This window comes from Schistocerca cancellata, chromosome 2 (genome assembly GCF_023864275.1).
Source record: "Schistocerca cancellata isolate TAMUIC-IGC-003103 chromosome 2, iqSchCanc2.1, whole genome shotgun sequence".
NCBI lineage: Eukaryota > Metazoa > Arthropoda > Insecta > Orthoptera > Acrididae > Schistocerca > Schistocerca cancellata.
In genome coordinates this window covers 536437434-536680908 of record NC_064627.1, presented here as the reverse complement: position 1 = coordinate 536680908, position 243475 = coordinate 536437434, and the positions used below count along the sequence as shown (strand labels likewise).

Here is a 243475-nt window from a genome sequence, read left to right as displayed (position 1 = left end):
CTACATTACGTACGGAATCTGGTTTCATTGTTTCCTTTCACTATCATTTTTAGAGGTGTTAATATGCATGGAAAGTTATGCATATATTGAAATAAAATTAATACCAAAATTTGATGCACATCAGCCTGTTAACCACGTAAGAGGGATCCATATTGTGCAGTATTATGAATATGATTTTAATTAATTGTAGCCCTTGTCTTTCTTAATGAGCCCTTCTCGAGTGCTCATGTACGTGTCTCAACAGGTGATTAGGCTGACTTGGATTGTAATGTCACAGCACATTCTGATACAGTGCAGTATTACGGTTAGTGAATGGTTGAGGCTCCCCTTGACTCTTCTTTGTGAAGCAAAAGCTGAAAACTGAATTCCGCCTTTCGGACTTCGTATTCCTGTCATGCATTTACAAGAAATAATACCTCATGTTGAACACATCTGGACGACCTTCGTTTTTATAATGACATTGTACTGTTCGCCTCTAGTGCAGTTAAACATGAACAGCTAACAGAAGAAAAAAAATAATTTTGTAAGGAGGTTGCAAAATCAGTTATAATTAGCCTAAATAGCCTAAAATAATACAATAATACACATCAAAAAGAATCTACTCTAAGGGTAGCTTACGATATTATTTCTTTTTTGTGTTCAGCACACCTAACATATCGGCTCCCAAGCATGTGCACAGCTCATGTGGTGCTAGTGCTGTAGGCATTCTATGCCAGAGTTCTTCCCATCTTCCTTTATTTACATTGTGCTCATGGTTTCTGTTCCGGTTTGGTGTGCTCTGAATTGGCCTCTGCATGGTTCTAACGTTATGTGGATGTTTCTGACACTGTTTTGGCATTCTCAGAGGACACCTTCTCTTTGTAGCAGTACAAGCGTCTTGCATCGGCATCATTGAGTATACAGTATATGTGATAAGATGGTTGGTGGCCATGTTAGGCCACCGAGCTGCAGTCTGGAAAGTGCAGCTGCAGCCTGAGTGCCAACTGATTTTGAGCCCGAAGACAAGTGGAGATCCCTGGGTGTGGCAAAAAAGCAGGCAAGATAAGGGCAACGGTATGGAGAAATATGGAGATGGATATTCTATGAAAAATACTTATTATTCCTAACAGACATGCCACAACAAGCAACAGTATATACACAAATGAACTGCAATGATGAGATAAGCTCATTATAAATTTAATCTTATTTCTAAACAAAATGCTTTAAAATTTACTGATGTTTTAATTATTATAGTTTGTAAAAATTATAACAGAAGAACCAAACATGCAAGATGCACTTAATATACATCTTATGAAAGCTGAAAATGGCAAAAGTCATGACAACATGTTTCTTTTACAGTCACACAAAAATATATATGCAATTTACTGAATGTACATGGAAATTGTGCCATAATTAAGATTTGTCCATATGTAAACATAGTATGAATTAAGCGTGAGCATCCCAGACCCTTATCTAACAAATCTTTGCTTCTAACTGACTATAGGTCAACGTTTTAGCATGGCTTTGTAGTTTGGTGTTCAAAGCTGAACATATTATGTCTCCAGGAGCGGTGAGGTATGCATGACTTTATTCATATCTATTGAAATAATGTACAAAGGTTTCAATATGAGGTCACAAACCCACCATGAGAATTACATCTTTGTCCTAGTGTGTACATATACATATATACTGCTGCCCCACAGAACAGGTATGCTGTGTGGGTGGCCTGCCAAATCAACCTGCTTTCCAGGGCAGCCTGCATGTCAAGGGCAAGGAAAGGTTTTCTGATCCCCAATAGGTAGGCTGCCCTGCATGACTGGAGTGTTGTGTAGCAGCATCGCTTGCGTGGTTCCTGTATATCAAGAGCAAATAAATGATTTTCAAACCCCTGATGTGTAGCCTACACTACATCACAAGCATATTGTGAGAGTAGTATCAGCTTCCTTTATTAAACTGTATTACAAAGGCTAGGAGAGAGGGAGGGAGGAAGATATGGTCAGAGGGAAGGGTCTGAGGAAACAGACAATGAGAGGGGAAGAAGGAAATAAAGAGACCAAGGGAATGGGGGGGAGGAGGAGGAGGAGGAGGAGGAGGAGGAGGAGGAGGAGGAGAGAGAGAGGTAGAGGTGAGACGTGAGAGTATGAGGCTGACAGACAGTGCGAAGAAGAAGTAGATACGGAAAGGAGGGAGGTGGTGTGTTCAACGTGACTGTTCAACATTCATGTGTGCACAGCTTCAGGAAATAGCTAGTGTATGTGTGTGTAAAAATTAATGCTAGTCATTTTTTAAATATATGTATTGAATTATTCAATAGTAGTGACATCACTAAAAGCATAAAGGACCATGCAGAGTTGTGCAAAGTAGCTGCACGCTTTGAGGGCGATGTCACGGGTTCGTGTATTCCCCCAGGCGTGGGTGTATGTGTTGTTTGTAGCATGGTGCCTGAGGAATTCACACGCATTTGAACATTTGAATACACAGTGCAGTGCTCGTGATCTCTTGCTGGTGAGCGTTCAATCTGGTAAGGCTGAAGCGTTAGATCTGGACGGAGAGAGGCCTGTATGGCCCAAGATAGGGATTGTTAGATTTAGTAAATTTCTGGTGGTCGCGAGTTGAACTTTTTTAATGGGAGTGGGCTGTGGACTTCTGTCGAGAGTTACAGATTTTGGTGTGGCTTTCAGTGATCGTTTTTCTGCGAGCAAGCGTACTTTATCGTTGTTTAAACAGGTTAGGGGAGTGAGCTTTAATATTTCGTTGCATTCATTATTTCTAATTGGGTGATGAAACTGTTAGGCGTTTGTCGCGTTAGTAAAAGCGATTAATGAACTTGAGTTTTTGCTGTGACTGTTAGGGTGATTTCGCGCTGATAAGCTTTAAGAATTAGATGACGGAATTTATAATTTTGCTAGTGCTTTTCATACATTTCTGTATGAACCTATTATATGTATGCACATTGTGTAAATGCTCTGCGTACACTACATAACTGCATTTTGGTACTGTTGGTTTAACCAATATTTAAATGATTAATCAATTTTATATATGTAAGGTCTCATATATGCCCTTCCAGATTAACTATTATTCAACTGATTTATTAATTTAATGTATGTAAGGACACCATTCGCATGTTTATGTGCATATTTCTGGAATTAACGTTTACCTTCAACTTTAAACAATCTTTCTTAGTCCACGTTACTATCTTACAGGATTTAATTTAATCATTCACTGTATATTCCACTTATTTTAATATTTTATATTTAATTCTCGCTAATTGTTGTTCAACTAAAGAAAGTTTTAATGAATAACTGTTCAAGATTTTAGCTTAAAAGCGAAGAAGCCCAACCACTCCCTTCATAATTCAAGCAAGCCAAATTAAAGTTGTAGGCTGTGCACTGCTCACACCAATGTGTCTGGTCGAGTCGCTGTTGGTAATGGTAATTTATGGTACGGTCGCAACTGGATTGACTTGTCCCTGAAATATTTTGTACCGTCGTAACTTGTTCCATACCATTGTATTTGTTGCTTTCTGTTACAATTTATATGTGCCTAAAGAAGAGTAATAGACTCCGTGATTACTTGTCAACAAATAACTTTGCTTCCTCGCCGTTGTCAGGTTCAGTTTTGGCATCAAATAGATTCTCCAGTATTCACTCTTGCCTGCATATAAATGACGATGCCTCTTATATTCCAAGAAATGTACGTGACCAAAATTCCATTCATAAAATCAGACCTTTGCTAAATCATTTACTTTTTTAGTTTCCAGAATCGCTTTTCACTTGAAAAAAATCTTAGTAGTGATGAGTGTGTATGTGGATTTAGGGGTAGAGCTATTTTCCATGTCTGTATAAAAAACAAATCTGGTAAATGTTGTATCTAATTATTTACCTTAAGTGATAACAGAATATGTTTCACACACTGAAGTGTACACAGGTAAAGAACAAGAAGATAACTCAGTCACAACCCTATTTCAGAGACTTCTGTCTGGCTACCTCGACAAGGGACATACATTTTGTATCAGGGATGGCCAACAGTTCGGCTCGTGAGGCGTGCCTAGGAACGAATACCATAGCGCCCAGCCTAGCTGTGCACTCCCGCCAGGAATAGGGGGAAACTGCGAACAGGTCTTATTTAGAAGGCAATGCAGTCGCACTGCATACGGCTTGGTTTTATATTTCACACATCTCAACTACGTAGATCACAAACAAATCAAATTTCAAATACTGTTTCAAAATTTTTGTTGCGCTGAAATTTTATTTGGTAGGGGAGAACGGGAAATACCCTGTACTTAGGACATTTAAATATTTCTTACTTTTGTAATCAAATTGAAATAGTGAACATCTTAGTTTGTCAAGTAATCAATTCCCTGCATGTTTATGTTTCGATATTTGGTATATTAAACCTATTTAAATTTCTACAGGTGTTTTACAAAAATGTTATGCTGCACTGTATTACCGCGGGGGGGTTGGGGTAATAACGTGCAGAGTAAGGCAAAACACGGTATAGCGTATAAAATGGCGAAAACTTGTAAAACTAAAACATTTGAAAAATATTCGAACTTTAAAATTCATTTACTTATACAATCTAAAAATGTAGATTTCACAATTTATTAAGTTCCGACGGAGAGCAAAAAATCAAAATTCCTTTTACTGGTAAAATAACATTGTAACATAATGACTCAACTTGTCTCTTTTTACATTTAACGCTTATTTCGATGGCAATAGTCACAAATATACTTTTCAGCAGTGTCACTTTCACTACACGATGAATGAAGCCATCCACTGCAAATCACACATCGAAACCACAGCTTCCTGTTTTTCCCAAACTCTCCACAGAGTAGGCAAAAGGAGTCGTTTTCAGTTAACATTCCAGTGTTTCTTGTAGCAGGAGTTTCTCCGAAAGGATCAATGTCATCCATCTCATCGTCACTACAGAGTTTGTCTAAATCATCATCTGATGAAGATTCAAAAGAAACATTCCATCGACATTTCACTGTTTCAGATTTCTGAGATCTTATCTTTGATGCAACCTTTCTGTACTTGCTGTTTCTCTTAGACTGTAACTTTGATTTTTTTTAAAGATAATTCGCCTTCATTTCTATCTTTCTTTCTTAATTTTGTCTTTTTACTCTCTGCAGCTTTTTCTAAATGAATTGTGTTAGGACTCAAAGTAAAAATTGAGGAATAATGTTGCCTGGCACTTTTCTTCAATTTAAGATGACTTGGTAATGGAAAAATATCTTTGAATTGTAGTCCGTCCACAGGCTGAACCTGTAATTCTTTGTCTACATCATCGAGGACACCAGTCGCTCTCTTTGAAGATCAAACTACAACTGTCTCATCACTTTCATCATTTTTAGTGCTGCCATCCTCATCAGCTGGTGGTCTTGAAGCTGTCTCTTCTTCCGGGTAGAAAAGCATGAAGTCGTCATCACAGAATTTAGAGGGAATATTTCTGTTTTGGTGAAGCCAGAGACACCGTTTACAACATTTGCAATCCTCTTGAAGCCTTTGCTAAAGATAGGATACAGTGTTATTCTCTGGTGGGGGTTAAATTTCCCAAAATGGTCACATTCTTGATTAAATGAAATCTTCAAGCTGCTGAAAATGGCTACATCTGAAGGTTGTAGCCTGTAAGAGCAATAAGGTTATAGTATTAACACTACTATTCCATTATCCTGGCAAAATTTGTAGGCTTCTAGGGACTTGTGGCCAGTGTGATTTTCTAAAATCAAAAGAATGATAGGTTTCTTCGAAACCTTGGTAAAGTAAGCAAAATTCTTCAACCACTTTGGAAGGGGATCCTCGGTCATCCAACCATTCTTGCTACATGCATATATTGAATTTGGTAGTCCCTTTCTCTGTAGGGCAGGGGTCATCCTAAACTGAGGAAAATAAACATGGGATGCACATATGGTCGACTGGCACTCACTGCACAGCACTCTGTAACATTCTTCCCACGCTCCCACCTTGTTGCTGAACAACTCCTTCGGGCGCTAAAATCTTTCCTGGCTTTTGAACTGTTGATATTCCCGTTTCATCAAACTTGTAAATGCTAGACGCGTCGTACTTATAGACGTCCGTTACAGCAATGATGTTCGAGAAGTATTTAACTTCATTTGTAATAAAAGCTGAGATCCGATTAAGATCGATAGCCTCAGGTTTCAGAATACTGAATGTCGGATTTGTTATAAGAAAACAAGTGAACCAATCCTTTCCAGCTATTTTGGAACATTTATTAAAATTTTGCTGAATATCAATTGCCTCAGCATACTCCTACACTAACCTTCTCAACTCCACTGAAGGACCGAACGAGGTGGCGCAGTGGTTAGCACACTGGACTCACATTCGGGAGGACGACGGTTCAATCCCGTCTCCGGCCATCCTGATTTAGGTTTTCCGTGATTTTCCTAAATCGCTTCAGGCAAATGCCGGGATGGTTCCTTTGAAAGGGCACGGCCGATTTGCTTCCCCATCCTTCCCTCACCCGAGCTTGCGCTCCGTCTCTAATGACCTCGTTGTCGACGGGACGTTAAACACTAATATCCTCCTCCTCCTCCTCCTCCTCCTCCACTGAAGGTGTACCATAAAATGTCTCTGCTAACAAAAGCACACGCTTAACTACGTCATCGTCATGTTCTTTATAAAATGTAGGATTTTTCCTAAGCCTACTCTACAGTACTCTCCAGTTTTTAACCTATCTCTGAAAGTAAAAAAAAGGTATTCCATACAATCTTGCAGCGCCTTTTCTGTGCTTTCCAATTTCTGTAACATCGTGGAGTGCTCAATTCATGTTCCGTACACTCTTATCCGTTTTCAGTTGTTTTACCTCTTTTTCTCGCCGTTTGTCATAAGAGGTCACACCATTCCAAAAATATATTTCATGAAAATATTCAAACAAATTACCATATGTGCCAATAGCGTTCATCATGGAGCAATAACGTGCATCCTGCGCGTTATTGCCCAATAACAACGTGACACAGCATTTTTAATTCTAACCCAACAATCACGATGTTTAGCAGCTAACATTTGATGTTATACCAATTTCAGGAAATGCGCAATTAAATCGAGCTACTTTAAATATTGTTGCTATTACAATACGTTACTTACCGCTACGCTCGTGATCTGCTGATTCTGCAACAAAACAGTCGAAATCAAATGAAACCAACTGTCGAACACGACTGCGCCGTTAAAAGCTCACGACCTCTCCGGATCTCATTGTAGTTCTTTACACTATGTGTAGTGTTACTTAAACATCGATAATCGCCACATCCTATATTATCTATAATATTTCTAGAAGCTATCGATGTATCGATTAACTACCGATTGTTCTGTGCACGTATTTCAAATGAAAAATAGCTTTATAAGAATTTTTATTGCTTAAAATACAACAATACAAGATATGCAAATTTTGTTTTATCAGAAGAAAGGTATTTAAATTCTTGTCCTTTAGTCTGTTGTTTAAAAAAAAACATTAAAAGGTACAAGTAAGATGTGTAAATTATTCTCCTTTAGTCTGTTGAGAGTTTCAGTAATTATTTATCGTGCCTTGGACAAAAGCCTCTCCTCAGGAACTGAAGTCGCTGGCCACCACAAAAGTTTAATGGCCGTTATATAAAACATACTATTAGATTTTGCACAATATTCTAATACACAAGCATGCTAGTCTATTACAGATTTTTCAAAATATTGATGTAGGTCAGTTATGGAATCACTGACTAGTGTAACAACATCGATGTTACGCTGTTGCTAACCGGGCAAAAAAAAAGTTCATCCTGTTTCAAACTGTTAGACGTATTAGCACTGCTCATGGATGCTTCTGCTTCAGGTATAATTCTTGTAGTTGAAGCGATGATAGCAGTATAATCTTTCTGAAGTACTTGTGCAGCGTCTTCTGCCTCTTGAAATCTCCTGAAACAAGTTTTTTAAACCTAGGATCTAATGATGTCACAAGCATATTAACAATAATTGTGTTAAATGGTTTCACTCTTTCGTTAACTGATTTAATCAAGGAATCCAGAACACCTCGTCATTCATTAGTTGTTAAGGTGCTTTCCAAGTCTGAAAACTTTGCAGCAGTAGCTCGTGTAAGAGGTACAATTAACGAAGCAGTGATGTATATGACTCTCGTAAGATTGTGGTTGTTGCTACTTGAAAAGGTTGAAGAACTATTATCTCTTGTATAGCTAAGCAACTTACTGCTGTGAGGGTAGGCAGTGCTTTTGAACTCTCATTGATTGCAACCTCAAGTTCACTGCGTACTTCCAAAATTCTTTTGACTGTGTGACATGAGCTGTTCCATCGGGTCAGCACCTCTTGTATCAGTCTCAGTTCTTTTTTGAACATTACGCTGTTCGTCACTGGTTAGTGTAGAGTTATGAAAGGATGTCAAAATAGCCTTTGTTTTCAATAAAATTTTGGAAAACGTTTCTGCTTTGAAACAATCTTGTACTGTTAAGTTGATGCAGTGGACAAAACAGGGTGAAACAGCCACCAAACAAATCAAAAATCTTGACGCTCGACGGGTTATGATTTTAGTACATTCCGATTTGCGGGAGCTGGTGTGTCCTTGGAGAAACAAGCTCCGCTATTCGAACACAACACGGCAACCAATATATGAACATTATTTGTGCTTCTACAAAAGCAGAAATGACATACGGGCATTAAGACTACGTCAGTGTTTTGTGTTTTCGAATCACCTTACACGTTAACATCTACAACTGAAAACACTTGTAAGTACAATGAGGACTCAGGAACAGAAGAGAACAGTAGCAGCTGTGTTTAATTAATAACGTTAATAATTGTATTTATTTTAAAATGCATTACACAGTACAATCACAAACACTTAACAAATCTTTAAAATGTCATTTTTTCTCTACTAAATGCGTCTTACTACAACAGCCTTATTTGCATTTGCATTCCTTGCTACAAGTAAGCAAGCTCACACATTTGAAGACGACAATTTGTACAACGCGCATTCATGAATCCGTCTTATTTACGTGTGTAGTCTCACCATAAGCATCTGATCGCTACGAGAGGCACACGACCGTGTGTTGTCATCACTGGAAGAAAAACAAGAAAATCACCTCTCTCACGACCCCTCCACTACAGCGAGCAACATAGTTTATAAACAACATAGATTGGCTAAGGCCCCAGCATATTTGATGTTGATTAAATACTTCCATACAATCTACTTTCCCTCTACACACCAAACGCCATGGAGGTAACAAGAACCGACAATGTTTCAAGCGCCAATTAAAAAAGAATTACATTATAAAAGATAGGACTATCGATAGTTATACTAGGCTACCGATCGTGACGATAGTGCAGGTGCTATCGATTAATCGATAGTTTATCGATGTTTAAGTAACACTAACTATGCGGCAGCACTATTCAGCGCTCTTTCCTCCCTCTAGAAAACTGGAAAACGCAGAGCACGGTATTATAACGCTGGATGGCGCTGCCCCGCTCTCCCCTACACATTGTCGGCATGCGGACAGACGCGGGCAGTTTCACAGGTTTTTCCATTCAGATTGCCACGTAATCCTGACTTCTTCACATACATACGTTCACGTTCACAAAATCGTTAAGATGTCGGAACTCTTCCTGAGGAAAGCACACATAGACTTACCTGACAATTTTTAACACCTAAGAATGTATCTTTTAAATGGGTATTACCCTGGGATCAATCAGTTCCATCTGCACGTGCACAGGGACACTTACAACTGAACGGTCCTTAAAACAGATCGTTAACAGATATAAGATTGGCAGTGACCTCAAAACATTTAGAAACTCTGCTTGTAAATTCCTCAAAAGTCGAATTTTCTTTGACGCCTGTGAGCTTAGGCAAATGGATGGTAATTTTTGTCAGAATTTGTCCCTTCCACAATGCGATTTTGTTTTTAAATGCATCCCCATCAAGTCAGAAAAGGTTTTCCTCAACTTGCAATGTGTTACTGTCGGCAGTGTGCAATCAAGTCCACTGAAAACGCAAGGTTTGCAATCAATTTCGGATGTTCTAACTTTCGTACCTGGTCTCCTTTTTCCTTTGACAGTAAGGCGTAACCAACAATAGTTACAGACTCACAATCGCATCACAATTTAGTAATGATGAAGAATAGGTTGAAATATAAGAGACTATCAGGAAGAACCAATGCAAAAAGCATGGGATATGGAAGTACTAAGCAATGAGGAGATACACTTGAAGTTCCCTCAGGCTATAGATACTGCAATAATGAATAGCTCAGTAGGCAGCTCAGTTGAAGGGGAATGGACATCTCTAAAACGGGCAATGACAGGAGATGGAGAGAAAAACGTAGATACAAGGAAGGTAACTGCGAAGAAACCACGGCATCACAAGAAATACTTCAGTTGATCCACAAACGAAGGTAGTACAAAAATGTACCGGGAAATCCAGAAATACAGAAACACAAGTCACTTAGGAATGAAATAAGCAGGAAATTCAGGGAACCTAAAATGAAAACGCCAAGTGTGAGATGTGAAAAAAATCCGAAAACAAATTATTGTCTGAAGGACTGACTCAGTATATAGAAAAATCAAAACAACCTTTCGTAGCATTAAAAGCAAGGGTGGTAACATTAAGAATGGAACGAGAATTCCATTGTTGAATGCTGACGAGAGAGCGGACAAGGGTAAAAGTACACTGAGGACCTCTATGATGGATAAGACTTATCTGACGACGTGATAGAATAAGAAATAGCATATAGAAGAGATGTAGGATCCAGAATTTAAAAGAGCTTCGGAAGACTTAAGATCAAATAAGGCAGAAGGGGTGCATAACAGCCCATCGGAATTTCTAAAATCATGGGAGGAAGTGACAATGTATGAGACTGACGACATACCATCTGATTTTCGGAAAAATACCATCCACATAGTTCCGAAAATTTCAAGAATCGAGAAGTGCCAAAATTATCGAAAAATCAGTATAACAGGTCATGCATCCGAGTTGCTGACAAGAATTACATACAGAAGAAAGGAAAAGAGAATTGAGGACCTGTCAGATGACGATCAGTTTGGGTTTCGAAAAGATAAAGGCACCAGAGAGGCAGTTATCTCGTTGCGGTTCATAATGGAAGCAAGACCGAAAAAATATCAAGCGTTCGACAATGTAAAATGGTGCAATATGTTCGAAATTCTGAGAAAGGTAGGGCTCAGCTATAGGGAAAGAGAGGTAATGTACCATATATACAGTAACCAAGAGAGAACAATGAGATTAGAAAAACAAAGAAGCAAGTTCTCAGATTAAAAAAGGTGTAACAGCAGTATGGCACTGCGCACGTGGTCTAGTGTTAGTGTCTTTTATTAGTGATCGAAAGGTCCTTGGTCTTGGGTTCGAAACTCGACACAGCTTAAATTTTGATTAATAATAAAGATTGGCGGCCGAAGACCTCCCGCGTAAGTCACCCCCATCACGCCAACGGCCTTGTCAAAGAGGGTGGAGGAATGGACAGATGTTCGAGGCGATCACTTGTCCGTGGGGTGGGAAACTACCTCTAAAGGCGGAGGAATCAGCAATGATCAATGACATGAGGATGCAGAAGGCAATGGAAACCACTGCATTAAAGACACAGGAGATGTGTCCTGTAATTGAAAATTTGTCATGATGATCTCTCCATTGGCGAAAGATTCCGGAATAGCCCCAATTCGGATTTCCGGGAGGGGACAGGCAAGGGTAAGGTGACGATGAGGAAAGGATTGAATACCCAACGAAAGGATAATGTTCTACGAAACGGTGCGTGAAATGTCAGAAGCTTGAACATAGTAGGGAAGCTAGAAAATCTGAAAAGGGAAATGCAAAGGCTCAATCTAGAATAGAAAGGATCAGTGTAGTGAAATGGAAAGAAGACAAGGATTTCTCGTCAGATGAGAATAAGATAATATCATAATATCAGCATCAGCAGAAAATTGTGTAACAGGACTAGGATAGTGTGTTACTATGAGCAGTGCAGCGAAAGGTTTGTTCATATCAGAAGCAATAGCAAACCAACACCGACAACGATAGTTCAGGTGTGCATCACTACATCGCAAGCTGAGGACGAAGAGATAGAAAAAGTATATGAGGATATTGAAAGGCTAATAAAGCATGTAAAGGGAGATGAGTATCTGATAGTCATGAGAGACTGGAATGCAGTTGTAGGGGAAGGAGTAGAAGAAAAGGTTACAGGAGAATGTAGGCTGGGGAGAAGGAATGAGAGAGGAGACAGACTGACTGAGTTCTGCAATAAATTTCAGCTAGTAATAGCGAATACTCTGTGGAAGACTTACAAGAGGAGGAGGTGTACTTGGAAAAGGTCAGGTGATGCGGGAAGATTTCAGTTAGGTTATATTATGGTCAGGTGGTGGTAAGTTCCTGTGGGACCAAACTGCTGAAGTCTTGGTTCCTAGCCTTATACACTGCTTAATCTAACTTAAACTAACTTACGCTAAGGACAACACACACACACACATGCCCAAGGGAGGACTCGAACCTGCAACAGGGGGAACCGCGTGAACCATGGCAAGGCGCCCACAGACCGCGCAGCTCATGATGAGGCAGAGATTCCGAAAGCAGATACTGGAGTGTAAGGCGTACCCAGGAGCAGATATAGACTCAGATCACAACATAGTACTGACGGAGAGTAGGCTCAAGTTTAAGAGATTAGTCAGGAAGAAGCAGTACATAAAGAAGTGGGATATGGAAGTACTAAGGAATGACGAATTACCCTTGAAGTTCTGTAAGACTATAGATGCAGCAATAAAGAATACCTCAGAAGGCAGTACAGTTGACAAGGAATGGACATCTCTAAAAAGGGCAACCATAGAAGTTGGCAAGAAAAACGTAGTTCAAAAAGAAGTTAACTGTGAAGAAGTCATAGGTAATAGAAGAAGCGCGTCAGTTGATCGATGAAAGAAAAAGCACTCCGTCTTCAGGCCACAAGTGGCCCACCGGGACCATCCGACCGCCGTGTTATTCTCAGCTGAGGATGTGGATAGGAGGGGCGTGTGGTCAGCACACCGCTCTCCCGGTCGTTACGATGGTTTTCTTTGACCGGAGCCGCTACTGTTTGGTCTAGTAGCTCCTCCATTGACATCTCGAGGCTGAGTGCACCCCGAAAAATGGCAACAGCACATGGTGGCCCGGATGATCACCAATTCAAGTGCTGGCTGGCCCGGCAGCGCTTAACTTCGATAGAAGAAGAAACTGCAAAAATGTTCAAGGAAATTCAGGAATGTAAAATAAAAGTCGTTGAGGAATGAAATAAATAGGAAGTGCAGAGAAACTTATACGAAATGGCCGTATGAAGAATGTGAAGAAATCGAAAGAGAAATGATTGTCGGAATGACTGATTCCTCATACAGGAAAGTGATAATAATCTTCGGTGAAATTAAAAGCAAGGGTGGTAAAATTAAAGAGTGTAACGAGAATTCCACTGCTAATGCAGAGGTGAGAGTGGGCAGGTGTAAAGAGGCTTCTGTGATGGGGAAAATTTGTCTGATGTGATAGAAGAAGAAACAGGAGTCGTTTTGGAAGAAATAATTGATCTAGTATTAGAATCTGAATTTAAGAGAGGTTTGGGAGACCTAAGATCAAAATCATTGGGGGAAGTGGCAACGAAAAGACTGTTCACGTTGGTGTGTAGAATGTGAGTTTGGGGACATGATAATGGAAGCAAGACTAAAGAAAAATTGAGACACGTTCATAGGATTTGTCGATCTGGAAAGAACATACCACAGTGTAAAATGGTGCAAGGTGTTCGAAATTTGGGAAAAATAGGGGTAAGCTACAGGGGGAGACGAGTAATGTACAATACATACAAGAGCCAAGAGAGAGTAAATAATAATGGTGGACGACCAAGAACGAAGTACTCGGATTAAAATGGGTGTAGGGCAGGGGTGTAGTCTCCCATACTGTTCAGTCTGTACATCGAGGAAGCAGTGATGGAAATAAGAGGAAGGTTCAGGAGTGGAATTAAAACTCAAGCTGAAAGAATATCAATGATACGATTCGCTGATGACATTGCTGTCCCGAGTGAAACTGAAGAAGAATTTTATGATCTGAATATGGATTGAGACTAAATCGAAGAAAGACTAAAGTAATGCGAAGCAGCAGAAATAATAGCAGCGAGAAACTTAACGTCAGGATTAATGGTCACGTAGTAGCTGAAGTTACGGACTTCTACTACCTATACAGGAAAATAACCAGCGGATAGAACAAGGAGGAGATCAGACTAGAATTTGCAAGAAGGGCATTCCTGCCCAAGAGAAGTCTACAAGTATCAAACATAGGCCCTAATTTGAGGAAGAAAATTTTGAGAAGGTACTTATGGAGCACAGCGTTGTATCGCAGTGAAACATGGACTGTGGGAAAACCGGAAGAGAAGAGAATCGAAGCATTTGAGATTTGGTGCTACAGACTAATGTTGAAAATTAGGTGGACTGATAAGGTAAGACATGAGGAGGTTTTTTGCTGAATCGAAGAGTAAAGGAATATGTGGAAAACACTGACAAGGCGAAGGGATAGGATGATAGGGCATCTCTTAAGACATCAGGGAAGACTTCCATGGTACTAGAGGGAGCTGTAGAGTGCGAAACCTGTAGAGGAAGACAGCAAATAATTGAGGACGTAGGTTGCAAGTGCTACTCGGAGATGAAGAGATTGGCACAGGAGAGGAATTCTTGGTGGACGGCATTAGACCAGTCAGAAGAGTGATGATTGAAGGGAAAAAAAGTATTATTTGACAAACATGCCAAATGTGTTACTTAACTTAATCAGGTTCAAATGGTTCAAATGGCTCTGAGCACTATGGGACTTAACATCTGAGGTCATCAGTCCCCTAGAACTGAGAACTACTTAAACCTAACTAACCTAAGGACATCACACACATCCATGCCCGAGGCAGGATTCGAACCTGCGACCGTAGCGGTCGCGCGGTTCCAGACTGAAGCGCCTAGAACCGCTCGGCCACACCGGCCGGCCACTTAATCAGGCACCCCTACCTATTGTTAAGTAAATAATCTACTGTTGTTATTTCCTGCCTGATGAGTTTGTTTATTTCTACCTTTGTGTTTGTGTCCCCTGGCATCGTTTCAGTCAATGTACATTGAATTTCTTAACTGGTTAAGACGGTCGACTACAATTTCCTAACGCTCTCATAGTATATTTTAAATTTCATATTTAGTAGCAAGTAGTCCTTCCCAAGTAAATTTTCTGTTTGTTTTCTTTCGGAAGAATGTGTTAAGGAGACGTTGTTGACCATCATAACAACTTTTACCAATCTGTGATTTCTGTTATTGCTAAGCCCACAGCCAAAAGTGTGTATACGAGGGCTATCCAGAAAGTAAGTTCAGATCGTTCGCGAAATGGGCACTACTGTAAAAATAAAAAAAGTTTTATTTGCAACAGCTAAACACAACTCCCAGCTAATTATCTAAATAATCACCGCTCCGACTTAGACATTTGTCGTGACTTTGTACCAATTTTCAATATCCTTGTCATAGAAGGCAGCCGCTAGTGCTTTCCGCTAATTCTCTACACAGGTCTACAGCTCGTTGTGTGTGCCAAAATGTTGTCTTCATAATCAGCGGCTAGTGCGAGCAGAGATGAAACTCAGGGGGTCAGTTGTGGTCTGTATTGTGGGTGATCAAACACTTTCCACCGAAAACGCTGTAGGAGGATTTTCATTGCCCCTGCAGACTGCAGCTGAGAATTGTCATGAAGAAGCTGTGTTACGTGGGCTGCAGAGCTTCAGGTGAAATTTCTCACCAGGCCCTCGTACTTGGTGGGAGAATCTATCTTCTAGGTACATTTACGTGCTCACTGTGCCCTCAGAACTGAAAAGAGTGATGTGACGCGATCGACGAGCGTTCTACAGACACTGCCCAACATATCTGTGCCAAGCTGCATTCGATTTTTACAGTGGCCCTCGCACAATACTTGACCTACCGAATGTTTTCCACTGGAACAAATGAAGAATAATATTTTTATGTACTGTTTTACTTAAGTAAATATATCAAGTGTTGTATATACACTGCGCAACAGAATTAAAGGACAACTTTTTCAAAACCCTGCAAATATTTCCCATTGCGACACATGATTTAGTAATTTGACTCAAAGGTGGCTACAACCTTCCTCTGTAACGATGCAAAAGCGTGGCGTTCGGCGACGTCACCTCCGGGCTCGACAATGCTTCAGATAGCAACGTGTCGGCACACGCGGAAAAAAAACAGACCTCCGAAGTTTATGTGAGGTGTAAAGTGGGTTACTGATGTGCCGTTGGTATCAAATTTCACCAAGATTCCGGCGAATTCCGCCGCAGACGTGTCACGTGGTGGGAAAGTAGTCACAGCCCCTCTTACTCGTACTTCATCCCATCTTTTGCCGCTCAGAACTGCGACACCGTGCGATGCAATCAGGCGGTTTCCTTACGTTTGGCCGAGGAAAACATTCAGAATCGACATGCGGATGCCTCAAGTGAGGCGTGGCATAAAGGGTGTCACTGTAACCACTTCTTTCCTTGGGACGTTGATTCCCCTCACATTTCGCGGTCTAAAACTACAGTTTGCAGTGCGATGAGCAACAGGAAGTAGTTCTTGACAACCTTGGATACTGATGACATCTGCCTGACGCGTCAACCCTTCTGTAAGACTATCGCGGTGTAGCAAACCCACTGAACGTGAACGCCCGACCGAAGTTTTTGCCCTCACGCACAGGGTGGAACCACTACGGACCATTCAAAACCATTCGACGACATTTGAACGTGATTCGAAGCAGCAAAGGGGACTTGTCATTTTAATGTGCACCTGTTCCACATCCTCCTGTGGCGTGACACAAAGGGGTGTCACACTGACACATACAGAAAAAAACGGGAAAAGGTCCCTCATAAGTTCCATAGTTTGGCAATAATCTCGGTGGCATGGCAGCTTCCCCCCTCCACGTTTATGGAGAAGTTTGAAAATGTGCCTTTGCAGGGAAAATGTTCATAGTAGTGGCAGGCGCTTGCAGGAAGGCAACTGACACCAGAGCAGTACCAAGTGGTTGCTTATATGCAGGTGCCTAGCACCATCTTGAAGGTTTTCTTTGTGAACGCACATTTTAAAAATTCTCCATTATAAATGAAGGGCTTATTTCAATGGTGGTACAAGTCCATTACCTCCACTTTTCTGTCTATAATGCTTCTGAAATTAATGGTCAAACAAACAGAAAGAAATGTTCATCTCTAGAAAGAAGCCATATGCTTGAATATTTCTGGTATCTCAACTGCAGATTTTTCAGCGCTCATATAACTTTAAGACTCTGTATCTCAGAATGAACAAAAATGGACTTTTACCACTATTGAAATAAGCCCTTCAAATGTGGGTGGGTGCCTGCGAGGCTGTTGCCGAACAGGAGGGGGTGGAGGGGTTTAAGTTGTGGTCGAATAGTTTTCAACGGTCCCTAGTGGTTGCAGCCTGTACACTAGACCAAAAATTGCAGTCTCACTGAACATCAAAGGAGTTAGATCACGTTAAATGCGGTTGCTACCCCACGATGGCGTTAGGGAAGAGTTGAAGCGTCAGGCAGATGTCAGCAGTATCAAAGGTTGTCCAGAACGTCTTCTTGTCGCACAACGCACTGCAAACTCTCATTTTGGATTGCTAAATGTGTTATAACCAATGTCGCAAGGAAAGAGGTGGTTTGATTCACGCTCTTTTCTGGCAGCCGTCTGCTTCACGTCTGCTGTGCAGCGAGCTACCTTAATTTAAGTATTAACTGTATTTTTCTTACTTGTCACTTCTTCTTCCGTGTGTATTTGCTTTTAGGAAGCTTTAATTGTCGGGTGCTATTAATAGTGATCCATAGATTTCGTGTTTGTTTTGAATACAGTCAGAGAGAGTCCCTTTAGTCAGCCATAGTGCCAGTAGAGTCAGTGTCGTCGTAACTGCCGTCCGCTTCACGTCTGCTGTGCAGCGAGCTACCTTAATTTAAGTATTAACTGTATTTTTCTTACTTGTCACTTCTTCTTCCGTGTGTATTTGCTTTTAGGAAGCTTTAATTGTCGGGTGCTATTAATAGTGTTCCATAGATTTCGTGTTTGTTTTGAATACAGTCAGACAGAGTCCCTTTAGTCAACCATAGTACCAGTAGTGCTAGTGTTTGTTTTTAATACAGTCCAGAGACATGTAGTGCTATTTTCATTGTTTTCTACAAGAAGTGGCTAGCAACCACAGTTTAGTGGATAAACAGCCGCCTTTAGTGAATTAGCAGTCTAGTTAAAGGTTGATTAACTCTCTTCAGTAAATTGATTCCTTAGGATGGATAGGATGTGTGACTGCTGTGTACGGACGCAGGAGGAGCTGGCCACTGTTCGCGAACAGCTGAGCGTGTTGATGGCCGCGGTCAGCCGTCTTCAGGCTGCTGCCTCGGAGTGTAGCGGCAGTGGGGAGTCTGGTGCGTCGCAAGGTACACCCCAGGTGTTACATGCTTCACCCACTGTCCCTGCTGTCGAGACATCTTCGCGGGTACTGGGCGCGGTTGGGCCACCCTCTCCCCAAGGGGAGTGGCGGGTTCAGCGGCGTTCGCGGCGCACGAGGCGGAGGGTCAATGTGGAGGCTGGCCGTGTGGCATCGCCCGCTCTGCCTGTGAGTGGACATGTGGCTGCTCCTTCAGCAAGGTCAGAGCAGGCACACGGGGGGAGGGGTTTATTAGTTATTGGGAGCTCCAACGTTAGGCGGGTGATGGAGCCCCTTAGGGAAATAGCGGGAAGGTCGGGGAAGAAGGCCAGTGTTCACTCTGTCTGCTTGCCGGGGGGTCTCATCCGAGATGTGGAGGAGGCCCTACCGGCGGCGATAGAGAGCACTGGGTGCATCCGACAGCAAATTGTTGCTCATGTCGGCACCAATGACTCCTGCCGTCTGGGTTCAGAGGTCATCCTCAGATCGAACAAGCGGTTGGCGGAATTGGTGAAGGCGGAAAGCCTCGCTCGCGGGGTGAAATCAGAGCTAACTATTTGTAGTATCGTTCCCAGAACCGATCGCGGTCCTCTGGTTTGGAGCCGAGTGGAAGGCTTAAACCAGAGGCTCAGACGATTCTGCGGAGATCTGGGGTACAAATTTCTCGACCTCCGCTATCGGGTGGAGAAATGTAGGGTCCCCCTGAATAGGTCAGGCGTGCACTACACGCCGGAAGCGGCTACAAGGGTAGCGGAGTACGTGTGGAGTGCACACGGGGGTTTTTTAGGTTAGGGAATCCCCTCCCTAGGCCCGACAAGACGCCTCCTGAGATGCGGCAAGGTAGGAGTAGGCAAAATGCAACAGGGAATAACAATATTAATGTGCTAATAGTAAACTGCAGGAGCGTCTACAGAAAGGTCCCAGAACTGCTCTCATTAATAAACGGTCACAACGCCCATATAGTACTAGGGACAGAAAGTTGGCTGAAACCAGACGTAAACAGTAATGAAATCCTAAACTCAGATTGGAATGTATACCGCAGAGACAGGCTAGACAGTGAAGGGGGAGGCGTGTTTATAGCGATAAGAAGTGCAATAGTATCGAAGGAAATTGACGGAGATCCGAAATGTGAAATGATTTGGGTGAAGGTCACGGTTAAAGTAGGCTCAGACATGGTAATTGGATGTCTCTATAGGCCCCCTGGCTCAGCAGCTGTTGTGGCTGAGCACCTGAAGGATAATTTGGAAAATATATCGAGTAGATTTCCCCACCATGTTATAGTTCTGGGGGGAGATTTTAATTTGCCGGATATAGACTGGGAGACTCAGACGTTCATAACGGGTGGCAGGGACAAAGAATCCAGTGAAATTTTTTTAAGTGCTTTATCTGAAAACTACCTTGAGCAGTTAAACAGAGAACCGACTCGTGGCGATAACATATTAGACCTTCTGGTGACAAACAGACCCGAACTATTTGAAAAAGTTAACGCAGAACAGGGAATCAGCGATCATAAAGCGGTTACGGCATCGATGATTTCAGCCGTAAATATAAATATTAAAAAGGGTAGGAAGATTTTTCTGATAAGAAAAAGTGACAAAAAGCAGATTTCAGAGTACCTGTTGGCTCAACACAAAAGTTTTGTCTCAAGTACAGATAGTGTTGAGGATCAGTGGACAAAGTTCAAAACCGTCGTACATAATGCGTTAGATGAGTATGTGCCAAGCAAGATCGTAAGAGATGGAAAAGAGCCACCGTGGTACAACAACCGAGTTAGAAAACTGCTGCGGAAGCAAAGGGAACTTCACAGCAAACATAAACATAGCCAAAGCCTTTCAGACAAACAAAAATTACGCGAAGCGAAATGTAGTGTGAGGAGGGCTATGCGAGAGGCGTTCAATGAATTCGAAAGTAAAGTTCTATGTACTGACTTGGCAGAAAATCCTAAGAAATTTTGGTCTTATGTCAAAGCGGTAGGTGGATCAAAACAAAATGTCCAGACACTCTGTGACCAAAATGGTACTGAAACAGAGGATGACAGACTAAAGGCCGAAATACTAAATGTCTTTTTCCAAAGTTGTTTCACAGAGGAAGATTGCACTGTAGTTCCTTCTCTAGATTGTCGCACAGATGACAAAATGATAGATATCGAAATAGACGACAGAGGGATAGAGAAACAATTAAAATCGCTCAAAAGAGGAAAGGCCTCTGGACCTGATAGGATACCAGTTCAATTTTACACAGAGTACGCGAAGGAACTTGCCCCCCTTCTTGCAGCGGTGTACCGTAGGTCTCTAGAAGAGCGTAGCGTTCCAAAGGATTGGAAAAGGGCACAGGTCATCCCCGTTTTCAAGAAGGGACGTCGAACAGATGTGCAGAACTATAGACCTATATCTCTAACGTCGATCAGTTGTAGAATTTTGGAACACGTATTTTGTTCGAATATAATGACTTTTCTGGAGACTATAAATCTACTCTGTAGGAATCAGCATGGGTTTCGAAAAAGACGGTCATGTGAAACCCAGCTCGCGATATTCGTCCACGAGACTCAGAGGGCCATAGACACGGGTTCACAGGTAGATGCCGTGTTTCTTGACTTCCGCAAGGCGTTCGATACAGTTCCCCACAGTCGTTTAATAAACAAAGTAAGAGCATATGGACTATCAGACCAATTGTGTGATTGGATTGAGGAGTTCCTAGATAACAGGACACAGCATGTCATTCTCAATGGAGAGAAGTCTTCCGAAGTAAGAGTGATTTCAGGTGTGCCGCAGGGGAGTGTCATAGGACCGTTGCTATTCACAATATACATAAATGACCTGGTGGATGACATCGGAAGTTCACTGAGGCTTTTTGCAGATGATGCTGTGGTGTATCGAGAGGTTGCAACAATGGAAAATTGTACTGAAATGCAGGAGGATCTGCAGCGAATTGACGCATGGTGCAGGGAATGGCAATTGAATCTCAATGTAGACAAGTGTAATGTGCTGCGAATACACAGAAAGATAGATCCCTTATCATTTAGCTACAAAATAGCACGTCAGCAACTGGAAGCAGTTAATACCATAAATTATCTGGGAGTACGCATTAGGAGTGATTTAAAATGGAATGGTCAACTGAAGTTGATCGGCGGTAAAGCAGATGCCAGACTGAGATTCATTGGAAGAATCCTAAGGAAATGCAATCCGAAAACTAAGGAAGTAGGTTACAGTACGCTTGTTCTCCCACTGCTTGAATACTGCTCAGCAGTGTGGGATCCGTACCAGATAGGGTTGATAGAAGAGATAGAGAAGATCCAACGGAGAGCAGCGCGCTTCGTTACAGGATCATTTAGTAATCGCGAAAGCGTTACGGAGATGATAGATAAACTCCAGTGGAAGACTCTGCAGGAGAGACGCTCAGTAGCTCGGTACGGGCTTTTGTCAAAGTTTCGAGAACATACCTTCACCGAAGAGTCAAGCAGTATATTGCTCCCTCCTACATATATCTCGCGAAGAGACCATGAGGATAAAATCAGGGAGATTAGAGCCCATACAGAGGCATACCGACAATGTTTCTTTCCACGAACAATACGAGACTGGAATAGAAGGGAGAACCGATAGAGGTACTCAAGGTACTCTCCGCCACACACCGTCAGGTGGCTTGCGGAGTATGGATGTAGATGTAGATGTAGATGTAGACCTTTTCGTGTAGCTTCTGAAGGATGGTGTGCCTGAAACGTTTTCCGCGCCACTCGTAAGAAAACCGGGTAAGTTCAAAGCTTTACGTCGTCGTTCTGACCTCCAACGCAGAGGCGTCAAAACAAGGGATGAAATGTGGGTAAGAGTGGATGTGACGACCTTTCCGTCGTGTGACACGTCCACGGTAGCGTTCTGGAGAACTGTGGTGAACTTTGGCTCCAGTGTGACATCTTTAACCACTTTACGCCTCACATGAACTTCTGATCTCTGGCTTGTTTTTCGCATTTATCGGCTACTTGCTGTTTGTAAGCGTCGTCGAGCCCGAAAGTGATATCGCAGGGCGCCACACCTTTGCAGCATTACAGTGGAAGGTTGTACGCACCTTTGCGCCAAATTTCAAAGTTCGGCGTCGCACTTGGTGAGAATTACCGGACTTCAAAAAAGTAATCCATTAATTCTACGGCAGCATGTGCAGCATGTAGTCTGTTTTAGTAACTAGATAGCGAGTAATAGTAAACATCAAATAAATTACAATGTATGTAGTAGAGGGTAAGCAGATGCGGAAATTGAGGCCAAGAGACTGAGCTTCAGAAACGTGCATGGATTTGGTTGCTTTGCGTAAATGTGGACAGTCTAAAGCCAGGGACCTCATTTCTAGTTCTGCTTACCTTTTCGTGCATCGCGCAGTTGCATACGGGTTTTACGGAGACCGATAAGCTGCTTCTCCTTCCTTGAAGGCCTCTACGTATCTGGGAGGTGTGTGTTTTCAACTGACATAGCTGACAGCTGTAGATTAAAGAAAAAGGATGACCGCAACGCATTCTGGGAGTTCATTACCGTCCCGACTATTGAGGTGTTTGCACTCCGGTCTCATAATTATTTTACGACGCAGCAAGTCACGTTAGTCTGACTTCTTACGTCATGGGTAAGCAAAGAACTGTGATCTGTTAAAGTTAACGAATATCAGCCTCGAGTAGTCTGATATTAAAATGAATTACGGTTCTTCTTCTTGTGCACAACTATGAAGTATTGTATTTGCAGTCAGCAGTGGTGCTGTTGAGCACACGGTAATTTGTTTAGGTGCTTGAGTACCGATTCGGATGCTCTGTTTATTTGTGATGGTGTGTCGTCTACGGAGAGCTTCATTCATAACAGTGATGGCGATTCCCGTGCCCAAATGCTTGTCCTGCCAAGACACTACCTTATCCTCCTCTGAGTATAATTCTCAGATGAACCACAGTATAATAATCATTAAAATAGCACTATTTTACGTAAGCTATTTTGTGGCTTTAGTAACGGTTGCAAGAACGTGACGTCGAGAAGGACAGCAAATGACGAATAGTTACTTACTGTGTATATATATATACACTATCTACCAAAAAGTGAATCACGCGGAAGACATGGTCGGATGCAAAAATACCTTCGTACACATACACTACATTGACGAGTAGGTAAATGAGTTTTGTTCGTGTGTAGTATTCTTATTTGGCCTCGCAGCGTTTACAAGGGGCGTTAACAGAGTCAGATGTTGGGTAAACACCGTGAAGGAGACAGAGATGCCGTGTACTCGTACGTGACAGCGTTGTCAGAAACGGGCATCGTTTGAAGTGGCCTGATTATGGATCTCCATTTGGCTAGCTGGTCGATTCGTACAGTAGGCGTATTTGTGGGGCATTCGGATCAGGCAGTGAGGGATATTTAGCAGCGTGGGAAGGTGAGGGCAGGTATACAAATCGCCAAAGTTTCGGTCGATCATGCCTCACATACACAAGGGAGTATCGTCGTACTGCGAACAGAACATATCATAAACCCTTCAGATGTGTGATTGCATCTGGGAACAAGTAATGGACTCTCTACGACGTTCTGTTTCATTCCGCTACATTGTTCACAGACTAGCAGCACCCGGACTAGGAAATTTCCGTCTCCTGCGTAGGCTGTCGTTAACGCCACAACACAAGCTGCGCAATTTGGAATGTTGCTATGACCAGAAAGTATGGACTACTGATTAATGGCGTCGCACTGTGTTCAGTGATGAATGGTGGCTGTACATTAATCCAAATAACCATCGTTGGCGTGTACGGCTGTCACCTGGGGAGAGGTCCCATTCCTCCACTATTTTGGAGATGCACAGAAGCGTTACTGCTGACGTCATGATGTGGAAAGGCTTTGAGTGTACTTTCAGGTCATAGTTTCTAGTGAATGAGGGAACCCAATGACACAACGATATGTCCTTGACCACCTGTGTCCTCATCTGTTACCTCTGAAGTGATGGTATTGTGGTGCCATTTTCAACAGAGCAATGCTCGTCACCTCATGCCTTGTCTAAGAATTGTCTGCGTGACCTGAGGTACTCTGGTGGTCAGCAACATCCCCTGATCTGACCCAACAGAGTATGTTTTCTACCTGCTCGGACATCATCTCTGTCCCAGTCCCAGTGTCCAGGATATCAAGGATCAGTTAAAACAGATGTGGGCCATCTTTTCTCAGGAGAGGATAAAACAGCTTTATGACATGCTTCCCAAATGTAGTATCACAGCCCACTTTTTAGTGAATTTTATGAGGAAGCCACCACAAAATGTTACAGTAGCAGTTTCTGGGCGGTAAGTGTGCTGTTCAGTCCGGAACCCCGCGACTGCTACGGTCGCACGTTCGAATCCTGCCTCAGGCATGGATATGTGTGATGTCCTTAGGTTAGTTAGGTTTAAGTAGTTCTAAGTTCTAGGGGACTGATTACCTCAGATGTTAAGTCCCTTAGCGCTCAGAGCCATTTGAACCATTTTTAAGTTTGATGTGCTAGAATGCGTGTCTGAATAACACATACACTAAAGGATTGCAAGATCGGTCAGCCGTGTTCGACGAAACCTGCACCACATTGCGGTAATAGCCAAAGCGAGCAGGATAATGTCACCACACTACGACAAGACTCACTTTGCGACATACATGGCTGGGTCTGGGTAATAGTGCAACAAATGCGTCTCAGGGCCATATAAATAGGTGTGAATTTTGAGGCAGATTCATTTGGAGTCCAGAGCAGCAACACGACACCAGGTGCATGCTAGATGACAAGACGACTGGGCACTGCCAGCTGGAGCTGTGGATTTGGGACCAGGTCTAACCAACTGCCTCCTGCACTGAGTGTCCTTGTAAGACTTAATGTCACAGCGCTGCTGACCTGGCGTGGGCATCTGCCATCGCCAGTCTCCTGCCACGGGGCTGTGGGCTATGTCTCATGAGCGGCAGTCTCCACCAGTTTCTACGGTTATGCGAGCAGGGCCTGAAATGCTGGGTGCGGGTGTTCCTCAGTGGAGTGCCGTTGCAATAGGAGTAGGAGAACGCCACCGACATGAAGGCTGTGGCTTAGTGCCAGGCTGACAGCCATTTTTCGGCCTGATGTCAGCATCACAGGGCGCCTATGCGTGCATCTCTTCGTCAGCATAGAAGCCAGCCACCTGGGCCAGAGTGGAGAATTCCTGCCTCACATAGCTGATGATGTGATGTGTATTTAAAATTGAATAAAATATTTTTCCCCACCACCAGTGAGCCATGGGGCCTAATGGCCCATCACTCCATCCCTGATCCTACTCAGTACCATGTGCACTCTACAAAAAACAATCTGGGCATCCTTCCAGGCCAGAATGGGTGCAACACCATACTGATAATACGCCACATTCCTTGAAAATTTCACTCCATTTTGTAATCAGTGAAATAAGATCATATAACTCTCAACCTGTAAAGTTTCTTTTCGTTTTCTTCTTCCCTTCGGAGTTTTCCACTTTTTTTTGTTTGTCATGGTTGGCCATCCCAAGGACGTCAATAATTCTGAGGGGATGTCTTGTACTACAGAGGCGTTGTTTCTTCTTAGGTCTTACACTGCTCTGCCGAATTCTTCTTCAAGTACAGGTACATCTTTCAACTTGGCTTCAGCTACTTGCTCTTTCGTTTCTCGATACGAGGGCTCGTTGAAAAGTAATGCCTTCGAATTTTTAATGTGAAAACTCTTAATTTTTTAAAAATAAAACAAATTTTTTAACTTTCTACATCTTTATTCTTCATGTCTACAAATTTGTTTCTCAGCATAATTAGCCTGGCGATAGAACATTTCTCCCAACGACAGACCAGTTTGTTGATACCGTCCCTGTAGAACGTTGGACTTTGTTGACGGAGCCACAACCTCACCTCTATCTGCACCGATTCATCACGAAGTGAAGCACTTGATGGCGTTCCCTAAGTTTTGGAAACAGATGAAAATCGGATGAGACCATTCAGGACTGTATGGAGGACGACCGATGACTGAAACCAAGATGTAGAATTGTTGCAGATGTCGCAACGTTCGTATGTTGTGTGGCATTGGCATGCTGAAGAAGAGGTTTCTCCGTGCGTGGTCTATCTATTCTAATTCGTGCTTCCAGTTTCCTGAGGGTTTCTCAAGCTCCAACGTAATTACATTACACACTGCCATGATGTTACAAATACGACTCAGATCCCTGTAGTGGCAGAGGACTGAAAAGTGTGTCAGTGAAGCAGGAAAACCGACCGAGTAATAACATGTAATGCATCAGCCGTTATTGAGAACAGAATGAAAAATTCGGAGGCATTAATTTTCAAGCTGATTTCCTTTGGATATCTTTCTATACATTACTTACCTCTCTCAGCTTTTCCTTCTTGGATTACTACTGGCTTGCTATCAGTGCTCTTGATATTCATGCAACAGCTTCTGATTTTCCAAAGGTCTCCTTAATTTTCCCATAGGAACCATCTCTCTTTCACCTTCTTATGCATTCTTTACAGCCTTGCATTAGTCCTCCAGACATTCCTCCAAGCCTTTTTTCAGTTACTATTAATCTCATTTTGAGACGTCTGAACTCCCTTTCGCCTGTTCTACTTGCTATCTTGTTGTATTTTCTCCTTTCGCCAGTTAAATTTAATATCTGCCACGATGTCCGCGGATTTCTAGTAGACATTGCCTTTTTACCTATGTGATCTTCTGCTGCCTTCACTACTTCCTCTCTCGGAGCTACCCATTTGTCTTCTGTTGGATATCTTCCCACTGTTCCAGTCCAACTTGCCTAATGTTACCTCTAAAATTATCAATAGAAGATGGTTCTTTCTGTTAATCCAGGTTGTTGTTGTGGTCTTCAGTCCCGAGACTGGTTTGATGCAGCTCTCCATGCTACTCTATCCTGTGCAAGCTTCTTCATCTCCCAGTACCTACTGCAACCTACATCCTTCTGAATCTGTTTACTGTATTCATCTCTTGGTCTCCCTCTACGATTTTTACCCTCCACGCTGCCCTCCAATACTAAATTGGTGATCCCTTGATGCCTCAGAACATGTCCTACCAACATATCCCTACTTCTAGTCAAGTTGTGCCACAAACTTCTCTTCTCCCCAATCCTATTCAATGCCTCCTCATTAGTTATATGATCTACCCATCTAATCTTCAGCATTCTTCTGTAGCACCACATTTTGAAAGCTTCTATTCTCTTCTTGTCCAAACTAGTTATCGTCCATGTTTCACTTCCATACATGGCTACACTCCATACAAATACTTTCAGAAACGACTTCCTGACACTTAAATCTATACTCGATGTTAACAAATTTCTCTTCTTCAGAAACGTTTTCCTTGCCATTGCCAGTCTACATTTTATATCCTCTCTACTTCGACCATCATCAGCTATTTTGCTCCCCAGATAGCAAAACTCCTTTTCTACTTTCAGTGACTCATTTCCTAATCTAATTCCCTCAGCATCAACCGACTTAATTCGACTACATTCCATTATCCTCGTTTTGCTTTTGTTGATGTTCATCTTATACCCTCTTTTCATGACACTGTCCATTCCGTTCAACTGCTCTTCCAAGTCCTTTGCTGTCTCTGACAGAATTGCAATGTCATCGGCGAACCTCAAAGTTTTTATTTCTTCTCCATGGATTTTAATACCTACTCCGAATTTTTCTTTTGTTTCCTTCACTGCTTGCTCAATATACAGATTGAATAATATCGGGGATAGGCTACAACCCTGTCTCACTCCCTTCCCAAGCACAGCTTCCCTTTCATGCCCCTCGACTCTTATAACTGCCATCTGGTTTCTGTACAAATTGTAAATAGCCTTTCGTTCCCTGTATTGTACCCCTACCACCTTCAGAATTTGAAAGAGAGTATTCCAGTCAACATTGTCAAAAGCTTTCTCTAAGTCTGCAAATGCTAGAAACGTAGGTTTGCCATACCTTAATCTAGATTCTAAGATAAGTCGTAGGGTCAGTATTGCCTCACGTGTTCCAACATTTCTACGGAATCCAAACTGGTCTTCCCCGAGGTCGGCTTCTACCAGTTTCTCCATTCGTCTGTAAAGAATTCGCGTTAGTATTTTGCAGCTGTGACTTATTAAACTGATTGTTCGGTAATTTTCACATCTGTCAGCACCTGCTTTCTTTGGGATTGGAATTATTATATTCTTCTTGAAGTCTGAGGGTATTTCGCCTGTCTCATACATCTTGCTCACCAGATGGTAGAGTTTTGTCAGGACTGGCTCTCTCAAGGCCGTCAGTAGTTCTAATGGAATGTTGTCTACTCCCGGGGCCTTGTTTCGACTCAGGTCTTTCACTGCTCTGTCAAACTCTTCATGCAGTATCATATCTCCCATTTCATCTTCATCTACATCCTCTTCCATTTACATAATATTGTCCTCAAGTACCTCGCCCTTGTATAGACCCTCTATATACTCCGTCCATCTTTCTGATTTCCCTTCTTTGCTTAGAACTGGGTTTCCACCTGAGCTCTTGATATTCATACAAGTGGTTCTCTTTTCTCCAAAGGTATCTTTAATTTTCCTGTAGGCAGTATCTATCTTACCCCTAGTGAGATAAGCCTCAACATCCTTACATTTGTTCTCTAGCCATCCCTGCTTAGCCATTTTGCACTTCCTGACGATCTCATTTTTGAGACGTTTGTATTCCTTTTTGCCTGCTTCATTTACTGCATTTTTATATTTTCTCCTTTCATCAATTCAATATTTCTTCTGTTACCCAAGGATTTCTACTAGCCCTCGTCTTTTTACCTACTTGATCCTCTACTGCCTTCACTACTTAATCCCTCAGAGCTACCATTCTTCCTCTACTGTATTTCTTTCCCCCATTCGTGTCAATTGTTTCCTTATGCTCTCCCCGAAACTCTGTACAACCTCTGGTTTAGTCAATTTATCCAGGTCCCATCTCCTTAAATTCCCACCTTTTTGCAGTTTCTTGAGTTTTAATCTACAGTTCATAACTAACAGATTGTGGTCAGAGTCCACATCTGCCCCTGGACATGTCTTACAATTCAAGACCTGGTTCCTAAATCTCTGTCTTACCATTATATAATCTATCTGAAACATGTCAATATCTCCAGGCTTCTTCCATGTATACAACCTTCTTTTATGATCCTTGAACCAAGTGTTAGCTATGATTAAGTTGTGCTCTGTGCAAAATTCTATCAGGCGGCTTCCTCTTTCATTCCTTACTGCCATTCCATATTCACCTACTACGTTTCCTTCTCTCCCTTTTCCTACTACCGAATTCCAGTCACCCATGACTATTAAATTTTCGTCTCCCTTCACTATCTGAATAATTTCTTTTATTTCATCATACATTTCTTCAATGTCTTCGTCATCTGCAGAGCTAGTTGGCATATAAACATGTACTACTGTAGTAGGCGTGGGCTTCGTGTCTATCTTGGCCACAAGAATGCGTTCACTATGCTGTTAGTAGTAGCTTACCCGCACTCCTATTTTCCTATTCATTATTAAACCGACTCCTGCATTACCCCTATTTGATTTTGTATTTATAACCCTGTATTCGCCTGACCAAAAGTCTTGTTCCTCCTGCCAGCGAACTTCACTAATTCCTACTATATCTAACTTTAACCTATCCATTTCCCTTTTTAAATTTTCTAACCTACCTACTCGATTAAGGCATCTGACATTCCACGCTCCGATCCGTAGAACGCCAGTTTTCTTTCTCCTGATAACAACGTCCTCCTGAGTAGTCCCCGCCCGGAGATCCGAATGGGGGACTATTTTACCTCCGGAATATTTTACCCAAGAGGACGCCATGATCAGTTAACCATACAGTAAAGCTGCATGCCCTCGGGAAAAATTACGGCTGTAGTTTCCCCTTGCTTTCAGCCGTTCGCAGTACCAGCACAGCAAGGCCGTTTTGGTTAGTGTTACAAGACCAGATCAGCCAATCATCCAGACTGTTGCCCCTGCAACTACTGAAAAGGCTGCTGCCCCTCTTCAGGAACGATACGTTTGTCTGGCCTCTCAACAGATACCCCTCCGTTGTGGTTGTACCTGCGGTACCATTATGTGTATCGCTGAGATACTCAAGCCTCCCCACCAATGGCAAGGTCCATGGTTCTTGGGGGTTTTTAAATGTGATTTCTAAATCTCTGCCTTACCATTGCACACTGCAGTGTCAAAGAAACTGGTATAGGCAAGCGTATTCAAATACAGAGATCTGTAAACAGGCATAATACGGCTCTGCGGTTGGCAACGCCTATGCAAGACAACAGTTGTCTGGCGCAGATGTTAGATCGGCTACCGCTCTTCAGTGGCAGGTTATCAAGATTTAAGTGAGTTTGAACGTGGTGTTATAGTCGGCGCACGAGCGATGAGACACAGCATCTCCGAGACAGCGATGAAGTGGGGATGTTCCCGTACGACAGTTTCACGAGTGTGCCGTGAACATCAAGAATCCGGTAAAACATCAAATCTCCGTCATCGCATTGATCGGAAAAAGATCCTACAAGAACAGGAACGACGACTGAAGAGAATCGTTCAACGTAAGAGAAGTGCAACTCTTCCGCAAATTGCTGCAGATTTCAATGCTGGGCTGTCACCAAGTGTCTGCGTGTGAACCGTTGTGTTGTAAAAATAAACAAATATATATATATATATATAAAATAAAAAATAAAATATTATTACTAAATATTATTAAATATTCATACGAAAACACATTTTTGTAGAATGTAATACGATCTCGTTATTAGAAATGTTCTGTTCAAAATGGCTCTGAGCACTATGCGACTTAACTTCTGAGGTCATCAGTCGCCTAGAACTTAGAACTAATTAAACCTGACTAAGCTAAAGACATCACATACATCCATGCCCGAGGCAGGATTCGAACCTGCGGCCGTAGCGGTCGCTCGGCTCCAGACTGTAGCGCCTAGAACCGCACGGCCACTCAGGCCGGCAGAAATGTTCTGTGCTCATTTGTATTTTTCTTGGTTATTGGACTTCGCTTACTTTTCAATTGTAATTACAGGCAGCGGACTGAGAGAACACAGGCGCTTGTCACAATCAAGAAAATCCTCCTTACATGGTTTTCACTGCATTCAATAAATAAAAAATACTTGATACTGTTGTTGAGTATACTATTATTCATTCAAACATATGATACATAGAACTCGTAATATTTCATATTAAAATCGCACATCATCGACCTTCTACATACGAGAGAGTGTGTAAAAGAAACTATAAAAATAATTGAACGCATGTTTTTTCGTTTGCTACCTACCACACATTCATTATTAAAGTCTTTGCCAACTCTTATTTTTGATCAGTGATTCATTTTGTTTAATAAATATTGACCTTGCCATATTTTGGGGGTCTTTCATCATGTACCTACACGCCATTCAATGAAACATCATCGATATGGGCTTTCGGAACCGAAGGCCCGCTCGTATACCCGTGATGACTGCACGACACAAATCCTCACGCCTCGCCTGGGCTCGTCAACACCAACTTTGGGCTGTTGATGACTGGAAACATGTTGCCTGTTCGGACGAGTCTCGTTTCAAATTCTGTCGAGCGGATCGACGTGTACGGGTATGGAGACAACGTCATGAATCCATGGAACCTGAATGTCATCAGGGGACTGTTCAAGCTGGTGGAGGCTTTGTAATGGTGTGGGTCGTGTGCAGTTGGAGTGATATGTGACCCCTGATACGTCTAGACACGACTCTGACAGGTGCACCTACATAAGCATCTTGCCCGATCACATGGATCATTCATGTCCATTGTGCATTCCGACGTACTTGGGCAATTCCAGCTGGACAATGCGACGCCCCACAAGTCCATAATTGCTACAGAGTGACTCCAGGAACTCTCTTCTGAGCTTAAACACTACCACTGGCCACTAAACTCCCCAGACATTAACAAAGCTGCGCATGTCTGGGATGCCTTGCAACGTGCTGTTCAGAAGAGATATCCACATTCTAGCACTCTTACGGATTTGTGGACAGCCCTGCAGGAGTCATGGTGTCAGTTCCCTGTAGCACTACTTCAGACATTAGTCGAGTCAATGCCACGTCGTATTGCGGCACTTCTACGGGGATCCTACACGAAATTAGGCAGGTGTACCAGTTTCTTTGGCTCTTCGGTGTATAATCCATCTGAAACTTTCCACTGACCCAACCACTCTTTGCCCCCTGCTGGTCCGGGGGTTACAATAGGCCTGAGGTATCCCTGCCTGACGTAAGAGGCGACTAAAAGGAGTCTCACACTTTTCGACCCTAAGAGTTCAGGTCCTATTGTATGGTTTGACCTGCCACTTCCAAAATTCTACAGAAGTGCGGGCCATATGGGCAAGGACGCCTTACAGGGTGCACGAGTTATCCATAGTGCCCTTAGATTCGATCTCCTAAATCTCTTGCACTGTAGGAGGAATGTAGGGCTGCAGAACGGAGAGAGCCATATTCGTCTCGGTTTTTAGTCTGTAGCAGAACTGATTGGGACTCTTTTCTACCTATGAAGCTTCAGTTTTTCGTTGAACGCCTTGAGGATACGTTTGGAGAAGTGACAGCGCTGTCCAAGATGCGAAACGGCGCAGTTTTGATTCAGACATCATCCCCAGCCCAATCCCGAGCGTTACTCGCCTGTGATAAGCTGAGTGATATTCCTGTTCACTTCACTTCCCATAAAAGCCTCAACATTGTCCAGGGGATCATTTTCCATCGCGATCTCCACTTGCAGTCTGACGACGAGTTCAGCGCCAATTTAGAATGGCAGGGTGTTCATTTCATCCGGCGCGTTTACAGGGGTCCCAAAGACATCAGGGTTGCCATCGGTGCCTTTATCTTGGCCTTTGAGTGTGATTCATTGCCTGAAAAGGTCAAGGTGATGGTTTACCGCTGTGACGTTAAACCATACGTCCCTGCCCCTATGCAGTGCCTTAAATGCTGGATATTCGGGCACATGTCTTCCCACTGCACTTCCAGCGCCACGTGTCGAGACTGCAGACGTCCACTGCACCCAGATACTCCATGTGCGCCTCCTCCCACTTGCATCAACTGTGGAGAGCACTACTACCCCTACTTGCCAGACTACCCAGTACTCCAAAAGGAGCAGAAAATCATGGGGTATAAGACCCTTGACCAGTTGCCTTACACAGAGGCTAAACGCAAATTTGAAAGATTGCACCCCATTCAGTTGACATATGCTGCAGCTACATCACCATCGCCGTCCAAAGTGTCAGTGGTTCCTCACTCTGTGCCAGGAACAGTGGGCCGTTTGGACCACCAGAATACATCTGCTTTCTTGGTGGTAGGGGGAAAATATTCCTTTGTCGATCCCAAAGCACCTACTTCGGGATCAAGTCCTTCCCCCCCCCCCAAAATGGAGGGGACATCGGTCCCCTCCTCCCTGCTGGAGAAGCAACAGTCTCCTCCAGCTCCCCTCATGCAGAAGGGGTCCCTTGGAGCCCTCTCTCCCAAGGTCTCCATGACGGACACTCGCCAGTGGCTCAAGGAGCCAAAAGCTGCTGGACAAAGAGCTTTAATCTTCCTCTGTGCCTGAAGCTGCTTTAGAGAAATCTTCCCAGCAAGCCCCTAAAGAGAAGCGAGAGAGTGAGTAAACTAAGAAGAAGACTGCTGAGAAACAGGACCCTTGGTAGCCCCAACACCACCTTCCCTATCAATTCTGCATCTGAGTATTTGGAGGAGATCTTAGCGTCCCGTGTGGACCTGGATCTCATTGATGCCTTGTGCACCATAGCAATGGCTGCAAATACTCAGTCGGTGGCAGCAGGTGACCCTAAGGCACAACCTGCCTCCTTGCGCACTTTATGCCTTCCCAGCCTCATGATAACGTTATCCTCCAGTGGAATTGTGGAGGTTTTTTCCACCACCTGGACATTGGTCAGTCAGGCAGAGACATATCAACTAGGCTGGCTGAACATGAACACAGCTGGAGGTTGCAGAATTCAGACTCTACATTTGCTGAGCAAACAAAGGCCATAAACTCAACCTGCTGGAAGCCCTGGAAATTAACAAACATCTTGCTCACAGTCCAGATCTCATCCTAAATGACCAGACACAACTCAACACTTCCCCTCTCCTAAACTTCATATAATCATCTTTGTTGTTCATTACTTCCCACACTCTCTCTTCCTACATATTCCCATTTTCCTGTAGTCATTAAGTTGTTTTATTTGTTGCAGTTGCCTTTGTATTCCACATATGCTGTAGTTTCAATAGTTAAGGGTTTGCTTTTAACTTGTACTTGTATTACTGTCCATGTTTAACTCCCCTTGTAGTTGTCTCATCAAATACTGTTCATATTTTACTTTGCTCATTTATTTAATGTAAACTGGTATACAGCCACTGCTTTGATTATAATGTTAATGTTAAAATGCTGTACCACCACACTCTCAAACTGTAGGTTCCCTCAAACACCTCAATTTTCCTGCATTTATTAATTTCTGTTTATTGTATTGATATGGCTTAAGTTCCTCGTGTATTCTGTATTTACATTGACAACTGTCTCTTCTTTTTTTAATTGGTTGTGTATTACTCTCCATGTTTCACACCTCTTGATGCAGCCTTGCCTAGTACTAATTTTATCTTATTTCAATAGTTTTGTTTATCAATAGAGACTGTTATGTAGGCATGCTATTCTTATTTTGTGCTAAAGGTTTTCCTGTCAACTCCATTGTTATTTATGTACTGTTCAGTTTTTACTATTTCATTGCAAAGATGTTACTCACTGTATGTTTCTACTTCACTCTAGATGTGTTACTTCTCTTCCAATGTTGTCTGCTAACATTTAACTTATTTGGTGATAATACTCAGTAAATGCCTGAAGATGGCCTTGTAAGCCGAAAACCGGTTAGCAATAAAAATAATATTGTAGAACAAAAGCAAACTGGTGCTTTTCATTTATTATTATAATGTTGTTCTACCAAGAACCGACGGAAGATTCTGTTAATAAATGGCGTGTTATCTACCGACGCAAACGCGATTGCCGAGCACTTTGCTGAGCACTATGCTCGCGCCTCTGCGTCGGAGAATGACCCCCAGCCTTTCGCACTCTCAAACGGCGGATGGAAGTGAACGTCCTCTCGTTCACTACACGCCACAGTGAACGCTATTACAGAGTGGGAGCTTCTCAGTGCACTTGCACATTGCCCCGACACAGCTCCTGGGCCAGATCGGATCTACAATCAGATGATTAAACATCTCTCGTCTGACTACAAGCGACATCTCCTCGTCATCTTAAAACGGATCTGGTGCGATGGCGCCTTTCCATCGCAATGGTGGGAGAGCACCATCGTACCAGTGCCCCAGTCCAGCAAAAACCCTCTTGATGTGGATAGCTATCGGACCATCAGCCTCACTAACGTTCTTTGTAAGCTGCTGGGTTGTATAGTGTTTCGGCGGTTGTGTTGGGTCCTGGAGTCACATGGCCCACTGGCTCTGTGCCATGACGGTTTCCGCCTGGGTCGCTCTTCCGCTGATAATCTTGTGTCCCTCGAGTCTGCCATCTGAACAGCCTTTTCCAGATGCCAAAACCTTCTTGCAGTCTTTTTTGATTTACGAAAAGCGTATGACACCACATAGCGACATCATATCCTTCCCACATTATAGGAGTGGGATCTCTGAGACCCACTCCCGATTTTTATCCAGAATTTTCTGTCGCTTTGTACTTTCCGTGTCCAAGTTGTTGCCTACTTTAGCTCCCCCCATATCCAGAAGAATGGGGTCCTGCAGGGCTCTGTATTAACTATATCCATATTTTTAGTGGCCATTAACGATCTAGCAGCAGCTGTAGGGCAGTCCGTCTCACCTTCTCTGTATGTAGACAACTTCTGCATTTCGTACTGCTGCTCCAGTACTGGTGTTGCTGAGCGTCGCGTACAGAAAGCCACCCACAAGGCGCAGTCACGGGCTCTAGCCCACGGCTTCCAGTTTTCGGCCGCAAAGTCGAGAGTTATGCACTTCTGTCGGCGTCGTACCGTTCATCCGGAACCAGGCCATTACCTTGCTGACGATTCCCTCACTGTAGTGGAGACATATAGATTTTTAGGACTGGTTTTCGACTCCCGATTGACTTGGCTTCCTGACCTTCGTCAGCTTAAGCGGAAGTGCTGGCATCACCTCAGTTCCCTCCGCTGCCTGAGCAACAAAAACTGGGGTGCAGATCGCTCTATGCTGCTGCAGCTCTAAAGGGCACTTGTTCAATCCCACCTTGACATGGGAGTGTGGTTTATGGTTCGGCGACGCTCTCAGCGTTGCGTTTACTCGACCCAGTGCACCGCTGTGGCGTTCGACTAGCGACGGGAGCTTTCAGGACGAGTCCAGTGACCAGTGTCCTGGCGGAGGCTGGAGCCCCTCCATTGCAGGTCAGGCGTGCGCAACTGCTGGCCATTAACGTTGCACACGTTCGCAGTTCTCCTGAGCATCCGAATACCGTCTCCTTTTCCCACCCATGGCGGTCCATCTCCCGCATCGGCGTGCCGGATCAGGGCTTACAATTGCAGTTCGCGTCCGATCCCTTCTATCTGAACTGGAGTCCTGGCCTTTACCACCTATACCCGAGGTCCATTCGCGTACACCTCCGTGGTGTACACCGAGACCGCTGCTTCACCTGGACCTTTCACATGGCCTAAAAGACTCAGTTCACTCCACGGCTCTCGGCTGTCACTTCCTCTCGGTTCTTGACATGTACCGAGGCCACGAAGTGGTTTACACCGACGGCTAGATGGCTGACGCTCACGTAGGCTTCGCGAATGTCCACGGAGGACGTATTGAACAGCATCTCTTGCCCGATGGCTGCAGTGTTTTCACTGCTGAGCTGGTGGCTACATCTCGTGCTGTTGAGTACATCAGTTCATGTCCTGGGGAGTAGTTTCTTCTGTGTACTGACTCCTTCAACAGTCTAGAAGCTATCGATTAGTGCTATCCTCGACATCCTTTGGTAGCAACTATCCAGGAATCAATCTATGCCCTGGAACAGTCTGGTCGTTCAGTGGTGTTTTTGTGGACCTCAGGAGACGTCGGAATCCCAGGGAAAGAACTTGCTGACAGGCTGGCCAAAGAGGCTACACGGAAAACGCTTATGGAGATCGGCATTCCAATAACTGACCTGCGCTCGTTTTTACGCCACAAGATTTTTCGTCTTTGGGAGACGGAATGGCATAGTCTCAGTACGCACAACAAACTGCGTGCCATTAAGGAGGCTACGAATGTGTTGCAGTCCTCCATGCGGGTCTCTCGTAGGGACTCAGTGGTTCTCTGTCGGCTCCGCATTGGCCACGCTTGGGCGACCTACGGCCTACGGCTACCTCTTGCGCCCTGAAGACCCGCCTCAGTGTCGATGCGGCGCCCAGTTGACAGCGGCCCATATTCTGGTGCTCTGTCCCACTTTCACTGTCCTGCGACGAAATCTTCGGTTACCACACTCGTTGCCGCTAATTTTATCTGACATCGGCTGATTTGGTTTTACGTTTTATTCGTGAGGGTTGGTTTTATCGCTCTATGTAAGTTTTAGCGCATGTCCTTTGTCCCTATGTGTCCTCCACCCTAGTGCTTTTAAGGTGGAGATTTTAATGTGTTTATTCTCCTTTTTATTCTCATGGTCAGCCAGCCATGGTAATCTGTTTTGTCGTTTTAATCTCTTCTACCTGTTTCTTGCGTTTCTGTGGTTCTCTTCTCCCCTTTTGTCCATTTAAATGTCTGTTGCCATTCTGACGTCCGTGTGGTTTTTTCCTTTCTCTGTGTTGTGTGGCGTCAATCTCGCTTGTTTTATTCTCACCCTAGTGGCATTGTTTTATTCGAACAAGGGACCGATGACCTAGCACTCTGGTCCCTTCCACCCTTTTTTAAGCCAACCAACCCACCTCTCTTTCACTGTGCCGCATGATACTTAAACCAAGTGGTAGCGATCATTATACGCTGTCCAGTCACATTAACGTGACCATCTATCAAAAGCCTGAATAGCCACATTTTGCAGCGCAGACCGCGGCGACAGATACAGGAATAGGGTCAGTGGGGTTCTGGAATATACTGAGAGGGATGTGGAGCCACGCTGACTTCTCTGCTGTGGCCAGCTGTGCTAGTTTTCTCGATTGAGGATACTGGCTCGAACAACACGATCGAGGTGGTCCGACAGATTTTCGACTGGGTGTAAGTCTAGAAAGTTTTGTGGCCAGGGGGGTACGATAAACTCCTGCTGCTCTTTAAACCATGCACGTACACTGCGAGTTGCGTGATGCATTGCACTGTCTGCAGGTAGATGCCAACGTGCCGAGGAAAAACAAACTTTATGCAAGGGTGGACATGGTCCCCAAGGATAGATGTATATTTGTGTTGATCCATTGTACCTTCCAGAGTGGAGAGATCAACCAGGGAATGCCACGGAAACATTTCCCAGCCCATAATACCCCTCCTCCGGCCTGGAGCCTTCCGACTATTGTTGCGAGGCGTCTGCTGTCAGGCGTCTCACGTCCGATGGAGCATAAACGCGATTCTTCTCAAAAGGCCACGTGTCGCCACTCAGTGAACGACCAGCTGCAGTAATGGTGTGCAAATTCCAGCCTTCGTCGCCGATTACCAGCAGTCAGCGAGAATTCATGAACCAGGCCCCTGCTGCAGAGGCTCAAACGCGGCAACGTTTGCTGAACGGTCGTTGAGGAGGCACTGTTTGTTTGTAAACACTCGGTTCATCTGGGCGGTCAGTTGCTCGAGTGTTGCACGTCTGTTCGCCCGTACACATCTCCGCAGCCGCCGTTCGGTCCTGTCATCTATGACCTGTGGTTCATAACAGTTGCCACGGCGCCGGTTTTTGATAGCGACATTTTGCCAAGCACGGCGTCACGCTTCGGAAATACTTCACCCTCGGCCCGAAAGCCAATGATTATGACCGTTTGGACGTAAGATAAATAGCTCCGTTCCCGCTGTGTTTTCAACGTCCCCCAGACACGCTTTATATACGTTCCGCTGATAAAGTTGCCACCTGCCGTCTGTGAGTGGTTATTGCACGCTGCACGCAGACCATAGGCTGTGATCTCATTAATGTGGCTGGACTGTGTACTAGGCTCTGTGGAAAATGCTACCAAATGACTTCGTGTTTCATTTCTCTCCCCCCATCCATGTTCTGCTACTATTTTTCCTTTTCTCTCTTTTCCTGTTATATATACCCATCATAATTGTATTATTGTTTCTCTTAACGATTTCCTTTACTTCATCGTACATTCCGCCTGTTCATCATCTACGGATCTGGCTGGGATATAATCTTCTATCACTGTGATGCCTGAAGTTTCGTGTCCATCTCGGCTACGATGATGCGTTCACTCTGCTGTTCATTGTAGATACCTCGCATTCCTATTGTCTTATTCGTCATCAGTCCTACTTCTGCGTTACTCCTATTCGATTTTGTATTTATAACTCTGCCTCAGAAGTGCTCTTCTTCCTGCTACCGCACTTACGGAACCACATGTTTGTCCGGCCTCACTCAGATACACCAGTGTAGAGGTTGCACCAGCGGTAAGGCTGTCTTTATCGTTGAGGCAGGAAAGTGACGTGACCTTGGCGAGATTACGGTTCGTGGGGAGAGATAAACGATAAAAGTAAGGAAATAATTATAAAGGTTGGTGTTTTGAAGGTTAATATTAGCCTGAACATACTCTTTAAAAAAAAAAAAAAAGATTGGTGTTTAAGCATTTGAAGGTACTTGCAACATCTGCGATGATGGGAAAGCTCCCTGAAGCAGTGATGTGTGTCTTGTCAGGTTTTCACTTAAGAAAATGGAAATGTTACAATTTTTTGTTGTTGCCGCCAAGAAATCACAGCTTGCAATATTGAATATTTAGAAAACTGTATAACTACAGTATCTACAGGAGATGTCTCGGAAAATTACAGACAAGTCGTCCATCTAAAATGGTGTAGGAAAAACACGGAAAGGTAGACCTGGCAACAATAAAAAAAAATGGTTCAAGTGGCTCTATGCACTATGGGACTTAACATCTGGGGTCATCGGTCCCCTAGACTTAGAACTACTTAAACCTAACTAACCTAAGGACATCACACACATCCATGCCTTAGGCAAGATCCTAACCTGCGACCGTAGCGGTCGCGCGGTTCCATACTGAAGCGCCTAGAACCGCTCGGCCACACCGGCCGGCTGGCAACAATCCGTATGGCACTTGTAAATTGTCGTAGTTATGTACGGAAAGAACCAGAGCTCCAAGCGCTAACAGAAAGCGCTGAAGCTCAAATCGTTACAGGTACCGAAAACTGGCTAAAGCCGGAAGTGAGTTCATACGCAATTTTTGCAAAGGACCTAACCGTGTTCAGAAAGGATAGATTAAATACAGTTGGCGGCGAAGTATTTATTGGTGTCAGAAGTAGTTTACTTTGTAATAGAATTGAAGTAGATAGTTCCTGTGAGCTTGTACGGTAGAAGTTGTGCTTGACAACCAGAAAAAAAAAAAAATGGGTTCTTTTACGGAACCTCTGTCTCAGATGATAAAGTTTCTGAACGTTTCAAAGAAAACTACAGTCTTATTTCGAATAGGTGTCTCACTCATACAGCTATAGTTGGTTGTGACTTCTGTCTTCCCTACATATGTTGGCAAAAAAGTATGTCCAAAGCCGGCATTAGGCATAAAAAGTCGTCCGAAATTGTACTGCTCGCTTTCTTAGAAAATTATTTTGAACAGTTAGTTCAGGAGCCCACGTGAAGTGTAAATGGTTGCAAAAAACTACTTGACCTCTTAGCAACAAATAATCCTGAGCATACAGGGAGAATCATGACGTATACAGGGATTAGCGACCACAAGGCTGTTGTAACGAGACTGACTATTGTAACATCCAAACGCACCAAAAATAAACGCGAAGTACATCCATTTAAAAACGCAGATAGGAATTCGCGCTGACACATTTCTAAGAGAAAGTCTACACTGCTTCCAATCTATCTATGCGTAGACCAGATGTGGTTTGTATTCAAAGAAACAGCATCGAAAGCAATTAAAATATATATAACAAATGATATAATGAGATGTGGTACTGATACCGCATGAATCCCCAAGATTGTCGAAGTTTAACAGAAGCTCGAATTTAGGGCGAACTTCAATGATAGATCCTTTTAATAGTTTGCACAATGAATCTGTTTTTCAAAATCTCACAGGAAACTCAGAGGGATTCCGGTCATATGTAAAGTACACCAGCAGCAAGACGCAATCAATACCTTCACAGCGTGATAACAACGGTGATGTCACTGATGAGAGTATCAATAAAGCAGAGTTACTAAACGTGGTTTTCCGGAACTCGGTCACCATAGAAGACGAAGTAAATATTCCAGAATTCGAATCAAGAGCAACTTACAACATGCGTAACTTAGAAGTGGATGTCCTTGGTGCAGCAAAGCAGCTTAGAATACATAAGAAAGTCAAGGCTTCCAGTCCTGATTGCATACCAGTCATGTTCCTTTCAGAGTATGCTGACACAATAACTCCGTGCTTAGCTATCATATACTACGGCTCACTTGTAGAAAGATCCGTACCCAGAGACTGGATGGTTACACAAGTGACACCGATACCCAAGGAAGCGAGAAGAAAGATCCGTACCTAGAGACTGGAAGGTTATACAAGTCACACCAATACCAAAGAAAGAAAAAAAGGAGTAATCCGGTGAATTAAAGTCCCATATCACCAAAGTCGATTACCAATACGATTTTGGAACATTATACTTTGTTCGAACAGTATGGAGAACCTCGAAAAACACGATTTTTCGACAAATAGTCAGCAAGGATTCAGAAAATGTTCTTGTAATACACAACTAGGTCTCTGTTCTCACAAAGTAATGGTTGGTATCGACATGTCAAACTAATTCAATATTTTTAGATTTCCAGAACGCTTTTGACACCGTTCCTCGCTACCGACTTCGATCAAATGTCGTGCTGTGGAGTATCGCCTCAGTTGTCCGACTGGATTAGTGAGTTCCTGTCATAAAGGTCGCAGTTCGTTGTAATTGACGGAAAGTTATCGAGTAAAACAAAAGTAGTACCAGGTGTTGGCCAAGGAAGTGTTATAGGCCCTCTGCTGTTCCTGAGCTATGTGAAAACACAGGAGACAATCTGAGCAGCCCTCTTAGACTGTTTACAGATGATGCTCTCATTTAAAGCCTTGTAAAATCTTGAGATGATCGAAACGAAATGGCCAATGATTTAGACAAGATATCTCTATGGTGCGAAAACTAGTAATTGGCTCTCAATAATGAATAGTGTGAAGTGTGAGCACCAAACGAAATCCGCTAAATTTCGGTTACACGACAAATCACAAATCTAAAGATTCAAATGGCTCTGAGCACTATGGGACTTAACGTCTGAGGTCATCAGTCCTCTAGACTTAGAAGTACTTAAACTTAACTAACCTGAGGACATCACACACATCCACGCCCGAGGCAGGATTCGAACCTGCGACCGCAGCAGCAGCGCGGTTCCAGATTGAAGCGCCTAGAACCGCTCGGCCACAATGGTCGGCACAAATCTAAAGACTGTACATTCAACTAAATACTTATGGATTGGAATTACGAATAAGTAAAATTGGAACGATCACATAGATAATATTGTGGGAAAAGCAGACCAAATACTGAAATTTATTGTCAGAACACTTAGAAAGGGCAACAGGTCTACGAAAGAGATTGCTTACACAACGCTTGTCCATGGGGCTGACAAAGTACATCGAAAAAATTCGAAGTGCAGCTCGTTTTGTATTATCAGGGAAGAGAGTGCCACGAACGTGATACATGAATTGGGGTGACAATCATTAAAACAAAGGCGTTTTTCGTTGCGACAAGATATTCTCGTGAAATTTCACACACCAGATTTCTCCTCCGATTGCCAAAATATTTTGCTTGTCCCCAACTACGCAGTGAGAAATGATCACTATAATAAAATAAGAGAAATCAGAGCTTGTACAGAAACATGTAAGTTCTCGTTTCTCCGCGCGCCGTTCGAAAGTGGAACGGTGGAGAAATAGCTTGAAGTTGGTTCGATGAACCCTCCTAGGCAATTAATTGTGAACTGCAGAGTAATCATGTAGATGTAAATGAAGACGTAGTTACACAGCACCTAGTTAATAACCCAAATGTTCACCTACCAAATAAAAGTTATTTTGTACTTGTGTACACTCTAATTGTCCCGGAAAGAAGTAACAAGTGTCGTTTAAGTATTGAAAAACTTTGCCTTGTCTTAGAGCTATCGCCTTCAGAAAGGTGATTGGTTCGTTATACAGAAACTTGAAAGTGAGCTCCCGTATAAATTACATGCATCGGTGGTTCCGGAAACTTCAGTCCGAATTGTGCTGCCTCTATAAGACTGGTATGCGGAACACCAATTGAAGACGCACTCTAGAGGAAAACGTGATGTGTGTATTACTGCGAGACGAGGACACAGAAGGCCTTTGCTCGTTTAGTGCCTTCCAAAACGAAACGCTGCAGCGGCAGAGAGTGGATGGCGGACTGTGTTGCAGCGCGGCTGTCGGCCAGCAACGTGCTGTGGCTGTTGGCGTTCTGCGGCTTCGCTCTCAACTACGCGGTGCGCGTCAACCTCAACATCGCCATCGTGGCCATGGTGAGGAGGAGGGCGTCTGCGGCGGCAACGGCCGGCTACTGCGGGGGAGGTGCCGCGCAGGCGAACGGAGGCGACGGCGCCAACGTCAGCGTCGCCGAAGGGCTTCTTGTGGGAGACCCTGCGCACAATATGACCGCAAATGACACAACTTATGCGGACGCTACAGCCTTTGATGAGGTTAGTGTGGAAATTTTCATAATTTTACAGCTGCCTGCTGCAGGTGCTTTCGGGGTACATGTACGTGTTGACGGAAATAAAAGTAACCGTAATGTATTCCTAAAGTAGAGATCCACACGGATTCGTATATACGCGGTTATGCCTGTGGATAACTACAATATTTTACGGTGGATGAAGGTACGAGGCGTGTTTTTTAAGTAAGTACCTTCTTGCCACACCGCGGCCGCAGCGCTGCGGTCGGCGTTCTGCGCATGCGCACTGGGTACCTACATCTGTTGTCTACGCACTGACGCCATTACAGTCTGATTCTTCCTTGTTTCGTTGTGTACTGAGTGTTTAAGATGCCTCCGATAGTCGTGAGTCCCACCGACTGTGAAGTACGGGCTGCTATAAGATTTCTTAGTGCTAAAGGCCTAAAATCGATCGATATTCATCGTGAGATCTGTGCAGTTTACGGAGAAAACATTAAGAGTGATGGAATGATAAAAAAGTGGGTGAGAGCATTTAAAGATGGCCGCACAAATGTGCATGATGAACAACGGAGTGGATGTCCTTCGGTCGTTAATCAAAGTTTGGTGCAGGAAGTGGACAATAAAGTGAGAGAAAACAGACGCTTTACGATTTCCTCGTCGTGGGATGACTTTCCTAATGTTTCTCGTAGTGTTTTGTATGGAATTGTGACCGAGCACTTGAATTACCGAAAATTGTGCGCACGTTGGGTACCGAAAATGTTGACGGATGTGGACAAACCCAAACGTTTAGACAGTGCATTGACTTTCCTTGAGCAGTACCACAACGACGATGATGATTTCTGTTACGGGCGATGAAACATGGGTGGCCTACGTCACACCAGAATCAAAGCAACAGTCCATGGAATGGCGGTATACAGATTTACCCAGAAAAGTGAAGTTCAAGCAAACAATTTCTGCCCGGAAAATCGTGTGCACAGTTTTTTAGGACAGAAAAGGAGTATTGCTTGTGGAATTTCTGCCTCGCAAAGAGACAATGCAGCAGCTTACTGTAAGACGTTGCACAATCTGCGCCGTTCAATTCAGAACAAGAGACGTGGTAAGTTGAGCAAGGGCATCGTTTTGCTGCAAGACAATGCCCGTCCGCATGTCGAGAATCAGACCAAAGATCTCATCACATCTTTTCGATGGGAAACTCTAGATCATCCTCACGCGCCCAGTGACTACCATATGTTCCTGCACTTGAAGAAAAACCTGGGCGGTCAGCGTCTTCAAGACGATGACGAAGTCAAAACAGTTGTGATGCAGTGGTTAACAAGTCAGGTGGCAGACTTCTATGAAGAGGGTATTCAAAAACTGGTACAACGTTATGACAAGTGCTTCAATATTGACGGAAATTATGTAGAAAAGTAGATTAAGGTACAGGCTTTCATATAAAAATAAAATTATTGAGATATCTTATCACGTCTTTTTTTAATTTCATAACAGTACTTACTTAAAAAAACACGCCTCGTACATATGATAAACCAGGGGCAGCCAAGATCTCAACTTCCAGGGCCGTGCCTTAAGGTCCTCGTACACGATCAAACAATTTGTCAGACTGTACTTCGTTTGCCAAGCATTTGACCATTTACAAATCTGCTTGATATGCTCGTCAAGCACAGATCGCGTGACGTGTTTGCGAGAAATTGTGATTGACGGTAAGTCTGACGTTGTTTGTGTCGATGATTCGCCATGTATGTTTACTGAAAAATTGTTTTATTACGGTTTATCTCACTGTATCTTGAGTTTCCACAACTATACAAATAATAATCAAGAATAAAAATAAAATAGCTTCAGGTACCAAAATTGTTAAGGTTACACATCTCCCAGCCATGTATAATTCAGGAAGAGATTATGAACAAAATCAGTATTTAACGCATAAAAAAATGGCTCTGACGACTATGGGACTTAACATCTGAGGTCATCAGTCCCCTAGAACTTAGAACTACTTAAGCCTAACTAACCTAAGAACATCTTACACATCCATGCCCGAGGCAGGATTCGAACCTGCGACCGTAGCGGTCGCGCGGTTCCAGACTGAAGCGCCTAGAACCGCTCGGCCACACCGGCCGGCATTTAACGCATAACTTACCAGTGGGAATGCAATGTAAAAAAAGAATTCTAAATGCTCCGGTTCTTCCACTGACGATATGGGCTATATGTTCATACAATGTGGTATTTTAATGAAACAGCGGTAGAGGAGCAAGAAGAAGAGAATAATTTTCCACATATTTGTTTTCTTCTTCAGTGTGGGGGCAACTTAATTCTAAATACATCATTAAAATTTTCATTGTCCATCCGCAGAAAGTGGAAGTATTCATCAAATTCTGAGTATAATATTTCCATTAACAGGTTTACCTCTAAATATTTCTCACTTTAACCCATTCCCTGGACCAGCGCCTTGTTTTCTTTTTGAGCACAGTGCCGGAGTGTGTGTCAGAAATATTTTACGTGCATTTGAAGCCGTTCCCACTAGAGCCAAATTCGGCATACACGAAAAGCGTCTGCTTTAAAAGTAAGGTTAAACTGACAAGCTTTCTTGGTACGTGTACAGGCTTGTTTGATACATCCGTGCCTTGAAAAGAGCAAATTTGGCAGACATGTTTCCTCTCTTTTACGAGGGCCTTAATAAGTTTTTAAAAGTTTCATTGATGATTCTAAGAAAAGTTGATGTTATCATCAGGTTATGGGACTATCATTCCCTTTAGCAGAGTGTCATAGGCAAATCCCTCGCATTCCCTGTACCATCATTTTATTTTCTTCTTCTTCTTTAAACACAGTGCCAAAGTGAATTCCTAGACGACTTTGTCTACATTTTGTGGCCATTTTCACTAGTATCAAAATACGAACAGCGCCTGCTTCACAATGAGATTGAAGTGACAAACTTTGTTTGTACTCTTATAGGCTTGTTTGACAAATCCCAAAGGCGAATTTTACAAACAAGTTTGCTCGCTTACGAGTGCCTTTAGCGCTCAGCCTCGCTGCACATTTCAGCCACCATCACGCCACGCTGTCTGAATGCTTCTTCAAATAGCAACGCAGTCTCACTGCATGCAACTTGGCTTTATATTTCACACTTTTCAACAAAACAGATCAGAAACAAAACAAATTTTCAACACTATTTCACTGTTTTTGGCGCACTGATGACACATAGTTTTTATATGCTACAAACTGTCGGCATACAGTCAGACACAGAGAGTTTCACAGGTTTTCGCACTTTGGTTGCCACGTGATCGTTACTTTTTTGAGTTTTATAATCGAAATAAGGTACTTCACACACGTACGTCAATCAAAATATTATAGCACCTTTGCAACCTCATTGTGGAGATGTGGAAATTCTACATAAGGAAAGCATTGTATATGTCCTGGAGAGTTTTAACATAAAAGGATTTGTCATTAAAACGGGAATTATCTTGTGGGTCAATCAGTTGCATCCTCACAGTTAAAGGGGCGCTTTCAACTCAGACATCAAACGATCTTGAAAACAGATGTAAATTGACAGTGTCCTCAAAACTTTTAGGAATATTACCTTGTAATTCTTTCAAGGCCATAATCAATTCTTCAAACTTTGCATTTTCTTCAATGGCAATGAGCTTAGGGAACTGGACTGTGTTGTCAGAAGGTGTCACTTCTATAACGCTATTTTCTTTCTAAATGCATTCCCATCAAATCAGAAAGAAATTGTTTCTCACCCTGCAGTGTCTTACTGTGGACATTGTGCAGTCAAATTAACTTAAAACGCGAGGTCTGCAACCTATTTCGGATGTTCTAATTTTCGTTCCTGCACTACCTTTCTCCTTCATAAATTCAACCATGGAAAAGCACTCCGTCTTCAGACCACAAGTGGCCCATCGGGACCATCCGACCGCCGAGTCATCCTTAGCTGAGAATGCGGATAGGAGGGGCATGTGGTCTCACCACTGCTCTCCCGGTCGTTATGATGGTTGTCTTTGACTGGAGCCGCTACTATTCGGTCGAGCAGCTCCTCAATTGGCATCACGAAGCTGAGTGCACCCCGAAAAATGACAACAGCACATGGCGGCCCAAACGGTCACCCATCCAACTGCCGGCCACGCCCGACAGCACTTAACTTCGGTGATCTGACGGGAACCGATGTACCCACTTTTTTTTTCAGTTATTGTTAGTTACTGTACATAAATTAATATAAGATTTGAGATAGTAAAATTTAATTTTAATAATATTTGTAATGCATATTTCTTTTCTAAGTAATTTCATTGTATTTTTCAATATTACATAAATACTGTGACAACAAAAGAAAAAAAAATTAACAACATAATATTGGATTTGAACACCAGCGAAGAAATTCGGAACTGTATTCTAGCTACTGCGCTACCAACTCGCTTTTTTTTTTTTATTGAACAAACGGAGGTTACATATATATATATATACACAAAGCAAAAGTTCTTCAAGGTACCAGTTAAACATATACAAATGAGTGTTAGGTAAACAAATTATTAGAATAACATGAAATACAACAAAATAGAACATATCCTGTTTTCCTTTTTTTTTTGTTTTTGTTTAAAAATTTGTATTGAACAAAATAAAAGTACATATATATTCACTATGCAAGAGTTCTTCAAGGTACCATTTAAAAAACATACAAATGACTGTTAGTTAAACAAAAAAATATTAAAAAAGAAAAACATTAAATACAACAAAATATAACATATTCTGTCTTCTTCATTGTTTTTTTTTAAATTTTTTAATTGTGTTTGTTTTTGGTCGATGCATGAGAACGTGGATAAGGGTGTTGCATCATGTGACAGGTAGGCATGGTACACCCCAACTTTGAGGGGGGTCAAGGAAGACGCTGCGGAGATAACCGGCAAAAGTTTGTCGGTAAGATGGTTTTCGGGTGAGGGTGCTATGCGCGGTCACAACTTTGTACCAGAAGTCAAGGACTGTATGCGGACCACTCTGAAAGAGATATTCTAAAGCCTGTCCTCGAAACCAGATTAGGGTATGGTGCTTAGCAAGAGGGTAGTGAAATGTCTGGGGCAACAACAGGAAATCCGGGGTTACCGTCGTTGGCGGAGCACGGAGGTAAAAGCCCACGATTTTTTGGATGAGGAGCCATACGTTTTGTTTCAGGGGGCACGTAAGACGGTGCTCGTCGGTGTCTTCGAGCTGACAGTCAGGGCAGAGTGGGGAGGTGGCCAGTCCTATGCGATAAAGTCGACTATTAGTCGGGAATTTTCCATAGACTAAAACATACCAGAGTGCAGAAACAGACGACGGTAAAAAGGGTGCATGCACACACCCCCAAACCGTGCGCCAGTTAATGTCAGGATGCTGTAGCACCACGGGGTCGCAAGGGTTGGACAGCATAAACAAACGATAGTAATCTTTTGTACGGGGAGGACGGGTGACTGGAAGATCGGCCCGAACGTAGCTGAGTTCTATGAAACAATTGGCGACGTAGTACAATAATGGAGAAATAGGTGCCACATTGATCGGTGGATCGAGAGAAGCTGGTCGGAGGATATCTAAGAGACTGCGTGTTAAGGACGGGACCGGCCCCTGCCAGTGCCGCAACAGAGTGTGGACAAAGAGTGCAGAAGAGCGTGCCCGCACGTTGATGAGTCCGAGGCCACCTTTTGCAGGAGGCAGTGTTAGAGTGTTGTAGCGGACTTTGAAAAGTGCCCCTGCTGACACGAAATATCCAAAGGCTGATTGGATGCGGCGGCCAAGGAGTAACGGCATTGGGAGGATCTGGGCGACGTGTACCAGTTTAGGGGCGACATAGATGTTGAGATAGGACACACGTTGGAGTTGGTTTAAGTTACGGTGCACTTGACCGCGGACATGGTGCCGAATCGACTGCAAAAGCCGTCGGTAAGCCAGGGCCACTGTGCGGCGTGTGGAGCTCGTAAATTCGATACCCAAGTAACGAAGGGTGGCACTGACTGGGAGTGGGGTCGGCACCATAGCCGGGAGGCCGCGCCCAATGTGCATCATAGTCGATTTACGGACATTAAGAATGCTACCAGAAAGACGTCCATACTGGTGGATCCATTGGATGGCGTCATTGAGTTCCGTGGAGGAGCAGGTGAGAAAGAGGAGATCGTCCGCATAAGCCCTACAGTAAAAGGTGTGGTCACGCAAAGTGAGGCCCTGCAGTCTAGAGGTAAGTCCAGTGATGAGGGGCTCAAGTGCAATGGCATATAGTAAAGTAGACATAGGGCATCCTTGACGCACAGAGCGGCGTATAGGAATCGGTCCTACAAGCCTCCCATTGACTTGTACCATCGAGACCGCGGGAAGTAGTAACCGGCGAATGGCATCGACAAAAAGCGATGGGAACCCCATACGTGTCGCCACCATGAGGAGGAATGGGTGTCGAACGCGATCAAAGGCACTCGCGAAATCGACGGATACCAGTGCTGCACGAAGGCGACAAACCGACGCCAGTGCAATGAGGTCACGGCATTCCCCTAGGGCAGTTTGTAAGGTGGCCCCACAACCACGTGCAGTCTGCTCAGGTGAAAGGACCGTAGGTAAGACGGTGCGTATGCGCGCTGCTAAGAGGCGTGCATAGATTTTATAGTCTGCATTCAGTAGTGTAAGGGGGCGATATGCAGAGACATGAGACCCTCCCTTCGGTTTAGGCACAGGTAGAAGAATGCCAGTGACGAATTCAGGCGGAATTGGGAAGGACGGAGTAAAGAGTTCCTGAATCATTTCCGTCCAGCGAGGAAGCATTAACGTGGTGAACGCCCGGTAAAACTCCACGGGGAGACCATCTGGTCCGGGTGATTTGTTCTTGGCCCCTTTGTTGATCGCATCTACCACCTCTTCTGCGGTGATTGCAGACATCATGGACGTTGACTCCGCTACGGTGAGGGTCCGAGCAGGGGAAGGACGGAGATCATCAGGAATGGGCGTCGCCATCGGTTCATCGTCATAAAATTGGCGATAATGTTCAGCAAAGGCGGACACGACTGCCGCCTGTGTTGTGTGGTGAACACCATCGGAGGTCGTGATGTTGGGGACGAAAAGCCGACGTCGACGACTATGGTCGGATGCGGCATGGATTGTGGATGGGGTTTCGTCGTGGAGGAGGTCTTGTCGTCGGGAACGTACCACGACACCATGCAGTCGTGCACGCTGAAGAGAGAGGAGACGAGCTTTAGTACGTTGTCGTTCCCTGTGGGTGTCAAGTGATGGAGGGAGCTCATCGAGCTCACGGAGGACGGCGTAGTGAAAATTTGTGGTATCTCGATGCCTTGCTGCTGCTTCCTTGCCACATTGTATGAAGGCCTTTCTGATCGCAGGTTTGGCACATTTGAGCCACCAATGGAACGTGGATGTGTACTGCGGAAGGCGTCTTTCGCAAGACGCCCATGTAGTGGCAATACATTGTCGGCAGTGTGGATCATTAAGGAGGGAGGTATTAAGCTTCCAGTAACCTCTGCTGCGCCACACTGACTGAGGTGGCAGAGCCAGGGAGCAAATATCGGCGCAATGGTCCGAAAATGCAAGGGGCCATCGTTCAGCTTGGGCGACTTCATTGCCGAGGTGAGCAGAGACATAAAACCGGTCCAGTCTGCTCGCAGAATGTGCTGTGTAATGGGTAAAACCGGGGGTATTGCCATGAATTTTCTCCCAAACGTCCACTAGATGAAATTCTTCGATTAAGGTGAGCAGCGCCGGGCATGGCGAATAACCAGGCACTTGGTCCTGCGGATGGAGGACACAGTTGAAATCGCCTCCCATGATAAGGCGATCATAGCGTCCAGAAAACAGGGGCGCCACGTCATGTCCGAAGAAAGTGGACCGCTGCCGACGGTTCGTGGAGCCAGACGGAGCGTAGATATTGATGACGCGCGTGTCGAAGATGGTAACAGCCATGCCTCTTCCACAGGGAAGGATTGTCGTGTCCGTGAGTGGGATTCCTTCGCGTATGTAGAAAGCCACTCCACGCCCTGATTGATCACATGTGGACGTGTATGAGTCGTAGCCGTAGACTGGTGGTAGTGTGGCAACGCGTACTTCCTGAAGAAGGGCGACGTCGACGTCGGAGGCCCGAAGCATGTCACATAGGAGTTGCAGCTTGGGTGCAGTGCCGATCATGTTGATGTTCAGTGTGGCAAACCGGTATGTTTGTTTCAGTGGTGGTGGACGCGCATCTACCATCACCAAGGAAAGTAAGAGGAGGGCACCGACCGGAAGTCCCGTCCCATCAGCTGCAATGCCTCGCTTTTGATGTTAACAGGCAGCCTCGTCCGGCGGAGGTAACGCATCCGGAGGAGGGGGCGTACCTTCCTCAATGTCGTCGGCCCATGCTCCTGTGCCGTGGGTCTGTCCAATGTCCATGGGAATTGCGTCGTGGTGAGAGAGATCTGGAGTTGTCGGCGGGGAGACAGGCGTCTCAACCGGCGCACCGACCGTTACATTGTGCGTGGCGACCTCCATGGTGGTCCCGTCCTGCGAAACGTCTTGTTCATCGTGAAAGTCGTCCGCCGACCTTTGCGTGGAAATGTCGGCTGCTTGGGTGTCGTCTTCGTCGTCGCGGGTGGCAACGCTCTGAGAGCCCGTGGGTGAACGGCGACGGCGTTTGCGCCTACGTGGCGAGCGTTGTTTGCGCACGTGTTCCTCAGTATCGGACGACGGCAAGGAGGAGCGTCGACCTGGTTCGAAGGCGTCGGTGGGTACAATGAAATTGTCAAACAGGTGTTGTGAAGGTGTACTGGCCTCCTCAGCGTCCGGTGCGGGAGCCTGTTCGGCGGCAAGGGTGTCAGGTGGGACGTCTGCACCGTCCGTTGGTGACTGGGACGGTGGGACGTGCCCATCGGAAGGACCGGGCGACGGACTGGACGAAACTGTAGACGTGGCGAGAGCCGCTGCGTAAGTGACCGGTAGGGCGGTCATCGTGGGTGTGACGGACGCTTCCGACAACGGGAGCTGCGCGACACGTCGTTGAATGCATTCGGACCGTAGGTGACCTTTCCCGCAACCGGAACAAGTCCGAGGTTGGCCGTCGTACATTATAATGGCACGGCAGCCTCCGATACGTAGATAGGAAGGCACGTGTTTCTGCAACTCGATGCGGACCTGTCTAACACCGTTTAAAACTGGATAGGTCTGAAATTGGACCCATCGTTCGGCAACATGTTCTAGAACGTTGCCATAGGGACGGAGCGCCTCGATGACGACGTCTGCAGGTAGTTCGAACGGCAGTTCGAAGATCCTTATCGTCCGTGTGCCGAGACCTGCGTGATCGACGGTAACGGGTCCGACGTTGCCGTCGGAATGACAGAAGCGCAGTCCACGTTTTGCCTCTCGAAGCACCTTGTCGCACGCCGCATCGTTGATCATTTTGACATAGACGGTACTGCTAACTATGGACAAGTGGATACCAATTAGATCCGTTGGTGGTATTTTAACTTCATCGCGTATAAATCGTTCTACCTCCAGGGCCTTGGGTCGGGCGAAGTCGGAACAAAAGTTGAAACGTAATGTCTTCTTCCGATAGTTGTGCGCCATGGTGGTCTAGAAGGAAAACGGCACTTACAGCGGCCGAAGTAAACACAAACACACCGTGCGCGCCCCGCCCGCAGCGCTCTGGCGCGTGACCGCCTCGCAGCACTGGAGTTTTAACATAAAAGGATTTGTCATTAAAACGGGAATTATCTTGTGGGTCAATCAGTTGCATCCTCACAGTTAAAGGGGCGCTTTCAACTCAGACATCAAACGATCTTGAAAACAGATGTAAATTGACAGTGTCCTCAAATCTTTTAGGAATATTACCTTGTAATTCTTTCAAGGCCATAATCAATTCTTCAAACTTTGCATTTTCTTCAATGGCAATGAGCTTAGGGAACTGGACTGTGTTGTCAGAAGGTGTCACTTCTATAACGCTATTTTCTTTCTAAATGCATTCCCATCAAATCAGAAAGAAATTGTTTCTCACACTGCAGTGTCTTACTGTGGACATTGTGCAGTCAAATTAACTTAAAACGCGAGGTCTGCAACCTATTTCGGATGTTCTAATTTTCGTTCCTGCACTACCTTTCTCCTTCATAAATTCAACCATGGAAAAGCACTCCGTCTTCAGACCACAAGTGGCCCATCGGGACCATCCGACCGCCGAGTCATCCTTAGCTGAGAATGCGGATAGGAGGGGCATGTGGTCTCACCACTGCTCTCCCGGTCGTTATGATGGTTGTCTTTGACTGGAGCCGCTACTATTCGGTCGAGCAGCTCCTCAATTGGCATCACGAAGCTGAGTGCACCCCGAAAAATGACAACAGCACATGGCGGCCCAAACGGTCACCCATCCAACTGCCGGCCACGCCCGACAGCACTTAACTTCGGTGATCTGACGGGAACCGATGTACCCACTGGGGCAAGGCCGTTGTCACAAATTCAACAAAGCTAGTTTTAAGTTGAAAAATCGTTCCTCGGATTCCTCTCGACCTAACCAAGGTACTTTACAGTAATATATAAAGTCTGTATATTCTTCATTCAGTTCCATCGAAAACTGTTGCAACTGATAATGGAATAATGCGCACGGTTTCAGGAAAATTATTATTCATACTACCAGTTTCTTCAAGTGCTGCATGCCTGACAATTTAGCACAAAGTACTTCTTAATCTACTGAACAATGAATCCAATCTCTCGAAAGTTGTAATTTTTTGCGTTTTCAGTGTTATCTAAATCTCTAAATTCTTTCTGTGTGGTACTGTAACATCGTTACATAGCAAATTTGCAGTACCCGTCGCTTAGGTGACAGCGTTGTAGATATTGAGAATATTCATCCCTATCTTCTGTCATTCCTATTTATTTTTAAAGACTTGTAACTATAAAACGCTACACTGCCTTTTTTGTGCAAAAATCCACTGGGCCTGCGAACGTCCTTCATAATACGAACAAGTAGTGAAGGTTAATTGTGCCGAACCGAAGAAAGTCGAGCCAACAGAAAAAATGCCGCACCGCAGTACTAAAAGAAATGTCGCGCTGAACCGAGTACTTCCTTGAAGAAACGACCGAAGAGCTGTGGCCCGCACGCGAATCTCTCGCTGGGCCTACGTGAAGTTTTGCACGCCTTGGCCGGCCCTGTGGCTACTTCATTTGACTTCCCAATGTAGTGGAAAGTCCTGCAGCAGATTTCACAAAATCAGTTCCAGTAAGTACGACAGAATGGGAAAGTTGTTCGTTCAATTGCACTTACATTTTTTCCTGCAGTATGTTTGCCTTCTAAAAACCGCGAATTTATCTTTGTGATTTTCTACAAGATCATCCTATTGTTTTTTAATTTTGTGTGTGTGTGTGTGTGTGTGTGTGTGTGTGTGTGTGTGCGGGGGGAGGAGGGGGGTGCCAAAGCTATGCTGGACCTCTAGGATGTCGGATGTCGGGACGTCGGTGGAGAGGGTGGGGGGACGGCCGGTAGCCTGTGGCCCCCCTGAAGGTGATGGTTTCCATTGGATTTGGTTATTGCAGGGCCTCGGTGTTGTAAGATGGACCTGAACTCGGTGCCACCGTTGTGGAGCGATACATTCCAATAGATTCCAGGTGTCAGGTGATGGGCCTGAGTTCATCGATACTATGGAGGAGTTTCTCTGTTGCAGATGAGGTGTGATCAGAGATGCGTGAGATGTTCAGTTCGGCGTGAAGATCACCTATCAGGGTCCACTTCGGAGCTCCTAAGATGAGGCGAAGGCACCTGTTTTGAATGACTTGTAGTGGCCGAGAGTTGGACAGGCTGGTAGTTCCCCACATGGAGCAGCCGTAAAGAAATGCAGGTAAAACAGTCGCTTGATACAGCCGAGCCTTCATTCGAACGTTCATTTGGACACTGCCCATCAAGGGGTACAGTTGGTATAGGAGGTATCCTCTTGTTGTGTATATGACGTTTGAAAAGGAGTTTGCTATCCATGGTCACCCCTAAGCGTTTTACTTCATCCATTCATGCAAGCTTTTGATGGTGAAGACTAAGCCTGTCCTGCAAGTCTGGGTGTCTGAAAGTGAAAAGGACAGCTTTAGTTTTGTTGACGTCGAAACGAATGTGATAATCTAATATCCACTGTTCCATCAGTGTGAGTTGACGGTGCAGTCTCCCAACTGCTGCAGTAATCCGCCGACTACCGTTGAGTAAGGCTGTATCATCTGCGAACTGAGCTAGGACGACCTGGGGCAGGATGAATAAGTCGTTAACATAAATGATAAATGGAGCTGGGCAAAAGATCGAGCTCTGTGGGAGACCCTCCTGTAGGCGTCCAACACTGGAGCATTGCTCATCGATGTGTACCACTATGTGCTGGAACTGGAGAAAACTGCCGATTATCCAAAGAGAATAGTCAGACAAGGTTTGTGGACCATGCAGTTGATCAAGAGCTTACCAGTCCACAAACGATTATAAGCTTTTTCTCTGTCTAAAAAGGTGGCCGCTGTATAATTGGAAGCATTCATGTTATAGGCGATGTACTCTGTGCCTCGCAGTAGTTAAGTTCAGCTGAAAGCGAAGCTGGAACGTAAACTGATCTTGCCTAATGACGACCTGATCTTGGATAAATGGTCTCATGAGGCTTACCAGCAACTTTGATAAAGTGGAAAGTATACTGATAGGAGAGTGGTTAGTCAGCAGACTAAGGTCTTTGTCATGTTTCGGGATCGGGGCGATTCTAGCGACCTTCCATGCGCCCGGAAAATAGCCCAGCCTTATACAACTATTATGAATCTTTGTGAGCAGCAGTAAGGGCTTGTGTACAAGATCATCTCATGGTCAACTTCGATTAGTCGAGCTAAACTCTTTCGGTTATCTCTTTCTGACACCACTAATGCGTATGCTATTTTTGGCGTTCTGCTAGGCCCAGCTAGGGCCTTCAGCCAATGATAAACGTTTGCGGTTGTCCAGCCACGATGTCGAATAGATTCGAATGGACACTCGCCATTCTGTTTGTTTCCATCTTTCTGCGTTCTGCTTTCTGCTTGGTCGGCACGGAGCAATTCAGAGTCCTGCATGGTGGGGACTTTGGGTGAGATCTTTAGAACTGCTTGCCCTGTTGATTAACAGTCAGTTTGTAGGTGATTTCAGCCGTGTGATCTAAATATTCACAGAGCTATTTTTCAGTCATTCCACTTGCAAAACGTGATAAATTTTAACGTAAAGTAGTTTCTTTCCGCGTGGCGGCACAAATGTTCACAGATCGTTTGTCGTTTCGTAACCTGGAAGCTGATTTATATGATCGATGAATCTCTACTCCACCAGTTGAATTAAATATTCAGTCGTGTCATCCTCTCCTCCACTGTAAATGAAATATTGTCTTGTTGAAAGATGCATCTCGAACACAAGTGATTTCGAGCCTGTTTCTAGAATTGCATTACATTTTACGTATATGAGAACTCATCTGCTCTTTGTGATTTGTCTGCACAGTCTTAAGGACAATACAATAACTAATTGTAATATTTCTGTTAATTATTTCGCTCAACGCAAATCATTATAATATTATTGAACTAAAATAGTGCTATGCTGTTATACCACCATCTTGTACACATGTAATGGTACGGGCCAGTACGCAAATGGTCAATTAATAGAGTCTCCCGCAGTTATTTCAGTCCATTAACGATATATGTTCCCTTCTTTAGCATGAACAATTTTCGGGTACAGAAAGCCAGGTCGCTGAACTTGACCTGCAATGCAGATGACTATGGAAGGCCACGGATTGTGATACATTTTGTGGCCCATATGGTAGTGAGACGGTCCCTATTTTCAATAGTGTTTACGGATTTTGGTTTTAAGTTACGTCATGAACTCACTGATTGATGAAACATTTCAGTAATCGAAGTTCTGAAGTCGACATTCTGTGATTAGCGATACGAGGAAACATCCTCATGGCACCATTTTTGGCTATAAACTGAAATTAAACACATTATATAACCTTCACTACCCACTGTTAGGTATTAGGGTACATAGCTATGCAAGCTGATTACCACTGTGCACATATTCCCGGCTGGTGTAGCCTAGCGGTTCTAGGAGCTTCAGTCCGAAACCGCGCTGCCGCTACAGCCGCAGGTTCGAATCCTGCCTCGGGCTTGGCTTGTGTGTGACGTCCTTGGTTAGTTAGGTTTAAGTAGTTATAAGTCTAGGGGCCTGATGAGCTCAGATGTTAAGTCCCATAGTGCTTAGAGCCATTTGAACCGCTTTTTCTTACGCACGTATTAAGTTGGTGCGTGTGTGTTCTGTGACTATTTCTTCAATTATGTGTGGTGATATGGCGTTTTCAATTTATACATTAGTATAAAGATTCATATGACACAGTACAGCTTAATAGACTGAGGCTTTGTCTAATTACTCAAGATAGCAGCTAATTTCTTAAACAGCAGACATCTTACAAATATTCAGATAAGCAGGACTTATCGATAATATCGGAGGCTATGTTGGTTTTGTCAATAGGGGTCTTAAAGTAGGTTCGTCGGTAAAATGTTAAAAAACAGCACGAAATTTGTTTACAGGAAAAGGCCTTAAACGTCAATAAGGGACAGGTACAGAAAAAAATGAGTTAAAATTTGATTTTACTGACGTTACAATATGACTTTCCTTTAATTCACAACAAAGCCGAGTGGCGGACCACCTCAACAGGGGAAAAAAAAAAAAAAAATCCGGCCATGCCCAAACCTGTCATCAGCGCTGCGATGTATGGAAAGGGTGAAAGAACTCGGCAACCTTTAATAGCTGCAGACACGGATCAAAGAGTAACCGGATGCAGTTGCTGATACGCGAATAACTTACGGATGCAATGCAGGTAGCGTTTCGCTTGACTAGTGGATATTTACCTACAAACTTATGTACTGTACTAAAAAAAGTAAACTTCATTTATTTCATATTTCTATTGTTTCGGAATATAGGCGTTAGGTATCGTATATTACATATTGACAACCAAATAAGTCACGTTGCAGAAAAGGAAACATACCATATATACAGAAAAGTAATGGCAGCAAAGCATTTCCTGAATTTCAATCCACCGTTAATTCTCTCGGAGTGACAAAGGTTGTCTGGCTGATGCTATGCATTACTAGCGGCCGATCCTCGTAATTGTTTTATTGATGAGCTCCCACTTCGAACAAGTGGCGCTCGTGTCTCGCTGTCGTCTGCCCGTTGCTGTTTTGTGTCAGAAACACTGCACCTTACCGAGCAACATCGAACGCGTTGCCGGAATATTTAGGAGCTGTAACATATCTCAACTATCGGCAATGCTACGGTTGTAAAACGGTGTTAACACGAGGGTAGTCATGAAGTTGCAGTTATCGCTCCCAGAAAATAAAGTTACTTACAGTAAGTCCTACAGAGTTGAACCACTTTTTTTCTTCCGCATAAAATTAGTGTATTTTTCAATTCTTTTTTACTTCTAGCAGCATGAACGTATAGTGTACCATATAAATATAAGTATTATTGAGGAACTATCACTTAAAATACAAGTGATTTGACAAAATGAAAATCTACATCAGTGGTCCATTGCATCCACTCACTCATGGGTGAGATGGACCAGCTTATTGGGAGCGATGGACCATATAAAAATGGCTATACATGAAGAAAAAACTCAGTTACAATTACATATTTTTATCTGTAGCATGTTGTAATGTGTACAGAATTACACGGAAGCCGCAAAGAATCTAGTATAAGCAGGCGTACTCAAATAACCATAGACATGTAAACAGGCAGAATACGGCGCTGCGGACGGCAACGCCTATGTAAGACAAGTGCCTGGCGCAAGTGTTAGATCGGTTATTGCTGCTACAAAGGCAGTTATCAAGATTTAAGTGAGTCTGAACGTGGTGATACAGTCCGCGCACGAGCGATGGGACACAGCATTTCCGAGGTAGCGATGAAGTGGGGATTTTCCCGTACGACCATTTCACGAGTGCACCGTGAATATCAAGAAGCCAGTAAAACATCAAATCTCCGACATCGCTTTGGCCGGAAAAATATCCTGCAAGAACAGGACCAATGAGGACTGAAGAGAATCGTTCAACGTGACAGAAGCGCAGCCATTCCGCAAACTGCTGCAGATTTCAATGCTGGGCCATCAGCAAGTTTCAGCGTGTGAACCAGTCAACGAAACATCATCGATATGGGCTTTCGGAGCCAAAGGCCCACTTATGTACCCTTGATGACTGCAAGACACAAACTTTTACGCCTCGCCTGTGCCCGCCAACACAGACTTCGGACTGTTGATGACTGGAAATATGTTGCCTGGTCGGGCGAGTCTCGTTTCAAATTGTATCGAGCGGATGGACGTGTATGGGTATGGAGACAATCTCATAAATCCATGGACCCTGCATGTCAGCAGGGGACTGTTCAAGCTCGTCGAGGCTCTGCAATGGTGTGGGGCGTGTGCAGCTCGAGTGATATGGGACCCCCTGATACATCTAGATACGACTCTGACAGGTGACACGTACGTAAGCATCCTGTCTGATTACCTGCATCATCCATTCATAGCCATTGTGCATTCCCACGTACTTGGGCAATTCCAACAGGAGAATGCGACACCGCTCACGTCCAGAATTGCTACCGAGTGACTCCAGGAACGCCTTTCTGAGTTTTGACACTTCCGCTGGGCACCAAACCCTCCCCCTCCCCCTCCCCCTCCGACATGAACAATATTGATCATATCTGGGAAGCTTTGCAACGTGCTGTTCAGAAGAGATCTCCACCCCCTCGTACTCTTACGGATTTATGGACAGTCCTACAGGGTTCATGTTATCAATTCCATCCAGCAGTGCTTCAGACATAAGTCGAGTCCATGCCACGCCGTGTTGCGGCACTTCTGCGCGCTCGCGGGGGCGCTACGCGAAATTACGCAATTGTACTAATTTCTTTGGCTCATCAGTGTATACTATTAAATATCTTAATTCTAAACAGTTTTATAAGTTTGCTACAAATCTTTATTGGACATTGGCTTTTCTAATAAGTTGTTGGTTTTGTTCAAATGTGAACCTGACTCTTTCTCACCACGGCAATTACTTTTATTACCAAATGTTGAACAACATTCACGTTACCATCGTGAAAAGGAAACTCACTGAATCCAATCATCACTTTTATTAGGTTTGTAATAGATTTCACCACACCCAACACATTCATCTTCATTGCATTCATGGAAGTCGTTTTCGTAATTTTCTACAATGCCTGCATGTGATGAACATGGTGAACTACTTGCAGTATATTTTTTTAAAATTTTATTCAGTCTGTTTTTCTCTTAACTAGTTTTTACCGCTGGTGATCTTTTGTGCGTTTTTTCTGTTTCCCTTCTTCTCTCATCCCTCTTTTTTGTTTACAGTGTCAATATTTCCAGTAGACTTTAGGCCTTAGGATGCAGTTGCTGCCGCTAGCTTTCCCTTAAAAATCATGGTTTTGCCAATAGAAGGAACAAATGAAATTTCTTCGAAAAGTTTTCTTTCTGTTGGCTTGAGAGTAGTCAGATTTGAAGACGGTAATATTGGAAATTTTAGGTCCAGTAGGAGTAGAGCCCGACGTTGTTTCGGTGAATGAATTTGACTTGCACATATAACCTTGCTTTTCCAATGCGCTTGCGATTATTAAGTCTTTTCATGACAATTGAAATGGTTGGCTAGCATGCGTGTATGAGATTCTGCTCTTCCATTTGTTGGCACAGACGTATCTTCCGACAAATAAGCATAGCCTGGGACTGCCGCCATCTTCAGTGGCGTTATTCCACATGCCTTGAAGTTAAATTTAATTGTGCTCCGTCTCTCCCACATTGAAACAAGTGGCCCATCTCTCCCAAATAACGCTGATACATCTCTCCCGACTATATGGCAGATTATGGACAACCCCAACTTCTATCTGCAAGTAGCTAACTCAGTGACCATTTTAGATTAGTTTCATGCCTGCACAACTGTCTATCTATCACACACATCCATGCCCGAGGCAGGATTCGAACCTGCGAACGTAGCAGTCGCGTGGTTCCAGATTGAAGCGCCTAGAACAGCTCGGCCACTACGGCCGACTGCCACTCCTTTGTCAAATTTTGCAGCATCCCCTGTCCTCTCCTGATGAGGCACCCAGTGATTTCTCACTCTTTCTTCGAATGCAGAAACCTATGCGTGACCGGCATTTCCAGAATGATGACGAAATTATTTTCTCCAGAAAAGCCAAAATGAAGACTCCTACAACCAAGGTCTTCCCCACCGCATCCATCATTGGGAAAAATGTGCCGCACTAAGGGATGAATCTGTATAAAAGAACTATATCACTTTCATCGTAGCTGCTTGATTATTTCGACCTCATAATCGCTACCTTCTGACTAGACGTCTTATGGCTTGCCAGTATCACTTTGATTCCCGAAAATGGTTTAAAACCACATGATAAACGCTCTGTAGCAATATAAGTAACTACTTCCAGAAGGATCTACATCTACATAAATACTCCGCAAGCCACTGTACAGTGTATAACAGAGAGTACCTCGTACCAATGTTACCAGTTTTATGTCCTATTCTCTTCGCGTATTGATCGAAGGAGAAATGACTGCCTACATGCCTCAGCATGCGTCCTAATCTCTCCTATTTCATTCTCATGATCCATACCAGAGATATACAATGGAAGCAGCAGGACCATCACGAAATCTCTACAAATATATGTTCTCTAAATTTACTCAGCGAAATTTACCAAGAACTATATGGCCTTTCTTCCAACGATTCCCATTTAAGTTCTCTGACAATTTCCATTACACTTTCACACTGGCTTGGAAAACGTACACCACTAGCAATGAATACAATGCATGCCCAAAATGTTCCGAAGTTGATTTTATTCGTGGCATATAAGCGACGTCATCACAGTAACTACTGTGGTGTCTTGAACTGACAACTATAAACAACATATGCACATTCGATCAGTCAGTTGCGAGCAGGCAGTGATTAGTAGTGGATGTCTGATAGTAGTGTGTCACAAATCGCAGTGGAGCAACAAACTGAACGTCTGTAAATCAGGTGTTCGAGACACTCTCCAGAATGTTTTGAAGAATAGAAAGGTGTGTGAGAAGTTTGTCCCACATCCCTTGTCTGTCGAACAAAAGCTGCCTGCCCAATTTGATTGAAGCGCAAAATGCAGACAGTTCTTTTCTGGAACAAAATTACCATTGGTAACGAGATTTGATGTTATCAGTACGAATGTATTACAAAACAACAACGTACAGAAGGTTACAAAAGGGCCCACCTTGACGACATAACAGAAGTTCAAGTCACTGTGTAAGGTGGTAGATTAAATGAATGTTAATTTTGCACCTTAAATGAGAGTTTTTATACTTCGTAACAGGAAGGTGAATGTCCCCTGACATACTTGAGTGAAAATGAGCAGATTTGTCTATTAAAATGTACAGTATGCAATGCAAAGGGATGACACTCAATCGACAATATTAACACATTGAACGTAAATCCTGTACATTGAATGGTGGCTACACTGAGTCACAGCGCCAGAGATTGCGCCAAAGAGTTTTATTCCGCCGCCTCCACTGGCAGTGCTTGTTGAGAAGTGGTAGTGGAGAGTGCTCGTCGAGAAGTCGTCGTGGAGAGAGCTTATTGAGAAGTGGGCAGTAGGAGATCTGTTGAAGCCGTGACTAGTTGTGAGCATGTTGTATGCAATTGTTCTGATGGGCTAGACAGCCGATGCTGTTCGATTGCGGATGTTGTAATGATCAGAGTGTATGTTTCGTCAATATATATGAAGGTAAAGAAAATTTTTTTTATTTCTAATGTCCTAACTAACAATGTCTCTTGGTCACAGGTTCAGTCATTAATTAATTAAGCCCCCAGCAACTATAAAAGCTACGAAACAACAAAGCACAAATGTAGATGTTCTGTGTGTGGAAGTGTGATGCAACATACACATCTGGCACGGTTCTTCCTCAATAAGACAAGGTATTTTAAGCACCATTTACACTGAAGTAATTAAAAAAACAGAAATACTATAATTGCACATAGAAACCAGAATTACACTCTAATACATGAACACAAGCCAGATGCTTTGTTGACTGCTGGAGGAAACGTTTCGTTTGGGAGCAGATGTGAGGGGTGACGACACGGGCCAAGTACAATGGAAAGCTCTTAAAGCGACCTGCAGCGTGGGACAACGAATGGGCCAGGTGACTCATCCAGCAGGGCAAGTAGTGGGCCACCAGAGTGGTACGGAAAGAAGCTTTAGAAAACTGTGTTGGGGAATTTCCAGATGGATACGAACAAACTGGTGATACAGTCGATCACGTGAACTGCGTGTGGTATGTTCATGATGTACGCATGTGACTTTTAGGCGTCTGGAGCGGGCACAAAATGTCCGATTGGCTCAGAGGAACTAGAAAGGAGTAAAGTGCCGAAATTTCGATGCAGTTTGATGGTAGGTCCTTTGCGATTGGCAGAGACCGTTTCCACAAAATAAAAAGGAATGTTCCTCTTGGTCGGACAAAGACGTGATGTGGATCATGAAAGGACCCAGGTGTGGGACAGTTTGCTACAAGAGACACAAGACAGAAAATTTCGGGGACTCTCCTCTGAACCAGCGTCAAGCGCAGAACAGGGCGCATCACACTCTGTACGACGCAAAGGAGGAATTTTGAGTGAACATCATGTTCACTTTGGCTGACATTCAGCTACATATTATCTGGAGCGTCGTTGAGCTCCAACAGCGGAGAAACGAAACAGCCACATAGTTAATTGTTCTTGCGAGAACTGAGAGGACACTGTAATATGCATGCTGCTCCATCCATGCATGTGCATATTGCCATATTTCAAGACTGTGGGTGAGTGCATGTTTTCTTGCCTAATGAGAAACATAGTTTCTACTGATAAAATCAGCAAAGATTTTGATTAGCCTTTATAGGACTTTCAGAGGACGAGAGCAGCAATGCAGCCAACAGCTCATCGCCGCTAAGGTAAATACCGCTAGCAGAGGCGTAAACTCATTGATTCACCAGCTTACGTCCACTGTGAACTCGAGCAACCTTGAGTAATCTTTTTCTCAGCTTGTCACAAAAACTAACCATCCTCCGTAGACTTGATTGTCATGCTAAATAGTACCGAACTCGAAACTAGAATCGGATGATTTGTCGTAATATTGGACAACTTCACGATGTAGTAGTAAGAATAATTTTGTAAAGAACCTTCTATTTAAAATTTGATATTGCTGTGTTTAGAGTTCAAATGGTTCAAATGGCTCTGAGCACTATGGGACTTAACATCTGAGGTCATCAGTCCCCTAGAACTTAGAATTACTTAAACCTAACTAACCTAAGGACATCACACACATCCATGCCCGAGGCAGGATTCGAACCTGCGACCGTAGCAGTCGCGCGGTTCCAGACCGAAGCGCCTAGACCGCTCGGCCACCGCGGCCGGCTGTGTTTAGAGTTATTTCGATTAAACAGGACGAAATGCGTTATCTTGACAACTGTCCTAACATTGTCATTGTAAATTCGTGTATTTCTTTGACAATAATCCTGAATTAAAAACAATATGTGCACAGAAAAACACCGTTGTGCTCTGTCACAGAATAAGGGTCCACTCCTTACCCCAGTCATTTATTCTGTAGACGCAAACGCACTGAAAGTCTGTTTTGCTGATGTCTGACGAAAGAGAAAAGGAGTGGAGTGTCAGAACTGTGACACACGAAATAAACAACACCCCAAAGAAAGACTTTTCTGGCGGTTTCACATGGTGCTATGAACGTTCTGTGCTCAGGTGTGAGAGGAGGGGGTTCAGGGGGGAGGGGTTAGACTATGTAGTGGAGTGCGCCAGTCTAAACCGTGTCATTGTAACAAGCACGGAGTTCTTTTGATTTTATTTACACTGATCAGCCAGAACATTATGACCACCTACCTAATATGCGGCACGTCCACTTCTGGCACGGATAACAGCGGCGACTCGTAGTGACATGGAAGGAATAAGGCCTTGCTAGGTCACTGTAGGGAGGTGGTACCACATCAGCACACAGGAGTCATCCAATTCCCGTAAATTGCGGGGAGGGGGGCGATGAGCTCTGACGTCACGTCGAATCACACCCCATGTGTGTTCGATCGGATTCAGATCTGGCGAGTTGGGGTGCCAGCACATCAACTGGGACTAGCCATTGCGTTCTTCGAACCACTCTTTCCTTGTGACTATCACGCTCTTGCCTTGTGACTTGGTGCTTTATGTTTTTGAAAAATGCCATGATCGTCATGAACGGGTGTACAGTGTCTGCAACCAGTGTACGATATTCCTTGACTGTCATGGTGCCTTGCACGAACTCTACTGGACCCATGCATGCCCACGTGTATGGTCCTAAAAGCATAATGGAGCCTCCGCCAGCTTGTCTCACTCCCGCAGTACATGTGTCAAAGAACTGTTCCCCTGGAACATGACGGATTCGCGCCCTCCCATCGGCATGATGAAGATGGTATGGGATTCGTCAGACCATGCATTGTCACTGGGCCAACGTCCAATGCCGATGGTCACGGGCTAGTTCAGTCGTAGTGGCCGATGTCGTGGTGGTAACACTGGCAAATGCACTTGCTGTCGGCTGCGGAGGCCCATCCTTAGGACTGTTCAGTGCACTGTGTGTTCAAATACTCTTGTACTCTGTTAGTTCCGCCACAGTTCGCCACCTGTCCCCTTTTACCAGTTTGCCCAGCCTACATCGTCCGACATCCGTAATGAGGGGTCGCCTCCCAACCCCACGACATCTGGATGTTGTTTCGCCACCTGTCGAAGACACTCACCACAGCACTCCTCGAACACTCGACAAGACGTGCAGTTTCCGAAATGCTCGTGGCGAGCCTATGGGCCGTTACAATCTTACCTAGGTCAAAGTCAGATAATTTCGCGCTTCTTCCCCATTCTACACAGCATGCTCACTGACACTACGTGCATCGAGCTTGTGTCTGAGTAGCAGTTATTCCTCGCCAGGTGGCGCTGATATAGCGTGGACGGGTTTATATCGATAGGAGGTCAATGGTCAGAATGTTCTGGCTGATCGGTGTATGTTACCTCTACTAGTAAATCGCGCCTGCCAACCACCTACTCCATCCCGCCATCTTCCCCCTCGGCAGCCTGGACGGGCTTGAACTGCCAGATCCGTAAGAGTTATGGTGTTGTTACAGGATGGCCACTACGACTGGGACGAGCACCAGCAGGCCCTGGTGCTGGGGGCCTTCTTCTGGCTGCACTGGTCCACTCAGGTGAGAACGCTGCACCACTCACTACCCACCATACCATACGCTGTGGCCAAGCTGCTTTCTTCGGTACACTGTCCGGGGGGTAAACTTAGCTTTTAACATACTCCCCTCCCCCTTCGGATGTCGAAATGAAACGCATCGATTTGATCTGATAATCAGATCGCTTCCCATGGGATCAGATGATTTAATAGAAATGTAGCGAAGTGGATTAATAATAGGAAAGGGCTGTCGTACCTCACAGAAGGTAATAAACAAGTGGATCTTTTAACAATAAATGAAACACTGACCCAATTTAAACCCTACTTATTATAACGTTCTCTACTAACATGTCATGAGCAAGAGTTAATCAAAGGGTCTATTCGATCTGGAAAAAATGTTGAGATCACGAAAATTCACAATTACTAACATGGAATGATTCTAATGTAATATTGCGCCCGAAGGGTAGGCAACTACGACATGGAAATGACATCACTGATCGAGTCGTGATCGAGCTCTCAGTCACTTGAGAAAGGTATAAGATCCGAAGAGCCTACGCGACTCTACCAACGCTCGGTAAGTCACATACCCTGCTAAGCTAAGGTGCAGTTTCTCACCATATTCTGCTTACAGTAGTGTAGAAAGTTACGAACGTCGTAATCCGCTACAGTCTGCAACGTATCAGGTGCTGACAGCGGAAATATCACTTCTCTCCATCTGCTGCCGAAATACGAGTATGTATTCTCAGCCTCTGAGGACCAACTACGCCCCCCCCCCCCCCCTCCCCGAGTGGCACAGCTAGTAAAAACCATGATTCTGCGCAAGCACAGGTGATACAGACCTGGACCTCCTATTGCGCAGGGTGCATTATGAGAAAAATTGCCGGACCGATACGGACCGACACTACGAAGCGCCTGATCTAAACAATGCTGGGGCTATACCTGCTGTGAGTGGACGCTTGGTCTCATCCCCTCGCTTTCGCCTGTGAAAGGTGAGTCAAAACTCCAGGCGGCGAGGGGGGAGACCGTACTCACAAGGGAACCTCCCCATCGCACCCCCCTCAGATTTAGTTATAAGTTGGCACAGTGGATAGGCCGTGAAAAACTGAACACAGATCAATCGAGAAAACAGGAAGAAATTATGTGGAAGTATGAAAAAAATAAGCAAAATATACAAACTGAGTAGTCTATGCATATCATATGCAACATTAAGGAGAAAGTGAGTTCTGAGCGCCGTGGTCCCTTGGTTAGTGTTAGCAGCTGCGGTGCGAGCGGTCCTTGGTTCAAGTCTTCCCGCGAGTGAAAAGTTTTAATTTTTATTTTCAGACAATTATTATCTGTCCGTTCGTTCATTGATGTCTCTGTTCACTGTAATAAGTTTAGTGTCTGTATTTTGCGACCGCACCGCTAAACCGTGCGATTAGTAGACGAAAGGACGTGCCTATCCAGTGGGAACCGAAAAAGTTTGATCGCAAGGTCATAGGTCAACCGATTCCTCCACAGGAAAACACGTCTGATATATTCTATACGACACTGGTGACAGCATATGTTGTCGACCCGCCTAACTTGTACACTTGGCGAATGGGTAAAAAGATTCTTCTACCTTGCCCGATTTAGGTTTCCTTGTGGATGTGATAATCACTCCCAAAAAAGTGATCGCATCGGACGGACGGACGGACAGACAATAATTGTCTGAAAATAAAAAATTAAACATTTCACTCGAGGGAAGACTTGAACCAAGGACCTCTCGTACTGTAGCTGCTCACGCTAACCACGGGACCATGGCACTCGCGAGCTCGGTCTCTCCTTGACATTGCATATCATGTGCATAGACTACTCAGTTTGTATATTTTGCTTATTTTTTTTCATACTTCCACACAACTTCTTCCTGTTTTCTCGATTGATCTGTGTTCAGTTTTTCAAGGCCTATCCACTGTGCCAACTTACACTCCTGGAAATGGAAAAAAGAACACATTGACACCGGTGTGTCAGACCCACCACACTTGCTCCGGACACTGCGAGAGGGCTGTACAAGCAATGATCACACGCACGGCACAGCGGACACACCAGGAACCGCGGTGTTGGCCGTCGAATGGCGCTAGCTGCGCAGCATTTGTGCACCGCCGCCGTCAGTGTCAGCCAGTTTGCCGTGGCATACGGAGCTCCATCGCAGTCTTTAACACTCGTAGCATGCCGCGACAGCGTGGACGTAAACCGTATGTGCCGTTGACGGACTTTGAGCGAGGGCGTATAGTGGGCATGCGGGAGGCCGGGTGGACGTACCGCCGAATTGCTCAACACGTGGGGCGTGAGGTCTCCACAGTACATCGATGTTGTCGCCAGTGGTCGGCGGAAGGTGCACGTGCCCGTCGACCTGGGACCCGACCGCAGCGACGCACGGATGCACGCCAAGACCGTAGGATTCTACGCAGTGCCGTAGGGGACCGCACCGCCACTTCCCAGCAAATTAGGGACACTGTTGCTCCTGGGGTATCGGCGAGGACCATTCGCAACCGTCTCCATGAAGCTGGGCTACGGTCCCGCACACCGTTAGGCCGTCTTCCGCTCACGCCCCAACATCGTGCAGCCCGCCTCCAGTGGTGTCGCGACAGGCGTGAATGGAGGGACGAATGGAGACGTGTCGTCTTCAGCGATGAGAGTCGCTTCTGCCTTGGTGCCAATGATGGTCGTATGCGTGTTTGGCGCCGTGCAGGTGAGCGCCACAATCAGGACTGCATACGACTGAGGCACACAGGGCCAACACCCGGCATCATGGTGTGGGGAGCGATCTCCTACACTGGCCGTACAACACTGGTGATCGTCGAGGGGACACTGAATAGTGCACGGTACATCCAAACCGTCATCGAACCCATCGTTCTACCATTCCTAGACCGGCAAGGGAACTTGCTGTTCCAACAGGACAATGCACGTCTGCATGTATCCCGTGCCACCCAACGTGCTCTAGAAGGTGTAAGTCAACTACCCTGGCCAGCAAGATCTCCGGATCTGTCCCCCATTGAGCATGTTTGGGACTGGATGAAGCGTCGTCTCACGCGGTCTGCACGTCCAGCACGAACGCTGGTCCAACTGAGGTGCCAGGTGGAAATGGCATGGCAAGCCGTTCCACAGGACTACATCCAGCATCTCTACGATCATCTCCATGGGAGAATAGCAGCCTGCATTGCTGCGAAAGGTGGATATACTCTGTACTAGTGCCGACATTGTGCATGCTCTGTTGCCTGTGTCTATGTGCGTGTGGTTCTGTCAGTGTGATCATGTGATGTATCTGACCCCAGGAATGTGTCAATAAAGTTTCCCCTTCCTGGGACAATGAATTCACGGTGTTCTTATTTCAATTTCCAGGAGTGTATAACTAAATCTGAGGGGGGTGCGATGGGGAGGTTCCTTGTCAGAGTAACTGCCCTGTGCCTCTCTGTCTACCCTGGCTAAACATGGCTCTAGCCAAACTGCAGAAAATATCACATGCAAAATGGCCAGGAGGAGGGATTATTATAAAAATAGACGGCTTAATCCTGGCAATCACTGTGCTGTGGTATGGACTCATGGCATGCATGCCTTTCATCAGCTGCCAGATTACACATGCCATAAACACGTCAGATGGTGATGGAGAGAGTAATATAGTCATTGCCGTTCTGGGCAGCAAAACATAGTGTTTACAGACGAGCTCTACTTCATCCTGTCTTACAGTGGTGGCTGCAAGTATGATTGATACTATCGTGTCCATTGCAATGTGGCAGTCTGTATTGTTGAGCAGCAAGGTGGACAAATGGCACTTGTGGAACTCTAGTCGCCATGGGACACAACATGTAATCTAGACTCCTCCGTGTTGACTACAATATAACGATCAATCACTGCGTCAAAAAAAAAAAAAAAAAAATGGTTCAAATGGCTCTGAGCACTATGGGACTTAACATCTATGGTCATCAGTCCCCTAGAACTTAGAACTACTTAAACCTTACTAACCTAAGGACAGCACACAACACCCAGCCATCACGAGGCAGAGAAAATCCCTGACCCCGCCGGGAATCGAACCCGGGAAGCCAGGCGTGGGAAGCGAGAACGCTACCGCACGACCACGAGATGCGGGCAATCACTGCGTCAGTTAGGTTTTGGAGCCCGTTATAATGCCCCTCCTTCAGGAAAATCAAAATGCAGAACAATTCTCGAGCTCTTTAGGTGAGCAAGACACACGAGTTCTTCGAAGAACGATGGTCACCGTTGTTTCCCCGCACAGTGGCCCTAAATGTTTCCCATAGCACATGTCGTGGATGCGGTAGGTCAGTAATCACTGTTAATGCTTTGTGAATTCGCTTGGAGTGAGTTTTCTCAGGAACGCATGCATGTACTGTCTGATTCCATATTACATCTTTTAGACTTTCTGATTTCAGTACGTAGGAATTTCATACGGTACTGTGCTCATTTCAGCTACCGCATCATGTTGTCAACGCTAACATAATAAGTTAGGTTATGTAGGACATCTTTCAATACAAGACATTTATACAGGGTGAACCCCAGTACCACATACAAAATTTTGGAAGTTGTCGAGGGGCGTTTCCTAAGTATTTTGGTATCAGAGACCTGTGGTCTCAGGTACCTCATTATAGAGCAATTGTATTTCGTATGATTTCAAACTGAGATTTATCTTTGTATCTGTGTTGCACTGAAAATGTCTGCGCACTGAAAATGTCGAAGATATGCGTTGTGTGACTTATATGGAAACAAACCTTCGCCATTCACTCATCGTCCTTGCTACTGAGAACATTAATGTCCAGTTCACACTTGACCTCAAACTCGCGTTCAGTACTGTGTAGTTCTGCAACGGGTGTGTTTTTCGTGGCAGTGTTAGTTTTACGTTAACATTCATACACAACACTATGCATAGGTTTACAGATGAACAGTTTGCCTGTATGCGTCGCAAGTGTGTCATTGACTTTATTACATCGAAAGTAAACAGCCGACCCTGCGCTGAACTCTGCGACGGCGCCGTGCAGCGAGCGTGGGTGAGAGCCGCGCGAATGCCGGGATTGAAGCGTCGGCGTCCAGTTGCCCAGCCTTGTGGAAGTAGCGATCCTACTCGCGCGTCGGCTATGTGGCTGTCAGGTGTGTTAACTATGCCCGTGGCTCGGAACACGGCTGACTTCTCCCTCAACCGCCACTCGTGGCCGAAGGGAAGCAGCCGACCGCCGCCGTTGTGTGAGCCTTAACTCTAGCCGTCCGCCCAGGGCAGCTCGTCGAGTGCCCGCAGACAGCTCTGCACCTTGGAGGCCGCGAGTTCGCGCCCCAGGCCGCCCCTGCGGACGGCAGCTTACAGTCCGCCGGACGATGCCGCCCAGAGAGCGGAGACTAGCAGCCCTCTCGCTCCGCGCTCCGGTGCAACGCGCTGCTCCACAATGACGCGTCCTTGTAGCGGAGGTTGAAGGTAGCTTCTGCGGGCCGGTTGGCCGCCGATATCCATCACCAGAAGGTCGTCGCGGCTGGCCTGCAACTTGAACAACCGTCATTCTCCCCCGTACTAGACGCAGACAGAATGATGACACGACTGCCCTGTTTTTAGCCTCAGGATTCGCTTATTTATACGTCTTTTCTCTACGCCCTTGACGTAGTTCCTCGGAAGGGGACGAGTGGAGTGCTCTTTGATAATTAAAACGTCGGCTTTCCTCCGCCGGCTTCGACCCCTACACAGAGGTCGCTAGGCGGTGTTATAACTGCAACGTATGGGTTCTTCACAGCACATCGGTGCCCTGTGCTGCCCTGATTACTTCACATTCGTATATAGTGCCCGCTGGGCCGTGCCTTCTAGCTTGCGAGCGGTTTCGTAAACCTGCTTCGAAGACTCATTTGTAAAATATCAACATCGCCCGCGCCTGCCATCCGATGTGTCAATCGGTCCCACAACTACTACCTGCCAGCCATAATGGCCCAAGATTTACAAGAATTCCCCAAATCCACGACTGTACTTATTCATAGAGCAGCAGTAATTCTGAATCTGTACAGAGATGACTATACAAAACCGGATTCGTCCGTGTTTTTCACTGAAACGAAGGTACATTGACAGAAACAGAAATAACTGGTTTAACACCCCCAATAAATCGTAACTACATCATTATTCTACACTCCTGGAAATGGAAAAACGAACACATTGACACCGGTGTGTCAGACCCACCATACTTGCTCCGGACACTGCGAGAGGGCTGTACAAGCAATGATCACACGCACGGCACAGCGGACACACCAGGAACCGCGGTGTTGGCCGTCGAAGGGCGCTAGCTGCGCAGCATTTGTGCACCGCCGCCGTCAGTGTCAGCCAGTTTGCCGTGGCATACGGAGCTCCATCGCAGTCATTAACACTGGTAGCATGCCGCGACAGCGTGGACGTGAACCGTATGTGCAGTTGACGGACTTTGAGCGAGGGCGTATAGTGGGCATGCGGGCCGGGTGGACGTACCGCCGAATTGCTCAACACGTGGGGCGTGAGGTCTCCACAGTACATCGATGTTGTCGCCAGTGGTCGGCGGAAGGAGCACGTGCCCGTCGACCTGGGACCGGACCACAGCGACGCACGGATGCACGCCAAGACCGTAGGATCCTACGCAGTTCCGTAGGGGACCGCACCGCCACTTCCCAGCAAATTAGGGACACTGTTGCTCCTGGGGTATCGGCGAGGACCATTCGCAACCGTCTCCATGAAGCTGGGCTACGGTCCCGCACATCGTTAGGCCGTCTTCCGCTCACGCCCCTACATCGTGCAGCCCGCCTCCAGTGGTGTCGCGACAGGCGTGAATGGAGGGACGAATGGAGACGTGTCGTCTTCAGCGATGAGAGTCGCTTCTGCCTTGGTGCCAATGATGGTCGTATGAGTGTTTGGCGCCGTGCAGGTGAGCGCCACAATCAGGACTGCATACGACCGAGGCACACAGGGCCAACACCCGGCATCATGGTGTGGGGAGCGATCTCCTACACTGGCCGTACACCACTGGTGATCGTCGAGGGGACACTGAATAGTGCACGGTACATCCAAACCGTCATCGAACCCATCGTTCTACCATTCCTAGACCGGCAAGGGAACTTGCTGTTCCAACAGGACAATGCACGTCCGCATGTATCCCGTGCCACCCAACGTGCTCTAGAAGGTGTAAATCAACTACCCTGGCCAGCAAGATCTCCGGATCTGTCCCCCATTGAGCACGTTTGGGACTGGATGAAGCGTCGTCTCACGCGGTCTGCACGTCCAGCACGAACGCTGGTCCAACTGAGGCGCCAGGTGGAAATGGCATGGCAAGCTGTTCCACAGGACTACATCCAGCATCTCTACGATCGTCTCCATGGGAGAATAGCAGCCTACATTGCTGCGAAAGGTGGATATACACAGTACTAGTGCCGACATTGTACATGCTCTGTTGCCTGTGTCTATGTGCCTGTGGTTCTGTCAGTGTGATCATGTCATGTATCTGACCCCAGGAATGTGTCAATAAAGTTTCCCCTTCCTGGGACAATGAATTCACGGTGTTCTTATTTCAATTTCCAGGAGTGTATAACGAGCCACAATAGACGACGTGTCCCTTACCGCAAAATACCCAGAAAATATCTCCAAAGTACTTAAGGAATTTTGCTGGTGGAGTTGGTGTTCTGCCTGCACACGGCACGAGGTTTACTCGCACTTGCTGTCACACACACACACACACACACGAGCAGAGCCTGGTGCCTGGTGAGGAGGGTGGCCGCCTGTGCCGTGTTGCAGGTGCCGGGCGCCATGCTGGCTCGCCGCGTGGGCCCCAAGCTGATCTTCGGCGCGAGCAACCTGTCCGCGTGCCTGCTGGCGGCGCTCATCCCGCTGGCTGCCGGCGTCGACTACCGCGCCCTGGTGGCTCTCAGAGCTCTCCAGGGACTGCTCACCGTGAGTTCTGCCGCCTCCACCAACTCTCGCTCTACTCACAGGGTTTACTTATTTTATTTGGATCTGCACATAACTATGTCTACATCTACATCCACATCCATACCCCGCAAGCCACCTGACGGTGTGTGGTGGAGGGTACTTTGAGTACCTCTATCGGTTCTCCCGTCTATTACAGTCTCGTAATGTTCGTGGAAAGAAAGATTGTCGGTATGCCTCTGTGTGGGCTCTAATCTCTCTGATTTTATCCTCATGGTCTCTTCGCGAGATATACGTAGGAGGGAGCAATATACTGCTTGACTCCTCGGTGAAGGCATGTTCTCGAAACTTCAACAAAAGCCCGTACCGAGCTACTGAGCGTCTCCCCTGCTGAGTCTTCCACTGGAGTTTATCTATCATCTCCGTGACGCTTTCGCGATTACTAAATGATCCTGTAACGAAGCGCGCTGCTCTCCGTTGGATCTTCTCTCTCTCTCTCTTCTATCAACCCTATCTGGTACGGATCCCACACTGGTGAGCAGTATTCAAGCAGTGGGCGAACAAGTGTGCTGTAACCTACTTCCATCGTTTTCGGACTGCATTTCCTTAGGATTCTTCCAATGAATCTAAGTCTGGCATCTGCTTTACCGCCGATCAACTTCAGTTGATCATTCCATTTTAAATCACTCCTAATGCCTACTCCCAGATAATTTATGGAATTAACTGCTTCCAGTAGCTGACCTGGTACATTGTAGCTAACTGATAAAGGATCTTTCTTTCTGTGTATTCGCAGCACATTACACTTGTCTACATTGAGATTCAATTGCCATTCCCTGCACCATGCGTCAATTCGTTGCAGATCCTCCTGCATTTCAGTACAATTTTCCATTGTTACAACCACTCGATATACTACAGCACCATCCACAAAAAGCCTCAGTGAACTTCCGATGTCGTCCACAAGGTCACTTATATATACTGTGAATAGCAAAGGTCCTACGACACTCCCCTGCGGCACACCTGAAATCACTCCTGCTTCGGAAGACTTCTCTCCATTGAGAATGACATGCTGCGTTCTGTTATCTAGGAACTCTTCAATCCAATCACACAATTGGTCTGATAGTCCATATGCTCTTACTTTGTTCATTAAACGACTGTGGGGAACAGTATCGAAGGCCTGGCGGAAGTCAAGAAACACGGAATCTACTTGGGAACCAGTGTCTATGGCCCCCTGAGTCTCGTGGACGAATAGCGCGAGCTGGGTTTATTATACTGAAACATAATACGTGTTCCAAAACCCTGCAACTGATTAACGTTAGAGATATAGGTCTACAGTTCTGCGCATCTGTTCGACGTTCCTTCTTGAAAACGGGGATGACCTGTGCCCTTTTCCTATCCTTTGGAACTCTACGCGCTTCTAGAGACCTACGGTACACCGCTGCAAGAAGGGGGACAAGTTCCTTCGCGTACTCTGTGTAAAATCGAACTGGTATCCCATCAGGTCCAGCGGCCTTTCTTCTTTCTGTCTGTTGCAGGACACTAGAGCGTACACTGCCTGATCAGAAGTATACTGACACTTATTAGTGGATACTGGTATGAGGTGTGTCAACGCTTCGCCTTTATGGCCGCTTGAACTATCCTAGGGAAGCATCTAATGAGGTGGCTGAATGTTTGTTAGAGAAGGCACCGGAATCTGGCAATGGAGGCGAAATCGAAGCCAGAGAAAGTAGCGATCTTGAACTGTGGGCTCTGGAACGAAATCGACGATCTACGTCATCCCAAAGAAATTTCATTGGGTTCAGGTCGGGACTCGGGGCAGGCCAGACCATTTCAGGAATGTTATTGTCCTCACCAGATGCTTCATGACACAGTGCACGGTCACGCTCATACAATCAATCATCGTCTGCAAAGAGTTCATCAGCTGTACGCAGTACATACTGCTGTAAAATTTCTTCATTTTCTCCTGCATTTATAGTTTTCTTAAGGTCAATAAGTGAAAAACACCCTAACCATCCCCATACCGTAGTTCACTGCTGACACTACACGAGATGGCAGGTAACGTTCTCCAGGTATTCGCCAAACCCAAACCCTTCCATCGGATTGACACAGTGTAAAGAGTGATTCCCCCCTTCCAAATCACTCGTTTCCAGTCATCTATTGTCCAGCGACGTCGCTCTTGACGCCACCTCAAGCGTCGCTGAGCTCTGAATACAGAAATTTGTGGTTGATAAGGAACTGTACTCCACTCTTTTTTTTTTATTCCCTATGCGCAATAATTGCGTTAACTGGACTGTTGGTAGCACTTCGGAGCTAACGAGTGATTCCCTCCGGCGATTTCTTGCGATTTTTTGAACTGCCCTGAACAATTCTCGATGGCCCTTATCCGTCGGTGCCTGAGTTCTGCCTGTTCTTGGTTTAGTTGTGTTTGTTCCTCCGCGTTTCCACTTCATAATCACATCCCCAATAGTCGACTTGCGCTGCCTTAAAAGGGTTAACACGTCCCTATTGGATTTGATACTGAGGTGGCATGAAATGACTAGTTCACGATCGAAGTCGATCCATTCTAGCGTTGCTGCTCTCTGCTGACAACACAGTGCTCGCCGCCTCCTCTTGTGACATGTAGTGGTCAATTCCGCGTTAGGGGTGTCCAGAATCTTTTGATCAGATAGTATATACCGAGTTCTCCTAAGAGTCGCCTCGCGCATTTTTTCTGCCGTTTCCTCTGATATTTGTAATTTCGTTTCTGCATGTGTATCTGCAGTCAGGCCAAATACGTACTGCTCATGGCGTCATTCAAGAGATGTTCAGTGTCGACGCTAAGCGTCGGTTTGTTTCTTGTTACAAACAAAATGATTATTTTTAAAGCGGTATTTTACGTGTCCAGCCGATAGAGCGGTCCCAAATGCGTTTAGTGCGATACTCGTGTTATCTATATGTATTAACAGGGACCGTAAAACACGAAAATTAACCAGCTCCGACTGAGCAGTTATCCTGTGCGGCGTTAGCAGTTAGCACTGGTCAGAGCTGTGCTGTCACTGCTGGAATACTGATTATTCCTCCTATTCTATTGTTCCTTTTAATACATATCGGTGAAACAAGTATCACACTAGACTTATATCGGACCATTCTATGGCATGGGCACGTAAAATTCCACTTCAAAAATCATTTTGTTTGGAACGGGAAAAAAACCGGCGCTTTCCATCGATAAAGGCCGTCTCTTGAAAGACGTGATGAGCAATATTTGTTTCGGCTGATACCAGGAACACATTGGAAAATCTAAATTGCAAACATCTGTCGAAACACCAGAGAAAGGGCGTGTGACGACTCTTAGGAGAGACACCGTGTATGGAATTACAGAAACTCCAGTTACACTTTCGCACTAGATGTATTCACTGAACATTAACGCCAGTGAAAATGGCTGCATGCAGAATGAATTGCTTGAAGAAACTCAAAGCGAGAAGAAGTGTAGAACAGTGTACCAACAATAAATAATGAGTACAGAGAGTTGCAGTACATACAGACACAGTAACACTCTCTCGTGCAGTCAGAATCGTCAGTGTTACGCAAATCTGAGTCACCGAAGTGCCCTTAGTAGTAGGGAACTGGCGGCGCGAGCGCAGTTTTGATATGAAATTGATATGCAAATTAATTAAATTGATCAATTAATCACCCCTGCGCCCGCCCGCCCCCGACCACACTCACCCTCGCCCCCCCCCCCCCCCCCGCGCAGCAGATGACGTCACGTGTTTTCTTAGCTGCATGTGTGCCCCAGCCCCCTCATCCCCCTCCCCCCTCCACACACCCCTCCCTCAACCTACCCTATTGGCGGAAATTTCGAATTTTGGTGGGAATTTCTTTGTCCAAGGGCTGTGCTGACATCGCACTCCACTGCCCAACCAGGAATTGGTGGGAAATTAAAAATTTTGTGGGAATATCTTTGTCCCAGGGCTGTGCTGACATACCACCCCATCGCCCAACCAGGAATTGGTGGGAAATTAAAAATGGCGGTTCCCTTTCTGGGACTCGAACCCTGGTCTTCCTGGGTGGAAAGCCCAAGTGTAGCCCCACTAACACAATTAAATCGCCAGAGGTGCTTAAAATTGGTAGTAGCCAAAAGTAACGCAGCATCCGATCACACACCGGGAATATAAGGCAGGCCCAGCAGCTCTGCAGCCTCAGTTGCGGTCAGTCACCCAGAATAAAGCGCCAGTCGAGATCGTCCAGTGCCGTCCAGCCGCAGCAGCAACGGAATACGAAGAGGCCGCGGAAGAGTAAGCAACTCCTGCTTAATGTCTGTGTTTACTGCAGTGTGAGGGTCTTTGTGCTTCTATCATCGCTTGTAACGGTTCTTCTTCTTTGCACATCAGCGGATGCGACCTCCTCCAGCCTGTCGGGGTCTGCAACGGCGACGTGTCCCAGCCCGTCGGGACCCGCAGCAGCGGCACCATCCTGGGATCCTGTCGCGCACCTGGTCAGCTTGATGAAGCAGAACAATCAGCTGTTATTGTCGGTTGAAGACACCCAGCCAGCCCCTGACTCGCTCAAGTGCACCGGAGGTCCTAATCAGCATGACGCAGGTCAGTACTGGCCTCCATCATACGCACCATCTCAGAATATTCCAGTGCTACTGCATGGACAGAGAGAGGATGTAGTGGATGAGAAGGTACCAGTTAAGCCCTGTGCACCATTACTCTTCTCTTCAGTGTACAATTTAACTGTTAGTGGTTCGAAACGTTTACATATTGGTATAGAAGCAGCCACAGACAGAGAGTGGCGTATTGTGATAGAGATCGAGAATGCAGCCAAAAGTATTTACGTGCGGTTTACGGACGTGGAATGGGATGAACTCTGTCGTGCAAAAGCCTATATCATGCAGCAGTTGAACGCCGAGTATCACCCGAGCCGTCCTCCTCCGGACATTTACTGTGCTGCTCTAACCCTATCCGTTAGAACAGTGTACAATGGTTCTGCACTCTGTGTGAAATCAGCACTCCACCGTTAAAAATTTTTTCGATCTACAGGTGGTGCTATCCACTGTATTGGAAAGACTGAACAGATGTTGTGTTAAAGCTCTGTATAGAGACATTGCAGAGTATCTAAATATGAACAGTGTTCGTGTAGACGACTTCGAACATTGGGTCAGTATGGTGCCGGCGAAAACTAATGTACTGCCAATGAATTTGAGAGAAATACATGCTGAATTCTGTGCCTACAAGAAGGCTTTATTTTCTATGTTCTGTACTGGCGTTAAGATAAAGAAAGAACCAGTTGATGTAGTGCATCCTGTGTATGATTACTGAATAAAAAAGAATGTATATGACCATGTATGCGTTCTTTTATTTCTTACCTCTAATTATATTGCAAGTACTAAAGCCTTTACCCCGGTATTTTCACTGGGAAAATGGAACAGCCGAAAATTATGTCTTTAACTAAATTCTCCGTAAAATCCGATTGCACGCCAGTACCTAAAATGGTCGGTATCATGGAAAGGGCACAGTGTTCATTATTTTCTATAAAAATCCATTGCACACCAGTACATGACGTGGTAGGTGCCACGGCAGGGTGGGTGGAGCATCAAGACTTCTTTGTAAGCAACTGGAGCTGTGACGGTGAGCAAGTAGACCGTAAGAAGAAGAATGGCGTACTCCTTCCCGATGACATACGTGCAACAATTGTAGGTCCATCCAACTGCTGCAAGACAAATGTTCTCATGTCGCTGATAACGCGTCCGGATGGAGTCCGCTTTGAGCATGTATGTGTATTTTCAAAAACACTGTTTCAGCCCAAATACCAACTACTACAGGAGATTCTGAAGGGTGTAGATGGTGTGACAGACACGACATTCAGTGAGAGCAGCGATATCCCTCCACTGGAAAAGTAAAGCCAAACACAGTGTTCATATCTGACGATGTTTCTGAGGAAAACCAAGATCAAATTAGGTGATATTTCTGTTTCGGTCGCCATATGGCTGTTGATGTATTTTATCTGAGTCAGACATATTCCATAATCCCAAAACAGCTGGTGAGGGTTAATGCAAACCTAATTATAGCATTCAAACAGGACAATCTGAATTTAAAAGACATTTACCAGGATCATCTAGGAAGCGACATGTCGTTGTATGATTGGTGGAATCAATCACAGTATGGGTTTCTCGTTATTGATACAACAAGAAAACTGAATGATGGCAGGTACAGGCGGAACTTTCAGGAATATATATATATATATATATATATATATATATATATATATATATATATATATATATATATAGAGAGAGAGAGAGAGAGAGAGGCGAGTACATCAGTATACACTTCACCATGGATAAATTCGCACGCATGCCGGGAGCTCAGTTTGATAGGATGGGCGTACATAGACAAAACAGTCGCTTGTACGTGGACGCGAAAATTCAAACTCTCGAACATAAAGTTGTAGGTGTATACAAGGGACTAGAGACGTACTGTCAAACCCTTATGAGACTGAACAATACACTGAATGATCGGGTTAATGCAATCGAGAAGAAAGTAAACGGTTTAACTGAAGGGGGGATAGCTGTCGTTGAGAACGGGACATTGTACGAATGGGTTAACACAATTGAAAAGAAAATAGGTAACTTAACTGAAGGGAAAATAGCTGTTACCGAGAAGGGGGATCAGCATAAGAAGAAGAAGAGCGGATATATAAAACCTCACGCTGCACCGAAGTCCGATTAGTATACACAGAGATGTCGTCTAAGCATAAAGTCATTGAGGTACGGAAGGGCGTTAGCGAGAAGTTACGGTTGCCGAGGTTAGGACATTTGAAGCGGGAGCAGACACTGCGAGAAACCTTCAAACCAATTACTGAATCTCTCGATGAACTCTCAGCAAAATTCCGCTGACGCTATTCCCGATTTCATTAACGATCACAGCGGCGCTAGGAGAGACAAAACATTCGTTGTTAGTGGTGAGAAACCATACATGTTGGGCACACAGCCTATAAATTTAAATGAAAAAACGATACAGATCGGCGATGAACAATTTCAAAGAACATCCGGTCTACTGAACCTTATTTTCCTAAGAAATTTTAACTGATCTGCGTAAGAGTGCAATAAGTCGAAGCAATGTGGAATCAAATCTATTATAAGAAGTATTTTGGACAGTGAAAAAAATAGCAGTGGTGATGGTATCGACATTCAGCGTAAAAGAGTGAGCAATCGACTCCTGCAGTATGTATATTTCGACGACCCCAATGAACTAATAGACCGGTTACGACTGCTCAAGGCATCTGCTGCCGCTGATAATACAGCTCATTCGAATGAAGTTGTTTCAATAATTTCTGTGCTTAGAGAGAGAGGAGTCATCGAATAAGTGTGGGGACTGTAGTTCGAGAACTGTACAGACCAGTACGTAAAAAAAAATAAGGTTCAAATGGCTCTGAGCACTATGGGACTTAACTTCTGAGGTCATCAGTCCCATAGAACTTAGAATTACTTAAACCTAACTAACCTAAGGACATCACACACATCCATGCCCGAGGCAGGAATCGAACCTGCGACCGTAGCGGTGGCACGGTTCCAGACTGTAGCGCCCAGAACCGCTCGGCCACACCGGCCGGCCAGTACGCAAAACATACCCTCGAAGATATGTTATGATTAAAGGTTTGGACGACCTGTGGCAGGCGGATCTTGTCGACATGAGAGAATATTCACGTGTGAATAACGGATTCAAATGTATTTTAATGGTTCTTATTCTAAATATGCCTGGGCATTACCTGCGAAAGCGAAAACGGGGAAGGAAGTCGCGCATGTGTTTGATGGATGAACGGGGACGAATCGAAGCCCAGACAACCTTCAGACAGATCACGACGGTGAGTTTTACAATAAATATTTCAAGGCTGTGATGGAGCGGTATGAAATAAATCACTACTCGACGTTCACCCATCTGAAGGCGAGTATCGTGGAACGTCTGAACAGAACAGTGGAAACCCAGATGTGGATGCAGTTCAATCTTCGTGGCTCACACAGATGGATCGATATCCTCCCGCAAATAACTGTGCAGTATAATCGAACCAAACATCGCACTATAAAAATGAGACCAATCGATGTTCGTGATAATAAACTACTAGATATAGTGTACAATCGTATTAAAAAGGGTAGATACGAGCAAACAGCAATTTAATGTACGTGATTTAGTACGTATTTCAAAACACAAGACAACGTTTGAGAAATCATACATGCCAAACTGGTCAACAGAGATATTCACAGTTTCCAAAGTGCGGAGAACGTATCCTAGAACCTACCTCTTAAAGGGCGGCAGTGGTACCGAAATTGCAGGATGCTTTTACACACAAGAAATACAGAAGAGCTCGGAACCAGATGTGTATCTCGTAGAGAGGGTCATACGGCTTCGAGCGAATAGAGCGTTGGTTAAATGGCTTGGTTTTCCCGCATCACAAAACAGCTCGATCGACGCTGACGATTTGTTACATAACAGAGAGCGGAGACCACAAGCACCTCAGTAGCACAATATGTGTGATAGGAGACGCATTAGAGGTGGAGGCAGTATTCTCAACAAACTACCAGTCGAATTACACATTCCTGGATATAACTACTGTGGAACCGGAACTAAACTCCAAATTCTATTGGCATGCGGTGATAAGAGAATACGTGTAGTCGACGAAGCGTGTATGGAACACGACATCGCTTACGCGGCATCTAAAGATCGTCATACCGCCGATCGAATTTTATCTGGTAAAGATAAGGCAATACGGATATTGATATAGGTCAACGCACTGAAGCATTTGCAGTTGATAAAATTATGCGTGGTAAAGTTGAGTTGGATTTGGGTGTGAAGAAGTTCAGTCAAGTTATGAGCGCTGCACGTAGGGCGCTAAGAAAGAAGATGAAAACGAAAGGGTACATGAAGAACTGTACCCTGACAGCGTTGTATGCAGATAAAAGCGCCCTGAAGCAGAAAGGAGTGCGAAGAAAAAAGATCGATTAAACCACCCAGGGTTCTACCAATACCCAGGACGTCGGGTGGAATTATTTCCTTCCTTATTCCTGCCTTAGTCGATGTCGCGGCGGTGGGTTCACTGGCTGGGGGTACTGCGGCTATTGCCAGAACAGTCAAGAATGCACAAAGCTCTCAGGAGCAATTGCAGGAGGTACGAAGACGTAACCGCACGATGGAGGCAGCAGCTATCAGAAAAGGGCTATACTTGAAACCATAGAAGAAAGGACTAGGTCTCTTCATAAAAAAAACCCCTAGCAGTCCTACCAGACAGGGCGCTTACAAATACAGATCTGCTTAAGTTTGTTACCAAGAAATTCAACATTCCGAGGTGTGTTTATACGGAATACATACCGAAGACTATGTGGAAATCAGGAGAATGTGAAATTGTGAGTCTGGATGTAGCAGGAGGACCTGGAACGCGTTGGGTAACATACGTTAAAAAAATAAATACAAATAACGTCTACTATTTCGACTCATTCGGCGATCTGCATTTCCCAGAAGAATTACTACGATGCTTCACAGGCAGGAGATATGTGTTCTACAATTTTCGACGCTACCAAGATTTTGATACATACCTGTGTGGTCATCTATGCATCATATTCCTTCTGACTTTAACGAATGATATATAAGTCTGGGTATTAAGCACCCATTCACCAGTCGACGTTTGGATGCAATGTCGTACACTCTAACATTAAAAGAACGATCGTCTGTATTACGTGCGAATTACTTCCCACCAATTGATTTAAGCGTTGGAGATTGTACCATTGCTGATTGGACGGGAGACATACAACACTATCCCAAATATCACAGAGGCTAACAATAAACTACATCTGGAAATTAATGGTAAAGAAGAAACTGTAGAAACTGAAACTGGTGCATATGATATTGACGATTTAAACGAAGTTTTAAAAGAGTCTGGAAAAGGGATTGAACTCCGTGCAGACATCAGTATTCTTAAATCTGAAATAAGAACAGTGAATCCTTCGATTGACTTTAAGCAGAAAGGTTCAATAGGCCCACTACTGGGTTTCACAAAGGGACAGGATTTGAAGACGGATTCCAATAAATTTTACAAATCTAATCAGACAGTGGATATTTTCCCTGTCAGTTGAGTGCAACATTGCAACGAACTAGATCTCAACGATAGATTGGTTCATTCAATTTACGGATTCTTTCCATTAGTTGAACAGTTTATAAGATTGTTGAGACTCCTGCCACCGCTATATACCTTCCAGTGACAGTTCAGACACTGGACTATCTGTAGGTGCGTATTGTGGATCAGAATATCCAACTTGTTGACTTTCGCGGTGAGGAATCATTGTAGACTACATCTACGACAATATGTATAAAACTAGCGTACGCAGCGCACAGCATAGCACTTTGCAGCAGAACCGCAAGGTGATAACACCTGCGAATTACAAGTTTCTTAAATCTGTAGGCTTGAAACATTGGAGTGACGTCGTCGCTCTCTATATCTTAGTGGAATATGATGAGCGACTCATACACCAGGAATACTTCTCGCATAAACCTTAAGCTTCAACGACATTTAACAAGAACGATGAAATTAGGATTGTCATCCAGCATCAAGACGCTTTAACTCCTCCATGCAAGAGTTTCAAAAATTTGGGATGGATCCTTTAAGAAAAAGGATGGTAGTCATACAGTGGGATCAAGGCCTACACGTAATGCTTTGGCATTCCTGTTCCAGGAAACACGTTATGAACCTAATGGGGTAGAGATTGATCGTGCACGTAATGTCGGCATAGCATCACCCCTTAGAACTTATGTCCCATCATCGACCTCGGATTTGAATGGCTTAGAAAATGCAGGATGGTTCATAGACGACCCTGTGGGCAGAACAGCAGAAGAGTACCGCCGTGTTACTGCATGCATGCCCCTAAAAATGCTTATGGAGTACTTTGAGGACAAGCAGCGAATTATTATGAATGCGAAACAGGAGTTTATTCTGGTACGGAGCGCAACAGATAGCAACTCGTACATCCAAGAAGCTGAAGAGGAGAATCAGATCATCATCAATAAAAGTATATGGAAAATATCGCACATCGCTGTGGGAGACGAGGAGCATTTGAAGCTTTCAAAAGTTCTGAATACCGGTATATATCTGCCATTAACTTTCCGCTCATGGGAGGTTTTTGAGTACCCGGTGCTACCGACAGCGAGCAGACAAACATGGGCTATTAAAACCTCAGTGCAGATGGAAACACCAAGATTTGTCATACTTGTATTCCAGACCAACAGAAAGGGGAATTTAGCAAATGATTGCACCGTATTTGACAACTGTAATTTAACTAATGCCCGAATCTACTTGAATTCCGAATTCTATCCCTATGACATTTAACTGCTACAGTGGGATCGGAATGTATACAGTGTAGCATTTGACGTATATGCAAGGTTCCGTGCTTCTTACTATGAAGGTGTTGAAGAGGAAGGATGCCTACTCAGTCCATGGAAATTCAAGGAGCTGGAATCAATCATTGTGACAGTCTGTTATAAGCAGAATGAGATAATTAAATCAGGACCAATAGATGTACGAATCGAATTTGAATCTTCATCAAATTTCCCAAAACACACTGCAGCGTATAATCTAGTTATACATGGCCGTGTGATTAACTATTGCCCACTTATTGGTGTTGTGCAATGTGCTGTATAAATGACCAAGTGATGTGGCACACCCAGAGCATTTCACAATGACACAGTGTGAACGTTGTTGCCGACATTCAATGTTTCTGTGATAATGAGTGTGGATAATTCGTATTTAAAGATGTTGCACTCATATCGTACGCAGAAGAAGCTGGCATAATACAGACATTCTCAGCAAGAACTGCATCGCCAAAGCCTTTCAAGGAGCTGAACTATACAAAATTGTTAAGGCTTTTGTGGCCACTTGTTGACAAACTGCCTATTGGCTTCTGTCTCGGGTTTTTCGGCCGACGTTCATCTAATGATTTTTCTGACGTTTCGCCAGCACGAGTCGCTGGCATTGTCAAAGCTTCGCCCTCCATTGCCGTCGCAGGTAGCAAGAGGAGAACCGCACCGGAAATGACCGCGGAGAAGCCCTCGGACGTTGGCGCGCCAGGTACATATAGTCTGCGGCCGCGAGCTCGGCTCCAGTTCACCACCAGCAATGGAGGGTGAAGCTTTGACAACGCCAGCCACTCGTGCTGGCGAAACGTCAGAAAAATCATTAGATGAACGTCGGCCGAAGAACCCGAGACAGAAGCCAATAGGCTGTTTGTCGATCTGAACTATGCTAAAACATGGAGGAGCGCAAAGTGGCTAACATCTTTCTTTCATGGTCTCCACTGGGAGGAATCAGGTATACCTTATAAAGAAATGATGACGTCATTTCGAATATTCGATCATCATGAGACCATCATCTACGTCAAAGGCGAGGAGATGATCGCATGGATGCAACGAATCTTCAAGTTTGCATCTATTCAAGATCTGGAATTCTACAGGTGTGCTGCTATCAATAAGCTTAAGAAGAAGAAGAATATGTGTGAAAATAGTGTTGTGTCTGATGTGTTGGCAGAAGAACCAACACCGTGTTGCTAGAGGAGGCCGAAATGCACGCGTTTAAGCTCACGCAGGCTGGCGTGAGGTCTGGAACAGGTCAGAGAAATAAGACTAGCAAAACAGGAGGTAACTGGTAGAATACTTAACTTTAATCCACAATTGGTGAACATCTCTTTTGACTGTACATGCTTCACAATCTCAATATTAACTGGTAATGGCGCCTTACTAGGTCGTAGCAAATGACGTAGCTGAAGGCTATGCTAACTATCGTCTCGGCAAATGAGAGCGTATTTGTCAGTGTAGCTTCGCTAGCAAAGTCTGCTGTACAACTGGGGCGAGTGCTAGGACGTCTCTCTAGACCTGCCGTGCGGCGGCGCTCGGTCTGCAATCACTGACAGTGGCGACACGCGGGTCCGACGTATACTAGCGGACCGCGGCCGATTTAAAGGCTACCGCCAAGCAAGTGTGGTGTCTGGCGGTGACACCACAGTGTCTGCTTATGAAAATGTTAAATTACTTTTAAGTAGGATTAATGAAAATAAATGAATTTTTTACCTCACATTCGGTGTCCTTTCTTTCTACCTATCTCCTACTTAGATATCAGGTAGCTTTGCCCAGATCCTATGTCGGTGGCTTTGTTCAAGGACAGGAGATATAATATCAGCCATGTTTGCTATATGTGTTTGGAAGCGGGCACGATCACGCGCCGTGTGTTCCCAAAAACCTATACTTGCAGCACGATAGGCGAAATCCCATGCAATCATTACATATATTTTGTTTTCCTCCATCTTAAACGTCACCCCGCTCATGCTTTAAACTAATGTCTTGAGCAATTTGCACAGCCTTTATATTCATTTGTAAGAGTAGGGATTTGTGAAATAAAAACAAAGACGTATGGTAACGAATAACAAGTTTTTATTCAGACATAAATACTCACAGTAGTAATACAGCTTTACATTGACAAATCTTGTTGTTTTTACAGTACACGAAGTAATACTGCTTTTAAATTCAGTTTTTTTAACTGTTTGAATTTTTTTATTTAAAGTTCACAATTTTTAAAAATAGTAGTACCGACTGAATTTTTTTTGTATTATACATTGCAGTACTGGTTACAGCTATTGCAGAGGTATAGTTTCTCTTACACTAATACTATTACTAGTGAAATTCCACTCATACAGAATACTTAATTTATACTTTGAACTGGGTGGCTCTAAACATTTTGCACCTCAAATGGTTCAAATGGCTCTGAGCACTATGGGACTCAACTGCTGAGGTCATTAGTCCCCTAGAACTTAGAATTAGTTAAACCTAACTAACCTAAGGACATCACAAACATCCATGCCCGAGGCAGGATTCGAACCTGCGACCGTAGCGGTCTCGCGGTTCCAGACTGCAGCGCCAGAACCGCGCGGCCACTTCGGCCGGCTTTTGCACCTCAAACAGCTGAAATAATTTAATAATACAATGAAGCGGATGACCCTAAAATTTTCATTCCAAACAACTGCACTAAAATGAACTGGGTAGAACTCACACCTAAATCTAGTATGACTTGGATAGCTAGCGGTAGGTGAAACTTAAAAAACTAATCAATTTACACAAGCACTCATCCACTCACACACGCACATGAAGATCAAAAGAGAGAAATAATACGGTAAACTATTTTTTTCCTTCATTTAAATTTTTTATGATTTTGGTTCGATTTCTTAAATCTTTAGTATACATTTTTTATAATTTTTTATAATTTTTCCCAGGAAATACTGCTTACATAGTCCTGACTAGATATTATGGTACTTATATTTAACAATATTTAAACTATGATAAAAGAGCCATGCTATTAGGTATAAGCTATCACTCACTCACTCACTCACTCTCTCTCATTCACATCATCGGAGTCCCCCCACTCCCTCTCGCGCTTCAAGTAAATAGTGTGAGCACGGGAGGGTTTCGATCCTGTCATCAAAAATGGCTCTCTTATCGTCATGAGGTGACAATCAGACTTTAGACTGCAGCACAGTGTACTCCTCATGACCTCACGATCAGATACTAGTTTGCTGTACCAAATGCGGCGGCTGTGGCGGAGCACCGCGAACGCCACAGTACAGACACTGGATGTAGTCTTCGACTGTGAGGACACGTGATGCCGCATGTCGCACACCCTTACCCCCGCCTCTGGGTAGCTCCATCTATTGTACGATATGCATACATTTTGAATCTTAGACCCACAAACTCCACAACCGTCAATCCACGCGCCTCATCTTTCATTAAGCCGATAACCTTCTTGTTCTGAGGAACAATACCGTAAGGATTATCGGCTGCGTATCCCGATGTATCGAATTCATTACCGTGACACCTAATTACTTCATATGGATCGCTGTTCTTCTCCCAGTAGATGAAGCTATCTGTATCCATATAAAGTAACATTGGTTCCACGAAATGAGTTTTAGCAAATTCATAGTGGAAGTGGCACATTTGGAGTTTGGAGATGTCCAAACTCGTTTCGTAAACTCTACTAAAACTTTCGACGACTCCACAGCAACAACGTTCTCATTGAAAATAGTGACCCGCTTAAAATTTGGTCTGGCGGTGCAGTTACTTTCGCCCCAAAGCCCATCCCATTCGGTCCTAGCCGAAATATCGCGTCCATTTCCTACACTCTACATTGTTTTACCGAAAATGGAATTAATCATGAATTTGTACATGTCTTTTTCGAAATCACTAGTCGCACTGCCCTCTTTTCGGTATTTAATTCAATATACTCCTTCAACCAGGGGGACTGACTGAAGTAAATAGCCCAGTTGATTCTACCTAGCTCAATCCCTAAGCTGAGACACTGCTGGAAATTATATAATGAATTACATACATAGCTCTGCTTGTGTCCAGCAGTGGTCATGAGTTTACGGACAGTACTTCCTCGCGGAACTTGTTGCTCTGGACATAACGGCAAGTCGCTTGTCATTTCATGCAAACTGACAGGGTAAATGAGGTCTGGCTCCACCACATACCCTACATCAGAATCAGCCGCCAGACCAAACATTTTTCCACCTAATCCCTGTAATTCGTAATCAGGCACCCACTGAAGCCCCCCAACTGGCATTGGCTACATCATGGAGTGCCTGTATAAGTTATTCACATCCAAATATAGAATATAACTTGAATAGAGAGATGTGTTAAACTCTGCACTCATACGTGGATTATTTCCCTTGGTGTGTCATGGATACAGTGGCAAAGTCCTCCACGGGTCCTGCACTCAAAGAAAAGAAGCATATTGGTGAGCTGCGCGTGGCTCATGACCCTGCCATCATGTATTTTACGCCTTGTTTTTGATGTACTTCCACCTCACTACGTTAGTTTAAATTACTGGTGTCACTGAGTTGCTGCTTTGCGTGACCATGAGCGGCACTAGCAGCGCGTATCAGTATATCCCCTCTCATAGTATCTTTGCTTGACTGCAATTACTTTCCGGTCGTTGTCTGTCGTAAGCCAGTTCGGGTCGCGAGTTCGGGTGGCCAGTCAGTTGGAACGCATCTGAAGCGCAGTCCGGACCTGCCAGTCGGGGAGTTGCAATGCGGCACTGGTGCAGTCGGGTTGGAGCAGTGAGGTCTGCATCGACATGGCTCACTCGACCATTGCTGCCACGCATCACTTGAGCCAGGCGGCAGTCTTGGTGGATCGTCGGTCGGTCGTCCTACTGGACGACGCGTTTTGGCTCGCCGATCATTCATGAGTCGGCTGTGTGTGCGTGTGTGTTGTTGTTGTTGTTGTGTGTGTGTGTGTGTGTGTGTGTGTGTGTGTTTCTGTGTGTGCATCGACTCCCGATTTGTCTTCGTGCATGCTTAGTTACTGTTGCATATCGTTCAGGTCTTCATGCAAGTGTTTGTCAGATCGTGTGCGTAGTTGGCGTTATTTCCACTGGCGACTATTTTAAGTGTTGTCGGCATTCTGAGGGCAGTCGGTCGGTTGGTGCGGACCAGGGAGAACATCGCCATGCGGTGCAGTCGGCTGGGTCCGCTGGTGGTCCCTGCGCAGTGTCGGATCGTTTGTGGAGCTGTCCGATCGCTATGAGCTTTGTGGCTCACCGACACAGGACGTCAAAGTTGAGTGGTGTGTTAAGTGCCCAGGCCACGTCCGTTCATGTTGTGTCGTTCATTTAGGTGGTTCGTTGTTGGGGAGCTTTACCTGTGAGCAACACCGAGTGTTTGTAGTGGTGAAATCGAGCCACCATGCGGTGGAATTAACTATATTGGTTCACTACAATTCATGTGCACCAGGGGAATTTTCTGCTTTGTGGCTGTTATTGTTCCAGTTACCTGTCCTGGCCCCTAATTTCAGGCAGCGTCCTTTCCTCACCTGTTGTCGCTGTCCAACATGGTGTGTAGTTCTGACAGCTTAATCATATTTCATTGTGGATAATCACGTCCGTAACCGTTTGGTCTTTGAGTTTTTATCTACCAATTGGTGGCAAGCAAGTCGTTTGGTCGCTCAGTCTGTGACTGTCTCTTGGCTGGGTTACCGACGGATCAAGTGTAGTTGGGCTCACCACCTGTCTCACCTAAGTGAATGTTAATGTTTCTAGGGCACCCCCCCCCCCCCGCTCCTGGAGATGTCTGTCCGTTTCATGGGTGTGTAATAGTCTTTTGGTAATCTATTATAGCCAATGCTTTAAAAGAAAAAAAATTTATTGTGTTTTATGTAAATCAATTTATATAAATCTACTGTGGGCCTTCAGCCGCTTAAAACCTTATTCTTAAATTTAGTTATTGTAGCTGAGTTGCTTTTTATTTAGTGGGCGTTCGGCCATTGAAAACTTAAAGGTTAAGGTATTTTTGAATTTTTGGAAAATCAACTGTGGGCTTTCAGCAGCTTGAAGCCTTATTCTCAAAATTTCCCCTTAAGCGAAAACATTGTGGCCTTCTGCCTTAAAAGACTAAAGATTAAAATTTTTGAAATTTAATTTTTTGTTCTATCCACTTTTGCCTTGAGGCTTTCCTCCTAGCTGTGATATATATTATTTTATTTGCAATTTTAACTGCATGCCTTCAGTTACTTGAAATTTATCTTGTTGCCTTTTAAGATTTATTGTTTGGAGGCCTTCAGTCGTGATAGAATTGGATTTTGAAAATCTTAGTTGAAGGGTTCGGCTACATGCCGTTTTGGTTTAAAGGTGTTATTAAATTACAATTCAGAAGTGAAACTGACCGCCACCCTATTTGGCCCTTTCCACAACCCTAATCACCTGTTCCAGCCCGACGGTTTAGCGGGCGTCTCAATCGGCATCAGTCAAAAGTTCGAAGCTACGTCTCGTTTTCTTAAGCATTGCATCCCAGGACAACCCAGGTGCCAGAGATTACGTGGCCATACACACACTCCGGAACTTTTCAAAAACACCCGCAACCAAACGCACGTCGGTGTCCATGTATAGTCTTGTGTATTCACCCAAGTTTGGAATGTTGAATTCCCGCCAGACATTCACGGCATGCTCATAAGAGCGTAATTTTTGACGTCATTTGTTTGGAGAATGAAATATACTTCTCAACACTCTCAGGCAGGACACTGACCTGATTTTTCTCCCAACCGAAATTAACCAATTGCTCAACTAGAAAGTGAGCGTCATACCCACTTAAGTTATGGAAGAAAACAGGTATGTGTCGTGGTAACATACGTCAAATTGCATGCGTTGTGAACTGCACCGTGGAACTTCCCCGTGAGGTGACAATGATCTCTACACGGAGTTTCAGCTTTTCTATCTAAGGGCAGCCCACAAATATGACAGTTAACCGTATCATTGTACAATTTTTTATCTTCCTCCGAGTCGGTCATGGGGTTGTTGGTGCTGTAAAGCCTATCAACATCTCATGAGAGTTTTTCAAGCTCAGTGAGCAACCAAACTGCAGGATTATCCCCAACATAAGGTTCACAGCAGTTAAGACTTGAACATGCAATTTGGTACGCCACTGCATACGGTGCGTGTTTTTGAGTGAAGGTGGTATTTGAGGCTAAGGGGTTCCCTTCACAGCGGGTAATAGGGGCAAGAAGACGTTCAAAGTCTGCGTATACGACAAACAGATATCGTTCCTGGTGGTGAGCATTCTTAAATTTAATGAACTTGTTTTCTTCTGTAGGCATAACAATACGTACCACTTCCTTGGATTCACAGTCCTCCAGATGCCTATTTAAATACTTTGCTTCTGAGAAGTTATTTAGACACCTAAGGCAAATGTGTTCCTTATGTTCATGTTTCGACAGTTGGCTGTAAAGGAGGCGGGACATGTCTTTGATCCACACGTAATGCTGAATATCACCTTCAGAAGAAATCAGCATGTTTACATGAAGATCACGCTCACCTGCATATTTCGAAAAACGGAGTGGACCAACTATAGTATGTTTGTCCTGCTCATCTGACTTGCTTTTCTGCTTCTTCTTCAGGCCATAAACGTGAATCGATATTCCGGGATTTTGTGTTTCAATTTTTGGTATGTCCTGAATCTTTGAGGGGAGCTCAATACCGACAGAGTTACAACATCCACGAATTTTAAGACCTGTTCCGTATCGAGATGTGCGTTGCGGATCTTTAGTGTAATTTTTCTCACATGCCAGGACTGACCATGCAAAACAAGGGTTATCGTTTTCATTTTGAACGTTAATGCAAACCTGCTTCTTCTTAATATTCTCAGGGAGTTTGATATAACTGGATCCTCCATTTAACGGATCATAGACATGAATATAGATGTCGAGGTGTGGTATTTGGGTTAGTGCTTTAGCTGACCCTCTTACTTCCATCTTGGAAAACCGGGCCATTATAGCACTCAAGGTGGATTCACGATACCACTCGGCGATTGATGTACTCCGAGATATAACACCATTATCACCACAGATGTAATGTAAGGTTTTCTCCTGAGCAGCACCCTGCTATTTGGGCGGGTGGGTCAACTCGCAGCAGAGGACTTGTAATGTCCCCACAGAAAATACCGTCTACCACGCACCAATTAATCATTTTCAACCAAACCATCCACATTCATTCACTTTAGAAAAGTTATCTGATCTGATTTTCTCGTAATATATGCGGCGACAGCACGACGACGCCAAAGTATTTTCTAGTGCGTTTATTCTTTGAAATAACAGAGATGCATATATGCATTCTTCATGGTTGTTAGAGTGGTAACGAGGATAGCTTCTGGAGTATCTGTTGAGGGATTGACGTGTTTCTGAGATATACATATTCTGCTTTTCTTCTCGCTAAAGCGAGCCAATTAACATTTGTGCCGCTAGCGGTTTGTTTGAAGAGAAAGAGACTGTAAAAGGAAAATAATTAAGGCGTGGAATCACCGGAGATCTGGACATGTAATGGAGATGGATTTAATACACAATTTCCTCCATAAATAAGGTTTGTGACTTTTTTGTTCTGGGGTGAATGAACGAATGAGTTTTTTCTGAATCATTTGATGATCACGTTGGCCCTGTAATTAGTGGGGAAGTTTCAGCTGTGTCGAAGAGAGCCTGCAATCACTGAGTCTGTGTTAAATCGTCCAAAAAGGCTTCGTACACATCTGGAATCCGCGATCTTTCGTAAAAGGAACAAATTGTCCAAACGATTGATTCTCCCGACTGACTGCAGTGTTAAACAGTAATAATAAATGTAAAGATCTCTTACAGCAAGCCAGCCGCTGATTACCAAGACGAAGGACTCCACCGAAGACCCTATTTGGCTGATTTCACGTAATGAAATGTTATATTAAAAACTGTACATAGATAAAGGAGAGAAAGAGAGAGAGCGAATGAAAATAGAGATAATACTAATAATCCTCCATTAGTCTAATTTTTCGCCTGTCTTATCACGGATCAGCCAAGAACTGGGAGGACCTTACTTTACTGCATAGATTTGTGTGTGAAGGTGAAGGGATCTTAAAGGCAACAGATACACGTCTATACAGACAAGACATTACACAGAGATAGTGGCTAGCTGCATTCATCATCTATTCTTAGATAAAGAGACGGCAGCTTATTATCCGAACATTAAAAATGTTAAACACTGCATCACATTTAATGGCAATATATCTCTAATCGTCTAGGGCTTTCAGGAGCTCCACCTCTAACACCGGGAGGCACGCGTCTGGAATCCTGACTGGGTCACAATACCCCCCCCCCCACCCCAGCTGGATTAAATAAGATCGCCCCTCAAAGGCCCTACCGATCGCCAAGTGTTCTAAAGGAATCATGACGCCGCTAATCTGATGTCCTTCGCTATCAGGACGGGATAGAGCACTACCGCTAGCCACAGATTCACTATCATTAATAATGCTACAGCTAGGTGACGACTGTGTCCAGCCGGTGGATGAGAGCGCTGGGGACGAGGTGCCTTCAGGGGGAAGGGCTATGTGTTGAGGTGCACATGCCTTGCGTTGCCGGCGAGGGCGAGAAGTCGGAGTGTGAGCTGTAGGAGGTGGTGGCTGCGACCTCCTGAGGGAGCACCATGCTGTGGTGAGGGCGCTCCTTGATGCTCCTGCATAGTGGAGCATTCGTCATCCCCAGCCTGGGGGTTGGGAGCTCGTTGCTCTGGCTGAGCCACCCAAGGACGCCAGATGGTATGTGGTGGTTTGGGGACAGGCGCTGCATCAGCTGCGACCGCCTCCCGCGCGGCAACGAGCGGCGTTTTGCATGTCAATGCACGCCACTCGGGTGTGTGTGTGTGTGTGTGACACCCTCCCCCACAACCACCACTCTAGGTGCACGTGCCACAGCCATCTCCTGTCATGGTGGTGTTGGTGTCACCTCTGTAACATACCAATAAGGGGAAAAATTAAGCATGATGCTCAATATATTTTAAATATGTACTGTAAACAAACTGTAAGTAGGCTGTTTAGATTTTTATATTGGTAATGCCACGTAGCGCTCTGTATGAAAATCACTGGCTGTGCTGTGTGCAGTCTGTCTGTGGCTAGTTTGCATTGTTGTCTGCCATTGTAGTGTTGGGCAGCGGCAGCTGGATGTGAACAGCGCGTAGCGTTTGGCAGTTGGAGGTGAGCCGCCAGCAGTGGTGGATGTGGGGAGAGAGATGGCGGAGTTTTGTAATTTGTCATGAACTGCTATATATATTATGATTATTAAGGTAAATACATTGTTTGTTCTCTATTAATATCTTTCATTTGCTAACTATCCCTATCAGTAGTTAGTGCCTTCCGTAGTTTGAATCTTTTATTTAGCTGGCAGTAGTGGCGCTCGCTGTATTGCAGTAGTTCGAGTAATGAAGATTTTTGTGAGGTAAGTGATTTCTGAAACGTATAGTTTAATGTTACTCAGGGCCATTCTTTTGCAGGGATCTTTGATAGTCAGATTGCGTTGCGCTAAAAACATTGTGTGTCAGTTTAAGCACAGTCTTGTATAAATTGTTCTAAGGGGACGTTTCATATACCTCTGGTGGCCCACCAATACCGTAATCTCTACAAGGACTGCAGTGGGTCTACACCTCTGGTGGCCCACCAATACCGTAATCTCTACCAGGACTACAGTGGGTCTGCTCTGTGATGACCTACCTACCAATATTCTTCAAAACTTCGAATGACTCTGCTGTGGGTTTGCTCTGTTGTGGCCCATTACCTGTCAGCATGTCAAGAGTCAGCACTGTCTTTCCGTTGGAAGGACAACACTACTTCTTCAAGACTGCATGGAAATCCACTACTTCTGTGTGCAATTTCTTTTACTAATGAGACTTTGTGAAAAAAACTGTAATTACTATTATGATGAATGATCAGGACTGTCTTTATGGACTGTGAGAAAATTTTAGCTTTTGACCAACATTGTATCAATAAGTGTGTGCATTTGATATTTTTCTTACTGTAATTATGAAAAAAATTTTCAAATCTGTATTGGCCACTGCCCAAAAAAATTTGTAAAATTTTTTTGTGGGGAGCGTGGGGGCAAAGTAAGTAGGCTGTTTAGATTTTTACATTGGTAATGCCACGTAGCGCTCTGTATGAAAATCACTGGCTGTGCTGTGTGCAGTCTGTGGCTAGTTTGCATTGTTGTCTGCCATTGTAGTGTTGGGCAGCGGCAGCTGGATGTGAACAGCGCGTAGCGTTGGGCAGTTGGAGGTAAGCCGCCAGCAGTGCTGGATGTGGGGAGAGAGATGGCGGAGTTTTGTAATTTGTCATGAACTGCTATATATATTATGATTATTAAGGTAAATACATTGTTTGTTCTCTATTAATATCTTTCATTTGCTAACTATCCCAATCAGTAGTTAGTGCCTTCCGTAGTTTGAATCTTTTATTTAGCTGGCAGTAGTGGCGCTCGCTGTATTGCAGTAGTTCGAGTAATGAAGATTTTTGTGAGGTAAGTGATTTCTGAAAGGTATAGTTTAATGTTACTCAGGGCCATTCTTTTGCAGGGATCTTTGATAGTCAGATTGCGTTGCGCTAAAAACATTGTGTGTCAGTTTAAGCACAGTCTTGTATAAATTGTTCTAAGGGGACGTTTCAAAACAATGACAATTAAGTAAATCACTATTCCTATATGCTTAAAAAATGACGGTCACATTATAATCACCTTTTACATTCTGGGTCAGAGGACTGAGCAGTTCAGTCGATCTTTCTGTCAGTTCTCTCACCCAGTCAAATATATCCATCCCCTGCTGCAGAAGGGAGAGATCTCACTGTCTTTCAGCAGCCACCATCTCACGTTCCCTCTCAAGCATCTCACCCTCGCCGGAATTGTTGTTTTGTTGTGGAGCCATCAATCCATCTCACGGAAGTCGTCTAAAACAAGATACTGATATTAGAGACATCACAAAAATTTTTTACTGAATTTTACTACAGCGAGATATTAATTATAACTACGAAAAAATAAAATAAATAATTAAAAAATTCATACCAAATGGAAGTTTTGCATTACCCTCGTTCCGAAAGTTCCGGAACATGTACAGAAAATTGGAATAGAGATCAACATAAATATAATTTCCGCCCTTTTTATTGCTCATGAAAACCAAGTCCTCTTGCATTGATGCATGCTTGTATTCGTCGTGGCGAACTATCCATAAGTTCTTCAAGGCAATATTGGTCCAGATTGTACCACTCCTCAACGACCATTCAGCGTAGATCCCTCAGAGTGGTTGCTGGGTCATGTCGTCCATAAACAGCCCTTTTCAATTTTTTCCAGGCATGTTCGATAGGGTTCATGTCTAGAGAATATGCTTGTCAATCTAGTCGAGCGATGTCGTTATCCTGAAGGAAGTCATTCACAAGATGTGCTTGACGGGGGCGCGAATTGTCGTCCTTGAAGACGAATGCCTTGCCAATATGGTTGCACTATCGGTCAGACGATGGCATTCACGTATTGTACAGCCGTTACCGCGTCTTCCATGACCATCAGCGGCGTACGTCGGCCCCATATAATGCCACTCCAAAACAGCAGGGAACCTCCACCTTGCTGCACTCGCTGGACAGTGTGTCTAAGGCATTCAGCCTGACTGGGTTGCCTCCAAAAACGTCTTCGACGATTTTCTGGTTAAAGGCATATGCGATACTCATCGGTGAAGAGAACGTGATGCCAGACCTGACCGGTCCATTTGGCATGTTTGTTGGGCCCATCTGTACTGCACTGCATGGTGTCATGGTTGCAAAGTTGGACCTCGCCATGGACATCGGGAGTGAAGATGCGCATCATGCAGCCTATTGCGCACAGTTTGAGTAGTAACAGCAGTAGTAGCTCTTGGGTGACCTGAGCGAGGCATGCCATCGACATTTCCTGTCGCTCTGTATCTCCTTTATGCCTGAACGACATCGCTTTGTTTCACTCCAAGATGCTTGGACACTTCCGTTGTTGAGAGCCCTTCCTGGCACAAAGTAATAATGTAGACGCTACCGAACCGCAGTATTGACAGTCTAGGCATGGTTGAATTACAGACAACACGAGCTGTGTACCTCCTTCTTGATGGAATGACTGGAACAGATCGGCCGGCCGGTGTGGCCGTGCGGTTCTAGGCGCTTCAGTCTGGAACCGCGTGTCCGCTACGGTCGCAGGTTCGAATCCTGCCTCGGACATGGATGTGTGTGATGTCCTTAGGTTAGTTAGGTTTAATTAGTTCTAAGTTCTAGGCGATTGGTGACCTCAGAAGTTAAGTCGCATAGTGCTCAGAGCCATTTGAACCATTTGAACAGATCGGCTGTCGGACCCCCTCCATCTAATAGGCGCTGCTCATGCATGGTTGTTTACGTCTTTGGGTGAGTTTAGTGACATCCTTGAACAGTCAAAGGAACTGTATCTGTGATACAATATCCATAGTCAACGTCTATCTTCAGGAGTTCTGGCAACCGGGTTGACGCAAAACTTCTTTTGATGTGTGTGATGACTCCAGGTCATCATTCTCGACGCATACCCCTACAGGAAACCTATTTTCCTCTTGAGTAGCAGAAACATCTACAGCAACTTTCAGCCTCCAGCTGGCGTTCTGATTCCAACAGTATTTCGGGAATGAATGCTGTAATAGTAAGAAAAAAGAGCTTTTATAAGTCACTCGTTACGAAATTGTATCACAATATCGAAAATTTTTGAATACTTTGCTACGAAATTTCATAACTGTCACAATTTGAACTCATAATTTTTTATGTAAACACTTACATGGCAGTTGACCCAAGTTTGGCCGCTTCCAACCACCACTGCCGCTGGCATCACTGCTGGCTGAGCATTTCATGGTGTAATAATCACACTGTGTACTGTCAAAGACTGATGATGATTGTGGTGGTGTTTGGGCTTTATATAGCTTCAGACTCTGCCCTTTATTTTGTGGAGGACCAATAAGAACTCAGACCGCCAAACCAGCAAGTTACAACATTCATATTTTTTTTCTTCAGGCTTGGTGCAGCTGTTTGAGGAAAGTATCACATCCATGGGGGGAGGAAAGAATGATCTGAGATGAACATCCTGTGTTTGCCTGTAAGTCAATGGAATATTGGATGCAGCTGCTAGCCTTAGAAAACCACTCTTTGTTCATCCGGAGACAGGTGGATAGTCTGACACACCCATCCTGTGTTTGCCGGCAAGTAGATCGAAAACTGAATTTAGCTGCTAGCTTTAGATAAACGTTCTTTGTTCAGTATGAGACAGATGGAATGTCTGGCACATCCAGTTCCAGCTGCAGTCCTCAAAAAATATTTTCCTTAGGACAAAGCTGTGGCGGAAGACGCAGACTTTGGAAACAGGTAATGACCAACAAAGCACACCTTTAGAGCAGCATTGTATAAAGATTACAGCTGCTGACAGCACCCCCCCTTGGCGTAGGCGGACATGTGGTCATCAGTAGAGACCGCCAGAAACGTGGCCGAGCAGGCATGTGTCGCGGTTGCGTCATTAGGCCGCCTAACGACGCTCACAGTAGCTCACGTGGTGCGGCACCTTTCATGTCCAAAGGCCTGCAGCTGGTGAGGAGGCGTCGGGTAGGCAAGCTGCTACCTGCTGGGAGAGGCTAGAGACGGCAGAAGCTACAATGATGAAGTCTCTACACGAAGTGCTACGTCTGCACAGTAGCGTGTGTGGTCAACTGAACAATAGGAGATAAAAGGACGGCCGCCTCAAGTGCAACTTGTTCGTCCAAAATATATCGACAGATCCCCCACAAACTGCCTCCCCAAAGCGACTGCTTTGCTCCACTCACGATATGCGGTATGCCTTAGACGACAGTCCAAGACAACACAAAAGGGAAATAAAGTAGCATAACCCCACCCATCCGGAGGACGCTCCGTATGGCTATTTCAAAAGTCGACTGTTTTTGAAACAGGAAGCCCCTCCCACACTGTCTTCAGTACAAAGTGCGACGCCAGCATTCTCAGAACCGTGGTAAATGACTGCTATCCCGACGAGGGAGAGCCACGGCCTCGTAGGGAAGTAGCCCGCCGTTCTGCGCTGTATTGGTTAACATCAACTCGACTCCTATAATAAAGCAACTAACAAAAAAGATAAACACAATCATTTTACATTCAACAAGAGCAGTTGTGTGGTATCGTCAGTTTTTGAGTTTATTGCGCTTTTATGCCATCCTTGTGTAGCGTTATGCATATAGTTGTGCAATTAGGCCACATGTTTGTGATTAATTACGTAATTAGGATCGATTTCTGAGCCAGTTTCCAAACCAAAATAAATAAAGTACACAAACTTAACCTTCCTCACCTGAATCTGGACAGTTTTCATGTGTGGCGGGTGCACTTGGACTTGCCATCCAGTAGAATCAGGGTTCGAGTACTGGAACAGGCACAGCCATTTTCAATTTCCCAGCAGTTTCAAGCGCCTCTGGTAATTTAATTCCGTTAAGGGGGTGCAATAGATCTTTTCACCCAGGAGGACCAGGGTTCGAGTCCCAGAAAGGGAACTGCCATTTTTAATTTCCCATCAATTCCAAGCACCTCTGGTGGTTTAACTGTGTTAGAGGGGTGCACTTTCTGCCCAGGAGAACCAGGGTTCGAGACCCAGAAAGGGAACCACCAATTTTAATTTCCCACCGATTCCCGGGTGGGGGTTGTGGTGGGATGTCAGCTCAGCCCTGAGACAAATAAATTCCCACCAAAATTCTAAATTTCCACCAAACTTCAAAATACCCGCCAATAGCATAGGTGGGGGAGGGGGGAGGGAGGGAGGGGGAGGAGGGGGCTTGGGCACACATGCAACTGAGAAAACACGTCACGCCATCTGGGGGTGGGGGTGGGCATGGTCGGGGGCGGGAGCGTGGGTGATTAATTGATCAATTTAATTAGTTTGCTTATCAATTTGATATCAAAATTGCGGTCGCCCCACCAGTTCCCTACTACTGCCGTTAAATTAAGTGAAAACGTGAAAACGCCATGATGTACAGGGTGTTTCATGTACTACGAGAAACATGAGACTGTCTGGCGTTGTGCGTGAACCACTGTTCCCGAGCCAAGTAGACGGAACCAGTCACCGCATGGCGCCTGGACCCGTTGCTCCAAGAGCGTGATGGTTTGCGAATTGGTTTTAGCTGAGACATAGACTAGACGAGATCGAGCAAGCTTGAATGAAAGTACGAGAGAATGGTTGCTCCATTTGTTCCTTCAGGCCAGTGTGTTGGTCGTATCTAATAACAGATCAAATTCAAACGGAAACCGTTCAAAGTAATAGCAAAGCACCGACTGACCAATACAGATACTGTTCATTGCCAATACATGGTGGACAGTTTGATGCTGATGTGCTCTTTTTTATGAAGTACAGGTGCATTATTTATTGAGGCACATGTCCTCGCAGAACAATCAACTTTGCAGTTCTATAAGTCCTCGTCAGTTACACGGAGAGCCTCTGCATCTTGCAAAAACAAGAGCGTGATATGCGTTTAGTGCAACACGAATTGTTGTACCAATCTTTTTCAAGCAAACTGTAAATTATGATACGTATGTGGAGAATGCACTGAAAACTTTTTTCTTAAAACTAACAACTAATGAAAACACCTATGGTTATTTTACACTGAGGTGACAGAAGTCATGGGATAACGACATGCACATATACAGTACAAAAGGCCAGTGCATTGGCGGAGCTGTCGTTTGTACTCGGGTGATTCACGTGAAGCGGTTTCCGACGTGATTATGGCTGCACAACGGGAATTAACAGATTTTTAACGTGGATTCGTAGTAGGAGCTAGACGCGTGGGACAGTACATTTCGGAAATCATTAGAGAATTCAATATTCAGGGATCCACAGTGTCAAAAATGCGTCGAGGATACCAAATTTCAGGCATTACCTATCATCCCGGAGAACTCAGTGGCCGAAGGCCTTCACTTAACGACCGAAAGCAGCGGCGTCTGCGTAGAATTGTCAGTGCTAACAACCACAGAAATCAATGTAGGACGTACGACGAACGTATCCGTTAGGACATTGCGGCGTAACACCACGACACGGCCTGCAGCGCCCCTCCTGTGTTCGCGAACATATCGGTTGGATCCTACACGACTGGAAAAACCGTGGCCTGATCACATGAGTTCCGATTTCATTTGGTAAGAGCTGATGATAGGGTTCGAGTTGGCGCAGCAGACTCCACGAAGCTATGGACCTAAGTTGTCAACAAGGCATTAACCTGGTAGCGGCTGTGTTTACTTGGAATGGACTGGGTCCTATGGTCCAACTGAACCGATCATTGACTGGAGACCATTTTCAGCCATTCATGGACTTCATGTTCCCAAACAACGATGGGATTGTCACTGGACCACAGTTGTCCGCACTTGGTTTGAAGAACATTCTGCACAATTCGGGCGAATGATTTGGCCACTCATGTCGCCCAATATGAATCACACCGAACATTTATGGGACATAACTGAGAGGTCAGTTCGTGCAGAAAATCCTGCACTGGCAACACTTATGCAATTATGGACGGCTATGGAGGCAGCATAGCTCAATATGTCTGCAAGGGACTTCCAACGAGTCGTTGAGACCATGCCACGTCGAGTTGCTGGACAACACCGGGCAAAAGAAGGTCCCACACTATGTTAGATGGCATCCCAAGACTTGCGTCATCTCAGCGTAAGCTAGAAAGTGTAGTGGACTGACAAGACAGCCAGTCCACAGTGGCGGGTAACAGAAAGGCACGCGTTTACTCACGCCGACTGGAGTTAGGTCTGAAACAGGATACGTAATGAATGCTATAAAGAAAAGTACGTAGCTGCTGGAATACTTAACTTTAATCCATCATTTGTATACAGCGTTCTTGATGATACAAGTGAGACTCTCTCTAGGAATGGGTAATGGCGCCTTGCTTGGTCGTAGCCATGGACTTAGCTGAAGGCTATTCTATCTCTCGGCAAATGAGAGAAAGGCGTCGTCAGTGTAGTCGCTAGCAAAGTCGTCCGTACAACTGGGACGAGTCCTAGTACGTCTCTCTAGACCTGCCGTGTGGTGGCGCTCGGTCTGCAATTACTGACAGTGGCGACACGCGGGTCCGACATGTACTAATGGACCGTGGCCGATTTAAAGCTACCACCTAGCAAGTGTGGTGTCTGGCGGTGACACCACAGAAAGTACAAGTGCAGTGTGACAATGGCAGTATTACAAAGTGTTCTTTGAACTCTACTGACAATGTTTCCGTTCAATTAACTCCAGAATCACTCATATTCTTGTGTGATTCCGTCTAGTACAAAGAATGTAGACACACGGCTGAAATTCCCATTATCCGTGTTGCTAGGTAGGGATTGCTACATGTACCACTACTAGCAGGATCCTGCAGTTCGATAAGTGTTAGTGATACAAGGCACCAAGAATTCGTTTCTTTTACTCCGTGGGTGTCTTAAGCCTAGTTTACACGACGACACTAGGTTGCAGGCAAATGTGCTACAGGCCACTGCGCATGCGCGCTGCGCGTTTGCGCAACTCGTTAGTGGAACTAAATACTTTCGGCGTGTTCCAACTTTGGCGACACTAGTTGCATGAGTTTTGAGGTTATGTGTGTTCGTAGAGTGTAGACAAACTGAAATATGAAGTGGGGAACAGAGAATAATGTTCGCTTTTTGGATATGTATGCTTTGGATAGGTGTTTGTGGAATTTCAGTGATGCTGATTACAAAAATAAGCAACATATTGCTCCCTCTGAAACCGGCATGTGTGATCATAACATAAATGGTTTGACAATATCTGAGCTGCAGGGCAAAATTTTGTGAGTTAGGAGCACATATACAACTGAATTAAGAAAAATACAAGCAAGTATAATTCTAGTTGTGGCAATGCTCTCGTCTACAAGACTAAAATTCCATCGTTCGAGTTGCCAAACTCTTTGTTAAGGAATATTGTTGACAGTAGGGAAGGCTATACAAATTCAAGAAACTGTAATCTTTATTCAATAGTCATCTATTTAAAACGTCGGTGCAGTGCTCTCCATTAACATATGTTAGAATTTTCAAATATGGGCACTGTACAGATCTGTCTTCAAGAGAGTAGATTGCAAGCCATTCTCTTCTTAATGCGCCCTGCTTCGAATAATTATTTTGCTAATGTTAATAATTATTGCTATTAATGTTAATAATTATTGGCGTTAATGAAATAGCGTCATCACCAACTAAAACCGTATCTTATAGCATGCCGAGTGTTCTCGATTGCAATGCACGCAATATGATATGTAATTTCAGTTCTAGCGACAGTGCTTCATGGATTACAGTATGTTTATTCCTTATCGCATAATTAACTCTATTTAGAAGAAACGTGAACAGTTCTGGTGACATTCTAAGATAATTAAAAGAGCTTCTTGGATCTTCCGTTATAAATTATTTCAGCAAGGATGCTGAGCAACCGAGCTAACGTCTTTTCTTCATCCATACACGAATGGCAATACGCTTCTTATTTTTTTCTTTTGCAGCGATTCCACCCAACAAGCTTTAACTCCACCACAACTCGTGCGACGTGCAGCTGCCAAAACTTTCATTTCAGACACGACTCAGGGACCCACACAACGACGAAACTGAAGTGTATACTGGTGTTCCGTGTCTACAGTCATACATGAAACCACTTGCGTGCAACTCATTCCACGTAGCGAGTGGCGCAACCCAATGTCGTCGTGTAAACTAGGCTTTACCAATGACTTCGTTGCAATGGACAAAAGGGCTGCAACTGAGTTCTGTTCGGCAAATTGTTTAAATCTCTCAAGAAGTTTAGTGTAGCGCCCACGTCACTGTAGGAGAAAGATTTATTTAACTGTCTCGATCTTCAATGTTATGACCTGTGAGTTAAGTAAACTAAAATATTGGTACTAATCAGATTCCTGAGAAACACTTTGATTTGAATTACAAAGTTCAGCTTTCTATTTTCGAGTATCAATAGGAAGAACACTCCATATATGTAGATGGAACGTCTTAGCGAATGGTACTTTACAGTTAAGCTGATTAGAGGTAATGAGCCCATATTTTGTTTTGCAGGGAATGGCGTGGCCATCGATGCACTGTATGACGGCGAACTGGGTGCCGCCCAACGACAGGAGCAAGTTCATCTCCGCTTACCTCGGTGAGTAACGAAATGCGATCGACTGATTCTTCAGAGCTCTCCGTCGCTATCGGACCCTTATAGACAGGGTCGGATTAAGGTGCAAGCGACACAAATGCTCGCATGAGTCGCAAAACTGATACGGGCGAAAGAGCCAACCATGCATAGAAATTTTAATGGTCTTACCAAAACATAAGCTCCCTTCGGAATTTTTGAAATCATTGGGGGAAATGATGAGTAAACCGAGTTGGTTTGTAAAATTTTTGAGTCTGGAGAGATACCATCAGCCGTTCAGAATGTTATAAACCATAAAGCAATCAAGTTAAAATGGATGTAGGATGCAGTAGTTAAGCAGAGATGAAGAAACTGACACAATATGGATTAGCATAGAGAGCTTCATCAAATCAATCTCTGAACTGAAGTTCACTGCAATATCCTCATACAACAGTTGACAAATGGACTGCGGAGACTCAGGGAGTTCATGACATCCCATACTCGCCAGCAACACTGTCACGTCCCTCTCCCTGCCACTGACACCTGTTAATAACAAAGAGAGATTGTGTTCTGAATGCTGACGGCTGACTAAGCCTTCATCATCAGCAAGTTTTAAGTATACTTTCCAAAATTTGAGTGTGTTCATTTCAGCACAAAACAGTATTATTTATTGATATACTGTATTATTTTATTGGTAGCTCATCATTTTTGTTGATCACACTCTGCATTGCTCTGAGAGTCAAAATCTCAGAAGCATTACCGGCACGTGTTGAATGTTGGTAGTGTGCGAGGTAGCGCAATGGTTAGCACACTGGATTCACATTTGGGAGGACAACAATACAAACCATTCAAAGATAAGGGAAATTAGAGCTCGTACTGAGGTGTTCAGACAGTCGTTTTTCTCTCGCGCGATCTGCTAGTGAAAAAAAAAGGGGGGGAGGGAATATAACATTGGCGCGAATTGTGCCCTCCGCCACACACCGCTTGGTGGCTAGCGGAGTATATATGTAGACGTAGAAACCCGTATCCAGCCATCCAGATTTAAGTTTTCTGCTATTTCCCTAAATCGTGTAAGGCAAATGCCAGGACGGTTCCTTTGAAAGGACACGGCCGATTTCCTTCTCCATCCTTCCCTAATCCAAGCTTGTGCTCCATTTCTAATGTCCTGGTTGTCGAGGGTACGTTAAAGACTAATCTCCTCCTCCTCCTCCTCCTCTGCTTAAATTTTGATCGTTATGTACACCGTTCCTCGTGATGCCAAAGTTAACTTTAGGGAATAAAATTTTTATTTTATATGTGTTACTCGGCAATTTATTCCAAAACTGTCCTGCAACCTGTTTTATAACTTAATACGCATATCCCAATACTCCGTCAAGTCACATCACTAGCGCTCCAAGAGAACTGCAAGGATTTTTCAGTGCTGCCTATGTCTGTATTTCTAATTATTTCTACACCTCCTTTCCTCTTGGTATGGTGAGAGGGTCTTGTAATTATGGCAGCCTTGGAGCTTTCAGCTGGCTAGCGAAAGGAAGTTTAACTTAGGGAGACAGAATAGTCGTAGAGGTATAGAGCAGAGAACAGTCTGCCATCTCAAACCAGCAGGGGCCTGAAGTGACGACTGAATCACGCGAGAAGTGAAAGGAATCATTTTTAGTAAAATAGGTAAAAACACAAACCTACGAAGTGTGGGAGCAACCGTTAAGGCCAGCGTAGGCAGCTGGAATGTTTGGTTCAAATGGCTCTGAGCACTATGGGACTTAACTTCTGTGGTCATCAGTCCCCTAGAACCTAGAACTACTTAAACCTAACCAACCTAAGGACATCACACACATCCATGCCCGAAGCAGGATTCGAACCTGCGACCGTAGCGGTCACGCGGTTCCTGACTGAAGCGCCTTTAACCGCACGGCCACACCGGCCGGCTGGAATGTTTGTTCAAATTCAAGTACGGGAACCTCTGACTGGCTCATACTAATTATTTTGGTAGCAGGAGCGAGTTCCCACATGTGTGTACATGGACGTCTGTTGTTTGGCCGTGACTGAAAATCAGTCATGTAGTGGGAGAGATTCCGTGCCATGGGAGAAATATACCTTGTTTGATTAACCACGAAAATACCACATGAGGAGAAAATGCTTAATCTTGTTTATTAAATTATCGTGGGTCGGGACTTGCGTGGGGGTTAAATTAAAATTTATTGATAAAATTGGGCACGACTTCTGTTCGTCTAGGGGCCAAAATGCGTCACTTTAATTTACAAGAAATCTGGAGGATGGTTGCTGACAACTGATCAGAATTCCATCAACTGCTAGATTGAACATACACACGTTTTAAATCACCACCGGTACTACAAGTGATTTGAGTTTTCACACATCAAATTTATTGTCCCATTATCACACATTATTGTCTCTGGTACTCAACAAAAGCTATTGTGTAACAATATATGATATGACTCAAGTCATCAGTGGATAAAAATGCACTATAAATTAATAAACTAGCTGGTAAAGCTCAAGACTGCGTCCACAGCTAGAAATTATGATAAAATATCCTCACTCAGACCGACACAATGATTGATTGTCCTATAGATCTTTTAGATATGGATTTCAAATAACGTTTCCACTAACTGCTGTGGCACACTGCAAAATTATCAGAGTCCAGACTGTGCCAGAATAATTCTAAATCCTTCGACTGTACCAGAAACTAAGTCGAAAACTTCACAAAATTCGTCAAAGTCCACACAGAATGCAAAATATTTTCAAATACTTAAGTCGCCGCTGGACCACCACTCAATCTACTAAATGACTATCAATCAGGCTTATGTAAACTTCTCAGAACAACGTCCGCCTGAATGAAGGTAACAGATGACATGAAACTTGCCATAGATGCACAAGAGGCAACAATGATGTACTTCTTACACCTCGGCAAAACCTTAAGACATGTCGACTACGACATTTCACTAATCAAACTTAGCAGTCTAAATTCCTGGCGAAGTGCAGTGCAATTGTTTCGCTCAGACCTGACATCTAGCCAGCAACGCTGTATATCCGGCACCATGAAGTCACAACGAAGTCAGTATCAGGCGTTCCCCAGGGTTCAGTATTAGGTCCTATTCTCTTTTCATTGCACATAAATGTCATCAGTCCTGTTCTGTTGGAAGTACCACATGTACGCCGATTACTCCAGTTTATCGAAGTACAAAACCTATAAACCTGACGACAGCTGTCAAAAATCTCAGTACCGACTTGTGTGCACTATCAAAACAGGCGCATGATATAGGATTAAAGCTCAACCCATGCAATACCCAAGCAGTATTGGCTGATCCTTCTAGGCTCATTAGCTCGAAATACAGGGAATCCCTGCAATCTTTAACTCTAAATGTGACGAATATCATCTTTCCTTCAGAAAAGAGTTTAGGAGTAACAATAGATGAAAATCTAAATTAGACTGAGCACATAACTGCAAATAATGCAAGAAGACATCGGTATCTCTCCACACCCTACAAAAATATAAAAAACTCTTTCCTCTTCACCTGAAAAAGAAACATGTGCATACATTTACACTTACAATTACTGATTACAGCGATGTTATCTTGCAAGACCTTTCTCAGGAAAGCTCACAGCGCCTGGAACTGCTTATCTATGTATGTGTTTGTTATACCTGTGATGTTCGACTCTTTGATCAAATTTCACCATCATATGTATAGCTATCCTGGCTGTATGCAGACAGGCGCAAAGATCTCCATACCCTCTGCCTCCATACCTTCGACCTTAACGTTCTCGTCTGAACAATGTGACAGAAATTCCCATTCCCGTCAGAGTAAAATCCTTTCTGTCCCATTCCATCAATCAGTCACCTTCTGGGATCCCTTCTAAGTACCAGGAACCCAACTCTGGAACGATCTCCCGCATTGTGTTAGAGGACTGAATAATACCTCCAGTTTCAGATGACAGATCATGACATATCTACTAAAGCAACAATCATGATTACTATTCTCCCTGTACACACTCGTTACCTTTGTACATCCCTCTTTCTAACCGGATCTTACTCACTGCCCAGTATTCTTAGCTGACGTAGTCTCCATAAATTTCCATTTCCCAGGACTCGCTACATATCAGAAAACATTCGTTTTGTAGACTTATAAATTCTTCTTATACCATTTTGTAGACTTATAAATTCTTCTTATATCTGCCACTATCATTATGCTTATGATGCCACAATTATTATTATTATTATTATTATTATTATTATTATTATTATTATTGTTATTATCACTAATAATGGATGCAGTTGCAGTAATACAAGTAACGCCATTATCAACTTTGTTAGTTCATAGTCAGTATAATTTACTCACATCAGCACTTTGGACACTGAAATCCTTTTAATACTAGTCGTCATGTTGTTATTTCTTTGGTAACTATGATATAATAGACACTTTACGTGTATACCCTGGTCCAATCTAAGAGAGGGCCTGATGACCTTAATCAGATCAGGTTAAATAAATAATTAAGTAAATAAATAAAATAAAAATAAACATACCGACTGACAGACCTCAAAAACCAGACATCGAGACAGCCACGGAGCTGGGACGGACGAACAGACTGACAGACGGACAAACCACGAGGAACATGGCCGGAGACCTATTGAAGCCTCGGTTGTCCCCTTCGAAAACTATCCCCTTCTCTTATTCTCAGCGTCTCCCACCCGCGGTGTTGCCGGTTAGTACGCAGCAGCCGGCCGCGGTGGCCGTGCGGTTCTAGGCGCTCCAGTCCGGAGCCGCGCTGCTGCTACGGTCGCAGGTTCGAATCCTGCCTCGGGCATGGGTGTGTGTGATGTCCTTAGGTTAGTTAGGTTTAAGTAGTTCTAAGTTCTAGGGGACTGATGACCACAGCAGTTGAGTCCCATAGTGCTCAGAGCCATTTGAACCACTTGAACCAGTACGCAGCATGGCACGCACTCATATAAATCACTCCGTCTTTGTTCCCCTTCCGCACTGTGTACCCTGTCTCACCTGGCAACACTCTACCCGTACCTGCAATACAGGCAGCACGGTCAGACGTGGAACATAGAAAAAAATGCGACTGGCTGACGCCTAGGCCAAACTACTTGACTACTGAAACACCACTCACAAGGTTATTTTACTCGCAGTATGGTGTTGTGGTGTTGCAGATGACGAGTAAACGATGAGTCCCATAGTGCTCAGAGCCATTTGAACCACTTGAACCAGTACGCAGCATGGCACGCACTCATATAAATCACTCCGTCTTTGTTCCCCTTCCGCACTGTGTACCCTGTCTCACCTGGCAACACTCTACCCGTACCTGCAATACAGGCAGCACGGTCAGACGTGGAACATAGAAAAAAATGCGACTGGCTGACGCCTAGGCCAAACTACTTGACTACTGAAACACCACTCACAAGGTTATTTTACTCGCAGTATGGTGTTGTGGTGTTGCAGATGACGAGTAAACGATGAATGAGAGTGAAATCCAGTGTTGTTACATAGTTTATTCATCTCGAATAGCACATAGCTTAATGTCTGCATCTAAAACATCTGTTAAAGTGAACAACGAGACGCATTGTCGCTCCATCAGACAGAGATCACATGCTTGATATACTGACCCACAGCCTTTGACTTGGTAATTGCACACTATCATCTCTCCTCCTATAGTGCACAATATACACCTGCTGGATTTGAGACCGCTAATACTGGGTCTATTATCCCCCAAGTAGCGTCCGTTAGCTCCTTCACCGATTGAGGGTGGTTGTAACTTAACCTGGATCGGCTGGAAAATTGCGTCTCGTACATGCTTCTGTGCCCTGTAGGATCTCTCTCTCTCCCCCTCCTTTGAGTTGCAAAACAATCAGCTAATGACGACTATTCGAATTGAGAACTCTTTGTTTAATACCACAGGACTAGTTGTGGTGAAAACATATTGCAGCAGGTTCATCGATGAAGACTGTAAGCAGGACAAATGCTTTTCTGATGCGCTGCGCCTGTAAGGCTAATGTAGATTTATTTAGGAGTGGTAAATATGAGGTGAATCTGACTTAAGGCCTCTCTATGCTGAGGCTGTGGAAAGAAGCACTTCCTTCGCACCCGCAGTTAGAGAAAAGTACTGAATCTAGATCTAAATCCGCACCTATGCTTTTTAAACCACTGTGAAGTGCATTAGAGGCTTTTTTCCCATTCAGTTCACGTTTGGAATGCGAGAAGAATGACTCCTTAAAAACCACTGCGGGAGTTTTAACTACCTAATCTCGTCTTCGCGATCACCACAGGAGCGATACGTGTGGTGTTGTAGTATATTCCTAGATGCACACGATTGCAACTGATTTTCAACGACACCAACACTTCTGTTTTACTGATCTTTGCAGTTATATTCGAATTAAATTAGAGCAGAACTCTGGAATTTTCTCTGTAAACGAAAATTTGAAATGGAGTTCAGTACTTCTGTTTTTCGTTCAATAGACTGCTTCAGTTCCTGTCTACACCATGACTGTCTGGAGACTAACTTTGGCGCCACTAGCAGGCTTTAAGTATGGCCACAATGGGTGAGAGTTTTGTGAGCGATCCTACAATAGTATTTAGCTACAGTAGTCGTTGAAGACTTCAGGCAGGGCTCCATTGACAGCCAAACGCGTTTCATTCAGTATCGCTCTATCTACAGCTTTATCTTTATTTTAAATATCTTATGCAGAAGTATTTGCTTCATTAGGAGTTTATTTACCGTACCTGTATACCATGAAGGGTTCCTTCCATCATGGGCTGTTCTGTTAGGTACATATCCATCCAGTGGATGCTCAACTGTTCTTTTAAACTTGAGCTTCTCCTACAAGCTCCTTTCCAGAGTTAAGTATTTCAAGTTTTCCACTGTGGTTTGACGCTACTGCCTTTATCTAGTTTTCTGCATACATAAATCTTTCTACTTGTTGTAGTAGCTATTTGTACTCTGGTAACATTATTGACACAACTGCCTCAGGATCACTTATACCATTTGCAATGCTAGTTGCCTCGAAAAGGTCAGGCTTGTTTGTCACCATTACTTTCAATATGTGTCGAACATAAGCGGTCTTCTGAAGTGTCTTCAGAGAAGGCATTTAGTAATGTTTAGCAAGAGCTCTTGTCACTCTCACCACTAACGAAACGGTAGTTATCCCCTTGATAAAAGTCTGTTCCTGCGATACAGTATAATTGGGGATCTTACATCCTAGTGAACAGACGGTTTCTCTGAAGTTTTCTGTTGTATCTAGGGGTGAATCGAGTGGTCCCTAGCATAATCTAATTATAAGTTTATGCTAGCTCCTAATAATGAGTCTCGTTCAAATAATATTGCATGTAGCTTCGCTGAAATGGTTATGTAAAACTCCCATTGTCGGGCTAACCAACGTTTCACAGGCTTGATAGGTGCCTCTGAACGAGGATTAAAAACTCGTCACGCTCCTTCTGTCAGTTACGGAGGCTAAGGCGCTAACTGTTACACTCAATGAGCACTTAATACAATCAACAACACCTTTCCGCCTCACAAATATATGTGATACTTCGTGCGATACCGTTGAAAGAGCAGTGTACATCCATGCGACTGTTGTTAGATCTTTTAAATCTGATACGTCGACTCGAGTAACGCGCTGGTAAAATCCAGCATTAGATGGGACCAAACTGTGCTTCATTCATTCTAACTTGGACCATTTGCCCCGAAAAAATCCATAGTCGAGTCGTTTCCTTATACTTGTCCAGAAGCGTTAGTCATCCGTCTATGACTACCCATACGTGAAGAGCTGGCGCAATGGTTAACCCACTGAAATGTCGTTCGTGAGGAGATGCGCTCAAATCCCCGTCCTCTCATTTCAATTTACGCGTCCTGTGGTCATCTAAATTGCATCCAACGAAAGACTGAATGGGTCCTTTGAAAAGAACGTAATAGTTGTCACTTTCCACCCTTGTCCAGCCCCCGTTTGAACTCCGTCTTTGATGTTCTCGATGTCGTCTGGATAGTAAAACCCTACTTGGAATAATTTCGCGGTACGTGACCGACGCACATTATTTTCACCCAGTCAGATTACTAACACTTGGACAGGGACTGCAGATAGACGGCACCGGGTAGGAATGTGGGTCGGCGGAGAGGCGTGCAGAGTTATTCCGCACAATTACGATAACTACCGTGTCTCGGTGGCACAGTGATTAACGCAGCTGCCTAGTAAGCAGGGGATCCCAGGTTCGGATCCTGGTCCAGCACACATGTTCACCTGTCTGTGCTGATTCTGCATGAAGTCCAGACGCAGCTGACATCATTACTCCCTTCATTTTCCCTTTCTCCCCCCCCCTCCCCCTCTGAACCTTCAATTTACATAATTGTGCATTACATTTGGGTCAACGTCTGAACAAAACCGGTCATGGATATGGAATGTGAGAATGGTGCACTTGGCTTGGAGTGCCTGTCTGGTGCAAGTCTATTTATCTGACGTCACTTCAGCGACTTCCGCTTCGATGATGATGACACACACACTCACACACGTCCCGAGAGGAGAAAGTTCCTTGCCCAGCCAGAAATCGAACCTGAGGCCCCTTGTTGGAGAGTCAACAACACTAATCGCAAGACCACAAGCTGTTAACAACAAAACTGGTAAAGTAATCATGATACACAATAGTCACACTGATATTCTGTAGAAATTTACCAGACTGAGAGAGCCATCTCGGTGCTGCAGGCAGCAGTGTGGGAGATGCGCTGACGTTCCCAGTGTCGGGTGTGCTGATTGGCTGGCTGAGCTGGCCCGCCGTCTTCTATGCCACAACACTGGCGACCATTGTCTGGTTCCTGGCCTGGTGGCTGCTCGTCTTCGACCACCCTCATCACCACCCGCGCATCTCCCATTCTGAGCTACATTATCTGCAAGTCAGACTGGTTGCTGATGCTGCCAGCTACAAGGTTGGTCAAAAGGCCTCTTCTGTACACCATTTCCAATTGTGTCTAAATTGGTACCATCCAAAAAAGTAGTTAAAAACGTTTTTCATCTAATGTGCTATTTGATGGTTGGAGAGAACAACAAGATTAACACGTGTAGCGCAACACTGCAGCATTTCACCTCCATAAGATGTCACTGGCAAGCGTTTATCTTTTCCTTTTGTTATTTATTAAGTTTACTATTGTGGGGCGTAATTTAGCCATGCAAAAGTAATTTAGCCATTTTTTTGCATTTGCTATCAGTTTACACAGGTATTTAAAAACATTAAGACATTAACTTTTCTTACATTCGTAAGCAATACATGAAGACAACGTGAGACTACCACGCAAGACTCATTTTTCTAGACTTACATTTCTCACACAAGGGCCATATGTTCTCACACGAATTCGAAAAAAAGTTGTTATACAACTTTAGACCATTTAATCACATAATAATCTAGAACTGAGGACCTACACGAAGATCTAGATACTTAACTGTAGGGGATTTGTGAATAGCTCCCCGATTTGATTACAGCTGCAGAGTTATCAGGAGTTTCATCCGCTGGCGGTCTTTTTCGTCGTCGTAATACTGCTCTGAAGCTGGTTACCCACTTCGTCCAAACATCTAGTTAATGCGGCGCAGTCTGCCAGGCATTGCTGCCACAGCATATTCGTAATACTCGCGGATAGACGTATTGTTACTGCAATTAACTGTGTGTTCCTGAGTTTTGAGTTCTGTGCGTATTGGTACGGCATAGTTGAGATTTGCAAATGGGTTTCACAAAAGATGCAAACAGTCTGTCCTTGAATAACGCGCATTTGATCATAATTGGTATTTACAAAACATTGATGTTGGGAGTTTAAACATCGATACTTCACTATCGATATTGACGTATTTAAAACATTGTAATATAGATGTTAAAGACAAAACATCTTCCTTCTATTTAGCAAACAAATCAGTCTGCTTGTTATCATCATCAATATTTTTTTTCATTTAAACGAAACTTTTTGTGAACATATATCATAACGACACCTGTGCAACACAAGTACGACTTATCGAACATGTCCTTGGAGTATGGCTGAGGTGGAGGGGTTGGGGGAAATAGTTCGTTGATATGTCACGGTCGAGTTTCTTGCTGATAGCTCGAATTTTTTTTTACATGTGATGAGTGTTTGTGCAGTGCATTATTTTCAGCTGCTTAAGCATTGTGAGCGTGTTGGCACAGCGTTAAATATGCATTATTTTTTGACAATTTCACGAGTAGTGGATGTGTCTGTTGCATTATTTTGTGATCATACCTGTGGGCTGAGCCAGGCATTATTTCGACAATTTATAATTAGTGAGCATGGTTGCACAGCGTTTTACAAGCATTATTTTGACAATTTACGAGTTGTTTGCATGTCTGTATATCAGTGTACTGCATTGTTTCGGTGACTTGCGAGTAGTTTGCAGGTCTGTAGGCTGTGTATTGTATCTCAAGCACGTCAGAGTGAGTCTTTTGTGTTAGTGTGATAAATAAACTATTTGAAATCCCTCCCTAAATAAATTGCTCCAAAATAAATAAAGTACACTCCTTCCTCTCTCCAGCAGCCCAGCACAGACTGAGTCCTTTTCCCACCATTTTTCCCCAGACCACCATGGGACCATAGAGCCCTCTGGTGGCAGTACTGTGTACTAGGTCAGTTGGACTTCAGACCTAATGGTGAACACACTGGATTGAGTTACTGCCTATGACAACTCAAATTGTTTAAATAAAGACTGCATGCAAAATATTTACATCCATCCTATTCAGCAGCCCAGCACAGGCTGAGTCCTTTTCAAAAAATGGTTCAAATGGCTCTGACCACTATGGGGCTCAACATCTTAGGTCGTAAGTCCCCTATAACTTAGAACTACTTAAACCTAACTAACCTAAGGACATCACACACACCCATGCCCAAGGCAGGATTCGAACCTGCGACCGTAGCAGTCCCATGGTTCTGGACTGCAGTGCCAGAACCGCACGGCCACCGCAGCCGGCGAGTCCTTTTCCCATCAATTCCAAGGAAGAGGTGGCGGTCGAATGTCTTTGGTTAGTGGTGGTAGCCCAAGTGACCTCTTTTCCTGCCATTTACTTAGGCTAGTGGTTGTAGCCCAAGTGACCTTTTCTCCCTGCCAAAATTTGAACTTCCCACCATGACGTCATTGCAATGTTGCCATACCTATCAATACAATCTTGGATCCATCATCTTGAATAAATTTGCCAACAATGCAGTGTGGGGTGGTGGTGGCGGCTTTGTCCCACTACTGATGTGGACATAGATTGCTATTGCTGTCGACACTCCTATGTTCCAACATGATAAGTCATCTTCTTTGGGATTCTGTCATGCCTCCCTGGTTTGAAGAATACTGGGTCTCTCTATCGTATCACGACTGGGCCGCTAAATCACCCAACTGTAATCCATGGAAAATGTCTATTACTGTTTGTAACAGCGTTTGAAATGTGGGAAGTAGCTGTACTGAATCTAAACAACCGTAAGTGGGTACATTTGGATATGGCACACCTCAAAAAATTTGTTGACCTCTTCCTCGCCGAACTGAGGCGATTATCAAGGCCAGAGCGAGTGTTACATGGTATCATCGAGATGTCTGCTGCGGGTCACTATTTTTCTGTCCAGTGCGCTAATTAATCTGAACTGGCACCCTGGGACTTCTTCTTATTCCCCAGTAGCGAATAAGCGCTCACAGGGCGGAAACGCCCTCCAAATAAAGAAACTACTGCGTCGTACATTGGTGAGTTGACTGACATTCCCGAGGAAGAATTGTTTAGCACATTTTCCAAGTAGTTAGAAATGCTGAAGGAGTTGGTAAGTGTATATTGGGAGACTTTCGGAAGCCTAACTTTTAGATAAAGTTATTATAATGGATTGAACTAAAATCTTTTGACATGGAGTTGCTATGAGAGACATTGTTTCATGATAACTTCTTTGTTGACAGCTTGTGTTCTTTCATGGCTTTAATGTGACCCAGGAAACGGAGCTTTACCAGTCGAGAGCAACAAACTACATATTGTTTCAGCCAGCAACTCCATGGGGACACATCCTGACCTCACGCCAGGTGTGGCTGCTGGTGTTGGCCAAGTGGGGCAGCTTCTGGGTGCTGTCCACCCTGCTGACACAGGCACCCACCTACCTCAGGAACATACATGGCTGGAGCATTGGCATGGTGAGTCATTCCATGCTTGGACCAGCTGGTTACAGCAGTGGCTACAGGTGTTTTCCAAATGGGGTAGCTCCAAAGTGCTGTCGAATTGGCCGGTGGAGGCACACATCTAGCTAAGGAAGATAATCTGCTGTTACATCAGCATGTCTGATTTAATGCCATAGGTGCCAAATTATACTGATGACAGTACTATAGACAAAATGAAGTTTAGCTGGTCTGCGACCATGTTTGACCCAATAAAACAGTCATCTCTTGCTCACTTTTTTTATTATTGCTCCTGGTTACTTGTATCTCCTTGACATTATCTTCAGGTCAAATCTACGAACTAGAGAGGTAACATTAAAAGGTTGGAACTAACGTTTATATAAAAAATGTTTTATCCTCTGCAGCCTTTACTATTTCTTCTCCCAAAAGTGGCCATTCTACTTGTAGTGAATTTCTTCCTCTGTTACAGTCAGTCACCGCCTAATGATCCCTTTAAGATCATCAACAAACTTTGAACCGGAACTTAATCAGGTTCCATCACTTTAACTTGCTACCTTTTTCGTTCGTTGTATTCTATTGTTCATAACCAATAAATTATCGTCAATTTGCATCTGCACCTGGAAGACTCTCACAATTTAAAATCTAGTTTCGAAAACTCTGTTCCACATATGCATCCTTCTTTCATGACCCGTAAGCAAAGTGTTAGCAATAGCCCTCCATACTTCTCTGTCTTCTTCATTCCTCTTCATTCTTTGGTATCCTCCCTGTGGCCTGCTGACATCATCCAGCATCTGGAACCTTTCTTCTGCCCTTCCCTCTCTTTCCCGGAACGAAACCTTCAGTTGCCTCTACTAGAAGGCAATCTCTTCTTAGATTGTGGCCTATTCAGTTTAGTTTCCTGTTCTTCAACGTCAGCAGCATCCTCCGTTCTTCTCCAATTCCCCTCAGTACTTCTTCATTCCTTACTTTATCAGTCCAGCTGATCTTCTCCATTCTACGCTATATCCACATTTCACAAGCTTCAATTCTCTTCTCATCCTGCTTTCTCAAAGTCCACGTTTCTGCTCCATACAGGTCACGTTCCATATTAAGCGCTTAACCAGTCGCCTCCTTAATTCCTTGTTTAAACAACTAGTTAGGAGTCTTCTTTGCTTTTAAAGTGCCTCTTTCGCCAGATCCATTCTCACTTTGATATCTTGTTGGCAATCCATGTTGTCTTTAATCCAGCTTCCCAAATACTTGAATGCTCTTACTTGTTCTATGATTTCTGACCCCAACTTAATTCTCACTTTTCTTTCCTTTAGGCCTATGACTATGATGATGATGTTTGGTTTGTGGGGCGCTCAACTGTGCGGTCATCAGCGCCCATACGAAGTCCCAATTTTTTATACAGTCCAATCTTTTAGCAAGTCAATCTAGCCACTGTCACGAATGATGATGATAAAATGATGAGGACAACACAAACATCCAGTTCCCGGGCAGAGAAAATCCCCAACCCGGCCGGGAAACGAACCCAAGGACACCGTGACCCAGAGGCAGCAACGCTAGCCACTAGACCACGAGCTGCGGACGCCTATGATCATGCTTTTGGTTTTATTTTTATTAATTTTCATGCCATATGCTGCACCGGCTTAATTAAGGTCACTTCGAATTTGAGTCAGCGTCTCTTGATTTTCTGCAAGGATCGCCATGTCATCTGCAAATCTTATACGAGTACATTCAATTTTCCGCCCACCTATCATGTCGCCTCTTGTCCCATCCAAACAGCTTTCCAGTACTTCCTCCAGATAGATGTTAAATAGGATCGGGGAGAGACAACAGCCCTGTCTAACACCTATCCCAATCTTGTTATCTTCAGAGATCCCATTACCTATTTGTACCGGAGCTTTCTGATTCAGGTACAGATTTTCGATCAATCTTCTCTCCTTCCACCTTATTCCCTTCTTTTTCAAGATATTTAACAGCTTATCCCACTGCACTCTATTAAAGGCCTTTTCGAGGTGTATGAAAACAGCATACACTTCTTTGCCCTTTTCTGTGTATCTTTCGTCGATAGTTCTTAGAAGTCCAATGGCATCTCATGCTTCCTTTCCCCTTCTTAAACCATATTGTTCTTCGGCCAGTGTTCCTTCCAGTGTTCCATATAGCCTCCTATTCAGAATTCGAAGAACTACTTTCTCTGCCTGCAATATTAGGCCTATTGTCCTGGGGTCTTCACACTTTTGGGATTATTAGACTTTGAGATTGGGACTATTATACTTACGAGAAAGTCTTCTGGCCATGCCTCTTTGTCATAGATGTAGTTGCCAAGAGAGGTCAACTCATTTTCGCCTGTTTCTTTTAAACTCTTTAAGATTTCTGTCGGAATGTCATCTACACCACAGTTTTTGTTGCTTTTAAGGTCTCCCGATGCCTCACTTACCTCTGAACCTAGAATACAATCTCTTTTTTCATCTTCATTTACTGATTCTTCCTTCTCAATCTGCAGATCGTAAGGTCTTTTATCCGCTTCATAGAGAGTTCCAATATATTCTTACCATCTGAACAGCGTGTGAGTCACTTAAGAGTTCCATCTTTCCCTTCTATCTCCATATTTCTTCCTTCCCTGAAATACTACTTCCTTGGCTACTCGATACATCTTTTCATACTTGCCTTCTTTTTCCAGTGTCTCAGTATCTGAGTAGATTTTTCTCGTCCATTTTTCCATGGCCTGACCAGTTACTCTTCCCAGCTCATTTTTCAGTCTTCTGTATTGCCTTTTCCTTCATCAGTTTGTGCGTTTTTCCGTTTTCTCCTTTCTGTCATCTTCAAGATCATGTCATCGGTAACCGACGTTTTCCTTCTCCCCTGCACTTCATCAGACCAACGACATCTTTACTGGTTGCTTTCAGGGTGTCTCTGAACTAGTTCCACTGTTCATTTATGCCCCCTGTCTTTTCTCTAAGTTTCCACTTGCCTCGGAACTCTTCTTCAAGCTTTTTGGTTATTCCTCCTTCCTTTAGAGCATCTAAGTTAAAATTCTCTCACTTTACCTACCAACATTCTTTTCAATCTAATCTTCACATCTGCTACAACCAAGTTGTGGTCAGAGTTAATATCTGCTCCTGGATAAGCCTTGGCATTTCTCATGCATGTCCGGAATTTACTCTGTATTAGTATGTAATCGACCTGGTATCTGCTATTGTGTATATTTGATGTCCATGTTTACCGTCATCTTTTGTGATGTTCAGAAAGCGTGTTTCCATCTACCAATGAGTTTTCCTTACAAAATCTGACCATTCTCGCATCTATTTCGTTTCTGTTACCTAATCCAAACTTTCCAACCACATCTCCGTCTTTCCCTTCTCCATCCACCGTGTTCCAATCTCCCATTACTATTATGCACGCCTCTTTCTTCTCTCTCTCCACCAGTGATTCAGTTCTGCTGTAGCACCCTTCAGTTTCATCGTTGCTGTGTTGACTTGTTAGCATGTAGTCTTGTATCTGAACTACGTCTTTCTTGTGGCCTTTCAACCTCAGTATCATAAGTCTGCTATTTATGTATTCCATCTTCATTATCATAGTTTTTACCTTCTCCTTTACCATGATAACTACTCCATTCATTCCGTTTTTTTCCTCGCCTGAATAAAATGTTACTATACCTAAGGCGCACTTGACATGGCCCTCTAAGTGCAAAATAATGATTCCGGAGGTAAAACGTCCCCTCAGTCAGATCTCCGGAAGGGGAGTACATGGAGGATAACTGAAAGTGTAAAGATAAAGAAAAAGTAGAGGAAAGAGGAAAATCTAAGACTGGTACGTGGAACGTTCGCACCCTCTTACAATCTGGCAAATTTGAAAATGCGAAAAAAGAGATGGAACACAACAATATAGATCAAATTATGCTCTGTGAAAAATTCTCCCAGGTGGCTTCCTCTTTCAGTCCTTCCCCTGAGCCCATGTTCCCCTGTTATTTTATCTTCCTATCTCTGCTATCGAGTTCCAGTCTCTCATAACGTTTGAAATTTTTGTCTCTCTTAACCATATGATAATTTCTTTTTTCTTGTCGTATGTTCTTTCAATCGGCTCACTATATATGGGGTAGGTAGGCATGTTGATTTGTACCATTGCCGTGGGTGGGTGTTGGGTTTACGTCTATCTTTGCTATGATAATGTTAATGGCAGTTTAGAGATAGAGTTGATTACTGTGATATTAATTCAATGATTGTTTTTAAAAACCAACACTGATTTTAATATAGCAGTTACTGAGAATGAACTGTCACACATTTTCAGCTGTAAACTGAAACTATCATTACAGTAAACTGCATTTAGGTACTGTAAATTAGTCGCGCGGAGTGGCCGCGCGTAGTGGCCGCGCGGTTTGAGGCGTCATGTCACGGACTGAGCGGTTCCTCTCGCCGGAGGTTCTAGTCCTCTCTCGGGCGTGTGTGTGTGTGTGTGTGTGTGTGTGTGTGTGTGTGTGTGTGTGTTGTTTTTGCATAAGTTAGTTTCAGTAGAGTGTAAGTCTAGAGGCCGATGACCTAAGCAGTTTGGTCCCTAAGGAATTCACACACATTTTTAACTGCAGATTACAATACCGAAAGCTGTTATGAGAGTCATAGCAAGTTTTTGTTGTGGGGTGATCGGTTTTCTAAATGTTATCGACTATATAATGAATTAGGGAACGATTGTGAACGGTAATTCATCCAATCTGAAATAAGGGAACATGAATAATGAAATATGTGAAAGAAAATTTAGTAAAAAAAATTAACCCATTAAGTCCCAAATTAATTTTTTTTAATTGAATTTTTTATTCCTTAATTATAATGTACATAGTGTATGAACCACAAGAAGCACAAAAATAGCCAGAGAATATTTATACATGCTGATATAATGGCCGTCCTGAAAATAGGACGCTGGGATCTAACAGTATCGTATAGCATACTAAACTGTATTCAAGTCTTAACTATTTACTTCTTGTGAAATGGTACAAAACACTTCACACACAGTGTTACACGGCATTTAACACAATATGGTTTTGGTTTCCTGTTGCATTTAGCTCTTACACATCTTCTTTGCGTGCTTCTTTTGTCAATCATATGACCATTTCCATCAAACCTGATGTCCGGTATCCCTCTCAACTGACTTGATGGGTATTCCATTGGACGTCTAATGTTCGGTCTTCCAGTGTCCAATTTCGGATATGTAACTGTAACAGTACGTCTGAAATCCAGCAAATCCAGTGCATTTTTCCCATGTACTAGTCTGTAGAAGAGCCAGGCATTTACGAGGGCCACTTCCAGCATACGTGTAAATAGAACCCAGTACCATTTTTCCCTCTAATTACCGTCGCATATTTTCCAACTAACCAGTCATAGTGGTCAACACCTCCCATGTACGCGTTATACGACTTCAAAACGGCAGGTTGTTGCACTTGCGTCTTCTTACTTGCTTGTCTACTGTACAGCGTAGCTGCTCCCAAAGGTTCAACTTTGTCAAAATTTGTACCAATTGTAACACATCTGTTGTTGTGCCATCGAACAAATAAGACTTCACCATTCCTGTCGAACGGGTGGTCATAGTTTCCTCGAACTGTCTTTTTCAGTTCGTTGCTGCTCAGTAGTGGACAGCCACCAACTCGATTCCCTCTGACAGTCCCAGTTGCTCGAAAACCCAAATTTCTCAGATGAATCAGAAGATCTCTACTAGTGAAGAAATTGTCAAAGTACACACAATGATTCTGCGGTTTTTCAATGCAGTCCAGCATGTTTAGGACTACTCTTGATCATAATAATCTATATAAAATGAAATGAAATAAAATGTAATAAAATAAAGTGAAATGAAAGAATAATACATTAACACAGACTACAGAAAATGGAATGTGTAAATACCTCTGTCCATCTTGAACTGTATTATTTACTAATGGGTAACATATTCATAAATATACTTACATAATACACTGCAAATTTCAAAGTAACTCCATATCCTGTATATAAAAGAGGGGCCGTTACTTACCTCAGCAACAAAATCTGGTAAAATTACCACGTTCTAAAAAGAAAGTAGCAGTAGCAGAGTTTCATATTCGAACGTGCAGCAATACAAATAACTGAAATGATAACACCAAGTCCCAGTGTCCTATTTCGAGTACATCAAATTTTATAACAATGGAAAGCAATGAATATAACTCCAATTGAGCTAACAATGCAAGTAGTTTAAAAGACACATTGTTGACTATAAATAATCACAAAAAGATCTTTGCCACATATTTCAAATATTACTAAATTGTCGATAAAGTAAATACCTGTAATAACGAAAAGTGTGTCTTAGTATTCAATAATCAATTAACGGTAGGAGTTATTACTTTTAATTTCCTGTAAGCATACATTTGTTATAAAAAGCATCAACAAATGATGTAGAACAGTAATAGTTGCAAATTAATAATTTATTGTGTATTTATAAATAAATATGTGCTCTGTCCTCAAAATAGGACATTGGCACTTAATGGGTTAAATATTGGTATGTCTTCACCCACCTTCGTCTCTCTTTCGTATTGATTCATGGTTGTTGTTGTTGTTGTTGTGGTCTTCAGTCCCGAGACTGGTTTGATGCAGCTCTCCATGCTACTCTATCCTGTGCAAGCTTCTTAATCTCCCAGTACCTACTGCAGCCTACATCCTTCTTAATCTGCTTAGTGTATTCATCTCTTGGTCTCCCTCTACGATTTTTACCCTCCACACTGCCCTACAATACTAAATTGGTGATCCCTTGATGCCTCAGAACATGTCCTACCAACTGATCCCTTCTTCTGGTCAAGTTGTGCCACAAACGTCTCTTCTCCCCAATCCTATTCAATACTTCCTCATTAGTTATGTGATCTACCCATCTAATCTTCAGCATTCTTCTGTAGCACCACATTTCGAAAGCTTCTATTCTCTTCTTGTCCAAACTAATTACCGTCCATGTTTCACTTCCATACATGGTTACACTCCATACAAATACTTTCAGAAATGACTTCCTGACACTTAAATGTATGCTTGATGTTAACAAATTTCTCTTCTTCAGAAACGCTTTCCTTGCCATTGCCAGTCTACATTTTATATCCTCTCTACTTCGACCATCATCACTTATTTTGTTCCCCAAATAGCAAAACTCCTTTACTACTTTAAGTGTCTCATTTCCTAATCTAATACCCTCAACATCACCCGACTTAATTCGACTACATTCCATTATCCTCGTTTTGCTTTTGTTGATGTTCATGGTACAGTTAACATAATGCACCGCGCTCTCCTGTGGGTCACACCCCATACCTCAGTGGCGGTAATGGGCTACCGCTAGCGTCTGCAGCTTCCAGGTGAGAACGGCAACTCCACGAGCCGCCTCGTCCCCGCGGAAAACCCTCGCCGCTGCCTCGTGCCGCGCTACCGCTCTCTGGTGAGAACCGGTCTTAAAGCGGCGACGACTGTGCGTCTCCCTTAGATTCATGTGATCAGAGGACGAGTGTGATAAGGCAAGATAATACACTACTGAACTATACTGCATTTTCAGGGTCAGTAAATTTTCAAAATTACAGTGCAAGTATCTTGTCACCTACTGCACGTGGTCATACAGGTTCAAGCCTCAGCATCAAAAGATTAGCTCCAGCGCCCTCCACTTAGGTTCAGAGTTCAAATGACAGCAATTTCGCTCCTTCTAACTAACCCACTGCAGCACATGTTCTGTCTCAATTGAAACAACAACAATCTCCCTCGCGCCAAATTTTGAGTATATCTAGATCGACAATACTGAAATGATTCGACATTACTGTAGCTACGTGCCCCTGACGTACTTTATAACTTTTGGATACTCAGTGTCTGTTGACGTGGCCTCTATGTCCTTGTCGCTGTGTACTATCTCACCCACAGTTAATGAGCAACTGCCAAATGCGATAAGTTATCCTGGTTGAGAACGTACAAGTTTTGTCAGCTCTGACAAAGCATACTCGACGTTAGATAATAAACCGGTTGCCTTCGGACGTCCACGATTCCTGCCATCGGTAAGACTTTTGACCGTGTGATAGTGTACGTAAGGGTTTCAGTAACACAGCGCCAGTTCCAATGTTAATCGACTCTGAGAGGAGAACATGCAGCTTCCTACTACGCTGACAGCACTTCATCTCTCAACTTGTTCATAAAATGTTACACGAATTTAATGAATAGAGCATTTGACTTTGAAACTGATAATGATTTCAAAAGCTCATAGAAAGGATCAGACTCTAAAAAAATTAATTATATACTAATGTGGCCGTGTGTCCAAACGAACCAGTTACACTGTTTCAAGCATTTCGTTAGCCTAAGAATAACTCTCACGATCTGTAGACATGAGTATGTTACGACTGAGGAATATTAGCAAGCGCGTCACGACATAAAATTTTCCTGGCAGTAGCTAAAATGTAAATTCCTACTTTTAAAAAAATGAAAAAATTCACGTACCGGAAGATCGGTGCGGTTGTCGCTGAAATCACTACGCTCACGCCAAAGAACAATAGCATCGCAACGCATTAACACTTTCATTTGCAGGTTAGACTGCCCTAATTGCTCCAAAACTGATTCAAATTACCTTCCACGCCGATGTCCAGACATACCGTAACGTAATAAACGAGCTAATCGCTGGGATACCGCGCTCCAAACCAGCTGAGACAGATGTGGAACTACCACACAGCAGAAAACTTATGAATCAATAATTTCCTTAAATGTACCTGACAAAATTATTTGATATCTTAATTCTAATGAAATGACATTTAATCACGAAAGTATTCTTTAGACCGAAGATCTATTGTCATTACGAAAAGAAGGTTTTCATTGAGAGCTATTGCTTGTTCTTGTGGTCTTCAGTCTGACGACTGGATTGTTGCGGTTCTCCATGCTACATTATCCTGTGCGAGTTTCTTCATCTCTGAATACCAGCTGCAACCGATATCCCTTTAAACATGGTTACTATAGTCGAGCATTTTACAAATTTGCCGCCTCCCCTCACCTTATCTCCGTGAGCAAATTGATTATTCGTTGATGCCTCAGGAGGCGTCCTATCAACCGGTCCCACCTTTTAGTCTGCTTGTGCCATGATTTGCTTTTCCTCAAGCTCAGTTGCGTATCTCCCCGTTAGTTATGTGGTCTAACGGTCTATTCTTCAGCATTCTTCTGTAGCACCACCATTCAAAATCTTCTATTTTCTTCTTGACTGAACTGTTCGCCGCCCACGTTTCACTCCCATATATTGATGTTAATAAAGTCCTCTTCTTCAGAAATTCTTTTCTTGCTATTGTCAAGATTTCCTCTCTAATTCTTCCATCCTCAGTTATTTTTCTGCCCAAATAGCAAACCTCATTGACTACTTTTAGCATGTCTTTTTCTGTCTAGTTGCCTCAGCATGGTCCGATTTCATTCGACTACATTCCATTACCCTTGTTTTACTTTTATTTAAATTCATCTTATGACTTTCCAAGGCACTATACTTTCCGATCAGATGTTCTTCTAAGTTATTTACCGTATCTGACAGAATTACAGTGTCAGTGACAAACAGTAAGGTTTTTATTTCTTCTCCTTGAACTTCAATTCCCTTTGTAAATTTCTCCTTGGCTTTCATTACTGCTTGACCAATATAAAGATTTGATAACATCGGAAGTACACTACAATCTTGTCTCACTCCCTTCTCGGTCATTGCTTCTCTTTTATGTCTTTCGCCTTTTATAACTGCAGTCTGGTTTTTGTACTAGTTGTAAATAATCTTTCGCTTCTTGAATTTTATCCCTGCTATGTTCAGAATTTCAAAGAGTCTATTCCAGTCGACGCAGTAGAAAGCTTTCTCAAAATCTGCAGATACAATTAACGTAGGTTTTCCTTCCGTTAACGTCTTGTGTAAGATAAGTCATAGTGCCAGTATTGCCCTTCGTGTTCATACAAGTCTTCGGAACCCAAACTAATCTTCCCCGAGGCCTGCTACTCCAGTAAATAATTCGCGTCAGTATTTTGCAACCATGACTTATTAAACCGATGGCTCGGTATCATTCACACCTGTCAGCATCTCACTTCTTTGGAATTAGAATTATTACACTCTTCTTGAAGTCTGAGGGTATTTCGTCTGCCTTATACCCAGGTTGTTTTACAATTCATGTTACACACTCCTGGAGACTGTAGAGGGTATTTAGTAGATCAAGTTTTACATAGGAACGGATGTTTGGGAAACGTCATCCAACGAAGTTATAGCCGCCGGCGTTTGTAAATGTATGTATATTCGGGGTGATTCTATGATTATGTTACAGACTTTCTAGGATGATGGAGAAGGATAAATATATCAGTTTGATGTAAGGGACCCTGTACCGGAAACGAACGAGTTGAAAGTTATGAGTGAAAACCGTTCTGATACCACTGACAGTAGAATACATTTACTGGTACTGTTGTTGCTAAGATTGTAGGGTATGCAACTTTCAGACGTGGTTATGTAGAGGAAAACAAGGAAAAATGTCTGGTAAATGTGGGCTCTAATATGCATACCTTAAGAGCTAAGAGTACTTGTTCAACAGAGATGTGTTTCACAGTACCAATGATGAACAATTGCTCACAGCTCCTTAGGTATGCATTGTAGAGCCCATGTTTACTGACTCTTTTTTTCCTGATTTTGGTCCACACGACCACCTCTGAAAGTTGCCTACCATACAATCTTAGCAACAATAGTAGAAGTACATTTATTCCACTCTCAGATGTATCGGAACTGTTTTCACTTATAACTTTTGTTCGTTTCTCTTTCTCCTATAATTCACATCCGCCCCCTCATCACTTATGCCAAAGTTGCCTCCATCTCCGCCTCCTCTAAATTCTACAAGCCCCTTGCAATCATGGAAGTATCTAGCCCCAACTTCTGCAGCCGCCTACCTTTCCCAGCTCGCATCCTATACCACTCATCCTCTTCCCACACCTTCCTCTCTTCGTAGTGCACCTTCGGATACAATGAATTAATCGCAAAATCCAGTCCAGACACACAGTATGCTACCCACTGATCACCAATTCTCGTGCCGTGCTGGACCACTGCATCCATGTGCCACCTCTCACGCCTTCATGCTTCATCCATCTCCTCCTGCCGGAATTTCAACTAACTCTCACTCCTCAACGATGATATCTTTCGCCAAATACTCCCGTCGTTACAGCTCTAATCACATTGCTCCACAACACACCATCCTTCCATTTTCCTCCATCCTCCATCCTCCACCTCTCTGACAATTACTCGCTACACATGGTTCTACAGGGTCCTAGTCATACTCGTCATTCTGCCTCATAGTAATCATGATAATTTTCATGCACTCACGTCACTATTATATCATAGTGTCATTAAAATTATAATCAGTGTTTGTATTTGAACTGTAACATAAAATCATCTAAAAAGTTACTATCGCCCACCATTGGGTCTATTAAAGAAAACATAATTTATTTCTTCTGTTTTTATGTATTTTACAACGTCTTTTAAATTTCTGTAACCTTTGGCTGAATAGAAATTTTATCCACTGTCAGCCAACCCTTTCGTGGGGAATTTAAATAACAATAAAGGAAAAAATTTCGATAATTGTCCTTCAAGTTCATTTCTCATGTACAGACTTTTTGTATGTTCCTTCTGCTTTTCAACTTTCAATTCTTATCTTAGTACTGACTTGCCTTCTGAGCTCTTGATATTCAGACAACTGCTTTTTTTTATCCCCAAAGTTCTTTTTAATTTTCCTGGAGGTGTATCTATCTTTTCCTAGTCATATATGTTTCTACAGCCTTACACCTATCCTTTAGATATTCCTATTAGCCATATTGTACTTACTGTCATTTTTGGACGTCTGTATTTTCTTACGCATGTTTTATTCCTGTATTTTTTATATTTTTTACATGTTGACCCTCTGGTGCCTTCCCTATTTAATCTCTTAAAGCTGCCCATTCGCCTTCTATTATAGTCCCTTCCCCTGTTTCAAACGTTGCCTAATGCTAACTCTGAGACACTCAACAACCTCAGGTTCTTTGAAATTATCCAGGTTCCAGCTCCTTAATTTCCTACATGTTTGCAATATCGTCAGTTTTAATCTGCAGTTCATTGCCAATGATCAGAGGCCACAGCATCCGGATACATATCGGTGGACATTTATACAGATTGTGTGAATCCTTCGCCATTATTGCGGCTCGAATTCTGCTGGGGACTTTTTAGTCAGGTTTCTGAATATCTGTGGTGGAACGTTAGTTCATACTCCCTCAAGAGCCAAAACGAGAAAAGGTGGGAATGTTGGACAATGGCGTCTGGAGCGAAGTCGATTTTCTGCCTTATCCCAAAAGGTGTTCCATTGCGTTCAGGTCGGGGCTCTGGGCAGGTTAGTCGATTTCAGGAATGTTTTTGTCCACACCCCATTGCCTCACACATTTATTTATTTTATTTATTTATTGACAAATTATAAACCTGTTACCTGATGTTTAAAACAGGTCGTACATCTTACAATTTTCGTTTTTCATCTTTTTACAGTTTTCTTTTCTTTTGTTTTGTCTACAACATTTACAAAGAATGATACTTTTCAAAATAACAATAATTTAAGGTTGAAATGTAAACAAAACTTTGTTGTTTTTTTAAGAAGAATATAAAAAGAAGATAGGATAGAGGAGAGATTTGTTTGTACCATCACCGAATGTGACTGACGGTGAATACCTCGGAATGGTTTCTTCGAGCCGTTGACCGCCGGTCACATATGTGTTGAACTCATACATTGAACACACCACCTCCTCCCCCTTTCTGTATCTACCTTCTCTTTGCTGTCTGTCAGCCTCATACTCCCACCTCTACCTCTCTCTCTCTTTCCTCTAACCCATTCCCTCTGTCTCTTCATTTCCTCCTTATCCTCTTGTTGTACATTTCCTCCAACCCCTCCCTCTGACCATATCTTCCTCCCTCTCCCCCTCCCCCTCCTTCATTCCATCTCCTCCTATATCCATCTCAACCTGCCCTCAGCCATGTTTGTTAGCATGTGTAGCCTCTGCAATACAGTTAAATAAATCAGGCTGATACTACTCCCACAGTATGATTGTAATGTAGGGTAGGCTACATGTCAGGGGTTCGAAATTCATTTATTTGCCCCTGATATACAGGCTACCATGCAAAGCGAATGAAGCTGATACTGTTGCAACACAACACTCCTGCCACCACCCGCGCATCTCCCATTCTGAGCTACATTATCTGCAAGTCAGACTGGTTGCTGATGCTGCCAGCTACAAGGTTGGTCAAAAGGCCTCTTCTGTACACCATTTCCAATTGTGTCTAAATTGGTACCATCCAAAAAAGTAGTTAAAAACGTTTTTCATCTAATGTGCTATTTGATGGTTGGAGAGAACAACAAGATTAACACGTGTAGCGCAACACTGCAGCATTTCACCTCCATAAGATGTCACTGGCAAGCGTTTATCTTTTCCTTTTGTTATTTATTAAGTTTACTATTGTGGGGCGTAATTTAGCCATGCAAAAGTAATTTAGCCATTTTTTTGCATTTGCTATCAGTTTACACAGGTATTTAAAAACATTAAGACATTAACTTTTCTTACATTCGTAAGCAATACATGAAGACAACGTGAGACTACCACGCAAGACTCATTTTTCTAGACTTACATTTCTCACACAAGGGCCATATGTTCTCACACGAATTCGAAAAAAAGTTGTTATACAACTTTAGACCATTTAATCACATAATAATCTAGAACTGAGGACCTACACGAAGATCTAGATACTTAACTGTAGGGGATTTGTGAATAGCTCCCCGATTTGATTACAGCTGCAGAGTTATCAGGAGTTTCATCCGCTGGCGGTCTTTTTCGTCGTCGTAATACTGCTCTGAAGCTGGTTACCCACTTCGTCCAAACATCTAGTTAATGCGGCGCAGTCTGCCAGGCATTGCTGCCACAGCATATTCGTAATACTCGCGGATAGACGTATTGTTACTGCAATTAACTGTGTGTTCCTGAGTTTTGAGTTCTGTGCGTATTGGTACGGCATAGTTGAGATTTGCAAATGGGTTTCACAAAAGATGCAAACAGTCTGTCCTTGAATAACGCGCATTTGATCATAATTGGTATTTACAAAACATTGATGTTGGGAGTTTAAACATCGATACTTCACTATCGATATTGACGTATTTAAAACATTGTAATATAGATGTTAAAGACAAAACATCTTCCTTCTATTTAGCAAACAAATCAGTCTGCTTGTTATCATCATCAATATTTTTTTTCATTTAAACGAAACTTTTTGTGAACATATATCATAACGACACCTGTGCAACACAAGTACGACTTATCGAACATGTCCTTGGAGTATGGCTGAGGTGGAGGGGTTGGGGGAAATAGTTCGTTGATATGTCACGGTCGAGTTTCTTGCTGATAGCTCGAATTACATGTGATGAGTGTTTGTGCAGTGCATTATTTTCAGCTGCTTAAGCATTGTGAGCGTGTTGGCACAGCGTTAAATATGCATTATTTTTTGACAATTTCACGAGTAGTGGATGTGTCTGTTGCATTATTTTGTGATCATACCTGTGGGCTGAGCCAGGCATTATTTCGACAATTTATAATTAGTGAGCATGGTTGCACAGCGTTTTACAAGCATTATTTTGACAATTTACGAGTTGTTTGCATGTCTGTATATCAGTGTACTGCATTGTTTCGGTGACTTGCGAGTAGTTTGCAGGTCTGTAGGCTGTGTATTGTATCTCAAGCACGTCAGAGTGAGTCTTTTGTGTTAGTGTGATAAATAAACTATTTGAAATCCCTCCCTAAATAAATTGCTCCAAAATAAATAAAGTACACTCCTTCCTCTCTCCAGCAGCCCAGCACAGACTGAGTCCTTTTCCCACCATTTTTCCCCAGACCACCATGGGACCATAGAGCCCTCTGGTGGCAGTACTGTGTACTAGGTCAGTTGGACTTCAGACCTAATGGTGAACACACTGGATTGAGTTACTGCCTATGACAACTCAAATTGTTTAAATAAAGACTGCATGCAAAATATTTACATCCATCCTATTCAGCAGCCCAGCACAGGCTGAGTCCTTTTCAAAAAATGGTTCAAATGGCTCTGACCACTATGGGGCTCAACATCTTAGGTCGTAAGTCCCCTATAACTTAGAACTACTTAAACCTAACTAACCTAAGGACATCACACACACCCATGCCCAAGGCAGGATTCGAACCTGCGACCGTAGCAGTCCCATGGTTCTGGACTGCAGTGCCAGAACCGCACGGCCACCGCAGCCGGCGAGTCCTTTTCCCACCAATTCCAAGGAAGAGGTGGCGGTCGAATGTCTTTGGTTAGTGGTGGTAGCCCAAGTGACCTCTTTTCCTGCCATTTACTTAGGCTAGTGGTTGTAGCCCAAGTGACCTTTTCTCCCTGCCAAAATTTGAACTTCCCACCATGACGTCATTGCAATGTTGCCATACCTATCAATACAATCTTGGATCCATCATCTTGAATAAATTTGCCAACAATGCAGTGTGGGGTGGTGGTGGCGGCTTTGTCCCACTACTGATGTGGACATAGATTGCTATTGCTGTCGACACTCCTATGTTCCAACATGATAAGTCATCTTCTTTGGGATTCTGTCATGCCTCCCTGGTTTGAAGAATACTGGGTCTCTCTATCGTATCACGACTGGGCCGCTAAATCACCCAACTGTAATCCATGGAAAATGTCTATTACTGTTTGTAACAGCGTTTGAAATGTGGGAAGTAGCTGTACTGAATCTAAACAACCGTAAGTGGGTACATTTGGATATGGCACACCTCAAAAAATTTGTTGACCTCTTCCTCGCCGAACTGAGGCGATTATCAAGGCCAGAGCGAGTGTTACATGGTATCATCGAGATGTCTGCTGCGGGTCACTATTTTTCTGTCCAGTGCGCTAATTAATCTGAACTGGCACCCTGGGACTTCTTCTTATTCCCCAGTAGCGAATAAGCGCTCACAGGGCGGAAACGCCCTCCAAATAAAGAAACTACTGCGTCGTACATTGGTGAGTTGACTGACATTCCCGAGGAAGAATTGTTTAGCACATTTTCCAAGTAGTTAGAAATGCTGAAGGAGTTGGTAAGTGTATATTGGGAGACTTTCGGAAGCCTAACTTTTAGATAAAGTTATTATAATGGATTGAACTAAAATCTTTTGACATGGAGTTGCTATGAGAGACATTGTTTCATGATAACTTCTTTGTTGACAGCTTGTGTTCTTTCATGGCTTTAATGTGACCCAGGAAACGGAGCTTTACCAGTCGAGAGCAACAAACTACATATTGTTTCAGCCAGCAACTCCATGGGGACACATCCTGACCTCACGCCAGGTGTGGCTGCTGGTGTTGGCCAAGTGGGGCAGCTTCTGGGTGCTGTCCACCCTGCTGACACAGGCACCCACCTACCTCAGGAACATACATGGCTGGAGCATTGGCATGGTGAGTCATTCCATGCTTGGACCAGCTGGTTACAGCAGTGGCTACAGGTGTTTTCCAAATGGGGTAGCTCCAAAGTGCTGTCGAATTGGCCGGTGGAGGCACACATCTAGCTAAGGAAGATAATCTGCTGTTACATCAGCATGTCTGATTTAATGCCATAGGTGCCAAATTATACTGATGACAGTACTATAGACAAAATGAAGTTTAGCTGGTCTGCGACCATGTTTGACCCAATAAAACAGTCATCTCTTGCTCACTTTTTTTATTATTGCTCCTGGTTACTTGTATCTCCTTGACATTATCTTCAGGTCAAATCTACGAACTAGAGAGGTAACATTAAAAGGTTGGAACTAACGTTTATATAAAAAATGTTTTATCCTCTGCAGCCTTTACTATTTCTTCTCCCAAAAGTGGCCATTCTACTTGTAGTGAATTTCTTCCTCTGTTACAGTCAGTCACCGCCTAATGATCCCTTTAAGATCATCAACAAACTTTGAACCGGAACTTAATCAGGTTCCATCACTTTAACTTGCTACCTTTTTCGTTCGTTGTATTCTATTGTTCATAACCAATAAATTATCGTCAATTTGCATCTGCACCTGGAAGACTCTCACAATTTAAAATCTAGTTTCGAAAACTCTGTTCCACATATGCATCCTTCTTTCATGACCCGTAAGCAAAGTGTTAGCAATAGCCCTCCATACTTCTCTGTCTTCTTCATTCCTCTTCATTCTTTGGTATCCTCCCTGTGGCCTGCTGACATCATCCAGCATCTGGAACCTTTCTTCTGCCCTTCCCTCTCTTTCCCGGAACGAAACCTTCAGTTGCCTCTACTAGAAGGCAATCTCTTCTTAGATTGTGGCCTATTCAGTTTAGTTTCCTGTTCTTCAACGTCAGCAGCATCCTCCGTTCTTCTCCAATTCCCCTCAGTACTTCTTCATTCCTTACTTTATCAGTCCAGCTGATCTTCTCCATTCTACGCTATATCCACATTTCACAAGCTTCAATTCTCTTCTCATCCTGCTTTCTCAAAGTCCACGTTTCTGCTCCATACAGGTCACGTTCCATATTAAGCGCTTAACCAGTCGCCTCCTTAATTCCTTGTTTAAACAACTAGTTAGGAGTCTTCTTTGCTTTTAAAGTGCCTCTTTCGCCAGATCCATTCTCACTTTGATATCTTGTTGGCAATCCATGTTGTCTTTAATCCAGCTTCCCAAATACTTGAATGCTCTTACTTGTTCTATGATTTCTGACCCCAACTTAATTCTCACTTTTCTTTCCTTTAGGCCTATGACTATGATGATGATGTTTGGTTTGTGGGGCGCTCAACTGTGCGGTCATCAGCGCCCATACGAAGTCCCAATTTTTTATACAGTCCAATCTTTTAGCAAGTCAATCTAGCCACTGTCACGAATGATGATGATAAAATGATGAGGACAACACAAACATCCAGTTCCCGGGCAGAGAAAATCCCCAACCCGGCCGGGAAACGAACCCAAGGACACCGTGACCCAGAGGCAGCAACGCTAGCCACTAGACCACGAGCTGCGGACGCCTATGATCATGCTTTTGGTTTTATTTTTATTAATTTTCATGCCATATGCTGCACCGGCTTAATTAAGGTCACTTCGAATTTGAGTCAGCGTCTCTTGATTTTCTGCAAGGATCGCCATGTCATCTGCAAATCTTATACGAGTACATTCAATTTTCCGCCCACCTATCATGTCGCCTCTTGTCCCATCCAAACAGCTTTCCAGTACTTCCTCCAGATAGATGTTAAATAGGATCGGGGAGAGACAACAGCCCTGTCTAACACCTATCCCAATCTTGTTATCTTCAGAGATCCCATTACCTATTTGTACCGGAGCTTTCTGATTCAGGTACAGATTTTCGATCAATCTTCTCTCCTTCCACCTTATTCCCTTCTTTTTCAAGATATTTAACAGCTTATCCCACTGCACTCTATTAAAGGCCTTTTCGAGGTGTATGAAAACAGCATACACTTCTTTGCCCTTTTCTGTGTATCTTTCGTCGATAGTTCTTAGAAGTCCAATGGCATCTCATGCTTCCTTTCCCCTTCTTAAACCATATTGTTCTTCGGCCAGTGTTCCTTCCAGTGTTCCATATAGCCTCCTATTCAGAATTCGAAGAACTACTTTCTCTGCCTGCAATATTAGGCCTATTGTCCTGGGGTCTTCACACTTTTGGGATTATTAGACTTTGAGATTGGGACTATTATACTTACGAGAAAGTCTTCTGGCCATGCCTCTTTGTCATAGATGTAGTTGCCAAGAGAGGTCAACTCATTTTCGCCTGTTTCTTTTAAACTCTTTAAGATTTCTGTCGGAATGTCATCTACACCACAGTTTTTGTTGCTTTTAAGGTCTCCCGATGCCTCACTTACCTCTGAACCTAGAATACAATCTCTTTTTTCATCTTCATTTACTGATTCTTCCTTCTCAATCTGCAGATCGTAAGGTCTTTTATCCGCTTCATAGAGAGTTCCAATATATTCTTACCATCTGAACAGCGTGTGAGTCACTTAAGAGTTCCATCTTTCCCTTCTATCTCCATATTTCTTCCTTCCCTGAAATACTACTTCCTTGGCTACTCGATACATCTTTTCATACTTGCCTTCTTTTTCCAGTGTCTCAGTATCTGAGTAGATTTTTCTCGTCCATTTTTCCATGGCCTGACCAGTTACTCTTCCCAGCTCATTTTTCAGTCTTCTGTATTGCCTTTTCCTTCATCAGTTTGTGCGTTTTTCCGTTTTCTCCTTTCTGTCATCTTCAAGATCATGTCATCGGTAACCGACGTTTTCCTTCTCCCCTGCACTTCATCAGACCAACGACATCTTTACTGGTTGCTTTCAGGGTGTCTCTGAACTAGTTCCACTGTTCATTTATGCCCCCTGTCTTTTCTCTAAGTTTCCACTTGCCTCGGAACTCTTCTTCAAGCTTTTTGGTTATTCCTCCTTCCTTTAGAGCATCTAAGTTAAAATTCTCTCACTTTACCTACCAACATTCTTTTCAATCTAATCTTCACATCTGCTACAACCAAGTTGTGGTCAGAGTTAATATCTGCTCCTGGATAAGCCTTGGCATTTCTCATGCATGTCCGGAATTTACTCTGTATTAGTATGTAATCGACCTGGTATCTGCTATTGTGTATATTTGATGTCCATGTTTACCGTCATCTTTTGTGATGTTCAGAAAGCGTGTTTCCATCTACCAATGAGTTTTCCTTACAAAATCTGACCATTCTCGCATCTATTTCGTTTCTGTTACCTAATCCAAACTTTCCAACCACATCTCCGTCTTTCCCTTCTCCATCCACCGTGTTCCAATCTCCCATTACTATTATGCACGCCTCTTTCTTCTCTCTCTCCACCAGTGATTCAGTTCTGCTGTAGCACCCTTCAGTTTCATCGTTGCTGTGTTGACTTGTTAGCATGTAGTCTTGTATCTGAACTACGTCTTTCTTGTGGCCTTTCAACCTCAGTATCATAAGTCTGCTATTTATGTATTCCATCTTCATTATCATAGTTTTTACCTTCTCCTTTACCATGATAACTACTCCATTCATTCCGTTTTTTTCCTCGCCTGAATAAAATGTTACTATACCTAAGGCGCACTTGACATGGCCCTCTAAGTGCAAAATAATGATTCCGGAGGTAAAACGTCCCCTCAGTCAGATCTCCGGAAGGGGAGTACATGGAGGATAACTGAAAGTGTAAAGATAAAGAAAAAGTAGAGGAAAGAGGAAAATCTAAGACTGGTACGTGGAACGTTCGCACCCTCTTACAATCTGGCAAATTTGAAAATGCGAAAAAAGAGATGGAACACAACAATATAGATCAAATTATGCTCTGTGAAAAATTCTCCCAGGTGGCTTCCTCTTTCAGTCCTTCCCCTGAGCCCATGTTCCCCTGTTATTTTATCTTCCTATCTCTGCTATCGAGTTCCAGTCTCTCATAACGTTTGAAATTTTTGTCTCTCTTAACCATATGATAATTTCTTTTTTCTTGTCGTATGTTCTTTCAATCGGCTCACTATATATGGGGTAGGTAGGCATGTTGATTTGTACCATTGCCGTGGGTGGGTGTTGGGTTTACGTCTATCTTTGCTATGATAATGTTAATGGCAGTTTAGAGATAGAGTTGATTACTGTGATATTAATTCAATGATTGTTTTTAAAAACCAACACTGATTTTAATATAGCAGTTACTGAGAATGAACTGTCACACATTTTCAGCTGTAAACTGAAACTATCATTACAGTAAACTGCATTTAGGTACTGTAAATTAGTCGCGCGGAGTGGCCGCGCGTAGTGGCCGCGCGGTTTGAGGCGTCATGTCACGGACTGAGCGGTTCCTCTCGCCGGAGGTTCTAGTCCTCTCTCGGGCGTGTGTGTGTGTGTGTGTGTGTGTGTGTGTGTGTGTGTGTGTGTGTTGTTTTTGCATAAGTTAGTTTCAGTAGAGTGTAAGTCTAGAGGCCGATGACCTAAGCAGTTTGGTCCCTAAGGAATTCACACACATTTTTAACTGCAGATTACAATACCGAAAGCTGTTATGAGAGTCATAGCAAGTTTTTGTTGTGGGGTGATCGGTTTTCTAAATGTTATCGACTATATAATGAATTAGGGAACGATTGTGAACGGTAATTCATCCAATCTGAAATAAGGGAACATGAATAATGAAATATGTGAAAGAAAATTTAGTAAAAAAAATTAACCCATTAAGTCCCAAATTAATTTTTTTTAATTGAATTTTTTATTCCTTAATTATAATGTACATAGTGTATGAACCACAAGAAGCACAAAAATAGCCAGAGAATATTTATACATGCTGATATAATGGCCGTCCTGAAAATAGGACGCTGGGATCTAACAGTATCGTATAGCATACTAAACTGTATTCAAGTCTTAACTATTTACTTCTTGTGAAATGGTACAAAACACTTCACACACAGTGTTACACGGCATTTAACACAATATGGTTTTGGTTTCCTGTTGCATTTAGCTCTTACACATCTTCTTTGCGTGCTTCTTTTGTCAATCATATGACCATTTCCATCAAACCTGATGTCCGGTATCCCTCTCAACTGACTTGATGGGTATTCCATTGGACGTCTAATGTTCGGTCTTCCAGTGTCCAATTTCGGATATGTAACTGTAACAGTACGTCTGAAATCCAGCAAATCCAGTGCATTTTTCCCATGTACTAGTCTGTAGAAGAGCCAGGCATTTACGAGGGCCACTTCCAGCATACGTGTAAATAGAACCCAGTACCATTTTTCCCTCTAATTACCGTCGCATATTTTCCAACTAACCAGTCATAGTGGTCAACACCTCCCATGTACGCGTTATACGACTTCAAAACGGCAGGTTGTTGCACTTGCGTCTTCTTACTTGCTTGTCTACTGTACAGCGTAGCTGCTCCCAAAGGTTCAACTTTGTCAAAATTTGTACCAATTGTAACACATCTGTTGTTGTGCCATCGAACAAATAAGACTTCACCATTCCTGTCGAACGGGTGGTCATAGTTTCCTCGAACTGTCTTTTTCAGTTCGTTGCTGCTCAGTAGTGGACAGCCACCAACTCGATTCCCTCTGACAGTCCCAGTTGCTCGAAAACCCAAATTTCTCAGATGAATCAGAAGATCTCTACTAGTGAAGAAATTGTCAAAGTACACACAATGATTCTGCGGTTTTTCAATGCAGTCCAGCATGTTTAGGACTACTCTTGATCATAATAATCTATATAAAATGAAATGAAATAAAATGTAATAAAATAAAGTGAAATGAAAGAATAATACATTAACACAGACTACAGAAAATGGAATGTGTAAATACCTCTGTCCATCTTGAACTGTATTATTTACTAATGGGTAACATATTCATAAATATACTTACATAATACACTGCAAATTTCAAAGTAACTCCATATCCTGTATATAAAAGAGGGGCCGTTACTTACCTCAGCAACAAAATCTGGTAAAATTACCACGTTCTAAAAAGAAAGTAGCAGTAGCAGAGTTTCATATTCGAACGTGCAGCAATACAAATAACTGAAATGATAACACCAAGTCCCAGTGTCCTATTTCGAGTACATCAAATTTTATAACAATGGAAAGCAATGAATATAACTCCAATTGAGCTAACAATGCAAGTAGTTTAAAAGACACATTGTTGACTATAAATAATCACAAAAAGATCTTTGCCACATATTTCAAATATTACTAAATTGTCGATAAAGTAAATACCTGTAATAACGAAAAGTGTGTCTTAGTATTCAATAATCAATTAACGGTAGGAGTTATTACTTTTAATTTCCTGTAAGCATACATTTGTTATAAAAAGCATCAACAAATGATGTAGAACAGTAATAGTTGCAAATTAATAATTTATTGTGTATTTATAAATAAATATGTGCTCTGTCCTCAAAATAGGACATTGGCACTTAATGGGTTAAATATTGGTATGTCTTCACCCACCTTCGTCTCTCTTTCGTATTGATTCATGGTTGTTGTTGTTGTTGTTGTGGTCTTCAGTCCCGAGACTGGTTTGATGCAGCTCTCCATGCTACTCTATCCTGTGCAAGCTTCTTAATCTCCCAGTACCTACTGCAGCCTACATCCTTCTTAATCTGCTTAGTGTATTCATCTCTTGGTCTCCCTCTACGATTTTTACCCTCCACACTGCCCTACAATACTAAATTGGTGATCCCTTGATGCCTCAGAACATGTCCTACCAACTGATCCCTTCTTCTGGTCAAGTTGTGCCACAAACGTCTCTTCTCCCCAATCCTATTCAATACTTCCTCATTAGTTATGTGATCTACCCATCTAATCTTCAGCATTCTTCTGTAGCACCACATTTCGAAAGCTTCTATTCTCTTCTTGTCCAAACTAATTACCGTCCATGTTTCACTTCCATACATGGTTACACTCCATACAAATACTTTCAGAAATGACTTCCTGACACTTAAATGTATGCTTGATGTTAACAAATTTCTCTTCTTCAGAAACGCTTTCCTTGCCATTGCCAGTCTACATTTTATATCCTCTCTACTTCGACCATCATCACTTATTTTGTTCCCCAAATAGCAAAACTCCTTTACTACTTTAAGTGTCTCATTTCCTAATCTAATACCCTCAACATCACCCGACTTAATTCGACTACATTCCATTATCCTCGTTTTGCTTTTGTTGATGTTCATGGTACAGTTAACATAATGCACCGCGCTCTCCTGTGGGTCACACCCCATACCTCAGTGGCGGTAATGGGCTACCGCTAGCGTCTGCAGCTTCCAGGTGAGAACGGCAACTCCACGAGCCGCCTCGTCCCCGCGGAAAACCCTCGCCGCTGCCTCGTGCCGCGCTACCGCTCTCTGGTGAGAACCGGTCTTAAAGCGGCGACGACTGTGCGTCTCCCTTAGATTCATGTGATCAGAGGACGAGTGTGATAAGGCAAGATAATACACTACTGAACTATACTGCATTTTCAGGGTCAGTAAATTTTCAAAATTACAGTGCAAGTATCTTGTCACCTACTGCACGTGGTCATACAGGTTCAAGCCTCAGCATCAAAAGATTAGCTCCAGCGCCCTCCACTTAGGTTCAGAGTTCAAATGACAGCAATTTCGCTCCTTCTAACTAACCCACTGCAGCACATGTTCTGTCTCAATTGAAACAACAACAATCTCCCTCGCGCCAAATTTTGAGTATATCTAGATCGACAATACTGAAATGATTCGACATTACTGTAGCTACGTGCCCCTGACGTACTTTATAACTTTTGGATACTCAGTGTCTGTTGACGTGGCCTCTATGTCCTTGTCGCTGTGTACTATCTCACCCACAGTTAATGAGCAACTGCCAAATGCGATAAGTTATCCTGGTTGAGAACGTACAAGTTTTGTCAGCTCTGACAAAGCATACTCGACGTTAGATAATAAACCGGTTGCCTTCGGACGTCCACGATTCCTGCCATCGGTAAGACTTTTGACCGTGTGATAGTGTACGTAAGGGTTTCAGTAACACAGCGCCAGTTCCAATGTTAATCGACTCTGAGAGGAGAACATGCAGCTTCCTACTACGCTGACAGCACTTCATCTCTCAACTTGTTCATAAAATGTTACACGAATTTAATGAATAGAGCATTTGACTTTGAAACTGATAATGATTTCAAAAGCTCATAGAAAGGATCAGACTCTAAAAAAATTAATTATATACTAATGTGGCCGTGTGTCCAAACGAACCAGTTACACTGTTTCAAGCATTTCGTTAGCCTAAGAATAACTCTCACGATCTGTAGACATGAGTATGTTACGACTGAGGAATATTAGCAAGCGCGTCACGACATAAAATTTTCCTGGCAGTAGCTAAAATGTAAATTCCTACTTTTAAAAAAATGAAAAAATTCACGTACCGGAAGATCGGTGCGGTTGTCGCTGAAATCACTACGCTCACGCCAAAGAACAATAGCATCGCAACGCATTAACACTTTCATTTGCAGGTTAGACTGCCCTAATTGCTCCAAAACTGATTCAAATTACCTTCCACGCCGATGTCCAGACATACCGTAACGTAATAAACGAGCTAATCGCTGGGATACCGCGCTCCAAACCAGCTGAGACAGATGTGGAACTACCACACAGCAGAAAACTTATGAATCAATAATTTCCTTAAATGTACCTGACAAAATTATTTGATATCTTAATTCTAATGAAATGACATTTAATCACGAAAGTATTCTTTAGACCGAAGATCTATTGTCATTACGAAAAGAAGGTTTTCATTGAGAGCTATTGCTTGTTCTTGTGGTCTTCAGTCTGACGACTGGATTGTTGCGGTTCTCCATGCTACATTATCCTGTGCGAGTTTCTTCATCTCTGAATACCAGCTGCAACCGATATCCCTTTAAACATGGTTACTATAGTCGAGCATTTTACAAATTTGCCGCCTCCCCTCACCTTATCTCCGTGAGCAAATTGATTATTCGTTGATGCCTCAGGAGGCGTCCTATCAACCGGTCCCACCTTTTAGTCTGCTTGTGCCATGATTTGCTTTTCCTCAAGCTCAGTTGCGTATCTCCCCGTTAGTTATGTGGTCTAACGGTCTATTCTTCAGCATTCTTCTGTAGCACCACCATTCAAAATCTTCTATTTTCTTCTTGACTGAACTGTTCGCCGCCCACGTTTCACTCCCATATATTGATGTTAATAAAGTCCTCTTCTTCAGAAATTCTTTTCTTGCTATTGTCAAGATTTCCTCTCTAATTCTTCCATCCTCAGTTATTTTTCTGCCCAAATAGCAAACCTCATTGACTACTTTTAGCATGTCTTTTTCTGTCTAGTTGCCTCAGCATGGTCCGATTTCATTCGACTACATTCCATTACCCTTGTTTTACTTTTATTTAAATTCATCTTATGACTTTCCAAGGCACTATACTTTCCGATCAGATGTTCTTCTAAGTTATTTACCGTATCTGACAGAATTACAGTGTCAGTGACAAACAGTAAGGTTTTTATTTCTTCTCCTTGAACTTCAATTCCCTTTGTAAATTTCTCCTTGGCTTTCATTACTGCTTGACCAATATAAAGATTTGATAACATCGGAAGTACACTACAATCTTGTCTCACTCCCTTCTCGGTCATTGCTTCTCTTTTATGTCTTTCGCCTTTTATAACTGCAGTCTGGTTTTTGTACTAGTTGTAAATAATCTTTCGCTTCTTGAATTTTATCCCTGCTATGTTCAGAATTTCAAAGAGTCTATTCCAGTCGACGCAGTAGAAAGCTTTCTCAAAATCTGCAGATACAATTAACGTAGGTTTTCCTTCCGTTAACGTCTTGTGTAAGATAAGTCATAGTGCCAGTATTGCCCTTCGTGTTCATACAAGTCTTCGGAACCCAAACTAATCTTCCCCGAGGCCTGCTACTCCAGTAAATAATTCGCGTCAGTATTTTGCAACCATGACTTATTAAACCGATGGCTCAGTATCATTCACACCTGTCAGCATCTCACTTCTTTGGAATTAGAATTATTACACTCTTCTTGAAGTCTGAGGGTATTTCGTCTGCCTTATACCCAGGTTGTTTTACAATTCATGTTACACACTCCTGGAGACTGTAGAGGGTATTTAGTAGATCAAGTTTTACATAGGAACGGATGTTTGGGAAACGTCATCCAACGAAGTTATAGCCGCCGGCGTTTGTAAATGTATGTATATTCGGGGTGATTCTATGATTATGTTACAGACATTCTAGGATGATGGAGAAGGATAAATATATCAGTTTGATGTAAGGGACCCTGTACCGGAAACGAACGAGTTGAAAGTTATGAGTGAAAACCGTTCTGATACCACTGACAGTAGAATACATTTACTGGTACTGTTGTTGCTAAGATTGTAGGGTATGCAACTTTCAGACGTGGTTATGTAGAGGAAAACAAGGAAAAATGTCTGGTAAATGTGGGCTCTAATATGCATACCTTAAGAGCTAAGAGTACTTGTTCAACAGAGATGTGTTTCACAGTACCAATGATGAACAATTGCTCACAGCTCCTTAGGTATGCATTGTAGAGCCCATGTTTACTGACTCTTTTTTTCCTGATTTTGGTCCACACGACCACCTCTGAAAGTTGCCTACCATACAATCTTAGCAACAATAGTAGAAGTACATTTATTCCACTCTCAGATGTATCGGAACTGTTTTCACTTATAACTTTTGTTCGTTTCTCTTTCTCCTATAATTCACATCCGCCCCCTCATCACTTATGCCAAAGTTGCCTCCATCTCCGCCTCCTCTAAATTCTACAAGCCCCTTGCAATCATGGAAGTATCTAGCCCCAACTTCTGCAGCCGCCAACCTTTCCCAGCTCGCATCCTATACCACTCATCCTCTTCCCACACCTTCCTCTCTTCGTAGTGCACCTTCGGATACAATGAATTAATCGCAAAATCCAGTCCAGACACACAGTATGCTACCCACTGATCACCAATTCTCGTGCCGTGCTGGACCACTGCATCCATGTGCCACCTCTCACGCCTTCATGCTTCATCCATCTCCTCCTGCCGGAATTTCAACTAACTCTCACTCCTCAACGATGATATCTTTCGCCAAATACTCCCGTCGTTACAGCTCTAATCACATTGCTCCACAACACACCATCCTTCCATTTTCCTCCATCCTCCATCCTCCACCTCTCTGACAATTACTCGCTACACATGGTTCTACAGGGTCCTAGTCATACTCGTCATTCTGCCTCATAGTAATCATGATAATTTTCATGCACTCACGTCACTATTATATCATAGTGTCATTAAAATTATAATCAGTGTTTGTATTTGAACTGTAACATAAAATCATCTAAAAAGTTACTATCGCCCACCATTGGGTCTATTAAAGAAAACATAATTTATTTCTTCTGTTTTTATGTATTTTACAACGTCTTTTAAATTTCTGTAACCTTTGGCTGAATAGAAATTTTATCCACTGTCAGCCAACCCTTTCGTGGGGAATTTAAATAACAATAAAGGAAAAAATTTCGATAATTGTCCTTCAAGTTCATTTCTCATGTACAGACTTTTTGTATGTTCCTTCTGCTTTTCAACTTTCAATTCTTATCTTAGTACTGACTTGCCTTCTGAGCTCTTGATATTCAGACAACTGCTTTTTTTTATCCCCAAAGTTCTTTTTAATTTTCCTGGAGGTGTATCTATCTTTTCCTAGTCATATATGTTTCTACAGCCTTACACCTATCCTTTAGATATTCCTATTAGCCATATTGTACTTACTGTCATTTTTGGACGTCTGTATTTTCTTACGCATGTTTTATTCCTGTATTTTTTATATTTTTTACATGTTGACCCTCTGGTGCCTTCCCTATTTAATCTCTTAAAGCTGCCCATTCGCCTTCTATTATAGTCCCTTCCCCTGTTTCAAACGTTGCCTAATGCTAACTCTGAGACACTCAACAACCTCAGGTTCTTTGAAATTATCCAGGTTCCAGCTCCTTAATTTCCTACATGTTTGCAATATCGTCAGTTTTAATCTGCAGTTCATTGCCAATGATCAGAGGCCACAGCATCCGGATACATATCGGTGGACATTTATACAGATTGTGTGAATCCTTCGCCATTATTGCGGCTCGAATTCTGCTGGGGACTTTTTAGTCAGGTTTCTGAATATCTGTGGTGGAACGTTAGTTCATACTCCCTCAAGAGCCAAAACGAGAAAAGGTGGGAATGTTGGACAATGGCGTCTGGAGCGAAGTCGATTTTCTGCCTTATCCCAAAAGGTGTTCCATTGCGTTCAGGTCGGGGCTCTGGGCAGGTTAGTCGATTTCAGGAATGTTTTTGTCCACACCCCATTGCCTCACACATTTATTTATTTTATTTATTTATTGACAAATTATAAACCTGTTACCTGATGTTTAAAACAGGTCGTACATCTTACAATTTTCGTTTTTCATCTTTTTACAGTTTTCTTTTCTTTTGTTTTGTCTACAACATTTACAAAGAATGATACTTTTCAAAATAACAATAATTTAAGGTTGAAATGTAAACAAAACTTTGTTGTTTTTTTAAGAAGAATATAAAAAGAAGATAGGATAGAGGAGAGATTTGTTTGTACCATCACCGAATGTGACTGACGGTGAATACCTCGGAATGGTTTCTTCGAGCCGTTGACCGCCGGTCACACACACACACACACACACACACACATACACACACACACACACACACACACACACACACACACACACACAAATGGTTATTAGTAGAGAAATAATGTTGCTTATCCCATTTATTACTAATCCTATGTATTAACTACTTTAGTTGCCCACCCATCCATGTACAGCACTTGGTGTTTTCTTGGCTAGATCGCCAGAACTTTTGCTTATTTACTGTCACATCTCAGCTTCCTCTTCCTGTTCCTCCTCATTGTCACTATTTTCGCTGTCACTGTGGGTATCGCTGTCCATCCTCTGGAGATTGTTGTTACGCTGCACATAGGCATGTCTGTAATATCGTGTCCGCATGTACTCTTCATGTGTTGTTTTTGAAATACTGTTTGTCAGTGCGTTTAATTGTGCCCATTGTTCTTCGTCTCTTATTGCTGTGTATATATCTAAGTCTGTATCTGTGTACTCTAAGTGTAGTCTATGTCTATTGTTCGCGTATTGCCCGCAGAAAAAGACGGTGTGTTCTGGGGAACCTTCTTCCCCGCATGTGCATGTAGGTGTCTGCCTCAGACTCACGCGGTTTAAGTGCGTGGGATAAGGTCCATGTCCGGTTAAGAAATGTACCATACCGCGGCTGGGATCGATATGTCTCATTCTCAACCGCTCCCGTATGTCAGGGAGGAAGTCGTGCAGTCTACATCCCTTATCACTTACATCCCACGCACGTTGCCATGTATCCAAACGCCAGCTTTTAAGGTGAGGTATCGTCTCTATCGGCACACCGGTTATTGTGTGTACCTTATCTAGTCTCCCCACCTTTAACCAGTACCTTGCAGCTCTGTATTTGATCGTGATATCTATGGGGCATATTCCGAGCACCACACACAGTGCATCCGCTGAGGTGGTACCGAAGGCTCCAGATAGCCTAAGTAGGACACTTCTCTACCCTCATCTGACGGATGCTTTGTTGGTGACCACGTTCAGTCTATGTGCCCACGTCCTAGCTGCGAAGCTGAGTACTAATACGAAGAGCGCACAGTGGTATGTACGTATGACTGGTAGAGGTAGTCTGTACTGTTTTGAATTTAGCCTCACCAGTTTGTGTAGCATTTTTTCTGCTTTGTCTGTTGTTAGCCTTAAGTGTTCGTGGAAATTCCATTTTTCATCTATGTGTACCCCAAGATAGCGCGTAACGTGTGCTCGTTTGATGTTTGTGTCCCCAATTTTAACCGAAGGATTCCTTTGGAGTGATCCTTTCAGTAAAGTGTATGTTGTTTTGTTTTCGGCTATCCTGAGTTTGTTGTTGTGACACCACTGAGTAATTGTTTGTAGTATATCACTGGCTTTCTTTTCTAACTGGGCTCTGTTGTTTGCAGTGACTACAACTAATAGGCCATCTGCGTCGGCGAAAATTCCGTCTGACCTGTCATCCCCATCCAGAAGTTGTAGGAGGGGTTCGATTGTTATGTCCCAGAAGATGGGGCTGCAGATCGACCCTCGAGGACAGCCTTTGGTAATTCTTTTAATTACTTTCCGGCTGTCCATCTGCCATTCGACTACTCGGTCTTTACAGTAGTCTAGAAAACTGTTTCACAGTGACTGAGGTACCTCCAGATGTCTTAACCTCTGAAACAGTGCGGGTTACCAGAGATTATCAAATGCTCCGGCAATGTCAATCATTATTGCCATGGCGTATTTCTGTTTTGTGGTGTTAACTATGTGCAGGGCCTGGTTGATGGCATCATCTATTGATCTACCAGTTCTGAATGCGAAATGGTGTTGGCTCATACCCCCGAGAGCTCTGTGTTTTTGCAGGCGCTTACACAGTAGCTTTTCCTGAATCTTTGCTAGGGTGTTTATTAGGCATATTGGCCTGTAAGTCTTTGGATCTGAAGGATCCCTGTCCGCTGATTTCTTAATAATGACTGCTTTGGAGGTTTTCCATACTGTAGGTACCCTTCCCAGCCGTAAAGGCATCGTTCAGTAACGGTGTTAGGAACGGGGTGATCTGCGATGCTAGTTTTTTCAGTGTTTCCGAGTGGATACCATCCGGTCCAGGTGTTTTTTTTTTTTTTTTTTTTTTTTTACTGTGTGTCTGTGTCGATAACGTCGTCAGGGAGCAGTTTATACAGCAGAAACTCCGCTGTATTCCTCCATCCCCTCGTCATCGTGCCGTCATCCTGACTTAGCGTTCCCAGAACTAGTGGGGTTTTTATCTTCTCTGTCAGTATTTTGTATGGTTCGCCCCATATATTTTGCTCTGTTTGTGTTGTTACAAATAGCTCCCATTGTTGTCTACGGGTGTTGTATAGGGTCTGTCTACATAAGTCTTGTGCATACCTATATGCTTCAAGTCTTATTCGTCTGTCCCTATCTGCTATCACCCTTTGATATAATTTTTGTTTGCGTCTTGCGTCTTGTTTGAGTCTCGTGAGTTCGTTGGTCCATGGTGCTGGTGAGCAATTTGTGTTCTTTGCTGTCGGTATTGAAGTGTTTTGTGCATGTTGTATTACCTGTGTTAACTTGTGTGCTCTATAATCGATATTTCCATTGATGTTTTCTAGATCGTGTCGTTAGATAATTTCCGTTAATTTGTTCCAGTCTGCTTTGTGCAACAACAAGTGTCTGGTGTGTGATTTGGTCATTGTGTTCTGAGTGTGAGTTCGTGTGTATGTTATGACATGATCGCTACTGGTTATGTTGTCGTATACAGTCCACTTTGTTACGTATGCCATTGCTGCATTATTTTCTACCGTAAAGTCAATATTACTGCTCGTAGCTTCGAACCCTGCATATGTTAGTATAGGTCCTTCCGTATTCATTACATGTAATTGTGTTTCTTGTATTAGATCGGTGATTATGCTTCCTCTGTCATCTGTTCTGACTGAGTTCCAGAGGGTCGGTCTGGAATTAATGTCAGCACTTATGACTAATTTCTTTGCGTCTGGCATGCATTACTATGTCTCTGGTGCAGTCTGCGTACGGCTGTATTTGATGGCTGTATTGGGCGTATGCAATAACCCATGTGACGTTTTCGTTAGTTATCTCTACGGTAACCAAGTGTTGACTGCATAACTGTTACCTTAATTCTGTTATAATTTCTATTTAGAATTACTATTGCAGCCTTACAGTCATTGCTGCCTGTTATTGTGGTAGCATGTTTTGGTAGACATACCAGTTGCCGATTACTATTATAAGGTTCTTGTAAGCACATGATGTCTGCCTGCAAGTCTTGTGCTATTTTAGGGATTTCCGCGCTGATTGTCATACTGTTTTTTGTTTATGTTGCAAGATATTCATTTTTTTGTCTATATGTTCTGGACGTTTTACGTGTACAAAACATTTACTGCCAGTCTGTGAGTAATCGAAATATGTTCGTCCGTGTGCTCTTACATGATCTATATACACTCCTGGAAATGGAAAAAAGAACACATTGACACCGGTGTGTCAGACCCACCATACTTGCTCCGGACACTGCGAGAGGGCTGTACAAGCAATGATCACACGCACGGCACAGCGGACACACCAGGAACCGCGGTGTTGGCCGTCGAATGGCGCTAGCTGCGCAGCATTTGTGCACCGCCGCCGTCAGTGTCAGCCAGTTTGCCGTGGCATACGGAGCTCCATCGCAGTCTTTAACACTGGTAGCATGCCGCGACAGCGTGGACGTGAACCGTATGTGCAGTTGACGGACTTTGAGCGAGGGCGTATAGTGGGCATGCGGGAGGCCGGGTGGACGTACCGCCGAATTGCTCAACACGTGGGGCGTGAGGTCTCCACAGTACATCGATGTTGTCGCCAGTGGTCGGCGGAAGGTGCACGTGCCCGTCGACCTGGGACCGGACCGCAGCGACGCACGGATGCACGCCAAGACCGTAGGATCCTACGCAGTGCCGTAGGGGACCGCACCGCCACTTCCCAGCAAATTAGGGACACTGTTGCTCCTGGGGTATCGGCGAGGACCATTCGCAACCGTCTCCATGAAGCTGGGCTACGGTCCCGCACACCGTTAGGCCGTCTTCCGCTCACGCCCCAACATCGTGCAGCCCGCCTCCAGTGGTGTCGCGACAGGCGTGAATGGAGGGACGAATGGAGACGTGTCGTCTTCAGCGATGAGAGTCGCTTCTGCCTTGGTGCCAATGATGGTCGTATGCGTGTTTGGCGCCGTGCAGGTGAGCGCCACAATCAGGACTGCATACGACCGAGGCACACAGGGCCAACACCCGGCATCATGGTGTGGGGAGCGATCTCCTACACTGGCCGTACACCACTGGTGATCGTCGAGGGGACACTGAATAGTGCACGGTACATCCAAACCGTCATCGAACCCATCGTTCTACCATTCCTAGACCGGCAAGGGAACTTGCTGTTCCAACAGGACAATGCACGTCCGCATGTATCCCGTGCCACCCAACGTGCTCTAGAAGGTGTAAGTCAACTACCCTGGCCAGCAAGATCTCCGGATCTGTCCCCCATTGAGCATGTTTGGGACTGGATGAAGCGTCGTCTCACGCGGTCTGCACGTCCAGCACGAACGCTGGTCCAACTGAGGCGCCAGGTGGAAATGGCATGGCAAGCCGTTCCACAGGACTACATCCAGCATCTCTACGATCGTCTCCATGGGAGAATAGCAGCCTGCATTGCTGCGAAAGGTGGATATTCACTGTACTAGTGCCGACATTGTGCATGCTCTGTTGCCTGTGTCTATGTGCCTGTGGTTCTGTCAGTGTGATCATGTGATGTATCTGACCCCAGGAATGTGTCAATAAAGTTTCCCCTTCCTGGGACAATGAATTCACGGTGTTCTTATTTCAATTTCCAGGAGTGTATATTTTGTCCAAGTCGAATGATTCTGACCTGCGCAGACAGACCTGGGGCATGAGGTCGAGCAGCGGCTCTGCTGATGTAGGAATATTTTCTGTCCTTAGGATGATTCTGTCTGTTTGCTCAGTAACTGGAAAACAGAGAGAATTTCCCTTTGGATGGCACAATCTAACTAGCATCCGCTGCGCTGTCTGCAGTATCTCTTTTTCCTCTAGCCTACTTAAAAGTAAGTTAAATTCTAAATTATCATAATTAGGTGTAGCTGGCTTGCTGTTAGTGCTAGTTTCTGTTGCGGTCTCTGAGGTGGTACTACACGGATTGTGGCTTGGTGTTGGCCGCTGATTGGGAGACATTTTAAGACGTCTTTGAGATGCAACACGGTTACTTTTCGTTTTGTCACACGCTTCTTCAATGCTTTTTGCCTTCACACGTTTTTCACTGATGTTGGTGGTGCTTGCTGGCGTGGTGTCGGCGATGGTGATGATTTGTATGGGACTGACTGTATGTGTTGTGTTGCCTTTGTTTATGTTTGGAGTGGAGGTTGTTGCTAGACGCACGTTGACATCGTTGCAAATGTCACATGTCTCTCCCTCAGATTTGTCCTCATCTAATTGGTCTACTTTTATAAGTCTGGGTCCGGTAGTTTTGAGTTTGTATTGGTCTGTAGCCTGAGTGTTTCGATGTGTTTTGATCCAGGGACTGCGTGCCTGTCTGTTCCTTGTTCCTTTTTCCCGGGGCGAAGAGTGCCTCCCGAGACAAATTTGACTGGTTTGATGTACTGTTCACATTTACGCGTGTCATAGGATTTTCCATGTGATGATGATTCTGGTTTGTGCTCATCCTGTGTATGTGTGGTGTGATGTACTTCAGCTGGGAGAAATTGTGAAGGTGTATGACGGTTTTGTTTGTACACTTTCTTATGCACAATATATGTAAGCTCATCTTCCAACGCATCTATCCTCTGCTTTAATGTTATTTGGAAGTTTATCCAGTGGTGTAATTGTCTTTTAATTTGCTTTGCCACCTCGTAGTGGATGGAGTCACAGATTGTCATATCATCTATATATTCTATCATATTAATGCAGCTATCCTCTAACGTCGTTGAGTGTGTTAGGGGCGGGATGGGTTCATTACCGACATAATTCTCCGGCAGAAGATTCATTTGTCTTCTCCAGGAAATTTCTCATTGGTAGCTTCTCTGTAATGTTGACGGTGATTTGTATTTATGTGTTTTGGGTGATTGCCTCACACATGCTGCTTTATGACACATTACATTGTCATGCTGACAGAAACAGTCATAGTCTCCGAACTGTTGCTCTATTGTAAGCAGTACATACTGCTGTAAAATCTGTTCACATTCTTCTGCATTTAGCGTTTTCTTAGGCGCAATAATGGCACCGGACCGTAACACCGACAAACACCCCCGTACCGTAGCACCACCTTCGTACTTCACTGTTGAGTTTGCAGGTGATGGCAGGTAACATTTTTCCAGGTGAAGCTTCCTGGCAGATTAAAACTGTGTACCAGACCGAGAATCGAACTCGGGACCTTTGCCTATTCGCCAGCAAGTGCTCTACCAACTGAGCTAGCCAAGCACGACTCACGTCCTGTCCTCACAACTTTACTTCTGACCCGAGTTCGAGTCTCGGTCCGGCACACAGTTTTAATCTGCCAGGAAGTTTGATATCAGAGCACACTCGGCTGCAGAGTGAAAATCTCATTCTGGATTTTTCCACGTGTATGCGAAACATAAAACCTGCCATCGGACTGCCACATGGTATAGGGTGATTCATCACTCCAAATGACTCGCTCAAGTCATCCTCTACCCAGTGGCGTCGCTCTTTACATTACACCAAGTGTCGCTTATTATAGACCACAGGAATGTGTGGCTTATGAGAAGCAGCTACGCCATTGTACTCAAATCTGTTTCACTCCCCACATACGGTAATTGTGTCTGGATTGCTGGTAGCATTCAGAAACTCATGAGTGATTCAGTGCTCTGATTTCATGCTATACTACGTGATCGAAAGTATCCGGATACCCCCATAAACATACTTATTCATCTTAGGTGCATTGTGCTGCTACCTACTGCCAGGTACTCCATATGAGCGACCGCAGTAGTCATTAGACATCGCCAGAGAGCAGAATGGGGCACTCTGCGGAACTCACGGACTTCGAACGTGGTCAGGTGATTGGGTACCACTTGAGTCATACGTCTGTACGCGAGATTTCCACACTCCTAAACACCCCTCGAGCCACTGTTTCCGATGTGATAGTGAAGTGGAAACGTGAAGGGACACTTACAGCACCAAAGCGTACAGGCTGATCTCGTCTGTTGACTGACTGAGCCCGCCGACAGTTGAAGAGGGTTGTAATGTGTAATACGCAGACATCTATCCAGACCATCACACAGGGATTCCAAACTGCATCAGGATCCACTGCAAGTACTTGACAATTAGGCGGGAAGTGAGAAAACTTGGATTTCATGCTTGAGCGGCTGCTTATAAGCCAGACATGACGCCGGTAGATGCCAAACGACACCTCGCTTGGTGCAAGGAGCGTAAACATTGGACGATTGAACAGTGTAAAAACGTTATGTAAAGTGACGAATCACGGTACACAATGTGGCGATCCGATGTCAGGGTGTGGATATGGCAAATACCCAGTGACCGTCATCTGCCAGCGTATGTAGTGCCAACAGTAAAATTCGGAGGCGGTGGTGTTATGGTGTGGTCTTGTTTTTCGTGGAAGGGCCTTGCACTCCTTGTTTTGCGTGATGCTATTACAGTACAGGCCTACATTGACTTTTTAAGCACCTTCTTGCTTCCCACTGTTGAAGAAAAATTCGGGGATGGAAACTGCATCTTTCAACACGATCGAGCACCTATTCATAATGCACGGCCTGTGGCGGAGTGGTTACACGACAGTAACATCCCCGCAATGGACTGGCCTGCACAGAGTCCTGAACTGAATCCTATAGGACACCTTTGGGATGTTTTGGAACCCCGACTTCGTCAGGGCTCACCGACCTACATCGTGAAGCACTCCATGAAGAGTGGGCTGCTGTTCCCTAAGAAACCTTCCAGCACCTGACTGAACGTATGTCTACGAGAGTCGAAGCTGTCATCAAGGCTAAGGGTGGGCCAACACCATAGAGAATTCCTGCGTTACCGATGGAAGGCGCCACGAACTTGTGAGTCATTTTCAGCCAGGCGTCCGGATACTTTTGATCACATAGTGTACTTTTACGTTCACCCTCCGCAAAGCTCCACGGTCCCTACTACACGTCAGTACATGAGTTCTGGCTGGTCTTGGTTCATCTGTGGTTGCTCTTTCTACTTGAGTCACACGACCAACAGTCAGCCTGAGCAGCTGAAGAAGGGTTAAAATGCCCTTGATTGATTTGTTAGTCAGGTAACAGCCAACAACTAGTCCACCTTCGGAATCATTGAACTTTCCTGAGCGACCCAGTCTTCTGCTACTGCCTGTTCAAATGGCTCTAAGCACTATGGGACTTAACATCTGAGGTCATGAGTCCCCTAGACTTAGAACTACTTAAACCTAACTAACCTAAGGACATCACACACATCCATGCCCGAGGCAGGATTCGAACCTGCGGCCGTAGCAGCAGCGCGGTTCCGGACTGAAGCGCCTAGAACTGCTCGGCCACAGCGGCCGGCTACTGCCTGTCTACTGACAATACAATGCTCTTCACCTCCTTTTGTACCGAAGGGACCGCCTCTCGCGACACATAGTGGTCAATTGTGCCTTACATAGATTTGTCCGGTTACTTCTAATTAGACAGTGTATAAATTTATGCGAGTTCGTACTATGATGGGTGTTGCCTTCTTGTCTCTCTTGGCTACGATAAAATGCGTTGACGATGTTTACTAGCTTACCAGTATTCCTATTTTCTTATTCATCATTACCCCTACTTGTCATTAGCCCTACTTGTTTTTGTATTTAAAACCATGTGCTTATCTGACCAGAAGTCCTGTTCTTCCCTCCAGCATGCCGCTTTCTGTATCTAACTTCAGCTAATTCTGTAACCTACCTAGCCCATTAAGGGATCTAACATTCCACGCTTTGATCCGCAGAATGCCACTTTTCTTTTTCTCGAAGATGACATCCTACAGAGTCGCGTCCGCCCCGATATCCTAATGCAGGACTATTTTTCATCCAGAATATCCTAAGCGAGAGGGCTCATTATTTTACCTTACAACAGAGCTCAATGCCTCCTTGCTTTCAGTCGTTCGCTGTATCAGCACACCAAGGCCATATTGGCTAATCTTACAACGTCGTATCAGTCTCTCATCAAGACTGTTACCCGTGCAATTACCGAAAAGGATGCTGCCCCTCTTCAGGAACAAAAAAATGGTTCAAATGGCTCTGAGCACTATGGGACTTAACATCTCAGGTCATCAGTCCCCTAGAACTTGAACTACTTAAACCTAACTAACCTAAGGACATCACACACGTCCATGCCCGAGGCAGGATTCGAACCTGCGACCACAGCGGTCGCGCGGTTCCAGACTGAAGCGCCTAGAACCGCTCGGCCACCAAAGGCCGGCACTTCAGGAATCACTGGTTGTTGTGGACTCTCCACAGATGCGTCTGCCGTACGGCTATCTGTATTATTGAGGCGTGCACGACACCCGACCCGACCTTGGCACGGTCCATGGTTCAAGGGAGGCAGTTAAAGTTACTTTACATAATTTATGAAAAGTGCAAGTACAAATGCTTGATTCAAGCATTAATTATTCTAAATACAGCCTTTGATTTTTGGAACGTAAGCATGAAATAGGAACAGAATCTTACCCCCGATAACAACTCACTAGGTAAATGACGAGGCTACCACGAACTAAAGTCATAAAATAAACTGTTTTAAAATCGAATAGGTTATTCGTTTGGACTACCATACGATTCTACAGCCTGTTTCTCTTACGCAGACAGCGCAGAATGCGATGCAGATTACTTCAAAGGCACCGTAGTATGGCTGAAGAAGACAATGCTCCATTTAGTCATATTCGATCATTATCCGGTTCCGCTCAGAGATGACTGTTATTTGTTAGGAGCCTCCCCGATCCAACATCTGACTCACTGCAATCGAATGAGTGTCAGTGTAGGGAATGTACTGTGCTACATTAGATAAGTGCTCGCATACACTTACGAGCAGTACCCCTGTATCGTCATCAGTCAACACCTGGAGCCAGAGAGGCGCCTCGACAGACCGCACACACGCGATTGGGTTGTATCCAGAGCACTTTGCAAGAAATCGTGCTCCTGAAGTTACAACACACTTTTGCTATTGCATAGCCCAGTGATGAAAATTATAAATGAAATACACTCCTGGAAATTGAAATAAGAACACCGTGAATTCATTGTCCCAGGAAGGGGAAACTTTATTGACACATTCCTGGGGTCAGATATATCACATGATCACACTGGCAGAACCACAGGCACATAGACACAGGCAACAGAGCATGCACAATGTCGGCACTAGTACAGTGTATATCCACCTTTCGCAGCAATGCAGGCTGCTATTCTCCCATGGAGACGATCGTAGAGATGCTGGATGTAGTCCTGTGGAACGGCTTGCCATGCCATTTCCACCTGGCGCCTCAGTTGGACCAGCGTTCGTGCTGAACGTGCAGACCGCGTGAGACGACGCTTCATCCAGTCCCAAACATGCTCAATGGGGGACAGATCCGGAGATCTTGCTGGCCAGGGTAGTTGACTTACACCTTCTACAGCACGTTGGGTGGCACGGAATACATGCGGACGTGCATTGTCCTGTTGCAACAGCAAGTTCCCTTGCCGGTCTAGGAATGGTAGAACGATGGGTTCGATGACGGTTTGGATGTACCGTGCACTATTCAGTGTCCCCTCGACGATCACCAGTGGTGTACGGCCAGTGTAGGAGATCGCTCCCCACACCATGATGCCGGGTGTTGGCCCTGTGTGCCTCGGTCGTATGCAGTCCTGATTGTGGCGCTCACCTGCACGGCGCCAAACACGCATACGACCATCATTGGCACCAAGGCAGAAGCGACTCTCATCGCTGAAGACGACACGTCTCCATTCGTCCCTCCATTCACGCCTGTCGCGACACCACTGGAGGCGGGCTGCACGATGTTGGGGCGTGAGCGGAAGACGGCCTAACGGTGTGCGGGACCGTAGCCCAGCTTCATGGAGACGGTTGCGAATGGTCCTCGCCGATACCCCAGGAGCAACAGTGTCCCTAATTTGCTGGGAAGTGGCGGTGCGGTCCCCTACGGCACTGCGTAGGATCCTACGGTCTTAGCGTGCATCCGTGCGTCGCTGCGGTCCGGTCCCAGGTCGACGGGCACGTGCACCTTCCGCCGACCACTGGCGACAACATCGATCTACTGTGGAGACCTCACGCCCCACGTGTTGAGCAATTCGGCGGTACGTCCACCCGGCCTCCCGCATGCCCACTATACGCCCTCGCTCAAAGTCCGTCAACTGCACATACGGTTCACGTCCACGCTGTCGCGGCATGCTACCAGTGTTAAAGACTGCGATGGAGCTCCGTATGCCTCGGCAAACTGGCTGACACTGACGGCGGCGGTGCACAAATGCTGCGCAGCTAGCGCCATTCGACGGCCAACACCGCGGTTCCTGGTGTGTCCGCTGCGCCGTGCGTGTGATCATTGCTTGTACAGCCCTCTCGCAGTGTCCGGAACAAGTATGGTGGGTCTGACACACCGGTGTCAATGTGTTCTTTTTTCCATTTCCAGGAGTGTATTTATGTTGTTGTGAAACCGATTACTAGTATGTTTATAATGTTTAAAATACGAGGGCGTGCTGAAATTAAATGCCTCGGAAATCTTTATGTGAAAAATCTTAAAGCTTTTTAAATAAAACAAACCTTATAACATTCTACATCTTTATTCTCCATGTCTACATATTTACAGCCCTCTGCCACTAGAGTGCTCCGAATAACATGGCGATATGTAACGTAACTAAGTAGGTACGCGAGAATCAGCGTGCTGTAATAGAGTTTCGAATTCGAAGAGTTCGTCCATACAGGCAGTACCCTCTCCTTTAGCATGACAATGCCAAACCACACACGAGAGTTGCGGTGTCTGCAACATCCGACCATTTGGGTTCTCAGTTGTCATCGATCATCCTCAATACAGGTCTGGAATTCGTCACATCCCATTTTCATCTGTTTCCAAAACTTAAAGAGGACCTTCGAGACTTCCCTTTGATAGTGGTGAAACGGTGCAAGTAGAAGTGGGGTTGTTGCTCCTTCAACAAAGTCAAACATTCTGCAGTGACGGTAGCAACTAACTAGTCCCTCGTTGGGAGAACTGTGTTTGTTGCAAGAGTGACTATGTTGAAAAATAGACATGAAGAATAAAGATGCAGAATGTTGATAATTTTGTTTTATTTAAAAATTTTTAAGAGTTTGCACATAAAAAATTCGGAGGCGTTACTTTTCAGCACGCCCTCGTAAGTTTTCGTATGTTTTATACAAGGTGTTACAAAAAGGTACTGCCAAACTTTCAGGAAACATTCCTCACACACAAATAAAGAAAAGATGTTATGTGGACATGAGTCCGGAAACGTTTACTTTCCATGTTAGAGCTCATTTTAGTTTCGTCAGCATGTACTGTACTTCCTCGATTCACCGCCAGTTGGCCCAATTGAAGGAAGGTAATGTTGACTTCGGTGCTTGTGTTGACATGCGACTCATTGCTCTACAGTACTAGCATCGAGCACATCAGTACGTAGCATAAACAGGTTAGTGTTCATCACGAACGTGGTTTTGCAGTCAGTGCAATGTTTACAAATGCGGAGTTGGCAGATGCCCATTTGATGTATGGATTCGCACGGGGCAATAGCCGTGGCACGGTACGTTTGTATCGAGACACATTTCCAGAACGATGGAGTCCCGACAGGAAGACGTTCGAAGCAATTGATCGGCGTCTTAGGGAGCAGGGAACATTCCAGCCTATGACTCGCGACTGGGGAAGACCTAGAACGTCGAGGATACCTGCAACGGACGAGGCAATTCTTCGTGCAGTTGACGATAACCCTAATGTCAGCGTCAGAGAAGTTGCTGCTGTACAAGGTAACGTTGACCACGTCACTGTATGGAGAGTGCTACGGGAGAACCAGTTGTTTCCGTACAGTGTACAGCGTGTGCAGGCACTATCAGCAGCTGATTGGCCTCCACGGGTACACTTCTGCGAATGGTTCATCCGACAATTTCAATGCAAATGTTCTCTTTACGGATGAGGCTTCATTCCAACGTGATCAAATTGTAAATTTTCACAATCAACATATGTGGGCTGACGTGAATCCGAACGCAATTGTGCAATCACGTCATCAACACAGATTTTCTATGAACGTTTGGGCAGGCATTGTTGGTGATGTCTTGATTGGGCCCCATGTTCTTCTACCTACGCTCAATGGAGCACGTTATCATGATTTCGTACGGGATACTCTACCTGTGCTGCTAGAACATGTGCCTTTACAAGTGCGACACAACATGTGGTTCATGCACGATGGAGCTCCTGCACATTTCAGTCGAAGTGTTCGTACGCTTCTCAAGAACAGATTCGGTGACCGACGGATTGGTAGAGGCGGACCAATTCCATGGCCTCCACGCTCTCCTGACCTCAACGCCCTTGACTTTCATTTATGGGGCATTTGAAAGCTCTTGTCTACGCAACCCCGGTACCAAATGTAGAGACTCTTGGTGCTCGTATTGTGGACGGCTGTGATACAATACGCCATTCTCCAGGGCTGCATCAGCGCATCAGGGATTCCACGCGACGGAGGGTGGATGCACGTATCCTCGCTAACGGAGGATATTTTGAACATTTCCTGTAACAAAGTGTTTGAAGTCCCGCTGGTACGTTCTGTTGCTGTGTGTTTCCATTCCATGATTCATGTGATTTGAAGAGAAGTAATAAAATGAGCTCTAACATGGAAAGTAAGCGTTTCCGGACACATGTCCGCATAACATATTTTCTTTCTTTGTGTGTGAGGAATGTTTCCTGAAAGTTTGGCCGTACCTTTTTGTAACACCCTGTAGATACCGAAATTACACTGATGAGCCAGAACATTGGGACTATCTATCTAGTAGCCAGCATGGATGACAGCAACGACGTGTCGTAGCATGGAAGCAGTGAGACCTTGGTAGGTCGTTGGAGGGAGCTAGCACCACATCTACTCACGCAAGTCACCTAATTGCCGTCAATTCCTGAGAGGAGGGCGACGAGCTCTGACGTGACGTTCAACCACATCCCTGATGTGTTCGATCGGGTTGAGATCTGGCGAGTGTGGGGGCCACCACATCAATTGGAACTCGCCACTGTGTTCTTCAAACCATTCCATCAGACTCGTGGCCTTGTGACATGGCGCATTATCCTGGTGAAAAATGCCACTGCAGTTGGAAAACATGATCGTCATGAAGAGGTGGAGGTGGTCTGCAACCAGCGTACGACACTCCTTGGCCGTCGTCGTGCCTTGCACTAGATCCAGTGGACCCATGGATGCCCACGTGAATGGAGCTACCGCCAGCTTGTCTCCGTCCTTCAGTAAAAGTGCAAGGAGCTGTTCTCTTGTAAGACGACGGATTCGCACCCTTCCGTCGGCAGGATGAAGAAGGTATCAGGATTCAGCAAAAAAAAAAAAAAAAAAAGGTTCAAATGGCTCTGAGCACTATGGGACTTAACATCTTAGGTCATCAGTCCCCTAGAACTTAGAACTACGTAAACCTAACTAACCTAAGGACAGCACACACATCCATGCCCGAGGCAGGATTCGAACCTGCGACCGTAGCAGTCCCGCGGTTCCGGACAGCAGCGCCTAGAACCGCACGGCCACCGAGGCCGGCCAGGATTCAGCAGACCATGCCAATCTGTGCCACTGCGACAACGTCCAGTGCTGATTGTCACGTGTCCATTCCAGTCGTAGTTGCCGATGTGGTGTTAACATTGGCACATGCATGGGCCGTCGTCTGCGGAGGCCCATCGTTAGGCCCAGCGCACACTGCACGCAGCAGAGGCAGAGCAGAGGCAGAGCCGCTTTTGTGGAGCACGCTTTCCAATGGGGCACCGCATACTGCACGCAGCCGAGGTGCAGGGCAGGATTAGCTGGGTCAGCCCTCTGTCCCTCTGTCCGAGCCGCACAGTTTTCCTCTGCCTGCGGCCCGAGGGGCCCGTTATCTCCGATCCCATCTCTGTCAGCGGTTCGCACCACCACAGAGGTGGTCTGTGGCACCGCGCTGCGCTCGGCCAGTAGTGACTTTCCAGCAGCAGTGTGTGCGTCTGCGACAGTACCTCACTTTCGTTCTTGTACGAAGTTTTTTAGTTATGGAACACCTCATTCAGATAGTTCAGGACAACCCAGTGCTGTACGACACCAGTCATCCGGATTACATGCGGAGTAAATTGAAGGACGAAATATGGAAGAAGGTTGCAGAGGAATGACATTACAGCAATTGTAAGTATTATTTATTAATTGATTTATTTATTTTATATGCATTTTCACAATATACATGTAATATTAATGACATAAGTCGTTCTCTTTAGTATTGGCCTCTTTTTATAGCTGCATACTGCCATTGAACAGAACCTTCTGGTGAATTAAAACACTCATTAAATTTTTCTCTCGTAAGAAACGCTTCACTCGTGTTTCTGCACCTACTTGGAGCAGGCGACAGAAGCTGGTTGGTACTCAGTGGTCCCATGTCGTCCTCCTCGGCGAGATCATTTGACGTGATGTTATCAGTCCTCATGTAGCTGTCACAATTCTATCTACAGTCTCTAGTTTACACTCAAAAGGCCGTTTAAACACACGGAATCGGGAACTCAAGATACCAAATGCACACTCTACAGTTTGACGAGCACGCGACAGTCTGTAATTATAAACTTTATATTTGTCATTGCCAGTAACTCTGCATTTAGGGTACGGGCGCATTAAGTTTTTTAATAGTGGAAATGCCTCATCACATACGAAAATGTAAGGGGCTCTATTTTGTTGTCCAGGAAGCGATTTATCTCCTGGGATTTTTAAAGTTCCGTCAGTCAGTTTTCTTCCTAATACTGAATTAGAAAAAATATTTCCATCACTAAATCTGCCCATTGAACCGACGTCTATAGAGGTAAATCTGTAATGAGCATCGACAGTAGCCATTAATACTACAGAGCAATGCTGTTTGTACTTGAAAAATGAGGAACCAGATAACTGAGGTTTTCGCAAAATGATATGTTTCCCATCAACAGCTCCAAGACAATTGTAAAACTGCTATTTCCTCTCAAAGTCAGAAGCAATATTTTCCCACATAACTGTTGTTGGCTCAGGTAGATAAATGGGTTGTAGATGCTTCCATATCGCTCCACACACGTCATAAACTATCTTCGACACTGTCCTTTGACCCATGTGGTAGCTTAGAGCGATGATTTTAAACATGTCCCCCGTCGTTAAATACCTAAAATGAAAAAAGACAACAATCCGTTTATGTTGCATAAGCAGAGTGGACAGAAAGTTACTAAGTGTTTCGACATTTATGGTACGTGTACACGAAATCACAGATTGTTTCTGTCACTATTAGGGGAATGGGGCAAAACTATTCGAAAATGTAACTGTTCACCTTTCTTGTGTTACTGTATACGGAAATTATGAAAAACTAAATTCAGGAATTCCTTGTTGCAGGGGAAACAGCGAAAGAAAATTGGAGAAAACTTAGGGATTGTCATCGAGATGCCCTCCGTAGACAGAAAAAGAAGAGTGGGCAAGCAGCGACCTCAGTCCGCCCATGGCTGTACCAAAATCAGATGGAATTTTTAGTTCCATATATGGCCAACAGAGGTACTGTAACAAATATAATGGAAGAGGTAAATGCTACAACGAGCGTTGCAAATGATGGTGGAGGAGATGACATAACAGACACACAGAGGAACGAAACACAAGACGACTTGGGGACGCCATTGTCAAAGAAGAAGAAGAAAGCAGATGTCAGTAAAATCATTCTTGAAAGTATTAACAGCTACGAGGAGAGAGCTAAGAAAAGAGACATTTTACGCGAAAGATCACTGCATCAAGAAAATGACGCCTTACACCAATTTTTCATGTCGATGTACCTATCGACAAAAGAGATGCCAAAGGCGTACCAAGTGTTGGTAAAGAAAAAAGTGTTTCAGATAGTATCTGAAACGGAGGAGGAAATTTTGACTAAATCAGTGGCTCCACATCATTCATCAATACCATCATGCAGCACAGAAAATAGTTCGTCTACCACGTCAATATCTGACTCTCCTGGTATAGAGTTTGAACCTTCAGCACCACATTTACTATAAACAGTGTTATCATGTTCATTATTTTAACAAATTTACAGATGGAAATTGTTTCTCTGAACTTTAATAAATATTGAGAGAAAAAATAATTTATTTCAATTGCATACCTTAAACATACAGCTAATTTTTCTTCTGTAGGTATGGGCTCCCGCATGTGACTTGGTTTTCCTCTTATGTCTTGCTCTATCAGTGTATGAACCTCTTCAAACTGCCGTCTGTTCAGTCGGAAGATTTCCCTGAATACGTGATCAGGAACTTCCGTAGACAACGCGTATTCGCCATGTGTTCTTCGCTTTTGCATGTACTTGCTTTTGCATAGAGATCTTTCTCTGTTTTTGTATGCACTGTACAATAAAATAACACTCCTGAGTTCCGAATCAGAATCGGAATCTAAGTCTAACTGCATAGACAGACCCGCGGTGGACATTGCTGGGCGTTCTGTGTTTCGCGAGCGCTGGGCCACCACTGAGCTCTACCGTGCCTCGGCTGCGTGCAGTGTGCGCTGACCGGCAAAACCCATGTTGCTCTGCTACGCCTCTGCTCTGCCTCTGCTGCGTGCAGTGTGCGGCGGGCCTTAGGGGTGTTCGGTGCACTGTGTGTTCAAATACATTTGTTCTCTGCCCAGCATTAAAGTCTGATGTTAGCTGCGCCACAGTTCGCCGCCTGTCCTGTTTCACCAGTCTGCTCAGCCTACGACGTCCGACATCAGTAATGAGGGTTGACCGCCCAACTCCACGACGTTTGGAAGTGGTTTCACCTTGGTTTCGCCACGTGTGGAAGACACACACCACAGCACCTCTCAAACACCCGACATGCCATGCAGTTTCTGAAATGCTCGTGCCCAGCCTTCAGGCCATCAAAAATCTGCCCTCGGTCAAACTCAGACAGATCACGCGCCTTCTCCAACCTACACACGGACAGCAGGCTCACTGATACTACATGCAACATACATGTGTCTAACTAGCAGTCATTCCTCGCCAGGTGACGCTGCTATCGCCTATATGGGTTTTTATCGATAGTAGGTTGGTAATCATAAAGTTCTGACTGATCAGTGTATAAATTCAATGGGTACGCCACGAAGACGAGAAAAAAATTTAGAGGTAATATTGTGTGGCATGGTCTTTTTGTAAAGTAAAGGTCCTTTCACGGGATACAGTTACTTCAAGCCAATGATATGCTTTCGGATGTTCAGCTGAGTTGTAGATTCGGTTTTATGCACAATATTCCGTCGACCGACTCAGTTCTGAGCTACTGCGAGCTGTTTTTATGCATACTCGCTGCCTGGCGTGGACTCCTACCGGACAGTAACGAACTGCTGGTGTCGCGCCGCTATTTACACCAGAGTTAGACTCCCAGCGTCCGCTGCGCTTTTGTACAACTGCTTCTCAGAGTATGCTGCGTGTCTTACGTGGAGCAGACTATGAGAACAGTCGACTAGAGGTGTAAGGAACATCAGCGACACACCTGACTAAAGAAACAACGAAAATCGCCTACCGTCTAGGACTACCTCGAATATAATCACGAACTAAAATACGAGAAGATCATTATCGTTGTGCAAACAAGACGTTTCTGGGACAGCGTAGTTAAAGAATCTATCGAAATAAAGCAGTGGGAAAATCTAATAATCCAGGACGGAGGTTTCTATGTAAAGTAGGCTTGTGGTCCGGCACTCGATTTAGGAAGATTTCGCCAGCCATCACACCCAGCGGAGGTGGGAAACGCTGAGAGAGTGTGTGTTTCACAGTGCGGGCTCTGCAAACCAAATGAGCGAAGGGCGGAGCGGGTGCCGCGTGTCGAACTTTACCTAAAAATACTCCGCAATACGAATAATAGTTAATGGTATTGTTGGAGTCGAGGCAACGAGTACGCTTAGTAAAACAGCTCGCAGCACATGAACAAGAGAACTGGGTCGGTCGTCGAAATGTTACGCAAATGAAAACTACAACTCGGCTGAAAAAACGAAAGCATACTAGGAAGCAATCACAACACAAAACCTGGGAGATCACATTATTTCATGTCTTCCATATTTTGGAACACCTTGGATAATATAATCAAGACATACACTGATCAGGCTAAACATTATAACCACCGACCTACTACACTCCTGGAAATTGAAATAAGAACACCGTGAATTCATTGTCCCAGGAAGGGGAAACTTTATTGACACATTCCTGGGGTCAGATACATCACATGATCACACTGACAGAACCACAGGCACATAGACACAGGCAACAGAGCATGCACAATGTCGGCACTAGTACAGTGTATATCCACCTTTCGCAGCAATGCAGGCTGCTATTCTCCCATGGAGACGATCCTAGAGATGCTGGATGTAGTCCTGTGGAACGGCTTGCCATGCCATTTCCACCTGGCGCCTCAGTTGGACCAGCGTTCGTGCTGGACGTGCAGACCGCGTGAGACGACGCTTCATCCAGTCCCAAACATGCTCAATGGGGGACAGATCCGGAGATCTTGCTGGCCAGCGTAGTTGACTTACACCTTCTAGAGCATGTTGGGTGGCACGGGATACATGCGGACGTGCATTGTCCTGTTGGAACAGCAAGTTCCCTTGCCGGTCTAGGAATGGTAGAACGATGGGTTCGATGACGGTTTGGATGTACCGTGCACTATTCAGTGTCCCCTCGACGATCACCAGTGGTGTACGGCCAGTGTAGGAGATCGCTCCCCACACCATGATGCCGGGTGTTGGCCCTGTGTGCCTCGGTCGTATGCAGTCCTGATTGTGGCGCTCACCTGCACGGCGCCAAACACGCATACGACCATCATTGGCACCAAGGCAGAAGCGACTCTCATCGCTGAAGACGACACGTCTCCATTCGTCCCTCCATTCACGCCTGTCGCGACACCACTGGAGGCGGGCTGCACGATGTTGGGGCGTGAGCGGAAGACGGCCTAACGGTGTGCGGGACCGTAGCCCAGCTTCATGGAGACGGTTGCGAATGGTCCTCGCCGATACCCCAGGAGTAACAGTGTCCCTAATTTGCTGGGAAGTGGCGGTGCGGTCCCCTGCGGCACTGTGTAGGATCCTACGGTCTTGGCGTGCATCCGTGCGTCGCTGCGGTCCGGTCTCAGGTCGACGGGCACATGCACCTTCCGCCGACCACTGGCGACAACATCGATGTACTGTGGAGACCTCACGCCCCACGTGTTGAGCAATTGGGCGGTACGTCCACCCGGCCTCCCGCATGCCCACTATACGCCCTCGCTCAAAGTCCGTCAACTGCACATACGGTTCACGTCCACGCTGTCGCGGCATGCTACCAGTGTTAAAGACTGCGATGGAGCTCCGTATGCCACGGCAAACTGGCTGACACTGACGGCGGCGGTGCACAAATGCTGCGCAGCTAGCGCCATTCGACGGCCAACACCGCGGTTCCTTGTGTGTCCGCTGTGCCGTGCGTGTGATCATTGCTTGTACAGCCCTCTCGCAGTGTCCGGAGCAAGTATGGTGGGTCTGACACACCGGTGTCAATGTGTTCTTTTTTCCATTTCCAGGAGTGTATTTATATAAACCCATCTAGGTGGTAGCAGCATCATCTGGTGAGGAATGACTGCTAGTCAGACACGCACAGTGCATGCAGTATCAGTGAGCGTGCTCTCCGTGTGTAGAACACGCAGGCGCACGATCTATCTGAGTTTGACCGAGGGCAGATTGTGATGGCCCACGGACTCGGTACGAGCATTTGGGAAACTGCACGACTTTGGCAGCTTGGATGCATGCTTCCTCTCGAAGCTTAACGTCACCCCTGACATACTAACATCGCAATAGTACTCTAATCATTCACAGTCTCATCTTCTAGAGGCGTCTGGCAGTACTGTAATTGTTGCCGGTCATCCTTGCTCAGTGTTTCACAGTTTGTATTTCAGGCCACCAGGGTTCGTAGTGGAGACTTAATAGATACATCCTTGAACCCGTGTACCGTTTGGATGTAAAATAACTGTGAAGATCGGCTCAATTTAAAATCATAGCGGAGACAATGAACTCTGACCTGTCTGTTCTACAGGAGTCCATGGGATGGGCAATATTACGAATACTAGTCATCGGTTTCTCTTCTATGTGACGAAGGACGTCCTCTTCAAAGTCGACAGAATGACGCGTCCGTGAAACATCACAATGAACCCTCCTAGTTGTGCACGTACAAATTTCTCGCAGCCGTTGTCGTAGCCCGACGAAAATGGTACGTTATGTGTTCATCCGAAGAGTCCAGAAAAAAATCCATTAAATACGGGCTCTAAAGTACTTGGTAATTAGAAGATACCTGTTTTGCAGGAGCGAAGATGAACAAGTGCTCGTAGATCTTAAGCTATGCATTTTAGAGCCAATATTTACAACAGGTCTTTCTTTCTTATTTTGTTCCAAACTATCTCCTCAAAAAATATGGGGGACCAAAGAGCTTTCAGTAGGACATATGTTCTTCACAGCATCTAAGATAAAGAAATGCTCATTGTTCTTAAGGTATAGAGTTAAGAGCCCATGTTTACTAGACATTTTTTCCTTGTTTTGGTCCATACTGCCACCTCTGAAAGTTGCCTACCATACGGTCTTAGTGATAACTGTACCGGTACATCTATTCCACAGTGAAAGATATCAGAACCATTTTCACCTATGTCTTTTGATTTGGTCCTTTCCCGGAAGAGGATCTCTTACCTCAGATTGACACATTTACACTTCTCCATCATCCCTAAAAGTTTGTAACATCACTAAATCAAACTGTATATCCAATGGTACATTCCCGGCCATGGGTTACTCATCAAAATTTTATCTAGTAATTCCCATCTACCACTCTTAGAAGCCGGTAGTAGGTATTGTGAAACACCCTGCATTTCCAACAGTTCCCAGTACATGTCCAAAAGGTCAAAATCAGCGAACTTGGAGAGACATTAATATGATCCCTGCCTCTGCTTACAACGTATAAGTATGGAAATGCTAGTAATGGGTAGGCCCCCAGACAGTAGCGATCAGTCGTGCCAGTCTTCACTGATAAGCATGTAGTCAAATCTCGTGATTCACCCCATGACTCTGCGTGGAGTTATTCTTTCAGTGATGACATGGATGCAGAGAACCGTTCAGAATCACTGAGTGTGATTTGTCAGAGTACTCACAAGCTCTTAGCTATAATGCGTTTGAGCGCCAATCAGAAATCTTGGAATACCCTTGGTATCGCTAGAATCACTACTGTACACAATATACACCTTGACGCTGAGGGAATTATTCCTTTCGTGGCTCAATATTTCTGTATTATTGTTGCTATATACCTCGTATACTATTTGTGAAATTTACAACATATATAAAAGTACCCGAATGAATCCAAACTCTGGAACTTGTAACATTTATAGTTCTTTGAGCCACTGTGTATTGTGTATTAAACCAGGGACTTGGAACGACGGAGAGGCTTCGTGCCGCCGTAGCCCTCAGTGGTTCACAACCCAACAATAGGCCACAGTAGTCCACCTACCCCACTGCCGCCCCACACGGAACCAAGGGTTATTGTGCGGTTCAGCCCCCAGTACCCCCCCCCCCCCCTCAATCCCGGAAACGTCTCATACCAGACGAGTGTAGCCCCAAATATTTGCCTGGTAGAGTAATTATGGTGTACACATACTTGGAGACAGTGTTTGCGCAGCAATCGCCAACTTAGTGTAACTGAGGCGGAATAAGGGGAACCAGCCCGCATTCTCCGTGGCAGATGGAAAACCGCCTTAAAAACCATCCATAGGCTGTGCGGCACACCGGACCTCGACACTAATCCGCCGGGCGGTTTCGTGCCGGGGACCGGCACGCCATCCAGCTCGGGAAGCAGCGCGTTAGACAGCACGGCTAGCCTGGCGAACTTCTTTTGAGCCATGGTTTTACTTCCACAAATCACATCCGAGTTGAGCAAAGATACAGTAGCAGATGCGTGGCTTCTTTAGGTGGACTGAGACAAGAACAACAACTGCTGCTACCTAGTTTACAGCAGCTGTTGCAAACTGTGGCAACTGAATAGACTTTTGTTTTAACTGGCTGCTGTAATAAATGATGTACGAAATATCCTGTGGCCTCCGTTTCGAAATTCTTATTTCCGCTTACTTATTACTACTAAATTAGTCTTTTGTTCATGATACTATGGGAGAACTTCTGAATAGTGCATTATCATCGCGTAATGAATACGTAAATTTATTTCAACTTTAAGTAAATAGTTGAAACGTTAGAAAGAGCTGAATCACTTAGTGAGTCATCGCCTTCGTTCCAAATGACCGACTAACGGGTTGGTTCGCTCCAGACAGTTCAGTTGGTGGATCGCAGGTGATGCAGTGCACGGTTCGGGTATTTGCGGAATCTGCGAGCAGCACAATTTATTATTGAGCTTAGGGAAGCGTGATTTGGCTTGTGATATGTTAACACTAGTTTATCACTTGTAAAAGTGATAAAGAGTTGTATTTTGACGAAAAAGAGTGCTTGGTAAATTTGCGAGCGACTTTTGTAAGCGTGCACATGATTACGCGACATTGCTGTTCAGTTTACTATTCTATCTCAAGAAATGTTAATAATAGAAAGAGGTGGCACCCCGATAAACTAATTACTCATTATTTAAGTGAGAAAGAGCTTCAGGCTGTTCCATCGTAGTTCCATCAAAGCCTTGTAGCAAACGCAGCGGACTCAAGATCTACATGCTGGGACGACTACATCGGTTGAAACGCCACGTTGGTGGAAATATTGGGAATTCTGTGTCTTGCTTTGACGTGGCGGTGTCTGACTAAGCCCTCTACACGTACTGCTTATCTCCAGTACAAATGGTGATAGTTACGTTCCATCCGTGGTAACACAGCTCATTTAATTTGATTATTATTCATTATCATTGTTGTTATTATTGTTGTGGTCTTCAGTCCGAAGACTGGTGATGCAGCTCTCCTCGCTACTCTATCCTGTGCGAGGTTCTTCATCATGGAGTAACTACTGTAACCTACATGCTTTTGAACTTGCTTATTGTATTCACCTCCTGCTCTCCATCTGTAATTTTTACCACCGCATTTCCCTCCAGTACTGAATTGGTGATGCCTTGACGTCTCAGAATGTGTCCTATCAAGCGATCCCTTCTTTTCGTCAAATCATGGCACAAATTGGTTTTCTCCCCAGTTCTGTTCGAGGCGTCCTCATGGGTTATATGACCTACCCATCTAATCTTCAGCATTCCTTTGTGGCACAACATTTCAAAAGCTTCTATTCTCTTCTTGTCTGAACTGTTTATCATCCACGTATCACTTCCATACAACGCTACACTCCAGCAAATACCTTCAAAAAACCTCCTAAGCTTAAATCACTATTCGATGTTAACAGATTTCTCTTGCTCAAAAACGGTTTTCTCGCCATAGCGAGTTTTCATTTTATATCCTCCCTACTTCGGCCATCATCACTTACTTTTCTGTCAAAGTAGCACAACTCATCTGATAATTTTCTACATCTACATCTACATCCACACTCCGCAAGCCACCTGACGGTGTGTGGCGGAGGGTACCTTGAGTACCTCTATCGGTTCTCCCTTCTATTCCAGTCTCGTATTGTTCGTGGAGAGAAAGATTGTCAGAATGCCTCTGTGTGGGCTCTAATCTCTCTGATTTTATTCTCATGGTCTCTTCACGAGATGTTCGTAGGAGGAAGCAATATACTGCTTGACTCCTCGGTGAAGGTATGTCATCGAAACTTAAAATAAATAAATAAATAAATAAATAAAATAAAATAAACGTACCGAGCTAATGAGCGTCTCTCTTGCAGTCTTCCACAGGAGTTTATCTATCATCTCCGTGACGCTTTCGCGATTACTAAATGATCCTGTAACGAAGCGCGCTGCTCTCTATATATCTTTCTATATCTTCTATCAACCCTATCTGGTACGGATCCCACACTGCTGAGCAGTATTCAAGCAGTGGGTGAACAAGCGTACTGTAACCTACTTCCTTTGTTTTCGGACTGCATTGCCTTGGGATTCTTCCAATGAATCTCAGTCTGGCATCTGCTTTACCGACGATTAATTTTATATGGTCATTCCATTTTAAATCACTCCTAATGCCTACTCCCATATAATTTATGCAATTAACTGCTTCCAGTTGCTGACCTGTTATATTGTAGATAAATGATAAAGGATCTTTCTTTCTATGTATTCGCAGCACATTACACATGTCTTCATTGAGATTCAATTGCCATTCCCTGCACCATGCGTCAATTCGTTGCAGATCCTCCTGCATTTCAGTACAATTTTCCATTGTTACAACCTCTCGATATGCTACAGCATCATCCGTAAAAAGCCTCAGTGAACTTCCGATGTTATCCACAAGGTCATTTATATATATTGTGAATAGCAAGGGTCCTACGACACTCCCCTGTGGCACACCTGAAATCACTCTTACTTCAGAAGATTTCTCTCCATTGAGAATGACATGCTGCGTTCTGTTTGTCTAGAAACTCTTCAATCCAATGACACAATTGGTCTGACAGTTCATATGCTCTTACTTTGTTAATGAAATGACTGTGGGGAACTGTATCAAACGCCTTGCGGAGGTCAAGAAAACGGCATCTACCTGGGAACCCGTGTCTATGGCCCTCTGAGTCTCGTGGACGAATAGCGCGAGCTGGGTTTATTATACTGAAACATAATACGTGTTCCAAAATTCTGCAACTGATCGACGTTAGAGATTTAGGTCTATAGTTCTGCACATCTGTTCGACGTCCCTTCTTGAAAACGGGGATGACCTGTGCCCTTTTCCAATCTTTTGGAACGCTACGCTCTTCTAGAGACCTACGGTACACCGCTGCAAGAAGGGGGGCAAGTTCCTTCGCGTACTCTGTGTAAAATCGAAATGGTATCGCATCAGGTCCAGCGGCCTTTCCTCTTTTGAGCAATTTTAATTGTTTTTCTATCCCCCTGTCATCAATTTCGATATCTATCATTTTGTCATCAGTGCGACAATCTAGAGAAGGAATTATAGTGCAGTCTTCCTCTGTGAAACAGCTTTTAGCGTCTCCTTTTCCAGTCTAATCAGTCTGCCTTGTCTGATCTAATTCTAATACATTCCATTATACTTGCTTACTTTTTTGTTAATGTTCATCTTATATCCTCCTTTCAGGTCCTTGTCCATTCCGTTCTCTGACAGAATTACAATGTCATTGGCAAACCACAAAGATTTTATTTCTTTTGCCTGAGCTTTAATTCCTTCTCCAAATTTTACTTTGGTTTCCTGTACAACTTGCCCAATGTACAGGCTGAATAACAACGGGGATAGAATACAATTCAATGCCATTAATGCCGTAAGCTGTGTCATGGAATGCATAGCTCCACCCATCACTACAGTCGGTATCATAACCTACGTCCGCGCTATAATCGGCATTCGCAGGAGCGAATGACTTTTGGAGGTCGGTTGTGAATAGCAGATAAAGGAGCGGTGACAAGACGGATCCTTGTGATTCGCTTGCAGTTGAGTGGAACATTTCTGAGTGGTACTTGCTGATCGTTACATAAGGTGGACGGTTAGTCAGAAAGGATGCAATTAGACGAATTTATTTAAGAGTGTAGCAGTGAACAGGAAACAAGACAGGTTCGTAGGCATTTTCGATGTCTTGAAAGATGAAGCTGTAAGGCCCAGAGCTGGATACATTATTCGAACATCGCATCCGGGGATGTTGTCCATTTGAGAGCCCAAAGAAGCGGTATGTGTGACTGCTTCCAGTGCAAATTGAAAAAGAAAGATTAGGGTTTAAAGTCCCGACGACAATGAAGTCATCAGAGACGGGGCACAAGCTCGAATTCTTTTAAGGATGGGTAAGGAAATCGGACGACCCATTTCAAGGGAACCATCTCGGCATTCTCCCGAAGCGATTTAGGGAAATCAGCGTCGAGAATGAGCGGGAGAGTTTTAAGTCGCGGCACCCACGTTTTTCATGTTCAAAATGTCGTGCAAGGTGTCGAAAACTGATTCATGACTAATTTTCACTTTTTTCGGCTGTTGCTTTGATTGTGATAATGCCGTTCTACAAGTACCAGGACCTCCAATTCTCTTGCGATTCCTGGTCCTTTAAACAGTTTCCCCACTCCATGTAGCGATTAATAATAAAAAAACCACACACTGCGCTCAATCGAAAATAAGGTAATCCTACTCTCACACATCTAAACAATCGATTAAACAAACAAATATCTGCACATACTATGTCAACTACATTCCTAATAAAAGCTTACAGGCAGTGCGCCTTGTGTAAGCGATCTTCTTTTTCCTGAGCCTTTGTCTCGCATCAGAGATAATACGGGATCTGCATGGTTAATAACGGATTTGGAATGGGTAATTTAAGGGGTGGCCGGATGCCCTTTCTGTCGGCACGCTGTCACCCCCAGGGCAGAACACCTACATCTACGTGATTACTCTGCTAGTCACAATAAAGTGCCTGGTAGAGGGTTCAATGAACCACCTTCAAGTTGTCTCTCTACCGTTCCACTCTCGAACGGCACACGGGAAAAACGAGCACTTAAATTTTTCTGTGCGAGCCCTGATTTCTCTTATTTTATCGTGATGATCATTTCTCCCAATGTAGGTGGATGCCAACAGAATGTTTTCGCAGTCGGAGGAGAAAACTGGTGATTGAAATTTCATGAGAAGATCCCGTCGCAACGAAAAACGCCTTTGTTATAATGATTGCCACTCCAATTCACGTATCATGTCTGCGACACTACCTCCCCTATTTCGCGATAATACAAAACGAGCTGCCCTTCTTTGTACTTTTTTTATGTCATCTGTCAGTTCCACCTGATGCGGATCCCACACCGCACAGCAATACTCCAGAATATGGCTGACAAGCGTGGTGTAAGCAGTCTCTTTAGTAGACCTGTTGCACCTTCTAAGTGTTCTACCAATGAATCGCAGTCTTTGGTTTGCTCTACCCACAATATTATCTATGTGATCGTTCTAATTTAGGTTATTTGTAATTGTAATCCCTAAGTATTTAGTTGAATTTACAGCCTTCAGATTTGTGTGACCTATCACATAATCGAAATTTAGCTGATTTCTTTTAGTACTCAAGTAAAGAACTTCACACTTTTGCTTATTCAGGGTCAATTGCCACTATTCACACCATACAAATATCTTATCTAAATCATTTTGCAAGTCGGTTTGATCATCTGATGACTTTACGAGACGGTAAATGACAGCATCATCTGAAAACAATCTAAGACGGCTACTCAGATTGTCTCCTATGTCGTTAATATAGATTAAGACAATAGAGGCCTATAACAGTTCCTTGGGGAACGCCGGATATTACTTCTGTTTTACTCGATGACTTTCCATCTATTACTACGAACTGTGACCTTTCTGACAGGAAATCACGAATCCAGTCGCACAACTGAGGCAATATTCCGTAGGCACGCAGTTTGGTTAGAAGACGCTTGTGAGGAACGGTGTCGAAAGCCTTCTGGAAATCTAAAAATATGGAATCAATTTGACATCCCCTGTCGATAGCACTTATTACTTCATGAGTGTAAAGAGCTAGTTGTGTTTTACAAGAACGATATTTTCTGAAACCATGCTGACTATGTGTACCCCAACCGTCTGCGAGTAGTTTTATTTTTGTGGAAATGAGCGAAAGCGTTCTTAATATTTGCAAATCGTGAGGCGGGGATGCAGGAGGCCGCCTGAAAACCACATACATGCTGCCCGCACACTGACGCCTCAAAGTTGATCCGCCGAGTGGATTTTATATGGGGCAGCACACCTCCCCGTCCTGGAAGCGACACTTTAACACGCACAGCTATCCACGTCGGATTATAGTTAACATTTAGTAGATAGATACACCAACAAGAACCTGGGACATTATCAATCCAGTCAGCCATGAAAGGTGCAAAACAGACTGCCAGACTGCAATTTACTTTTAACCTCCGTTCTTTAGGAAAGAGCTACTCCTCTTGTTTTTTGCACATTGTTTTGTGCGTCCAGTGCTTCTGAAATGGACTTTCGAGTACTCACTCTATCCTCTGGGTTGGGATGCCGCGTAGTTGCTTGCATGTGCTTTGCATGCAACAGATTTTTCACAAATATCATTAATAAAAAGATTTTATTTCCACTTTCCGGCCTTTCCTGTTAGTCACAAAATTTTTCCAGTAAGTCACTCTAGTTTTACGTTATAAATTAAAAATATGGCTACTACGAAGGATTCGTATTCAAAGCTCCATATTTTCCACACTATTACATGTACAAATATGACAAACACACAAATAGAACTGTCAACTCTTCAGGTTCGCGTTTTGCACTCTACAAACGTTCTGTGAGTGCCCCTCTGGTCTCACGCGACACGTCCAGACGTCGAGTCAGTGGTCATCACAGCAGCAATGAAGCGTTCTCTGAGCCGTTCCGATGTTCCTGGAAGTGGGGTTCGCACTTTTTCCCAAAGAAAAAAGTTACAAGACGTTAGTCAGGCGATCTTGTGTGCCAAAGGAGCAGAGCTACATCATTTTCCAGCCGGTCCGGCGACACCGAAGTTGGTCGTTTAGGTAGCAATGAACATCGACGCTCCAATGAGGGAGCGCTCCGTCTTGTCGGAAGATATTCTCGGTATCACCAGTCAGTGGTATAAACAACGACTGCAACATATCGAGGTATGAGGTGTCCGTCAGAGTCTTCTGACAGAAGAAAAACGGACCATACAGCTTCGCAGAAATCATTAACCTTCGGTGAGACTCGTTCGTGCTGCACAGTGTTCAGGATGTGAGGACGTTTAGTGGCCCACAATCACACATCGTGGCGATTAACCTCGCAACGCCATCTGGTGGGCACAAGGCAGACTCGGTGAGTTTACGGTTCTCTTCAAAAAGAATCATATCTATACATGATATATTTGAGAAAATATAGAAATATTAAGACGACTGAATCATTTGTAGTAGCCCTGTACTTTGCCAGGAATAAAAAGGAGACTCTAAGCGGACTGTTGGAGTGAAATCCTGATACTCTATATAGCGCAACACATCCTCTGCTTTGCACTTGACAGAGGATCGCAGAGTGTGGATGCAGGTGAGTGTATGTGAATGACATTCCAAAAACAGAGGACACAGTACTGGCCCAATTCGCCGATGCTACAGCAAGACTCACAAGTCACAGAAGATTAGACACCACAATAAGAAGACTACAGGAACAAACAAACCTAACTGAAAAATGGGCAAAGCTAAATAAAATAAAAATAAATGCAGAAAAGACCAAAGCTATCCTGTTCACAAGACGCAGACCAGACATCCAAGACAGAATAGAACTCAATGGACACAGAATCAACTGGACAAATAAAGTAAAATATCTAGGAGTCACACTAGATAACAAAATGCTATTCACAGACCACATCAAGGAAAAGAAGACGAGAATCACAAAGGCAATCCACGCGATCTGCCTACTTCTGACGAGCAAAGAGATGACAAACCGGACCAAGATGCGGATATACAAGGTAATAATACAGCCTGCCATCCTGTACGGGTGCTCCTCATGGGGCATCACGTGTAAAACGAACATCAAGAAAATCCAGACACTGCAGAACAGATGCCTAAAGCTCTCCCTACACGCACCTCCATGAACCAGCACAGAGGCAATCCACAGGGAGCTCGAGATTCCAGGAATAGCAGAACAAATTGAAGAAGCCACCAGGAAACTGGTGACAAAGATAGAGAGACTCAGACCTACGAACAACAGGCTTGAAAACATTGCCACGGTGGAACCAACCGCCTGGCATAAAGTCAAGGTACCTCTATCAATTATTAGGAACCAACAATAGTAAACACCAACTGAGGAACTGAGAATAGCGAAGAAAGAAGACAGACAAGAAGAATCCAAGAAACAAGACAATAGGGAAGAAAATAACAAACACAAACAAGCAACAGGTAGACGCCAAACATCAAAAGCAACCATTAGAAAACCAAGGCAACTCAAATCCAATTAACCACCATCAAATCAGGACCACTAAAGGGCGAAAGTGCCCACAGTGAGTCCCAAAGCGCCAAAAATGGAGACCCAATTATTTGTTTTTGTTAATAAATAAATGGAGCCCCCAATTAAGAAAAACCTATCCTGCACACACGGGGGACCAAGCTCCTAAGGAGCTAGAACCCCAGCCATCGCACGAAAAAAAAGAAAAAAAAGAAAAAATAGGTGTGGGTGTGGCGTGTTGCAGACCTGCTGGCGTCGGCAGCGCTGCTGGCGGGCCTGTCTTACTCTGGCTGCAGCCACGGCGCCGCCACGGCCTTCCTGGTGGCCGCCGTCTTCGTCAACGGCGCCCTCGCCACGGGGCCGCTGGCCGCACTCGTAGATATCAGCCCCAGTTTCTGCAGTAAGTACCGACGTCACCATAAAAGCGTAATTCTGTATCTTTGCTATTGCAAATATACAGGGTGATCTTTTCCGCCGTGAACAAGCTACAGGGATTGATCGGTGAGAGTATACAGAACTAAAAAGGTCCAATGATCTTACGTCCGGAAATGCGTGCTTTCCATGCTAGAGACCATTTATTCAGTAGTAAATTGTTACAGAAACTGCGGCCTAATACATACAGACACACTTACAGTATGTGTTGGAAATGTTTTCCATGTGCCTCAACGCATGCTTGCATGCACCTTAGCATGTTCTGTTTCACACATTCATATCAACCAGGCTGCATTCGAACAGATCAAGGGCATCATGTATACGCCGCTCCAGTGCCTCCATGTCTGGAATGGGCTCTGCATGACACGATATTTTTGAGATGGCCCCATAACAATAAATCGCACGGGCTGAGATCCAGTGAACGAGCGTATCGTGCAACTGCACCCCGTCGTCTGATCCATCGACCACAGAAGACACGATTGGGATGCGACTGTACATTAACAGCGAAGTGGGCTGGATCACCATCATGTGGCAGCCACATAACCCTTTGAATCATCAATGGCGCTTGTTCCAGCAGGGGAGGCAAAGTCACCCGCAAAGTACGCCAGTAGTTACAGCCTTTTAGGCGACGTGGAAGGAAGACTGGTCCCAAAATACAGTCGCCAATTATCCCGATCCACACGTTCTGGCTGCACCGATGCTGATGATTCGATGTCACCATACCACTGGGATTCTGTAGATTATTCCACTGGTGACTGTTATGAAAGTTGAAGATACCTCTCCCCGTAAAGGTGGCCTCATCTGTGAATAGGATGGATGATACAAAACCCGGAATCGTGGTTGCCTGGTGAAGAAACCAGTGACAAAAATGCACCTGATGTGAAAAGTATGTAGTTAGTAATTGCTGCACACACTGTAAGTGATAGGGTAGTAACAATGTCACAGAGCATGTTCCACATGGTTGTCTGGATTACCCTGTACTGGCGGGCCAACTGCCTGGTACTGACACGGTGGTCGCCTTTCACAGTGTTAATCACGTTTTCCTCCAAGTCTGGTGTCCTTCATGATTTCCTGCTTCCTGAAATGACTGTCTCAGACAAAAAGCGAAACACTGTTCCAAACATTGAATGCTGTGGTAGTTGTCAGCAGAGATTGGTCTCCTGATACAACCTTGCTGCCCACTGCCCATTGCCATTTGCCTCTCCATAACTAAACACAATGTGCGCAAGCTCTCGATTCAAATATGGTACCATTGTGCACCTTTTTTGTTCCATATCCTCTCATTGATCAACCCCTAGAGTTTGTACAAAGTGGAAAAAAAATTGAATAAGGGAGTCCAGCATCACCTCCTGAACCCTTGGTTCGATTTCAGTCAGATGTGGCGCACAAACAGCGAACTTCATGATTATCAGCAGTGTGGGTGTTATAACCCCCTTGTTCCTATAGAAGTGAAAAAAATGGCTCTGAGCACTATGGGACTTAACATCTATGGTCATCAGTCCCCTAGAACTTAGAACTACTTAAACCTAACTAACCTAAGGACATCACACAACACCCAGTCATCAAGAGGCAGAGAAAATCCCTGACCCCGCCGGAAATCGAAACCGGGAACCCGGGCGCGGGAAGCGAGAACGCTACCGCACGACCACGAGCTGCGGACTATAGAAGTGAAAACACAGGCAAAATACAGTTTTCAGTCCCTGATGTGTAGGCTGCCTTGCACAGTAGTTGTGTTATGTGGGTAGTTTGGCATACCTTGCAAGGGACTACTCTTGTGGGTGAGCACGGTTAAAGGAGTGTTGGGGGGGGGGGGGAGATAAGGAAATGGGTGGTGTCAGAGGGAGGATGGTGTGGATGAAGAAAGGAGGGGGAGGAGATGGACAGAGAGGAGGGAGAAGGGGATGGACAGAGATGGAGGGGAGGAGGAGATGGACAAAGAGAGGGGGTGGAGGAGGAGATATACAGAAAGAGAGGAAAGGAGTAAATGGTCAGAGGGGGGGGGGAGGGTGGAAGGGTAGGAAGAAATGGACGGAGAGAAGGGGGAGAGGTACAGGAGGCAGGTGGAAGTTGTAGAGGGGCAATTAGCAGGTGGAAAAGGAGAAGAAGAGTTGGATAGATCGAGATGGCAGAATGAAGTGAACATAGAGGCGAAGGGAGGGAGTGGTGGACACAGAGAGCGAGGAGTAGGAGGAGAAGATGTGTGCAATATGTATCAAACGCTTACGTGAGTGAAGACGTGGGGATAAGGCTAGTATAATATACTAACTGTTACCTGTAGCTGCGCTCGAATGCCAGTAGTTTTGTTATAGTGATTTGTGGTGAGTAAGTAAGCTAGTAATTTATAAATGTCTGTTTACATAGTGGTGTAGAGATGTATGTGTAAAAAGTATGCAGTGCCTGTATGTAGATACATAATGAACGTGCTTCTGTGATTTTGCTGTACGTCTAATCATGTTTAAAACATGCCTAGATTTATTAAATTTGAACAGAAGTTGGGGATCCTTCGGCACACTAGTTCTGGATGTGAGATTTTTCCACCAGAGAAGCACATACCAACCTTTTCTTCCTTCCACTTCAGTGCATTGCAGTCCCTACATTCTTTATCCATCCCCCTAAAATGACTAATTATGATTAACATACTCAGTTAATAAATCATAATCAAATATAGCCTCACCAAACGCCTCCCACGTTCCATATGTAAATGTACGGCGTTTCTCCGTTAGTCGTACAGCCTTTAACTGAGGCCGTCGTTGTCAGTCTTGAAGCATCTGGAATCTGTAAGACGCGTGATGCTCAGCGGCTAAAATGCAATGGGCTTGTGGCTGATATTAGTTGGAACTATGGATTAAATAAGTACAGGACTGTATAAGCATTGTATTCATTACACTGAATCCTATTATGCAGAACACATCAAACAATAAAAGCATGGCCGGCCGATGTGGCCGAGTGGTTTCAGGCGCTACAGTCTAGAACCGCGTGACCGCTACGGTCGCAGGTTCGAATCCTGCCTCGGGCATGGATGTGTGTGATGTCCTTAGGTTAGTTAGGTTCAAGTAGTTCTAAGTTCTAGGGGACTGATGACCTTAGAAGTTAAGTCCCATAGTGCTCAGAGCCAATAAAAGCATTTTTACAAATAAGGTAAAAATTCAAAACTCAAAGAATAAATAGCTCTTTCAAAGAGTAATTATTGTTCCATATTTAGTTTTATATTCTTGAAATCGATGAATATGTTGCACTACAGAACTTCTAAAGTAGCCTATGTTCTTCCTCAGCGTTCAATATATCTTCACATCAAATTTCACCAAAATCGTTTCAGCGGTTTATTCGTGAAAGCGTAACAGGCAGTTACTTTCGCATTTATAGTATTACGAGGGCAGTTCAATAAGTAATGCAACACTTTTTTTTCTCGGCCAATTTTGGTTAAAAAAACCGGAAATTTCTTGTGGAATATTTTCAAACATTCCCGCTTCGTCTCGTATAGTTTCATTGACTTCTGACAGGTGGCAGCGCGGTACGGAGCTGTTAAAATGGCGTCTGTAACGGATGTGCGTTGCAAACAACGGGCAGTGATGAGTTTCTTTTGGCGGAAAACCAGGGCATCTCAGATATTCATAGGCGCTTGCAGAATGTCTACGGTGATCTGGCAGTGGACAAAAGCACGGTGAGTCGTTGGGCAAAGCGTGTATCATCATCGCCGCAAGGTCAAGCAAGACTGTCTGATCTCCCGCGTGCGGGCCGGCCGTGCACAGCTGTGACTCCTGCAATGGCGAAGCGTGCGAACACACTCGTTCGAGATGATCGACGGATCACCATCAAACAACTCAGTGCTCAACTTGACATCTCTGTTGGTAGTGCTGTCACAATTGTTCACCAGTTGGGATATTCAAAGGTTTGTTCCCGCTGGGTCCCTCGTTGTCTAACCGAACACCATAAAGAACAAAGGAGAACCATCTGTGCGGAATTGCTTGCTCGTCATGTGGCTGAGGGTGACAATTTCTTGTCAAAGATTGTTACAGGCGATGAAACATGGGTTCATCACTTCGAACCTGAAACAAAACGGCAATCAATGGAGTGGCGCCACACCCACTCCCCTACCAAGAAAAAGTTTAAAGCCATACCCTCAGCCGGTAAAGTCATGGTTACAGTCTTCTGGGACGCTGAAGGGGTTATTCTGTTCGATGTCCTTCCCCATGGTCAAACGATCAACTCTGAAGTGTATTGTGCTACTCTTCAGAAATTGAAGAAACGATTTCAGCGTGTTCGTAGGCATAAAAATCTGAACGAACTTCTCCTTCTTCATGACAACGCAAGACCTCACACAAGTCTTCGCACCCGAGAGGAGCTCACAAAACTTCAGTGGACTGTTCTTCCTCATGCACCCTACAGCCCCGATCTCGCACCGTCAGATTTCCATATGTTTGGCCCAATGAAGGACGCAATCCGTGGGAGGCACTACGCGGATGATGAAGAAGTTATTGATGCAGTACGACGTTGGCTCCGACATCGACCAGTGGAATGGTACCGTGCAGGCATACAGGCCCTCATTTCAAGGTGGCGTAAGGCCGTAGCATTGAATGGAGATTACGTTGAAAAATAGTGTTGTGTAGCTAAAAGATTGGGGAATAACCTGGTGTATTTCAATGCTGAATAAAACAACCCCTGTTTTAGAAAAAAAAAAATGTGTTGCATTACTTATTGAACTGCCCTCGTGGTATGGATTACATATTATAATGCATCTTTTAATGCAATGGTCTAATCTATTTGACAAGTGAACTAATCGACGTTTTTCCAAATTCGTGTAGTAAGGGGCATAAGGCACAAATGGAAACGAATATAAATCGCACAACCGAAAACTTTTGTCTTTGTCTGTATAAACGAAGACACATCCGCAAAACTCAAAAGTTAAAACCAATAAGCGAGAAATTAGAAACGGCAACTACAAGGAGCGAGCCAAGAAGGAGAACTCATAAACGAAAACTAAGAAGAAAGGAACAAGAAACTGGAATTGATAAACGAGAACTGAAAATTGAAAACTGAGCAGCGGGCACATAGCTTGGTTTCCGAGATCACCGAGACCGCTGCAATCAGACCTTCTCAATTCTCGGACTGTTTGCGTCCCAGTTTACGCCGCTGGCCTGTGCTGCGATTCCCCGTCTCTTGTTGGCCAATCTGTCTGCCCTATGTTACACTGTCCTGATCCTCATTCTTAGTCAGGTCGTTCAATGTGGCTTGTGGTGATATTTTCCACTACCATATTCCGTTGATCATAAGAATAAACGTGATGTAAAAAAACACAAACTCGACGAGTGCTCAGCAGCCGTAGCAAACGCACACTGGTGTTTAACGTTTCTGGGAGTAGGTTCTACTTATATATTAGAAATCTTACTACTGTGTTACTGTAAATGCAACTTTAAGATATTCTAATGCATAAACAGCCAATAGCGTCTATCTTCATTATGCTTTAGCTATGTAGTTTTCATTTAAAAATCATGTACAGTTGCTATCTGTGTAAGGGCTAGTTGTGCTCTGACTGACGGGCTTGGACTGCGAAAAGGTGTGACGCTGCTTTCTGCTCCACAGTGCTAAAAAAACGTTAAAAACTGGCGAGAAACAGGCTGCTCTTCAGGTTTTTCACAAGTTTATAGGGAAATATCCGTCACTAGCTGAGATGCAGATTGCACAAATGATACCTGAGTTTACAGGCATTTTTGTGTCGTGTGCAAGCCTACTAAATGCGAAAAGATAAACAAGAATGCCCGCAATCCTTCCACTCCACGACAGTCAACATTGTGTCGCAGGAAAACATGAAGATTTTGTGAAAAGTGCTGTGCGGTCGAAGGTGCGCATGATCTTCTTCAGAAACGAGGCGCCCATAGTGAATAAGACACTTAAAATAATTCGCGACGATGATGACCTGGCCATTTTTAGATGCACAACATTTTACAAACTAACGAGAGACATAGGTTTCCGGTTTGAAAATAGGAAATCAAATCTACATATACATCTGCATATAATCCGCTAGCCACCGAGCGGTGTGTGGCGGAGGGCACTATTTGTCCCAAAGTCATATCCCCCCCCCTTCTCTTCCACTCGCTGTTCGCTCTTCTTTGGACCTTCTCAATCTCTTGAATCAGACCCAACTTGTAAGGGTCCCATACAAACGAACAATACTCCAAGACTGGACGAACTAACGTTTTGTAAGCTATTTACTTTGCTGAAGGACTACATCGCTTCAGGATTCTACCAATAAACCACAATATAGCGTTCGCCTTACCCGTTACTTGTGTAATCTGATCGTTCCATTTGAGATCATTTTGTAAAGTCACACCCAGATACTAGGCGGATGTTAACGCTTCCAAAGACTGGGCATTTATTTTGTACTCGTACATTAGAGGGGATTTTTGCATTGTTATATGCAGTAGGTTACACTTTCTACTACTGAGAGATAACTGCCAGTCATTACACCACGCATTTATTTTCTGCAAATCCTCATTGATTTGCTTATAACGTTCGTATGATACTACTTTCCTGTAGCCTATAGCATCATCGGCAAACAGTTTAATGCCGCTGTCAATACCATCAACCAGATCTTTTTTGTAAATCATAAAAAGCAGCGGACCTATTACGCTGCCCTGGGGCACACCTGATGTTACGCTTCTTTCTGTTAAAGTCTCCCCATTCAGGACGACATACTGCTCTCTGTCTGTTAGAAAACTTTCTACCCAACCTCATATGTCATCGGATAGACCGTAAGCGCGTACTTTTTGGAGCAAGAGACAGTGCGGAACTGAGTCGAACGCCTTTAGAACGTCGAGGAATGTGGCATCAACCTGGGAGCCGGTATCTAGAGACTGTTGTATATCATGCACAAAGAGGACCAGCTGTGTCTCACATGACCGCTGTTTCCTAAAACCGTGCTGGTTTGTGCAGATGAGCTTCCCAGAGTCTAGAGAGGTCATTATGTGTGAACACAAAATATGTTCCATGATCCTACAACAAATCGATGTCAGTGAAATTGGCCGGTAATTATGTGCATCCGATTTTCTAATCTTTTTATGGATTGCTATGGTCTGGGCTTCTTCCAGTCCCATGGAACTTCCCGCTGTTCCAATGGTCTCGGACAGGTGATGGATAAGAATGGAGCTATATTTGTAGCATAGTCAACATAAAATCTTACGGGGATACCGTCTGCGCCAGATGCCTTCCTGGCGTCTAAGGATCTTAACTGTTTTACTATCCCAGATACACTAAACACCATGTCAGCCATCCTTGCGTTTGTTCGATTATTGAAAGGGGGAATGGTGCTGCAGTCCTCTACCTTAAACTAGTTTTTGAAAGCTAGGTTTAGAATTTCGGCCTTCTGTTTATCATCATCCGTTACATTACCCGTACTGTCAGCAAGAGAAGGTATTGAATTATCTGTAGCCTTCATAGTATAATAACAGACAGAGCTGATATTTCTTTGTAGAGGAGGCGTTATCTTCGTCAGATTCACCAACTTATACGTGAGAAAAGTATAATATTTGTTACCCTGATGGGGCTTGTGTTAATATTGGCCATGTCAGACAAAAAGTATGGATTGAGTCAACAGTTACTGACAAAAAGGCAAACTTTTATTGCAGGCTTATCAGAGGGGATACACAATCCGACGGGAAAAGAAAAACATTAATTATTGTACACACAGCTAGCAACTGATCCATAGAAGGTTGGTGATTTAATTTTTGAATCTAAGAAAACTGGAGATTATCACGAATAAATGCGTGGTGAAGTGTTTCTTAAGTGGTTTAGAGATATTCCGCCCAAATTGGAGCCCTCCAGCAGTGTTTTAATGGGCGATACATCGTATCACGGCGTCAGGGTTGAGCGTAGGCCGCAAAAATCTTGGAAAAGCTAGACGCTGTAAACTGGCTGGTAGAAAAGGGAACCAATATCGATCCTATCGCAGTTAAAGATGAATTGCTACAACAAGCTAAACTTATACTGTATTGTAGACCAGTACGTTATCGATGTAGCTGCCTAGTCTGCAGATCACATTGTCATTAAGTTACCACCGTACCACTGGAATCTGAACCCACCAAAACTGATATAGAGCCAAGTCAAGGGATTTTTCGCGAGAAATAACAAGACTTAGCTGCCAGACGTACTGGAACTAATTCACGGATCTTCGTCACACGTCGATATCTAACGCTGGCGGGATGCATATCAGCAAGACATAAAATGAGGAGAAAATGTGACGCTTAGATGGTTTAGAGGATTCTGCAGCAGACGATGCTTCCAGTACTGAAATGTATCCCACGGATTCGGATATGGAAGGAGCGTCGAGATTGCCAGACGATTCATTATAAGTGGTACTTCAGTGGCTTCAATATTTAAATACCTGCAGTACGCTTTTGCGTCACACGTAGCTCAAGCAGAAATAATGTCCTGTGTTTAAGTTAGGAATTTTCATCACACTTGTTTCTAATAACAGTATTATGTTAGCTAAGAATGAGAGCATATTGCGTATTACATCTGGTCGCCTAAAACGCGTACTGCCGAAGTATTGACGTATATTATTTCTTTCTGATTAAAAATGAAACTGCGTTCCAAGCTATATCGTTTCGTTGCTGATCTCTTTCTACGTCGTAACTTCAACCGTTCACATCACTGCAGGGTAGTTGGACAAGCTGGCTGGCCAGTGCTGTCCGAGTTAACCCTCTAACGGTAAGGTTGGGGTTGGATCCGACCCCAGCGAGTCTGTTTTGTTTATAACTCCCCACTCCCTTTTCTGAGAGCGCTGTGGCTCCAGCTACCCTACCAGACAGTCAGACAGTCGTCCCGAGAACGCCGGGGAGGCCACGTCAGTCTGTTGAGTGACCTGCAGCTACCCTCTCTATCCGAAACCTACATTACCCGCCCTCGGGTTGGATCCGACCCCACCTTACTGTTTACGTCACACTTACTAGTTTCTTTTGTGGGAAGGATTCAACCCCATATTGATGTTTATATTACATCTAAGTTTTCTTTTCTCTTCTAGTATCTTACTAAAATTGCGCATCAACTCCTTAGAACTCCTGAGGAGATATACAACGAGTTTCTCCGACAGGAGGCTGAGTCAGAGGATGGCGACAATATCGATGCAGAAAACTGTTCAGAAACCGAGGACGATGTATTATCTAATACTGATGACGAGGATGATGTATTTCATTGTGCGGCAGGAGCAGTCGAGTTTGATAATTCTCAGTCAGATGTTAATTCTCAGTCAGATGTAGATGATGAGAGAAATTTTGAGCTAGGTAAAGACTTAGAGACAATATGGACCAACAAAGCCATCCATTCAAAATTTTCTAGGACACCAGCGTCAAATATTATTACTCATCTCCCTGGTCCACGTGGGGAAGCAAGGGGGGTCACTAGTGAATTGGAAATATTTTTATTATTTATAGATTCGAAGATTATAGAAAAAATTGTTTTGTACACAAATCTTGAAATCGAGAAATCTGGGCAAAAGTACAATACGGTCCAGTGGTTTCATTCACCAACAGAGAGAGTTGAAATAAAATGGTTGATGGCCCTTCTCTTCATGAGTGCTGCCTAAAAAATTCTATGCTCAGTGTAGATGAGATGTTCTCAGCAACCTATGGACCTTCGGTATTCCGTTGCACTATGTGCAAGAAAAGTTTTGCATTTCTTCTAGAAAATCTCCGCTTCGATGATAAAGCCACCAGAGAGGCCAGAAAAATCAAGGACAAATTTGCGGCTTTCATAGAAGTGTGGGACATGTTTGAATCTAACAGTGAAAAAAATTATAGTCCATCTGAATATGTTACAGTAGATGAGACCCTACTGTGTTTCCGGGGTGCCTGTCCATTCAAAACGTATATCCCATCGAAACCCGACAAATATGGGTTGAAAATAATGTCACTATGCGACGCAAGGACATTCTATTTTTTGCGTGGCATTCCATACACTGGCAAGGACAACAGAATAAAGAGGAGACCTGGAGATTTGCCTTTACCTGCCCAGTATGTTGTGCGCATGGCAGAATCTATCAGGGGTTCTAATAGAAACATTACAGCGGACAAGTGGTTCTCCTCACTGGAGGTGACTGACGCCCTCCTCCAAAAGAAACTCACATTTGTAGGTACATTGAGGAGGAACAAACCGCAAATACCACCATCAATGCTGCTTTCCGCTCCAGTAGGCTCTTCAACATTTATGTATCAGGACGACAAAACTCTGGTGTCATTTACCTTAAGAAAAATAAAAACGTTTTACTGATATCGTCTATGCACTTCTCTGGAGAGATAAATGAAAAATCAAATAAGCCTGAAATTGTGGAGTTCTACAATCTGACTAAAGGAGGGGTCGATGTATTAGATATGCTTTGCCACAGCAGGACCACAAAAAGAAAATCGAGAAGATGTGCCCTGCGGTACTTTTATGCTATTTTAGACATCGCTGCTATAAATAGTTTTATCATTTACAAAAGCAACAGCAAAATGGACAGCTTTTCAAATGACGCGAGAATATCATTTCTCGAAAATCTTGTGCTCTCTTTGACAAAACCTCTTATGGAAAAGAGGTTGAATAACACACATCTTCCCCGCGAGCTCCGTTCGTCTATTGGAAAAGTTTTCGAAAAGAACCAATCGAATTAGACAAGCCTATCCAAGCACAGTCACTAAAGAAAAGAAGATGTGATTTTTGTGACAGATCAAAAGATAGGAAGGGGAATGCTTTTTGTAGTAAGTATAATCGTTCTATACGTGGAGAGTATAAAGTTATTATATGCCCTGGCTGTAAGGAAACTGAGATGTGATAAATTGTGCCAAATATGTAGTTTGAGGGCTGCATGTGATCGTTTCCAGGACAACATTATACATTTATTATTTGTTCCTATTACGTTATGTGTACAAAGACATTTATTGTTGAGAACTTTATATTTCGAAACTGCTGACACTATAATTATTTTCTACAATTAGTAAGAGATGTTTCTCATTTAGTTCCTATCTTTAGAGTTTCTAAAGCACTCAAGTTCCTAGTTGATGACTGAATCTATTGAGTTTTACTATGTTTTCAATAATTTTATAGAGAATATTTCTATTAAGGTATTTTTTTTGTAATCAAGTCTCTACTTTTTTCCAAAGTATTTTATATTCTTACCTATTGACTATAAAAATAAAAAACTTGTTTTTATAACAAATATTATATGTGTTTAATTGATAATAAAACTTTTTCTCGTTATTCATTTTTTATTCTACCCCGAAAAATCGATATTTGGAGGGTGGGGTCTGATCCAACCCCACCTTACCGTTTATGTCAGGAAACTTCACCTTACCGGTAGAGGGTTAAATGCGCCGGTGAAACTGTTATGCCGCATTGTCGCTGAGTCGAAGCGCGCGTAAAGCACAACAAAACCGTTTCCTTATTATCGCACTTGTCTGTACTCGAGACTCCCTGGTTTCCGCTCTACGTGAAACGAAATCCATTGAGTTTCCAGCAAAGACAGAAGAATACGTAGTGTACTGTTTACATCAGGTTTATTCTTATGATGAACGCAATATAAACATACGTCCTCTTGCAGTTGGTAACGGGCAATCGTGTCGATGACAGGGCTACCGTCCTTCTGCCTAAAGCGTTTTGTGCGTGATGAGTCGAAAGTGCGTATAGGAAGTAAATCGGACAATGTAGACTCGTTACGTCCTCATCCTACAGGTAGACCTATCTGATGAGGCATCATCATTCACCAGTTGCAACTTAGATCCGTATGCAACGCGTAGCTAGAAGGTAGTTGCCCACTATATCCGCTGATGAATCGAACATTTAAATACAGCAAACATGTCAACGACGCAACTGCATTTGAAAATGGCCACGAACCAAAACTGGCTAAGAATATAATGTTAGTAATGTAGTACACGATACAATAAAGGACATCTTTTATAAAGCATCTGACGGCCTACGTTGAATATGTCAAATGGGCCGCGCGGGATTAGCCGAGCGGTCTAGGGCGCTGCAGTCATGGACTGTGCGACTGGTCCCGGCGGAGGTTCGAGTCCTCCCTTGGGCATGGGTGTGTGTGTTTGTCCTTAGGATAATTTAGGTTAAGTATTGTGTAAGCTTAGGGACTGATGACCTTGGCAGTTAAGTCCCATAAGATTTCACACACATTTGAACATTTTTTTATGTCAGATGGTTTTTACATTGACAAATTACGTCGAGGCTGGAACCCACATAGGAAGAAACTGTTATTTGCTTCAGTTACTGCTCAACGACCTTTGAGATCCTACAGAGATCCTACAATGCCGTAACGATATAGTAGTAAGAAGTCCTTTTCTGAACATCAGCGAGCTGTGTAGGTGGCAGCAATGTGAATCAACTTCACTGTTTCTATATAAGCCACATTAGTGATAGACGTCTGTTCGGTAATAGTCGCTTCTTTTCTATTCCAGTCGGACTAAATGACAGAAATGACATTGTGACGACAAATACTACGTTTACAGTCACTGGCGGTTGAGAGGACTTTTCTAGTACGCAGACGACAGGAACACGAGGAGTAGGAGAAGTTACATACCTCTACCAGTAAACTCTTGAACCGTCTCTTTTTCTTTTTCCATTATTTTTACGGCTCCTGTGGGCCTGCACCTTGACTGGGTCCCATCTGGCAAACCTCTCGGTACGACCATGCACAGATCACTATCTAAGCCGAGACAAACTAAATTTTAAACACCCAAACCTTCAGCAAAAGGATGTCAGAAATTCCTAAATCTGATACTAGTAAAATCTAAACGTTGCTGTTAACATACCAGCAAATCACAGGCACAAAATTGGGAAAAATTCAAACATACGAGGTCTGTTCAAAAAACTCCGGAACATTCGTATTCCGTGCCAATAGTGTGTTGGAGCGAAAAGCGGTTGGCATCCCTGCACACTCCTGTATTTAATTGTAACTGCCGGAAGGCTCATTGTGGTATGTCTGTTATTGTTCAGAGCTGTATTCAGTAGAACGTTTGCGAATTTCGAGGTGGCAGGGTTAGAAGAGCAACGCGTCTGAATTGCTGCATTAAATTTTACGTGAGACTCAAGAAAACCTTTGCAGAGACACACCAAATGATGCAGGAAGCGTATGGTGATGAGTGCTTAAGCCGGACTCGTACGAGTAGTTCAGACGGTTTAAAAATGGCCGGACGGAAGTCAAAGATGACCCTTGTTCTAGACGCCCTTCGACGCCTACCGACGACGCTCGTGTTACGAACGTCAACGAAATTACGCGTGCCAGTCAATGACTGACTGTCCGAGAGTTGCAGAAGACTGTAACATTTCAGTTGGATCATGTTATGAAATCCTGATACAGCGTCTTGGAACGCAACGCGTTGCCACCAAGTTCGTCTCACGGGTCATGAGTCAATACCAGAAAAACCTTCGCCTCGCAATTTGTGAAGAGCTTTTGAATCACGCAAATGAGAACGAGATGTTCCTTAGGAACATCATAACTGGTGATGAGACGTGGGCCTACAGTTATGATGTTGAGACCAAGGTTCAGTCTTCACAATGAGTGGGGAAGGGTTCTGCAAGACCAAAAACAGCTAGTCGGGTCAGGTCAAATGTCAAAGCCATGTCGATAGTTTTCTTTGATTTTGAAGGATTAGTTCATCATGAATATGTGCCACAAGGAAGAAGTGTTAATCGATGGTAATATCAGGACTTGTGGCGACGTCTACGATAAAATGTGAGAAGGAAACGGCCTGAAATGTGGCGAGACAATTCATGGCTCTTGTATCACGATTACACACCAGCACATTCATCCCTATTGGTACGTGATTATTGCATAAAAAACGAAATCACTGTGCTCCCTCGTCCTCCGTACTCTCCAGACGTGGCCCCTGCGAACTTTTTTTTATTTCCAGAGTTGAAAACTCCTCTGAAAGGATTAAGATTTGCAACGATAGACGAGATAAAGGAAAACTCACAGATGGCGCTTCGAGTGATCCAGCTACCATGACTGCTTACGGAAGTGGAACGGCGTTGGGAGCGGTGTATCAGCTGTGGAGGAGAGTATTTCGAAGGCGACCAGGCGCAATAAGTAAAAGGTAAGCGTAGAAAAATTTTGTGGGCAAAGTTCCGGAATTTTTTTTATAGACTTCGTAAGGTTATCATAACTGCCCAAAGCCAAATTACTTTAAAAAGGCTGGAGAAACATCCTTGGTGGAATGAAGATTGTGAACAGGCAGTAAAATGCCGACACAAGACATCAAGACATGGAATAGTAACAAATCAGAAAATCCACTTGACAAGTTCCTGGCAGCTAGAAAAGAAGCTCCAAAATAAATTAAACAAACGAAACGACAGTGTGAGAACCGTCAGATCTGTGAAATTGGAGAAGAGTTCCAAAAATGTGAGGATAACCTTATATAAAGTTTTTGAAAGCAAGCTGAGTGGGTACCAACTCCGAAATCTCTGCTTGAGGAAGGAAAATGGACATATTAAAAAATATATAGAAATTGGCCTGAGCCAACAGAAAGATTTCCTCCAGAAAGTCCCATAAAAACCAATTCAAATGCACAAGCAACAAATGAAGAGGAAATTTCTAAAGAAATTAGAAGATTAAAATGACAAAGAATGTAGTTAAGACCGAACTGTTGCATAACTCGTAAAATCATCCGGCCGGAAGTTCTTAAAAGAAAACATTTGTCGAACTGAAACATTTCGGATGACTGGAGATCTGCATTGAAACATCCACTACATAAAATGAGACACAGAACGGATATTAGTAACTACAGAGGGAATGAATTCCCTTCTTCCTGTTCCATTCAAACTTCTGCCTCATTGTCTCCTGGATAGATCATAACAACAACTTGAATGCAAAACTGACGAATATCAAGCAGGATTCAGATCAAGTAGATCTTGCCTGTGACATATTTTAATATGAAACTAATTCTTACGGATAAAAAATTTACATTAAAAATAGTTTGTATCTTCGTAGATTATAATATATACTTATGTCTCATTGTACAGTAATTGTCTCCTTCACATGCTGAAAGAACAAGGTCTGGACCTCAGAACCATTGTAATTTTTAGTTAAACAGTTCAAATCGTTCAAATGGCCTTGAGCACTATGGGACTGAACGTCTGAGGTCATCAGTCCCCTAGAACTTAGAACTACTTAAACCTAACTAACCTAAGGACATCACACACACCCATGCCAGAGGCAGGATTCGAACCTGCGACCGTAGCGGTCGCGCGGCTCCAGACTGTAGCGCCTACAACCGCTCGGCCACTTCGGCCGGCCAGTTAAACAGTAAACTGCACAATATCTAAGGTAAAATAAAATTCAGAGATTTCGGAACATTTTCAAACTAAAAGAGATGGGAGACAAGGTGATGCATTGTCGCAATTACTCTGCAGCAGTGTCTTATAAAGAGTAATTCAAGAGTGGCGGAAGCTAAAATCAGAGGTTAAAGCTGACGAACCAGTCGAATGAAGAAGAACCTATAGCAGGATGGACTGTTTAGGTTTTCCAGACCAATTGGCGATTGTATGTCAGGACATTTAGACTGCACAAAAACAAATGGAAGTTGTTAAAAAAGCAGCAGTAAGAGTAGGACTCTAAATATCAATCGAAACAAACAAAAATGTGTGTCTAGCAACGACCTGACACTCAAAATTAGAAAATATAAATGCAGGAAAATCGAGAGAGTTCCCCAGTTCAGATGTTTAAGCGAAATCATCCGGCAAACTGGCTGGAGAAGACTGGTTGTGAAATTCGTTGTCAAAAAACCGCATCAGCTTTGAGGTTTACAATGCGTCATCGGACGTCCCAGCTTTGACGACTTGCCTACAGGCTGGTCCTGCTGGTTTAAATCCCGTTCCGACGAGCTGACAGTTGCGGCCGGTCCTCTCCCTATATAGAGGCCGCGTCGACACACCCGCAGCGGGGTCGATGGGCAGGTGCGGCGTAATCGACAGGTCGATCCATCATTCGACAGGAGTCCGTGTGACATCCCTCTTGCGGGAGCACCGGCTGTGGAAGCCGTGTCTGCTAACACTGCTCATCTTGCAGGGCATTGGCCTGTGGACTGGTTTCGGTTGCTGGGCTGCGGTCCCAGCTGTCAGTGTTTGAGCCGTTACAGAGAAGACAAAAAGTAATAAGGATACTTACAGACTAAGAGCAAATAAAGAGATTGGAAAGTACGCCAACTGTATTCCGGTATGAAAAAAATGCATGTTGAAATTCCGCTGGCGTGTTACACTGAAGCACCAAAGAAAGTGGTATAGGCCTGCGTATTCAAATACAGAGATATTTAAACAGGCAGAATACGGTACTGTCTAGCGCAGTTGTTAGATCGGTTACTGCTGCTACAATGGCAGGTTATCAACATTCAAGTGAGCCTGAACGTGGTATTATAGTCAGCGCACGAGCGATGGGACACAGCATCTACGAGGTAGCGCTTATGTCCGGATTTTCCCATACCAACATTTCACAGGTGTGCCATGAATGTCAGGAATCCGGTAAAACATCAGATCTCCGACGTCGTTGCGACCGGAAAGACATCCAGCAAGAACGATACCAACGACGACTGAGGAGAGTCGTTCAACGTGACGGAAGTGCAACCCTTCCGCAAATTGTTGCAGATTCCAATGCTGGACTATCAACAAGTGTCAGCATACGAACCATTCGTGTACTCTTGATGACTGCATGACACAAAGCTTTTCGTCTCTCCGAGGCCCGTCAACACCGACATTGGACTGTTGATGACTGGAAATATATTGCATGGCCGGACGAGTCTCGTTTCAAATTCTATCGAGCGGATGGACGTGTACGGGTATGGAGACAACCTCATGAATCCATGGACCCTGCCGGTCAGCAGGGGACTGTTCAAGATGGTGGAGGCTCTGCAATGGTGTGGGTCGTTTGCAATTGGAGTGATATAGGACCCCCGATACGTCTAAATGCGACTCTGCCAGATAACACGTACGTAAGCATCCTGTCTGATCACCTGCGTCCATTCATGTTCATTGTGCGTTCCGACAGACTTGGGTAATTGCATCAGGACCCCACACATCCAGAATTGCTACAGAGCGTCTCCAGGAACACTCTTCTGAGTTTAAACGCTTCTGCTGGCCACTGAACTCGCATACAGGAAGAATATTATTGAGCATATCCGGGGGATGCCTTGCATCGTGGTGTTCAGATCTCCACTCCCCCCCCCCCCCCCCCGGTACTCTTACGGATTTATGGACAGCCCTGCTGGAGTCATGGTGCCAATTCCCTCCGGTACTACTTCAGATATTATTCGAGTCCATGCCAAGTCGTGGCACGACACTTCTGCCTCCTCGCGGGGGTGCTGGACGATGTTAGTCAGGTCTACCTGTTTCTTTGGCTCTTCAGTGTAAAAGAATGAAACCAACTAGATTAACAAGAGAGCTTGTGTAATTCTACGCAACTCGCAGTCAAGCAAAAACTGAAACACTAAATTTGATCCGTGCAGTAAAAGAGATCCTGGATGAAGCAGGAAATAGCGAACTTGATGTAGCAGACAGAGAAAATGTTTAGGCAGAAAATTCGCGACTGGGCGGTTGGTCTGGTAGAAACACCGAAGAAGACCGGAACGGCTTGGTCTGACGAGTGAAAAAGAGAGAGGGAGTTAAAGTAATTTGGGCACAAACATGAGCTGAAACAAAGCTCTGAAAATGCATCTTGTTGTACATCGCGTGATCCAGGAGTACCAATCATGCATACAGGTTACAAAGTAAGATGTGGCTCACCTTTCTGGTGAGAAGACGATACCGTTACACGGACGGCAGTAGATGTGAGTGCAGTGTGAGGCGGACGACGATGGCGGTAAGAATGGCCTTCCATAATCACTCATTGGACTGATCTCCCATTGTCGAGTTGTTGTTGAGTTTATGCTAGCTTGCCGCCTGGTCTCTGATGATACAGCCTTATTCACTGTCGGTGTTGCATCTCTACCGACTATCTAAATTAGTAATTGAAGAGGCGCTTCAGTCTGGAACCGGGCGACCGCTACGGTCGCAGGTTCGAATCCTGCATCGGGCATGGATGTGTGTGATGTCCTTAGGTTAGTTAGGTTTAGGTAGTTCTAAGTTCTAGGGGACTGATGACCTCAGATGTTAAGTCCCATAGTGATCAGAGCCATTTGAGTAATTGGAGATATCTGTTGCAATACATACCTTTTTAATTTCATAAAGGTGCTAATTTTATTGTATTTTTAAGTCACTTTCTTGAATGTTACGAAAAAAAGCACGTGACTTTGTGGAGCCCTTCAGTGACGTCCACGTAACCCGAGAACGCAGTTTAAGAGACGTTGCCACAGCACGGGTACGCACAGAACGTGGCCCATGGGCCGCATGTAGTCCATCATTGATAAGATGGCGGCCCACTCCTTAACGTTCGTTCTAGTATTTTCTTGTTTTTTTTTTTATTCATCTTTCATTTCCTCCCAGAAAGTAGAAGATGGGCCCTTGTACAACCTACTTCTTTTGAGAAAAATTTTTGTAACATGAATAAAGTGAATAAGTTTGGAACGAATTATGTGAAGTAATTATCAGTGGCGGCTGGTGATCATGTGCCCATGTGCTACAGCAACACTGTAAACATCCAAGTTAAATAGCGTCATTTCCCTTCGAAAGCGTGCCAAAAGTTGCATTAAAACTACACCATTTTCCTGTGAACTTGTGCTAGTATGCAAATAAAATGGACGAAAATATGTTTCTTGAGCTCTCTTCGCGATGACTAGAAACTAGTGTCAAGCGCATTCGACCATGCTACGATCAACTAAGAGAAGGGCTGCAACTGTCTGTTTTTGACAGTGCATGTCCTTCCGGCAGTACGAGTGCTGTGTTGCTCACAGCACAAAGGCATTATTTTTCTTTGAAAGTGCGTGTAAAGTATTTTGGAGGCATAGAGCAGCACGGCATTTCGTGGGGCAGTTGATATGTAGGTGCCATAGGTCAGTGTTCGAGTGCACCAACTGGCATTCGTCAGCACAAGTTCAGTTCTCACTGCTACCATCATTTTTTTCGTTTTATTTTATTCCTCACAATGTTAAACTATTAACTGTAAAATGTAAATATATTTAAACAGTTCAATTTATATACATAAAATTTAATATATTCAATGTTGTTATGATACTACACATGTAAGTTAAAAGGCTGTAGGCAATGGTAAAAAAAGTAAGTATACGTGTAAAATTAGTATGAAAAAAATTGTATCTGTGGTGTGATGTTTGCTGTGCACTTTTTGGCTTTACATATTTGTTATTCGGGAAAAGGATGCATGGGGTATAGGGGGATTGAAAGATCTATGACATATAAATGCATTAACAACAAAGCGGAATCATAAGCATATAAACAAAATACTTGATCTTAGTACATTAGGTAAAGCTAATACCGCAACTGTATTATAACGACATGGTGAAACATGATCTGTTTATTTTTGTGATATTGTAGCACATCGGCAAAATATTGCGCGAGACACCACTGCTAGTTATCTATAAGCTTTCCTTTTCCTTGTGGCTCCTTAGCTATAATTGGGCCGGCGTAAGTTGATCCCTGACAGTTGCAGTTGGTTCAAATGGCTCTGAGCACTATGGGACTTAAACATCTGAGGTCATCAGTCCCCTATACTTAGAACTACTTAAACCTAACTAACCTAAGGACATCACACACATCCATGCCCGAGGCTGCGACCCCATAGCAACAGCGCGGTTCCGGACTGAAGCGCCTAGAACCGCTCGGCTACAAAGGGCCGGCAGTTGCAGTTGTTTGGGTGCTGCAGCTTCTCTACCTCAACCAGTAACGTAATGCGATTTTGTAAAAGTCCCTTTGGCAACGCCTCAGTGTTGTCAGAGCTCCATAGACAGCTACTGTTTCTGAGTGCAACTGTTAGCTCTCGGTAGTAGAAAGCTGGCAACAGTGCTGCAAGCTGTCAGGGATTTTCTTAGACCGTCTCGACTACAATCACAATGGTTTGCAGCCCTCACTATTGCCAAGTCTGTATACCCCAGACAAAGCATACTGCGGGAGAGAGCAAAAAAAAAAAGATATCCATTAATAAAGTGGAATATCGTGCGGTAACTTCTTTTCGTCAGCAGCAGGAACGTTGGAGCTGTGACAGATCAATACAGACGACTAAAGAAGTCATTTGGATTAGCCTTCAATCAAACAGAAAGTTAACTACGTAACTTTACAGTCTGAATGATGTAAAAAAATTTTAAGTTTTAAAAATGAATAGTGTATGGCGATTAGGTGTATAAATAATAAGCTATCGGTGTAACTCGAAACGTGAACTGCAGGTTCCTTTTATGGGGGCAGAGGATGATGGGTGGTGAGAAAGAGCTACATCACAAATAAGTACTTTTTTTTTTTTAGATTTCCCTGATCTACCCGTTGTGTTGCAGGCATCTTGCTTGGTTTAACCAACGTTGTGTGCACGCTGCCTGGCTTCATCTCGCCGGCAGTCGTCGGGGCGCTTACTTACCAAAACGTAAGTAGTGATAAGGGGAAGTCATGCATGTTTCTACAGCCTTGCATCTGTCTTCCACCCATTCCTGCTGATCAATTTTGGATTTCCTGTCAGTCTCAGTGTTAAGAGTCCCGTGTTGCCCGGTATTTTTATTCTTCTTCGGTTAAATAAGTTTAGTATCTCCTGAGTTATCCAAGGATTTTTACTACGCCTTATCTTTTTACCTATGTGATTCTCTGCTGCCTTCACTGTTTTATTTCTCAAAGCCACTCATTCGTCTTCTATTGCGTTCCCTCTCCCTATATCAGTCCAACGTTGCCCAATGTTCTCTCTGAAAGTCTCAACAAAGAATATTCTTTCGTGATTATTAAACCAAATGTTAACGGTGATTAAATTATGCTGTGTGCATAATTGTGCCAGGTGTCCCCCTCTTTCACTCCTTTTCCCCTATCCATGTTCTCCCATCTTTCCTTCTCTTCCTTTTCTTTCTACCGAATTCCAGTCACCCATCACAACAAAATTTTCATCTAACTTAACTATCTGAATCATTTATTTCAGCTCATCGCACATTCTTTCAAATTCTTCAGTTTGCATATAAACTTGTACTACGGTGGTAACTGTTGGCTTCGTGTCTGCCTTGCTACGATAATGCGTTCACTATTCTATTCATAGTAAAGTATCCGAATTTCTATTTTTCTTTGTTCATTATTGGGCCTACTCCTGCATTACCCTGAAACATCCCATACCGACAGAGTAGCGATGAGCTGCGTTTATGAATCTTTAATTAAGCTCTGTGATGTATTTTGTTTAAATAAATGATGTTTTGACGTCTCCCTCGCCGCTGGGAAGGAGACACGCTTCCGTTTTACCTCTTGACGCCATTTCCCATTATAGGTGCGGTAACCATTTTGTAATGTGTAACATTTTCCTAATTATCGCAAAATATGTTTTAGTCCATTCAATTAGTTGTTCTAACAATATAATTAACATTAATCACCACTATGTTAAATAATAATTAACAACGTTTCTGATTACAGCTTTTGATTCTCTATGGGACTGCCGCCAGTGGGACTATAAGTTCAAAGCCGACCGGTGTCGCCGATCGGTTCTAGGCGCTTGAGTCTGGAACCGCGCGACCGCTACCGTCGCAGGTTCGAATCCTGCCTCGGGCATGGATGTGTGTGATGTCCTTAGGTTAGTTAGGTTTAAGTAGTTCTAAGTTCTAGGGGACTGATGACCTCAGATGTTAAGTCCCATAGTGCTCAGAGCCATTTGAACCATTTATAAGTTCAAAATAACACTTTCATGGCATCCATTTGTTTTACAGACAACGGCACTACTGCTAATACACAGAAGAGCCAAAGAAACTGGTACACCTGCCTAATATCGTGTAGGGCCACCGCGAGTACGCAGAAATGCCGCAACACGACGTGGCATGGACTCCACTAATGTCTGAAGTAGTGCTGGAAGGAACTGACACCATGAATCCTGCAGGGCTGTCCACAAATCCGTAAGAGTACGAGGGGGTGAAGATCTTTTCTGAACAACTCGTTGTAAGGCATCCCAGATATGCTCAATAATGTTCATGTGTGGGGAGTTTGGTGGCCAGCGGAAGTGTTTAAACTCAGAAAAGTGTTCCTGGAGCCGCTCTGTAGCAATTCTGGACGTGTGGGGTGTCGCATTGTCCTGCTGGAATTGCCCAAGTCCGTCGGAATGCACAATGGACATGAATGGACGCATGTGATCAGACACGGTGCTTACGGACGTGTTACATGTCAGAGTCGTATTTAGACCCATCAGGGGTCCCATATCACTCCAACTGCACACGACCCACACCATTGCAGAGCCTCCACCATCTTGAACAGTCCCCTGCTGACAGGCAGGGTCCATGGATTCATGAGGTTGTCTCCATACCCGTACACGTCCATCCGCTCGTTACAATTTGAAACGACACTCGTCCGATCAGGCAACATATTTCCAGCCATCAACATACCAATATCTGTGTTGACGGGCCCAGGCGAGACGTAAAGCTTTGTGTCGTGCAGTCATCAAAGGTACACGAATGGGCCTTCGGCTCTGAAAGCCCATATCGATGATGTTTCGTTGACTGGTTGGCACGTTGACTCTTGTTGACAGCCCAGCATTGAAATCTGCAGAAGTTTGCGGAAGGGTCGCACTTCTGTCACGGTGAACCCTTCTCTGCAGTCGTCGTTGGTCTCGTTTTTGCAGGATCTTTTTTCGGTCGCAGCGATGTCGGAGATTTGATGTTTTACCTGATTCCTGATATTCACGGTACCCTCATGAAATAGTCGTACGGAAAAATCCCCACTTCATCGCTACCTCGGATATGCTGTGTCCATCGCTTGTGCGCCGACTATAAGACCACAATCAAACTCACTTAAATCTTGATAACCTGTCGTTGTAGCAGCAGTAACCAAGCTAACAACTGCGCCAGACACTTGTTTTACATCGGCGTTGCCGACCGCAGCGCCGTCTTCAGCCTGTTTACGTATCTCTGTATTTGAATACGTATGCCTATACCAGTTTCGTTGACTCTTCAGTGTATTTTCGCAACAAGATTACAGGCCCTCCAGCTAGTTCCAACCAGGTACTACGTTGCTTAAGATGCTTCTTTATAGCTGAGCCATTTGAACTAAATTTTATTGGAATCACTAATTCCGAAACACAATATCCATGCAATATCAAACCATTAAACCTTTCTCGGGATCGTTGTGTAAAAATCATTGTCCTCTTTTCATGTCATCACTTCTTAGTAAGAGAACAGATATAAACTGACGAAATACGCAAGGTCGGAAGAAACAATTATAACCCCTACCTGACCGGAAGCACTGTTCCTTCCACCACCGCATTCCTTAATTCCCACTGCATCTAACTTTTCAAATTCTCTAACCTACCTACCTGATTAAGCTACCTAACATTCCACGATCTGGGCCGTAGAAAACCAGTTTTGTTTTTCCTGATGACGACACGCTCTTGAAGGGGTTCTATAGATGTTTCAAATGGCTCTGAGCACTATGGGACTTAACATCTGAGGTCATCAGTCCCCTAGAACTTAGAACTACTTAAACCTAACTAACCTAAGGACATCACACACATCCATGCCCGAGGCAGGATTCGAACCTGCGACCGTAGCGATCGCGCGGTTCCAGACTGTAGCCCCTTTAACCGCTTGGCCACCCCGGCCGGCGTCAATGTGTTGTTGAATATTCTAAGTTCAGACATAACGTGGTATTTCGAACATAATCGGTTAGACGAATATATATATATATATATATATATATATATATATATATATTCCGAAAATACTGCTCATACTAAACCCAACTAGCGATTTTGTCACACGACATTCTGAAAACCGTGGATTGAGGGAATCAGATGGATCCGGCATTTACTGTATTCTGAGACGCTTTTGACTCAGTACCAGCACTACAGCAACACTTATTAACAGAAGTACCATCATATGGGGTTGCTGTTGTCCCAAGACTGGTTTGATGCAGCTCTCCACGCTAGTGTGTTTTGTGCAAGCCTCGTTACCTTAGAGCAACTACTGCAAACTACATTCACATTTCAGCCTGCTTACTGTATTCATACCTAGGACTCCCTCTACAATTTTAACGCACCACACTTCCCTACAATATTTAACTGGCAATTTCTTGATGCCTCAGAATGTGTCCTATCAATCAATCCTTTCATTTATTCAGATTGTGTCATAAATTTGTTTTCTCCCCAGTTCGATTCAGTACTTCCTCGTTAGTTACGCAATCTGTGGTATCGATAGCTACGATGCCACGGCGTATGGGCAAGTTTTTAAGTTGGCACTTCGACAGATACCGACGACAGCGCCCTCTAGCAGGCTCTGTTCAGCTCTACGAGCACCGCTGTAGATTCTGCCCATTTGATCTAGATCAGATGGCCTGGAAACGTCACTTCAACTTCAAAGGGTGTTGGGTTGCTATTGAGACTTTGTACTACTTACTACGGGAATAGGGTTTTGCACCTACGGGCTCTTCAGTTGCAAAGCTACGCATGTCATTGACTAATATTCTCTATTAAATGTACTTTCCCGTAAGAAACTGTGCCGAGAATCTTACCTCACCTGCTCCTACTCACTTCCTACATTCGGCCTACCCTTCAGTTTACAGGAGCAGACCCACGCGCCGCCTTCCAGGCGGGTTACAAAACGATCTACACATACAATCTTCAGCATCCTTATCAAAGGAAATTTCTGAATAGAGGAGTATTTCGTAGTAGAGTCGAGGCAGCATATTATCTTAAATGCGAAGTTAATGGCGCATGAAAAGGTATCTTCAGACATGCCCCAGGGAAGAGAGTCTGGACCCTTGATGTTCGTGTTGTATACTGACTACCTGGAACACAATATTAAGGGTAACCTCGACAATTTTTGCAGATGATACAATTACCTAGACACTTTAAGTAGTTCATGAGTTGCTATTTCTGGAGAAAAATAACTGATGATGGTCGAAGTAGAGAGGATAAAAAATGTAGGCTTGTAATGGCAAGGAAAGCGTTTCTGAAGAAGAGAAATTTGTTAACATGGAGTATAGATTTAGATGTCAGCAAGTCTTTTTCAGAAATGTGTGGAGTGTAGCCATGTGTGGAAGTGAAACATGAACGATAAATAGTTTAGACAGGAAGAGAATAGAAGCTTTCGAAATGTGGTGCTGCAGAAGAACGCTGAAGATTAGATAGGTAGATCACGTAACTAATGAGGAGGTACTGAACAGAACTGGAGAGAAGAAGACTTTGTGGCACAAACTGACTAAGAGAAGGGATCGGTTGGTAGGACACTTTTTGAGGCATCAAGGTATCACCAATTTAGTATTGGAGGAAAGCGTGGAGGGTAAAAATCGTAGAAGGAGACCAAGAGAAGAATAAACGAAGCAGATACAGAAGGACCTAGGTTGCAGTAGTTACTCGGAGATGAAGAGGCTTGCACAGGATAGAGTAGCACGGAGAGCTGCATCAAACCAGTCTCTGGACTTAAGGTCACTACAACAAGATCAGTTATCTAGAATTAAGTACTTTCTGATAGAAACCTTCGCAAGTATTTAGATCTCAATAAGATTACAAAGTGACACAAAGACTGTCAGCTTGCTTTAAATTTTCAGAAATGTAAAACTGTGCACTTCACAAAACAGCCGGCCGTTGTGGCCGAGTGGTTCTAGGCGCTACAGTCTGGAACCGCGCGACCGCTACGGTCGCAGGTTCGAATCCTGCCTCGGGCATGGATGTGTGTGATGTTAGGTTAGTTAGGTTTAAGCAGTTCCAAGTTCTAGGGGACTGATGACCTTAGAAGTTAAGTCCCATAGTGCTCAAGACCATTTGAACTGATGTGTTGACAGAAGAGCCAACACCGTGTTGCTAGAGGAGGCCGAAATACACGCGTTTAAGCTCACGCAAACTGGCGTGAGGTCTGGAACAGGACAATGTAATTAATATAGCCAATAAGGTACGTTGCTGCTGGAATACTTAACTTTAATCCATAATTGGTGTACATCGCTCTTGTTGATACATTAATAACAATCTCAATATAAACTGGTAATGGCGCCTTGCTACGTCGTAGCAAATGACGTAGCTGATGGCTATGCTAACTATCGTCTCGGCAAATGAGAGCGTATTTGTCAGTGTCGCTTCGCTAGTAAAGTCGGCTGTACAACTGGGGCGAGTGCTAGGACGTCTCTCTAGACCTGCCGTGTGGCGGCGCTCGGTCTGCAATCACTGACAGTGGCGACACGCGGGTCCGTCGTATACTAGCGGACCGCGGCCGATTTAAAGCCTACCACCTAGCAAGTGTGGTGTCTGGCGGTGACACCACATGAACCATTTGAACTTCACAAAACACACGAGGGTGTGCTGAAAACTATTACCACCGATTTTTATGTGAAAATTCTTAAAGCTTTCTAAATAAAACAAACTTTATTAACATTCTACATCTTACATCTTTATTCTTCATGTCTACATACTTATTTCTCGATATAGTCACCCTGGCGACAAAGATATTTCTCCCAACAGGAGACCAATTTCGCTGATACCGTCGCTGTAGAATGTTTGTCTTTGTTGACGGAGCCACAACCTTACCTCTCCTTGCACCGCTTCATCACTATCAAAGTTAAGTCCTCGAAGGTGTTCTTTAGGTTTTGGAAAGAGATGAAATCGGATGGGGCCATGACGGGAATGTGTGGAGGATGATCGATAACAGTAGACCCAAGGCGTCGGATTGTTGCAGATGTCGCAGTTCTCGCATGTGGCCTGGCATTGTCACGCTGAAAGAGCGGGTGCTCCATGTGTGGATGAACTCTTCTACAGTTCGAAAGTCGATTACAGCACGTTGTTTCTCACACACGAGCGTAGTTTCATCGAAAACCGCCGTGGTACACACTACAATTCGGAGCCTTCTAGCGGCAGAGGGCTGTAAATATGTAGGCATGATTAATAAAAATGCAGAAAGTTAAAAACGATTGTTTTCTTTAAAAAGCTCTCAGAGTTACCACAATAAAAAATAAGGGGGCATTACTTTTTTAACGCGACCTCGTAACAGCCTGTGACTACACTGTCAATGAGGCCCCCAATGTTGGAATCAGTCAACCTATACAAAAACCTACATCGAAAAAATTGTGGAGATATGAAGTGAAATTATTACAGGACTCAGCTGTAGGCAAAGCGGGAGGCAAACTTTCGTTCATTGATAGAACGTTACAAATAAATGTCGTGTGACTAGAGCCTCCCGTCGGGTAGACCGTTCGCCGGCCGCAAGTCTTTCGATTTGACGTCACTTCGGCGACTTGCGCGTCGATGGGGATGAAATGATGATGATTAGGACAACACAAAACCCAGTCCCTCAGCGGAGAAAATCTCCGACCTACCCGGGAATCGAACCCGGGCCCTTAGGATTGACATTCTGTCGCGCTGACCACTTTTTTCTTTTTTTTCAATCTCATTTTGTTCGTTTTCGTTCGTTGCAACTGCTCGGTACGCACGTCGCAAGACACCCGTTTCAGTTCGTCGTTGATCCATTAACTCAGATTTTTATTACAGAGGGCAGCAAACCCTCTGACCGAACACACTGAGCTACCGAGGGCGGACGATAGAACGTTAAGAAAATGTAATTAGTCTACAAAGGAGATTGCCTACAAAAGACTTGCACAACTGTTCCTGGAATATTGATCAAGTGAGTGGGACCCATATCAAAAGAGCACAACAGGGGATATGTGAACTATACAAAGAAGGGCAGCACGAATGGTCACAGATTTCAGAATGAGATTTTCACTCTGTGTCGGAGTGGGCGCTGATATGAAACTTCCTGGCAGATTAAAACTGTGTGCCGGATCGAGACTCTAACTCGAGACCTTTGCCTTTCCTCGATAGATAGTCGCCAACGATTCTGCTAAAGCGTATGCACAAAATTTCAAGAAGCAGTGTTAAGCGAAGATCAAATAATATTTTACAAGACACTACTTAGCGCTCCCTTAGGAAAAGCGAGCATTAGAACGCAGAGAGGCACCTAAGCAATCGTTTCTTATGTGCACCATAAAGTGCGAATGGAATGCGAAGAAGCGCTAGTAGCTGGGTGGAATGATTTAAGTAGCCTCTGACATGCAGTTCGTAGTTGTTTGCATAGTATTAATGTATGTACACATTTACTTGGTAAGAATAAATTACCCGTACGCCTCTGTATGCGACCGAATTATCCTGGTTTAGGCTCCTGATCGTTACACCATGTATAGCTTTCTGTGGCTATTTGCAAGCAAGCAACGCAGTTGTACACAGCAAGAATATATTCACGAAAACCAAGGATGGTCACTGCTTGAGAAAAGATTGGGATATTTCTCTCAACTTAAATATAATGTAACGTAAAGTACGTAAATGTAAAAGAAAGTCACAGTTAGTTCTCACTATATGAACTGTGACCAGTCATTGGAATCAGACAAAACTGTCAAGTATTTTGAAATATTTTTGCGGAGCGATTCCAATTGAAATGATCAAATAAATTTAGCTCTAGAGAAGGAAGATGTCAGATTGAGATTCAGCAGGATAGCGTTAAGGAAATGTAAATTCACACAGGAAGAGTGGCTGCCAACAACACATTTGTTCGATCAATTTTTAGCTGCTGCTCTTCTGTCAGGAATTCATCCGAAATTCGATTAACTGAACAAAATAGAGAGGTAACAACATGAATGAATGAAACGATTTTCATTAAATAACATTTATAATAGTGAATTGCCTGCTCTATTGAAGGGGATAAATATGGTTTTTTCCTTCCTGCAAAAGGGAAAAAAAACACAATGCATACGGCAAAAGGATCTATCTGCTGCCTTCTAAATACTGTTTGCTGTGTTTCTATATCAACATTTTTTCTATTAAATACATGTCGGTGTTTTGAGATGTTTGGCCGACACTTTTCCCATTCTTTCACTTCTAAGCACTTTTCCATACATACTTTGTCAAGAACAGCCATTACGAACTCTGCTATTCTTGTGTTATATTCCTACTTTTTGTATCACACATGGAATCTCATAACTTCACCTACACCGTTCGCTACTGGGCAAAGCGAAGTGTCGCGTTCACATCCTGCCTTGTGCGAAACCAGTACCGTTTGATGTCGACGTCGCCTTCCATTCTGTTCTGTTCCACTTCGTTCAACTGAATTACAGTTTGAATCGACCTTAAATCCATATTTTCTTCAGAACAATCGACTTCCACCTACTGTTTTAATTGCTGTTTCATTTCTGGCGTCAGATTGGCGATCCATGAAAATGGATGTAGCACCTGGCACTCAGAATCTGATTCTTTTTAGGAAGGCCAAATCTTACTGAAAAATTCCTTTTCGTGGTGTTTGATTTTAGTCAACACACACATTCCACCAAGCTTTCTCTTAGTTAATTCCTCTCGTACTCTAATATTTCTTCTAATATTCCTATGATGGCAGTTACCTATCAGTAATCACCCAACACCATAATGTCAGGTATGTCGATGTCTCTGTCTGTGATTACTGTTTTGGGACGTCCTGCACGAGTGTGATCTTTAAAAGGAGTGAGATCAAGTTTGAATTTAAACTCCCCCTCTCTCCCACATCCCCCTTCCTCCATGGACCTATTTCTTAACTGTTGAAACTGAAGCAACTAACTTCTTAAATGTGTGAACCTTGAATTTTTCGCGTCGATCTGAATATTCGATGATATTTCTGGAGTGCGGCCAGTCGTAGCTTACTCACATTTCATCTGGGCTCCTGCTAGACATAGTCAAGTGAGCCTCAATGGCATATCGTCTACCCTCTTCATCGAGTATCCAGTACAACCAGAAAATTTTAACATTGACAGTAGACACCTCTATGGGGATTTTTTTATCCTTTATTGATTTTCAATTCCCCCCCCCCCCCCGCCTCCCACCTGGGGAGGGGTGGGCTGACAGCAGCTTAATACGCTGCTCTACAGCTGAGAGAAAAGTTAAACAAACAATGGTGAGAGAACAAACAATATATAAAAAGGCGATAAAACGGTGACTTCGTTAAAAACAGTAAAATGGCGGAAAGTGGCGGAACGTAAAATACAAAAATAGGGCGTTGACGATGCGGATGAAGACACACAGGAAGGAGACAGGCACAACTAAAAAACACGGTGACAGTCTGGTTTTTGTTCACATGAGATAAAAACACAACTAGCGACAGTATGGTGGCTGTTTGCAAACCTGACAGGGGACACACAACACTGAACACTCACTTAAATCAGCACTGTAGAGGCGGCACAGCAGCAGATGGTGAGGCTGGGGGACACAGACCGATGAAGGGGAAAAAGGGGGGAGCCGATTGAGGGAGGGGACACAGAAAAAAGAGGGCCTGGGCAGACGAGAGAAGAAGTGGCAAAGGCAGTGGAGGGGAGAGCAAAAGGACTCGGGGGAGAGAAGGGAGGCAGAGAGAGGGTAGGTGGGGAAAAAACAGGATGGAAAGGGGGGAGAGGAAGCCTGCGAAAAGGACAGAGGAAGGGAGGGGCAGATGAGGATCAGAGTTGATAGGGGGGATAAATGGAGGGAGAGATGGCATCATCCATGTGAGGGAGTCAACAGAAGCCACCTTGGGAAAGGAGATGAAGGGTGTAGAGGTGGAGGATAGGGGGGACACAATGGTGAAGGCGCAGCAGAGGGCAGGGGTTCTCTGCGGGGAAGAAATGGGATCATGCGTTATAAGATTCACCAAGATACTAAGAGGGCACCGTTGCTTGATATGCTTAGCCGATGTCAGTCGTCTACGGCTCATCTGGCGATGTCTGCCAGGTACGCAGATAAAATATCGCGCATTGTAGTAGATCTCTGTACTCCCGAAACATCGTCGAAGTTTCTTACAAACACAATTTGATCGAAAGTACCTTGACATCCCTATGTAATGCGGAATTGGCCGCTAGACGTCACGAGAGGCTGACCCGCTAGTACAAAAGGAGACAGGGAGTATTGAGAAGCAGTAATAGAGAAGGGGATTGCTCAGGAAAACTCAGTGGCTTAGAAAATAGGCCAGTCACTGGGTGGCACCTGACTAAGGAATCTATCAGAGACATTTCTACCTTTCTAAAATTGCCCAAGTCGGCTGTTGGTCATGTGACTGAGAAATGGCAATGTGAAAGAAAAAACACAACTAAATCGAGACCTGGCAAACTTCATGTACTGATGGACAGGGACCGTCGAGTATTGCGGAGAGTGGTTATAAAAAGTTGCATGGCATCAGCTGGAATAACTCGTGAGTTTCAAAGTACTATCGGCAGTCCAGCTAGCACAATGATTGTGCGTAGGCAGCTCAAAATAATGGGCTACAGTGGTCGAGCAGGTCCTTGTAAGCCATACATTTATTTTGCCAGTGCTAAGCGACGCTTGAAGGACCTCACTGGACAGTAGACGACTGGAAACAAATGATGTAGAGTGATGAATCGCCCTAAATCTGTGGTAATTCGATGGAATTGTGTGGGTTTAACGAATGCTGGAGATCTTACCTGTTACCATGGGTAGTGCCAACTGTGAAGCACAGAGGAGGAGGTGCTGCGGTACAGGGACGTTTTTCGTCGTCAGAAAACTCTAAATGCGAAAAGATATGAACACATTTTACAGCATTGTGTTCTGCGCACAGTAGAGAAACACTTCAGAGACGATGATGGTTTCTATCAGCATGAGAATGCGGCCCTGTCATAAATCAGATGGTCTGCTGACAAGTGGACTGCCCTGCCCAGAGTCCTGACCTGAAGCCAATGGAGCACCTTTGGGATGAGTCAAAACTTCGACTTAGCTCCAGACCCCAGCGTCCAACATGAACACCTTCTCTCGTTTCAGCTCTTGAAAAATGAAGGGCTACCGTTCCTGCACAGGCATTCAGACACTTCACTCGAAGTGCCCCCAGCAGAGTTCAAGCCGCCCTTAGGGCGAAAGGTGGACACACCACAATTAATGTTCACTAATAGGTGTTCAAATGGTTCAAATGGCTCTAAGCACTATGGGACTTAACATCGGAGGTCATCAGTCCCCTAGACTTAGAGCTACGTAAACCTAACTAACCTAAGGACATCACACACACATCCATGCCCGAGGCAGGATTCGAGCCTGCGGCCGTAGCAGCCGCGTAGTTCCGGACCGAAGCGCCTAGAACCGCTCGGCCACCGCGGCCGGCCACTAATAGGTGTCCGGATACGCTTGATTAGGTAGTATATGTTCACCGTATATTGATATATTTCTGTTGCTTTTTAATCATCATTAAGCCCGCATCTCGTGGTCGTGCGGTAGCGTTCTCGCTTCCCACGCCCGGGTTCCCGGGTTCGATTCCCGGCGGGGTCAGGGATTTTCTCTGCCTCGAGATGGCTGGGTGTTGTGTGCTGTCCTTAGGTTAGTTAGGTTTAAGTAGTTCTAAGTTCTAGGGGACTGATGACCGTAGCAGTTAAGTCCCATAGTGCTCAGAGCCATTTTTTTGAATCATCATTAACAAGTTATTTCGTGACCCTAAATCTAGTATATTGATTTCAATGAAATTCACATAACACAAACAAAAATATAAAGCACACCAGTGGTAAGACACAATCAATACCTTCACTGCGCGATAACAACGGTGAAGTCATTGATGACAGTGCCACTAAAACAGAGTTATTAAACACGGTTTTCCGAAACTCCTTTATTTAAGCATATTTACTTGTAACTGCTAACAGTACGAATGAGACTCTATATCTGTGGTGTCACCGCCAGACACCACACTTGCTAGGTGGTAGCCTTTAAATCGGCCGCGGTCCGCTAGTATACGTCGGACCCGCGTGTCGCCACTGTCAGTGATTGCAGACCGAGCGCCGCCACACGGCAGGTCTAGAGAGACTTCCTAGCACTCGGCCCAGTTGTACAGCCGACTTTGCTAGCGATGGTTCACTGACAAATTGCGCTCTCATTTGCCGAGACGATAGTTAGCATAGCCTTCAGCTACGTCATTTGCTACGACCTAGCAAGGCGCCATTATCATTTGCTATTTATCTTGTGATGCATGTACTGTCAGACCGATGTTCACCAATTATGAATTAAAGTTAAGTATTCCATCAGCTACGTTCTTTGCTACTATAAATTCCCTTAACTGTTCCAGACCTCACGCCAGTCTGCGTGAGCTTAAACGCGTGCCTTTCGGCTTCCTCGCATAGTGGCTTGGCTGTCTTGCCAAGTCACAACAATATCCCTTACGTAATATTATTTCCAAAATTAAATATTTATGACACTAGTTCATTTAAGAAATTGATATATCTTTCAGAAAAAGCCTACTGTGCATATGACGAGTGAGCACGTGCTATACTAATAGAATAAACCTGTGGGTCAGAAGATTACTAGGTTGTTCTTCAATTCTTGTTTTGAATATTGTTTTCTAAAGCTTTGCGTAGTAATTCTGCCACACGAACACTAATTTTTTCCTAAACAGTAAATGCTTTGCTTGTTTAACGCTCACCGACCACTTTTCCACAGCTGCACTTTCTCTGTTATTTTGTTTTCGTTGGCTCTGACCGCGGAACAGTCCAGCGCAGAGCAGTGGTGTGCTGTCTCACTCGCTCCGCAGCTGTCTCTCTCGCTCCTATGCCGACACCAGCGACGTTCGGTCACTGAACTACACTGCCTTGCGCTCGCGGACCGCGCCCGCACCCGCGGGCCAAATTATTGGATGCGCCTGTTCTAGATAATGGAGCACCTGACTAGAATAAGCCTTTTGCTTCAGTACGAAGTGCGAGGTTTGCCAAGCAGTGTACTTTTGGATGCAGTGTTCCCGGCTGGAATCTGCTCGATAGCCTGACATAAGGTCTCCACAATCTCCTACTACTTCGACTGCCGCCCACAACGTTGCTCGTCGCAAACAATCCCACTTCGTCTGAAGTTGTTGCCTAGACATTTAATGATTGTCTCCTTTGGAGCTTCTGTATGGCAACATAGATGAAACCACTCTTGAACTTCAGTAAAGGGCAATCCATTGAGTCTCCAACTTATGAGACTGATTGTTTGTAACGTCGTCAGCATCTTCCAGATTAGCAGCAATAAAGAGACAAAAACCCGTGTTCTCCCAGAAGTGGCTAGGAACTTCTCGAGCACCCTGTATAACAGCAATTAGCTTAATTTTCCTGGAACCCCACGACAGAAATGAAGAAGTTATCCATGAAGAATTCTACACTTTGGACTTGAAAGTGCGAGGATTATTGCTAAGACTTTAAAATTCCTGTGGTAGCCTACTGAAGATGTGTACTAGGATCAAGGAGGTGCAATCCAGATGCAGATTGGATTTCTGTGAAGTATTAAATGAGTGGAAGCTGGTGATTCTTGGGAATAAGTTCATATTGTTAACAACAAAATACATTCAAGAAAATGAATATTGAGAGGCCAGTGTCAGAGCTTCTAGAATCCTGAACAGGGAACGACAAGAAGTCCGTGAACTTACGCCACATATTGCCCGAACTACTCGTTCCTGAGCAGAAAATACCGTTTGTGAATGGGAAGAATTACCACACAATGTAATGCTGTGTGTCAGTTGAGAATGAAAATACCCACAGTAGACTAATTTTCGTGTTGCGCTTTCACCTATTGCAGATACTGTTCTAATGGTAAATACAGCAGCATTCACTTTTTGAAGAAGATCCTGAACATGCGCTTTCCATGACAGTTTACTACCTGTCCGAACACCTAGAAATTTGCGTCATTCAGACTTACTAATCATATGCTAATTCCCATTCCGTGCAATCAAAATTTCAGTTTTAGTTGAATTGAGTGTTAGAAACTGTAAAAACTGAGTTTTATTGATATTTAGCACCAATTAACTTTCGACAAGCCAATGACTTATGTCTTTAACTGCGGTATATGGTACGTTGCATATTTTGCACTCATCGTTCTTCACTACCATCAGTAAATAGAAATATTTTAGAATAAACTTTCATATTAGAACGCATGCAGCAGACCCAGCACCGACCCCTGAGCCACTCCCCCCCCCCCACATCCCCCTCCCACGCCCCCCCCCCCCAACCCACTTCACCAAGCCCTAATCAGACGCCAACTCATAGGTGTTCTCATTACTGTGGACAGTCACCTTTAGCTGTCTGTTCTTAAGGTATGAGGGGATCCATTACTGAAATACTCCTCTTATTCCATAATGGTCCAACATCTGCAGTAATATTCAATGATCCACACAATCAAACACCCTAGTTAAATCAAAGAAGGTGCCTAGTATTCGCAAATTCTTGTTTCAAGCACCCAGTACAGTAGAAAAGACAATATATACCGTTTCCAATAATTAAGCCTGTTCTGAAATCAAGCTGTACTTTTACAGAAAATTATGTGTATTGCAGCGATCAAATTCCCTCATATACGCAGCATTTTTGATAGCTTTTGCCTACACTGATGGCATAGAATGTCTAAAATTGTTTAGATCATCTCTTTATCCTTCTACTATTGAATAAGTTAATTTCTCATGGAAATGACCATTTCTAAAGGAAAAATTACAAATGTAGCTAAGTGCTTGGCCAAAATATGCAGGACAGTGATTTAGAAGGAAGGAAAGAACATCGGATTTAACGTGCCGTCGACGTTGAGGTCATTAGAGATGGAGCACAAGCTGGGATGGTGTCAAAAATGGGGAATGAAATCGGCCGCGCCCTTTTAAAGGAACGATCCCGGCATTTTCCTGGAGCGATTTCGAGAAAGCACAGGAAACATAAATAGGGATGGCCGGACGCGGGTTTGAACTGTCGTCCTCCCGAATGAGATTCTAGTGCGCTTAACAGTGATTTAGCATCCTGCTAGATACCCCAACGTATCCATGAGAGTACTTAGTTTTCAAGGACTTAATTCTTGACTCATTCTCCCCCTTGTCAGTAACACGGAGATATATTTCGGGTAGAAGCGTTTGAAAGCTTTTTCTAAGAGAGTTATATGGTTCCCTGCAGAAACTAACCTTTTTCTTAGTTCACCATCTATGTTCAGAAGGTGATCGTTAAATACTGTACATACTCGTATATCTGACTTATTGGAAAAAAAAAACATTTTTGCTATGTATTGACTTTCTATCCTCGACCTTATGCTATTGACCCGACACTGCCTTCATAGCTGAACCCATGGTTTTACTTTTATCCTTAGGATTAGCTACTCTATTTGCATACTACATGCTTTTTGCTTTCCTAATGAGATTTTAGGCACCTTACAGTACTATCCGTAATGGATTACTACAGCTCCTTTGTTACAATCCCTAACATTTTGATATAATTCCCACTTTGTTCTAGATAGTATCTTTTTCCCATTAGTTAGCCACCTAAGTCGCCTGTTAGTGCTAGTACCCCGTTTTAAACGTTTTAATGGAAAGCAACTTTCAAAGAACAAGAGAAATGTGTTGAGGAAAGCATTATATATGACCCAGCCACGTTGATGTGACCACCGCCCATCTTCGACGTCAACGTGCAGTAACCACCGACAGACGACAGGTGTCAGCACCAGCAGTTGAAGGTATATAAAGCGTGCGGGCCGGACGTGGAAAACAGGACGCACGTACTCCGCTGCTCGACTCCCTGCGGCTCACTTCGTTACTGTCGCTCGCCACTAGCCCAACGCCACGTCCGGACGCGGAAAGGGAGGCAAGCTGGCTGCTGTGGCCAAGTTCCTGCTCACGTTGGTGGTAGATGGCCGGGGCAACAAGAAGGATCGTAGCAGGCCGCAGCACAAGAGGCAGTGTTACCGCTGCCAGAAGGTCGGGCACGTCGCCAGGACGTGCAGGGACACAGTCACGTGTCTGAAGTGTGTCAAGGCGGATGACACACGAGACTGTGACAAACCGCGACACATCGCGCCCACGTGCGTGATATGCGGTGGCGCGCACGCCGCAAACTCTCGCAGCTGCGCGTACCTGAAGCAGCAGACATCCACCGCCACAAGGGAGAAAGCGGTACACGGAGAAGAGGTTGCGGCCCCATCATCCCACTCCGTAGGGGGAAATGGACCGCGCCATCAAGAAGAAGAAGACGGCGAGGCTGGAGTTTCGCCCATCGCCGCCACCGACGACGCAGTGGCTGCTCTCAAAGCCGCAATGGAGGCAGAGAGGGCAGCCATGCAGAAGGAGCTCGTCGCTGTTCACCAGCAGCTTCAACAGCTGCGGGAAGAACTTAGGTTGGTGCAGAAGAAGACACCCGCCCCGGACACCACCTCTACGGTGGGACGACAAGCAGAGGTGTATGTGGCGACGCAAACGGACGTCCTTCCAGAACCTGTAGCAATACAGGAAACCAGGGAGACGCCCATGGACGTAGTGCCGTCTGCTCCTTCCCCGCCTTCCGCTGGGGAGATCAAGCTGCAGGGGAAACAAGACGAAGAGACCGGCAGGCCACAGGGGAAACAAGAAGTAATCCATTCCGACAACATACCGTTTCCATGTAGTACCAACATGCCGCAGGTACTGAAGAAGATGGCCGTCATGTTGCGGAACGGGCGCTACAACGCCCACGAGCACCCCTACCTCTTCGCGCAGGTCGAAGGGAAACGGAAGCCAACACTTACACAGGCCGTTCGAACCACGTGGCGGGTATCGACCAATCAGCAAAAAGGACATGCACACCATCAACACGAACCCTGTCTGCATCCTGGAGGACGCAGTCGCCCGGTTACGGAAGGAGGTCTGCAATGGAGAGTGGAAGCAGTCAGCGGAGTTGGAGATCGCGCTAAACAACATCAGAAGTGACGGAAAGAAGAGTCTAAACGCCATCTCCCACCGCTAGCATGCCTGCGTGCTGGCAGTTAGGAACCACCACAAGTACAAGCGAGGGTAGACCACAACGCGAGGCATCATCAACTCAAACCGCAAGGAGCTAAGGAGGAACAGTTGTTAAAAGCTTCAACGCCCACACCTCGGGCCAAGGTAAAGGCCCGTCTGTTAGCGTCAGCGTCAGCGTCAACGTAGAAAACAGTGAAGTCGTTGTCGTGATGTGGAAATGGAGCGATTTATCTGACGCCCAAAAGGGCATGATCATTGGTTTTCGGGCCAGACGTGGACGCATTTCCGAAATGGCTTCTTATGCTGCTGCTGTTAAAATATACCGTGCATAGCAGAACGGCGCTATCCGAAACCGGCACCAAGGCAGCTGTGGTGCATCTCGGGCCACAGATGACAGGAGTGAATGACTTGTACGGGCGAATCTACATGGAGCTGTTAAACAACTGACGGCTCAGATGAACCAAGGAGGTAGAAACAGAGCCTCCTCAACGACCGCTCGGCGAATGTTGCTGCATATGGGCTTCTGCAGCAGGTGCTCGTTTCATGCACCCCTGCCGTGTGGTGTTCATCAACGACTAAGGCCGGAATTTGCACGACAGTACAGCGCAACTAGCCGGCCGGAGTGGCCGAGCGGTTAAAGGCGCTACAGTCTGGAACCGCACGACCGCTACGGTCGCAGGTTCGAATCCTGCCTCGGGCATGGATGTGTGTGATGTCCTTAGGTTAGATAGGTTTAAGTAGTTCTAAGTTCTAGGGGACTTATGACCACAGCAGATGAGTCCCATAGTGCTCAGAGCCATTTGAACCATTTTTACAGCGCAACTGGATGTCCACTGAATGGTTACAGGTGGCGTTTTCAGACGAATTGTTGGAAGGTTCTACGCCGGTGGAGGGAGCGTGCTTGTGCAAAAGAGGATACTTCTCTCGTGGAAAAAAGCTGTAAAAGTTATCCAAAGTTTTACGCACAAGAAAGCGGTGTTTTGAGTGGATATCGCACTGCAGGTGAATCAACTGTAGTTGAAACACTTGTGAGACGTCCTGTACCGGAAGGGAAAATGGGTGAACAAATATATCTTAGGCAGGTTCAAGCTCACTTATCTCCAAAAGTCTGTTTTCAAACTCTTCTTGTAATTCGCAAATGATTTGAACATAATCTGAAAAGTCCACACATTCCTTAACGCTGTCTAATGCACGGAAGTGTCCACAATACTCCTCGCGCAACTGATTTTCCCACAAAATCAGTTTTGTTTTGAAATGATTGAATCGCCTGCACTAAATCAACAACAGAGTGATTTTCGCCTTGGAGTGAAATGTTCAAAGTATTTAATTTACCAGTTGGTCACTCAAAAGAGCCAATTTCGCCACCCACTTAGGATCACGAAGTAATTCTTCTGGACGCCCTTTCATTTCCAAAACGGTATTGACTTAGTCCCTCGAGGAGAAAAACTGATGAAGCACCTTCCCTCTGCTCAGCCATCTTACTTGTGTGGTAGCTGACGTTCGGGTATTCCACTTCGATATCAGCCAGAAATTCTATAAACTGGCGATGTGTGAGTCCATGCGAGCGAAGATAATTAACCGTTCGAACAACTGTGTCCATAACATTTTTTATGTTGACAATCTTCGCACAAAGTGCCTCCTGGTGTATCAGACAATGGAATGCAGCGAATAAGTAACAGCCGACTTCAGCCATTTTGGACCTGACGTAATCCAGGAATCCAGTGCGTTTCCCTCGTAGCGCATGAGTTCCGTTCGTTGTTACCCGGTCAAGCGTTCCGTTTCAAACCCATTGGCTCGATCATGTTTTCCACGGCTAGAAAAATATCCAAACCCGTGGTTGTCTTTTAATGGTGTAAGGCCGGGTAATGCCTCAGTGACACGCAGATTTTCGTCGACACCCCGAATGAATATGACGAGTTGAGAGATGTCCGCAACGTCCTTAGACTCGTAAAGAGCGACAGAAAATGAAACGAAGTTAGCCGCTCTCTCAGTTATTTGCTGCTCGATATCTGACGCCATATGTTCGACTCGGATAGCAACAGTTAGAGGTGAAAGAGCTATTTTTTTCAAATTTTTCCGTGAGTTCTGCTGGACAAATTACAAGCCGTCGAGTCAACCAGGCTATCCATGATGAGATTCCCAGCCGCAAATGGATTCCCTGCTTTCGCAATTCGCAGCGAGCATTTGTAACTTGCGCGCAAACTTTGCGCACCCTACCACAGAAAAAAAACTTACAATTAATTCTGTGCAATCCTGTTTTAAAACACTTATAATTTTAACAAATAATAGTCTCATTCATTGAAACCCAAATAAAAAACTAACAAAAAGATTGGTTTTAGGTGCGTTTTCCCCAGTTCCTCTGAAAAGCGATCATAGATCCTAGCAAGAATAGCGAAATGTGGTCACAAAATAAATTTTTATCTATTAGAATATTTGCGTTTTAATTAATTGAAAACATAGATCAAACTGCAACAAATGTTTTCCCATCAATCAAAACACAAACGCACAAAAACAAAGAATGACAACGACACTTTGCTGTCCGAGAGAGTGTTTGTGACGGATTTTCAGAAAGTGACAAAAAATAGTACACCTGAAGTTTTTTCTTATGTCTGTGGGGCGCTATTTAACGCAACCCAAATATAAAAATTAACCGAAAAGAAATGTTCCTTGTTGCTGACAATCTGATATTCGATAACTGGCACATTGCTAAGTGACATATCAGATTATAAAATATAGTTTTATTTATTATCAGTTCTTCAAGCTATATAAAACTTTTATCCATCCTGGATTTGGAACACTGCGACTGTCTTGTTAAAGGTTTCAGGAATTACTGCAACCAATCGCCGTTTTTTTTCTTCAATTTTTATTTATTCATGACTGGTTTCGAATCGCCTGGCGATTCATCATCAGATGATACAATTTAGTTTGGAGTATTGTGGTGGTCGTGCATCTGCGGCAAATACAGAGACGGGAAAGTGAGCACTGTATGTGGAAAGAATATTACGATTGTAAGATTAATTTGATGGTATTATTCACTGTTTTTATTCGTGTGGCAGGCGCTGCTCAGGAAAGCATAATGTGTGGTTACCAGTATCGTTAAATATCAAATGAAACAGGCACTTTTCCACCGATGGCGACTCCCACATACTTTACGAAATATAAACAAACCAAAGAGTGTGGTTGTTATTGTCTCCAAAGAGTTTTGTGGAGGCAGAGAATTTTCTTTGCTCATTTTTCTCTCTCTCTCTCCCCCCCCCCTCTCTCTCTTCCCCCCTCCCATCCCTCTTCCCCCCTCCCCCCAACCCCTCCCCATTTGTATACTATCCTGTATATTGAGCAATGAGAACATGCCAAACATAACTTCACTACCTGAAATATTGTCCTAAACACTTTGCTGTAGATTTTGTAAATAGCATAAGAAAATTTTGCAATGTAAAAACATAATAATAATTTTTATAAAGAAAGTAATGTAATAAAAATATATATTTTATTACGAATGTCACACAAAACGAAAAATGAGCAAAGAAAATTCTCTGCCTCCACAAAACTCTTTGAAGACAATAACAGCCACAGCCGGCCGCGGTGGTCTAGCGGTTCTGGCGCTGCAGTCCGGAACCGCGGGACTGCTACGGTCGCAGGTTCGAATCCTGCCTCGGGCATGGGTGTGTGTGATGTCCTTAGGTTAGTTAGGTTTAAGTAGTTCTAAGTTCTAGGGGACTTATGACCTAAGATGTTGAGTCCCATAGTGCTCAGAGTCATTTGAACCATTTTGAATAACAGCCACACCTTTTAGTTTGTTTATATTTTGTAAAGTATGTGGGAGTCGCTCTCGGTGTAAAAGTGCCTGTTTCATTTGATATTTAACGATACTGGTAACCACACATTATGCTTTCCCGAGCAGCGCCTGCCACAAGAATAAAAACAGTGAGTAATATCATCAAATTAATCTTACAATCATAATATTATTTCCACATACAGTGCTCACGTTTTCGTCTCTATATTTGCCACAGATGCACGACCCCCACAATACTCCAAACTAAATTGTATCATCTGATGATGAATCGCCAGGTGATTCGATACCAGTCATGAATAAATAAAAATTGAAGAAAAAACGGCGATCGGTTGCAGTAATTTCTGAAACCTTCTTCAAGCTTTGACTGACGTTCCTCTTGCGACAAATTATCGAATTTATCTTTGTGACAGGTATTAAAGTGCGTTCATTCGTGTACCTTTTCATTTCGTGAGTTTCCGATGACATACTGAACATTAGGCATGATTTTCGACAGCAGTACGAAAGAAATTAATTTCCCACTCGGGTTTAAATACTGCGGCCGCGCCGCTCCTTCTCTTTTTTTGTCTGCTGATGTGGGCCATCCATCTCGGTCCACTGTAGCCTTACGTCTGTTGACTTACAGCTTTGTGTCGTATCAGTGCTCTTGACCGCTGCTGGCACGCCTGTCTGTCTTCCGTACGGAGCGTGCGTACAGCGGCATTGTGATGCGCAGCGGGCGGTCCGCACGGTCAGCTAAGAGACACGGCTCGGCCACTGCAACAACGTACGAATTCGCCCGGGGCGCTGGCCTCGGGCGATCCCTCCAGTGGCACAGTTGGACGAGCCTGGTCTAGAACCTGAGGACTATGCAACAAAAATGGCCAGCTGCTAGGATTTACTTGAAGCAGTAAACAATGAACATTTGTTAGCACACGTCCGGTTCAGTGATTAGGCTGTCTTTCATACTTTAGCCTCGTCAGCTGTCATAACAGCAGGATATTGGCTGATGAACAACCACACATCGCCATGGAATTGGGAAGTAAAGCTCCAAAAGTAAACGTGTGGCTGGGCCTCACCTAACAGCGCATTTATGGTCTATTATTTTTGCTGAAGAAACTATCTGGTCAACATCATACGTAGACATGCTTGAACAATGCTTGCCAACAATGTTCGAGATTCGGCGATGTTTTGATAAGACGGCGCCCCAACGCAATTTGTACAGACTATGCATATCAGGTTACCTTCCATTAGGAACGTGGGTGCACTCAGCGACTGTGATACGATTTACAAATAACAGAGCACAGCAATCAGTGGTCCTTTTTTGCGGGTTTTATTTGGCAAATCTAGATTTCGGCCAGTGCCTAGCCACTATCAAAGCATTATTTCATAGTACCAAGGCATGTCAGTTCCTTGTTGTTCGGGCGTCTGTCACGGTTCTTTCAAGACTAGAGTAGTCTCAGACAGGCACCCGAACAATACGAAACTGACATGCCTTGGTACTATGGAATAATCATTTGATAGTGGCTAGGCACTAGCCGAAATCTAGATTTGCCAAATAAAACCTGCAAAAAAAAAAAGGACGACTGATTGCTGTGCTTTATCATTTGTAGACTATGCGTAGTTACCGCAACGATAAGCTCCCAGGGTGATGCATTGGATGAGACTTACCACAGGCAGCTCGCTCACCTAGTGTAACGCCCTTGGATTTCTTTGAACGGGGTCGCATCGAGCGTCAGGCACACAAGTTGAAAACTGGATACAATGGGAGTCATACAGCCAACCAGTTGCAAGTCAAAAGATTATTCAAACCTTAACCTAGGTTTCGACAGATATAGACCTGTCTTCCTCAGAAGACGTAATAACGAGTGTTACACATGAAAAGAGAAATGAAGGTACAACTCTTGGTCAACACTAAAATGGTCCGTATAAATGCTGTGGCATAACCATAACGGTTAATCAACAGTAAAAACCATCCATGAAAACTCTAAGGCTATGTGCATCATATACATGACGCACGTAGCCTTAGATTTTACTTGGATCATTTTTACTCTCAACTAAGCCTTATTGCTATGCCATAGCATTTATATGGACTATTTTACTGTTCACTAAGCCTTACACCTTCGTTCCTCCTTTCATGTGTAACACGTATTATTACATCTTCTGAGGAAGACAGATTTATATCTGTCGAAACGTAGGTTAAGGTTTGAACAAATTTTTGGCGTGCAACTGGTTGGATATATGATTCCCATTGTATCCATAATTCTACAGCTGCTGGCCGCGGCCACGTTCAAGATTTTAAAGGTGAATATTAGGGATTTGCAGCACGAGGGGCAACGCATTTCAGCAGCGGTGCGTACAATTACCCCAGCAATGTTGCAGCGTATGTTCAGGTGTACTGAGGAGAGGTTGCAACTATGCTTGCATATGGAGGATGTCGAATGACAATGAATTCATTGAGTTACGATGTCTTCTCCTATGTTATATTCATATTCCTTCACACTGAAAACATGTAACTGGAATTGAAGTGTTCCTTCCCAGAAACGGTTAGTTGTTGAGTATGGTAACAGATAGTCACAGCTTTTCATCTGCATAGGATTCATCTACATTTTATTTTATCGATGTTAATTTCACGTGCTGACTAATTCCATGGCCGTGGAGATTTGCTCCTCAATTTTGTCCTATGGAACTAGACGTATAACAAATAAAAATAAAAACAAATAAATAAAGAAACAAACGAAACGTTAATAACGTAAGTTAATTTTTTGATGGTAACAGTTAAAAGTTTCCATCCACCGCTCGTAACAGAACTTGCTGTAATACAAAACGGATGTACATGTACAAAGGGTACTAGGAAAGTTTTGCAATACGACGGAACAATAAGTTGCAAGAGGCTGATTGTTGCTGTGTTCTGAGACTACTTCATACTTGCATTGTAGCCGCTGTGTCAAGTCTGTGGGCGCAGGCGCTCACTGGCAGGTTTGGATTGAAGTGCTTACTATGGCATCGTGGCCACGAAGTGAGATTCGGACAGTTTTGAGATAGGACTTCGCGCGTGGTTTAAACATAGACCACTGCTTTGGGGGGAAAAAAAACAACTCTCGCATTCGGTTATGTGTGTCCACATCCTAAAACTACACTCCTGGAAATTGAAATAAGAACACCGTGAATTCATTGTCCCAGGAAGGGGAAACTTTATTGACACATTCCTGGGGTCAGATACATCACATGATCACACTGACAGAACCACAGGCACGTAGACACAGGCAACAGAGCATGCACAATGTCGGCACTAGTACAGTGTATATCCACCTTTCGCAGCAATGCAGGCTGCTATTCTCCCATGGAGACGATCGTAGAGATGCTGGATGTAGTCCTGTGGAACGGCTTGCCATGCCATTTCCACCTGGCGCCTCAGTTGGACCAGCGTTAGTGCTGGACGTGCAGACCGCGTGAGACGACGCTTCATCCAGTCCCAAACATGCTCAATGGGGGACAGATTCGGAGATCTTGCTGGCCAGGGTAGTTGACTTACACCTTCTAGAGCACGTTGGGTGGCACGGGATACATGCGGACGTGCATTGTCCTGTTGGAACAGCAAGTTCCCTTGCCGGTCTAGGAATGGTAGAACGATGGGTTCGATGACGGTTTGGATGTACCGTGCACTATTCAGTGTCCCCTCGACGATCACCAGTGGTGTACGGCCAGTGTAGGAGATCGCTCCCCACACCATGATGCCGGGTGTCGGCCCTGTGTGCCTCGGTCGTATGCAGTCCTGATTGTGGCGCTCACCTGCACGGCGCCAAACACGCATACGACCATTATTGGCACCAAGGCAGAAGCGACTCTCATCGCTGAAGACGACACGTCTCCATTCGTCCCTCCATTCACGCCTGTCGCGACACCACTGGAGGCGGGCTGCACGATGTTGGGGCGTGAGCGGAAGACGGCCTAACGGTGTGCGGGACCGTAGCCCAGCTTCATGGAGACGGTTGCGAATGGTCCTCGCCGATACCCCAGGAGCAACAGTGTCCCTAATTTGCTGGGAAGTGGCGGTGCGGTCCCCTACGGCACTGCGTAGGATCCTACGGTCTTGGCGTGCATCCGTGCATCGCTGCGGTCCGGTTCCAGGTCGACGGGCACGTGCACCTTCCGCCGACCACTGGCGACAACATCGATGTACTGTAGAGACCTCACGCCCCACGTGTTGAGCAATTCGGCGGTACGTCCACCCGGCCTCCCGCATGCCCACTATACGCCCTCGCTCAAAGTCCGTCAACTGCACATACGGTTCACGTCCACGCTGTCGCGGCATGCTACCAGTGTTAAAGACTGCGATGGAGCTCCGTATGCCACGGCAAACTGGCTGACACTGACGGCGGCGGTACACAAATGCTGCGCAGCTAGCGCCATTCGACGGCCAACACCGCGGTTCCTGGTGTGTCCGCTGTGCCGTGCGTGTGATCATTGCTTGTACAGCCCTCTCGCAGTGTCCGGAGCAAGTATGGTGGGTCTGACACACCGGTGTCAATGTGTTCTTTTTTCCATTTCCAGGAGTGTATATTCAGATGGTACGGAGAATTCCAAAGAGGAAATTTCACTCTGGAGGACGCTGAGAGGACGGAAAGGCCACGATCATCAGTTACGGAGAGAAACATTGATGCTGTGAGGAAAATACTAGACGAAGACAGGCAAGTGACCTATAAGCAGATAGAGGATACCTTAGGACTAAATGCATCAGCAATTCGTTCGATTCTGTATTATCATTTGTAAGTAAAGAAACTTTGTTGTCTCTGGGTGCCGCATAGACAGGCGGGGTTGAGTTGGGTTGTTTGGGGGAAGAGACCAAACAGCGTGGTCATCGGTCACAGCGGATTAGGGAAGGACGGGGAAGGAAGTCGGCCGTGCCCTTTCCAAGGAACCATCCCGGCATTTGCCTGGAGCGATTTAGGGAAATCACGGAAAACCTAAATCAGGATGGCCGGACGCGGGATTGAACCGTCGTCCTCGCAAATGCGAGTCCAGTGTGCTAACCCCTGCGCCACCTCGCTCGGTTAGACAGGCGGTAGAGCAGATGACACGACATGTGACTTGCTGCTGGGAGATGTTAAAGAAGTTTCCTAAGGAACAATCTCAGTATGTGACTGACGGATGACGGTACTTGGCTGTGCTATTATGACGTGCCGACTAAGACTCAAAACAAAGTTTGGATCTTTGAAGATGACGACACACCCGCAGCTGTCAGAAAATTCCGATCAGAAAAAAAGAAAATTATAGCTGTTTCTTTCAAATCGAGTGGAATTGTGGAGCGTGTTGTTTTGGACACACAAAAGACAGTCACAGCTTAGTGATACGCTGAGCAGTGCCAGTCTTTGAAGAACCTGCGGCTGAAGTCAAGAATGGACACTTGGTTCCTCCATCACGACAACGCTCCAGCTCAGCGCACCACAGCGGCGTGCATCGGATGTTTGCAGGGTACAGGGCTGAAACTTCTTTAGCACCCTCCTTACATCTACATCTTTCCACTTCTGACTTTGCACCGTTCCTGCATGTGAAAATGGAGCTGAAAGGAGTGCGATTTTCAAGTGATGAGGATCTCCTGAGGGCTCAGGACAACAAGTGTGCCTTACTCCCTACAGAGTAGGCGTCAGAAAGAACAGACAACTCAAGACGATGGGCAAGCTAGGCAGTGCACAAGGATAGGTCCAAATGGGAATAGGTGTGCGGGGAGTCAGAAAGGAAAGTGGGTGCACCAGTGTTAAGGCAGAAGAGGTTGAGTTGGTTAAGAATCTCGGCCAAGAGAGTACCTCTTTGGCAGGCCCTGGGAGAATCCCAAAGGGGATGATGCGCATTTAAGTCACCTAGTAGCAAAAACGGTGGAGGTAGCTACCCAATAAGCTGAAAGAAGTCAGCCCTGGTGACATCAAAGGACAGAGGTACATAAATGGTACAGAGGGAAAAAGTCAGGTGGGGAAGGAAGAGGCGAACGGCAACAGCTTGAAGACGGGTAGTCAGGGAGATGGGTTGACTATGGCTGGGGCCACACGAGCGGAATAGTTGTTTTGTTTTTTTTTTTTGTTTTTTTTTTATTTGGCCTTTGAGTGTGTACTCAATTTAGCCATCGGCAACACAATGACAATGTACACATAATTGAATAAACAAATACAGAAATGCATATTTACAAGAATAAAAAGCTTAACTGTTACAGTTTTGTACTTAATGTTTTAAAAATTGAATTGAATTAAAAAATAATTAAAAGTGTCTTGGCGTACAATTCACACCAATTCTGAAATATCGTCATCAGCAAGACATATTTATAATTGAAGTACACCATTAAAACCTACAGATTGTGACCAGTACTCTTGATGAAGTTAACGATCACTTTATATAGACGAACGTCTTTAGTACACAAAAGAGAAGAAGCTGATTGAGGAAGATGGTAGCCCATACTCAGCAATATCTTCAAAAAGACCAACCGTTCAAGGTCAAATTTGTGGCACATAAATAAGATGTGGTTGACATCAGCTTCCGACTCAGGATCACACTCACATGCTGGTGAACTGTAAACGTTGATCCGATGTAGATGCTGTGGGAAAGAGGCAAGATTGAAGCGGAGTCTTATGATGGTAGAAATCGTGGATCGGTCCAGATGTGTCCTCATGAACCACGGCTGTGAAGGAATCCGAGGTTGTAGCACGGCGTAATAACCGCCTTTTGTCTGTTGAGAAACGTTCCATATTTCCTGCCATTGTTGTCTTGCGTGATCCTTGATTGCACGTAAGTAGTCTGTATAAGGAAGCTGCAGATCCAGGACGGTGCCTGACGTTGCCGCTTGTTTGGCTAATGCATCGACTTCATTATTATAGACGATACCAGAGTGGGAAGGTACCCACAACAAATGGATCGTCCGGCCCGTGCGTGTGCTGCGAATATATTCAGATATCACATCCAAGATATAACTGTTGGTCGTTTTGTTCCATCGACTGTACTGAATGTTTTTAAGAACGCTTTGCGAGTCAGATACTATCAATATCTTGGGGAAGGAACTGCTAGAGACAAACTTAAGTGCTTCCAAAACTGCCACTGTCTCCGCCGTAAAAATAGAAGCGCTCGTAGGCAGTTTGAAGGTTTTGCGGATCTGGATCTGAGGGCAGAAAAAAGCGCATCCTGTACACTCTTCTTGCGGAATTTTGGAGCCATCAGTATATATACAGAGAAAACCCGGCCATTGTGCTTGAACGAGACGATTGAAGCCAACGTTGACATTAGTACTGTCCAGCCAGGTCGTACTTAAATAATGGACTGGGATCTGAGAGCAGAGCGTTTGAAGATCATATTCAAAAACAGGTAGATGCGCTGAACGCCGTATAGAATGTATGACAGGTGACCAAGTGTCAAAGCTAGCACAAACGGCTGGCACTTTATTCCTTCTGTGGGATGCAATCCACAGTCGATAAATGCAGTCTCTACTTTCATAGACGGAACTGTCCATAACGGCCATGCCTTGAATGTAGAATTTGTCCGATAACATTTGGCGCCTAATGCTCAAGGGCATCTCCCCTGCTTCTATTAAAAGGGCGTTGGTGGGCGTCGATCGCATGGCTCCAAGACAGGTACGAATGGCTCTATATTGAAGAGTATCTAATTTGGAGAGATGAATCTTTGACGCAGTGTTGTAGAATTGACAGCCATAGTCTAATCGAGATCGAATTATCCCTCGGTACATGGTAAGTAAAACACTCTGGTGCGCTCCCCACCAGACACGAGTGAGTGGTCTGATTACATTTAAACCTTCTTCACACCTGGTAACGGTGGATCGGATGTGGGGCGCCCAGCTTAACCGAGAGTCAAAAATCATCCCCAGAAATTGAACGTGAGATTTTATTTGGAAGGTGTACTTGCCACAGGTAATGTGATCTTCAGTGCGAGCTGACGTCGACTTGGAGAAGGGAACGACTGCTGATTTCTCAGCCGAGATCTCCAGCCCATTGATAGAGAGCCACTCATCGATGTGTGCGATGGTTGTGGTTAATGCCGTTTTGGCCTGAAGATATGAAGCAGCAGTAGAATAAACACATATGTCATCAGCATACTGTAGGATTTTTGTGGGGGGAGTAAGTATGCGTTCTAGGTCGTGCGTATATAGAGTATACAGGAGAGGACTTAAAATTGCACCTTGCGGCAAGCCCTGGGAGACATAAAAAGGTCCGATCATGGTACCTTTGAAACGGACGTAGATCGTTCTTTGAGTAATCAGGGTACTGATACCGTAGTTCATCCGTGAAGGAATTCCGAATCCTGCCAGCTTGTCCAAGAGTATCGGTATTTGTACGTGATCATATGCACCCTTAACGTCAAGAAAAGCTGCCACTACTGTCTCTTTCGTTTGAAAGGCTGACGTGATATTCATATTAAGCAAAAACAGGTTATCCATGGTCCCTTTGCCTTTTCTGAAGCCGTATTGACTCCGAGGCAACAAATTACTTTTTTCAAGCCACAATTCTAGTCTCCTTTTTACCATTCGTTCCAGTGTTTTTGCAACGCACGACGACAAGGCAATAGGTTTATAATTAGTACCGACATTTGGATCTTTACCACGTTTGAGAATTGGAATTATTACTTGCGTCGTCCATGTTGATATCAGGTCTTTCTTCATCCAGTACTGATTAAAAATGTTCAAGAGTAAGTCTTTCGCTTCTATAGGCAGATGTGCAAGCATAGAGTAATGTATATGATCAGTGCCAGGGCAACTGTCGCTCGATACTTTAATAGCTTCGTGGAGTTCTTCTATAGAGAAAGGACGAAGGAGAACACGATAGCGGTCTTCTTCAGCAGGGAACCGATGGTTTAAAAATGGCACCGTGGGAGGAGCGATTGTATCTATGAATTCCTCTAACCAGGCCGTGGTAACAGGAGGGGAGGAAGACAGTCTTCTTGTTCTAAAAGCTTTTATTTTATGTCAGATGCTTGCCATTCTGGTTTCATTATTTAGGGATAGGCAAAATTGTTTCCAACTGTCCTTCTTGGTTTTCTTCAGGAATTTGGTAACTCGCGCATTCACTTTTTGTACAGCCAAGAAGTTGTCCAATGAAGGATTCTGACGATAGGTTTTCAAGGCGAGTCGTCGCTTCGCAACTGCCCGAGAGCATTCCGAATTCCACCAAGGAGGAGAACGGTGCTTCATTACTGTAAATTCTTTTTTCTTAGGGATGCTGATGCCAGCTGCGACGTTCATAGCACTGAGTAAAACTGGGTATGCATCGTCGCCCCGTAAGTCACGTCTCGTATTTGCGAGTGCCCGGCGAACCGTTTCCTTATAAGAGGACCAATTGGCTTCCTTGATTTTCCACGTACTATTAGAGTAACAGATGTGCGTAGTATCGACGTTGATGTTAATGTGAAACTCTATTGGGAGATGATCGGATCCCATTGAATCCTTTTTAACGCACCAATTAGATATTTCAGTAAAGCAGGGGGTGCAAAGAGTTACATCAACTGCGGAGGGTCTACGGAGAGGTGAAGTTATCATAGTAGGAGAGCCATCGTTGAGTATCACTAGGTTATTATCTTCGATAACGCTTATCAAGGTCCTGCCGTTCCTGTCTGTCACGTCTCCTCCCCACGCTACATGGTGGGCATTCACGTCTCCAGCTACGATAAAGGGAGGACGAAGCTGACTTATTAATTGTCTCCAGTCATCTTCCACGATACTGTGGTGGGGAGCGTTATACAACGAGACAACTGTAAAGGTTTTGTGGGCAGTTCGTGTCCCCACAGCAACTAATTCAAGGTTGGTGACAGGTACGTGTAACGGGTGTGGTCGATGCGGCAGCGAAGTTTTTACCAGTATAGCTACGCCGCCCCACCCATCGAGACGGTCTTCCCTTACTATAGAATAATTTTGAAAGCGAACAGTTCGTTCGAATTTAAACCAAGTTTCACATAACAGAACGATATCAGGCTGACTTACGAACAGTTCTCGTTGCAAACTTTCTCTATTAGAATTAGCCGATCTCGCATTCCACTGCAATACTTTTAAAGCCGCCATAATTTAAGGAGAGAGAGATTGAAATATGCCAGTAACGAGGTGCCGGATATCGGAATTGTTCATAGCACTATTTTGTCTCATGTTTTGCATGACAATATCAATCACATTTATTATCTTATCTATAAGTTCAGCATGACCTTGAGGCTGTCGTTGATTCGGCGCTTGTGTGGTTGCTAATCTGTGAGCAGCAGGCTGGTATGGATTTTGGCTGATAGGAGTGAATGAATGTTGCATGGGATATAACAGGCTGCGGTACTGAGACCACTCACGAACGTTACTTGGGTTGTTTACTTGCGCCTGCCGCCGGGGAGGCCGGTAAGCGACGTGTGTCTGATGGGGCACAGTTGCACACTGAGTTGCGTCCCCACTTCCGCGTTGTTGACTCTGCATGCTTGCGGCGGGCAGCGGCGGGAAGAGTTGTGGGTTTTGAAAGTCCGGAGAACTCAAATTTGTTGGAGCAGGAATGATCGGAGCCGGCAAGTGATGTTGTTGAACCCCGGTGACGGACGCATAGGTTGGCATACGAGCAATAGACAGCGCATCCCTGAAGTCAATGTTATTGAACGTAGCTAATTCTTGAGCTCGTCGCCGTATATGGTATTCCGGGCAGGAATGGTCCGTGGATGCGTGTTGTCCCCCGCAATGAGCGCAAATAGTGATAGGTGAGACACAGGATTCAACATTATGTGGACCACTACATTTAATGCATCTCATCTGAGATCGACATTGTTTGCTGATGTGCCCGTAACGAAGACAATTAAAGCACTGCCTGACAGTTGGTACATAAAGGTCTACGGGACATCTTGTTCCGTGAATAGACACGGCTTCCGGTAAGGTTTGAGAGGCGAAGGTTAACAAACAGGTCTGCAATTTAACGATTTGGTCTTTACCATATCTCTTCGTAAACCTCCGAACGCCTACAACAGAGAAGGGAGATTGTACGACTTCCAAAATCTCCGCTTCTTCAAGGTTGGTGTCTACTTTCCTGATTACTCCCAGCTTATGGACAACAAAGGAAGGAATGTAAGCTTCTATATTTTTTGACTTTAATACCTCACTGGTAACTAGGAAATTAGCCTTGTCTGGGGTTTTCAGTTCCACCTTAACTTTTGTTTTTCCTGCTGAAGAGATGTTAAGGACAGGATTCTTCACTTCTGGCAAGGAAATATGCAATAATTTCCCTAGTGCCATAGGGTGCAAGCGGCCTAAGTTTTTGTCCAAACATTCCATATAAACTACGAATGGTCCCCTATCTGTACGTTTGTAAAAGTTGAGAGACCTCGGTGTAGGTGCAGGTCCCACAGGAGGGGTGTTAGTTGCAGCATGTTGGTTAAGAGTGAACCCAGAAGCAGTTGCTACAGGGGGTCAGCTACATTTGAAACGTCAGTTACAGGTAAGGGTTGATTAGCGTCTGCTATGAAGGTTTTGGAATTGCTTAAATCCAGACTGACCTCACTTTGTCGCTTGTTTCTCGTAGCGGAGAGGCTGGAGGAATCCTGTTCCGATAAATCCATATGCTCTTCTGGCGGCTGTATTCCAGATTCTCCCCGAACAACTGCTAACGAGTGGCTGATCACAGCCGTCGTGTTGTCCAATGTAGTTCCTGGAGGAGCTGGTAATGGTGCTGCATCTGGATGTAGCCGCTGGGCAGGTGGTTGTTGTTGATGTTGTCCCATAGGGGCGTCGAAGTCACCACCCCCTTCTCCATACACCCCACCATACATGGCGGGGCTTGCCGTCACCGATAGTAATGTCAGGTGTTAATGTGCCTAACAGAAAACCGTACCAAACGAAAGCTGTTACGCGCGTGCACTAGTAGGTAAACACAAGCGTCACACGGAAGAGCGACCGCGTAGCACGTCTTAACACTTCCGCTTCTGCAAACGAACCGCACGAGCGGAATAGCTGCGGAACGTCAGACGCGCGGTAAATGACCGCACCGCTATGGCGCATGGGGTAGATGCAGCAGTCCACACGGGGCGGAACGTCTGCGGCTGCGGAATTTTGCCGCTTGCCAGCCGCATCGCCCATAGCGAGGCGGAAAACCCGCTGCGGCACACGCAGCGCTATGGGTCATGAGAATCAATGGGCATTTCACACGGGCGGTGCAACAGGTGTGCGGAGAAGGGCCAGCTGACAGCAGTCGGTGCTGGGAGCGGAGTAGAGTGGCCATTTGCAGCAGGCAGTTGCGTGCTCCGTTCCGTGTGGCTACAAAGTGACTTCCACGTGTGCCCACTAGACATTGAGAAAATAGATATGGAGATTCTGATAATGGAAGTGGAAAAAAGGCCTTGTATTTGGGATGTAAGGACCGAGGAATACAAAGACAGAAATAAGAAGGTTGCAGCATAGCATGAAATCTGCTGTGCATTATTCGATGATTTCGCAGATCATTCAAGCACAGAGAAAAAATCCGTTGGTAAGTTTTCCGTCCACTATTAGAATAATAGAATTGGTTAAAAGATCACTCTGAATTGCAACATAGTTAGCGAATTCGTTAAGTATTTTTGTTTAGAGATTGCTGAACAATGATAAGTGTTGAGAAAGTCCTGCATTTCTATTATTGTTGACATGTTACACATTGATCATGTGACAACAATGCACAAATATAACAATAGAAAAGAACAGCGTATTTGGACAATAATATGTAAGAATTGGCAATAACGGTATCGATTCTTTTGCATCGCATGAATTAAGCCACATGATCGCCTTGGGCAATTACAATGTTGGATAGAGTGATAAATCACTAAAAATAGAACACTAAACAAACCAGGTTCAGTAAGCACTGCTCTCAAACGAGTTTCTGGATAGTATATGAAAGAGTCAACAACAGCTAATTAGTTAGTTTTATTATGTCTCAGGTGAATTTACAGGTGTAATTACCGATAGTAACAAGCTAGAACAATAAAATTAATAAAACTGTAAATATTAAGGAAAATGCATAAAAAAGTTCATTTTCTGCTCTATGTAACACCTCAGATTTTGCTGTCCTGCCAAGGCTCTTTACCAGCCTCACTTACAAAATAATTTGCCATAACATCTCTGTTTATTATTGCTGACACACTTCTTCTTCTTTCATCCAAGTTTGTTGCAGTCTCAAATCCATTCACAATAAATGTGTCTTCAATTTGGTGCCCATCTCTCTCGCGCACATAATTATGCAGAACACAACATGCTTTTGTTATGTCAACAGCCAAATCCAATTTTACATTCATGGCTCGCTGGAACACGCGCCATTTGTTCGACAATATGCCGAAGGAACATTCAACGTACCTACGAGCCCGTGACAAACGGTAGTTGAAAATTCTCTTCTCGCGCGTCAACATTTTACCACTATACGGTCGTAGTACGTGTTCTGCGAGTCCAAATGCTTCGTCACCAACAAACACATACGGTGTAACTATCCCAGTGGCATTTGGTAAGCCAGAGGGCTCTGGTATACACAATGTATTTCGGTTCAGACGTTTCCACACGGTAGATTTTTTAAAAATTGTGCTGTCTGAATCTTTTCCAAACGAGCCAATGTCAAGAAAAACTAATCTATAATCTGAGTCTGCCACTGCTAAAAGAAGAATGGAAAAGAAGTCCTTATAATTATAAAACAGTGAACCACTCGTCTTTGGTTTGACCAATCGAATGTGTTTACCATCGATTGCCCCTATGCAATTTGGGAAATTTGCACGGATTTGGAATCCATTGGCAATATTCTTCCACTCCTCCTCTGTCGGCTGAGGCAGACACTTATCACGCAGGCAGCCCCAAATCGCACAGCACACTTTCCTCACTATGTCACTGGCTGTTGACTTGCCTATTCTGTATGTATAGTGCAGATCAACTAAGTGACAACCAGTGGCCAAATACCTAAAGCCAAAGATATAAATGCATAAAAATTACGTTCAATATTTAGTCATTATTTAATGATGTTAAAGATTTTAAAGTTACGTTAAATTTCCGTTTCTTTTTTTCTCCTTTGTAGGCCAGAAGGCACAACAAAAGTGGCGTAACATTAGGGACTATTATCGGAAATATGTAAGGAAAGTGAACAAATCTGGCTCAGAAGCAGTAAGAATATTAAAATACGTGTACGCTGACCAGCTGGGGTTCTAGGCACCTGTTTTAGAAATAAGAGATTCAGTTTCAAGTCTACAGGAAGACGAAATTCAGCGTTTGGAACATCCTTTGGAATTTTCCCTGGCAGAAGACGACACCGGCAATCCAGTAACATCAGTTGACGCCTCAACACCTGAGCAGATTTCAGTAGGCTCATCAGTTCCACAAAAGAAAACGAAAGTGAGAAGCGTGAAAACAGATCTTGAAGCTAAATTATCAGTCAGTATATAGTCCTCCAATTCTTTCTCCGTCCGCTGAGGACGAAGACAAATCGTTTTTGATTCCTTGTTGCCCACGCTGCGTAAGTTTGATTTAGATCAAAAACTAGAATTTCGTATGGAAGTTTTACGCCTACTTCAGAGCATCCGAAACGCAAAATCGCAACCATTTCATGGCTGTTATGCAGCGTGTCAGCAACCTATGCAACATGCACCAACGCATGCAGTAAGCCCAGGACATTTCCAAACATTACATAAACAAGGAAATATGTACAACCAGCGTGCAGCTCCTCAATTAGTGCAGATGCAGTCTCAACAGTATCGAGCTGAAAGAATTCTGACGTCTAGAGAACAACCGCCTTCTATTTCACCAGAGTTTATATTGATTCTGACTCTTGAGTAGAGGGTTTTCGCAGAAAAGTGAATTAAAAGGACTTACTTTCCCTTTTTGCATGTCCATTCTGTTAATTTCATTTACTGTTAATTGATGTTTCTTATCCTCAAAAGACAGATTTACATGTAACATTTCATTCAATATCAATAAAGAAAAGAGAATTAAACTTGTTCGTTTATTGACCTAATCATTATCTTTTTTTTTAATTGAAATGGAAGAGTTGTTAAAACTAGTGATAGACATTACTTTGTTTCTTTAATTTTAGCTGAGATAATTTTTGGCTGAGACAGGATACTTACACATTAGAATTCACTTACCTTAAAGTTATAGCCAGCATTTCCATTGAAGGTATAGCGAGTCTCATGTTCGTGTCTTGCTTCTGTAAAGCGTTTCTAAGCGTGTGACGTAATTCATCGAAGCTTGAGAAAGACATTCGGAAATAGTTGAAAAATTTCATTTCATCCTCTCGTAGCTCGTTAAATATAACGTAAAACGCTCCTTGCAACAACCGACTACTAACTACTGGATGCACCCAGTACTTTCGGTGTATTTTTCTCTTTTTCAGTATTTTTAACCCAACGTATGCCACTACTGCACAGTGTCGAGCATCCATCGCGACTACCAGCTTAAAAAAAAGAAAGGAGAGAACAATTCAGTCTATTTGATTGGCCTCCTCGCGGCTACGAAGCGAACTATCTTCATTCTAAGAACATTTCGCGCTGTACTAGAATGAAAAGTGTATTTTTTTCTCGTCTCTATTGTCATTTAATCGCAAGGTAAACAGTTACCAGGTCGACTTTACTTACTTTCTTAAAAATTGTGTTGATAATAGTTATTTAATGTTTCGTGAATGAAACAGTGTAGACAAGAAAAAACTATGCACCTGAATCTGGAAATGTCTTTTTCTACTTTTAAAATGATGAACCTCTTAAAGATGCAACGTTAACATAAAGTGTGACTGTAAATGCCTTCATGGACGACATGCGTAAAATAAACACGACACAACTCTGCATTGTGAGCGAGAATACCCTCGAGCGTGGCGCGCCGTAGGCAGCTGCGGCCAAGCGCTAATATATGTCACTCGATTACTCGAGACTGGAAAGAGATATGGCTCTCCTTCCAGTGTTAAAAACAATTTCGACTTCTTAGCTACAATTCGTACGCAGTATTATACGACCTCAAATGCACCAAACGCAAAGTAGCCAGCGACGACATTTTTTACTGCAAACTTTTCAAAATATGCGCTAAATTTTACTTAATTATGAAGTATCACGATAACCAGGGGCAGCAGCGAAAAGAAAACCAGTTCATTATCAAGCTGTGATATCAGGCTATAACATGCGTAAAAATAATTTTTTTTTGTCGAATAGTTTCCTCACAATCGAACGAGAGAGATTGCGTAGCGCAGAACACAGACGAATTCCAAAACAGTGGTTTTTAATTTTTTACACGAAAAGTATAAGTTGTAATGAGAAACTAACTACATGGACGGATGTAGCTTTCCTTCGTTTACATGAAACAATTTTTTTCGAGACAAAATAGATGACTAGATATTTGGCTCTCCGCACGAACATTCCGCAGCTAGCCGCATGGCTGCAGGACTCTGCGTCTAGCCGCAGGCCGTCGACCGTTGCGGAAACAATCCGCTCGTGTGGCCCCGGCCTATGAAGGTCATCTCCTATAAGCAGCACGCTGCCCCCATGAGATGGGATGCCGACCTCAGGGCGAAGGTCAAAACGAATCGATAAGTAATGTGGAAGCTCGAAGCGGTCTTGAGGGCGCAATTTCGTTTCCTGAAGAATTGGTGTAGGGACTGGTTTCGGAGATTGAGAGGTTTATTCAGTGTGGTGGAAGTTACTCCCAAAAAATTAAATAAATAAAGCTGTACAGCAAAAGTTGCCTAGTACCCTTTTTTACTGCTCTGAGAAGTGACAGCCAGAGGTGGTGAGAGGTGAATGCATTTCACAGCAGACGCCGGCCCAGTGGCGCGCGGTCTTCCTCATCTCGGCGGCGATGGCGGCCGTGCCGGGAGCTGTGTACGCGCTGCTGGGGCACGCGGTGCGCCAGCCGTGGGACCAGCCGCCCGCGACACCAGCGGACGCGGCGACCAGCCGGGAAGTGACCCCACTCCAGCCAGGAGGACGCGGCGCGGGCCAGTAGGGGGCCAGCCGGCTGGCGGATCCGCTCTGCGAAGCTGGCCACTGGAGGCGGGCAGCGGGGTCTCAGCAGTGCCCTTCGCTATTTCTCCATATGCAGCTTCTTTGGTGTTCACTGCCACGTCGCTACTCGGTCATACGGCCAGCACATCTTTTGATATACCCACCACGCACTGAATTTACTACCTCACATTCTAAATGCAAGGAGAGTTGAGTAAGCTGTAACACCCTTTTTATTGTGTGAACGGTTAGGATATACAAACGAGTTGTTTGCCAAATGATAGCACACAAAAGAGCACGAAATTCTGTTGCAAGGTTAACACTCATGACTCCTGTATCAACCGAGATACTGAAGCAAATACGACCACTTTTTCTTTAAAAATATGGATGGATACACAGGGTGGTCCATTGATCGTGACCGGGCCAAATACCTCACGAAATAAGCGTCAAACGAAAAAACTACAAAGAACGAAACTTGTATAGCTTGAAGGGGGAAACCAGATGGCGCTGTGGTTGGCCCGCTAGATGGCGCTGCCATAGACACAAACGGACATCAACTTCATTTTTTTGAATAGGAATCCCAATTTTTTATTACATATTCGTGTAGTACGTAAAGAAATATGAATGTTTTAGTTGGACCACTTTTTTCGCTTTGTGATAGATGGCGCTGTAATAGTCACAAACATATGGCTCACAATTTTAGACGAACAGTTGGTAACAGGTAGGTTATTTAAATTAAAATACGGAACGTAGGTACGTTTGAACATTTTATTTCGGTTGTTCCAATGTGATACATGTACCTTTATGAACATATCATTTCTGAGAACGCATGCTGTTACAGCGTGATTACCTGTAAATACCACATTAATGCGATAAATGATGTCCGTCAACCTCAGTGCATTTGGCAATGCGTGTAACGACATTCCTCTCAAGAGCGAGTAGTTCGCCTTCCGTAATGTTCGCACATGCATTGACAATGCGCTGACGCATGTTGTCAGGTGTTGTCGGTGGATCACGATAGCAAATATCCTTCAACTTTCCCCACAGAAAGAAATCCGGGGACGTCAGATCCGGTGAACGTGAGGGCCATGGTATGGTGCGTCGACGACCAATCCACCTGTCATGAAATATGCTATTCAATACCGCTTCAACTGCACGCGAGCTATGTGCCGGACATCCATCATGTTGGAAGTACATCGCCATTCTGTCATGCAGTGAAACATCTTTTAGTAACATCAGTAGAACATTATGTAGGAAATCAGCATACATTGCACCATTTAGATTACCATCGATAAAATGGGGGCCAATTATCCTTCCTCCCATAATGCCGCACCATACATTAACCCGCCAAGGTCGCTGATGTTCCACTTGTCGCAGCCATCGTGGATTTTCCGTTGCCTAATAGTACATATTATGCCGGTTTACGTTACCGCTGTTGGTGAATGACGCTTCGTCGCTAAATAGAACACGTGCAAAAAATCTGTCATCGTCCCGTAATTTCTCTTCTGCCCAGTGGCAGAACAGTACACGACGTTCAAAGTCGTCGCCATGCAATACCTGATGCATAGAAATATGGTACGGGTGAAATCGATGTTGATGTAGCATTCTCAACACCGACGTTTTTCAGATTCCCGATTCTCGCGCAATTTGTCTGCTACTGATGTGCGGATTAGCCGTGACAGCAGCTAAAACATCTACTTGGGCATCATCATTTGTTGCAGGTCGTGGTCGTTTCACATGTGGCTGAACACTTCCTGTTTCCTTAAATAACGTAACTATCCGGCGAACGGTCCGGACACTTGGATGATGTCGTCCAGGATACCGAGCAGCATACATAGCACACGCCCATTCGGCATTTTGATCACAATAGCCATACATCGACACGATATCGACCTTTTCCGCAATTGGTAAACGGTCGATTTTAACACGAGTAATGTATCACGAAGCAAATACCGTCCGCGCTGGCGGAATGTTACGTGATATCACGTACTTATACGTTTGTGGCTGTTACGGCGCCATCCATCCCAAAGCGAAAAAAGTGGTCCAACTAAAACATTCATATTTCTTTACGCACTACACGAATATGTAATAAAAATGGGTGTTCCTATTTTTAAAAACGCAGTCGATATCCGTTTGACCTATGGCAGCGCCATCTGGTTTCCCCCTTTAAGCTAGACGAGTTTTGTTCTTTGTAGTTTTTTCGTTTGATGCTTATTTCGTGAGATATTTGGCCTGGTCACTATCAATGGACCATCCTGTATACAGTCCAGTCACATTAATGAGACCATCGCCTATGTTCGTCGTCAACTGCAATAACCGTGCTCGCAGACGGCAGGTGGCAGCACTAGCAGTGGAAGGTATATAGATTGTGTTGGTGGGACGCGGGAAACAGTGCAGTCTTTGACGTAATGGAGAAATGGGGTGATTTATCTGACGTTTAAAAGGGCATGTTCGGTGGCTCTTGGGCAAAAGGTAGAAACAGCTAAGTTTGTATAACGTTCGCACGCCACTGTGCATTTCAAAATGGCACTATTCGAAACAGCTGCCGAGGCAACTACGGAGCACCACGGGTAGTAAACGACAGGGGTGAACGTTGACTGCACAGATATGTACGGGCGAATAGGCTTGCAACTGTCTGTCCAGATGAAACAAGGTGCTACCAACAGCGTCTCCACAACAACCATTCAGCGAACGTTTCTGCATATGGGCCTCTGCAGCAGGCGTCTGGTTCATGCATCCATGCTGACTGCTGCATCAAAGGCTGGAATTTGCTCGCCAATAACATAACTGCACGTCCACTGAGTGGCGATACGTAGCTTTTTCAGATGAATCACGTTTTATGTTCCATCAGACAAATGGCCGTTGGCATGTACGGAGTGAAACATCTGAAAGCAAACACCGCGCAACAATCGTTGGAAGGGTCCAGGCCACAGGAGGGAGAGTTAAGGTCTGGGGAGTGTTTATGTGATCTCGTAACTCTGAAAGACATTATTTATCAACCCAAGTACGCATCTATCCTTGTGTACCATGTACACGTCTGAATGCAGTTTCTCCTTTCTCTGCACAATGACATCTACCAGCAGTACAATGCAATGTGTCATACAGATCACAGTGTATGTCTGTTGTTTAGAGTCCAGGATGAGATTCCCATATTCCCCTTGCCACCAAACTTCCCGGATTTAAAAATGCAGTTGAGAATCTGTTCGACCACCTCGATCGGGTTGTTGCAGCCATGGATCCTTAACCAAGAAACTCAGTGCAGCTAGACATGGCACTGGAGTCTTTCCTAGCAGTACCTTCCACCATCTCGTTGACACTCTTCCTGAACCTCTTGCAGTGGTCACATTAATGTGACTGAACAGTGAACATTTTTAAATGCATTATAAACTACTTGAAAAGACAAGTCAAGTGTAAAGTTTGTTATTATTGGTACTGAAAATTTTCGTAACTACATCCGAGAAGTGTACTAAGATTGAACAACCTAGTCGCCGAAAATGACTATCGCAGTGTGAACACTGCCAAATGGGACACTCATATCACGCTCCACCATTGTAGCAATCCTTTCAAATATTTACTTCATTTCACCAAAGACCGTTCGCTGAAACACAAGCTCATACATATATCTCAGATAGTTTCCATAAGCCCATTCTCTTATGTTAGAAATTAGCTTATATTTCCAGTTACAAAACCCATCGCTGAATCTGCATCTGTCATAAAAAATAGTACCAGAGGGCATACGTTTTATCTCAGCAGTTTAGGCCTGTCTTTTTGCCACATTTAGTGACAGAACCTGGCATGGGAGGCCCGCTTGGTGGTGTTTACACAGCAATAGCCAGTTCCGTTCACCTTGCCTTGTATTTTTGCACATTTGTCAGATAGTTGAGCAAAAAGTCAACGGTTATGAGTGTTGATCTCAAGTTTACAATGGCTCTTGTATGCAGTTAAAAATGTGCAATTTTCTATTTCTAAAAAGATCATGCTTGCTCCAGTATCTCGGCTGTTATGTGAGGCATGAAGATTAAACTTGCAACAAGAAAATGGTTCAAATGGCTCTGAGCACTATGGGACTGAACATCTGTGGTCATCAGTCCCCTAGAACTTAGAACTACTTAAACCTAACTAACCTAAGGACATCACACACATCCATGCCCGAGGCAGCATTCGTACCTGCGACCGTAGCGGTCACGCGGTTCCAGACTGAAGCGCCTAGAACCGCACGGCCACACCAGCCGGCAAACTTGCAACAAGATGACATGCCTCTCTACACCCCATCACCCCACAAAACCTCATTTTGGTATTTTGAATTGTTCAAGAAATAAAAAGGGTTTTAAGCCTAGTGCAGCTCAGCCAGCGTGGATGCAGGTGTTTCAAAAAGATTCATTTAATATCACAATACTAGACAGAAACTTGATGTAAATTTCAACTGTTCATAGCACTACAAAGTTTTCATTTTACAAATGAATCATCCGATTTCAGCAGAAATATCTTTCAAATGCATCCACAATCAATCTTGGGATAATTTTGTCTACTTTTAAGAATTATATCTACATTTAGGAGTATAGGCGTCCACAAGAAATGGTATTTACCATCCCTTCCTCCCCCACCCCTGTAGCCTGGAGTACAAATATTGTAAATACTTCTGGATTAAAGAAGACCGCCCACCGAAATGCAGAAGTGTTTAGCTGTCCATATGCGTGTGCACGCACGCGCGCGCGCGCGCGCGCACACACACACACACACACACACACACACACACACACACAAATGCATTTAAATGACTATGCTCCTACATGGTGCTGTTATTTATTCTAAAAAGCTGTGCATCATGATCAGAGAGAGCATTTGTTACTGTGCAAACAGTTATTTTCTTGCTTTGAGCTTAATCAAAGGATCACTGTCAATTAGGGTCCTACTGTCATTATCCAAACATGTTGGAAAGTTAATTACTGAGATCAAGTTGTAGGATCCAAACAAGCTTTCAAGATCACTTTTCCTATCAGAACCCCTTAGAAAATCTGAATGTAAGTCACTGCATCTTACTAACTGCTTGCTGCTATCTAATGTATAGCACAGTAAAGAATCCAGATTCCTCTTAAATAGTTCAAAATTTCCCATTGGGGACCTATATACAGTTACAATTAAATGTGAACTATTTTTCAGCAATAATTCACAAGCACACACTTCTATGTGCTGATTACTACAAAATCAACTTGTCTCTATGTTGTTTCCTGTATTAATGAATGTTAACAATTCCTTTTCCCTCTTTTCCATGTTATTTCTGCATGAGTAAGCTGCAATAGTGTTATCTTTTATACGTAACTTATCGTACCCTATGATTATGGGCTGCTCAGACAGGTACAAGACCCCTATCTTTCCAGAGCTCTCTAATTTTCCAAACAGACAAGAAGCTCTTCTACCTTATTATTCAATCATATAATATTCTGATGAAATAAGCTAACCTTACTTTTCTGTGCATTATGAAGCATGGGGCTCTATTGTTATTTTTCATTTCTTTCAAAACAGGGTATCCAAATCCTGATTGTAACCTACGAACGGTGTCCCTCTGACACCAGTAACCAGAG

At 44.1% G+C, this 243475-nt stretch overlaps 1 protein-coding gene and 1 pseudogene across 1 annotated transcript; one reads left to right on the top strand and one right to left on the bottom strand.

Annotated features, from left to right (window-relative positions):
• The first annotated feature begins 43842 nt into the window (after positions 1–43842).
• Positions 43843–237897, top strand: LOC126155993 (sialin-like). The gene is made up of 11 exons (XM_049916270.1): positions 43843–44139; positions 67256–67333; positions 75065–75220; positions 106608–106692; positions 115367–115587; positions 118580–118807; positions 135020–135247; positions 164452–164560; positions 179278–179433; positions 199865–199950; positions 237706–237897. Exons 1-11 carry the CDS (start codon positions 43843–43845, stop codon positions 237895–237897), a joined length of 1836 nt encoding a protein of 611 aa, XP_049772227.1.
• LOC126163645 (5S ribosomal RNA) lies at positions 54416–54533 on the bottom strand (annotated as a pseudogene).
• Positions 237898–243475: the final 5578 nt, after the last annotated feature.

What these genes read in the sequence shown, in the direction of transcription:
- LOC126155993 (XM_049916270.1), top strand. Translation starts at nt 43,843, where the DNA reads ATGGCGGACTGTGTTGCAGCGCGGCTGTCGGCCAGCAACGTGCTGTGG. An exon ending in ACGCTACAGCCTTTGATGAG is followed by an intron (nt 44,140 to 67,255) that starts GTTAGTGTGGAA and finishes GTGTTGTTACAG; the next exon opens with GATGGCCACTACGACTGGGA. An exon ending in ATGGCTGGAGCATTGGCATG is followed by an intron (nt 118,808 to 135,019) that starts GTGAGTCATTCC and finishes CTTTGTTGACAG; the next exon opens with CTTGTGTTCTTTCATGGCTT.